The 283,245-nt window shown below is 39.9% G+C and overlaps 22 protein-coding genes and 2 non-coding genes across 57 annotated transcripts in view; 9 read left to right on the plus strand and 15 right to left on the minus strand.

Moving 5' to 3' along the window:
• Positions 1-1,827: 1,827 nt before the first annotated feature.
• Positions 1,828-16,922, minus strand: kiaa1328 (KIAA1328 ortholog). Its single transcript, XM_044348399.1, has 12 exons — positions 16,806-16,922; positions 16,243-16,278; positions 15,854-16,128; positions 15,619-15,719; positions 15,329-15,444; positions 9,519-9,643; positions 8,105-8,487; positions 7,782-8,000; positions 7,546-7,635; positions 7,243-7,343; positions 6,865-6,973; positions 1,828-2,243 (listed from the first exon to the last, which is right to left on the minus strand). The coding sequence occupies exons 1-12, from the start codon at positions 16,858-16,860 to the stop codon at positions 2,015-2,017; spliced, it is 1,839 nt and encodes a 612-aa protein (XP_044204334.1). The 5' UTR covers positions 16,861-16,922; the 3' UTR covers positions 1,828-2,014.
• Positions 16,923-16,947: 25 nt separating this feature from the next.
• Positions 16,948-20,870, plus strand: tpgs2 (tubulin polyglutamylase complex subunit 2). Its single transcript, XM_044348401.1, has 7 exons — positions 16,948-17,163; positions 17,302-17,381; positions 17,470-17,557; positions 18,045-18,185; positions 18,356-18,469; positions 18,633-18,796; positions 19,275-20,870. Exons 1-7 carry the CDS (start codon positions 17,088-17,090, stop codon positions 19,491-19,493), a joined length of 882 nt encoding a protein of 293 aa, XP_044204336.1. The 5' UTR covers positions 16,948-17,087; the 3' UTR covers positions 19,494-20,870.
• A 130-nt stretch (positions 20,871-21,000) lies between these two features.
• aqp7 (aquaporin 7) lies at positions 21,001-24,454 on the minus strand. Its single transcript, XM_044348400.1, has 6 exons — positions 24,048-24,454; positions 22,562-22,688; positions 22,322-22,459; positions 22,045-22,163; positions 21,689-21,906; positions 21,001-21,449 (listed from the first exon to the last, which is right to left on the minus strand). Exons 1-6 carry the CDS (start codon positions 24,183-24,185, stop codon positions 21,251-21,253), a joined length of 939 nt encoding a protein of 312 aa, XP_044204335.1. The 5' UTR covers positions 24,186-24,454; the 3' UTR covers positions 21,001-21,250.
• A 9,396-nt stretch (positions 24,455-33,850) lies between these two features.
• On the plus strand, positions 33,851-46,841 carry zgc:64106 (uncharacterized protein LOC393348 homolog). Of its 2 annotated transcripts, XM_044348411.1 has the most exons (7): positions 33,851-34,054; positions 35,596-35,756; positions 41,217-41,456; positions 41,755-41,844; positions 42,120-42,308; positions 42,834-42,943; positions 46,403-46,841. In XM_044348411.1, the coding sequence occupies exons 2-7, from the start codon at positions 35,600-35,602 to the stop codon at positions 46,580-46,582; spliced, it is 966 nt and encodes a 321-aa protein (XP_044204346.1). In that variant the 5' UTR covers positions 33,851-34,054; positions 35,596-35,599; the 3' UTR covers positions 46,583-46,841. The 2 variants fall into 2 exon arrangements, with proteins under 2 accessions (XP_044204346.1, XP_044204345.1); XM_044348410.1 differs by lacking the exon at positions 33,851-34,054 and having other exon boundaries at positions 35,438-35,756.
• A 290-nt stretch (positions 46,842-47,131) lies between these two features.
• mlnl (motilin-like) lies at positions 47,132-52,396 on the minus strand. 3 transcript variants are annotated; one of them, XM_044348413.1, is made up of 6 exons: positions 52,256-52,396; positions 49,285-49,472; positions 48,594-48,724; positions 47,696-47,797; positions 47,440-47,545; positions 47,132-47,259 (listed from the first exon to the last, which is right to left on the minus strand). In XM_044348413.1, the coding sequence occupies exons 3-6, from the start codon at positions 48,711-48,713 to the stop codon at positions 47,252-47,254; spliced, it is 336 nt and encodes a 111-aa protein (XP_044204348.1). In that variant the 5' UTR covers positions 48,714-48,724; positions 49,285-49,472; positions 52,256-52,396; the 3' UTR covers positions 47,132-47,251. The 3 variants fall into 3 exon arrangements, with proteins under 3 accessions (XP_044204348.1, XP_044204349.1, XP_044204347.1); XM_044348414.1 differs by lacking the exons at positions 49,285-49,472; positions 52,256-52,396 and adding an exon at positions 49,138-49,236; XM_044348412.1 differs by lacking the exons at positions 49,285-49,472; positions 52,256-52,396 and having other exon boundaries at positions 48,594-48,842.
• Positions 52,397-52,482: 86 nt separating this feature from the next.
• Positions 52,483-59,090, plus strand: nop56 (NOP56 ribonucleoprotein homolog). Its single transcript, XM_044348408.1, has 12 exons — positions 52,483-52,629; positions 53,885-53,974; positions 54,059-54,173; positions 55,001-55,165; positions 55,426-55,624; positions 55,904-56,091; positions 56,527-56,678; positions 56,878-56,978; positions 57,505-57,653; positions 57,889-58,010; positions 58,203-58,319; positions 58,579-59,090. Exons 1-12 carry the CDS (start codon positions 52,498-52,500, stop codon positions 58,882-58,884), a joined length of 1,836 nt encoding a protein of 611 aa, XP_044204343.1. The 5' UTR covers positions 52,483-52,497; the 3' UTR covers positions 58,885-59,090.
• LOC122981565 lies at positions 56,291-56,410 on the plus strand. The gene has a single exon (XR_006403278.1). It is a non-coding gene; the product is annotated as a small nucleolar RNA SNORA26 (small nucleolar RNA).
• On the plus strand, positions 58,047-58,114 carry LOC122981571. The gene has a single exon (XR_006403284.1). It is a non-coding gene; the product is annotated as a small nucleolar RNA SNORD57 (small nucleolar RNA).
• Positions 59,091-60,327: 1,237 nt separating the features above from the next.
• On the minus strand, positions 60,328-73,641 carry ubap2a (ubiquitin associated protein 2a). Its single transcript, XM_044348407.1, has 27 exons — positions 72,443-73,641; positions 71,696-71,833; positions 71,217-71,294; positions 70,820-70,930; positions 69,213-69,375; positions 69,000-69,080; positions 68,854-68,917; positions 68,024-68,121; positions 67,799-67,857; positions 67,631-67,701; positions 67,085-67,274; positions 66,713-66,983; positions 66,284-66,588; positions 65,903-66,129; positions 65,256-65,538; positions 64,360-64,399; positions 64,013-64,187; positions 63,788-63,833; positions 63,335-63,656; positions 63,141-63,232; positions 62,791-62,841; positions 62,602-62,695; positions 62,108-62,524; positions 61,912-62,016; positions 61,757-61,824; positions 61,469-61,660; positions 60,328-61,124 (listed from the first exon to the last, which is right to left on the minus strand). Exons 1-27 carry the CDS (start codon positions 72,452-72,454, stop codon positions 61,029-61,031), a joined length of 3,849 nt encoding a protein of 1,282 aa, XP_044204342.1. The 5' UTR covers positions 72,455-73,641; the 3' UTR covers positions 60,328-61,028.
• Positions 73,642-74,050: 409 nt separating this feature from the next.
• On the minus strand, positions 74,051-83,937 carry dcaf12 (DDB1 and CUL4 associated factor 12). The gene is made up of 9 exons (XM_044348409.1): positions 83,518-83,937; positions 81,154-81,444; positions 78,981-79,259; positions 78,412-78,472; positions 78,092-78,285; positions 77,648-77,713; positions 77,287-77,449; positions 76,221-76,399; positions 74,051-76,038 (listed from the first exon to the last, which is right to left on the minus strand). Exons 1-9 carry the CDS (start codon positions 83,575-83,577, stop codon positions 75,880-75,882), a joined length of 1,452 nt encoding a protein of 483 aa, XP_044204344.1. The 5' UTR covers positions 83,578-83,937; the 3' UTR covers positions 74,051-75,879.
• A 932-nt stretch (positions 83,938-84,869) lies between these two features.
• On the minus strand, positions 84,870-93,889 carry ubap1 (ubiquitin associated protein 1). Of its 2 annotated transcripts, XM_044348994.1 has the most exons (8): positions 93,698-93,874; positions 90,973-90,998; positions 90,141-90,189; positions 89,875-89,999; positions 88,924-89,739; positions 88,627-88,785; positions 87,989-88,090; positions 84,870-87,782 (listed from the first exon to the last, which is right to left on the minus strand). In XM_044348994.1, the coding sequence occupies exons 3-8, from the start codon at positions 90,178-90,180 to the stop codon at positions 87,642-87,644; spliced, it is 1,383 nt and encodes a 460-aa protein (XP_044204929.1). In that variant the 5' UTR covers positions 90,181-90,189; positions 90,973-90,998; positions 93,698-93,874; the 3' UTR covers positions 84,870-87,641. The 2 variants fall into 2 exon arrangements, with proteins under 2 accessions (XP_044204929.1, XP_044204928.1); XM_044348993.1 differs by lacking the exon at positions 90,973-90,998 and having other exon boundaries at positions 93,698-93,889.
• Positions 93,890-95,305: 1,416 nt separating this feature from the next.
• ube2r2 (ubiquitin-conjugating enzyme E2R 2) lies at positions 95,306-105,206 on the plus strand. 2 transcript variants are annotated; one of them, XM_044348417.1, is made up of 6 exons: positions 95,306-95,531; positions 96,265-96,454; positions 99,284-99,370; positions 99,621-99,718; positions 100,370-100,504; positions 100,653-105,206. In XM_044348417.1, exons 2-6 carry the CDS (start codon positions 96,278-96,280, stop codon positions 100,936-100,938), a joined length of 783 nt encoding a protein of 260 aa, XP_044204352.1. In that variant the 5' UTR covers positions 95,306-95,531; positions 96,265-96,277; the 3' UTR covers positions 100,939-105,206. The 2 variants fall into 2 exon arrangements, with proteins under 2 accessions (XP_044204352.1, XP_044204351.1); XM_044348416.1 differs by having other exon boundaries at positions 95,307-95,932.
• A 3,038-nt stretch (positions 105,207-108,244) lies between these two features.
• On the minus strand, positions 108,245-110,687 carry nudt2 (nudix (nucleoside diphosphate linked moiety X)-type motif 2). 2 transcript variants are annotated; one of them, XM_044348419.1, is made up of 3 exons: positions 110,584-110,687; positions 109,375-109,505; positions 108,245-109,023 (listed from the first exon to the last, which is right to left on the minus strand). In XM_044348419.1, exons 2-3 carry the CDS (start codon positions 109,499-109,501, stop codon positions 108,701-108,703), a joined length of 450 nt encoding a protein of 149 aa, XP_044204354.1. In that variant the 5' UTR covers positions 109,502-109,505; positions 110,584-110,687; the 3' UTR covers positions 108,245-108,700. The 2 variants fall into 2 exon arrangements, with proteins under 2 accessions (XP_044204354.1, XP_044204353.1); XM_044348418.1 differs by having other exon boundaries at positions 109,375-109,563; positions 110,584-110,683.
• Positions 110,688-111,259: 572 nt separating this feature from the next.
• rfesd (Rieske (Fe-S) domain containing) lies at positions 111,260-114,962 on the plus strand. Its single transcript, XM_044348420.1, has 4 exons — positions 111,260-111,514; positions 112,483-112,642; positions 113,005-113,039; positions 113,325-114,962. Exons 2-4 carry the CDS (start codon positions 112,486-112,488, stop codon positions 113,604-113,606), a joined length of 474 nt encoding a protein of 157 aa, XP_044204355.1. The 5' UTR covers positions 111,260-111,514; positions 112,483-112,485; the 3' UTR covers positions 113,607-114,962.
• A 2,319-nt stretch (positions 114,963-117,281) lies between these two features.
• Positions 117,282-138,416, plus strand: rhobtb3 (Rho related BTB domain containing 3). Its single transcript, XM_044348421.1, has 13 exons — positions 117,282-117,781; positions 118,215-118,446; positions 119,332-119,524; positions 121,900-122,057; positions 122,410-122,518; positions 125,102-125,297; positions 125,453-125,649; positions 129,754-129,863; positions 131,238-131,343; positions 132,200-132,373; positions 136,590-136,756; positions 137,099-137,195; positions 138,298-138,416. Coding segments are annotated over exons 1-13 (1,860 nt in total). The 5' UTR covers positions 117,282-117,779.
• Positions 137,932-143,367, minus strand: glrx (glutaredoxin (thioltransferase)). Its single transcript, XM_044348423.1, has 3 exons — positions 143,113-143,367; positions 141,151-141,282; positions 137,932-138,438 (listed from the first exon to the last, which is right to left on the minus strand). The coding sequence occupies exons 1-2, from the start codon at positions 143,317-143,319 to the stop codon at positions 141,169-141,171; spliced, it is 321 nt and encodes a 106-aa protein (XP_044204358.1). The 5' UTR covers positions 143,320-143,367; the 3' UTR covers positions 137,932-138,438; positions 141,151-141,168.
• A 4,588-nt stretch (positions 143,368-147,955) lies between these two features.
• ell2 (elongation factor for RNA polymerase II 2) lies at positions 147,956-164,293 on the minus strand. The gene is made up of 12 exons (XM_044348470.1): positions 164,079-164,293; positions 161,060-161,107; positions 159,916-160,040; positions 159,639-159,802; positions 156,467-156,726; positions 155,882-156,006; positions 154,969-155,041; positions 154,208-154,886; positions 152,822-152,894; positions 151,472-151,643; positions 150,953-150,997; positions 147,956-150,764 (listed from the first exon to the last, which is right to left on the minus strand). Exons 1-12 carry the CDS (start codon positions 164,250-164,252, stop codon positions 150,648-150,650), a joined length of 2,055 nt encoding a protein of 684 aa, XP_044204405.1. The 5' UTR covers positions 164,253-164,293; the 3' UTR covers positions 147,956-150,647.
• A 3,043-nt stretch (positions 164,294-167,336) lies between these two features.
• Positions 167,337-171,713, minus strand: LOC122980988 (globoside alpha-1,3-N-acetylgalactosaminyltransferase 1-like). The gene is made up of 3 exons (XM_044349465.1): positions 171,485-171,713; positions 170,231-170,293; positions 167,337-169,902 (listed from the first exon to the last, which is right to left on the minus strand). The coding sequence occupies exons 1-3, from the start codon at positions 171,516-171,518 to the stop codon at positions 168,944-168,946; spliced, it is 1,056 nt and encodes a 351-aa protein (XP_044205400.1). The 5' UTR covers positions 171,519-171,713; the 3' UTR covers positions 167,337-168,943.
• A 1,229-nt stretch (positions 171,714-172,942) lies between these two features.
• pcsk1 (proprotein convertase subtilisin/kexin type 1) lies at positions 172,943-187,962 on the minus strand. Its single transcript, XM_044347656.1, has 14 exons — positions 187,565-187,962; positions 186,135-186,239; positions 185,923-186,045; positions 182,676-182,822; positions 181,467-181,543; positions 180,685-180,773; positions 179,746-179,918; positions 179,124-179,336; positions 178,829-178,929; positions 178,472-178,705; positions 177,160-177,317; positions 176,935-177,068; positions 176,533-176,694; positions 172,943-175,204 (listed from the first exon to the last, which is right to left on the minus strand). Exons 1-14 carry the CDS (start codon positions 187,745-187,747, stop codon positions 174,782-174,784), a joined length of 2,322 nt encoding a protein of 773 aa, XP_044203591.1. The 5' UTR covers positions 187,748-187,962; the 3' UTR covers positions 172,943-174,781.
• A 6,606-nt stretch (positions 187,963-194,568) lies between these two features.
• On the plus strand, positions 194,569-236,282 carry cast (calpastatin). 26 transcript variants are annotated; one of them, XM_044348427.1, is made up of 36 exons: positions 195,305-195,538; positions 196,218-196,307; positions 217,756-217,824; positions 221,465-221,587; positions 221,938-222,048; positions 222,849-222,995; positions 223,656-223,802; positions 224,331-224,375; positions 224,460-224,561; positions 224,699-224,779; positions 225,445-225,483; positions 226,321-226,407; positions 226,574-226,639; positions 226,726-226,857; positions 226,978-227,061; positions 227,194-227,298; positions 227,446-227,562; positions 227,678-227,791; positions 229,091-229,168; positions 229,369-229,473; positions 229,601-229,717; positions 229,833-229,946; positions 230,864-230,977; positions 231,152-231,229; positions 231,410-231,514; positions 231,852-231,968; positions 232,323-232,436; positions 232,590-232,697; positions 232,793-232,900; positions 232,995-233,087; positions 233,706-233,750; positions 233,846-233,980; positions 234,562-234,648; positions 234,923-234,952; positions 235,230-235,336; positions 235,436-236,282. In XM_044348427.1, the coding sequence occupies exons 1-35, from the start codon at positions 195,509-195,511 to the stop codon at positions 235,326-235,328; spliced, it is 3,336 nt and encodes a 1,111-aa protein (XP_044204362.1). In that variant the 5' UTR covers positions 195,305-195,508; the 3' UTR covers positions 235,329-235,336; positions 235,436-236,282. The 26 variants fall into 26 exon arrangements, with proteins under 26 accessions (XP_044204365.1, XP_044204386.1, XP_044204362.1 ...); XM_044348426.1 differs by lacking the exons at positions 195,305-195,538; positions 196,218-196,307 and adding exons at positions 199,673-199,823; positions 210,227-210,277; XM_044348431.1 differs by lacking the exons at positions 195,305-195,538; positions 196,218-196,307 and adding exons at positions 207,409-207,554; positions 210,227-210,277.
• On the minus strand, positions 235,687-241,474 carry cd8a (CD8a molecule). Of its 2 annotated transcripts, none has more exons than XM_044348455.1 (6): positions 239,318-241,474; positions 238,880-239,194; positions 238,709-238,804; positions 238,487-238,597; positions 238,239-238,278; positions 235,687-237,718 (listed from the first exon to the last, which is right to left on the minus strand). In XM_044348455.1, the coding sequence occupies exons 1-6, from the start codon at positions 239,439-239,441 to the stop codon at positions 237,667-237,669; spliced, it is 738 nt and encodes a 245-aa protein (XP_044204390.1). In that variant the 5' UTR covers positions 239,442-241,474; the 3' UTR covers positions 235,687-237,666. The 2 variants fall into 2 exon arrangements, with proteins under 2 accessions (XP_044204390.1, XP_044204391.1); XM_044348456.1 differs by having other exon boundaries at positions 238,235-238,278.
• A 5,292-nt stretch (positions 241,475-246,766) lies between these two features.
• Positions 246,767-262,721, minus strand: zmat1 (zinc finger matrin-type 1). Of its 2 annotated transcripts, XM_044349269.1 has the most exons (11): positions 262,536-262,721; positions 259,190-259,296; positions 259,000-259,083; positions 258,369-258,504; positions 257,965-258,246; positions 249,802-250,155; positions 248,434-248,523; positions 248,055-248,150; positions 247,795-247,828; positions 247,591-247,642; positions 246,767-247,413 (listed from the first exon to the last, which is right to left on the minus strand). In XM_044349269.1, exons 1-10 carry the CDS (start codon positions 262,672-262,674, stop codon positions 247,633-247,635), a joined length of 1,332 nt encoding a protein of 443 aa, XP_044205204.1. In that variant the 5' UTR covers positions 262,675-262,721; the 3' UTR covers positions 246,767-247,413; positions 247,591-247,632. The 2 variants fall into 2 exon arrangements, with proteins under 2 accessions (XP_044205204.1, XP_044205203.1); XM_044349268.1 differs by lacking the exons at positions 246,767-247,413; positions 247,591-247,642; positions 247,795-247,828; ... (1 more) ...; positions 248,434-248,523; positions 249,802-250,155 and adding exons at positions 254,369-256,377; positions 257,003-257,093 and having other exon boundaries at positions 262,536-262,715.
• A 692-nt stretch (positions 262,722-263,413) lies between these two features.
• On the minus strand, positions 263,414-265,627 carry gnrh2 (gonadotropin-releasing hormone 2). Its single transcript, XM_044349463.1, has 4 exons — positions 265,510-265,627; positions 264,202-264,352; positions 263,996-264,079; positions 263,414-263,639 (listed from the first exon to the last, which is right to left on the minus strand). Exons 2-4 carry the CDS (start codon positions 264,334-264,336, stop codon positions 263,601-263,603), a joined length of 258 nt encoding a protein of 85 aa, XP_044205398.1. The 5' UTR covers positions 264,337-264,352; positions 265,510-265,627; the 3' UTR covers positions 263,414-263,600.
• A 2,055-nt stretch (positions 265,628-267,682) lies between these two features.
• ptpra (protein tyrosine phosphatase receptor type A) overlaps positions 267,683-283,245 on the minus strand; it is a 28,929-nt gene continuing 13,366 nt past the window's right edge. Inside the window, exons 5-22 of the mRNA XM_044349229.1 lie at positions 280,128-280,227; positions 279,877-279,950; positions 279,253-279,389; positions 278,478-278,568; positions 278,049-278,125; positions 277,905-277,941; positions 277,687-277,784; positions 277,034-277,153; positions 275,986-276,152; positions 275,759-275,894; positions 275,437-275,586; positions 275,193-275,286; positions 274,992-275,068; positions 274,720-274,854; positions 274,191-274,316; positions 273,897-274,048; positions 272,812-272,947; positions 267,683-271,623 (exon numbers count right to left, since the gene is read on the minus strand). Of these exons, the coding sequence (XP_044205164.1) occupies positions 271,549-271,623; positions 272,812-272,947; positions 273,897-274,048; positions 274,191-274,316; positions 274,720-274,854; positions 274,992-275,068; positions 275,193-275,286; positions 275,437-275,586; positions 275,759-275,894; positions 275,986-276,152; positions 277,034-277,153; positions 277,687-277,784; positions 277,905-277,941; positions 278,049-278,125; positions 278,478-278,568; positions 279,253-279,389; positions 279,877-279,950; positions 280,128-280,227 (1,982 nt within the window). The 3' untranslated portion in view covers positions 267,683-271,548. The remainder of the gene's footprint in view (positions 271,624-272,811; positions 272,948-273,896; positions 274,049-274,190; positions 274,317-274,719; positions 274,855-274,991; positions 275,069-275,192; positions 275,287-275,436; positions 275,587-275,758; positions 275,895-275,985; positions 276,153-277,033; positions 277,154-277,686; positions 277,785-277,904; positions 277,942-278,048; positions 278,126-278,477; positions 278,569-279,252; positions 279,390-279,876; positions 279,951-280,127; positions 280,228-283,245) is intronic.

Genomic DNA, 283,245 nt, shown 5'->3' on the forward strand with positions numbered 1-283,245 from the left:
GAATATACTGTAAATTGTTTCTTTTTTTGCTCTGTTTTCCTCTGTACATAGGTTTGCATATTTTATAGGACTTTTACTTCTATCTACAAGGACTGGATAAAGTACTTTAAATACTTTAAAAAAAAATATATGAATGAAAACATGATAATGCTCATTAAAACCAGGTACAAAAAAAAAAAAAATAGTTGCTAGGATACGGTACAAACTGTAGGACCTGACCAAGGCATTTATCCAGAATACAGTCAGGGAGAGCATTGACCTCAGTTAGAGCTTAGACACACATTGACCTATTTTATAACAGAAATACTTTGATGGGTTCTATTCATTTATCTATTTGTTTAGATATTTATTTATAAGTTATGTCTGAGATGATATGCATGCTTTCATGGCATTATTTTTCTATGAGTTGGTACGTGACCAAATAGTTTTTATATGACATGAATGGGCCACTGTTGTGGTCCACAGATGATCATTGTTCCTGTCTGCAGGACCATGCCTTCAGCACTTCTTAGATGATGGAGAAAAATGCTCCTATTGACCAAGTGATGTCAAAGACAGATCTGAATCATTTATTTATGTTTATTTATTTATTTATTTGTGTTTTATGTATTTATTTATTTATTTGTGCTGTTTGACTCAAGATCTGAGCTCTATTATTGCTTATAAGTGCTTCTTTGTATCGCTACATCACATATGACCACTTTTAAGTATTGGCAAACTTCAAAGACTGATTTTACATTTTCCTGTTTGTGATAAACTACTGAAAGCAATGCAGTCAGCTGCTGTGTTTCTAAGCCTTATGTATATTTGTGTTCATAATCATATTGCTCTGTTCAAAGGTGGTTTAAAAAAAATGCCAATTGGAAGATTCCTCTTGCTTTTGAGTACCATTTGCCTCAATTTTAAAACATTTAAGCAAAGTGAAAATGAGTTAAGCGCTCCCTCGTAAATTAATTGTTCAGTCAGATATGTATTCACAACTGAATATATGCCTTGAGGTCACTATAAGTTGCTGCAATGTAAAGAGCTAATGTCTGATGAATTGTTAATCACCGGTTAACTGCTTGCATAAAACACCAGTTTTGGTTTTAAAATCTTAACTCCCTTCCTCCCATTTTCCCATCCTGCTTTGCATCGTTTGACAGAGCTCTGATCTTGTTCAACTGATGTGTTCTACCGAGAGCAAAATTCAATGAAAACTGCACTATCTCATCAAAAAGAATTGAGTTACTATCATTTTTTTCTGTGCTGTTATAAGTGGTTTTATTTTAAAAACTCAGTAGAGTTGCTAGAATCACATTTTACTTCATGTGGTTTTAAAAGTATTCTGGAAATCTATTTCCCAATTTCAGCACATACAGAGGGTGGGGAAATGAATGTTGCATTATTAAGCTTTGCCAGGTTCCTGATGAGCTAAGCTTCTGATTGGGCAGTGCGCTTTAGGCTCCCGCCCCCAACTCTCCAGACTGCACCATTCTCTGGTCCCCTGGACTCTTTTTTTTGTAATTTTAAATGAATGATGCGTCTCAGCTTAGCCCAATAATAAAGCACAGTCTAGAATAAAGTGTCCTGTGTCGTGTCATAATTACTGATAACTTGTCAACACTAGTATTCCCACATCTCTTGTTGTGACACAACCACTAAAAATGTTCTGAATGTTCCCTCTCTCTCTTCTCTTTCACCACTGACTACATACTAGTGGTAATCCAGACTTTTCATCATTTAAAAAAGGGCACTGCCACAGTCCTCAGAGATAATCAATGTATCTCAGTGTCAAACAGTTTTCCTACAGAGGCAACATAAATTACAAACTAGGAGCATAACCAATTCTGAATAATCGTTTATTTGTATTAAAAACACTATAACAAGATTACAAAACATCATGATCATTCTGATTTAGCAACTCAACAGTAGATTAAATGTAAGACAGTGACAAAGTTAAGAGCAAAACGGTGAATATCAAGTGACTGGATGACTGTTGATTTCTTTTCTTTGCTATTAATTTTCTTCTTTGTCAGCAAATGAAGAAAATATCCTCCAGTATTTGGCTTTCTTCCAGGTCCTGCTGAGTACATTGAGGATAAGGCCCGGCAGGGGTAAGCAGAGTTCTGCAGTCTGGTTTGGGGGTAGTGAGGGCCAGTCTATGTTGTGATGTTTTGGGCCTTCGAGTGGATGGTTTGCATTGCTCAGATGCAGAGACAGGACTAAAGATATCCAATAACTCCACCACAGAAAAGTCCAACCTGAAAAAAAATAAATAAGTAAAACTTTGGGAGTTTTTTTGTTGTTTAATTCAATTCAGTCTCTTTTTTTCAAGTGACCTCAGCTTGTTTCAAAGTTTCAAAGGTTGAATGGGCACAGGCTACATTTATAATACAGAACCCAGCAGAGCCCTGTGGATGGACAGCGTTTTAAATGAGCATCCATGCGCTGTTTGATTGTAACAGAGACATGCACACAAAGACAGTCAGCTACGTGCCCTCAAAGTTAAGCAGAGAGGGTGCAAGCAAGGGGACCAACACCAGACATGCACAAGGCTAAAGTATACTTGGGGCTCAACGCTTCTACTAAAATATTTGTCATTCACCTTTCACTTGTTAACACCGACAATATAAAAGCAAATCTCTCTTCGAAGTGTTAACAAAATCTTTCTTGCTGAAGTACCTACTGAACCCTAACAAGCAGCTTTAACAAGTCAAAACCACTGGGGCGTCCCGGCAGAAAAACAGTTTCTTGCAGGTGCAAGAGAAAAAAAGAGGGAGAGGACCCCGTGCTTTCTCCCCTGGAATAGAAATGAGGGAATGTGCAGTGAAATAAATAAACCAAAACGGGGGAGATTAAGCTAATAGAGATTCAATCCCTCAGTCTGGCTGGCTTGATAAATTATTCAGTGTATACACAGTCGAACGACGGCCATTCCAGATACAAAACATGAATTCTTTAAAGCACGCTCCACTGATGTTGCTAACATAATTCTCTGCTCGTTTAAAGCTGCATCGATTTGCATCGTGCAGCTCGGCGCGCAGCTCTCCCAGGTATGGGCAATCTTTGGCGTGTACTTGTTGATATGCATGTGGGTGGTCAGCAGACAGACACACTGGTGGAACATCCAATCACGGCGCATTTGTGTTCCTTCACACGTAACTATAGACCTTGATATGTCATGTTTTCTGACTAGCTTGAGGCAGCACATATCAGTAGCTGGAAAGCTTTAAAAGGCTATATTTTCCTTTGGCAACTAATGTATGCGTATGTTTTAGCATGAGGGAGAGAAAGCGAATGAGGGTTAAGTCGGCTGAGGGATGATAACTGATGAAAAAAAAAAGAAGAGAGTGAAGCTCAAGTAAGTAAATCTGTCTTCCTCATTTGGTCTCCTGCCTGTCAACAGCAAAGGAGAAAGAGAAAGAGAGAGGAGAAAAAAAAGAGAGAGAGTGAGTGTGAGTGTGTGTGTGTGTGTGTCTGCTTGTGCGAGAGACTGGAAGCGAGTGCGGCTTTGTGGATGGAGAGGAAGGCAGGGAGGGAATGTGGGGGAGGGACTTTGGCTGGGTTCCTTCTCTCGAAATGTGAGAATTTGCATTTTTATTTGTTGATTTATTTAACGGACAGGGCTCTCAAACAGCCATCCATCAACAAACGACATGTTGGTAATGAATAATGCATCACTTACCGGCGGTCACAATCTATAACAAGGGGAGTGTGGGGGGTAGGGGTACAGTTTGGGCAGGAAGGGGGATGGAGGGGGGTGGGGGAGGGGGGGGGTGGTAGCAGAGGGGGTGGCACAGAGATTGCACAAAGGCTAGAGAGGATGCCAATAGATTTTCAGAGGGCTATACAGTACAACAAAGAACTTCATTTCTTGGCTGCAGTTTGTGTGAGGTAAAGTTCTGAATTGCTGCTCGATATTAATATCCCCCAAGGGACTCCTGGCAAATCTATTTTACTGCTACATGCATACAGAACCGACATAGACAACAGTTGCAGGAACATATGTTTCTGTCATAGTAGAAAAAAAAACATAAAATAAGGTCCAATCATAAGCAGTCGAAACAAACTGCACTCTTCTGCTTTGAAATACGTTCTTATCTTCGAACACACACAGAACTGTATCCTTTGAGTATAATAAAAATTGTTAGGCTTCATTCTCACAATACACCAATACTTTGTTGCTCTCTCCAAGCTCTGTAAGGCCAGATAAAAAATTCCACAAAACTCCTCTGCATACGCTCCCCGCCACCTTCTTCCCACTCGTAACTTTTCACTGCTTATTTGGCTCCTCTCCTTCATTAAAGATAGCCGTCTCGCCCCGGCGCTCCTTTTCATTTGCAGTCCAAACAGTAAGATAAAAAACCTATAATGGCCACTGCGTATATCCCGCATGTCAATTTCCCAGCCAATCAATAGCAGGCGGGCAATGGCAGGAAGGATGGAGATGAGATGGGCGGGGTGCGCTGGAACTGTCTCATTACTAACTAGCACAGGATTCATGAAAGGATTAAGGAGGTCACTTATTGTTAACCCCGGCTTCGTTTGGCAATTTGCACATCAAGATTGAACTGGTTAAGATTAGACAGTCACTAGGGGCATGTTGTTGCCAAGTGAAAGGAAAGGGTTCAGGTAACATACTAAATCTTACAGTAGGATGGACCAAAGTAAGCTGCTTCATTTCATCTGGCTTACCACACTACCACAGTGTTGTTTTAGCATTGTTGTTACAGACTGAAGGCAGTTTTCTTTCTCTCAATTAAATTTCACTAAATTAAACTCTTTGACACTTGAATTTCCATTGGGATCAGAAAAGTATCTATATAACCATCCAGCTAAACTGACTAAAACATGAGCTGGGAACCACACCATACTGTTTTGCCTTCATCTCACTTACTGCAATTTATGTAGTATTTCTACATTTTGGACTAGCAAAGAAAAACACATATGTCTAATCCAAATCAGTGGATTACCAAAGGATTACAACTATCTGAAGAGATGCACATGAAAAAACATGTTGCAAGAAAACCACAAAAGACATCCGAGAGGCAGACCTCCTCATTACTGGTAGTAAAAAAACACTGTCAGTAGCTAAGAGTCCAACAATTTTAATAGGCTTTGGAGGTGTAAATGGATGGTAATAAGATCTGATACCCTGGGTCCCCTGCTGGAATTAATGGGCATCTGCTGGAGCTCACAGATCAACTTGGACCATGCACTGCTTTGTTTAAAAGTTACTCATTGGAAGTTGTACACTTTCACCTGTTTTAAACAATTAGCTTTCCAACTCCTATCAGCTATTGACTCTTAACAGCCACCGCTGTCATAAAACAGTAGAGAAATTCAGACATTATGGAAGAAAAAAATAGCATCTACTTTAGAAAACAAATAGATGTTTTCAGTAACTGTGTTACAAATTAATTCTTAACATCTGATATATTTTGCATTTACAATGCCGCAGCAACTTAGAGGTCCTCACATAGCGGCAAGAAAATGCATATACATACATACACTCACACACAGTCAGGTTAATTACCATTCTGTGTGAAGGGTGTAAGAAAAAAGGTAATGAATTTCTTTCTCTTTTTTGGAAAGTCTGATGCTTCCAATCAGTGATTCATTCCCGTTTTGAAAATCTCTCTCCCTTCTTACACCTTTCTCGTCATTTCCATTTCTATCCATCTCAACCTGCTCTAACTTTCCTCACTTCCCATTTCTCACTTTATCCAATGCTCTCACTCCTCACTCACCCTCAAACACACTTTTAACATCTCTCCCTCACTCTTGCTTTCTCTGTCTCATTACTGTGGCGGTGAGAGGAGGGAGGGCAGTGTGTGCATCCAGAAGTCTGTTCAATTACACCTGCTGCAGGGTCCCTGCTAGGCCGACTAATGGAACGCAGCATGTCTCCTGACAGGCTGGCCACAGAGCTAGCTAGCCCAGTAAAAAGCTTCATTTAGCTTCTCACAGCTCGAAAAGTTAGCTAGACTAAGAAAAGTCATCATTTAGCCTCCAAAACTGCAGTATCTGCAAACACAGATAAAAGCTTCACATGCACTAATATTTATGTGTTGCAATATTGTTAATGTTTTTTCATAACTTGGGGAAAAACATAAATTATCTTAATTATAAAAAGGTCAAAGAGAACAAATAAAACACTGCAGCCAAACAGCCTGGAAATAATCTTCCCAATGTCCCTCATAAGGCAGGAGTTACCTGTGCTGATTTTCATCGTGGTTCTAAGAATAATCTTTTTTCATTTGACTGGCACTTTTGTTCTGTTGAATTTAAGCCCACAGGATGTTCTTAGATCAGCTAGTTTCAATGCTTGCTATAATTTACTGCTTATCCAGGGTCATGTTCAGCAGAATTTCTATAAAGCTATTAACATAAAGGTTATAATAAATAGTCTTGTAATTCTTCACCATGCTAAAAAACTAGTAGATTAAATGCTAAATGTTTATTAAAGGACGACTCCATCTGGGTTTTTTTCCGGGTAACAGAAAAAAATGGAAACTCAGCCGTTAGCAAAAAACAGTGACGTGGGTTAGAGTGCTGAGACAGCAGCAACAGCGAGTGCTCAGTCTGTCTCTATGGCTACTGGCTAGGCGGGCTGGGGGGTTTATATCGGTTTATATGTAGCAACGTCATCATGCAGAAACCTACGTCAGGTCACGGGGGGGAAAAGTTTTTAAAAGGGATTGAGAAAATGGCCTTTTGACACTAAAACATACAAACTTCGACCAAAATTTGAATTTTCAGATTTGAATACATATGAAACACTATAGGGAAGCTACAGAATGATATAAAAAGCTAAAAAGAAAACAAAAAACAATGGACCCGCCCTTTAAATACTTCTTTGATGTCCAGTAAAAGTGTTACCTGGCCTCGGGATTCTTATGAGTCACAGACACCGAGGTGGGCTTCCTCACACTTGCAGAGGATCTTGCAGGAGATGTGGCCTTGTCCCGTCTGGACCGCTCTAAGGCCTCTGTTGAGAAATGCAAGAGATGAGTGTTACATTAGAAGCAAGAGCAACAATGCACGCAAGACAGTTTTAAAAATCCCCTTCATGATATATTTCAAAGTTTTACATGCATATGAAGGTACTGAAATAAATACTGTTTGAGGAAAAGCAAACTCTTGACAGGCTCGAGTCTTAAGAAGGAGATTTGTTTTGAGCGGAGATGTTCCTCTTCGTGGAGACAAGTAAGCACAGACAGATATCCGACTACCAGAAAATACAAGCTTACAACTCACCACAAGTGTGAATGATATCGTCCCGAGGAGCAGGCACAGTTTGCGAACATTTTTCATGCAAGCTCTGTTGTGCAGGAGGTACCTCTGCATCTTCGCGCACACTGCAAACAACAGACATAATACACCAAGTTGGCTTTTGTGTGTGTAACTTGAGTACGTACCTACGTGTATACAGCTGTGTATGTGTATTTGACTTTGAAGTGTGTGTGTGTGTATGTGAGGAAGAGTTTGTGTGTAGGTGACTAAAGCAGTTGAAGTTTGTCAGAGTGTCTGTCTTCCTGTCAATCGGACAATTAGGTTTACCTGGAGGATAAATCTTGTTGGGCGAGACCCTCTGGATCTCCATTCTTAGTGTTTGAGCTGCTGAGCTCAGATTGAGTGGCTTCTTGAAATCTAACAAGAACAAAAGAGACAAAGAAAAAGATGAAAAGACTACCTATCTATTAACTAACAAGACGTAACTATTAAATTATACCGCCTCGACATTAAGCAAATGTCACCAGATACGGGCCTTTTTTTTTCTGGCTTCTGTATTCAACCTTTTGTAGTCGAGAAGCGACTGGTGTAGCTGCTGATTCTGTCTGTTGAGCCTCTCCTCTTGCTCAGCCAGCCGTGCCTGCAGCCTCTCTCTCTCCATCTCCAACTGCATCTTCTGCAGCAGCAGCTGGTGCCTCTTCTCCTCCCAGTCCTCTTGACCCAGCAGAGGGCTGGTCAGGGCTTCCTTAGTCTTTGAGTCCATGGCATTCCCATTCTGGAGCCTGCGTGTAAACACACCTTTAATTTGCTTAATATCCTGTCACCCTGTTTGTGTGTTGAAAAAAAGGAAAGCGATAAGTGTATACTGCTTAGAGCACTACAGTACCTTTCACACTCATGTTGGTTAAAGTTGTCCTGGTGGCCATTCTCTAGAGTATGTTCATTATCACTTCTCCGTTTCTGTATTCCGTAGCCGCTGTCTTGGCAACTGCTTTGATAGTGCTCACATCTGTGGCGGGACTCTGAGTGTGACTCCCTGCACTCCCTTTTCTGAATCCTATGCTGATTGATTGGCCTGTCAGCTGGACTGAACTCACTATCACAGGAAAGAGAGGAAACAGTTTGTACAGCCTCTCTTCTTCCACCACCACTCCTGTGCACTTGAGGCTGTCGTGCCCGAGTAGTACCAAGGCTGAGGTATGAGCCATCAAAGAGTGGACCATTAGCTCCGCTAGTAGTTCTGCTGGGGGCTTCCTCACTACCGAGCACCTGGACAGAGAACAAAAAGGACAATGAATGCATTTTGGCCACTTTAGGAAGCCTCTGAAAAATTGATGGAGTATTTCTGCCAAAAACATTAGGCTGCTCCTTAAAAGCCTAATGTAGAGCTGGACAACTAACTGAAATGTGCCAATACAGAATTAGTTGCCACTCACCAACTTCATTTCCTCATGTCGCTACGTATAATAAAAGCTTTCCCCAGGTGCTTGCAAGAGCTTTTCCATAAAAGCTCACGTTTCACTTGCGCTTTATGTGGGTTACCATGATCTGAAACGTCTTTTTAGGCTTCTTCCATTTTACGCACCTAACTTCAGTGATGTACACAGTGGTACTGTACCTAAACATAACCTGTTTAGACACTCATGGAAGACTGAAGCTGCTAGTCTGCTGAGTTGCTGTTTTCACTACACGCCCTTGTATAGACATGGTGTTGGGATAGGGCAGAGCTTAATAGCAGCACAAATGTAAATCATCCTTCTAAACTGTAAACTGGACAGTGGTCGCAAGATTAAGAGGACAATTTTCAACTGAGCATAAATGGCAGGTAAGCCAAGGTCAAGAACATTATGAGATAAACATAAGGAGGAAAGCCCATCTTAGAGTTGACTGGGGAAGAGACTGTGACTAATTTGCTAAGGGTCAGAGAGCAGGCAAACACACATTATTCAGAGCCAGCGCGGGACAATGAGGTTGGCCAAGTCATCTATTCTATCTATAGAGGCTGAAGCCAGAGAGGCGTCTCCGCTTCTGAAGTGTCACCTTGAGAGAGTTTTCACTTTGTTGTACTCGTATCGAACCAGTGACAGAAGTGGACTTCTATAATGATTTGTTATGTATTATGATGGCGCTTGGCCATGGGACAATGTGCTGTTGCATGTGGTTTCACTGGATGTTTTTGTGCCTGAGTGCCTGGTGAATTATTCTCTGAATATGGCTCACATGGGAGCACGGACATCATGTTATACAGCATGATGTACTTGCAAAGAACACATAAATGTACAATCTATCCCATTCCTTACCTTGCTGTGGGCTGATGCCTGGCTTAGCTGAGAAATGGACTGGTTGAGCTTGGCCTGTTGCTGAGAAAGGTATTGTTGGTAAAGCCCAAGCAGCTCCTGGCATTCTCTGTACTGCTGCTGCAGGCCTGGAGTACCAAAGGTTAAGTAATTAACAAAGTTATACAACAACAAAACTAAATACAACCTCTAGTCGGGAACATTTAAATGCACACCTGGATTCAGCTGAGAAAAGGTAGACTTAGGGTCACATGACAGTGTGTGGCTCAAACAGATGCACGCTTAAACATTCTTAATAAAATGTTAAAGAAATTCTTACAGAAAGTCAGAACTCATTAAAATTGAAAGAGAGGCTCTATTGCTCAGATCAGCCATTTTGGTAAGGAAAAAGGTTTTCTTATGTAACTTCAATGAAAAAAAGATAGATGCTAGATTTAGACTGACAATCTGAATTAAACCCTTGTTTCTTCAATCAATTAGACATTGGGCCGGGGAAGTAGAGAGGGCTGGAAAGTTTAAAAAAAGAAGGAAAAAGAGGCCAGCAAAATCAAAGTTGTTGCGGCACTGAGTTTTCATCATCTGGGTCGGGCCAAGCTGTGTTGAGCTGAGCTGGGCAGTGCCGTGCCAGGCTATCTGCCAGACAGAGAGCTGGCAGACACAAGAAAACTAATCTGGAGCGGAACTACTGCTGCGCCTCAGGAGCCCACTAATGACAGTGGCAGCACCACACCACACCAGCACATACAAAGATAATGAGCATGAGAGTGGAGAGACTACACACACAGACACACTTGCACACATTCAATAATCAACCTCAGTCTGACTCTGGCTTTCTAGTACACACACACACACACAAACACAGTGAGACATGAGAGCACAAATTCCCCACCTGCACTGTAAACAGCCCACACACACAAACACTACAAATAAAGCAAGTAGTACACACACTCCCACCCAGGCTGACCATAAAGTGTGTTCCTCCAGGCCATATCTTTTTATGATGGTGGCCCTGCTACCACAGCTGATGAGTTTCTCAGCATCAGTTTGAAAAAAAAAAAGGCCCCCATTTTAAGAGAAAATCAAAGTTCAAAGTAGAGTCTTATTGAAGGGATAGTTGGCGGAACACTCCATAAGAAAACACTTTGGCTGTTAGAAGACTTCAATCAGGCTGTGGAAATGAAACAGAGGGAAAGAGAAGAGAGCGGGGATGACTTTGAATTGAGGACCAGACACCAGACAAATGCAATGCAGCAGCTTCCATAAACATTGGGAAAATGTGAGGAAACACTTTGATTGAACCCTCCATCTAACTAAGGCTCCTCTACCGCTGCACTGATAATGTCCATGGGAGTAGCTCTATATGGAAAGCTTAAGGACATCACAAGGACATCACATCATGTAAACCTGTGCTGGGAGGTCTATTTATGCAGCATGAATAAGGGTCTTGAAGGGGAGATACTGAATATGCTTATACAGCTACACCTTACCTCAGTTCAAGATAGAGAGTTGTGTGTTGAGTTGAAAAATGCATGCTGCGCATATTTCACCACATTCGCATAAAACACCATTTCCACATGATTTCTCATGCCTAAAACAAATGTTTCCCGATAGACACAAATATACAGTGCAGTACACTGGATACAAAGAGCCAATACAAATCGGGTATGGTGGGGGGTGAGACACAAACAAAAATACACACATCATGGAGTCTAGCTGTGCTGTAGTACCAACAGGCAAGCAGCACCATAGTGCCCCAGTGCCGAAAATGAAGGTAACGTGTGTTAATGTGTTGACAGGCTGATGCAGTCCCTGGACGGCAAGTGCAAGGTAATCTGAACCGAGTGGAGCAACACTGATAAGATTCCACCTCTCTGCCTGATGCTACACTAAACATGCTTCCTCCACAGCCTTGGACAACAGCCAATAGGGGCCAAGTACTCAGCAAGCCCCTAGTTTACATCAGACCTGCAAAGTGCCAACAATGACTTACTCCTCCCCCCTGCTCCAAAAATACTCAGAATCAAGGGCTTGGGTTGAAGAGGCTTCAGACAGGGTCTGTCAAAATGATTCACTTCCCTGTCAGGCTGAGGCTCAAATGAAATAATGAAATCCACTTCAAGGTGGAACAAATTTGCACAGGAGGGGGGAATATTTTAAAGCCTGCTTTAGCACACTGTGCCAAACAGATTGAGCCTGAGCAGGAATGTGAGAGAGAGACGTGGGCGGAGACTGATGTGTATGAATGTGTGTGTAAGGAAGCAATGACGGGGAATTAATAGAAGAAGACAGTTTACATAACTGCTTCAATACTACTGAGTCTGAAGAGAAGACGTGTGCAAGTCATACAATAAATCAATAAATAACTCCACACGTCTGCTAACAAACAAAATACCATTCTTACCACAACCATTTTCATTTTTATTATCACAATTAAATTAAACTTCAGTTCCATTAGGCACAAACCAAGTTTCTACTTGCTGAACGATTAGACTTCACATCTGTACATCTATGGAATATGTCAATGCACAAGCCCGACAATGCACAAAGCCAAAAACACTCTATACCATACATGGTAAAGGTGTACCAATGTAATCCAACAACAACTCGATTCAGTTTTGATCATTTTAACAAAGATTCAGTGCATTATTATTCCACATTAAGCCCACAATTGGTTCAATTTTATTACATTCAATTAAGCAGCAAAACTGAGTCAGTCGATAATAATATAAACCTTAGACCAACGCACCAGTTCAATGAATGACATTTATTTTCATGGCCAAACATTAGCCTCCAGCAGTTCAGTGTTTATATATTTTCAACAACTTCTTCATAAATACACACTCTCCTCCAATTTAGCTCTACAGAATAGAGGGCTCTACAAAAATCGAGCCAGTCAAAACCACAGCATTTACTTTATTTCTTATCTGTGTAGATGATAGTCAGTAGGTAGTAGTAGTAGTAGTAGTAGTAGATACTAGATTTTAGATTTTCATTTGCTTTTACACTCTTAATAAACAGCATCTGGCTTCAACCCAGGTAACACCTGGACCAGAACATGACAATCACCACAAAGTTGACATCAAGGAATATTAGGGGCTTAATCCACCATAAAAACAATGATTTTAGGATTCTCCAAAAGCCAGCTTCTGATGTATGCTTATCACAAAAAGCACACTTGATACAACCAGATTTCCACATTGTAAATGTCATCCATCCAAACGTGGGAGGATAAAAATGGATTTAGCTCTGGCAATCTTCTAGCACAACATGAAGCATTTTTTCAATGACATATCCTAACAGGGCTGTTATTCCCCTCTCTCCATGGCCTCAGGATTCCCTCCAATTGTTTCAACTCAATAAATGGCATTAGCTGCAACACCTGCTGTGCCTTATTCTGGATACAGTGAGTAGAACGGTGCACCCTGTTAGTAACGCCACCTTGACTTCTGCCCATGCCAACATGCCTTGAAGTACAAAAGGCATCCTTCCTTTCTGAAACACAAATTCGATCCTGCGTGCCAGTCAGTTCCAAATGTCAGCCGAACACCCAAAATATCAAGGATACTTTTCCCCTCTCATCCTAGGTGGCTTGGGGCTAAGGTATAGCCCTACATTCTTTATACCACTGACAACCCTGAATCTTGGTTAGATAAGATAAGCTGAGGCCTAATGGAATTAGACTTGACAAGACTCTCATTCAGTGTGTTTGCCTTTGGTGTCTCCTTAACCTTTCAGAGAAGTGCTGGAACCTTATGCCTGAGAAGAGCCTTCATGACTCTTGCACGCACTTTAAAAGACTACGTTATCCCCCCCTGAGGTGCTTGGATCCGAACACTTTTTCCTCTCAAATACCTTTTTAATGGAGTTTAGAAGTTTGGTGTAAATGCCAAGTCTCCAAGCCAAAGTGCCTTTAATTGAGTTGTGCTTTCCTAATTTTCCCCGCCGCCGTTGCCAATCGCGCAATTTACCAGCCGGGTCAATTACTCTTCATATTTCGCAGTGTTTTTAACCTAAATTGACTGCTGGCTATGCTCTGGTTTGACCTGAGTGGAATTGTTAAGAACAGTAGATAGATTAAGACAGTAGGTGCGTTGTAGGGTGGAGAAAAAAACCATACTATCGTTACAACTCTGGCACTAACCTCATACTAGACAATCATGAATGAGCTGGTTGCCCACCTCATCTCGTTTTGAGAGGAGGAAATGAAAGAGAGTCTAATGTTATACAGTAGTCTACAGTTAGTCATTTAGGGAGGGCTACAAAAATATGGTGAAAGAAAACAATGTAGTCTTCTCTGTAAATATCAAAATTCATCTTTGTATGATAAAATGATTTAGATGGTTCTGGCCATGGCTCCAACCATGAAATTGATTCTGTACACAACAGTGGATAAGCTACAAGCACTTGCAAAAGACAACTGCAGCAGGCATCAAAAAATATAAATGAATCTGCTCCATTTCTCTGCTTTTTGTATCAAATTGAAGAGTCTTACACATAGACTGACTACCTGACCTTACCTAAGGCAACACTGCCCCCTGCAGACTTTCCTATAGAATACCACATACAACGCTGTCTGCAATATATCATTTAAATAGCACTTCAGGAGCATCTTACAGGGACAGGCAACCATGTGCCACAGAGTGCCGGGAACAGGTTTCTATTCCAACCAATTATTATAGTGGATAGTTTTAGTAATAAGCCCCTCCTTTTAGGCTGACATTGTGCTAAGCAGTGAAATCACTTGGGCTATGTTCAGTATTATATCTTTTTGTACCACATTGTGAAATTTTGTCTGATTGGACAGTATGTTTCCTCTAGGGATTTATTTTGAGTACTTTTTTTAAGTACTTCAACTATTTAGCATTTCCGTCCTATAACATTGTGGGACTCACTCACGTTTTCGATCCAAATTGCTGCAGCAGAACCAGACAGAGATATCTTATTTTTTTATTCCAAGTATTCTTCTTCTTTGTCAAAACCTGGCGCCTACATTACCAAACTTGACCACAGACAGTTCAGTCAGAGATTTCGGTGTGTTAGTATCATGCCAGTATGGGCTAATATAGCCTCGAGCCACTAGCAACACAGAACAGGCTACAGAGCTCTGGTAGCCTCACTTCTTTCGAACTCCACACCCCTAAATCTTTTCACTTTCAAACTTCTAGTCTTCACCTCCAACTGACACTTCCTCAAGTGACATCACTTAAAGCAATTTATTAGACTTTGTGCAGATCCCTCTGTAGCCACAAAAGGCTTTCTGCAACTTTTTTCACATATGCAGTAGTGCTGCTCATGACCTGTAAACAGACTTTGATGTGTAAAAATCAATGGAGTTCCCCTTTAAGGCATGGAATAATGGCAGTGCACCACCATACTACTACTGTACTGTAGCACCATCATTCCTATTTCAAAATAGGGTGCTAAGTGCATCATATCGTGCAACTTTAGTATACAACATAGAAACATCATAGCAATAGATTTTCCAAATTGATAGAACCATCATACCTTGACCCCTGGTTTCCTCATAATAATAGTGTAAGATTTTGCAATCTCCTTAATGTGTAAAGACACTACAGTGCTCCAAACAGCAATCATGACACAGTGAAGCACATTTTACACCATTAAACATGTCCAACTTCAGTGAGGAGCACTCAGACAATTCATTATTTTAACCCTTATTATCATTTGCAATACCCCATTTAATGCACTATTATCTTGTCAAAAAACAATATGAAATATACAACAAATCACTTCACCCACTACTCTAAAAAGAGTCTCACTCGCTACTGTGTTTGGTTATTTTTAAAGGATACTTTCTCTTTCCTGTGCTATAAGCAGGTTCTGTTGCTCCAGCTGTTGAATCTTGCATTCAAAATGTTCCTGTTCATCTTTCAGGCGCTGCACTGACTCTTCTTTCTCCTCGCTCACTCTAGAGAAAAGGAAATTACAATCTTAAAGGGTAGCTAGTCCACATTATGTATTCCAAGATACAGGAGTACAAAATTACACAGTTCAATCCAGTGTTGCTTTAAATGATTCCATTGTGATACTGTAAATGCATATTAACATTAACATTCTCAAAGTGTTATATAAAGGTGGTTACCTGGCTAGTTCCTCGATGAGGTTTGCAATGCGGCGCTTATCTTCAGGACAGAGGTCTTTCAAACAGACCTGGCTCTGGGCTCTGCTGGTTTCAGAAATAACCTGTGCAAAGAATGGTTAGCAGGTATTACGAATTATAAACAGGGACTGATATTGAAAACTTGACAGTCTCAATACCCCACTAGTATTCAGGTTATACATATGCCTTCTTTCAAATATAACATCTTCCGGTTTACCTGTGACAGGGGAAGAAAAGTACCAGAGGCCTGGGAAAGGGTGTGCTCTGTGACTACAGCAGCACTGGGATGGACTGACACTTTTTCCTTAATATAAGCCCCTGAGCGATCGTTTTGTAAGTGGCCCTGTTTCTTGCCAACTCTCTTTAGTGTAGCCTCATTCTTGCAGTCAGAGCTGTGCCTGTCTCGCATCTTGGTGCTTTTTTTACTTGTGGTACTGGCGCTGCCTGGTCCCAAAGTGAAAGGGGTTTGACATTTCATCACTCCATCAACTCCTGGGACAGTTTGTGAGAAACAGAGAGAAGAAGAGGATGCAGTGAGGATATAAATTACCTCAAATAATCTGAGACTGTGACTAAAATAGTTCACACAATGTCACTGAGACTCACCAGGAACAAACACCAAGGGCTGTTCCTCATCGGACACTGTGTGAACAGGACAAAGGAAGACAAGCACTTTCAGTCATAAGGATGGAAAGCTGGTGATGCTAATGCTTACTGTCAAATAAATAATTCGTCCGCTTGACATTTCTGAGAAAACAGTTACAATCATGTAGCACATAAAACAATAAGCTAGCTATCTATTACTGTAGATGACCTTTTGGTTATGAACTCTTTGACATTAGTAAAAAAGAATAAACAGACTAACAAAATATGTAATTACAGCCAACATTAATAGTTGCACTAAGTTTCTTTAAAAAATAGGTAACGTTAACGTAATTCAAAACAGGCAGCGTTAACGTTAAATTGACGTTAATGTAACTTACACGTAGTTAACTTAGCTAACGTTAACTGATTAGCTGTCTCACTTCCCCAGAACTAAAAACTTTTCATCACTGACACAGAAGTAACATCTATGATACTCTTTCGAAATGTTTTGCATCTCCCTATGTCATATATACACATGGATACTGAACAATGAAGCCAACGTAGTTTAATAAAAGTAAGCATACCGCCGTTCATCCAAAATATCCCCGAATTTCCACTTCTTGCTGCCGCTGCCGCCATGTTGAAACAACCGCCACCCCTCCCAGCTGGGAGCAAAGCGTTGCTAAGGACGAGTAGTCCCGCCTTTCTGTTACAACTGAAGAGCCGATTGGCTTTTTTGTGGAAAGACGGCTTTCTATTGGTGTGTTGCCTGCAGAACCGTTTGGAAAGAGGTTAACGATACCGGGCTGGAGAAGGAAGGATGTTTGCAGGGTGTAATATATGAACTGACGATTGCAATCTTCTAAATGGAAGAGACAAAAGATAACTTAGCGTTTAAAGGTGTCGCTGAGAGACTGACGCTTGGCATTACTCGAATACTTGGTGTGTGTTATTGTCTTTGCTCTGAAACTAGCAATAATGTTAACGTGCAGGTTAGCTAGCAAAACAGTCTGATGTGTTAATAATGGAAACCGCACTAAGCGTTAAATAAATGTCCTTAATTTGTCCCTGTTGTGTCAGAGAACATGCCTGGTGTGGTCGACGTGCGTTTCGCAGAGAGGGAGCCTGCAGAGAAGAGGAGCCTGCTGTCATGGGAGCAGGTGAAAAAAATACACCTTACAGAAAAGTCCAATTTTGGTCTGTGCACTGTTGTCACATGTGTAATAAACCAGCTGTATTTCTCCCCAGAAAAACACTTGTATTTTGCCAGAGGACCTGCGAGATTTCTATCTGACTACTGACGGGTTCACACTAACCTGGAGCGTTAAATTAGACGGTAGGTGACCTCCATAATATCATATCACCATTCATTGTAAATGTATAATATCTGTATTGTAAATCCCTGAAGTTTATGAATTTAAAATCTGCACCAAAAAAGTGCTAAAATGTGCACAATTTTACAAACGAATAAACCCTGAATATACTAACCTTTAATTCAAACTGATTCATGTTAATTTATCTTTTCAACATTATTTATTATCTTATTTACGTTGTATTATTTACAATTTACACATTTTAAATGTATTTGTTTGTTTGTTTTCTCTTACTCAGACACATGCCCAGGTTTTTAATACCACTTGCCTTGCTGTTTGTAAATCTATTGTTCAATAAAGCATTAAAATAATAAGAAGAATGTCATATCACAAAACTCTTTGTTTATTCAAATTAAAGGCTTCTATTACAGTTACATGATGCATTGCCAATGCAAATGGCACAGCACAATCATAACTGTGTGGGTGTTTCTGTGTGTGTTTCTGTTACAGATGAGTGTGTTCCCTTAGGATGCATGATGATTAACAGTGTGGCCAGGCTGTGTCCACTGCTCCAACCAGTATCACTTTTCTCTCTACCCAATGCCCCTTCACTGGCTGACCTGGACTGGGAGGAGAACAGCGCAGAATGTGGTAAAACTCATCTGTCAGATCCTTATGTGGGCCTAACTCAACAATTACAGTGTGTCAAGTTTGATCAAGTCTGTTTACGTGTGCTCAGTTGTGCAGAGAGCAGGCTAATGAATGAAATGTTGATTGGAAAGTAAATATTTATTCAACATTCATTAATGTGGATCTGCCAGGGTCAGAGCATGCTCCCGCCGTACCCCATTTTGATTCCCGGAGCCGCATCTTCGAATTGGATTCTTGTGGTGGGAATGGCAAGGTGTGCCTGGTCTACAAAAAGTGCACCCCAGGTGTTTTGTTTATTTTCTTTGTATTCCTCTTATCAGCAATGTTTTTCAATGTTAAACTAAAAACATTATTAAGACATGAATATATTGTCTATGTTGAAATCGTTTTGTTTTGCATTTATTTTATAATTTAAATTTTTGTATTTTTATACTTTGTATTTTCCAGGTGTGGTAGCCCAGCAGAGTGAAATCTGGTTCCTTGACCGCTCACTGTGCTGGCACTTTCTGACAGCAACCTTCACCTCCTACTACCGACTGATGATCACCCACCTGGGTCTGCCTGAGTGGCAGTATTCCTTTACTCCATATGGCCCCAGCCCCCAGGCCAAGGTAGTCAATGGCTGAGTGTCTAATCACTCTTTCAAAGAGCACATGTTTTGTGGTTTAAATGGCATCTATTATACTTAATAAAAACACTTGAGGTAATTGCAGGTATATAAAATACATTTTATTCATTCTGTTCCTTTCACAATATATTACAACATTGGCTGATTTAAACTTAAACAAGATGAAACAACACTCAAAATATGATGAAACAATGCATAAAAGTGTTTTACCTTAACATCAAAAACATGACAATTGCAGACTAGTCCTTTAGACTCACCATCTTAAGTTTTTTTACTTCTATCCATTGAATGCCAAAGTTCCTGAGAATATAAAATACATCGCTGGAATATTTAGTAAAGCAAGTGGTGGGACTTTTGCAATTTCTCTGTAGTGTTCTCACTGTTACACCCAGTTTCCAATGAACATTATAGAATAACTATAAACTTTGTTGTAAACTATCTACCACCTGTTCCCTCTACAGCAGTGGGCATCGCTGTACCAACCGCTGACCTACAGGAGTGAGCTCAGCCTGGCTGATCCTGCTGGAGATTCCCATCTCAACAAGCTGGATCCTACCAGGGCCTTTAAAGGCAAAGTCAAGGTACCCGCCCCCAAGAAGAAGCAGTCAGCACCGTGCAACTCAGGGAACACTGCCAAGAGCCAAGGCAGCACAGGAAGACATAGCGGGACAAAGCGGTGAGAAGGTTCCTATCCGAGGAAGACATTTCAACTAGCTTTACTGTCTATATGACCAACATGGCTTACAAGAGCAGTCAAAATGAGGCTTTCTGAAGCACTGGGGCTGTCTGGCCAATTAAACCACCAAAAGATTCCTTACTGGCAGCCTCATTTAACAGTGTTCACTACTGACACCTACTGGTAAACATAATTTAAAGCAGCCAATAAAGGATCACTGGCTGCTGCCATAGCACAAAAAATACTGACCACATTATAGCAAATTGAACCACTGCTGTAACCAGTAAGGACTCTTTTGGCACTGCATAAGTTTACTGTAGTTGTATCACTAGACTTGGCTTGCTGTTGTAAATATTTCATTTTTGAATGTATTATACAACATTAATATTTATAATATATGAAATTATAAGAGAGGTTTGAGAATGGGTAAATAACACATCTCTTTATGTTTATGTGACTATAAAATTGAAGGAAACAGGAAAATAATACTGAGTAGGTTTCAGTTCGACAGTAAAAGTGCTTATACGAATGGATACTGGTATTTACCATGTGAAACATGAAATTAAATGATCACATTAATTTACAGGATGAAATTGATCATGATTCACAAAAAATTACTGTTATTATGAGACAAGATACAGAGCTTCAGTAGAAATATGTACTGGACAGATGTGACGGAGCTTCGGTATTAAACATTACATCACTTCAGTGTATCAAGTGTATGCAAATCTGTACCCAAAAAAAAAAAAACCCTACTTCATGTTACATTATCAAAGACTTTAATATACCATCAAGCGAGGCTTCAATAATCTAAGTTACTCACTGGCCAATGTGTCACTGCAGTGCCTCACTGATACTGTGCTTCCATGTAAACAAAAAAAATACAGTTTAGGCCTGCTGAGCCTTTCTATAATTACATCTGCCCTGATGATTCCACATTAATAGATACGAGATTTAATATGTTTGAACTCTTGATGCCAGAAGCATGTGGCTGAGCAGACTTGAAAAGACATCTAGGCTGAGCTGTTGGTTTAAGTATTTTAGAGCTTCAACATCAAGACACATACATTATATGCTTTTTTGGCTCGAGGCTGCTGTGTGCTATAGTGTATGATAGATGAGCATGTATATTATCTTTGGTTGTGCTGCTGCACCTACCAGCTGTGAGAAGCCAACTCCTACTGTTTATATTTCATTTTAGAAAAGATATTTAAGTGCAATGTATAGGGGCTGTTTATTTTTTTCAATCTACACTGTACTTTCTAAGCTCATGTAAGCGGTCCCTCATTGATTGTTACAATGAGTGATACTTGCTATATGGTGTCTTCCAAGGTTATATCAGCTGCTATTGCCTCGATGATAAAAACATAAAACAGTTTAAGCCAGTGTGTGCATTTTCTTTGTCTTCCATGCATAAAAACAGCTCTAGTTTAGTTTTCAACCTTTTGCTCAAAATGTGCCATAGATGTCAAATAGTGTATGTTTTATGTGTATATTTTTTTGTATTGCAGTCGCTCTCAATTAGATTAATTCTAGTTGAGCAACTAAGATTAATGATGTGAAACAGACTCATTTTAAAATTGCTTGATATATCCAAAACCTTATTTGAATCATGCTCTCTTTTTATGAAGGTCCTGCCATCCCCCATCTAAGAAATTTGTTTGTTGCTCTATTTTTTTTTAATCCTTCATCGTCATGGAATGTTTCAACTGCATACAAATATCAATAAAGCTTTACAAGCTATACAAAGAGTTGGGGCTCTCACACACACACATCAGCACAGATGTTTTTCTGTTTTTCCAGAGGGATGGTCTCCTCTTTCAACTCCTCCATCAGTCCCCCAACCTGTTCAGGGAGGGGAGGGTGGTGCAGTTCCACCAAGGCCTTGTACAGCCCAGCACCCAGTACACCTCCAATAGGAGGGGCAACTAGAGGCACCCACCACCACCCATTTCCAGACCTGCACAGATAAAGAAAGAGAACCACAAAAAGACGTAAAGAAAAGAATATATTTTGTGTGTGTATTTAGATAAAGCATTTTTTTTTCCTTTGCTATACTCTTAATGTTTGTGGGAAAACTGCACAGATGATAATAATTTACAGAGGTGCTTTGACCTTACTGCTGACCCCTAGTTAAAGTGACATGCAATGTCAAGAACTAGCAAACCCTCCCCCAACTACCAGTAAATCACTCTGTACCTGAACACGTCAGCCCCCCAGCCTGCAATGGCAGTGAAGACTCTAGGTGCGATGTCTCTGGTTGGGTTGATAGCGTAGCCGCTGTTGCTGCCCAGAGAAATGCCAATGAGCAGCACTAGGAGACCCGTTGCGACAGGCTCGCTGCCTGCTGCGGCCGGTTTATTCTTCTGGTCGGACAGAGCCATCAGACACAGCAGCAGCATAGCTGTGCCAAACACCTGGCACGCACACAAACACACACACACACAGCACAGACATCACAACAAAATGTCAAGATAGCTGTATGTAAAACAATACAACAAAGCAAAGGGTTAGTACAGAATGTTTTAGATGATAGTGATTTGGTTCATGTCTACCTGGTCCATGAATCCACCCAGCAAGGAGAGATATGGTGCTGGATAGGTGGCAAAGATACCAGCTGTGGCCCGTACACCATTTACAGTGAGATTTCCTCCACAATAGTCATATATGGCTTCTGCAAATGGAAACAATTTTGACAAGAATGATAATTGTAGATGTATGACTGCAAATAAAGTTTTATCTGTGATATTAGGGTCAAGAATAAGTAAATGTACAGTATTCTAAATGGGAAATTATCACAATGTAGGAAGTCAGTGCCTAGTGTGCCCTCACCGTAGTAGACACCATAAATTGTCCCTGCTGCCAGATAGGACCCAAATAGCTGTGCAAAAACATACAGGGGCAGCATCTTCCACGCAAGGCGGCCAAATACACACATTGTGAATGACACTGCTGCATTCATATGAGCTCCTGATAGATTAAGAAAGCATGAGAAATATGTAAGCAACACAATAATTGTAATGACATTTGAGGATTCTTGATGGTAGGGTTTGTAAGGGTCAGTTCTCATACCTGAGACCTTCCCTCCAACATGAACCCCCATAGCGACACCCAGTCCAAAACCCAGGTTGATGCTGAGGTACTGTCCATACGCTCCCTGTCCTGTTAGTACCTGGGCTGAAGACCCCAGACCAAACACCTGGACACAAAGAGACATCCAATCATTCACAAGCAAGGTCACAGATGATTAAAGACAAGCAAATTACAGTGGAAACCTTGTAGACTGTCTAATTTTCCAACAGATGGGATACGTAAACTAGCAAACGAGTAATGGACAGGTAAAACGTTTAATGATTTGTGGTAAATCTTATATTCAAGTATGTCAGTGTGTCAGTCAGACAACCAAGTTCAACTTAAAGTTTAGACTGTTTGCCATTCCAACAATAAAAACTGAAATAATAGTTTCCTTAGGACCAAGGTATAAAAACAAAATGTCAGGCAAAACACAAAAGCATCAAGACAAAAACATAATGCTTTATGTTTTTGGGTGCTAACTAATCCAGTGAACCGTTAGAGTTGTATTTTGAAAATTCAGACTATGGCACTGTGTCTATAACTGTAAAATAAACTGGGATGAAGCATCATTTTCTCATTTTCATTTAACTCTGAACTCAGTGACTAACCCAAAAAAGGCTGTGGTACTGTGAAAAAAAAGCTGACACTGAGAAATTGCAGGAAACAGGAAGGTTCCTCCTACAAAAGTCTTGCATATTTAGGTTAAGAGTGACAGTGATTCCCAAGTACAAAAACAGCAGTACCTCTAGTTCTGTACATTATTATTACAATATGTTAAATGCCTGTGTGTGTGCCCATATGCTTATGTGTGTGCATTGTTCAGCATGTATTTACTCTGTGTGTGTGTGTGGTCTGTCATAGGCTACTTTTGGGGAAAATCTTCAGACTAAAGACCAGTTAATTATGGAAAGCTTGTCCAATTGGGGACAAAAGCCGTGTCCCCAATTGGGAAAAATCTGATTTCTGGGTCAGTGATTAAGGTTAGAGTTAGGTTAGGGTAAGGGTTAGGGTTATGGTTAGGGTAAGTCTCCATGAAATGAATCTAAGTCTATGTAATGCCCTCAAAAGTGACCATGATCTGACATATGTGTGTGTGTGTGTGTGTGTATTTCCTCCAGGGTTCTAAGTATAGGATTTACAGCTGACTGAGAACATGTGACTTCTGTAACCCTCTCCATGTGGCCCACTGCCTGGCCATTCCTCGGGTAGATTTCCTGGTTCGCCCACTTGAACCCTCCAATACCCTCCCATGACCCCTGCCATGTGACTGTAAAACGTGCTTGTGTGTGTGCGTGTTTGGAAGCACAGGCATGTTATCAGGGTCAAGAGCATGACATTAATAATTAATGGCATATGGTTCCTACAGATAAGTATGCCAAAACAGAAAAAGTGAACTTGTCAACAGAATGATATAGCAGGGTTAGATATCAGCTTAAAATTAATGAATCTCTTTAGACATGTTTTGTAATTAAATTTTTCTTACCATCATGACATATGTGCAAAGAAATTCAGCAAGTCCAACACGAACAAGTTCATTCTTTATCCAAACTTTGGATCGAGTTACGTGAACTCCTTTCCACTGAGAGACCCCCACATCTACTGACTGCACCAGGTCCTTCATTTCTTCACCTTGTTGTTTCAGCTCCTCTCTCCTTTGCCCCCTTTGTTTTTCTTGACTTTATTTTTTTAATTTAGCAAAAGTGAGGTTCAAGTCCAGACTGCCCTGAAGAATTTATGAGGTGTCTCCCATAGTCCACAAACAAGTCTCTTTTTGGCTATTTTCTTCCTGTCTTCTCACTTCTTCTCTCTTCCTTTCTGTGTGTGTGTCTTTCTGTCACACATACTCATTGGGATTTGCCCACATTTTATAGCCTTGACCCATCCCCCCACCCCTCCTCCTGGATATGCTGAAACACACACACACACACACACACACACACACATTCAGACACTTGCTCCAATAGCTTTGCATTAGCTGAGGATACTTAGCCAATAAGGAAAATGGATATAAAATCAACCTGCTGTGCAACACAGAAGTGTTAATTGTCCCCTATATTATTTTAAAAAACGCTTAGACGTGATATTCAGTTCAGCTGGTTTACTTCATGAATGCACATTTGTAAAGAATATATTTTAAACATAGATAGTTCCCCCTCATGTGAGGCTCAGTTTGAGATATGTGGATGTTTTGTATCAGTTCTTTTTGCAATACATTCTCCTTTAGCTCTTTAAGACAAATGTTGCCTTTTCCGTGTTTCTTACTCTTAAGTGAACAACACAACCTTCTGTTCCATATTGTTTGGTTCATTTTACAATATTAACTGCATTGTTATTGTGTTGAAACAATTTCACTTTAAAGATTGAGAGGATTCAGGTCAAAAAACAATCAATCCAACAGAATGTATTGATTCGCATTATCTGGACTTCAAAGTGGACATTTTTAAAAGTTTGCTTCATTTTATGGCATGTTCACAAAGTGGACAACCACTGATTTTGCAGACCTTTGCTCTTGGACAATTACTTGTCAATATCACTTGACAGATAAAGACACATCTTTAAAACAAAAGAATGAGAAATGTCTGGACACTTAGCTTGCTTTTGAAATGAAGTCCTCTGTTTACATCTCATACAAAAGGCCATTCTGATGAGTACAACTAAAACACAAGAAGTTTTAAGGTGACAATAAAAACACCCAGAAGTTGCAAAATTAGTTTTTGTTTTTTTGGTGTTTTAACTCATTTAGGTTTTTGCTGTGTAACATGCAGCCCTCCTGCATTTGGTTGTTTTCCGTAATTGTATTACATTTGTGCGTGCCAAATATGTTTTGTTTTATGTTTTGATTAAAGTTGTATTAGTAGATTTTGTCTGTTAACTGGAACAATAATGCACAAGTATAATCAGCACAATTATCACAAAGTAAAACACTAATCATATGAAGCTACAACTAAAAATAATTAAAGCTGCAAGCAGCGATGAACAGGCCCTCGCGCCGCCATGCACGTCGGGCCATGACGTCCCCTAAAGTGCCAAAATGTGCTCTAAAGCGCCACCTATGTATCTAATATGGCTGCCACGGCCCGTAGGAATGTCGTAGAGAGATTGAACCAAAACTCAATTATTCGTCTCATCAAGATCTACAAATCATATGCCGACACCCCTGACCTAAATCCAACAGGAAGTCCGCAATATGCCCATCAAAGTATAACTTTGCGCCAATTTTGGACCCCCAAGAAACGCTATCTCCTCCTAGGGCGTTAATAGTATCGACTTTAAACTTGAATACATGACTTATGACACTGTGCTGAACAAAAGTTGTTAAAAACTTTGTAATAACTTGAACGGTTTAGATATTGTAAGCCCTGAAAGTTGTAGTGCCACATCACACCTTACAATGTAAATCAATGGGGAGGCAATCTCTAGGCATGGACTTTGTGTCAAACAAATGGTTCTGATGTCTAAACTATAAGTCTGACCACTTTGAAACCTGTATCAATGGATTTGTGAAAAAATGTGATTTTAATGTAGGATTTGGCCAAAGTCATGGGATTTATGAGGATATTTCACAAGAAGAGTGACATTCTCCTCTCCAACTGAGAGGGAGAGAGAGAGAATGGGGGGGGAGTTGAATGGAGCTCATTGAGTAACAGTGACAGTTTAGTGATAAAGTGCTGCAGAAAAATAAAATCAAAACTAAAATTTGTAGCTCTGTACTGCAGTTTTTCCTTTATTAGGGCCCAAGCACCTAGCGGTTCACTCACACTCTCCATTCAAATATATGAGTATTTTTCTGTGTCCAGCTGCAGTTACTTATTTTTTCTACACACCTGACAGTACACATTTCAATCAAACTTTGACCAGGTCATGTGGGTTAAAAGTCTTTACTTTTCTAAAAATAAACTTGATGAAAATTAGGAAATTAATTTGTTTTACACACAAACTCATCAAGAGTTTTGTTTAATGATTGAAATTCAAGTGAATGAGCCCAAAACTGGCATAATTTTGATGCCACAGGTGTGAGCAAGACAGACATGTCTCACCCTGCAGAAAATTCTCATCCTCACACCATTTAGATTTGATGCTTCGCCATTACAGAGGAAGTTGCTATAACTTTATTGTACATGCTCCAGTCTGCACCAAACTTTACATGTTTGATAAGAGTCCTGGCCTGAACACGTCTACATGACAATATTCCATCAGTAATGCAAACTGGCTGAATAGCGCCTCCTACAAAATTTCAGCGAAGCAGCCCCAGCAGCAGACAAAACAGTGGATAAAGGAAGTGATGTTTATCTCCTTCTTGCACTGTCTGAAAACAGCCCGGGTCTGAAGACATCTACATGCCCATGACAGAAGACCTTCAATTGCGTCGTGGCCCGACGTACGTGGAGGCGCGAGGGCCCGTTCAATGTTGCTTGTTTTGTTTTTTGGGGGGTTTTTTTAGTGTAAATGATTGACTAGGGATTGATTTGGAGCATGTGAATGCCTGGTCTCTACAGAGGAGGATTAGGGCCACATGTGAAAAATGCATTTGAGTTCTGAGAATAAAGTTTATTCTCAGAATTCTGACTCTACACTCAGAACTCAAATACAATTTTCACATGTTGCCCTAATCCTCTTTTGTCGGGCTCTTTTCTTCAGCCCTTTTAAAAATATTTAACATGAGTTAAAATTTATTCATTAAAATTGACAATTTATTCACTTTTTTAAAATGCCAAATATAACTTTTAATGTACGCCAGTAACCAGAAAAACCTGACAATTATGCATAGAATTTGCCAGAATAATTTGAAAATAAAATAGCTGGAATCTGGCGTCCAGCCTTTAGAATAAAAGAACAGCAGGGGATTATTAAGAGGATTATTCATTTACATGTATTTGAAAAATTAGTGTGTGGTGTCACAATAAAAATACCATATGGTATGTAAGCTGTAGAGACTGTATTACACTAATTCTCCATGGCTGTACTGCAAAGGATAGCAGTATATGACAGTATAATTACACCAAGGCAGGCCATTAAATGGCCCTACAATACGATTATGTTATTTAAACAAAGTAGTGGATAGTGCATAGCACATCATTGTTTATAATGTATAATTGTATGTGGTATGCAATTTTACAGCAAACTCTACAGCAGTTTAACACAATAGGTCTTTGAGACATAACATGGGTGTTTCTGCAACTACAATCACTTTTGACTTTCCCAAATTACAAAAAAAAATCAACCTCTAATTTTAATTTTAACCATCAGAGTCTGATTGCATATAGTCGTTAAGATTTTAATCTGCAACATGTTTATTTTTTATGGTTTTCATCACTTATAAAATGTCCTTACCGCAACATTACAATAACGTTCATTTTATACATTTTCCTTTTAATTTCTATAAAAAAGATGTTAATTGTCTTCATACACACAAGAGATAAAACCTGTTGCCTTTTATGATAGATATTGCAATTCTAATGTGTCTAATGTCACTCTACTTAAATGTTAAAATATTGTTTTGCCAATAAAAATCATAATAATAGTTAAAATAAAGCATTGCTGCGGTAATTACATCTTCTGTCGGCAAGGACACCATGTTAATGGTAAATGTTACCAATAGGCTACTGTGGAGAGCAACAGTAACAGACAAAAACAGAAAGTATTCATGTGTCAAAGATAGTATAGTAGTAAAGACTGATTTTCATGTTTCAAAAATATTATGGCCTAAAGTTGATGTGGCATGAACATTAATTTTAATACACTAACACAAAGTCATAACACTAACAGCATCTTGCCACAAAATTACATTTGTGTATCAAGTCCAACTATTTCACATTTCAGCCTGAGGACTAAACTTATTGCAACTTTGAGGTTTTTGATACATGTACTGGAAACTACTTGAAATTAGAGCAGAGTTCTTTCTACATTGAGTCAGTAAGCATCATGCACCTTGAGATCACTATTTTGGTTCTGGCACAAGTACAACCACAGTCACACAATGAGTCTTTTGTGCTTTCTCATCTCACAGGAAACCCTGGGTTCTGGGCCAAGCCTTCGTGGTCCTTCACAATCCTGATGGCATCCTTCCCTGGCTATTGATGCTTATACTTATTATAATTGTTATGACTGTTGTTCTTCTGTCCCCCCTCCATTTTTCCCTCTCTCTTTCTCTCTCTCAACCCAACTGGTCAAAGCAGATGGCCGCCCACCAAGAGCCGGGTTCTGCTAGAGGTTTCTACCCGTTAAAGGGGAGTTTTTCCTTACCGCTGTCGCCAAGTGCTTGCTCATGGGGGAATTGTTGGGTCTCTGTAAATTAAAGAGTGCGGTCTTGACCTGTTCTATGTGAAAAGTGCCTTGAGATGACTTTTGTTGTGATATGGCGCTATATAAATAAAAATTGATTGATTGATTGATTGATTGAATTGATAAAACCTGTTAATCCCTACCCTGTGCATTTGAAATGGTTTCTGCCTACAGATAACTGATACCCCCTCCAGTGTGGATAAGGCACCGACAGACGGCTGTCCTCTACCTCTGAATTAAGTATCAAACGTAGTTCCCAAAATCTACAGACACAACCATCCTAGCCTTGCCTAGGGAACCAAATTCAGCCTGGCTTCTATTATCACCAGCTGTCGTTGAACCACTACCAACGGGCCTATTTAATCAGGAATTCCTAACAGCCTAGGTCACAACGAAGTGTATTGGTGCAAATAGGTGTTGGAGGTTTGAAAGTACTCCAAGATGGCCTTCTAACAGGTCATCTCTGGAGGAGGCCCACTCTGTCAGTCGAGGGCACTCGCCCGGTTCTATAGGGCAGCTTCAGAGCCCTAGCCCTAACAGTTTAGCCAATTTAGTCCCTAATTATAAATCTCTCAACCAAATTTTACACTGAAATCATACCTCTATCACATGTACAGCAGTATATTATCCTCAGTCTCTAAACCTGAACCATTCCTACTCTGTTATTCAATAAACAGCACTAATTTCTACCTTTGCAAAATATAATAATAACAATATAATTTATAATCTGAACAATTTCAAAACTAATGTCAGCCTATCCCAAAGGAGGCGTCTTTGCTTACCTTAAAGGAACACCAGAGGACCTCAGAGATGAGCACAAGTCGGGGACTTTGGTTAGAGTGTATAAAAATGCAAACAAGTTTTATTTGGTTTTACAAAACAAGCAATCTAAGAATGCAAAAAGTAAAATACAAAAACTTAAGCAAAAAATTAAAAAGCAAAAATTAAAAGACTAAAGAGAGTGTCAAAGAGATGCCTCAAAAGGCCGTGAGGAAAAAAGGGGTCCTGCAAAAAGAAAAAAGGAACCTCCCTAAGCCTCTCTTGGCTTTTCATTTCATAACTCTACAACTTCCTCTCATCTTATTTAATTATCAAGGGATGTCTGCAAGGTGCAGAAACACAGCTTCTCCTTTGCCTAAGATTATCTGACAGTTGCCTCAGTTTGGGGTGTTGTGTGCGTTTTAGTCATCCTCGATGGTTCAGAACTATTTCAGCACACAAAACATTAAACTATGTTTAATTTGTTACCAATTGAAATTATATATAAATAATAATAAATAGAGTTGAACTTTCAACACATTCTTTGACCAAAGCACACAGACACTGCACTCCTGGAGGTATTGAGTTTGAGACTAATGTTGAAGGATGATCAGATATTCCACCTCATACATCATATGATATTTAAAAATGAGCTCTATGCTCTCATATTCCCATAATGTCAGTGGTGTCCAATCTTATCCGCAAAGGGCCATGTGGGTGTAGCCTTGTGTTCCAACCAAGATATGATACATGCAGAGGCTCGGTTGAAATACACCCACACAAAATTATTTATAAGCATTTTCAAAGGTATGCACATGATCCAGAATATTGTGAATGAATTTGGTCTCATCTATGTGTAGAAGGGTTAGTCTCGCCTTCACTTTTTTGTTAGTATGTTACTTTCCATATAAGGGAAAAGCCAATAGCGCAACCAGGTCCCACTCAATTACCATCCGGGCACCTTGTAAATAGCTACTCATTGAATACACACACAGAGAGAAGTGTTTTCCCGTCGCGTGCGGCAGAGTGCTATAGTCCCCGGTGATCAGCTGGCAGACAGGGAGTAGAGGGGTCCAGTGCGGAGGAGCAGTTGAGCTGCGCCATAATTGGCCGGTGTTATTATGGTAGAGGATAGTTTGCTATTGTTTTGCCTATAGTTTTTTTTTTTTTTTTTGGGGGGGGGGGGGGGGGGGGGGGGGGTCTTATTTTTTCTCTTTTCTTGGTTTCTTTTGTTTAATTATATTTAGTGTTGTTTTTGCCTCTTTTGGTTTAGTATATTTTGACTGATTGTAGGATTGGTTGATTTGTGTTATCGGACGAACCCACTGCGCCTGAAGGACCTCGTCAGGTGTATTAATGCTGTCTCTGTGCCCCTTTATTTAGCTTTAGATACCCGGGCTGTACTGTGTGGGGGCTCTAGCCGTATGGGTTGTTGTGCACCTGCATGCAAATAAGTATTACACGGCACCTAGGGGTGTTAGTTTGGTGTGTGTGCATGTGTGTTTGCAGTGGTGGCAGTGCTGTGAAGGCACATGGTGATAAAGTTGTGGAAAAAGCGGTTATCCTGTACCAGTCAGCCTGGCTTGTTAATCATATGTTTGTTTGTTTTTTTGTTTTCCTTTAGAGTGAGGAGTATTTTGAATATATATATTTTTTTATTATACACACAGACACAGCATGATCGTGAGGCATTTTAACTCTGATCTCTGGATGTATTACAACGCCACTGTCATTTTTATAAATTGATCTTTTTAAATAAATTTTGATACAATTGGACTCGAAGCCACGTCTCTGTTTAATTTCTTTACACTTATCTGTGTGTTGACCTGTATAGAGTAGGTGGTCTTGGGGGGATTAAGGTGGGATTAGCCTTACCGTCCAGTTAGGCAGGTCACATATGGTTGCAAAAATGACATGTTTATGTTAAATTTACAATAGACAGTATTTGCAATATAATATATAACTCACCTTGAATTTGTCTCTCTTTGAAAGTGATGTTTGGACCCATGACATAAATTTCACATTATTTAGTTATTATTTTTTATATCAAGATGTGTAATAACGCTGTATATATTTATCAAGCATTATATAGGGTGGAATCAGGTAATTTGCGACACTTTTTGGTAAGATTACCAGGAGACCATCAAAAAAGCTAGTTACTCACTCTGCCAATGTTTTTATAAATTATCACAAATCTCTACAGTATTCCTCTTTTGAAATTATGTTGTAAAGTATACTTGCTTAGAAACTACAGACCTTTAAACACACCAAGACCCCTTCTCTCACGTTGTTGGCATGTTCAGGTAAAATGGGACAACTGGTAAGGATTGGGACATTCATTTTCAGCTGAATTTTTTTTTTTTTTTTTTTTTTTGAACATATAGTATATAGTACAATTGAACATAGTAATAGAAGGGCTGAACAGAGTAAAATAGGGAATCAGGTGTTGTATGAATACAAAAATAATTAAAAAATGATTTAACCTTAAACCTTAACATAACTCTTAAATGTTTCATATTTCATATTCATCATATTTCATCCCACTATGTTATTTGGGTTTTAATTTTAATTGTTAAAACTTAAAAGGGCTGAACTTCCCAGTGAAACAAGCCAGAATACTGGTTATGAAACCATTCATAGGCCTACTGTGCGTAGTCTACTGCTACTGTGAAATTATACACGGTCTTTGCAGACAAACCCCTCATCTTCCATTATGCCATAGTCTTCCCCACAGCTCTCGTGGAACCAGCAATGGCACTGTTGACAGCTAATCCACTCCTCTGTCACCTTGGGGTCACTTTTGTCCCCATACGTTTTCCTACAGACCTCACAGGAGTGGCTGCTGCAGGTTTGGCTTTCTGCTTGGCTGGCTGCTTGCTTAGCCTTTGTTGGCTTCTTGGTTTTTGTTGGCTTCTTGTTAGGTTTTGCAGAAACATAGTCGAAATGTTCTGTTCTGGTATGTCGATAGCTGGGGGGTTTAGCCCTCTTTTGGATCCCTCTCTCTCTCTTTGGAATGGGAATCAGGTCAATGAATGTCACTGGCTTGGCCTGAGGGGAATCAAGAGACAGAAGACAGAACTAAGTATCAAACGTAGTTTGACAGTGTTTCAGATTTTTTGATCTTCAGTTCTTTGTGACGTTTCATGAAATTGTTGAACCAGTGGTAACCAGCTGAACCCTTAGCTTCCAAAAAGCATTTAATGCCATTAGCTTTGGCAAAGCTAAAAGCAAGCTTTTGAATATCTTTCTTGCCCAAGGGGAAACCACGATGAGATAGCATTTTTACTATGCTGGAAAGTTCTTTTTCTGCTGCCTCTGACAGGTAGGGTTTCCTGCCAGAGGCATGTTTGGAGCCACTGATCTTCCCATTGACCCGTCTTTCCAAAGTTGACTTTGGCACGTTCCATGCCCTTGCCAAGAATCTTAGTTTGGGATTCTGCCCTGCCTCCACTGTCTCCCTATATTCTTTAATGGCACCCTCCATTCTGTCCTCTCTCCACTGATTGTATTTTACCTTGACATTCTCTCCCTGTCTTTTCTTCCCTGTCTCTCTCCTTGGTACCATGTCTACAATAAATAGTTTTACAAAATGTTAATTTTAGGCTACTAAACTGTTCAGAGCTAGCAAGTGAACAGAGCTAGCATGAATGAATAAACTCTGATCAACTTTTATTACCTACATTAGCCTAGGCTAATGCACATTAGCCTAGCATATTGTGTATCTGTGCGAGGCAAAATGTGTGACATGGCCTAGGCTAATGTGTGTGTACATTAGCCTAATGTGTGTACATTAGCCTAGGCTAATGTACACACTTTAGCCTAGGCTAATGTACATTAGCCTTTCCCCCCAGCCGTTATTTCCACACACTGTTTCCCCACTTCCCCAACTACCCGTGTGGAGCAGAACTGGTCTTGTAGTCCTGATTCGTCGCAGTTCCACAGATGTGAGGGAACATCCATGATGTTTAGTTCTGTGAGCAGGGCTTCATACTCCTCAAACCATTTTCCCACCACCACTGGGTTCAGGCCCGCAGCCCTTGCTGCAGACAGTGCTTCAGGTTTTTTGATCTTCAGTTCTTTGTGACATTTCATGAAATTGTTGAACCAGGATGTAGATTAGCCTAGGCTAATGTACATTAGCTTAGCGTGTTGTGTATCTGTGCGAGGCAAAATGTGTGACATGGCCTAGGCTAATGTGTGTGTACATTAGCCTAATGTGTGTACATTAGCCTTTCCCCCCAGCCGTTATTTCCACACACTGTTTCCCCACTTCCCCAACTACCCGTGTGGAGCAGAACTGGTCTTGTAGTCCTGATTCGTCGCAGTTCCACAGATGTGAGGGAACATCCATGATGTTTAGTTCTGTGAGCAGGGCTTCATACTCCTCAAACCATTTTCCCACCACCACTGGGTTCAGGCCCGCAGCCCTTGCTGCAGACAGTGCTTCAGGTTTTTTGATCTTCAGTTCTTTGTGACATTTCATGAAATTGTTGAACCAGGATGTAGATTAGCCTAGGCTAATGTACATTAGCTTAGCGTGTTGTGTATCTGTGCGAGGCAAAATGTGTGACATGGCCTAGGCTAATGTGTGTACATTAGCCTAATGTGTGTACATTAGCCTAGGCTAATGTACACACTTTAGCCTAGGCTAATGTACATTAGCTTAGCGTGTTGTGTATATGTGTGAGGCAAAATGTGTGACATGGTCAAAATAATACAAGAAAAAGCCTATAAAATTGATTAAATCACAATCTTATTGCAAATATTAACACTCACACAACTGTCCCAATTTAGCTGAAATTCTTGTCCCATTTTACGAAACGCTGTTTGATAAAATGGGACGGTGCTTCAAATGCTTATTCACAAATAAACAATGTGTATTTGGCAAATATGTCTATTATAATTAAAAGACTTCCTAAAACATTTCATCATAATGCAGTTCTGCAAATTGTTAAATAGTCTGTTATTGGTTTAGCACCCTTATTATGCAAAAGTACAATTCAGTATGTCACAGCACTTACTGAGCGATTTGCCTGACCTGATGACCTTGAAGGTTTTGCCACACACTTCCTGGGTACCACAGACAAATCAAAATGATTGTTTTATGTTAAGTAGTATTGTAGCAACAATTCAATGACCTTTTCAGTGATTGGCTGCTAATATTTAAAGAGCAGAGTGCCTCAAAGCTTATATGTCCCATTATACCTGATGTCCCAAATTACCTGACATCACCCTATCTGTGTGTTGACCTGTATAGAGTAGGTGGTTTTGGGGCTAGCCCGGATTAAGGTGGGATTAGCCTTACCGTCCAGTTAGGCAGGTCACATATGGTTGCAAAAATGACATGTTTATGTTAAATTTACAATAGACAGTATTTGCAATATAATATATAACTCACCTTGAATATGTCTCTCTCTGAAAGTGATGTTTGGACCCATGACACATTTCATAAATTTTATTCAATCACATTATTTAGTTATTATTTTTTATATCAAGATTTGTAATAACGCTGTATATATTTATCAAGCAACGCATTATATAGCCTATATTTTAACATAAATCCCAAATTTCACTGCTGGGACTTAAAAATGCCCGGAGAAACATCCATATTGCAGTAGCTGCCTACAAAACCTCAAGTAATGCCAAACTCGACAGAAATAGTAACTTTGATTTGACTCTGACATTTGGATAAACAAGATAATTTACGTGGCACTTGGCTGGCGTCTCTAAATTCGGCTTAAACTTTAACCCAGTATTTATCTCTCCAGTAATGGGACATGCGCTGTCAAAACAGAATCTAACTCATGAATTGCAGTAATCTGTACTTTATACCCTCACGACGTTCAGAGTTTATATAACAATGTGAAGATAATTAAGACCGGACGCTCTCATGAGGGAAGTATTGAAAATCACAACCCCCCTCCCTTCCGACGTATAAGAAGTTGTCGCGCACTGGCCAGCGGCTCTCTCTTTTCGTTTCTTTCTGGCAGTGAGATGGCTTGGTTGGATATACTTTATCACCCGCTGTGGGCAGTTTCCACCGCGCTGCTGGCGTTGGTTGTGCGCACCCAGAGGAGAGGGAGTTGGGACCCGCAAGCCTGTACGGTGCAGCTGAAAGGGAAGACCGCTATAGTGACAGGAGCCAACACAGGTTAGTGTCACTGGTTCATTCCCATGTCCAGGCTGATAATGCACGGCTGCGAGCCATGGTGTATTGATTTTGCTGTACCGTACTAATAAATAAACTTTTAAGTAAATATTTTACTTAATCCCACACACACACAAATCAGAGGAATACCATATGAGATCAACTAACCATCTGTCTATACTGGATTATAGTGGGAATACTGCTATTGCAACAAGGGTGAACAAACTTATGACCCATGGGTGCAAATTCTATTTATCCACTTTTGAAGTTCTGGTTCACAAGTTTCATTAATAATACCACATGGATTTTACAGGAAATGCCATTTGTGACCATGAAACAGTCTTAAAGCTCTAATGATGAAGTCATGATAACATGTATTAAAAATGTATTTGTTAAACACATATTGGAGTTAAGTTAACTTTTGTGTTACAAGTGAAACTTTACGATGACAAAAAACTTTAACTCTACTTTAAAATAATCCTGATAATGTTATGTCTTTTCATAATGAAAAGAGGGCTTGGTTTCTAATGTTTTTTTCTCACTGTGTTAGTGTTGTTCACCCTGCTTGACTTATCCCATCTGTTGTGAATGATAACATGTTACTCAGTGCCCAAAAAGCTCTGCTATGTTTTCAATCAATTCTTCTCTGTACCATTATCTCTGCTGCTTAAGTCTTTATCTCTGGACAATTCCTCTGGACAATCCACAATCACATCAACCTAGAATGACCCAGGGCTCTTTATTTGAACAACCCAAATTGGCTGTATGTTTTGTGACTCTTTGTACCAAGATCTGATATGATATCAGTGATTGTGACATAGCTGTTTGTAGATTTAATCTGTTTGAACAGGGGTGCAGAAATGCCCAGCGGAGGTCAGCACTGCCCTGGCAGAATGCTGATGGACTTACTCACAAATTCCTCTTAAATCTGACTACACTAAAAAACCACGTCTTTGTCTTTAACGTATGAATGTATCTGCTGTTTGGCATTAAGTAGGAAATTGCAATTATAAGTCATGCATTCAGCGAACTGTGGCTTTCTGTTTTGTTGGAAAGTTTAAAGATGAGGACAACTTGGATCCTTTCTACATGTCTATCTGCACTAATCACTCCATAGTGTGCAAAAGTTTTAGGCACCCTAGATGTTTAGATTCTTATCCATTATGCAATACCATCAGGGAGGTGTCTGATCGGTCTCAAATTTATTTATGACATGACAACGACCCCAAGCATACAGCTAGAGTCATAAAGAACTATTATCAGCCACAAGAAGAATGATGAGTCCTGCATCAGATGGTATGGTACAGCCCCCACAGAGCCCTGATCTCAACATCATGGAGTCAATCTGGGACTACATGAAGAAGCACCTGAGATGGCCTAAATAATAAATCCACAGAAGAACATTCTTTCTCCAGGATGGTTACAACAACCTACCTGCAAGTTACCCTGAAAAACTGTGCTAAAGTGAATCAAAGAGAACTGCTGCTGTTTTAAAGGCAAAGCTGCTCATAGCAAATATTGATTTCATTTAGGTTTCTGCTGTTTACTCAACTTTGTAAGAAGTTAATTGATAAATTAAAACAATTCATAGCATTCTAACTTTACTTTTAGTGCCTAAAACTTTTGCACAGCACTGTATATTTAACATGTATTGCATATCTAATCGTTCATGCATAATCCACAGTGTTGTTGGAAATGCACTCATGTGGTCCTTCTGCATAAAAGCAGCAAATGAGGAGTTTGCATGGTTCACATCAACCTGAATCTGTTATCTTAGTTTTAAATGAGAAACCAGCCAATGAGAAACACCCTGCCTCCATATTTTCGCAATTAAGAAAAGCTTTTGATACAGCTGATCATCTTTTACTTACTACAAACATTATCTTCAGCTTCAATAGCGATGCCTGTAACTTATTTCAGAGCTATTTATCAGACAGTAATGGTGTCAAAAAACAAAAACACTGCAGCAGACAGCACTGCAGACTGCTGTGTGTCTAATGTTTCTTTTCTATCTTTCTTATTTCTTTTTAACAAAAATTTGCCCTCGGAAGAATTTGGCGTTAACCATGAATTGGTTCTTAATTAAAACAAAGCAAATTCCTTGCTGTTCCAAGGATTTAGATTATTATCTCCTCTATGACTAGTTTTGATATTAAGGTGATAGTAGAATATAGCTAGATCATTGAAAAATGTACACGTATGCATCATACAGAAAACTTTGTCAGTAAACTCCAATAAAAGCTTCATGTTTTATGTGGGACACGAGGTGTAGAGGACTGTTAAAGCACTCATTTGGATCTGGAACTCAATTCAATTGTGGGCAGAATTTCCATCCAATAAATATATGTACATCTCTGCATTATAATGTATTTGAGTTTGGCCAACTTGCTTTTCTCCTGTTGGTCCAACTCAAACTAAAAACATCTATGTAATATACTTTAATCAAGTTAGTTCTACTCATTTGTGTCAAATAGAGCTTAAATAAAATAACTACATTAAAGTAGTTAAAATGATTTGTGTTTGTTCAACTCAAATGTATAATTAATTGGAATTAAAATTAGTGAAATTAACCCCTCACCCCTTTGGAAACACATGAGACTATACCTGTTGAGGTGCTTTTATTCAAAAGCAATAAAAACTGAACAGGATAACAAGTTTAGACAACTGCTCCAGGCAGCAAAACACCAAGGGGGAGCAATTACAGAATACCCCACTCCCGCTGGCTCACTGTCCAACTAATACCACATCTCCAAAATTAGTGTGAAACTGAAAGAGGGTGTGTTGTTTTAAGACTTAGGAAATTCTCAAAGTTGTTAATCCAAACAAAAAAATTACAATGCCACTGAATCATCTGAAAAATATCATTGCCACAAAGCTGACTGTTATACTTTCCTCATGAAACTTTCAAACTTTCAAAGATAGGTGGTTTTTACTTGACAATGACAATTATCAACCATTCAGACCAGGTTTGGTTCAGTGCAGACTCTTGTTCAGTACAAATTCCCAGTCCCACTGTCATTTGTCACCTGTGTCTCCTTTTACTTGAACAGCGTGATTTTCAGTTGCTGTATTTTGGTGTTAACCTTGTGTCCATCCAGATTCATAAGGATTTTCTGCACAAACTCAGATGTGTATTTCAGGTTGTCTGGGTAACTGAGATCGAGAGCATAGATTAGCCCAAACAGTAAGATGAAAGCCAGTATGACATTTTCCACATTGGAGAGGACTTTCACACCTTCAATGACAACCCCCACGTCGTTGGGCTCACCAAACTCATTTCTTCGGAATGTGTAAATGCCCATAACTGTAGTGTCCATCCTCAGCAACAGAGGGCTAAAAAACAGAAAAACACAACATTCATGTTACATACAATGCTTAACATCACTAATAGATATCTACACATTCATTAATATTGTAGCTCATCCTATTCCATAATAGTGTGCTACTGAGGGAAGTAACTGGGAGCACTGCTCTGCACTACACAGAAAACACAAACTTACAAGGTACTCCTTGAAGAGAGAGTATGGATCCTCATTGAGGTAGACAACAAGGCTTTTGAGGATACACTCCCTCCTGATGTTGATGTTGTCACACTAAAACACAGGCCATAAAGCAAGAGAATATTTAGTCCAGTATGGGTGCAACGGTAGAACAGGGAGTAAAACAGGTTGTGGAAGAGCAGTGTTTTTGATGTGTGTAGATCAATGATTAAGCACATGATTGCAGTATTGTTGTATACTTGTGCAAATAAGGACAATTGAATTTATATCTTAATATTGATCAAATATGTTTAAATGAACATCTATCTAGGTACAATAAAATCTTCAAATAACCTCCCCAATAAAGCTGAAGGATAACAATTGCATTTTCACTACCCGCATCTTTTATTGCCAGGATGTTCTTTATCTTCTGTCCCTTCACTCCTCCTCTGTTTTGGAAAATTTGGAGAAGCTTCTCATGACCCAGCCAACCCAGGGGTCCTCCCCTCAGAAAATGTAATTTAAAACAAGTTTCCTGCATTTCTACACCACCCAACCTCTTGGATTAAGTTAAGAAACAGCCACCTCCTCTAGTCTAGATTAGTTAGATTGAGGATGCTATGAAAACCAAGAATACATCAAGAACAGTTTATAATTGGGTGGATGAGGACAGGAAGTGATTATTAGAGGATGGCTATTTCAAATTTGAAATTATATTTATAAAATCATTATTTAGCCTAAAATGTCAGTAGGTTTGCAGGCTACTAGGACATCTTCAAATATGATCTGTATAATGAAACCTGGTTAAACAATGTTAAACCTGAGGGCTACTGTTCTCAATACTCACAAGGCATCTTCAAATTCTAACAATTGCAACAAAGTACAAAGAATTTGGATGAATGAAATGGCCTCACAACAACTATCTACTTCCAATCCCACACACAGGTTCTAGTGGTAGCTATTGTAATTTTAATGTTATACAGGAATGAATAATTATAACTTCAAAAGCAGATTATTTTAACCTACATTATCTCATATCAAGGACTATTTTAATGCACAACTCAGAAGGTGATTTTTGTACTTATAAGGACCATTTTAGTTGAGGACTAAGCCTCACTGCCCCTTAGCATAAACTTGAAGCTCTTATTTAGCCTTTATGAGAAAATAAGAGAATAATCATAATAATGAGAGCACAGCGCAGAGCAGCTGGATGAGAGATCATTACACAGAGTGATGCTTCATCATATTTAAAAATAAGTACATCCGAAGTCTGACTAAAACTGAAACTAAAGTATAAGTCTAAAGAAGTTACTTTCCACCGCTGAACATTTGACTGTTGAACATGATTACTTGTTTTTGTTCGTTGCTGAAAATAGAAAAAATGATCATTGATATGGGCTGCTTAAATATAATGACATGAATGTGGGGACTGTATGATGATAAGTTTATTTTTAAAAAGACAAAAAGTGGGGTAGCAAAACCATAACTTTGCTCCCCCTAATTGAATAATGGGGATGCATTTGCTCCACTTCCACTCCATTGCTCAGGTGCCTATGGGCATCACTGTTTCAGAAGGCCTTGGATTTGAAGGAAAGATTACTCATATATCTTTTTATCATGAGCTTTTTTCAAAGGCTTTACATACCATGTTGTAAATGACTGTATTAAGCGGATGACTTGCTAGAGCTGCATGTCTCTGGAAAGAAACAACCCCTCACAAATACATGGAGAACATGCAAATTCCACAGAGACAGGACTGAGATTTTAAAGCTTGGACATTAATGCTTGAACAGGATTAGCTGGTCATTTCCTACATTTCCTGTAGCACACCCAGTTCAAATATTCAGTATGTCATCATTTGCTCTCTTCAACGATTTGTATTATTCCCACTTCAAAAAGTCACTTGTTGATTACTATCTGCTTTATGGACAATTTTGTTATCAGCTAGTGCAGATTCATTTTTGCTGTCTTCCACTCCTGCTAGGGATCGGGAAGTTCATTGCTCTAGACTTTGCACGTCGTGGGGCCCGTGTTATCCTGGCCTGTCGAAGTGAGTCCCGGGGGACAGCAGCTCTTGAAGAAATCCGGAAGAAAACAGGAAACTCTGATGTCCACTTGCATCTGGTGGACCTTTCGTCTTTGGACTCCGTCAGGGAATTTGCTGAGAGGATTCTTAAGGAGGAGAAAGCTCTTCACATCCTCGTCAACAATGCTGGAGTATCAGGTGAAACATGCACCCACAGCAGGAATAAATTAATTTCTTTTGAGCATGCACTCTGCAGTTTTGTATGTTTGGAGAACACAAGAGTCAACAAGAGTTAACTGAATTTTGCCGTTTACTGGATGACACAGGCACAGTTCCAAAACAGTTGCCAAGTTCAGCCTCCATATTGGCCTTCAAGTCCAGTGATAAAAGTTAATAAGTCAACGTAATGTCCTTCAGAGTGATAAGGAGTATAGAGGCACAAACGTGTCTGTACTATCTAACTTGCGTAACACATTTTTTTTAACTCTTCTATTAGGTTTACCCCGGCAGATAACCAAAGATGGGTTTGAAGCTTCTTTTGCCACCAATCATCTGGGACCATTTCTCCTCACTAATCTGCTGCTGGGTAAGACTATGTGGTCTATTTTTAATACAGCAGCTATATTGTGTTAAATGTTGATTACAGAGCAGTCTAAAGGTTAACGTGCATACTACGTAACCACAATGAGATCTTTGTTGTGTGTCATAGCCCTCTCCCCCTAAGATTTCCTATTTATTATTACGCTGTCAGCTATCACAAAAAGGCAAAAATGTCCCAAAAAGGGAATTACACAATGCTCTATCTGTTCCATGACAAGCTTAATATTCTTAATATTCTCTTCTGCATGTCTTTTATTGCAGACCTGTTGAAGCGATCAGCTCCGGCACGTATTGTCACCCTTAGCTCAGTCAACCACAAGAGGGGTAAAGTGGATTTTTCTCATTTTCATGGGGAGAACCTCAGTTATCACATGGATGAAGTCTACAACCACACTAAACTGCACAATATCATCTGCACCAATGAGCTAGCACGCAGGCTGCAGGGCACAGGTATGCTTAAATGAAGATGATTATGATTATCATACACTAGTATAGCTAATGTATGGTCTTTCTGTTGAATGAGGAGTTATTTTATATGCTGACTGTTAGAACAACAACAACATCTGTGTCAAACACTGCTCATAAAACAGGTTTTGTTTGCAAGCATAAGTTTGTTTATGTAAATCCAGCTCAGCGAAGTTCATGTGGGTTTCATCACGCCTCATGTATATTCTATTGGACAAAACAGATAAACAGCATGTTCTTCTGAGAAATGAAAGCAAAATAAACATTTATGTCTTCTGTCTGTCCTTTTGAGTTTTAATCTCCATAAAGAACACAGATGTCGGCATGCTAGCTTTTTCCCAGCTGAGTCAAAAGACCATAAATAACAATCTAGAGAATAAATCTGCATTCAAAGACTTGTTGCTGAGTTGCTAACTGCCCTTACTTACAGTTTCTCTTTACCTCTCTCTGTCACTCTCTCTTTCTCTCTGTGTTCTGAATATATGTGTGTCTTTGTATGTGTCTGTACAGGAGTCACTGCAAACTCTGTGCATCCTGGTATTGTCACAACAGAAGTAATGAGACACTATCATTTCATGATTCGTTTTCTCTTCAACTTAATTGGATTTTTCTTTTTCAAGGTGAGTAAATTGTTGTATTTTATTGCTTTACCCATAATGTATCCACACTCATTGCCTTCAGCTTTTCTACTGTCCATGCTGAATGTGTTGTTCTGTTTTATAAATCCACTCTCACCCAGCTCCCTGAGTATACACTGCAAACTGAGAGACTGGTTTAGCAGAATCATTATTGCAAATTTTTCTTAAGGTACCCATTATGCTGATCTGAGCATGCTTAGTGTGACAGAGGCCCGGTTTCTTAAGAAGCCAGAACCAAGAGAGAGACGAGATTGAAATCTGCAATTTCCTCAACTGGGAAAGCTAGAAACCCTCCGTGACTATCAGATGAATTTTATTATTCTGAAACACACTTAAGTAAAAGCATGTGGCCCCAGCGAGAGAGTTGACCTGTATTACAGGCAATATATTAATGTTCTAAATCATATCTGAAAACAACTTAGAGCATTAATATATTGCCTGTAATACAGAGCAAAGAATTGAAACATACATGCACATAATAGTGTATGTATACTCACAGACACTCGTGCTCATAGTGACAACACACATATAAATAGATATATAAATATATATAAACATAAATTTAGGCTGTTTGAATACTTGTGTTGCTTTCAGATTGTTTAAAACTCAATATAAAGGACAAATCTTAAAAATCTTACTGCTAATGCAGATGGAACCTCTGTGACCTTGAAATGATAAACTACAGCTGATAAGAATGAAAAAATATGTAATTTAGCCCAAACCTTGATTAAAAGAAGAATGCATGGATCAGTGTCTTATGTAACATAGTGTCTAACTGTCTGCAGTATGTTGTTTTAATGAATAGCTTTGACTGCTAGAACACTCACTGTGCACAATGAAAACTAATTGTGCCAAAACCCAAGACAAACAAATGTTACCACATGTTTCATGGTAGAGGCCTCATACAATGAACTAAATTTAAAACCTGGTGCAAGTAATCACTGTTCCAGGAATTCTTTTTTCTTCAAAGAAGTCTTTGATTCTCAGTAAACCAGATGCAGCACAACAGTCAGCACAAGATATGAGGAACAAGCAATTACAACTGTTGGTGTTGTTGTTGTTGGTTTTGTTTTTGGCTCTATCTACTCCAGGATGTGGGATTTAAAATTAAATATGTTAAAGATGAAGTGCGGACTGTCATCGTAAATTATAAATTCCCATATCACTCCCTGTTCACTATATAGCCTAGTGCACTGTATCTCTGGACAACATGGACTCTACTTTCTGCTGACAATCCCACAATGCAATGCATTGCATTTTATAGATAAATATTTATAGCTATTGCTGATTGGCCTCTGTAGGACTGTGTGGGTGTGATTTGATTAGATTTGATTGACAGATCAAACAGCCTCACAACTGTCAAATTCAAATATTTCTAAATCCTGATTGATGCATGAAAGTACCTTCTTCATGTGAAATAACCCAAACTGTTCTAAGACAATAGTGTATTCATGTGGATCCCATCACGCATTGTGAGAAGCTGGTTGAGAAAATGCCTGGTTGCTTCATCATTGCTTCATGAGCTTCACATTTGGGATCTTTTACTGGAGTGTTTCTGTTTAATATTCAGGGCCTGAGCGCCAAAGGGGCAAAGACCCTATTGTATTTTGTGTGTTTGTTTGTTTCTTTCTTCTTTATTATTCCACCACTTCAACCCTAAATTTGACCCCCTAAACATGTGCAAAAACTCACCAAATTTGGCACGCACATCAGTTCTGGTGAAAAATTGGATAAAATGTAAAAATTAACCGCCAAAGTGCCAAAACGTGCCCAAGAACGCCACCTATGTATCTAATATGGCTGCCACGGTCCATAGGAATGTTGTAGAGAGATCGAACCAAAACTCAATTATTCGTCTCATCAAGACCTACAAATCATACGCTGACACCCCTGACCTAAATCCAACAGGAAGTCCGCAATATGCCCATCAAAGTATGACTTTGCGCCAATTTTGGACCCCCAAGAAACGCTATCTCCTCCTAGGGCGTTAATGGTATCAGCTTCAAACTTGAATACATGACTTATGACACTGTGCTGAACAAAAGTTGTTAAAAACTTTATAATAACTCGAACGGTTCAGATATTGTAAGTCCTGAAAGTTGTAGTGCCACATCACACCTTACAATGTAAACCAATGGGGAGGCAATCTCTAGGCATGGACTTTGTGTCAAACAAATGGTTCTGATGTCTAAACTATAAGTCTGACCACTTTGAAACCTGTATCAATAGATTTGCGACTAAATTTCCTACACAACAATGTGATTTTTAATGTAGGATTTGGCCAAAGTCATGGGATTTATGAGGATATTTCACAAGAAGAGTGACATTCTCCTCTCCAACTGAGAGGGAGAGAGAGAGAATAGGAGGGGGGGGATGGGTGTGGGGGTTGAATGGAGCTCATTGAGTGAGGGTGACAGTTTAGTGATAAAGTGCTGCAGAAAAATAAAATCAAAACTAAAATTTGTAGCTCTGTACTGCAGTTTTTCCTTTATTAGGGCCCAAGCACCTAGCGGTTCACTCACACTCTCCATTCAAATATATGAGTATTTTTCTGTGTCCAGCTGCAGTTACTTATTTTCTCTACACACCTGACAGTACACATTTCAATCAAACTTTGACCAGGTCATGTGGGTTAAAAGTCTTTACTTTTCTAAAAATAAACTTGATGAAAATTAGGAAACTAATTTGTTTTACACACAAACTCATCAAGAGTTTTGTTTACTGATTGAAATTCAAGTGAATGAGCCCAAAACTGGCATAATTTTGATGCCACAGGTGTGAGCAAGACAGACATGTCTCACCCTGCAGAAAATTCTCATCTTCACACCATTTAGATTTGATGCTTCTCCATGACAGAGGAAGTTGCGATAACTTTATTGTACATGCTCCAGTCTGCACCAAACTTTACATGTTTGATAAGAGTCCTGGCCTGAACACGTCTACATGACAATATTCCATCAGTGATGCAAACTCGCTAAATAGTGCCCCTTAAAAAATTGCAGCAAAGCAGCCCCAGCAGCAAGCAAAACAGTGGACAAAGGAAGTGATGTTTATCTCCTTCTTGCACTGTCTGAAAACAGCCCAGGTCTGAAGACATCTACATGCCCATGACAGAAGCCCTTCAATTGTGTCGTGGCCCGACGTGTGTGGAGGTGCGAGGGCCCATTCAACGCTGCTTGCAGCTTTAATAATATTTTAACTGTATTCAAACTCTTGATCTACACAGTTAACACTTAACCTGCTTCCTGCCTGCTCAGTATCTGTGATGTGTGTCTACTGGGCAAGACTACGCTCAATAACTGGTTATACTAGATATGAATCTGAGCAGAGATTACACAAACCTTGTGGTCGCATATTTATCAGCATTGGTGGTCATAGATGTTTCAGTAATATATTTGACTGTACTCTCACAGTTCCTCTCCATCTTTGTCTCCCTCTCAGTCGCCAGAAGAGGGGGCAGTGAGCACTATCTACTGTGCAGTAGCAGAGGAAACGGAGGGGATAACTGGGAAGTATTTTGACTCCGACTGCTCCATGGTTCTACCTGCCCCCTTAGCTCGAGATGCTGCCCTCGCGGTCAAGGACTTTGAGATCAGTGAGAGACTGACGTCAAAGCTGTGAAACAACTGTGGAAATGGAAGCGTGATAACAAAAAAGGGGTCAAATTCCATCCTTTTACTGCAAAAGCTTTTGTTGAGTGAACAATTGTGACATTATGTGAAGAGCTGTGTCTAAAATCTTCAGGGGAACTGAATGCATTTTTATTTTTTAACACAAAAGAATGCATGAAACACATGTTTTCAATAGCTGTTTCCCTGACTATGACCGCTAAATATTTTCCGTTCAGTATATAAAATAAACATTTCCTAAAATGTGTAAATTATGCTTTGTCACTCTTTCTTGCATTGATGTGGATACTTCTTTAATAACAGGCCAAAGATTAGGTAGGTATAGGTTAATCCCTATTATTAAAAAGTAAGTTGCCATGTTGTTGGAGTAATTGTCTTTTTGGAAAATGGTGGTTATGTTTTTTTTTCTTTTCAAAAGAGTCCTGTGAGTTAAGGTAAGTGAATGTGTGAAATGACGTTTCCTGAGAGAAATGCTGACACCATGTGGCCAGCTGGGGTTGACATGCTTTTTCAGAAGTAGAAATTACAACAGAGGCTCCAATAATGTGACACAATCACTTCCCTTTATTGACTGATTCATTAAAACACAATAAAACATTTGGGCATTCAGTGCTTTTTGAAGAATTTATACAGCGTTCATCCACTCGTGTCTTTGGCCTCGCTATTTGGCTGCAGAGATAAAGATAGTGAAAGAACATTATGGTTATCAAAGAGACTTTTAATCAAAGTACTGTCACTTGAGAGTCTGTGTCTATTAATCATCTTCTGATAGTAAAATAATAAACATGGCCATAGTGCAAGTCTTCAAAAAAAGTTTCACTTCTTCTTGCACCAATCAAATCCTTCTACCTTTCTGACGCTCCTCCACTATTTCATGGATGATCTCCTCGAGCACCGGAGCCACATGATCCAGCTGTTTGGGTGAAAGACGGATGGCAATCTCCACTGTTTTATCCTGAACACACACACAAAAACACAGAAAATAAGCATCAATGCCTTGTATTTAAAGGCTTTTTTTTTTTTTAGCAGTGGATTAATTGAAATAGCAGTGATACCAGTGTGGGTGTGTGTGTGTGTGTGTACTTGTGTTTGTCTGTGTACTCACAGGATTTCCACCACGTTCGACCTGAGGAAGCTGTTGGACGGTGACTTCCTCGAACTGACCGTCCTCTGATCGAGGCTCCATGTCCTTCCTACCCTCTCGCTCCTGCAAACACAAAATAGATGCACATATACAAACACAAACATGAAAAACTATTGTTGTGCATTTTCATTTTATACAAGTATGAAGAGCCATGACACCTACGTCCAACCCTTATCAATAAACTACTTTTTTTCATGAGCAGCAGACTGTTTATCAGGTCCTTATACTGATTTGGCACTGCAGGCAACCTTCCTCTTGAGTGTTTTGTAACTCTCTGTAAAACTCATGAGAACTGTGAGTTTGAATGTGTTCAATAACTACAAAGTTGAGTAAAGTGGACAAAATATCATAATAATAATAATAAAGTCAATGTTGATATGTTATTTGATACTCAGGCAGTAACTAACAATTACTGTCATTATTGATTGATCTGATTGATTATTATCTCAATTAAATGATCGATTATTCAGTCTAAAAAATGTGCAAAAAACAGTGCAAAAAACAGTGCAAAAAACAGTGCAAAAAGAAAGAAAGAAAAAAGAAAAACAGGAAATCCTCACAACTGAGAAGCTGGAAATATGGAATGTTGCTTGAATAATTACACACATGAATGATCAATACTTTGATCAATACTGATAATACTTTTCTGTCAATCAACTAACTGATTAATCAACTACTGGTTTCAGCTCTGGTTGCTGCATTTTATGCAAAAATCACGTTACATAATCATGATGCTCATCCAGCAGAGCCACAGGAGTGTATGATGTGATGCAAAACTCAAAAAGACATTCAACACTATTATCAAATTATTGTCCAGTCCTACCTCTGCACACCGTCCAATCACACACGAGCCGCTTACCTTCATCAGCATCATCTCCTTTGGGCTGAAGAAGGTGATGTGTCCCTCTGTCCTCTCAGCCAGCAGCGCCACCAGGCATGCCAGCACCACGCAACCAGCCACTGCTCTGCGCATGCTCATTCTGCTCTGTCCTGGACACATACACATATACTGTTCATAGCTATACATACAGAACAAGAGGGTTCATCCAGACATGCAGTACAGTAGGTATTTCCACACAGACAGGGGTGAGTGGCACTGAGGTCACAGAAATTCAGGAATGACAGAGGCAACACTCAAAATAGGTCAGTATTTGACTTGAGGTACACTGTGTGTATGTGTGTGTGCGTGCGTGTGTGTGTCCGTGCCAGAAACAATAACTAAGTTTAGAAGAGCCGAAAAAAGGACACAGGGGATCCCATGTCATTATGTAAGGGAGAGGTTGACAAATAGAGAACAGATAGGGAAAGAGAGAGGCGGGAGGGGGGAGCGTGCAAGTAACAAACAACAAAACGGCTCCACTGACAAGCAAGATAAGAAGCAGGAGTGAACCGGCCATACTTACAACAGCAAGACAGCTCTGTACACACATGTGAGAGAATGACGGGAGGACGTGAAAGAGGAGAAGGACAGGAGTAACAGAGGGGCGAGGGGGGAAGCCCAGGAGTGGGAGGGAGAGACAGAGAAGCAGAAGAAGCCGTACAATACTCACGTGCTATGTCAGCTTTGGTCAGTTGCTTAAGGAATTGTGCTTTAAGATGAGCAGAGCTCCACCGGTCTGAGAGTCTGCTTGTCCCAGTCAGCCTTTATATCAAGCCCTCTCCTGATCCCTGAGCTTTTTACTATCCTCCCACACATCCGCTCCTCAACAGGCTCCTTCAAGCACTCTCATCCAGGTTCCTGGAAACACAGATATTACTCAGGAATCTGGCTTTTTATTAGGATAGTAAGCTCACCGTGCTGAAAGTACGCAGGCCTTTGACAAGACTGACAAAATGACACATTGATGAGGATTCCTGTGATGTGTGTTAAGTTAAGTATAGGATGCATATGTTTTATACATGCTGGACGCATTTGACGTGATATAATGAATTATTTGTCAGATTGGATATGCCCTCGCAGAAAACAAAGCAATGACTATTCTGTCTCATTTATTTTAATAGTCATATTATAACAGCAAACTTTGAATTTGTAAAATTGTTGAAATAAAATTAACAGATAATTTGCAACTAACGTATCCATAGCTCATCTTAAAATAGAATACTACTGAGAAAGTTAGGAAAAGGAAACAAAGTTCAACCTGAAAAAGATTATTTTGATTAATGTACTGGACTTCAACTGTGTACGTGTTTGTGTGTGAGTGTTGTGCCCAACTATCTGGTTATCTGTCCAAAGAGGTCAGCCATAAATCCTCTGCTTTAAAGTAATATCTAACATAATGTGACATTTATGACCCGCCGGCAATTTATACTTGTGCACAAACAGACCCACATGCATCCGCTCCTTGGAAACCTCATGACTCTAAAGAACTTTAATGATGCTTTTTCCTAAATATGACACTTCACTGTTTTCCTGCATGGCAGTGAAATGGCATATTGCAGGTTGGGTTTATGCTGTTGTCAGAATACTCTGTAGAAGTGGACAATTAAAAATATTGCCACCGTCGTATCCGATTTGCTGCAATTCAAATACAGGAGTACAATTTTTACTCTCCTCTGTGGCACTTAATGTAACAACTGACGCACAAGCTCGAGTTACATTTTTCCATCACCTATCTTATCACTATTTCGATTTCTAGCAAAATAGTGTTATCCCATCTTTTCAAATATCTCTTTATTTTTTAAATATTCATGGTGTACATGTTTTTCAGATACTACCACTGTCATACTCATGTGAGTCACACGCATAAAGAAAAACATGTTCAGCAAAAGTAACGATATTTGTTCAGTGATGTTTGTCTTATGATGATCATTGAGTGAAGGTAACTTGCAGGAAATGGATTGCTTGCCTTTTCTGTTTGCCATTGTGTCAGTGCTCATACAGATTAGCGACTCAGTCCATCAAGGAAAAGAATTTCCTTTTCCAGTTGTGTTGTATTGTTAAATCAATATCTACACACAGAGACAACAGTCATCTTAAACTGGGAATAAAAACATCAAGACGTATCATCCAGTGACACTTGTTGGACTTATTCCAGTTCACTAACTCAGTGTGCTTGAAGAGTTTTTGTTTAAAATACATCCAAATAACTTGGGGTGCTGTCATGGTGTCTCAGTTGTCCAATTACTCAATAATCACTATACCGTGGTGATCAGCTCAAAAAGAGATTTGTTCAAATTACAAATGAAAGCTGAGGTGTTCAGTGTTTATTGATTTACAGTACAGTCCATAGGTTTTCAACACGGACAAGTGTCACAAAATCACTGAAACTGTGTCACTAATTACTGCACTGACTGAGTACTGTAGCTTATCTGTATAAGACTTAAAAGGATAAGAACGACATTGTTCTGTATTTCTTATTGTCAATAAATCCCATGAAAGCAAAAAAATAACAATGAACTGATCCTACTAACAAATGTTGCCTATGTAGACAAAGTCTAACAGCATACTTCTCTACACATAAACGGTGTCCAAAAACTAACAAATCAGTGAGCATGTTCCCTCTTTATGATGCGCATGGGCACTATAGTTTATTTTGAGTCTATCCCACATCCGTTGTTGTAAACACTGACTATCAAATGTGTATTGATTAGTGTCTGAAAATAGTACATGAGTTACATTTGCTAAAAATACTGCCCAGCTGTTTGTGGGAAATGACTTTATCCTTTTTATAACTGGAAAAAAAGGTTCCACACAGCCTATGGCCCAGTAACACAGCTGTTTTCACTTGCCTTGCCTCATTAGACCCGTTGGCCTGTGCAAACTGTGCTTGACTGGCATCTCCCTCACTCATCTGTTGCATCTGTTAGAGCAGAACTATTATCATTCCTATAGGCCTACAGTTTGGTAACATTGCATCATTCCTGAAGTCAACTTCAACATGACTCTAATTAGCCAGAGTAACTGAAAACATCTGTGTGAATGTGCAAGTATTCACATAAATGACATTGGGCCGAGTGGCGTCATGTGCAGCAGGGTGGAAACGCTGAATAGTATTCAGAGATGCACTGTCACATGGTTGATTTTGGTCTTTTCTTGGGATTTGTTGATGAATAAATCATTGTCTGCCATATCCTATTATCCTAATATTTAATTTATATATGTATACAACAAGTTTACAGCACCTTGTGTATACAACTTGAGTCTACAATCACAATTAAAAGAAAAATAGTTAAATATCTTGTAAAGCTTGCAGTGGTTAAACGTTTTAACAGCTTTTTTGTTTGTACATTCAGATATTGAGGAAATGTATTGTTTGATATGGACAATCAGCTCTGAAAAGTTTGGCTTATTTCTGAAGAATTTGGATTTGTGAATATAAAATTTATCTATATAGTAAGAAAATCAAATAGAACTGAGAGCAGATTTCTGTCATATTCAGTGAATTGAAACAATACATTTTTCCAAAATAATAAAAAGTGAGGGTAGATATGATATAAGTAATAAATGGTGACGATTTACTCCACGGTTGTTTTGTGTGCGGTCAAGACCAATCTGAGCTCCCCACAAAAGGTACAACTTACATCAATGTCTTTCTTGAGTTTCTGCAAATAAGGATTAGTTTGATAAAACCTGTTAAGCATTTTAAAGGATCTATTTGACTTTGTTGGTCAAAATAAAACTTATGCAGCATTGGCCAAACTCTTTCCCAGCACATATCTCCAACAAATGTGGATCAATATAAGGCAATATTGCTAGTTTGTTTTCTGCTCTGTATCCAGTAGGTGGTGTCACGAGAGCTTCTTTTGTGGAGTCTCGCGATGGGATGTCGCGGTATTTCGCTCGTGGCAGAGTTGAAACGTGTGCTCTCTCTCTCGCCCCGCCGTCTTTTTCCTGCAGCGGACGAGAGGAGCGGCCACGCACTGCGGGCTGCTGCGGAGATACACTAATAATCATGGTAAGAAAAGTGGTGCTGGGTGTCAGGTTGTACTTATAAAGTTTGTCACTGTATGATACAGTCGAAGGTTCTTTGAGATGACCGACTGTTAATCTTATAAATGTCTATTTGCACATGTTTGTTGCTTTGCGGGTGAAGGCCGCTCAGCACGAGTGTAGCACTTAGCCTCCCATGTGGCTAATATGCGTCTTTTATTTAAACTATTTAAACTGCCATTACTGTCAGGAAACACGAGCAGCGTCTAAGTCTCAGTCATGCAAGTGAAACCCAGTGTTTCGTGTTTTTTTGCCGCAGTACATAAGTTACTGGTGTATATTTTAGGCTGTTAGCACAAGTTAGCTTCATGGCACCTTCCCGCACGGGCCCAGGTCGACACGTGGGTGCATCATCACGACAACGTGGTTGCGTGAAACTGGAGATGCTTCACAGGTTTTATCCAACTAATCATTATTTATAGAAACTCAAAGACATTGATGAAAGTTGTCTCTTTATGCTAGTACTTTTTTGTGGGGAACATTTAATTTCATCTCGCCTACATATTTGCTTACTATTTTGACCAAATTTTATACTTACAAATCTAAATTCTTAAGTAAATGGCCAAACTTCTCAGAGCTGACTTGTCCGTTTAAAATAACAATTCTTCAATATCTGAATGTACAAACTAAAAGCTGTTCAAACTTATAACCACTGTCAGCTTTATAAGAAATTTAACTTTTCTTTTAACAACCTTTAGTCCTCCTGGCATGTGTGTGATTGTAGACTCAAGTGGTATATAACAGGTGCTGTAAACTTGTATACTTGTTTCAGTAAAGCTGTTTTTAAAGAACAAGGCTGTACCTCACACGGTCTGACTAATCAATTTATTCAAGTCATTTTTTTGTATAGCGCCAAAACAGAAGTTATCTCAGGGCACTTTTCACATAGAATAGGTCTAGACAGTACTCTTTGTTATGGACCCAACATTCCCTCATGAACAAGCACTTGGCAACTGTGGCAAGTAAAAACTCCCCTTTATACAACTACATGTTGTGTAGTTCAGTAGTTAAAAACATAATTATAATAATAACTGCATTTAATCCAATATTGCATGTTTGCCCAAGATAACGTGTAAGGTTGAGTTAATGGTTACCATGCGAGAACTGGTAACACTTCAAAATTGTATAGTGTCGACTCTGGTTGTCTTGGTAATAGATGGTCCCATCAGTCGGTTGATGTCTGGCTCTGTCACTGAACTAATGTGTTTTACCTTCTGCAGGTGCTGTTGCACGTGTTGTTCGAACATGCGGCGGGATATGCACTGTTTGCTGTCAAAGAGGTGGAGGAGATTGGCATGCTGCTGCCTCAGGTAGGTGTTTGTCCTCACTGCTCTGTACTGGTGATAACTATCCCTTCCCCTTGCAGCACATATAATAATGTTTGTGTGTTGCAGGTTGAGGAGAGCGTGCTGAACATTGGGAAGTTCAATAGCATGGTGAGCCTGGCTGCCTTCTTCCCCTTCAAGTCTGCCCAGGCTGCCCTGGAGAACATGAACGCTATCTCTGAAGGTGAGTTGTTTTCTTTCTTTCTGGTAGTTTTTAAGTTTCCTCAGTTGTAATGATGTTCTATAATCTGTCAATCCCCTGAGTTACTGTGCTGACAGCTTTAATGTCTAACCTGAACATCTGAGGAAAGCCTTTTTGAATGCAGTGGTGTTTGAATATGCAGACCTGACGACGATTGCAGAATTTTTTGTTTGTTTTACACTAAACTGGTGTGAATTTTAAAAGAATGTACCCATTTATCACCATCTAATAGCAAATGTACTGTTATGCATTCACCCAGAACATCATAGATTAGCAGTAGGCCTTTTTTCAGTTACTAAAAGTCTAAAACAGAAATGCATCAAATTCACATTTGAGGAGGTGAAACCAACAGATAGGGAATTTTTTTTTTAGTTGCCAAATCAACCATTATTCACTAGTCGTTGACTACCTTTCTGTCTATTGACTAATAAAATCAACCATTATTAAAGCTAGTGATGGGTGAGGGTAGGACAGAGCTTTCTGAAGTACTGAATCATGAAGCTATTCTGTTGAAAATGGGTGATAGTCAAAATAGTGACACCTGCTGGGCAACACTTGCTATTGCATTAAGTGGCTAAATTAAATCTGAGACCATGAACAGTCAGTAGTGGTCTCGTCACTTGTTGTTTTGCTTAAAAACCCTGTATCAAAAACTAGTGTGTACAAGATGCGTACATAGCACACTAAAGGTCAGAATTCACGTTAAGTGGCACAACTTTCAAAATGGCATTACTGCAGAACATATACACACATACATATCAACCACGTGTGTACAAATAGTTGAGCGTTGTCTCCTCCTCTACTTGCAGGCGTGGTTCATGCAGACCTGAAGTTGTTCCTTGAGACAAATCTGCCTCTCTCTGGGAAGAAGAAAGCTACTTTGGGGGTTTCTGATTCCAAAGTCGGAGCAGCTTTACAAGAAGAATTCACCATTTCCATCCAGACCGGTGGGGTGGTGGCAGAGATAACAAGAGGTGAGAAGACATCTAACCTATGACACATTTACTGTTTTGAGGTTTTCTCAAGTCAGTTCCTACAACTGAAGCATACTACTAGAATGTGTGAATCCTAGTATTTTAAGAAGATAACATGGCCTGTTGTGATGTGATTTTTGTGATCCTGAAACTCATGAAGGTTCATACTGAAAATCTGAACAGCCACTGGTCACATGCTGCTCCTGCTGCTGTTCCACCTAACCCCAACAAATCTTTTTATTTCCTCTTTGTCTTCTCAGGTATACGTCTGCACTTCCACTCTTTGGTGAAGGGTCTGACCGGCCTGGCTGCCTCCAAGGCACAGCTGGGTCTCGGCCACAGCTACTCCAGAGCAAAAGTCAAGTTCAATGTCAACAGGGCCGACAACATGATCATCCAGTCCATTGCTCTGTTGGATCAGCTAGATAAGGACATCAACACTTTCTCCATGCGTGTCCGGTAAGGGTCATTTTCTTGGCTTAGGATTGTCTGATTAAAACTGTCACGTGCAAAATTTTAGACACAGTTTTAGTTTTGTAGTTTCTACGGTAAAAGATTTAACATTTCAGTTACTTGAAATATTCATAATGTTTGAGCATCCTCCTAATGCTTACCACAGACAGCACACTCTATAGGTGCTGTCTGGCAGGAGGTGTATGAAGTTTTTAGCTTGTCCTCTTGACACTACAGTGGCTTCACAAGTGTTTTCTTGGCTGACCATCTTTTCTGTCTCTTCAGTGAGTGGTATGGCTACCACTTCCCGGAGCTGATCAAGATCGTGTCAGACAACTCTATGTACTGCCGCCTGGCTCAGCTCATCGGCAACAGGAAGGAGTTGTCAGAGGAGAGTCTGGAGAGCCTGGAGGAGGTGGTGATGGACAGCGCCAAGGCCCAGGCCATCCTAGACGCATCACGGTCCTCAATGGGTCAGCACACAATCTAACTCAGTGTATAGGCCTTAACATACTGATGCAAAACACTTCTGAATAACTAGCTGGCAGAGGAGCCAATGTGCTTGCTTCCAAAATCAAACTTTGACACTTGTATAACACAACACCTGCTCATTTTGTAGATTCTTGAAATTCAGAACCATGTTTTAGACTTAAACCACACAGTGCCCCTTATTTGCCCACCCTGGACCAATTATTGTCCTTGGTGACTAACACAGGGGGGCAGAGAAGCTCTCTCATAAACCTGTAGTGAAGGCACAAATCCTCGCTGCGGATCCTGTCGGGAGAAACAAACATGTTGCATGTGAAGTGTAAAATCCAATTGTTTTTGAAGTTGCATCTACAGCACAAACTGAAATATTTGAGTAGCGGTGTTCCCCTCAATAATTTCTCTTGATTGTTCTTCTCCAGGTATGGACATCTCTCCCATTGACCTGATCAACATCGAGAGGTTCTCCAATCGTGTTGTATCTCTGGCTGCCTACCGGCTGGAGCTGCAGGAATACCTGCGATCCAAGATGAGCCAAGTGGCTCCAAACCTGGCAGCCTTAATTGGAGAAGTGGTGAGTTGTTTGATCTGTACAGTTTTTACATGACCTATGAGACCAATGATGTTATACCAAAATCTGTCAATCCACTGAATCAGTGTGATGAAAAATTAATCCGGTGCTGATGGTCTGCTTATCTAATGAGTTCTTGAAGACATGCTCTACCAGAGCCCCCCTGCTGCCTGATGTGACACTATCACTTTCTTGCTTTTAGGTGGGTGCTCGTCTCATCTCTCATGCAGGCAGTCTAACCAACCTGGCCAAGTACCCAGCCTCCACCGTTCAGATCCTGGGAGCAGAGAAGGCCCTGTTCAGGTACTGGGGCGCCCCCTCCCTGCTGGGGAAAGAAGTGGTTGCAGTGATGGCAGGGCTGGGCTGGAGCAGAGCAGGGTGACTGGGAAAGACTAAAGTCTTCTCTGGAGTGATCCCTCTCGCCCTAATGCACCCCCACAGTCTGAGCAGCCACTCACAGCATTGAGGTAGTGACTTGGAAATGCTAGTTATGCAGCTGAATCATTAGAGCTTTGCACACATTATCAATGTAAAGACCTAGTCTCCTATTGGATGTTCTAAGATCCTCTCATCCTTCATCTGATTGATTTGATTGTGATCTTTTGAACTGAGGACTGTACCAATAACACGACTTAACACAACAGCCATCAAAGCTGTTGAGCACATGGACTTTGAATCAAGTAATCCAATGAAGGCAGCATATTTGCTTTACCCTGATTTCTCACTTGGTTTTATTATGTTAACTAATCCATGTAGCCTGGTAGATTATGCCTGTTGGATAACATAACTGTTCATCCTGAATGTGAAAGCAGCAATATTTTTTACACAGAGCCCTGAAGACACGTGGCAACACCCCCAAGTACGGACTAATCTTCCACTCGACCTTCATTGGACGGGCTGCTGCCAAGAACAAAGGCCGCATCTCCAGATATCTGGCAAACAAGTGCACCATCGCCTCACGCATCGACTGTTTCTCAGGTGAGTGAGACCTTTTGTCAAATTTTATTGCTTTCAGTTCATTCGAGCCCATGCAAACGTGTGGCATAACTTGCAATGATGCTCATATTTTTCGTCAACAGTATGCATCCCTCGGGTTGATGTTGAGAAGCTTTTTTCCTGAGCAAAGCCACAAATCTGTTAGGATGCTTTTTAAGCCTACTATAGCGTCATGCTGACTGTGTGATTTTTCATTTTGTTGTCAACTCTCTTACAGAAATACCCACATGTGTGTTTGGTGACAAGCTGCGCGAACAGGTGGAAGAGCGCCTGTCTTTTTATGAGACTGGCGATGTACCTCGGAAGAATGTGGATGTCATGAAAGACGCTGTGAAAGAGGTGAGCTCAGACAAGGATCATTCAGTCTGTCAATGCTGTGAATGATGACATCATTCTCCCTGACAACACTGTGAGGGTAAAAACTGATTTAATGAGCCTGATGCAGCATTAGGATTCTTCAGGGGAAAAAAGTGATTTCACCCTGATTGTAATTACATTTTTACATTTTCTTTTTTTTATCTTTTGTCTTAGGCTACTGATGTTGCAGCTGAGATCAAGCGGAAACTGGAGAAGAAGGAAAAGAAACGCAAGAAGCGTGAGAAGAAGTTGCAAGAAGAAGCAAATGGTGAAACCAACGGTGAAGCTGAGGTAAGCCTTGATCATACCGTCTGGTTATGCATGTTTTGATTTGAGATTTGACCCAGACTTGTGGTCCTGTCTCAGTGTACGACATGCTAGATCAGCCTGACTCCGAACCATTGGCTGGTCCCAAACAATGGACTTGATCACTGAAGCGAGTCAGACATTGCAGCTACTTTAATATTTGGCATTATTTAAGGCTAGCCATGAAGATGAATGGGTTGTCAGTTACTTTTCCTTGACTGTATTTTCTCTTGCTTCATTTAAGGTGGAGAACGGAGAAGCTGACGCCACTGTAGTGAAGAAGAAAAAGAAGAAACAAGCAGCTGAGGAGATGGAGGTCCAAGCAGAGAACGGAGAAGAGGACACTCCAGCAAAGAAGAAAAAGAAGCGAAAGTCTGAGGCCGAGGAGGTAGAGGTCCCAGCAGAGGAGGCGGAGGACACCAGTACTCCAGCCAAGAAGAAAAAGAAACAAAAGACTGAGACCATGGACACAGAGCCGGCAGAAGAGACCTCAGAAGCACCCGTGTCTGAGAAGAAAAAGAAAAAGAAGAAAAAGGAGAACGGCGACTAAAGAATGTGGTCAAAGACTGAATCATTTTTGTGTATAGTTTATTTTTTATGCGTTTTACTTTATCTGAGGCTTGTTTATGTTAGCAGCTTTATGTTGTATTGTCTTTTTGGAAACCTCAAAGTGGGTTAGACTGCAAATAAATGCTCATCATTGTGCCTTGAATTCAATGAAACTGTACTTCTGTAAATAAAATACTTCCACTTGTAGTAAAGTAAAAGTTTTCTTTTTAATCAGGTTCAAGGGTTTTAGGAGCTCCTGTTATGTTTCCTTCAGTCACTGGGAGACTAGTTTGAAGCAAATATGTGATGATTTACAAGTGACCACTGTTCTTAAGGCAGTTATCCTATTTTCTCTTTTAGGACTTAATCTACTTTTCAGATTTTAACTACAACATCAGTACATTCATCTGGCCTCTGTAGCGTAATTCCCTGAAATCTTTACTTAAAACTGACACCTGAAATGTGTCTGGGTCTGGTGGCACAGTCCAACTTATTTAGCTTTCAGACTGATGGAAACTGCTTGATGTTCTCCAGAAATACTTGAAGGAACCGCAATACTTTCCTGAACAAAGTATTTGGAATTCATGACATCTCGTGTGTGATGTCTAAGTATTGTTGTTTCTCCATTTTATTAATACCCGGAGATTGTTAACCTTCATCACAGCAGGCATTTTGTCTCATAGAGGGGAAAGTACAGGTGTAACTAATAACAGGTGTGCACAATACCAGTGCTGTGGAACTAATACACATGAATGGTATCTTGTCAATTACACCACATACATATTATCACTGGTATATGCCTGAAGTTACTGGAGTAATGATTCACTGTATGATAGGAAAAGCATCTGCACATCATTTCATGCACTACCCAGGGTCATGAATTTGGGAAAACTAATTGTTTTTCAGCTGTTATTATTAACGGCACCTGAACTTTTCCTGCTTTGACAAAATGTCTTATTGTTTCAGATTATATTACAAGTTATTTTGACTCATCCTTTACAACTGAAACCTAGTAAATAGTTAAAGATGACTAGTGAACTAACTAAAAAATGGAACGTTACCCTCCTTTGTTGTTAGTTGGCATCTTTTGTAGTTATTGCTGCAGTTTCAACATCAGATTTTATCAACAGCAACACTTGGAAGTTTCACTGTCAATGGCGACTGAACCTGCACAATGTGTTGACTAAAGAGTTGGTACTTTGTGTATTTTGGCACAAGCTCAAATGTACTGATATCTGACATATGACATTCTTTGGTTATTTATTATATTCTAATAGATATGCGTTTACTTGGTGCCTTGACTACTCTACATTATTAGACTGGTGTAGTATCATTCTGACTTTGGTCCATAAAACATTAGTATGATCATGTGTGTGAAACAAACGTGTGGGTCTGATCACAAAAAAAAAAAACCCAATGTGGTGTGAAATATTGATGCCAGACAAACTGTTCATAACTTTTAATTTGGACAACAAGGATTAAACCAATGTTAAAATGACATCAAATCCAAGGCCTGGCTGGTCATACCAGCCAACGATTAAGAGTTGAGGAATGAGAGACGGATGGAAGGGAACGGGGCAAAAAGAAAAGTCAAGCTATCAACTCAAGTCACCCTCAATATAAGGATTCACAGATGCGGGAGACCGAAGTTACAAAAACGGCATTTCTTCTGAAATAAAAAAAGGCCTTTGCCATGAAAATGATGTGTAGAATCTATGTACATCATTCTCAGTTCATGTATGCATACAAAAAAATCCACATCACAAGATGCTTGTGTTCAAGTATATTCACCAACTTCATTTCCATGATTTAGCATTCTCATCTTTCCACATTTTTTTTTTTTTGAAATAAAATGTCCTTCAAAATAAAAACAGAATGCAGAAAACCACATTTCATGTCCTACCAATACATATATACTGTATAAATACATACATAAATATATTTTACATACAACAGCCATAAATTTGAAAAGGGGATATACAGAGCAAAGGGGAGGGGTGGTAGTGTGTGTTTTAGCTTGTGTTGTAAAATGGTTTGTCCCTCTATGATCTCGTCAGTCAGATGCGCAGGTGTGGTGCTGTGTGTTGGTGTCTGTCCATGCACACACGCACGCACACGTAGACACACATTGTGGATGTATCCACCTCAGTTGGCCCAGTAGGGGGAGCTGCCGTAGCTCGACTTGTTAACTTGGCTCTTCTGCTGCAGGCTGCTGGACTGGCCGCGCTGACTCGGACCACCCTGAACACAGACGGACAATAAACTGATCAACACTGAGAATCCCTCAACCCCGTTAATAACTGCTGAAGACGTCAATGCTGCTCGCTTCGCTGAACCAGCTTCCTCGTCAGTTGAACAATGAGAATCACAGATAAAACATAGAAACATAATAACAAATAAAAACAAGCCATTCTTTCTGCATTTTTAAAAAAGGTGTTTTTATACTATTCAAAGTTCAAGCCCGTAACATCAAATCAAAGCAAAACAAGACAAACACACACAAAAATTGTCCCAGAAAAAAAAAAAAAAGGTTATTTTTATTATTCAAACCTCGATAACTGCTGAAAAATATCTGTGAGTGTTACCTGTCCATCCTGAGCAAGATGATGGTGCAGCAGCTGTGAGTGTGGTTGCTGGTGAGGCAGGATGTGGAGGAAAGGGGCCGGTGCATAACCTCCCGGAGCTGCTCCAGGGTTCAGAGGCCCTGGACCCCCCAGCGCTGATGGCAGGCTGAAGGGAGGGGGGGTCCCTGCATGGAAACCCTGCTTATCAAAAGACTGCAGAAGAGACACAGCAGGTTAGGCAGGTTGATCAGTAATTAGTAGTAACACTAATTATAGAGCAGGTGGGGGGGGGGGGGGTTTAAGACTCACCTGGGTCTTATTGTAAACACTTCCACTGATATCCGGCACACCCGAGTTACTGGACGTCACTGAGACACCTGGCAGCACGATGAGAACATTATTAATACATCACAAGTCTACGTCAAAAAAACGAAGAACAGTAATAGATATGTTCTCTTTCTTACCTTTCCCAGGCCCAGCAGCAGCAGATTTGGCTTGTGCCTGTGAGGAGGAATTGTAGCCTTTACTGTAGTCCACTCCTGCTGGCCCTGCTGTCAGCTCCTCGTACCCTGCACAGGAAAATATCGACTTCAGTGTTGGAAACAGAGTCTCCGAACCATAAACATTATTTTTGTTGATGCTCTTGCTCTTGTTACTAACCTGAGCTGAAGGTGTGCTGGCTGTAACCGCTGGGCTGCTGCTGTGTCTGCTGCTGGAAGGGGCTAGCAGAGGGGTTTCCCAGGCCGAGGCCCATGCTGTGCTGCTTGGCCGAGGCTGGTCCTGGCCCCCCGGGAGGGACAAACATGGTGGGGCCATACTGGAATGCGGCAGCACTAGGTACGGCGCCGGGCACCCCGGGGTAGTAAGGCAGGCCTGTGTAGCTGTAGCCGGGAGGCAGAAAGGCCTGCTGACTGCTGTGATGCTGTGGTTGGCCCTGGGGCTGAGGCTGGGCCTGAGGAGGCTGAGGCTGGGCCTGGCTCTGTCCTTGGCTCTGGCCCTGGGGGGGCTGTGGGGCCGCCAGGCTTGTGGGGGGTGCTGGGGAGGTGGAGTCGTTCCTGCCAAACTTCGTGACTTCACCTGAACAACAGGAAAGATGTCAAGTGACTGGATTTTAGGATTTTAGATGAGACCAGCCAAGAGTGAAGGTGCCTTACCTGAGTAGGGGTTGTTGGCTAGGCTCCCGTCTCTGCCAGAGAGAGTCGCTGCGGGGCCAGGGAATGTGATTCCATAGTAATCCTGCAGAGAGGGCTAAAAAGACAGGAGGGGATCAGTAGAAGATCCAAACACAGGCAAGTGTAATTATTAGTAAAGGGCTGTCCTTGAAGTGTGGTAGTGAGGCTCACCATTGGCAGTCTGGACTGGAGCATATGGAGGTCCTCGTAGCCATATATCTGCTGTGAAACACAAAGGACAGGTGATGTCAGTTAAATAAACACAACACTTGTCCAAATACACATGTTTAGACAATCACTGAATGCCATTTAAGAAGTAGTGCTAATATAGTGATCAAGAGTTTGTCAAACCACAGTTGTAGAATTAACTTTGATGCTCATAAGAGGTGTAGTTTAAGAACAGAGAGACATCTGAACCAAAGTGACTGAACACATGAGTTTGGCAGGTAGCGTGTGTTGTGTTCACTGAGTGTATAAACAGGAACACTACAATGACTCTAAAATCTTGAAGGGTTACTTACTGGGTATGCTGGCAGCAGCCCCCCTGGGCCCACAATATACTGGTTGGGCAGTAGAGGAGGCACTCCCTGGGACAGGTTAGGAGGAGCTTTACCTGTCAATACAATGACAACAACCATCACTTTTATATACTGTATCACTGTATCACTACTATATTACTTTATGCATTCCCAGTGTCTGATGTGTGTGCATGTACCAGTGGAGGAGGAGAGCAGGGGTGTGGTCCTAGGTGCAGAGAGGTTGGACGTGGCAGTAGCTCCATTGGAGCCAAGTCCCAGCGTTGTGCTGGAGGCGGCGGTGGCAGCAGAGTGAAGTCCGCTCGTGCCAGTGATTCCGCCAACTGTGCTGCTCATGTTGTTGCCCATGTTGGGCATGTTGGCCAGGTGGCTGATGCTGCTGCTACTGTTGCTGCTGTTGTGGGTCGAGTGGAGTGCGGAGGCTGAAGGCTGCTGCGATGATGTGTAAGAGCCAGAGGAGGGAGCCAGAGAGCTCACGCTGCTGCTGTCAACACTGGTGTACTGAGAAGAGACGGACGAAGGGGGGGGGGGGGACGACATTCAGCTGTTTGCTTGTATATTGTTACGGAGGAAAAGCATTTAAACAGAAGGTTTCAGCCATCATGCTTGTGGCAGACTAGAAAGGTACTTACAGTGAGTGAGCTGGAGCCCAGAGCTGAGGAATGACTGCTGGCATGGCTGCAGAGAGCAAAGAGAGGAGAATGACCATCAGTTCCTTCCTCAACATGTCAGCAAGTCACGATGTTAAAGTATCTCAGCTCACATTACCCTGCTTCTTTTTAATTACTGCACTTTTTTTTTTTCTTTTTTAGCCAAGTCAAAGCTGGTAACTGGTCTGTCATGTGTACGTGTTTCACCTGTTGAGCGAGTTGAGCTGGCTGGCTGAGGGCAGGTCCTGAGCCAGGCTGGAGAGCGTGGTGGAGCTGTGTGCAGGCAGGTTGGAGGGTAAGTGGGAGGAGGGTGCTGGAGCGCCGTTGGTGCTGATGTTGAGAGACGGTGACTCAGGCTTCGGTGTGGAGGACGCTGATGAAGCTAAAGAGAGACAGGTAGAAAAGATCTTATAATAAATACATAATATAACCCCATATGTTGTGTTATTCCTAAATGACCAAATATATTAACAGCCTGATTAAAATGGTTGTTGGTAAATAATTTGCAATATAACTAGCGTACTGAACAAATAAATCTGTAGTGGTTAACTTACTGTCTAAAGCAGCAGAGGACCGTACGCCATTCAGACCATTCTGGTGAGAGGAAAAAAAGCAGGTAAGTGTCTGTATACATGGATAATAGATCAAGACCATGCATACATACCATGAGCAAGACCTCAGTTTAATTCAGTTTAGGCTTGAACTACTGATCGGATGATCATATTCACCTCATAAAGAAGTAAAAATCTTTTTATGAACCGTCATGAGAATTCATATTATTCCTATTACGTCTGACAATTTCAGTCTTGATTTGGCAAACTAAATTCTCAAACATGGCTACAGGTTCAATCAAATGCACAAACAACTGTTAAGTCTTAAGTTGTATCCGAAATCCACCCAGTTCACACTGTAAAAGTGACAAAATTAAGTTGGTTAAATGTAATGTAGAGCTCTTGATATTTGAGTGGACTGTGATAATGGATGGTAGTTAAATAGCCCCAGAATACCTCAGAAAACAAAAAATAATTCTTGATTTTTGGAAAAAACAATCTGTCTTTATGTTTGATTCAACTGAAGTTGCAGTTTGATTGACTTTGCACACTTACTACATCATTTCCTGCTAGTATAAAACAATGATTTCTTGTATACTAACTGTAAAAAAAAAAAACAGTATACTATAAGGCTTATTGCAATTAGTATGTAGTACAGAATCGGGAAAGTCATTGTTTCCTAACATGGGGCTGACTCAAGTGGGATCAAATGAACTGTGAACTGTAATTTCTCAATGTCAAGCTGTTTATACAAACTGCAGAAATAGGATGCAGTTGTCTACATTGCAGCAGGCTGTAATACTTGCACATTTTTCCCCTCAAGGCATATTTAAATTTGGATGGTTCAGTAAATTAACTAAAAGGCAGGATGAAGTTTTCTGTTTTCTATATCAACTCACCATGACTGGCCCCGAGGCCTCTTTGCTCTGGGAAAAGGCCAGTCGTGTGTGAGGGGGCATGGTCCCGTCGTAACTTCCTCCCACTGTGGAGAACGGAGAGGAGGGTACAGAGGAGGAGGTGGCAGATGTGGTCAAAGAGGAGGAGGGAGGATTGGTGGAGCTGGCAGTCCCTAATGAGGAGGGCGTGAGACTGGGTAGCGCCACCGACGAAGAGTGATATACTGGCTCTGATGAGGAGAGGGGCGGGGGGAGGGCGACAGAGAGAGGGCTGCCCAGCGACTCGCTGCAAAACAAGAGGGAGAAAAGAAGAAAGAAGGAAGAATTAGATTCAAATAGAAGTCACAAAGAAGAAATTGGCATGTTGGAAAATAATTGGAAAAGCTATGTCTCGGTGTAATAAAAACACTGTGAATCTTTTAAATGTTTGTTTACAAAACAGCTGCATTGAGACTCAAATTCCAGTTTTGACATATTAATAAATTTCTGCTAGCAATAACTTTCTAGCATGTATATTTGTCCTGGTGATTTGTTTGGTATGCGATATCTTGTGAGCCTTTAATTTCTGTATTTTGGAACTGAACCCCTCAAATGCACAGTTTCTGTATTAACATATAGAGTTGTAACTAGTCAGTAAGCAGCGACAGTACCTGAGTGGTTTGGAGTACAGGCTTGTCTGGCTCTGTGTCCCTGGTCCTGATGCAGGTGGTGCAGGAGCAGGGGCCGGCGTGGACTCCCTGGACGCCGCACTGACACAATTGTCCACAACTCCAAACTCTGGCAATGCCGACTCCGAGCCAAAGTCTAGTGCTCCAAATTGGAGGTTTAGACCGGGGACGTCAGCTGAGCCTGGCATCTCTACCGCCGTGGAGGGGATCTGACAGGAGGGAGGGAACACAGCCAGGTTTCAGCACCATGAGATTAAGTTTAACTGCTGGTAGTTGGTCATTTATTTAAGATTTTATTTCATTTTAAAATCCCCAAGCAGCCGAATGTGCATTTGTGTGTAACTGCGACCTTGTGTCCCCTACCTTCGATGTCGGAGGTATTCTTCGTTTCTGGCCTTTGAGCTGTGCCCGCTGCTGCTGTGGCGTGCTGCCGCCCTGAGGGTCCAGCCCTGCGCTGGGGGCAGGAGGTTTAGTAACAGCAGCAGCCATCACCGGGCCTGTCTGTGCTGGCGTGCTGGTGTGCTGGGGGGCAGGCGAGGCTGAAGCGGGGGGCGCTTGTTGTTGCGATGGAGGACTGGGCTGACGTGCCAGAGGCAAAGAGGGGCCGGTGTGCCTCTGGACCAGCTGGCTCAGCACGAGAGAAGGCTCTGGCTGAAGGCCAAACTCACCTGCAGACACACAACAAAACACCGGCACAGGACAATGATTCAAAACAGTTATATAAACACATATGCCTACATGAATACATAAGACAAAAAACAGACATACTCTCGCTTCCAATTGCACACTTACGGCTGAACTGTGAGGACAGCGAGGTGGCGTTGGATTCTGAAGCCTTCATGTCCCAGCTAGAGGAGGAGGGTGGAGGTACAGGTGCTCCCAGGCCTGGCAGTCGGCCAATGGAAGTGTTGCTTCCTTGGGTGCTAGCAGGAGGGGCTGCCTGGGATGAGGGCAGCGGACCCAAGCCAGGACCCTTCAGCTGTTCCAGTATCTGCGCTCCAGCGCTGGGCTGAGTCCTCTTGGCCTGGCCCAGATCCCCGAAACCGGCTCCCAGAACTGACGACTGGCACAGACAGGAGGAGAGTGCGTAATCAGTCCTCTGTGTATCTGTGTTAATGTGTGATGGATAAAAGATTCAGGAAACCGAGCACGTTTTGTTTTTACCAGAGCAGCATGTGCGTAGCTTGTGCCACTGGTGGTGTTGCGGCTGGGGGGCGCCTGCTGTTGCTGCTGCTGCGGCGGCGGCGGCTGGTGGTGGTGGGAGTTGGTGAAGACCAGACTCTGAGAGGAAGAGGAGGAAGGTGCTTCTCTTCCTCCGACCACAGGCTTCTGCAGCAGAGAGGCGAGGTCCAGACTAACGCAGAAACAGACAGTAAATTCAAGTTTGAAATGTTTACGGGACAAACATTGACAACTTCCGGATTGCTAATGGAAGGTCATGTATCGTATCATAAACAGGTCAAATGAACCCTGTAAAGCATCAATTTTCCATTAACATACAGTGACTTTACATTACATTCATGTAACACATACCACCCAAAAGTGAAGCTACTTTCTCATTACTGTCAGAATTTAAAATAGGGAGAACTGAAACTACCAAGCATCTTCTTGTAGAATACAGTTAGTATTTCTTATGAAATTATCGCTTATTACACTGTTATTACAATATATTAAAAGATGTATCATACTGTAAGTGAGCCAGTTGCTTACCTTTGTCCAGGTGTGATGTGATTCTCTGCAGCAGGTGCACATGAGGAGGTGAACACTTTGGTCTCTGAGAGCTGCAGGAGCACAACATTGTTTTAAATACACACCAAAACATTTCGTTGTGACTAACAGACTTCATCAGTAATTGTTGAAACCTTTGTGTCAACTCACACTAACATCCTCACTCCAGTCCTCAGCTGCCCAGTCTTCCAAGGTATTCCTCCAGGCAACTAGAGGACAACCAACGATGAGTCACAAAGTTCAAATACAGAGGTGGGTAAATAAGATTCGGGATGCTTGGAGCTTATGTACATTTGCTTCAAATAACGTCCACATCGAGCAAACAGAAACTGCCCGTACAAGTAAAGAGCGACTTGTCTGCTCTCTACAGCTCACCTGTCCCATCTGTGCTGTTGTTGGCCACCGTGTCCCACGTCTCAGTTTGTGTGGTCCCTGTCCCGGCCTCTGAGGTATAGTCCGCAGGATTGAAGGTCCTGGGGAAGAATATTGGAATTACATCATGTTAGAGATTTAGAAAAGGAATATTCAACTAAAGAAATAAACTACAAGGACGAGCAGTATCTGACAGTGAGTGAAATCAGACTCAATTCGATCTTTTCCTTAATAAACAGTGTCCGTCTACTCTTCTTCAGACAAAGCTCCTATTAGACGAGTGAGTCCCATCTTTGTGTTTTTAGAATCTGCATGGTGGCAGGGTCATTATGAAACCCCTGAGTCTCCCTCCCATGCTCTTCCTAACCTCATATGTGCCGTCCTGATCATGATTGAACATGCTTGATATCTTCATCAGTGGTCTTACAATTGTCAAATAAGCCCAACTGTCACTCTGAATAATATCAAGATGAAAATTACACAGGTAATTCAAGATATTGTATTTCCAGATTAAACTCTAATTACTGACTGTTTGACCTTTGGGTTTCTGGTGCTTCTGTGTTGGCTTAGATAGGATAAAACTATCATTTACCCGGTTTCTGTGTCAGATTGAGGGCACACAATCTTTCAGGTGTAAATATATAGCTTTAAATGCCCAATTCTAAAGTCAGATGCGAGAAAAATGCTCCAATTGTACTTCTTGAGACACCATATCTACATAAACAAAAGTTGGTGTTGCTTTCCCAACACTTTGGTATTAATTTAATTCAGTTTTAAGATTAGGTGATAACCCCTACGAGTGTGTGTGAGATTGTGTCTTGTTGTTGCCGTACCCCATGCCCTGGGCTGAGAACCTGCTCCCTGCTGGTGCTCTGCCTCTTCCTCGACCTCCAGATCCTTCATAAAAGTCACACAATTGTCAACAACATCTGCTCAAGTGCTGGGTGAACAGACAGTGTTTTAATGTGCATCTGCTCACCTCGGCCACCTCTCAGCCTCCGACCTCGTTCTGAACCTCTGTCCACTGGTGTCACCTCCACGCCGTTCTCCTCTGGACGAGCTGCGCACACACAAATTCATTTAGAAACTACATTAGTAACAGAATGATGTAATGAAACATGATACTGAGAAGCCAGAGAGGAGACAGGTGACTCTGAACGAGATATGAATTCATGTGAAAGGATCTGTATACCCTGTCGGCTGCGATTGGCCCCTTTGCCCTTGCGGTTGGCTGCCGCGCGGCCCTTGCTAGCCTCCCTCTCTCCTTTTTTCTCTCTGTTCTCCTTGTTCTCCTTGCTTTCTGATGGACCCTCCTTCACCAGGGGCTTCTTCTTCCCCACTGTCTCCCATGAGGTCTAAACACAGAACAGAAGACAAAAGGGAGAAAGAACTGAGAAAGAATAAATTACAACAACAAAAACACAAAACAATGTTCAATACAAGCACAAACTATATAGTTAACATGTTTCTCATTGCGCTTATGTAAAAACACTCGTTTTTGCAAAGTGCTTCAGTGAGCATAACAGAAAGAAAGCTTTAATTGTTTTTTTTACTTGTATAAAGCAACACTAGACCAAACACTGCACTATAAAGACACCAGTGGAAACCATTGTAGGAAGGCTGTGATGCAGGCTATTTTTTGACCAACTTATGTAGTGAAGTGCCCACTGTGCAGCTGTGTTATACAAGAGAAACAAATATCAGATGAGCACTTGCTATTGGTGCATACTCAGTATCTCAGTATTAAGTCACTGAGATTGAGATAAAGGGCAGAAAAAAACACACACACATAAAACACTGATTTGAACTATACAGTCACTTTGATTTGTGTGTTAATTATTTAATAGGTCTACACCTAGTCTTACTAGTCACGGCAGCATAACAACACTCACTCAGTAATCATAATCATTCTTCTGCTATTCAGTATAGCAGAAGTAGATTTAATCAGAAGCTTGCAGTATATATGATAACAGTAAAGACCTGCATATTAAAGCAAAAATCAGCTATTTGCTATTTTTGGACTTCCAGGAAACCAAAACAAGAGCATGGCAGCTGATTGGCTGGCTGCCTTGCCCTGACAGCCTCTCCTGCCTGTGCCAGCTGGTATTCTTCAGAAATGTTGGGACACTCGCTCAGAATCACAGCACACAGGCAGAACAACACCCGAGTGTTCGCCAGACATTTGGTGGCCTGTTTGACTTGTCTCTCTGGGCAGAAGAGGGAAACATGATGTACAATTGTAAGCCTTCATGCTTGCCAAAAAGCCCCTGATGTTAGAGAGAGACAACTGCTGAACTGTGGCAAAGGACAGCAGACTGATTTTAGTTTTAAAAAATGCCAACTGTTTTTTGTTTTTTTTTTTGAAAACTATTAACACATATTTCTGGTCTTTATCCTTTATAAGATGCCACCTTTCCACAAATTATATTAAATTTGAGGGTTTAGGCAACTTCCACATAATCTCAATAACTAAAAGAAAAAAAGCCCCGTAAGTCCAGATCAGCTGTCAACTTTCAACAAAATCAGCTGTTTGTAAAATTGTCCCTGTTACTTAATTCAATCTGGGGCCCAACACGTACAATTTGAAATAGTTCACGGTGTTTTTTTTTTAATCTGTGCTCATAAAGTTCCCAAATTTTATATCATAGTTATCATAGACAGCTGCTGCACTTCCTGCCGTCCAAATAAAAGAAATCTGTTCACAAAGTCTGACAGAGTAAATTCAGACAGTTGGAAGTTAAGTGATAAGCCACATGAATATATTAAATGAGACATAGCAGACCACTTCTCTATACCTACCATGTCCGAGGTGCTCTCCAGGAGGAAGTTGATGGCTCTGCTAACATCCTCATTGCAGTCATGAAGTGCTACCATACACTCATCCTGGTTCTTGCCAGTCACTTCCATCAGCTGGGGAACGCAACGAGCACATTACACATTACAAACATGTGCCAGTCAACAAAGGGGTAGCAATTTGTTATAAAACCTTTTAAACATGCAAGTTTGCACTCCAGCACAAAGTCATGAAGCCTCACTCATAGCATAGAATATTAATATCTAATTGTCGGATCAGATGTCAATATAGAGTGCAAGAGTCCGTCCAGTTATGCATGAACATAACAGCTTAACTTGATTCAGTCCATTACTCAGACATTGAGCCTTGTGCTCTCTGGCAAACACCCAAACAGTTCCTCACCTGGTTAACTTTGTCCTCAAAGTCAGCATCATTCTTGTCATAGATCATCTGGGCAAGCCGGATCTGCTCTGCAGTAGCCTGTAATACAAACAGACAAATGGGTCCAATTTCAGTTGGAGAGAAGAAAAAAAGTGAGAATAAAGTGAGAGGTTACTTGTATAAAAAAGGAAAGTTATCATTAACTTAGTTTGTATTGTCTAAAATCACTATAACAAGGAAATGGTTACTAAACAAATGTCTACCATTGCCAGAATAAAAAGATATGTGTGCTGTGTGGTCGCAATAAAAACGACAACTACAAAATCCTTTTCGATATTGACTAAGAAGGTCTCCTTGCATAATGTGTGCAATGTGGTTTTGATGGCAAAGGCTAGTCATGTGCACACTTGTGTTTTTGTCTGAAAGTGTCTGCGGCTGAGAGGTGTGAATGTACTTGCTTTCATAATGTTTTTCATGTTCATGTGGTTGCGGTGGCTCACCTGTATCTGTTTCTGTGGTTGTGATGTGTGAGTGGCAGCGGGCAGCGCTTTTTCCCGAGGGCCCCGGGCCTTGTCGCTGCCCAGCGAGCTCATCATATACAGTATATACAAAACTCTGTATGTACAAAATAGAAAAATCTGCAAAAGGAAATAAGAGGGAAAGAAGAGCGTAATCAACCACACTTCTTACGCCCACAGATCTGTCCACAACACATACACAGTTCATTTACAATGTTGTTACAGCAGAGCCGCTTCAGTGCTTTCCCTTGTGAGTGCACAGAAGGTAGCGAGCGGTTAATACAAGAAATATGTGTTGTGAGCATAGCTAAGCCTTATTGCACAATCATGAATACTGCCCTTATGAAGGCTGTAAGACACACAGTTGGCCTGGTGACGCAACAGCTTTGCTGAAAATCTAGGTCGAGGAGGGAGAGTGACCCAGTGTCCTCTTACAAACAGCAATGTGTGTGTGTGTGTGTATGAAGCAGAACAAACACTACACATCTTGACCCTACAGTCCCTCTCGATGTTAGATGGTTTACAGAAAGTTAAGATTATAATAATATACACACATTACAGAGGCTGAAACCTAAACAAACGCAGTAAAACGCTGAATTCTTCTTGTGCGTATTTGACAACTGAGTCCTGCACATATAGATATTCAAACTGGGTATGGCTACATAACCAGGCACTTTTCAGTTGCAAATATTTAACAAAACAACATACACACCGGGCTTTATTACTCACTTGCAAATACATAAAAGCTGTGATTGCTCAATACCCTGTGACGCAAAAATACCACGTAGTGCAAATTAAGTTGTAAACTTCAACCAGGGTGTCCATTTCTAGAATAATAACTACAGATATCTCCACTGACCCATTTGTTTTATGTCAGAGAACAATAGCAATGCAGCTTACAGTGGCTGAGTGACGTTGGCAAATGCACTGTCGCTATTGGCTGCTGGACTGAACAAAGCTAATGCAAAATGACGAACTGGCTTCAAAAGCAATTTCAATCCAAGATTTCGGTGTAACTGCGACAAAATATGTTTTTCCACAACGAGAACTGTACAACAGCAGCTGTAGCTGCAATCTGTGTTTCAAAAACCAAATGTTTACATATCGCTACAAGTATGAGCATCGACGGTCTTGTACACAACAATAACAAAACAATCATTCAGTGAACTCTGTACATCTCAATTGTTCATTACATTTATTTTTGGTAAACAGAAATGACAAATCAAACATCAGTGAAGTTGCACTTAAAAGTGTGCGTGTTTACGTGTATTAACATCTACCTGGTTAACTTGCAGCTAACTAATCGACAATTACCTTCCCTTTAATTTAGTAGTAGAATAAGCGGAGCGGTGTTTTGAGCCAATGCTAACGTAGCCAAATGCTGTGACTTATATCTTGGGCATTATCTTGCCAAAACAATTCAGATAGCGTCGTTTTCAACACAACTCTGGCCGATTGGGGACCCCTTTGTCCTCGCTAGCATGGACTGAAGTTAGCTACCTAACATGCTAATGCTGACACTACACCGTCGAGTCCGAACAAACGATGCTGAAGCTAGCTAACGATGCTACCTAAATCTGCTCCAAGTTGATAGCCAACGGCCGTCAAACTAACTCGCCAAAGTCTTATTATGCGTATTTACAGCTATCTAACCATAATGGCAGCCACATCAGGTTTGTCCTCGACATCTGAACAACAGGCTAGCCGGCTAACAACAAAGCTGTATCAAATCTAACGAAAAAAGGGGCCTCGCAGCGGAGCACAATCCCATCCCGACATTGCTCGCCGGGAAACAAGACAACAGAAAATTGCGAAAAGACATCCCCTCACAACCCCGTGAAAACAAAACAACCGAGCCGCCCGACCAACTGTTTCAGCGAAAGCGCGCTTAGGAATATGGTTTAAACGCGTTAAAATGCTGAAACCGAACTTGTAAAAACATAAGAAAATTGGTGTTTTTATTACCTGCTAACACGCTTCACTCAGCCAGCAGCAGACAAGGTGGTCACGTGATTTACGCTGCCGCGGTGGATGCTCCGCTCTCCTCTCCGGGTCACAACTTCCACACATCCAACGCTCACTATCAAACACGCATCCTTTACAACTGTACGTTAAATTCATCAGTTTATATATTGTTTGTTCCATATTGTGCTTTATGTAGATGTACGTTAGTGCATGATTTCTTTATTATCAATAGTGCAGACTGGTCTACCAGTGACACCATATGGTTTGATATCACTAATGGCAACATCTAAATAAGCAGTGACCCGTTTTAATACAATACTTTACAGAAGTTGAATGATCAATGAGCATGAAAAAGGGGAAACATTACATCAATATACGTTTAATTTTTATTATTTACTCTTTTTATAGATTTAATAGCTTGTTTTTTTTTCAGATGTTTATATCTTACAATATCCTCAGATTCAGTCATTTGTAAAAACATTCATGAGGCGTGTATAAAAAAACAGGGCATCACCAAGTAGACACATCAATCCACACACTTCCTCAGACATATACATAAAAATGTATGCAATTGTCCCTATGTATTTTACACATACATATACACATTTATATATAAAATACACTTTAAAAGTGTTGGTTATTTGATCAATTCGTGGTCGTAATTGGGGTTTCTCTTTTCAATCTGTCATTATCATGAAAACTGGAGAAAAGTTCCATGTAGAAAAGGAAAACTATGATCGCCTATGGCAGTCTTTCACAGAAAGACTTCAGAGAGGCAAAAAAAACCAAAACAAAAACGTAACTCAAGCCTACCCTGCCTCTACCAAACAAGGAAAAGAGCAGAATCACTCACTCCTTGATACAAAAAGAGGAAAAAAAGAAAGTTCTACAACTGTGACAACAAGTGTATGTGCCTGCAGCATCTAACTTCAGGGTAGAGTCCAAAAAATTTCGTTAGTTCTCCTTGCATCCTTCTTGGTGGATGGTTGGCAAGATCAAAGTGAGCTACCACAGATCTTCTCCTCAGTCCCTGTGGAAGAGTCCCAGAATCACAGGGATGATTGAACCCAGTTAATCTATGAATCATCATATTTGAGAACTTGCTACCAAAACTCAAAATCTTGGGCTAAATTCTCTAGTAACACCACAACACTTACAGATCAGGATTTGAACACAAATCTGCTGAAAGCATTCTGGTCAAAGAGAACGAGAACATAAACAAAGGACAAAGACAATACATCCTTCAAAAAAAAAAAAAAAAAACAGATATTAACACCCCTGACCATTTGAAAAAGGGTGACAGAGAAAGGGGAAAATAAATACACATAAAGCAAATTAGAATATCAGCAGGGGGTATGCCTGTCAAATCACACAGTGTCAAAAAAATAAAATACGCATTTGTTGGGATTAATAGCAGAACAACAACACTGCATTTAGCAATCTTAATGTTTCTCCTTTACATCATCTCAATATGAACACAAAGTCCTGTTTCGATTGGGCAGGCTGTCTTCTTCGTTTTACTTCTGACGGGAGAAGAAAGAAGTTCTTTGTGATTGTTGTGGGACAGGACGGGCTGTTCCAACCAGTAAATATTCTCTATCAAATGTCAAACTCCACTCCGGTTCAGTCCTTCAAAATTAATTGTCTCTTCAGTCCTTCTTCCTCTCTCCCTCTCTTTTTTTTTTATTTATTTTATTGCCGTCCATTTCAGTGAGAGAATGAAAAGGAACTTTTGGGAGAAAATTCCACAAGCATTTCACAAAGACACCGTCATTTATCACAGAAGAAGCAGCGGAAACACTATCCTTACATACAAAAACAAGCCAGCAAAAGACCATAGCCTAATCCCTGCGAGTGGTATGTCATTGTTTAAAATGAGCGCCTGTATAACTTTATAAACTGTTCTGAGTTCCTCAGTGGCAGACTTCGCTTCGAGTAGCTTAGGTGGAAGGAGCAAAGGAATAACTGGAGGAGAATGGATAGTGTAATGTGGACACAGAAACACAACGACAATATTCAAAGCTGTGATACGGTGAGGGCAAGATCATGCTCCTGAGTCCACGTGTGAGCAAAATGCAAAACAGAGAGACACCAAAGACTGTGATGTCAATGGACTTGAAGAGGGAGAGGGATGGAGGGACTGGTTAAATAAAAATCTGGACGAGGATGTAGTGACAGAGCGATGGAGGGGGACGAAGAGGCTAGCTCCACAGTCCTGCGTAGTTGCCGTGCAGGCCAGAACAGAGAGGTCCACCTGCTACGAACAGCTTGGTGCCGGAGTCGTCATAGCAGTGGGTGTACACCGCGTTGGGGAAGGAATGAATGTCTGAGAAGTAACTCCTCCACGTCTCATCATGATTCTAAAGGCAACACAGAGAGTTGAAGATCAGGAAGAGAAGGAGAAAAGAAGGAGGGAGATATAACTATGCAAGTAATATATAACTACAATATTACATTTGTATCACATACGTTTCAGTTTAGCACCTTATCTTTCAATAAAACAGAAGTTTAATGTATACAAATAAACAAAAAGATTATGTACCAGCCAGCCTTTCCCTGTAGTGAGCTTGAGGATGCCATCTCCTGGGCACTTCCGGTAACCCCCAGCTGGATTCAAAGGGTTCTCCAAGAATCTCTGGGCCCGGATGTCGTAGAAGAGGAGGGAACCTTGGCCAGTACCCACTGTCACAATGTGCTCATAGAAACTCACTGAACGGATCCCTGCACAGACAGACATGCGTTTTGTTAATATTAAGAGCAGAGTAAACAAGAGGTAAACATCAACCTTCCCCCCCGCTTGTTTGTGCTTAACTTAGACAAGACAACCACAGAAACTAGTGAGGTTTCCAACTTGAGTTTCCTGAATTAACCACCTCTTCAGCAGCAGAGAGCAGACAGATCAATGAAGAAACAGAAAGAACAAAGAAACAGTATTGGAGCAGCATCAGCTTAAAATTCTGATTATCCGGTCTGGCACAATAAACTATCTATATGTTGCTAAGCATTTCCTCTTTTTTAAGCATAAACACCGGTCCATTTAGCTGTGTGATGAGATTATACTAGGTGGACAGCGGCAGTCTGTGATGTACAGGCCGGTAGGATCGGCAGTAGCTGGGAGCTGTAGCGCCTCGCTGCCAGCAGTTCAAAACAAGAAACAGTGATGTTGCCAGTCAGCAGCTGCTTGCTGTCTGAAAGCACCGTAACACTATAGATAGCTGCCGACACAGCACTGATGCATGATGTTCTGTGCCAGCCATCTTCCTGATACTGGAATATAAACAAAGTATGGTACGAGATGTGGTGACGGGGGAGGCCAGGAGTTGGACTACCCTATCAAAGGCCATGCTGCTGAATGCACCGAGTGACATCGACTGACAGCATCAGTGAGGATGGCCTACGATATCATCCCTATATACTGTATGGTCATTTCTAAACCAGAAACCACGGGTTGATGGACGCTTGCTCGTTTAGGAACATGTATTTAAGAATACAAGATGGCATCCTACAGGTTGAGACACACGGTTTATGTAGTGGTAGTTTAGGAAGGTCAGTTGCCTTCTGCTTCTGCTATTAGCTTCTTTTACAGAAGAAGTTTACGGATCACTCACCGCTTCCTCTCTCTCTGGAATTGACAGACTTTATGCTGTGTGTAGGCTGCCGTGGATCCAGAAAAGAGACGTGGGCCTGAGAACCAACAGCGTACACTGACCAGTCCTGTCCATATGCCAGACACACATTCTCTTTGCAGTGAGGCAGCTTGGTGGACAGCAGCTGGAGGGAAGCAACACAGTGTATTAAATGAGAACCAAGTAAGGATTTTAGCTTTAACACTGACAGTGTAGTACAATCCTGATGTTTGAACGATTGAGAGTATCAAGTTTTAGCTTAGTACAGTATATAATTAAAGGACATATTACACTGAACTAGTATTGAAAAGTTACTACTGATTTGTGATATAGTATTATTTACCTTGCACAAGTTGTGCTCAGCTTTCCAGAGGTGGAAATAGCCATCCAAGGACACAGCACCCAGCTCCTGAAAAAAAAAAAAAGGGAACATAACAGATGCTGAGGTGTGTGGAAGCAGATGTATAAAGAGACAGCAGACACTGCATATCATATCAGAAGAAAAAAAAAAAAAAGGTTCCACAATGTACATTTTATGTTTTTAGAATCAAACACTCTCACTGACAAAGTCATTGTTAATCGTAGTCAATTTCTCCATTCAGAGAAGTGATCTCCTTATCCTCACAGATTACTCATTGACTAATATTTAACCCTCATAAATATTTCAGTCGTTATAAATAAGCAATTAGACAAATTATCTCTCTCTTGTATCCTAACAGTAAATTTAGATCTGTAAGAACAACACAGTCAAATGATTTCTCAACAGCTGCGTCAAGGTGAACTTTACCTTATGGTTGTTGTTGAAGGCCAGAGCACGGACTTTGCAGTTGTATGGGTTGGTGTACTCCTTGGGGATGTCCTTGAGGGCACGGTGGGAGATGTGGGCGTAGGAGGGTACTACCTGCTCACTCTGACTCCGCTCTGCCTGGCTCATCACGTCCTCTGTCACCTCCCACAGGCCCATGGAGCCATCTCTAGACCCTAGAAATATAAATAAGACATATCTAGATTAGTTATTTATCTCTAATTGCATTAAAAATGTGTTCTGCCTCACAGTTTCGGACAGCAGTGTTCATTCATACACCTTAGCTGATACAAACAACTCACCTGAAACTGCCATATTGTCACTGATCCACGCTATGGAGAAGATCCAGTCGTTGTGGCCATCCTAAAAAACAAATCACTATAATGTAAAAGCAAAATACAACCTTGAGTGCTTCAGCTCGACAAGCTGCAAAGCCAATGATACACAGTGGCTGGGCAATACTATCAAATTCATATCATGGAAATTACAGAATTTTATTTCAGATGGAAATTAGCTACCAGCTAAATCTGGTACAATACGTTTCTTCTCCTTATGTGAGATTTATGTTTTTTGTACATGGTCCCTGACAAATAATCACCCAAATTACATGGTTTAGCTCCTCTTCAATGTTAACAAGATAGTGGCGGTAAGGAGATGGAGAGCAGCTGCCACACTAGAGAACATGTATAGTTACTGTATTTGCTGCTCCAATCAGAGTTGAAAGAACCCACAGCAAGGGGAAACAATACAGGAGCTGATTTTACAAACAAAATGGACAGTTCAATATAGTTTGAAAGAATTACATCAACACAAGTTATGGTGGACCATCCATTACTGGATGTCTAAATTCAAACAGATGCAAACCACTTACATCTCCAACACAAACAGGGTCCAATGTGGGCAGCTGGTAGATGGCCAGGCTGTTGGGGTTGTCTCCTCCGGTGGCTAGCAGTGTTCTGGAGGGGTTGAGCTCAATGGCGTGGATCCCACAGCCCTGCTGGTCCAGCCGGGAACGAGAGCCTGCTGTGGGGTGGTAATGCCGCCCTGCCACCACCGCACCCTGCCCCCCAGAGCCTCCACCACGACACTCCCTGTCCTTCAGCATGGGAATACGCGTTATCTGCCCAGTCAGGACATCGGCTACAAAAAGCTGCAGATAAAGGAAGAAAAGACATCTGGTTATCCCAACGTGCTTGGGAGTTAAACCAAAGAAAAGTCCTGAGCCAGAACTAAACACATAAATGTTGTTGTGTGTCCAGTGATCTGATTGAAATATCAGGGCAGATCTAAGAAACAAAATCATGTTAAAATTAGTTACTGAGTGAACGCATGATAGAAAGTTTAACATGGCACTTTCCTGGAAATGCTAGTGCATAATTCATATTAGTTTGCATTTCTTATCAAAACAATAAACCAAAGCAGCTGTGTATATGAAAAACTGTGGACACCTATTGGATGGTGGATTTTTTTATTTACTTTTTTTGTCCCAATAAATGATGATTGCCACTGTCTTGAAGGTACAACCATGCTTGGCTTATGAACAAGATGTGAACACACTAAACTTCACTTGAGGCAGTAACTCATGCTCAACTCGGTTTGGGCAAACCACCTATTTTGGACCAAAATGGAGTAACATGGCCTCACATTTGGAATTGTTGAGCCTCAGCCATCCTGAGTTCACCCCTTATCAGCACCTAGAAATTCTGTCATGATCTCAGCCTTTTTCCCCCAAACACAATGCTCTACATTTGGTTCACTCACTGACCTGAGTTTTCCACAATGTTTTATGGTGGAATTGGACCATCTTGCCTGAAATAAAGTGAGCCTCCACTAAGGTCAGAATATATGATATGATATTATTTATTTATGGATCACAGATATAGAAATCAAGAGGGATACCATGTTAAAATGAAAACATTTATTTGAAACATGGTCCCAAGATGTAAAAGACAAACACAAGACACACCACTAAACGATAAAATCCTGAAATCCAAAATCAGAATAAATGAATAATAAAATTTCAAAAATACATTTTTAAAACCGCCCACATGAAAACACCTATGTACAACAGGGACAATTTGATGGCTGCAGTATAAATGTCATTGAAAATCTCTTCATTAATCTGTAACCCTATTCCATAAATAAGTCTTTGCTTAACTCCTGTAAGACTCACTCCTTTTTAACAGCTGGTTGTGCGAAAGAAGTAAAGTAATATTGTACATATGATGCAGCTTCTGTTGTTCTTCCCTGAGCTCAGCTGTAACTGGCAGCAGTCCTACCCTCTGAAATCATTGCCAAACATGAGTTTGAGGGAACACTTAATAAATGCAGAATAATATTATTTTACATCACCTGCAGTTTGTTCCCAAATTTAGTATTTAAACCATCATACCAAGCAGAACAGGCATAATCAATATGCCCCTGTATCAATGATAACACTGCAAGTTCCTTAACATAAAAGTCAAAAAGCCTTGTTATGAAATAAGGACGTTGGTTTGCGGGCACTCTTAGATAATATTTTAGAAACAACATATTCACAGTAGAGTGACTGGTCAAGCATTTTACTCGTAAATATGAGACCCATGTCTAAGACACAATATCCTTCTTTCTGTTGCAAAAGATTTTCAGTTAGTTCTTGACAACTTCAACTTGGTTTTATTCAAATGTACTGAAAGCTAGTTATTATATATAATGAAATATATTATTAGTCTTCTTTAAGCTTTAAGCTTCTGCAAAGGCTACCTGAGAATATATCACCTCCTCTAACAAATTTCCTTGGGTAAACCCTGCTGACTTTTGTTTTACGTTTTGTTTCACTGAATCTAAACAAGAAAGTCTGACAGCTAATTCAGCTCTGTTATCTGCAATCTGGTTATGGTGTTTATATGACAGCTGCCATAATCTAAGAATTGCTTTTCTTTGTTTATTATCAATCACTTACTGATTAAGTGATAGTACTCTCTGATTAACACCAAGTCTTGGCCTTGGAATATATAGGAATGCTTAAGCAATAAATGCAGGTTAGTAGCAAAAGAACATCTTACCGTGTTGCACTTGGTCCCGCATACCACCTGCCGGTGGTTGAGCCATTGTGAAGCGAACACCTTGTTAAGTCGCCCCAGAGAGAACTCCCTCTCCTTGAGGATGCCAGGGAGCCTGCCGGCAGCAAAGCCCCGCAGGCTCCGCTGGAGCCGCAACTCATGCTGCTGTTGAGGTCTGAACTCCCGCCCCCGAAGGGCACATACCACTGAGCGCCGACTGCACCACCACTGCTGGGCATGACGTGATGAACATGAAACACGGCTCCGCTTGTGTGGTGCCTGACACCAGCCCAGCTGAGGAAAGAGAAAAAAGGATTTATAGATAATCAATAATTATGTTTTACATACAAATGTGGGGAAGCCTGCAATGACGTTAATGAATGATAAATAAGATCTATTTGTGTCACATCTTTTTCAGCTTTCTTAATCCCTTTTTTGATACCACTCCCTCATTGGCACAGATTTAAGAGCAATAGTGGCTCATAGGAGTACTACAGCAAAATCACACTCTGAATTTGATACATCTTGCTCAGGTAGGCCAGTATTATTGGCTGTCTACAATGGAGGTGAAGTCTACACCTATTGTTAGTCATTATACCTCATAAAACCTCTCTAGGTACTGACTGCATTATCACTTGTCATGAACACAATAAAAATCTCTTTCACACACACAAACACACAAGGATGAGTCACATCACACACACCAGGCGCATTCTTTGTCAGTCAATACATTTAATCTTTGCAGCAGTGAGTGGTTTGTTGAGACTTCTATGGGCAAATAAAATAAAATTTGGTCTGTACAGTTAAATTAAATAAGTTCTCCTATTCACAACTCAAAATGGACAACCTCAGTTCACAGCACCAGTTTTAAAAATGACATTTCAGTTTATGCTGTTGGTTAATTATTTTGATTTGGTTTGTTTTGACATTTCAGTGCACAATAAAAACTAATTCACTATTATTGTAAAAGAACTGCAATCTGTGAAAATGCCAAGATATTTTTTATGGGACTCTTTACAAATGAAAGAGGTCACTGCCAGAAAAGCTAGTCTTATAATCAAAAGACATCATCAGATGGGTGACTTTTCATTAATTTAAAAGCTGCTAAAACAATGCTGAGCACACGGGAAACTTTCAGGGATCCATGAAGAGCAACAGTATTCCCTACTAACAGAAGTATACACAAGTGGCTAAATGTAGTTGTGTGATTTATCTAGTAATTTAAATAAAACATTGAAAACTATCACTTTAAGTGTATATTTTGTTGTAACACTTAATTACTCGCACAGACACTGGCAGAGGCATCTGAATTTAGATCACAGAAAAATTTGAAACATTACTGTTGATTTTTAACCTGGCAAAATTAGTCATACCCATTATATGTGGTGTAACATATTGACATAAACACACATATAGTATTTATATGCTCAGGGTCTTAAAGGAATCAGTGCTGCTAGCTGTTTTTTGATTTTTTTTTTTTTCAAGTAGTCTTAGATGGTTTTTGTCTGGTGTGAGTGATTAATAGACTGAATTAGTTAATATGGATGTGGTTTAGTTTTACCTGTGAATAATGGTGGCCCCTCAGGCCCGAGACATGCCTTGACACAGTTGACATACAATGCAGTAAAAGCAGATCTTACAATAATTTTTAAAACAAAGATCTGCCACCAGTATGTCAAAGCATATTTTATGGTGTCACAACTGGGTTCAGTCGTGATGTTAAGGACCGACTGGATAGGCAAAGATATTCGTGCTGATGAGGAATATTATTTGTCTGTCAATTCATCAAAGGTTAATTTCATTGTTTTGGGCCAGCCGATCTACGGTTAGTCTGAATGTAAGTTAACTAGCGCTAACTGATATTAACGTTTTAGCTGACGTTGACGTTAGCTACAGCTATGCCTAATAAATGTTTACTTTAAGGAAAACAGAAAAGAAAGATTAACACTACTCTGCATGGTGACTGTGGGTGACAAGTGATTACCCCAACCGAACAACTGACTGTCAGTGTTAAGTATTGAAGGCAAAGATACTAAATTGTAATTACAATTAAATAATAGCCCTAATAAGATTAGGTTTGCTAGACCTTTGGCTAACGTTAGCTGTCGTATTGATAACGGACTGCCGTTGGCTAACGTCATGCTAACATTAGCTGGTACTGACTTTTTAATGCGAACACATTGTATTATTATTTAAACAAGGCAAAAACTGTGTTTGCTTGGCGATATAATGTAGTTGTTAATGTGTTAAAATGTCATCAATATTATCCCTCTGACATCGCTTAATTCAGCTAAACCAGGCTAAGTTAGCCCCGTGCTAGTTAGCATGCTAACATAACTGACTGGTTAGCACCGGGTTTCCGCCTACCTGTTGTTGGTCCTTGGGCTCTCCTGCCTTCCTTTTCCTGCTAACTGTTTTTCTCGCCATAGTCTGACACACACAGTTCCCTCACCCACATGGAGGGTAAAACTGACGCTGGACACTGGATCATATAATGGCGATATGCTATTTTGTTCCTTGGCCCTAGCTGGCAGCGTCCGACGACGAGGAAGGGCGATCACATACGGGAGAGGTCGGTTGGTCGCAGGCTAAGATTATTGCCGAATTACTATCGTTAGCTTGCCTCCTAGCCTCCAAAAACAATACTACACTCAGGCCGTACAACCTATTAGGTTTGACAGAGTCGCTAGCTAAAACCAGAGGGTTCACACACTCTTTTTTCCTAGCGAGTCGCGTCAGCAACGGCGAAAGCATTGAGCAGCGCGCAGCCGCACTCAAATTAAACATCAACAAAAACAAGGTCGTACGTGAACTCGAGCGTCATTGCGTGCTCGTTCACGTCAACTGCGTCAGACCATATCAGATGATTTAGATTTCTCTGTTTTGAGAACATATTATGATTTTGCAAAATTAATGGTAAAACAGACCTGTTTCTGACTTCACATCTTATTCTGTTCACATATATGCACGTTTGTTATGTATGAATGTGAATTCAATCAACATTTATTTTTTAAATTGATTTTTAGGAAATATATGTACTTATATTTTCCCCCACAGAACCAGAAAAATATAAAAACGTATGTGCTCCCTTCAAAGTGTTTTAATATATGATTGTCTGAGTCACAAATATAATTATTAATTAATTATTTTATTGGGATGTGTTTTGTGTCTATTATGTAGGTCACATACTGTACCCTGGCATGGCTATAATTTTTATTTTGAGTATTTCTTAAATACCAGCATTAAGGACTTCCTAGTAGCCACCTTGATTTTTTTAGGTTATAGGAAAGCAATCATATGTTTTATTATTTTGGGCACTACCTCCAGTAGGATCTTAATTTGAAACAGTCAACAATAAAATCTTCTCAGTGTATTTACTCTGGTGGGATCAGGCAGGACATATATGGCCTCTATTTTCTTGCATATTAGTCTTTTTTTCTGCTGACTAGGCTGCTGGCAGTTGGACGTTTCCAGTTGCCACTGACAATACCTGGATGGACAATCATCCATTTGTATTGTTGCCATCTTGTCAACTGAACAAACAGAATAAAAATGCAGTGTATTTGCTGTGGAAGACAGAAAAGGAGGAGCAGGAGAGTTGAGCTTCCTCACCAGCTTTATGTCAACACATTTAATCTGTTGTGATCATACTTGAGAAAATGACCATTATAAAATTAAGCTCAAAAAGCAACACCAGCAACAATCAACAGTCTCACCACTGAAAAGATGTAGACATTTAATCATGTGGAACTTCCAAATCATTCAAGGGGAAATTGGACATTTTGCAAATCACATTTCAAGAGCCTGGGAAAGAACACTCAGCTCACCCACCGTTTAATATACTATTAAGATTAGATTCATTAGAGCCCTGTGTTCCATTATGTGATGACTTAGAAGAGGTTCTGATGTACAAACCCTTAAACTTGATCCCCCAAATAAGCTAGTTGCATTTAATCCCCACACAACTAGATCATCACAGAAATGGGAGGAGGAATTGATGGAGAAGGTCCAGAACCACCTATACTGCATTCATGCCAATTTGTGTGGCTGTTGGAGGAGCGGTAAGTGGACATCAGCTTGCTTTATGCATGATAAAGGAAACCATGCACAAGTTATGTATGGAGACAATAATACCACTTATGTGTCTGTAAGGTAAAAGTACTTTTTACCTCTTTTTATCACAGTAAATCAAGAAGAAAGGCAATTAAAAAACAGAACTAGAGCAAAACACATTTGTCTATCATAATGTGAACCACATATCAGACTTAAAATATTGGCTGAAGTGTGGATACTAGGTCAAACATCTCACCTTGCTCATATTTTAAATGCCTACAGCGAATGTGCAAGCAAACTGTACTAATAGCACAACAGAACTGCTAAAATTGGACTGAAGGACAGATTTATAATGTGTGTCACTTGAGGAAACACTAGGATGTGTATTGGGGATGCTCTCTAACCACAAAGAAAAGGAGAAAGCCACCAATTTGAACTGTCCAGTTGATACTGTATATTCTGCAGACTAATATTTTCTATCAAACAAGTGAAATATGATCTGCTTTGGCAACAAAATGCACTATGAAAACATTTGTCAAACTAAAACAGACTGGTGATTAGAAATGTTCTCTTTGTATTTGTGGAACAGAGGATTAAGTATTAGATCTGCACAAGGAAAGTAACAAGTTCTCAAATTTCGCTAACTTTAAGCCCTTTATCTGTTACCATGCATCTTACAATCCCCATCAATTCTACAGAGGTCAAGATTATGGAAGTTTCTGCCATATTTGCCCTTTGGTGCAACTGAGCAGACATGCTTCGTAAACATACATAGCATTTAACTCAAGAGACCCAGCAACACATACTATAAAAATAAAAGGATCTTGGTCATCTTTTAAACAAATAGCAAATCACCCAACTGGAAAATGCTTTTAACATGTGGAGACTAAACCTTTTTTTTTTTACTTTTCATTTAAGACAGCAGAGATGCCAACAAACCTCAAAATAAAGATGAACACTCACTTCTTATTCCATGTGAGAGAAAAAAATACATACAGACAAGTCAACAACCTAAAGTCATGTTTGATTAGATTTTGTGGCATGAAGTCCAATGACAGAGCAAATGATAGAAATCACTGAAATCAAACCTTTCCATCCAAATTTCCAGCAAGGCTTGAGGACCATTCCTTATCTCCCAACAATTACTGTGGCTCAAAGTGCCAGTCAACAGTCACACAATATGAAATGTCTCTATTGCACTGTGATGTGGCTGAAAAAGACAACCATACACTTACTTTTTTTTTTTTTAACCACTCACCCTTTTCCAGTCTGCAAACAGAAGTCCATGACAGTTAAAAGTGTCACTTTTGTAAGTTAACATATCTTACATTATCATATCAAACTCTACATTTTTTAAATGAAAGTGTCAGTGTACTATTTTAAATAAGTTGATAATTAAGAAACGTGTGTGTGCACGCCTGTGCAGTATGTGACACGTCTGTGTCAGCGGGGTATAGGATATTTCTTATATATTTCCTACAGGGGGACTTCCCCCATCTCTCCCCCCTTCTTTAGCAGGTGATTCCAGTGCAGGTTGAAGAGCGTACTGGGGCAGTAGTATCTCTTATGTTCTGAGTTATAATGACAAAGGAGCTATTATGCAATTTCTAAAACAGAAAGCAAAGAGATGGAAATCTTTACACTGACATGAAAAAGTGCCCAAATGAACAGAAAAAGACATGAATGAATGAATGAATGAATGAATGAATGCATGAATGACTGAATGAATGAACGAAAGCATTAAACAGCACAGAACCAGGTGCAGGGCACCAGCACAAAGAGGGCACTTCTTGAGGGTCAGTTCTCTGTCTGGTGACGGTGCCTTTGTTTGTTTTTTCCTCTCTTTTTATACTTCTGATGTTTGCTGATGTTTCAAGGCCACTGTCCCCTCCACCATGTACCAGGTCTGCATTGAGCAGTGGAAGATGGCAGCTTAGTTGTTAAGGAGTTTCAGGAGTTCAAACTTGTTTTTCTGTGATGCACAAACACATCACCAGCTCCTCTCCATTCGGTCCTGCAGCTTGGCCCGCAGTGAGATAAGCACTTCCAAGTGGAAGCAAATCAAAATGGTATCAAAAGCGCCGCTGCCCAATTCTTCCAGCTCTTCTTTCCCAGCTCAGTCATTCCTCACATTTTTGAATACCCCAGCAGAACCAAATCCTGGAATCTAACCCCAGGATTTATTAGGGAAAAAAAACACCACCATGAAGTATTGTTACACTTTGACCCCTCCACTCTAGGCACATAGTCTTTAAGAAGTGCTGAGACACAATACGTTTTAGCACAGAGAGAAATATAAGTGTCTCCCAGCTGTCCCTTCCACAGCCGAGGCAAGGGCAGGGCATGGTGTGATAGGGTAGGCAGAAGGAAAGGGGCTGTGTTGGGTGGTAGCGGGAGGCAAGCCCTTGGCTGGGCTTTGGTTGACTGGTTAGCTTGGCTCAGCTTGCTGCGGCACGAGCCATCAGGTCCTCCAGAGCCTTGTCCTGGTCATTGTTGTGGACCAGCAACACCTCTTTGATAGCATCCCGCTCAAATCCCATCTCGCCAAATCTCGACATTAGCTGAAGGAACTGCAAGGCCTGGTGAGGACGAGAAAAATGTCAATATGTAATATTACATAACCTATACATTCTGGCTCAGTTACTGAAAGAACAGGTGGTCTTTCTTATTTCAAAGAAAATGTTCTCTAGCTTTCCAGTGATTCGACATATTAACTTAAAAACACAATGTGTGAACTTTTGTTTTTCTTGAAATGTTCTGTTACCTACTGGCCAAAAGTACAAACCTTTTCCTCTGAGCATTGGTACATCTCTAAACATTCCTCCACTGCACTTGCATCAAAGCCCCGCTCACACAGACGTCCATGGACAAACAGATAATCCAGTACCTTAGACAAACAATAAGCACGTTTATTATGTCTCTGCTTTGATCACATTGTTACTGAAGCTTAAATTACATTGAGTTACACAAATAACAAAAGGCCAATGGGATGTGGCTAGTTTTATTTTGAGAAAATAAAGGAGGTTAGATTGTGATAGGAATTACCTAATAACAATCTATAGGGTTCGTTTATTGCCCTCTTTCTGCTGTATGTGCCCGACATCTTTAGAAGTTATATGCCCAATGCTAGTTCATCATTTAAAACCAGCAGCTACAAATGACATCTGGCATATATCTGAGTCCACATGACCCGTTATGTTGTGTTGTTATTTTATCCCACACGACTTTCACGACAACAACAGACTGTGCGATGTGAATGCAACACTTTATTTTAAGTTAAGGCTATATTTACACATGTACCACATTGATGTTTCAATGAACACAATAACACAAGAACAAAAACACAATGAAAATGTTAACCAAGTCACAGAGAATATACTAGGAATCCAAATTTCTGCGCATTGAGGTGAGAGGGAGTCGCACCTGCTCCACGTTCTGCCCTTGTCTCTGCATGGCCCGTAGGACGCCCTCATAAGAATAACCCATGCCCACAAGGGTTTCCACACACTGCCGCTCACTAGGGGTCATGCTGAGCAGGGCACCGCCACACGGCAGACCAGCAGATCCTGTCCCCGGGTTGACCTAGTGTAGAAACATCAGTGAATGTCAATGAGGTTCAGAGATTCCTTATTTACATTCTCCAGTTTATCTGTATAACTATATCCTTCATAAACTATGCATTCTGTTAGTAGGGTATGCAAAATGTACTCTCATACTTACTGGTTTTGGTGCACCGCTCTTGGTGTTGCTGGGTGGCTTAGGAGCAACAATGACTTGCGTCTTGGGTACAGTTGGCGGACTTCCATTGGGTAGGTTCTGTCGTGCGGCAGGGATGGGTGCAGAGAGTGGTTTGTACCTCACTGGGTCAGAGTCAGAAAGCTTGGGAAAACTAAGAGAGCGGATGTTACAGGGTCGATCATCTGTGTCAAACCCTGCTCTCCCAGGATGCCCAACTCTGTCCATGTCCAGCAAGGAAACCAACCCGTTGGGTTTGTGGGCGAAGCCAGGTTTGGATGATAGGCTGGTGTTGGTGCTGGGAGGAGACGGGCTGTTTCCACGTGACGCTGACCCTGGCTGGGAGACCTCTGGTGGGGATACAGAAGGAGGAGGTTGAGGTTGGGGCTGGCTCTGGAGAATGTTCCTAAGCTCCTCCTTATCGTCCAAAGTTTTGAGCTCCAGCTTGTCAAATGGGTCCTCCTCCCGCTCAAAGTCAGCTAGGTTGAGGCTGTGTGGCTGAGGAGTGCTAGGTTGGGTTTTCCTGGGGCCAAGGCTTGGTGCCGGCAGTGGAGTGAGGATAGCGTTATGTCTCAGTCCCGCCAGGACGGGGTTCAACGCCGGTGGTGGAGGGTCCTGGTCCTCTGCAGCAGACAGGGGTTTCTTCCCTCCACCACCATCAATGTCCTGAGCCTTAGCCAAACATTCCCTGTTCTCTGCTTCCTGCTTGGCTGCTGCCTCTTCTGCTCTGGCCTCTGCTGCTCTGGCCTCAGCCAGTTCAAACCCCCAGCGCACACTACGCTTCTCCAGAGAGAAGTCATACTGAAAGGAAGAATGGGGATGATGGGCAAAGTAAGGAAATAGAGTAAGAGAGAAAAACAGAATTATGAATATAAGAGCCACATGATATTACAACTCCAGCTTAACACAACACAACTTTCTCTGTATGTCACTTACCTGTGTGTCCACCAACAAAGAGCCACAGTCTGGCAGACAGAAGCCAACAGGCAGTCCCACTTTGGCTGGGCAGCGGAACTTTTCATTGATCTTGAAGGGAACGTCATCAAGGTAGCTGATGGGTCCTGAATTAAAATAAAAAGTGAGCATATGCTAGTAGAGCAGACACTGGAACCACAGACACCAGCAGACCATGAACCTACTACTCACACCTCAGTATGGCCAAACAGTGAAACAGGAAAATAGTGTTAAAAATAGCCCCTCACCATTGTTGTATGTATCTGATCCAGACTTCCTCGCAGCCATTTAGAGACTCTGAAAAAAGACATTAGTACATCACTTAGTGAACAGCAGGAGTGCCATGTTTTTTTTAAAATGACAAAGAAAGTTGATGATTATAAGTCATATGTCAATGTGTAAAAACACACCATGATTAAACAGTATGAAAACAGCCAAAGGTAAATTTTTCCAGTCCTGCTTCGCAGTCCTGCGTGTTTGTCATGGTAGTTTCTAATATTTACAGTTTATCTTTCACTGAGCCTAGAATTTGGTCCTACACAACGGTTTAAATCGAAGCATGAAAGCAAAGACACTTTCTCACATGGCAGCGCAAATAGTCCCTTCTATTCAAATTATAATTCTTCACTATTCCATTGGCTTTGCACATTCCGCTGCTTTGAATCTTAAGTCACATAATCCGTTATTTGGTCATGCCGTGCAACAATGCCTGACATTATCAACATAGAGAAGCCACTGTTCTCCCATCTGCTGAACACAGACCTTTGATCTGTGTGCTGGTGTAGACCAATGTTCAGCAGAAAAAGTGATAAATTTGATCCACTTATACAACTGAAAGGGGCTGATTTGTTAGAAAAAGTACTTAAATCAAATGGCTCACGATCAGGTTTCTAGTACTGACTACCCCACTGAAAATCAACACCCTACAATACAGCTCTCTCTCAGCATCAAAAATGAAAATGAATGACTGGGGAAGACATTTGAACATCTAGCAAGCCAAAGAAAGACAAAAACTTTTCTCATGAATTTGTGGGATCAAACTAGTACTAAAAGGAAAGTGGATATTGGTCTTGAACTCACATGACTGCAGCTGGGTTGCTCTGTGTCTGTTGGACATGTAGGTGGTTAACAGGTTACTTACACAATAACCATAAACAGCTGATAATCCAATACTATAATGCTCAGTTTGAAGTGTTTATGTCCCCCAGCTGTCAAAAAATGCTTAATGCAGCTTTAATGCTGATATAATTGAGTGAGACATGACTATAGTCATAGATTCACTTACAGATTAACAGTTTAACCATCATCGTTGTATTAGGAAAGGTTTCACCAAAGAGAGATCAATACTGTGCGGCTAAAATATGGCTATGTGATTTATTATAGTCCACTTGAAGTTATTCTCTAGCACGAAAGGTTCTAAAAGCTTGGACATAAAAATAATGTTATCAGTCTATCCCTTCTAGTAATATTGTTTCATTTAATGCCTTCTGTTGAGAATATAAAATGATTAGCAATAAACGAGTCAGTAATACATTGCAATCTGCTAAACATTTCCAGTACCGGTCATAAAAAGCCCCAGGCTCTCAAATACTCCCTTCAGACAGTGACTCCTGTGTGTGTCAGTCTGAACAGGGTAGAAATGACCAGCAGCACACATGAGGAAATCTACACTTTTAAACACATCTGTGTAAAAATGCAACCAATATACTTCATAGGTCACAGCCTCCTCAGTTTCTCAACAACTAGCCCAAACATATCTCCCATGTGCAAAAAAAATGTAAGAAGGAGGTGGGAACTTATTTTCACTTAATATGGCAATGCCCTGTGATCGCACAATTCTGGCTTTGCACAATCTTGCATATGGAAATTAAATTGACTTTGTTGGGATTCTCCCCTCACAGTATACTCTCATGACCAAACTATTGTTGCTAGCAAGATGATGTGTTTTGTTCCAGTGGATTGAAGACAAGCCCCCAACAGTAACACAGTGGTACAGAGAATTACACAAGGTTTTACCTATGGAAAGCTTCTCTACTACTTTAAAAGGGGAATGACACATATCTGGCAACCAGTTTTAGTTCATTTAGCATATTAAATTTCAGACTTACTACAGAGAGGTGGATTAACCTTCAGAGTGAATCCCATCTCATGAAATTATAGTGAATTGACATTTTACAAATGTCTCTTCTTTCCTATCCTCTTTCTCTGAAAACTAGCGGCCTAATACTGGAATGCAGTAGATCTCTTTTTGTGTTACACAAGTCTTGTAATGTCTGTTGTTACATGGCTGTGATTCTTGATTTAGGTGCTGTCATGATTCTTTTTGGTTTTGTTTGGAGGTTTTGTTTTTCCTTCTTTGTTGGTGTAGGTTTTGTGTGCGTGTTTTGAAAATTATTAAATATATATTTAAAACATTTTTTAAAAATTGCAACCTACTGGCGTGCTACTTAAAATACACTCACATGAAAACTGGACACATCCATTGAAGATTAATCATCAGTCAGCTCTCTGGCTCATCATGTATGAACTGGGAGGCGGGGCAACACATGATCAGGAGCTATCTCATGACGATGTCTTTGACGCTTATTAAGCGTTAACTGATAGGAATTTGGTAGTTGACCTATAATTAGTAGCTTATTAGTAACGTTGTGTAACACCCATTCACCTTAAGTTGCCACTTGAAACTTTCAAACTTTACTCACACTTAGAGTACAGTTAAAATCAAGTTATCTTGTGTTAATATTAAATGTATCAGTGACAACAACACAGTAAGGCTTGTAAAGATAGTGAAAGTCCCCCTCCACTCAGAAAATGTGTTTATTTTCTTGTTCTTACAGTTGTTAAAGCTTCACTGTACAGAATGATGTATATGCAGAGTTTGACACTTAAAGGTTGTTTTCAGATTCATCTGCTGAAAGTGGAATGTTTCTCTGTGTTCACTGAAAATCCAATTTTAAGTGGTGGGCCTACTAGCATGATTGGTGACATCAAACTAGTTTGGAGTCAGTCCTGGTCGAATATTCTTATTCGACCTTCTAACTTACACAAGTGTGTAGCCTCCAGTGCACATACACTGAAAATTGACTTAACAGTGAAGTAGTAGACATCTTTCGTAAAGTAGTTACACATTTGAAATGAAATACATTTGCAGATTCACTGACTGGAATTTTTAATGAGGGAGAAGAAGTAGATGCCATTTTATGGATTTCAACATGGTAATTATACTTTTTTTTTGTAGAAAAACGACATTAGACACACATTATTGTAAATTAGAGTATTTCTGTATGTCTTAATACATGTGTGGATGGGAATTTAGGACTAAATGAGGAGTAGCTTCACGGAAGCTACATGGCTTCTAACTTAAAACGATAACGAAAGGAACTGAATTAACTGTACTTCGTCACATTTACAGACAAGTTAACTTTAAATAGCTAAGCCCCGTCTGTAAGTATGACTCGTAATATCGCCAGCAAATGAACTGAAGCACGACATAATCATTAGCTGGAATCACTTAAGTTATTGATGGCGTTAATTAGCAACAAGCTAAGCTATTACTGTATTTCGTTACTCCTCGCTCACAGCGCTAACAGCCAACGCACAGTGACAGTTTAGATAAGGATTTGGTATTAGTGTGGTATTAAGGTCGAATAAACGGATTCATTAACAGTCACCATCATGTTTTTTAAGGGAGAAAGCTGCCGTACATGCTAACACACTTAGCTTCGGCCTGACTGTAACGTTATGTGTCTGCTGCCACCGCCCTGAAACTAACCTGCGCTAACACACAAACACAGACTCCTCTCACCTGTATCTGCTCCGTCTTCTTCTCTCAAAATCCAAAACGACGTCTCGTCGAGGTGACACTCCAATTTTAAACTAGCCTGCGAACGAGTTTTATTTATACTGAAGTCTCTTTCCTGCTTCAACGTGGGACGCCATCTTGATTTGTCAAGCCTCCTTCCCACTGGTTCCTGTCTGACGTCACTCACCTAGATGACGTCAGAACATCACAAAACTCCAGCTGTGGGAATCAGCAACAAAACTAAAAAAAGAAGACACAAGTTACATCTATTTTATGAGTGTCAGTATACATCAGGATTGTGGAAAAAATAGCATTATTTTTACACTCAAACCAACCATTCAATTAAACTGGAAGCCAATGATGTAATACTATACTATGAAAACAAAAACAAAAAAACAGGAAGTTTATCTGACTGTCAGTTATTAATTTTACTGGGAAAATTTCACATCCATAAATCCAAGTTCCCAAGGTGTCGCCGATCGTTTGAACTTTTCATGATTGAATTTAGAAAGTACTTTGAGTCTATCCAACTTATAAACAATAAGAAATGTGCACATACAGTTAGTATGTATGTGGGCAGTTTTTTTACTGCATGTCATCTTTATTGTAGTATTTGTTAGAAAAAAATCTATGATGGTGGTGATGATGATGGTAAGAACAAAGAGTTTATTGGATTAACCGTTAAATTGCCTCATACCATTTTTTTTATGCTGCCCTTTAATGTAATTCTCTTCAGTGTTGTCTTTTCTCAGATAAGTGTATAATGTCCTGCTACTAATGTTTAAATCAACTTTGCAAAGAAACTATATATTTCTTTGTAATTGAATGTGGCTGTATTATATTTTTATTTAGTTAATCACTGTCTGAACAAGTCTTGGGGCCCTCAAAATGTCTGAATAGAGACTAAAGGCTAAGAGACATCGAGAGTAATCTTTCCAATTCTTTACCAAAGATCTACCTATTAAAACGGATTTATCTTCTTGACACTCTAGTAGACAGACCAACTAAACCTTACTATCTTATTCATTTCTGAAATGAAGTGGTCAAATTTAGAATATAATGCACCACTTAGGCAGCCACATTTTTAAAATCGGAAATGAAACTCCCAAACTATCAAAATGCCTTTGTTTATTTCAAGATGACAGCAGATAAGGGCACCACAGATGCAATCAATTAGGTTATAAAGATGATGTGGAAAGCTCATCCACTCATTGTTATCAGAACTGATTCTGACAAGCAGCAATGTCAAGTGTTAATCACCTTTTCCATGAACTCACAATCTCTAATGTAGCAATTTAAATAAAAGATGAACAGGAAATAAAAGGTAACAATAAGCTTCTATGACATTTTATTGATCAAAATATTAATATATATATATATATATATATGTGTGTGTGTGTGTGTGTGTGTGTATACATACATAAGCATACATACATATACACACACACACACACACACACACACATATATATATATATATATGCTTTTATAGGGTTAGGTTTAGGGTTTAACTGTCAAAATATCTACAATTGTGTAATAAACCCATTTGTGACTGTATTTAGGTTTTATGTTTTGTTCAGCAGCGAGTGCGCGCACGTCACGTTCAGACCCTTACGTGCTTTTACGTTCCGCAGACACGCGCAATGATAGCCGGAAGCATCGATGGGAGGAAAATAAAAATCGATTAAAACCACTGTAATTCGCGAGTGTAAAACCTCTCACTTTGTCCTTTTTCCGCGACCGTAGGCTCGAATTGATTGGCCTCTAACGCTGCCACTGAGACGGAGGGGACGGCAGAGAGCAGAAGAGCTGCTCCGTTTGAAACCAAGTTGCTCGGGTAAGAGGGTTTAGCTGACGTGTGGAGAAGTTGAGACTGCCAGAGAGCAGATAAACAAACATAAACACGCAGGGATCAGCTGAGCGCCCGTTTCCGAACCGAGCCAGCAGCGCGGAGAGATGTCAGGGGGAGCGAGTTTGCTCTTCTGCGCCCGAGAATGATCCGCAGGAGACGGTGACTTCACACTGACACTAGCTCCATGTCAACTGTCAACACTGGCACACAAAGAATCTCGGAAACACAACACGAGGACCAGCCATAGGCATTAGCAGAAAACCCACTGCTCCTGCCACTGTCTCTTTGTCAACACATAGCCAGGCTAGCATGGACAACCAATGACTTTACCCTCCAGTTTTCAGCTGTAACGAAACGAGTACCTATTACAGTGCAAGGAGACAGAGGTAAACACTTTTTTATTAACTTTGCTTGCCCCCCCAGTGAAGGGCCTGCGAACTAAACCAGTGATCTGAGCTAGCTTGGCAGGCCACATATCCTGTTTGTGTTTGAATGTTGTGTTCATTTTACCAGCTGAGCTGTTATCTATTCAGATTTTTTGCTGTTTCTTTTTTATCACAACGTTTTTCTAGAAAGACTCATGTCAGTGCCAACAAAGCTTACAGATTGTTGGTGTTTGTAAAACTGTAAGATATATTGGATTTTAAAGATACCTGACTGTATCATTAAGCCCATGATTTTTTTTCCTTTCCTCCTGACCTGTGGCCACTGGTGTCAGAAGTGGGATTAACATGGCCCACCAGGCAACCCCTAGTTCCCAGAAGGCCCTGATGATGGAGCTGAAGTCTCTGCAGGAGCAGCCAGTGGAGGGTTTCCGCATCACACTGGTGGAGGAGTCTGACCTCTACAACTGGGAAGTGGCCATCTTCGGGCCCCCCAACACCCTGTATGAGGGAGGCTACTTTAAGGTGGGACAGAAACTTTCTAATAGCTAAAGGTCAGAAAATGTTGAGGTCAGAAAGCAGGCGACATGTTTAGTTAACAAGATGCATTCATAAAGTTAATTTAGATTTAGCAGCAGCGTATTATAAATATGTTGTATAGTTCAGGGGTGCTCCTGTGTACATGTGTCCTTCTGAAGTAGGATACATATCTAGGTAATTCACTGCTAATATGTCAAATCATGTAAAGTCTTTTTAAAACTATATTCCAGCAATGACCTGGCTCACCTCTACCTGCTCACCACCCTTTTTTGTAATCTTACAGTCCTCTGAGCAAACCCTGTATTTCTTCTTTAAAAAAAAAATTCAGTCTTCCTTCCCTGTCCCTCCATTCTCCTTGTCCAGCCTCCTCCCCCCTCGCTGTATGATGGTTGTGCCTCAGATGGCTATTTTTAGCTGTGAGACCGATATAAATGGCACCTCAGCGCAGAGAAAGAGTAAAAGAGAAGGGCATGATGAGATTCATCTTTCTTTCTTTCATGTTACTTATTCAGTGAAACATCCAGAAAGCCCAGTACAGCGAGACGCCGCGTTCAAGTCAGGACAATGCAGATGTGATGCTGTAGCCTTCCAGGAAGGCCAGAATAATACAGCGCAGGTGTTTTCTGCGCTCTACTCTTATATCTTGTTGATTATGTTATGTTTTGCCTTTACGGTGACATCTATCTATTATCTGTAGTCAAGTCAAGTCAAATCATTTTTGTTTTTTAAATCCCTGAATCATAAGTTTGTTTCAGAGGGTTTCACAATCTGTATAACAGCATACAGACACCCTCTATCATTAGACCTTCAGTTCAGATAAGTTCACACACCATTTTATCACAGGAAAGGAAAAAAGGAGAAACCTCAAGAGCCAACAGTTGAGAGATCTCTTCTTCCAGCACAGATAAACATGCAGTAGATATTATTGGTACAGAGTAGACACAAGTGGCAGTAGTAGACTTAGAGTATGGAGGAATCTGTCCAGGGTCACGAGGGGGTTAGAGCTTATTCTAACGTACATTTTGTGAGAAGCAGTGAGAAGAAGTTTCTTATCTGTCAGACGGATAACAAACTCAGAGAAACAAACACATTTACGGGCAATTTAGAGTCTCCAGTTCACACCCTAGATGTCTTTGAAAAAGACATCTAACACAGAAGACAGAGTTTCTCTGGCCTACTGACAGGTCTGAACCCAGGACTTTGCTTTGGGGCTGTAGTGCTTAAACCTGAGCCACCTTGGCACCCATATAATGACATAAATAAATATAATTTTAACGCTGACTTGTTGAGTCTGGTATACGAGACAGGAATGCTCTGACTGTTTTAGTTCGGTGCTGGTGTAACTGACCTGCATTTAAATGAAATGTGGGTAATAGAGATTGACTAGTGTAGCAAAAAAAGGGTTGATATTTGCCTTTAAAGTGAGCGCATATACATTTCATCATCTTTATTTCTGCTGCTGATTGCATATCTTTTCTTTTTTCTGTTTCTAGAAAATTGACTGTGCCATTAAGCAGCCACCTACTACTGTTATACTAGTACTATGATATTAAACATTGAAACTCATGTCAGTGTGTTATTATATCTGTCTGGTTCACGTCCCAAGGCTGCAGCAGTGTAGTGACTAGTTGTGGAGTAATGATAGTCCTATCTGAGCAGTTCAGTGAGAGCTGGGGTGGTGTTACACATGCACACCCAAGCCTACAAGCCTTTCACCTAGATAATTGCGCAATCATTTGGAAAGAAAACACAGAACCAGAAGCACCTTTAAGTTCATTTCTAGGTCTATTGAAATGTTTATTTCTAATTACTGTTGATATATATTATTGAAATACTCAACTGCTATGCAGTGTGATTCTAGCTGTGGCTGAATGTGTTATATATTTCTCTGTTCTTATGTTTTACGTGTGAAAAGGAAGCCACTTTGTTGTTAGAGACTTGTTATTAGTCAACTCGCAAGGCTTGTCAGTCAAGAGAAGATGTGTTTTTATTGCATTGCATTTTGTCATATTGTGCTAATCTGGACAGGATATTAAAAATCGCTGTATCACATTTGGCTTTATTGAGGGTTCTTGAAAAAAATTCTGCACACTGTCAGGCACTTGTTCTCACTTTATTAACTGTTTAGATAATCGGATAATCGTTTTAGTCATTTCTATTTTAAGCACAAACACTCAAAATTTGCTGGCTGCAAAATGTGAGGATTTTGAGCTTTTCTGTGTCACACATGATAGTAAACTGAATATCTCTCGATATTTGGACAGTTGATCAGATAAAACAAGACATCTGAAGATGTAACCACGAGCTTTAAGGAATTACAACTGTCCATTTCCACTATTTTCAGACATTTTTTAGACAAAAACAAACTACATTTCGTTATACAGTCTTGTGTTGTAAAATGATAATGAATGAATCTTGAATATTAATTGATTAATCAAGAAAATAACCTGCAGATTCACTATAATGTAAACAATCGTTGTTGCAGCCCTAATTCAATCCTTCAACCTTTTGGTTTCTATTATCTGACACACCTGTCATTTAGACTTGTGTGCAGAAACTTTGAAGTAAATGTCACTCTTTCATGCATTTCACTTCATTTTTGTTTATTGAAGCATCACTGAAGAATTTTATTTCTCTCACCAGAAAAAGATCACAGACCTGAATGTATTTTTACGTAAAAAGTGTATTTTCTCACATTTCACATATCAATGTGTAACTCCAATCCCTGAAACATCATCTACCCCACAGCCTGAAAGGACTTACTAGACTGTCTGTTAACACATGTTGACTGTCAACTTCTGTTTACTTTTCCAGGCTCACATCAAGTTCCCAGTTGACTACCCGTACTCCCCACCAACCTTCCGCTTCCTCACCAAGATGTGGCACCCCAACATCTATGAGGTAAAACGTCTTTATATTTGTCACTGCCGATTTGGCATTTATATGGTTTTCTGCTTAATAAAACAACTTCACTCCTTCATGACAAATGTTATACAGTGTATTTAGTTTGTGTGTTTGTTCAGTCACTCTTTTATTTAGTTTCATCAAGCTATCTTGCCTTTTACTGTATGTGGGTTAAATTACACACTGGCAAGCGAGGGATGTTTCTGTATCAGTTTGTTTGACTGTCAGTGGTTATCTCTCCCTCCAGAACGGGGATGTGTGCATTTCCATCCTGCACCCTCCTGTCGATGACCCTCAGAGCGGGGAGCTGCCCTCTGAAAGGTGGAACCCCACACAGAACGTCAGGTAATCTCTGCCGTACGATTTCTGCCTCTGTATGCACTTTAATCCATCCTACAGCGCAGACAGGCTGTCTAAATGGTCTTCTCATAGGCTCTCTGTTATTGTAATTATGATGTGGACATTGATGTCAGCCATGAAGTGCAATAAACTTGATTAAAACGACAGAACATAGAGTAAGAAAGGTGCAAGTAGAGGACTGGCCCCACTCGTCTATCAAAAGAAAAAGAAAAGAAAAGCATGAAAGGTCATGTGATGTACATACTGCATAAATGAAGATTATGTTTAATAAATGAATGGTGTAAATTAACAGTTCTCTGTGTTACATCTAAAGAACAAGACACTACTGCTGGGTAGCTTTAAGATATTCTTTCAAATTAAGCACGTCAACAAGATGCGTTTTTCTCCCAGACTAGAGGTAAAGTGCTGAGTTTGCATTTGAGAACCTGAGCAGATTGGGCAGAACATGTAATTGAGCTGCAAGGGGAAAGCGGTGAAGTAATGCCTCCGTCTGGGCCGGGATGACGGTGTACTACAGTTTCAAATTGCCCGTGTGCAGCTTTTCTTTGGGATGACGACAGAATCTGATATCGGAGTGTCCTCTTTTTTTCTTTTTTCTTTTTGTGCGCACATGTTTATGTGTTGTTCTCTCATCAGGACCATCCTGCTTAGTGTCATCTCTCTGCTCAATGAGCCCAACACCTTCTCCCCGGCCAATGTGGACGCCTCTGTCATGTTTCGTAAATGGAGGGACAGCAAAGGCAAGGACAAGGAGTATGCAGAGATTATCAGGTAAAACACAGTATGCATATTTCATCCATGTACACACAAATGTACACTGTGCTTACATTCAAGACCTGCAGTGTGTTGCTGCCCTGTAATCGGAGCAAAAATGTCCTTAACTTGGAAATACTTTATCTTTATTCCTATTTTGCTACAGGAAACAGGTGATGTCAACGGCGGCGGAGGCTGAGCGCGATGGCGTCAAGGTGCCCACCACATTGGCGGAGTACTGCGTCCAGACCAGGGTCCCCTCCCAGGACAGCAGTTCAGACCTTCTCTACGATGACCTCTATGATGACGACATGGAGGAGGAGGACGAGGAGGACGATGAGAGCGAGATGGAGTCCATAGGTGAAGCGGGGGGGATCAGCGCCGTGGAGGATGGTGGGACGTCCACCAGACATTACGACAACCAGGACGACTCTGGCAACGAAGACTCATGATGATCTGGATGATAACTGCTCCTTGCCAACTCCCCCCGCCACCCTCCTCCTTTTATGTGTTACTTTCTGTGTGTGTGTGTGTATGTGTGTGCGTGCGTGTGTGTGTGTGTTTGTATGTGCACATACAGTGGGGTCAAAAGTCTACTGCCAAAAACTTTTCATCATTTATTAAACTAATACAAATGACTTGTCAAATAACAGCTCTCAATACTATCATATAAGTTTTCAGCTAAAGTTTGTTGGTACTGTTTTCACTGAAAGTCAGATTTGGTGTTTCCACCATTTGCCTTAATTACAGCTTGCACTCTGTCCGGCAACAAACATTTTGCAGAGTTTGAGAATTGAAATTATTCCAGCAATGTTTAAGAGCACCCAGAGAGTTTTTAAATAGTCGCATTGATGAGGATCAATGGCATGCATTTGCAGAACAGAGCAGTATTTCTGTAGAGACGTGTTGCGCCGTTGTCTTCGTATTAACCTTTCATGCAACCAGCTCCTCATCCTATTCTGCAAGTTGTTTGGTTGCCACCATGAAGTTGAAACAAAAGTTTCTTCGAGTCTAGAGCAGTAAAATGTCAGTATTGTTCAGTCCACACTAAATCATCAGGACTCGTTTCATTGAAGAAGTGGTTTCCTACAGTTTGTTGGTCTTTTAACTATAGTTTAGTCAGAATAGGACTTCATTTGTTCCACTGGCTTTGTCTGTTGGATGCAGATGCAGTTCTGTCTCGTAAACATGCCAGCTTTATGCTCTGGTATTCAGTTGGTGCCATCTCTGTCCTGGTTTGGTTGAAAATTTCCTGATTTTTGTTTGTTTGTTGTTGTTTTTTTTCAAAATCTTTCCAGCCTGCATTTTACAGCCCTCTAAAAATAATATGGCTGCTTTGCAAAATTCTTTTGATAGACAAATTTTCAGGCATAAACAGTAATCATAATAACTATTAACAGTGTAGAAGGAGCATACATGGGTTCATATTTGAATGATACTTTACACAAGGCAAAACAACATTTTTAGAAAATCTTCCCATCATTTGTTTCCTACAGCAGTATTACACTTACTTTCAAGCACTTTCCAAAGATAAAAAAAATACTTTTATCAGTTATTAGTAATGTATTCTTTTGAAAACCATCAGCTAAGTAAATAAATTGTCTTAGTTTTTGATAAATGATGAAAACAAACTGTCCTTGTGGTGGTCTCTTGAACCCCACTGTCGCTGGTCAGCTCTTTGTCTGGCGAGTCAACCTCGGTATTGTATGGTTTTGTGTTAAAAGACTCGCTCTATCCACCATGTCTTTCCTTGTCTCCTTTATGTTTTTTTTTAAATGTTTATTTAGTTGACATTTTGTCCTCCTCGACTTGTGTCTTGTATTTTCTGGGCTGGTGCAGACAGTCTGGCTAATGGATGATTTAGTTTGGCTCATTAACCAGTCGATGAGCTGGCCGGCTTGTCCTGTCACCGTCCCATGGCAGAATATCTCTGTCCTGCTCACGCCTGTCTGTTCGACTTTGATGCAATCAACTTAAGACTTGCAAACCCAGGCTCTGCCGTGACTCACTCCACCCTCTTGGACCCACCTTCAGTAGTGTCCATCACAACTGCTCCCTTCACCATCCCTCAAAGTAAACTCATTTAGGTTGGGGGTCAACAAGGTGAAGACCTTTTCTACCGTCGCCTCCTACACCTCTCTCTGCCTCTTAAACCTCAGGGCCTCAACAAGACTTTCACTGAGAGAGAAAAAAACAGTAAAAATAGAAACTTAACACACAAACTGCTCCTCACCTCCATTTTATTTCTGATTTTCTCTATCACTGGTGTTATTAGAGGGCAGAGAGTGACCTGAAAGTCTCTAATCTCACCGCCAGCAGAGTGTTGCTGTTGGTCCTGATAAGAGTCCTTTTAAGTTGTTTCCTTCTTGGTAGGTTAGACTCAAATGGAAAAACAAAAAAATCTAAATATGAACTAATGACTTTCTCCTCCAGACGATGCTCACATTATGTTGCTATAGATGTGAAAATGTTACATTTTTGCGCTGTGACTCCAACTTACGCTTAATGCAACTTAGTGAAAATTGGACGTTGTTACTGTGCTACACCACATCCAGAGTATGTTTATCGACAGGGACAAAATCAACATGCAGCTTAGCTACACATTAGCATTTGAATGAATATGACACTGATTGCCTGTTATCTGTGTGTGTGTGTGTGTGTGTGTGTGTGTGTGTGTGTTTGCGTGTGTGTTTGCGTGTGTGCGTGTATAGTTACATTTCCTATTCATCTATTGACTACAGTGTCTCTGTGGAATCAGTGCAGACTTCTGTCACTAGAGTGATTTTTGCCCAAATGACCTTTTGGACTTTGTCCAGTTGAGAAAACATTCAATGTGTGTTTGCACTGTGCTGTTTTGGGAGGTCTGAACTTGCTGAGGATTTGACTGATTAAAAAAAAAACACCCTCTGAGTATTAAACTTTTGAACACACAGAGCCGCATAATGTGACTAATATTACTTGTGTGGCATCAAGTAAACCATGAGTTCACACGTTAGAGATGCGTTTTATGGTTGTTGGTGTGAATCTGTTGACTTGTTCAACACAACAGCACACCGGACAAAGCTTTTGATTCCAATGGATGGATTTTATGCCAAGGAAACCAAGTACAACCCAACAACCATTAATTTTAAAGACTATGGAGCAATGGATGCATGTAAAGGATTTTCAAGCTGAAACTCTTTAAGAGATGCGTTTTGCATTTTAATGTGAAGCCAAAGGAGTGAAACTTTCCCCCTAGACCCTTTGCTTTGGAAACCCACAGAGACTGAATTCTGTTGAGGATGCGGAGAGACTAAAGGCAAGAGGAAATCCACTCCTAAACGGGATCTTTAAAGGATGTGATATCAAGGCACAATAGGAAGTGGGTAGATGTCAGAGATTCTGGACTTGGCTTCAGGTGGTCCCCATTTTTTTTTGCCCATTTCTCACCATATAGAAAATAAGTTAAGTCATAGTAAGTTAAGATAAGTACTCATCTCATTTGTGTCTGTTAAATATGAAGCTGCCACCAGCAGCCAGTTAGCTTAGCTTAGCATAGCATATAGACTGGAAGAAGGGAGAAGCAGCTAGCCTTGCTCCATCCCAAAGTGAACAAAACAGCCTACCAGGACCTCTGAAGCTCACTAATTAACATGTTGGACTTGTTTGAGTAGTCTGTACAAAAACTGAAATGTAAAAGTTACCATTTGTGATGGTATAGGGGCTTACAGGCCGGACTATTTCTTTGCCAGGAGCAGTGACTTCAGGTTGTCCCTAGTTTGTGTTATGCTAAGCTAACCGGCTCCTGGCAGTGACTTCATATTTAACAGACACACATGAGAGTGGTATCAATCTTTTCATCTAACTCTCAGCAAGAAAGCAAATAAGTGTATTTCCCAAATATTGATTTGTTGCTTTGAAACCAGGTTTTCCCCACTACAAATTTGGAAATCGGAATCATCATTGTTTCTATTTCTTAGTAAAGTTTAGGTGTAGTGTAGCCTGTATGATAGCAATTGACTGATGAGATTAGAGCTCTTAAAATCCTCCACTTTTTTTTACTTAAATGTATGCCTTGTTTTCCTACTGAGGGCAGATGGAAAAAAGCTAAGGAGGCCTTTCGAGTAAATTCCCAAACTCACCTTAAGAAATTATTCACTAAAAAGGGCCGCAGTCTAAGATGTTGAGATGTTATTCCATCCACATTGTTACATACAAAAAAAAACCCTGAATGAAATCATTTAGTTCATTTAATCTGTGTGTGTGAGCATGTGTGTGCACAAGTGTGTATTTTTTGAAGTGTGCACTGACGCTGTGAGATCCTCCTGAGGATGTCACACGGTCACACACTTAATAGACTGACCTGAGTGTGTCCACAGTGCTACCACAATGTGTCCACACCTGTTAATGTTAATGCTGTCCTTGTTGGTTTCTTCTTTGATTTATTTTATTTTCTTCATCATTTTGTGTTTGTGAGGATGCAAATGTCACTCATAAAGTTTCTATTGTTAAAAAAAAAAAAAAAAGCAAAAAAAAACAAAACAAAAAACAAAACATTGTTGGTTTTGTTTGCAGTATAGCTTTGATATCTGTTGCTAAGCCCACATGTCATGGAAAAGAGACAACACAGCAAGTTGGTTTTTGGAGTAAAATTAGAGGAGTGATATGCAAACTGAGGAATACCGTTCTTGTGGTTAAGTTGGAAAATCATTCTAAATAAAACCAGTATTGAAGCCTGTCATTGAAGCCTGCTGAAAGGTTATTTTGCCATCCAAAAATAACGTCCCTGGTCTCTCTGGAGAATCCACAAACTTCACTGTGAGTGGTTTTCATTGAAAATACTTTTTAATAAGCCTTAATAACAGTTTGACATTGTTTCTGGGAAGTCACATTATCAGTACAGTTTATAAATGTCCATTTTCAAAGCAAAGAGCAGCAAAAACAATTCACCCCTAATGTCTTGAGTTCAAGGCAGAAAACCAAAACTATCTGGGTAGTTAAATACTACAAGTGGTAAAGGAGTATGTGTTTTCATAATTTGGGTGAACCGACCCTTTTAAAACCCTTGATGGCCAAACTTATTCCACATGGTCCATAATTGCAAGCTAATTAAAATGATTTATGACACTGAATGCATCTCAGTAATAAGACAACACATAAATTAACAAGTTGCAAAGTAAATGTTTGAACAGGAAGAGAACTGCTCATTTAAATTCAGAATAATTTGCACTCTTTTATTGTTTGGAGAGGAGTGTTTTTGCTCTGCCAGGCATAAAATTAATTACTGCTTCAATGATGCCAGATGGGTCTTAAAGCAACAGAGTGGACAACTGTTTTACTTTATTGTATTCTGTGTATATCTCATGAGAGTCAAACGACACAGGTTACCTGTGGGAACTTTTACTGACCAGTACCCAGAAGAAAAATGGCAGTTAATTAAAGTGAGCGATTCTATTCTGCTTAATGGGTTGGAGCACATTTTGTCTTTTTAATTACTTTTATTTCATCTCTTCAGCAGAGGCTATTAATATAATCTTGCAGCATCACCATGTCCTTGTACAGTGGGGTCCAAAAGCCTGAGACTGCTAGTCAAGATACTTCTATTTTGCATTTGTTTTGAATGTAATACTATTTTCATTACAAATGACAATATCAGCTTAAAAATTTGAGTGAAAAGCTGAAAAATGTACATGAATTTCATAATATCTTAGTATTTGGTATGTCCCCCTTTTGCTTTAATGACAGCATGCACTCGAGCTGGCATGGACTCCAGACTGCTCGGCTTCCTCAGTCTTCATGTGCCCCCCTTAAATGTTCAATGGGGTTGAGGTCAGGTTACTGTGGAGGAAAGTCCATGGCGGTCAGGACTTCTTGGTCCTCTTTGGTCTTCAAGTAGTTCTTACAAAGCTTTGAGGTGCGTTTGTAGTCATTATCCTGCTGCAGAATGAATCTTCCACAAAGATGCAAACCAGAGGGTACAGCATGTCTCTGAAGAATGGAGTGGTACTTCTCTGGGTCAGAGTGTAGTCTATTCGGTGCAGGTGTACAACTCTAGAGTACGCAAAACATCCAAAGACTTGAATATTCACACCTTATGTTTCACTGTGGGTTTGATACACTATGCTATCATACTCTCTCATGTTCGTCTCCTTACATACACCCTTGTGTTACTGCCATACACCTCAAACTTGGATTCCTCAATAAGTAGAGAGTAGTGAAATGCTGGTATTTCTTAGTCCATCCAAAGTGTTTGGCCTCGTTCCCCCTCCTGAGAAGTGGTTTAGAAACTGCAACCTGTCCTCTGAGACCACTACAAGACAGCCTTCGTTTGACTGTACTTCTGCTGATTGGAGTCTTGCGTTCTTTATTTAGCAAATTGTGTATCTGTGATGAAGTTGCTTTTCTATCTCTTAGGGAACTAAGCTTGATGTATTGATCTTCTATTGGTGTGGTCACTTTACCTGATCGTGCTTTGGATACAACTGATCCAGTTTCTGCAAAGCATTTTAGAATTCCATGCATCACCCCCTTAGAAACCTTTAGTCTTGCCATGATTTGACACTGAGAAAGCCCCTCATTGCTTAGAATGACAATTTGTCTTCTGACACTTTCACTTAGTTCTGATGCCATGTTTCCCACTATCACAACACTACTTAGTTAGCAATGATCTGCTGGAAACTTGAGGCACAGCCACATTTATAACAGGTGAACACTGGCTGCAAGTTGAGTTACTTGAACGAGTCTCCGATGAGCAGATCAAATCATCTGTCATCTGAACACATGATTCAATGGAAGGGATACAACTTAAGGAAATCTGACCATTTGTACAAAAGAGAGTTGGTCAATGCTACAAATTAGCTTAAACTCAGATTTTGCCTCTAAGAGTACAAGCACACTGGATATATTTTATATAAACTGTTAGCTTGTTGTACAAAATGAGGAGTAGTTGACTGGATAAAGAAATATATTAAATATAATTTTGCCCTGATCATGCTGCCTGTAGACAAAACCGTTTTCCATTATCTCATCTCAAAATAAGGAGGGGCTGCCAATGATGTTCGGTTTCAGATGAGCTTATTCCTTTCCTTTGATCACTTTGTGTTTCACAGAGGAGGTGAATAGCTTAACTAGGACAGAAACTCACAAAACGTAAGTTAGACTTGGTAATGTCTCATGTGTCCATAATCCAATTTATGATGCAGCACTTCTATGTATTTGCAAATGGTTTCATTACACAATGCTATACTGTATAGTATATAGTTTAATATATTATCCCTGACAAATACGGTTATCCCAGTGTTCATTATCTGACATCTATGAGTACATCCACATAGACTGATGGCGTAATAATAGTCTCTCTTCAATTTTATGACCAGTGTCTAACATAATGATCAAAATGATCTCCATTACTGGCTTTTCATTTTGGGACAGGAACTAATTTGTAAAAGAGAAATGTGTATCTCATTTTTATTTCAATACTGAGAGATGGGAAAAAAGCCTGAAGGCTGTTTCTGAAATCATGGGTCATCTAAGGTGTGTATTCTCTCCTCTACAGTAGCAAATGTAGAGAAATGTTGTGAAAAGAAGTTGTGTTTTTGTCTCCACCCTGTGGCAGCATTTAATGCCTGCAATTTATTTTTATCCATGCACATTTTCACTAGGCAATCTGTTTTCACCCAATTGGAGTGTGAGTTCCCCTTGTATCAATTCTTTGAAATGTTAATATTTTTCAAAATTTCCAGGTTGAACAGACAAAATATCAAGACGTAGGACATAACATGTTATTTCAAATATATTTTATTGGAACAGTGTATTACTGACTTCTAGCAGGACTCTAGTGATAATAGTGATAGGTGCCCCCTTGATTGTGTTTGTCCTTCACTCAGTTTTGTGCTCTGAGTTTGTGTTTTAGTTTATTTACATTCAAATTAATGACATTAATGTATTTAATCTTATTGTATATGACTTGGAAGATGCAAAGACACTGATTGAACCACTGGTTCATTTTCTCCCTGCTCACCTTTGACAAAAGGGAATCTGCACCTGCAGCTTTCTCGTCCTTACTGAACACTGCACAGGGAAGACAAAGTATTTAAACCAAGACTTACAGTACTCAACACTGATCAGCATCCATAATCACATGAATTAGAAGACGTACTTGATGTACAAGCACTTGATACAACAATTCATCCCTTTTTAAAATCATCCTGTCTGTACAGTCTACACTCTGCCATGTCACTGTTTGTTCTGCTGAGCCTCTAAGTGTCTCTGTGCTGCTCTCAGTGTATCTTGCAGGTCTTTGTATTGGGCAAGAATGCAGGCTTCCTCCAGCCGGGCCCAGCGGTAGTCCTGGTGCTCCTCAGACAAAGTCACCGCCGTCCCGGGGTCTCTCAGCTCGGCCAGCCAGTACAGCACCTCCTTGGGTTTGCCTCGCACCTCATAGTGCAGCTCCTGCACGAAGTCCTCAATCACCCGCAGGTGCTCCGTGCCCAGCCCCGCTTCCTCCTTGGTCTCTCTCAGAGCTGTGGTGAGGTCATCCTCACCTGGGTCCACGTGACCTGATGGTGAACAGGTTAGAGGTAACTGGCAAAAAGGACATTTAAAAGTAGAAACAGTGGCGACAGTAAAAAAAAAAAAAACATTTAAGACTGCAACTAACGACTATTTTCATTATCGATTAATTAGCTGAAAAAATACTTTTTCACCATAAAATAGTATTTATCATATTTGACAAAGAAAAACAGCAAATTTTCACATATGAGGAGATGTAAACAGAAAATGTTGGGCATTTTTGCTTGAGACTGACTGAAACGATTATTTGCTTATCAAAATAGTTGCAGTAGATCGACTAATCGATTAATCGTTGCAGCTCTAAAAAAAAACTTGTCTGTTTTTGAACTTGTACATACCTTTAGGTGGGGTCCAGTGGTGCTCCCCGTAAGAGGTCTGCAAGAGGAGGTACTCGATGTTGTCTGATGGAGGAACACAGCTCAAGAGACGACGAAACACGATAAAGCCACAGGCACGGAGCGCCATCTTCCTGTTCCAGGAATTTTCACGCAAACACATTTTGCATTACATTGTGTTCCAGATTTGCTCTATAGAAAACAAAAGTTTGACGCCTGTATTAAAGAAGAGCTATAGCAGAAATAAAGAGCAGCTTCCCCTCATGGCAGAGCAAAGTGTTTCTCAGGGCTGTGAGTTAATGAACGTTTTTGGGGAAACTGTTACATAAACCTGAATTTTAAAATAATGTAACTTGAAAGATTAATTATAAAGCATCATGTTAATATATTGTCACAATGTTGTTTCTACATGATGGTAGATCTACACAAATGTTTTACAAAGTTAAGTATGTTTTAAGTGTATTTGACAGATACAGTCTTGATGCAGGTGGGACACAGATGATGTGCATTATGCCTTGACAAATGTTCAATAAAAGGTTCATGTCTATATGGGCATGTCCCGATGAGAAGTCCATAACTCAAAGATATTCACTTTATTATCATAGAGAACTAAATAAAGCAGAAAAAATTCACATTTGAGAAGCTGTATTCAGAGAATTTGGGCATTTATCCTTAAAAGGTGACCAAAAACGATTAATCGATTATCAAAAAACAGTATTTGCCTAAGTTTAGTATTTGTTTGATGACTAAACCAATCGAGTGGTTGCTTTTGAATGGGGTAAGTATGAACATGCCAAGCAAAAATAATAACGTTAATTAAGTGAACAAAGTGAGGCAATATGCATCATCTGGTCAAGTTTTCATTATCTGTGAATTCAAACGTTTTAAGGACACTAAACGGCTTCTTTAAATAGTTGACTGGCAGTAGACGGTTTGTAAGTCATTACCATTTAAACACTGTGACTTATATGACTGAGTCTGAATCCATACAGTATATAACACTGCTGCAACAATAGGACTGTTTATAGGAGCACAGAAATCTGTTTATTCCAGCATGTTTGCACAGATCCGATGTCCAGTATCAGCCTGGAGCAACTGGATCTGCTCAGGTTTGATGTTAATAGTTTCTATTTATCTAATCTGCCGACATGTTTGCTGTTCTGCAGAGAGTTTACTTTATCTTCTTATCTTCAAAACATGACGGAAACTTACGGTTTACTGACAGGTCTGGGACAAGATTTGACTGGAAGCAGTTTCTTTCTCACCGGCAGAGAGCACCGCGGTGCACCGACAAATTAGTCCGGTCCTCCACAAAGACTGACGTAAATAGTTCCGCTTTGTAAAACCCAGTCAGAGTCAAAATAAAAAGTAAAAATACGTTTTATTCAGTGCTGTATAACTATAATAATGATAATAATACACTATATTATATTATATAGTGGTAATTCTATAAATGGTTTATTTTGTTATTCTAGTGTTGTAGTTGCCAATTGTTTTTACTACTGCTGGGTACGTTAATCTATAACAATGTATTTTATAAACTGATCATATTTTCTGTTTGTTAAATCTTATTTAGCAAATTAACTAGCCAGTATAGTTGTCAAATACATTTTATGAAGCAAAAAGTACAGTGTTTCTCAATGTTATGAAATGTAGTGGAGTATAAGTATATAGCAGCAGAAGATGGAAATACTCAAGAAAAGTACCTGAGGTAGAACATGATGAGTGCACCAAAACTGTCCTTAAATACAGCAATTAGTTACTTTCCACTACTACTACTACTAGAAATAGAATAATTTAACAGGTGACCTGATAAGATTACAGTGTCCTCATAAATAATAATCATTTTTAGAAAAGAAATAAGATCTGTCCTGTGACTGACATTTCCTAATGGTAGACTCGAACATTTCCAAATTAAGCAAACGCTTTAATGATAAACTGATAAATATTCCTCACAATCAAATAGCTGATGTGCCTGTGGGAAACAGATAAGAAATGTACCCAGTGTACAGCAGATAGGGGCAACTGAAGACAGCTTGTGTCTGAAGATTATCGAGACTGGACCTCCTTCCTACGTAACCCAGAGCTGTCAGCAGTACAGTTGTTCAACTTGACGGAGAAGAAACTGCTGCTGAATTTCAAGGTAAAGTCCAAATGTGTTTTCTTATTTTCAAGCAAAAACCAAAAATATGTAGGAACTGAGAGGATGGATAAACATAACATTTGAAAGAATAAATGTTTGTATATGATATCGTCCCTATGGGCTCACTTGAGGAATATGTATTGTTTTCCTAACAAAAATCATCATTTTGCTGTTTTCTGTAGCTCCTTCCTTCATAGCATGTAGCTGTCTGTGGTTTAGCCAGAGGCTTCAAGACATGTGACGCTCTCTGCTACTACTGTGCTTACTCAGCCTGCACTGAAGTGCTCATTATTTCACTACGCTATACATGAATCACTTGGGGTCAGGTTCCCCTGCATCGAGATATTTTTGGTATAAACTGTCACAGAGATTACACTTGGAGAAGATATTAGACTTTAGTCACTGGATGACCAATTCTCTGATAGCAAATCTATGTTTTATGTCATTTTCTTTTGGCCTACTTGTGTCTTCATGTAGGGCACATACTGTAATCTCTGGGTGGGTACTGTGTAACACATAACAAACAATCCTTAATCTTTAGATAGATACAGTTCCACTTCCAATCCCTTGAGGGACAGATATTGATTGATATTGATTGATAGGCTGGTGTTGAGACAGATATTCAGAATTGTATTGCTGGCCTGAGTGTGTTTGGAGTAGAGCTGATCAATGTCAAGACGTGTCCTGCTTGGATTCTTGATGCTGAATGTTTTGGAGGTGTTGTGGACTAAATTTAAGCTGACAGCTGTGATGGGAGGTGCCAACACAATAATCCTTGTGACAAATCCAAAAGACACACTTTCATGTGTAGTTAAGATTTAAGTTGAAGTTCTCACCCAAAAATACAGCACTGTTACTGCACTGCACATTGATTGTGGGATACTTACATCAGATCTTGTAATAAAAATAAGGTGGCTCTTTGTGATAAATCTAAAAATGTGACATTTTCTGCTTTCCCTGTTCACAAGGCCATGGAGGAGAAAAAGCAGCCAACACCAGGGCCTCACTTTGTGGGGAAGAAAGACGAACTGATTGAAGCAAAGCGCTCTTTCAGAACAATAGAGGGGCGAGATATACTGATCATCTGCCACCAGGGAGCCTTCTATGCTATGGACTCCTACTGTTATCGTGAGTACACTTGTTCCAGTGCTGAACTCAAACATGCTGCTACTTAAGGGAGAAGGAAAGTGATGCTTTACTTTATAGGCAAATCTGAAATGGCTGCTAGACTTTACCCAACAATACTCTCTCTATATATTTACGCCTTGATCAGGTGTTGTTGAGACATGCCGACCTTCACTGAACCAATTTAAAAAGAAGCTAATGTAATCCTGTCATAGGGGCATTTAACACTGGGACTGCCTGTCTTTGTTATCCACAGGCCATTTTAGCTCATAACGCCTCTAAAGTGTGTCCAGTCAGCGAAAGGTTGGTGTGCTGTAAAGTGTTTGCTTATTCTGCAATACACTGATCCTCCATCCTCTCAACAGATGCTGGGACATTGCTGCAGAATGGAGACATCGAGGTGAGGTTTACATTTGACATAAGAGATTGGAAGTTGTTTTTGTCTGAGTATAAGTACTGTGCTGTACTTTTTTTGTTTTTATCACATTTAATGCTCTCACAGGATGTTCCATCTGTATTTAAAATCTTAACGGGAGACTTTAATTAAGACATCAAACCTGCATAATATTAATATAATGTTATGCTAATGTTAATGTGCCAAAGGGCCTAAATGTCCTAAATGTCCTCTTCCACATGAGGTTGTTTACCTGCTTTTTTTTTTCATTACACACACACACACACACAGGAATTTGATGGCAAGCTGTGCATAATTTGTCCGAATCACAAGTACAAGATCTCTCTGGCCAAAGGGGAGGGCTTATACAAGGGCAAAGACCCTCAGGAAGGAAAGTCCAGATGGTTCTCGAAGGGTGTGAAGCAGCGGACCCACACACTCACAGAGACCGACGGGGATGTCTATGTCACGATGTCTGAGGACTGCGACTGGCTCGACTCAGACTACTTCCAGGGAGAAAACGGCAAGGTGGCAAGGGCCAAAGCTGCGGAACTTGAGAAGACAACATCTTGATTGTGGATGAGGAATTGTCTGTTCTGGTCTCCTCTGATCTCCTCTAAATGATTCCATGATGACTGACATGCATTTAGTACTCTACCTCAAGTAATCAGCAGGCTTTCAAGTGAGTTTAATTTTTTAGTGAGGTGAGGAGGATACAGTTAATTATACAGATCATTTGAAATTCCTTTAATTCTGCGTTATCAATTGTTTACATGATGGTGATGTTTTAGTAGAAAGTTAGGTCACAAATTGACATTTTTGTTTCCTATAAGTTTGGTTCTCAAAACCATCATGTAGTTCACTAAATAAAAGTTTTGATAAAATAATCGTTTCTAGTAGGGATGCATGATATTATTGGCACATCATCGGTATCGGCTGATAAAAGCTCTGAAATGAAATATCGGCATCGGCCATTTCTGCCGATTACAAGAGGCCGATATGTCGCCTTCCCCTCCACCGCCTGACTGCGCTTCCCTCGACGGACTGTGTCACCCTGGCGGTCCCGGTGCTTCCTCCGCAGGCTCCACTTCACTCAGCTGCCCGTCAGACCCGCTGCTTCTGCCCACTTTAACCTGAATAACAAACCGGGGCTCAGTGCTCCGGTTGGATCCACATGCAGAACCGGGGATAAGAAGCAACGGGCCTGATGGGCAGCTGAGTGAAGTAAAGCCTGCGGAGGAAACACCGGGACCGTTGAAGTGAAACATTCCGTTGAGGAGCTGCTGTGTTCGGCTGCACAGATCGGAAACACTTCGGCTGCCAGGATGTACCAGTCTGTTTGGAAAAAAAAAACTTCTTCTTTTTGGTTTATAACGGCGGTTGGCAACCAGCGTATTAGGTACATTACTGCCACCTTCTGCTCCAGAGTGTGGACCAGAGATTAAATCCTACACATTAATCCTGTCTGTTTTATAAACTCAAAGAAAACTCTACTGCTCCACCTATTTGGCAAGTTCATCAAAGTTTTAACGCTGAGCTCCTGAACTCCAGTCTTCCCAAGTTCTTCCTTCATATATTGTCTTTCTTGATCATAATTAGTACAATCTATGCTTGCATGCATAATTATCTCCTCAGCCGGCTGGAAAAAAATATGTGCATATATTGGTATTGGCATTGGCAATCGGCCACAATGAGTTGGAAATATCGGATATCGGCAAAAAATCCAATATCGTGCATCCCTAGTTTCTAGTTATTGTTCTAGCAATGGTAGAAAGATGTATGTCCACACTGGTGTATCCCTATGCATTTCAATACTCCTCATGTATTATGCATACAGTGACTGAATAAATAACATAAAAAGGTTTATACTGATCAATAATGCCCTAAAGTGGAAAGTCATTAATGTAAAATAAAAAGATCATACCACAATATTGGCCTCTTTTTGTAATATCCATGTACGTTTGCTGCCTCAGATAACATCACAAAGCATAAACATCAGGTCACAGGCTGCATAGATTCCAGCGTTTGATATTTTTGTTGTGACATGTACCTTGTCCATTGGCAAAGAATTTCTCCACTGACTGAGAGAGAGGTAAGACACTCAGCAAACCCCCCAGGGTGTCATAAGGTGTGTTGACAGCAAGCCTCAAACAGGTACTGTGGCTGGCTGGAGGGCCCCTGGTGCACAATCTGTGCAGAAACTCAGGTTGCTGTGAACATTCAACAAACAGCTTATTCTACTTTAAAGGGGTCATATTATGCACATTTACGGATCTATATTTTTAATCTGGGACTCTACTGGAACATCTTTGCATGATTTACAGTTTTAAAAACTCCTTATCTAAGTCATACTCACCTTTTATGCAGCCAGTCCAATACATCTGTACATGTCTGAGCCGAAATCCGATCTGAAATATACAAGTGGACATCAAAAACAACACATGGAAAAACCTTAGTAACAAAGGCTATGGAACAGACGGCTGTTTATGGTTGAACCTCCGTTTATGACTTGCAGGGAGCATTCCTACATGCGTTAACCTCAAGTTTTGGAATTTTGACCATGTTTAGCATTGATATCCGACATCATAAGAGGCTGAGATATCCTGACTTTTAGTCCCTAATATGGGTCAAGCTCCAAAAGCACGACATTTCCCTCCCATCACCCAAGTTTGTAATGCACTTGTAAGGCTTTCCCAAACTGAGATACTCTTGATGATGTCATCAGGGTTATTTTCTCAGATCTAGGGAGCTCCCTTCAGATGACACTATATATATATATATATACACATACATACATACATACATACATACATATTATAAAGGCACTGACCATGCATTGTAATGTACCCGGTTCATATCCGATGGAGGACCTTAGTTCATCATTACCCATCTCTCTCTCCCCTCATTTCCTGTTAACCTCCTTCTCCTGTTGAAAATCTAGTTATAATTTATTTATAGCTTTCCTGTATTTCTCAGCTATATGCAAAAGAATTAGGTTTATTCAGTTCTTAACCATTTGATATAAAGAAGTCAGGACAGCCTGTCACATTCAGATTATTTCTTTGTTTCTGTATCCACAGTGCAGGCTAAAATGGTGACATGGCCCTAGAACTGCCAATGGGCTGAGAACACAAAGGCTGTGGGGTATGATGTTCCTCTATGCATGAACGATGTTGGTCTCTCTAGCTGGCCTACAGCAAACTCACAATAGACTCTGAAGGCCTCGGCCTATGTGACGCTTTGAATACAATCAAGATATGCAGGACCCTGGATTATGGAACAAGTAGGGTGAGCACTTGTGCAAAGTTACTACACATTAAATATTAATATATGATTATGTAGTCAAATTGAGAATCTTGATACAAGGCAGGAACCATTATGTGCAGGTGGTCATTTGCAGTCGGTCAAATGGAGGGCTGCTTGTCAGGATAAAGAGCAGACTGTCTGGGGAAACTGCCTAGCAGGGCCAGTGTGTCCTTTTCAAGAAGGCAAGTATTGCACAGCAAGTAAGCAGCACAGATTTATAGTGTTGCAGGGCATTCATAACAAGGCCTAAATACTCTCTGTTGGTTTTATGTGTTACATTATTCATCATGGTTGTGAATGACACAAAAGGCTCTGATTAAACCTTTAAGGCTCAGGCTATTCTTCCTCTTAAAAAGCTCTGAAAGCCCTGGAGTTTGTCCAATAGGGACAACCAGAACTCATTATCACCTTTTATCTACTACTGACTCCTACAACAAAGCCCCAAGTATTTTATATTTTCTTGCTACATCAGCAAATAATCTCCTAACTCTTCTCATTATAGGTATTGTTACCATTGTCATTAACATTGCACCCCATGCTCGTGCCTATTGGCAATTCTTTTTTTGTTTCTATTCATGTGTTTGAATTCGGTGGTTGTCTTTGTGAGTCAAGGACAAGAGAGTGGAAGTTATTGACACACATGGGCTGTGTGTACTGCAGACACCAGAGGACATTTAGACGTCTATGGAAAGACAACAACGTGTAAAACTATGTGTCAGTTGAACAAAACAAAGACGGGCATTTCCTTCACGTAGGCAGCATGGTCCTATAGTGAGTGTGTTTGTGTGCGTGTTGCTGAGTCAGGCGCGACCACTCTCGGTTCAGTCGGCTGCTCTCTCTCTCTCTCTCTCTCTCTCTCTCTCTCTCTCTCTCTGTGTGTGTGTGTGTGTGTGTGTCTCCCCTCTCTCTCTCTCTCTCTCTCTCTCTCCCTCCCTCTCTCTCTCTCTCTCTCTCTCTCTCTCTCTCGCTCCAGTTGTTCAGTGAGACTTTGTTTTATCCGCCGACGTCATTCATCTGGTCTGGACAGCGAGGCGCGAGGCAGCCCTCTCCTCCTCTCCGTCGTTAATTGTGTTTCCTACCGACTGACAACTTGTTTGTCTTTAGCGCAATTGGCTGCCCATGGGCGCTGCTGTTTGCGCACTCTGCTGCTCCACCGGCTGGGCTGTCCGGTGTGCCTCTGCGGTCGGTCGGGACGGTATCGGGCTCCGCTTTTATGAATGAATAACGAGACCTGGGGGGAGAAATGCGAGTGACTGCGAAACTCCCCAGCAGCCGAGCTCCCGGGGGGCCGGCCACCGATGAGAGGGATTAACGGCGGAGCGGAGCCGCGGCTCATTGCGGAAAAAAAGCCGAGTCTGACTGCAGACTGGCGTGGAAACGCACCGTGAGGGAAACGGGCTCCATAGCGTAGAGCAGCGGAACAAAACCGCGGTGACCACAATGTAAGTTGCTCTGAAGCTGCAACTCATTATGGGATGTAAGAGGGGGGGTCCTGGTATGGCTGCATGCTTTGATTTTTTTGTCAATATATCACAGCTTGATACATATGAATACAGCAATATTTCTTTATAAGAGTCTGATTTAGTGAACCATAACACCCGCTCAGGTGTAGCCTAATAATAATAATAATAATAATAATAATAATAATAATAATAATAATAATAATAATAATAATAATAATAATAACAATAATAATAATAATAATAACGGCCTTGCCAAGCTTCTTCTCAGATTTTCAGTGACATAACAGTGATGCACTGTCTCCGTGATAGACATGAATAATAAGGACCAGAGGAAACAGAGGTGTCTCCTCTGCCTGTATGCTGCTGGCTGATGCATCCATTCACTCTCATCCACGAGTTGTCTGGCTTGCAGGTCCATTCACATTGTGGCTCTGGGCAGCGAGTGCCCTGGAGGGGTCGGGCCTGGGGAAGAGATCATGGGCCAGGGGCAGCTGCAGGGAGGCCTGCTGTGGAGCTACCTGGGTCACGGAGCGCTGGTCGGACCCTGCGACCTGGAGAGCAGCCTGCACAACCCGGCCTTCATGGAGTACACCTCACGTGTCTTTGGAGATGTCACTGTAGTGGTTCGGGATTGTCCCAGCTGGGTAAGGGCCTGGTGGTTTGTTTGTGTGCACAACAGACTTAGAGACAGAGAGACTTGCAGGGGTGGATACACAAATTTTGCTCATTCATGTGTCCACCCTTTAGAGAGAGTCATTCTAACGTGTTGCTGTGTCTCTTTTCTCCTGCCCTCTTTAAGATGTGGTCCTGCTTGTGTGATACCAAATTTAATTTGGACTTGCACAAGAAGTGTAGGCCAAGCCAAGATGGCAAAACACACCATGAAAAAGTAGTGTCATTTTGCCAGAGCGTTGTCATTGTGAGAATATGTGCGTCACTTTTCACTCTGCCTCTGTTTCTCAGAAGAAGTACAACATTTCAAATTCCAAGGCCACTTGCCTTCCAGCACTGATTGCAGGCTTATAAGAATGGCTCTATTTTTAGGAGGACACTATTTCAATATGCTGTGCACACACAAAAAACTGATGAAAGAACTTTTGTTCTTAATAGCATATGAAATGAAGCACTGTTTTGATTTTGTAACAGCACTGTATGCGTCCTATTATAAGGCTGTCTAACCCTGTCAGGGGAGGTGCTTGGGAAAGTCTGTCAGTCTAATTCTATGTCTCTTTGTCCTTTTTTTATTCAAATTGCTCAAAGCTCTCTGAAGTGTTTTTCCCTGACTAATGAGTGGAATCAGGTTGGTTAAGAGCAGCTAGCCTCACACAGGTCCTGGGGGGTAAAGTCAAGAGATATACTTAGGTATTTAGGGAGACATAGAGGGGAAGGGTTGGGGTTATCTGAGGTGAGATCTGTGGTCTGGGTTGAGTGTGATCTTATGCCGGCAACTCTGAGTTGTGTTACTCATGTGTCTGTCCTCCTTTGACCTCATACTATTTATATTTGTTGTCCTTTTCTGGCTTCTCCAGGACCTGCTGGACAGCGACTGGGCCAGCGTGCGGAAGGTTCTTGAGCAGGCAGATATCCTGGTCATTAAATATTCAGTCACAGACAAACTGGCCTTCCAGCAAGTCAGGAACGGTTACGCTCCGAGACTCCGCCCACTACTGAGGCACTGGGGTGTGCCTGTCATCCTGGTCGCTGTTGGAGCGCGGCTGAATGGTGAGGATGGCTTTGCTCTGTGTTTTTGGTTGGCGCCAGAGTCAGTTTAGTTTTGCCAACAAAGCCTTGACAACTGACGGTTCCTCTAACACAGTGGTTCTCAAAGTGGGGTCTGGGGACCCCCAGGGATCCTTGAGGTGGTCCCAAGGGGTCCCCAACAAAAAGGGGAATAATTTATTTTCACTATAATTCTATCCAAGTAACATAATGACAGAATGTATGATTACTCTGGTCATGGGTTTCATACACTTTCTGTAATAAAACATCTAAAAGCAAAAATCCTATCAGATGGGGGTCGGCATGTGGAAAAGTTTGAGAACCACTGCTCTCAGTCATTACTTCATTCTCTGCTGTTTTACAGTTCATTTTCTGTTGCCTCAGTTACTGATTTTGATTTTGGGACAATATCATGTTCATCTTGTTGGTCTAGAGATATCCCTGTCTGATCCTTGTGTCCTCTAGCATGTCCTCACAGCAATGAGGAGGATGCTCATGATTAAATCTACTCTTGGCTGCCTTCGGGCTGTCAGCTTCCCGGCAGGAAACACACCAAAGCAAGACATAAAGTTTATATTTTAGGGCTGTTATAAGCCTTGCAAGCAGAAGAGAGCTACCACAGCACATGTGCAAGCTTAAATATATACACTGTCATGGCCCAAAAGTGCAGAACAACCTGACTTCGTCAAGCAGGAGAAGCACATTAGGGTGTAGCCTTACTGGAGGCTGCTCAACACATCAGGAGTGAACACACACATATATATATATTATATATATATATATATATATATATATATATATGCACTGCAGTGTAGATATACATATATGTATATAGATCAGTGCAAGTGTTTTTGCAGACACACTGACCTCTGTTGAATCAAAATTCTGTAAATAAGCTCATCAAATACAGCAGGTATTTTTAGCTTTCCTGCTCAACATACTTTGAGATCCTGTCAGCGCTGCGCTGCAGAATGATCACAGTGTAAGTCAGGTCTTTGGGAGAGGAGGAAAGAGAGGGAGTGGGTAGCTGTAGACCAGAGCCTTTGTTTGTGTTTTTGTTTGTGGCTGCTGTGAATATTTCTATGCTATCCCCCCATGACTGCAGAGAATGACAGCTGAGCTCTGAGCGCTTCCGCTGCTCGACTTCGACCACCTAAGACACAGCTGTGGCGCTGCCGTACGTGCATTAATGCAGCCATAAAACCAGCACCGAGCGCAGGAGTATAGACAGATTTATACAAGGGCACACACACGCACCCTCGTGCACACAAACATACCACTGATATGCCAAGTCACCGCCTGTCAGACACTCACACACTCCCGTTTTCATTCTGTCTCTTTCTTTCTCTCTCACACACACACACACAGACGCACACACCGTCTAGCTCCGTCTCTGTGTCATGCCTGTAGGTTATTAGAGTATGATTTATCAAACGCCTCAGCACTTAGCTGTGTGTCCCGCTCATTTTCTCTACCTCTCCCTGGCCCTCTTCTCCTTTGTGCAGTCTTTTTGTGGGCTTTTTTTTTCTCCTTCAAGCTAATCCCTCTAATTTTCTGTCTCATTCTTTCTCTTTGGTCTTTGGTCCCAGTGCCATAGCATGGCTGGTTCTAGTCCACGTGCCATTGCAGATATGCCATATCAAGATGATCTAGATGTTTTTCTGGTGGTGGTGGTTGGGGTGAGGGGGTGGGGGGGGGGGGACTAAGTGAAGATTTAAAAAGGGAGGCATGGAAATGGAAAAGACATCACTGTCTCTCAGAACAAATTAAGAAAACCAAAAATGTAATTATTTATTTTATTTAATGAAACGGAAAACGATACACACGCACTATCTCCCTTTTAAATCTAATGTTATGTTTATGTTTTCACTCTGACTGGAGAAATTAGGAAGAAGGGTAACCGCACCATAAAACCACACATGGTTGAAGCATCTGGTTGTGTTTTCTGTTCTGTTTTGCGAAATATTTTTTCTGTTTTTATTTGTTTTGGAAAAATGCTTTTAGTTAGTTAGTACTTTTCTGTCCAGTTAATAAGAAACTGGTATGAATATTAACATTTTGTATCAGACTATTTTGCTTGAGGGTATGTGTGGCAGTAAATTTAATTTTTTAGTTGAATATTTTAATGAATATGAACGTTGTGCTGAATGCTCTTTCTACAGACTGTATGCTATAGTCCGGTGCAGCTATTCAGTCAAACATGGGACTAGCATTGTCAGCATTAGTAATTCAATTATACTAGGTTCATGCTTTCTAAAAAGCATAATGCAATATCAATGACTCACCCATTGCTTGTCAGATACCTGCATACGTTTATTAGATTCTGCTATGTATACACTTTGCATTATTTCACCATTATTTCTCCTCTCTGTGTTCAGATGAAGGCCCTCCCTGTACGTGTCCGCTGTGTGCGTCTGACTGGAGCAGCTGTGTGCCTCACAGTGAAGGTCTGCAGCTGTCCCGGGACCTGGGGGCCACCTACCTGGAGTTGCCCTCTCTCAACCATGTGTTCGTGGGCCGTTACTTTGGCAGTGTGGTGAGTGAGGACATCATACAGGAGTCAAATCATTAAAATAGGAATTTAACATGGGGTCAGATGTCACCGCAGACTATTTATTCATGATATTTTTTCAGCTGCTGTGATTGAATAAGCCCTTAATTGCTTTTGTTGCATTGTGATTCTTATACTATGCTGAGCAGCTGCAATGCAAAGCTTTCATACTATTCCTATCAATTAAAGAACTCTGCATTTTGAGACAGATCCAGTATTGAATGAAGGAGACAAGGACTCTTCCAAGGAAGTTGTTTCCAAATCGAAGAACTGATGATGTAACAACTATTTTTGTGCCTTGTCTTTGAACTAAGGTGTGTATTTCTGTATTGTTCAGCTGGAGTACTTCATGATTCAGTGTCTGAAACACAAAGCCAAAGAGAGGCCAGAGAAGAGGCGAGGAAATAAAGTGAACGAGCTTCGTCCACCTCACTTGGAACAACCAGGTCAGAGGAAAACTAACCTGTGTCCTGTTGGTTTCTATAGAGTTTTAACTGTTTTTCAGCAAACTTTAAATGATTTTTCATTTCATTGAACTAATTTAATTACTGTTTCAATTAGTCATCTCATTTTTATATTATCAGGTAATTATTGTTTCTTAAAATCATCATTTGGTGTGTATAGATATCATTCAATTGAACTGAAGGGATTGTTTCTTCTTGAGCTTACAGCCATAAAAAGAGCTGAGCACAGAGGTTTTTATTCAGATCAATATCGTCTGTTCCAAACTGGAAATAAGAAGAGAGACAAGAGCTAGGTAGACCAATTTTATTCAATGACGTCTGAATCAATTTTAGACTGAGCTCTTTTCAGCACGAGACACAGCAACAACTGTGAGTTTAGTGCCTTGTTCTGAGGCAGCTCAGTGATTGTGGGATTGGAGAGGATTACTCATTAAGCTTATCTTCAACCAAATTTTCTTAATCAGTGTAGGTATTTGACCTGAACACCGTGAACTCCGGAAACATTTGTCCTGCCAGTACCATTTCTGCTGCAGTTTACTGTTTAGTGTTTTAAATTTTTATGAATATAATGGAGAATGTTGTTTTTATTGGCTTATTTGAAATTCAGGATTTTCTATTGTTTAAAACCGGCCACGAGTTTGAACTCAATTGCAGAACATTTTTAGTTTGTGGCAGCAACGTCCAGGCAGTTACAGATTTAAAGGAATAGTTCTACATTTCTGGAAATACGCATTAGATGAGAAGATTGATACCACTTTCGTGTCTGTGTGGTAAATATAAAGCTACAGCCAGCAGACAGTTAGCTTAGCTTAGTATGAATATTTTATTTTACGCCACAGACATGGGAGTTGTATCACTCTTCTCATCTAACTCAAGGCAAGAAAGTGAATAAGCATATTTCCCAAAATGTAGACCTATAAAAGGCCAATGCTAATCATGATCAAAAGAGTCTAAAACACAGAACCACAGACATGGAGTACTTGACTTTCTATTGATGAAAGTCATTTTAAAGCAGTTTTTAAAAATGTATTTGAATTGAAACAGAATATTAAATAGTCGAAATAATCAAGTACAAATTTAAAATTTCCAAAATTAACATAAAAATATGATAGCATCTAGTTTCACTAAATCACATACAAATTCATTCGTCTATTAGCACCACTACCACACCAGAGAAAGGACCCAAAACTCCCAGTATGATCGTTTTATTTTAAAAATGGGAATCCAGAGCTCCTTCTTTAAGAAGGTGATTTGTACTTTTAGCCAACTAACTGCACTCACCTGTAGTTAATTTTTACAACATAAACCACCTAAAAATATTAAAGGTAAACTACACTGTTAGACTAGTGTTAAATATTGATCTGAACCCTTTGCTGCTACATGTCTAAATCTGATGCATGACTGTCAGCTTCCAAAACAGGAGCTAGTGCTGGCGAAGTTATTGGAGCCTGTCCAACACCACCTTACTGTACTTACAGTGTAGCTTGCATTAAATATGACGGACACTGATTCAGGGACAGTAACGTTTTCACAGCCAAATCTGAACCCCCATAAAAAAAAGATGAGGTCCAGAGGTGCAGTGTGTATTAAGCATACATGGGAATATAATAGACAGTGATTTGCGAAGCCCTTTACCCCTCTTCTTTTACTCTCCTGCTCAGTGCTATTTCCACATTTTATAAACCTGAATTCATGAATATATGCAGCACAAAGTTTCTATGAAATCTTTCTTTACGGGTTGTTGCTCCAGACAGGCTTTCCAGCTCTGTACTTTTTTCATTGCAGCATTTTTCTCCTTTTTCTTGTTTTCATTGTTACACAGTTCACTGCAAATCATTTCTCTGTTACGGTTGTCTGGGTTTTTCCTACATCTTCTTTAAACATTAACCTTTATAAAAGAAGCTTTTAGACGTGTTTGTGTGCTGGGTTGATTTGGTTGCTTGCTGATGTTTTTTTTATTTTTTTTATTGCCAAAACAATCTAAAACATAACTAGTAAAGGTCAACTTTTAGTGTCAGTCCCTCAAGATTAAGAGACGCAGGGACAAATCCACTGTACAACGGGCACACATGACAACTTTATTTTAGTAGACCAGAATGCAGTGAAGCAGCCTCTGCTTGCATCTTTGCAAGTCTGTCATTAGTGCAAAGACAAACATATCTGGAAGCCTTTTTTTGACTTTTTTCTAACTTGAGCAACAGGGCACAACAGCACAACATGACTTTCGGCCTTTCTCTGCTCTGTCTTTCTTGAGTAAAAGATGTTAGTCTCTCTCTACCTGCTCTGTGTGCAGTGTAGAGAACCCCATTTCTCTTGAGTTGTCAAAAGTCATTGCCACAAAAAGGGGAGGTCACTAGTAGAAGTAGACAAGATATATTCAGCAAAAATGAACATACTTGAACTGTGAATCACAACGCCCCTGGACAGACGTTGAATATAACAAATTTGCTGGATTTTCCCTTTTTATTTTCTGAATCAGGACAAACTTGATTGTTCATTTACTCAACCCATCCTCCTTATCTTCCTCTCTCTATTCTTTACACCCTCCATGCTCCCTCCGTTCAGCACGTCTTCCCCCTATACGAGTGGAGGAGTCAAGCTTCTCCCAGGACATGCAGTGGTTGTTGGAGCGTGGCGTGCAGTTTGCCGATGTGGCTTTCTATGCTGGGGACTCTGGGAAAGAGCTGGGGTGGGCGCACGCGGCTGTGCTGTGTGCTGTCAGCCCGTACTTCAGACAGCTGCTCCTGGGGCCCAAGACCAGGTAGGAGACATATTAGCTTGTTCACAGGATTTAGCTTAATGAGCTATTTAGCCATCTAAGTCTGTGGCCAGGAGGAACTTACCTCTTCACTACAAACTCATCTTTAGTAGAACTGTGAAGGATTTTGTGCTGAATTTCATCTTCTGGTTTCACAGGGAACGTCCCCAGTCGCGGTGTGTTTGCAGAGAGCGGGATGGAGGACCCCATTCGCTGCTCTCCACCTGGGACGGTGGGATTATTGATGACATGCCACGATCAGAGGGACACCTGACTGGACGGCTGTCTCGTCTAGTGGTGAAGGACCCCCTCCTGTGTATGTGCTTGTGGGAGACTCTCATGTTCATTTACAGAGGTAAACCACCTGAAAACTGTGAAACATGTCACATAATTCCCAAAATTACAATTCTCCAAAGCCCAAGTTGACATATAATCACTTGTGTTGTCCAACCAACAATCCAAAACCCAAAGATATTCAATTTACTGTCATGTCAAGTATGAAAAACAGCAAATCTTTACATTTGAGAAACTGGAACTGCTGCTTTTTGGCATTTTTCTACAACCATTCTAGCAGCTTTGCTCATAAATCAAACTATTGGACAAATAGATCACCAAAGTTATTATAATTCATTCTGAGAGGAACATAAATGTCTGCAACAAATTATATGGCAATCCATCAAATAGTGGTCCAATGTGAACCTCATGGTGGTGCTGGAGGAACAGTCAGGGATCACCAAAGTCAACAGGCTTCGTCCACTGGGGACCATGTCTGCAATTCATCCAATAGATGAGATATTTCGGTTTTGCAGAATAATTTCCTGTTGATCGACTTATCAATCAATCTACTAACTGTTTCAACTAAATATAAAGTATGTATCAATAGACTAGACTCTCCTCTTTCTGGTCATTTTCAAAACAAAGCCCTGTCATAAGAAGAATCCAGGTACAATTAATATCAGAGTATACGACTGAAAACTTATTATGGTGTCTCCAGGTGTCTCCAGGTGGGTGAATCATATCTGAATTCTAGTGAATGCTGCTAAATTACTTCTGCACTCAAAGATGTAGAAACCTAAATCACAACAACAGGGCTGCAACAGAGAAAAGCATCCTGTCCCCTCTAATTAAAACCCTGAAGTTTCACTAGGGTGAAGTTGCCCAAACTGACTGTCTGGCACCAGGATCAGTTGCATGGGAAGTGCCAAATAGAAAGTAGAGATCAGAGTACAAAACTGTCTCCGAAACTGAGGCCAACATGCACTTGGTCCAGAGAAATCTGGGCTCAGCAAGTGCTACAAACTGCTTAAACTGCTGAATTGCATTTACCATTGATAACCCTGTTTAGATAATAAGATAATATGTTTTAGTGATGTTTTTTCGCATGTGTTCAGCCTTGATGCTTCCTGTTAACACTTTAGATACGTTCTACACACTACAACTGGAGTTTAAATAAGACTATTAGAGCTGGACTGACATCAGAGCAGTTACTCTTTTTTTTCCAGTAACTTAGATGTGATGATTAATGTCTCCTGGCAGCGCAGGGCAGTTTGTCTACTGTTGGGTCTTGTCCAGTGTTCTGTTATGCTGAGGAACAGAAATCAAACTAAAAGTCCTTGATCGTAAGCAACTGTAGTATTTTAATCTGGGACCTGATCATTTTTTTGTACAATAGTGTGATCTCACAGTGTTTTGTTAACCCATTTACACTTAGATGCCTAAGGCCTCTCATGATTCCTTTATCTCCACCGGGCTCGGCTCTATGAAACATTATAGATGTCAGTTAGGATGGATTGTACACAGAGGCACTGAGTCTTTGAAGAAACTGGACTTACATCATTTTGACAGCTAACAACATGTTGTTGAGAGAATTAAACTCTGTAGCCTGTTACAGTAACCTTGTATTTACATTAACAAATGATGAACTGAATGAGAAGGATTCAGGCATGTAGGGGCATAAAATCTTTACAGATGTTGTAAATTGTGGGACTTGCAAAATGCTCCGTAGTTGTGTATTTCTTTCCGCATATGAAGCCTAGTTAAACAGCCGTGTGATATTTTCTGTGAGTTCAGTGCCGTAATGAAAATCTACACAGTCTGCAGCTCAGAGTCTGCAGTGCTGTGCTTGCTGCATGTTAGATTGCCGCGGTCGTGCATGCCAGCTCTTCATCACACGCTGCATGCCGTGCAGGAGTCCTTATGGCAAAAAAGCTGTGTTAACATCTGATTCATAGCTCCTCACATGTATGTGAGCGGTACTGATGGTCTGAATGAACACACACGTACACACATACAGAGGCAGACACACAAACACATGAGCTCGGTGTGTATGTGTGCTGAGCGGAGAAGGAAAGAAGATTATAGGGTTAGACTGAGTCTGAGTGACTGTATGAATAAGAATAAGAAAGCCAGCGGTTGAAAGACGGTGGGTGCAGTGTATGTTTACACGCAGGCATATAAAAGTCCTTGAGTGGATTTTTTTTTTTGAGTAACAGGAGAGAGAAAACAAGGAGTGGAAAATTGTGAGTAAGGTGAGAAACGAAGGTGGTGGGACGTGAGGGTGAGAGAGGGGGCGGAGTGTTGAAGGAGAGGAGAGGTGCTGCTTGTGTTTCTGGGAGATAATATGATGGTGAGAGAGTGTTTGGGTGGTGTGTGTATGTGGTTTGGAGAGAATAGCGCAAAGAGGAATATGTGAGCATGTGTTGAGCAGAATACGAATGTCACGTTTCCATAAAACGCCACAGGGAGACAATGTTAAGTCTCATGTGAAAAATGACTAATGTTAAGTCTAAACATGGTGGTGGGTCTGATTGTATGTTTAAAATAGCTGACCTCACATACAGTCTATGCATTTCTGTATTTGTGCATTTTCTTGAATTGGCTAATCAGATGTGAATGCGTGCCTTCTTTGCCCACGGAAACATTCGCAGCACTGCGAGCCAGTGTTTGATCTTCGTTTCATAAACCCACAACAAGCTGTACTCTGCTTTCCTAGAGTTGAGACAAATGTTTTACGCTCTCAATTCAATTCTTTTGTCAGTTGTAACTAATTTAATTGGCTTAGTAGAGCAAATTTCCATAACAATATCATACCTCTGAAAACACACAGCGTGTTATAATTCCCTGCTCTGGGTTTTTGTGATTTGAGTGTGTGTGCGGACAGACAGCGGTGGACTTTGCTAGTGTGATGTTAACACTGTGAGACTGTGTCTCCTTGTGTAGTGTGCTGCTGAATTATTGAATTTGTCACCGGGTTGCTATTGTGTGTTTGTGCATGTTTAGCACATGTTTATGACACAGAGGGATTATTGTGTTGTGTGGTCACTCTGACCTCATCTAAGTCACATTCTAGACCACAAACCAGATGTTTTTGGAACAAAAATGGATTTAGTTTGTTTTCCTTACAGCTGAATGTAGCGTAAATTACACTGGTTTGTGTCTTTGTTTTGGGGATTTGACTAAAGTTAGGTTAAGGTTTAGAGTCAGGAATGTAGCAGTTATGGATAAGATTAAGGAAAACCGTTGGGGAATGAGTGTTAATCTGTACTAATTGTTCTAAAAATGATCCAGTCTTAGCATTTGTGTTTGTGTAAGAGGGTGAGAAGAAACACATCAACACTGAAACTTAGATGCGATCTAAGCATTTTGAAGTTTTTGCTTTTTTGCATATATTTTTTCCTTTCATTCCGTTCCCTTTCATCCCACTTCTTAACAACATCTACCAGTGCATCCAGTACTGTTTTTCATGTCTGGCTGCATCAGCACCACAGCTACCGAGCTAATCTCTCACCCTGCCTAAGAGGTGTCTGTGCTGTGCAGTGTCATTATCCGCCACCGTGTGTTGAGGTAATCCCTCTATCTGCCGAAATACCGTCATTATGAACTAATGATGAGCTAAATCCTGCCCAGTCCAGCTCCCTTCTTCCCTCGACAGTCTGTTTATGTCCTGGTGAGACAGAGCACGCCATCCCAATCAAGCTGCAGGCTTACATACAGGAGTATTCCTCTGAAGTGAATAAATGCAGCATCAATGTTTGCCTTTTGATAATGCAGTTTTACTTTGTCTTCTTTTGTGTTTTTAATAGTTTCACAAGTTCACCTTGTGCTGCGACTAAAAAAAGAGACTAAAATTATATTTAATTAAAACAAAATAAGACATATCAACCAGTTGAGGAGGCAGAATTATTATGGTCTTTGATGTGTTTTGTAAAGGCTCGTGGGTCACTGTTTCTGACGTTCTTGAAATCTGGACTGGGCGTCCCACCCATACCCACTGTAGATTATATAAGCAGACACATTTTTAGAACAAACCCACTTTGACAAAAACAGCCCCTCAATGTTGGGTGTAAGGTATGTGGGTGGTCAGAGCTCAGTGCCAGCTAGAGAAGAGTTTGCCTCTTTGTTTCTGTAAACTGTACTATTGTGGGTCCACAGAATCAGTGTGTTTGTGGATGTCTTGTAGGAGCGTGGGAGTGGGATCACCTCCAAGAGGCCCTGGAAGAGAAGTTGAAGAACTCGCTGGCCGTGGCTCAGCTTATGGAGCGCATACGATCACTCATCGGCAGAGAGAGGGTGAGGTCTCATATGTTCAAAATCACTCTGCTTACACGTTTATACTCTCTCCAATTTCTATAACACCTACAAATTCCATAAGGATTGCATAATCTTAGACCAGAATATACTATGGTGTGTGTGCGATATCAGCCCTCCCCAACAAAAGAGGTTAAATATCAGTAATGTGTAAAACTTGGTCTTTGAAGGTATAAACACGTTTTTGTAGTTGCAAACTAACAGTGCCTTAATTAGCAAGGCCTTGTTTAGAAACAGAGCAGTAATCATGTGGCTATAATTAGCATATTTACATAATTACTGCCCGTAATCAGCTCTCAGATACTGTGGGTATTAGCACAAAATAAACAAGAGACGCTCTCAAAGGAGCAAAAGCACGACACAAGATCTGTGAGGACTTCACAATGGACATCAGCTCTGAAATTCAACATGTCGTGTACTGTGTCTTTTTTAGAAAACATGAGGTGGCTCCATGTAAAAAGCCTTAGGCAGCAGACTTTAATATTTAGAGAGAGAACAGGAGATATGACATGGCTGCGTCTGACAAACCTTTGGCACCATGCATGGTCTACCAACCCATCTGGATAGAACTAGGTCTACCTGAGGAAGTGTTGAGACGAGCTGACACAGTGAGAGAGGGCTGGCCCGCTTTAACACAATGAGACATCCTAATGTCCTGTCATGATTTGATCTCGTCCTCCACAAAAATGCCCCCAGGTCGGCTGAAATTCGCTTTCAGTTCGCTTTCCATTGATTTACGAAATCAAAGAGGACTGATTCTACTGAAGACTGTGTTTGCCGAACACTCCCTCAGCAGCACAGCAATGCGAAAATATGGAGTTCTTTCTGCTTTCGTTGACAGAGAAAGGTCACATGATGGTAATGGGATGCTTTTATAACACTCATTTATGGACTTCAAATAATGAGTGCGCACGCACACGCACTCACACTCACACACACACACACACACACACACACACACACACACACACACACACACACATACACACAGACTGCTGGTTTCACATGCTGTGCTGTGCATTTTACTGTAAATACAAATATTGTATTATGCATTCTTCAAATGTCTTAAAACGCACATGATTTAGTTAATAATGAACTGCTTTGGACGACCATCTGGTTTCCAGTTTGTTTTCAGTGTTAGCCAGTTCCATCATTTGTCGTTCTTGGCATTGCAGTTCAAGTGTGTTTGGGTAGCGCTAAGCGAGACTGGCAGAGGGGCCATTTGTATTCCACAGGGGAGGTGGTATAAATGCACAGAATGGCAATTGCGCTGGTAACTAGTACCTGACACCCAGCAGAGGAATGTTAACCCTCTGTGTCCTTTCCTCTTCCTCTCTGCTGTGTGTGTGTATGTAGGGCGCCAGGGACACCCCAAGTGCACGGGCGGCTCAGCTCGGCCCCCAGACTCTCGTCAACCTCTTCAACTCCCCTCTTTACTCTGATGTCATCTTCATGGTGCAAGGTGGGTCCGTGCTGATCTGTGAGATGTACAAACATTTAAAATTGCATGCTCCGTCACACCGCAGAGGAAGGTCACATTTTATTAGCCTTGATTGAATTATGATCTCAGTCCCGGGCCTGGACATCCATTTGGAGACGAAATAAGATAAAACGTTCTGAGGGACGGGCTGCCTTCCGTCTCTGTCATGTTTCATCTCGCCAAAAGCTTTTCCATGAGCTGCATTTAGCCATTTCTCTATTAAAGGATCAAACAGAGAAATCCAGAAATAATGCCCCAAAGCCTCTCATAATCAATATTTATCTCATGCAAGGACAGATTTTCTTGTCCTCTTGCACCTCTGAGCTACAAGTTCAAAAAAGTTCAGGAAAAATTCTGCATGAATATTTTGTTCATTTCTGCTTTTTTTTTTTTTTTTTTTTTTATAACTTCGACTTGCCGATGGAGTATTGGCAGAGCTGTCACTGGCTGTGAATGGCACTTAATGACGGCGATTATATCAGGACTTGTGCGCAGGCTTTTTATGTCATTTGCTTCCTGGTGATTTAAATGGCCCATTATGACAGATCATTACTCATAAATCAAGCCAAACTGAGTTGCGTTATACTTCTGTGATGAAAGTGACATGTCAGTGATATTAGGACTGTTTGAAAAAGTGTTTGAATTTATAACTATCCTCAGAATTTTAAGATCAAAGATGTATTCTGTTATTATCATTTAAGATTCAACCTATTAATTATGGACAGTTTATACTCTCATGCATTCACTTCACACCTCTTTGGGACTTTCTCAGATGCTAAATTCTAAACCTAGATGTTAATTTTGCACGTGTGTGTGTGTGTGTGTCTGTGTGTTCTAGGGAGTGTATTGCCAGCCCACCGAGCAGTGCTGGTAGCACGCTGTGATGTCATGGCGGCCATGTTCAGTGGGAAGTATGCAGAGGCCCGGAGCCGAGTGGTGCCCATCCATGGTGTCTCCTCAGATACTTTCCTGTCCTTCCTGGAGTACCTCTACACTGACTCCTGCTGTCCTGGTGAGTTTACTACACACAGCTAAGACGTGTACTCAACGATACCACTATGACTGCATAAGATTAATGACCAAATGGCACCTAAAACACATCTCTAAATATAGCCAGAAAAGTGCGCTCCTCTCCTCTTCATCTTGTGGGCTAATTAAAGCCTGTAGCAGATTTTGTGTGGTGCTGGGACTGATTGCACTGGGAAACCCTCAGTCAGTGTGTTATTCATTCAGCCGCCTATAACTACTCCCTCAGGCTGTTGCTGCAAATAAAAATAGAGTTTGCTTGGTTTAATAAGGCACAATAAGTCAAAATAGATGGTTGGTTCAGATAAAAGTCACTTTAGATTCTATGGATCTGACCAACAAAATAAGACACTCTTTTACAGAAGGACAATGGACCTTTGATATCATTTTAATGTACTGTGTGAATCAGCACCAATCCTAAATCGGAAAACACTTGAGAGAGTTACAGCAGTGTTTTCCTCGAGGCCTTGCTCACTAAACGCAGCCTAAAACAAAAGCACAGATGACAAGTCCCATCAGCCATCTGTGTGACTGCGACATGCTGCCAGTGTCGGTCTCAGGAGGCGTGTGGAGAACAGCACTGAGCTTAAAATGAAATTATATTTAGTGGTGACAAAATCAAGCTGTGGCATCACTGCTTCATCTGCTTTTAATGGTGCCAGATCACAGTCCTGCACGTGTTACTGTTGTTGTTGTTGTCACTACCTGTCACACTGTGTGTTTAATTTCAAAGTAATTAGTGCCGATAATTCTCCCTGGTGTTGGAACCGAGCTACAGTACACTACATGCATAGAATGACATCTGAGGAGCTTCTACGACTGTAAAGTTGCATTAAACAATATTTTTACAGTATATGAAACTCCTTGTAATGTGAAAATTTTGCTTATAGTGTCAATCCCACTGAAAATCAACGCTCAGTCTGCAGCTTTAGTCACTTTCAGCTTGTTTTGGTTCAACAATTCGAATAATTCTGGTTCAGTGAAAATTGTAGGCATCTGTTCTCCGTACACAAGCTCACGCATCCCAACTGTACCCATCCAGTAACTAATGACAGAGAGTAAAAGTGAAAGACTGGCGAACACAGTTGAACATGCAGAAAGAGACTTAACCTTTATCGAGTGACCAGAGGGACTCCAGTTGATGATGTTTTTGTGTCTGCCACATGTGTAAGTGGGCAACTGTTTAGCCAAAACAACAGGATAAACTGATATATTAAAGTCCGCCCTTCAGCCAAAAATGTATTTTCTTCTTGTTCTTTGTTACTTGGATGTTTGAGCTTCACTGTGCAGAATGATGAATGTGCAGAGTTTGAAATATGGTGCCTGTTTTTACATTCACCTGCTGAAAGTGGAAAGTTTCTCTGTGCTCATTGAAAATCTGAGTTTAAGGCGTGTACCTACGAGCATGATTTGTGACATTGCAACTAGTTTGGCGCCAATCCAGGCCCAGTATGCAACTTACACAAGTGTGATGTAGAAACTCGAAGCGTCAAGTGCACAAACACTGAGAATGGACTTTTCCTTGAAGTAGGAGACATCTTGTGTCCAGCGGTTAAACTTTTGAAATTAAATTGTTTGCATAGTCATACAGTCTGACTTTTCTAATGAGAGAGAAGGAGGATATGTCATTTTAAGGATTTTTAATAAGGTAACTGAATATTTCTTGTGGAAAAAAACATGTTGGACAAAATTAATTATTACAAGCAGAGGATTTTTATACATCCTAAAACATGTCTTAAAGGTCTTTAAGGTCCCCTGCTAAGAGTTTATTTTTGAGTCTTTCTGCCCCCTAGTGGTGAAAAGTGCTAAATACATTTTTGAGTGACAAGATTTGCACTTGTGTGTGTGTATGCGTGTGTGTTTGTGTGCGCGTGTTTTCATGACATCCACAGTGATATCACAACTGCAGTCCCTCTTGAATCGAGCCTTACAACTACAGATGATTACAGATTCAGAAAGCGCAAAAATGTGATGTGTTATGTAACAGAGAGTCATATTATACCTGTAACTTATAATTACTGAATGAGTTACCTACAACACTTGCTGCAAGCCTCCTTTGTTGTATTGTTATATAGGCTAATGAAGACGCTGAATAGACAATGCAAAGGAACCAGCTGGTGTGATGATCCCTTTATTCTGTGGCATGAGATGTTTTGATGAAAAAATCATTAAAAACATCAACCAGCAACCCTTAAGATCCAGCTTAGGTACAAAGAGGGTAAGAAAGCTGTTTCCAGAGATGCAGCTTGATGTTGTGTCGTGGGAACAGGAAATTAAAGTCACGCAACAGCTCCAGAGGCTGCAGCCACTGCACTGTTATGTAAGTGCTCAGCATTCAAGGTCAAAGCAAGGTAACACACCAGCAAAAGGAATGGTGTGAAATCAAATGACGAGCATGATTCCAGCATTTCATTTCAGAGAAACACTGCACATATGATAGCAGAATACACTGCCAATGTTGAGTTACATATTTAGAATATTGTGCAGCCAATATATAACAAAACCTCTGTATGACTGTTGCTCAGACTGTGCATCAACCTGTCAGAGAAGCATGCAGAGAATCAGTGTTTACAGCAGGCTGCAGAAAGATGCTGAGGGTGGTGTTTGACTGACATAAATGGCAGGAATTGGGTTACATCAGGAGTAATTCTAGCTGACATGGTGACATTACATAATAGGATTGACGGCACAATGTTTGTTTCTCGCACGTATGTAAGGATGTCATTAGACAGCTCAGAATGAGCAATAGGAAATTAGTTATTGATATGTTTAATGTGATTTGACTAATGAGTTGGATTCAAAAGCACAGCTAAGAAGTCGTCCATGTGAGGATAATGTGTGCTGTAACCATAGAAATCATGTGGCTTTTATTAAGAGATTTGCATGAAATTTATGCACAGTCAGAGGTTTTACACAACAGGTGGTAATATTTATTGCCCTGAGTAAAATATGACTAATAAATTAGAAATATAATGGCTGAAAAATGTTGATAATAATGTTTGTATTCTTGTTTTGTGATTAATAGCGTTTCAGAATTGTGTTTAAGGGCTTGACATACATTTCTTGATTTAGCTCATCTTGTCTTTTTTTGTGAAGCACTTTGCAAGACTATCTAAGAAAAGCGTTGTATGAACATTGTTTCTGAACCATATGATAGCTGAACATAGCATGTGATACTGTAGCCGAGCCATATTATGCACTTCAGTTATGTCTTAATTTTCCAATTACAGCAGCATTCATTGAATGGTTACTTGAGGGGCAGTGGAACAAGCACAACACTGCCATATTGTCACCTCAGATAGTTGTTATGGTGAACGTTTCAGCAATCACTTGCCTGTCTAGACATCTAGTAGACACAGAGCAGCATTAGCATTTATTTGGAGTCGTGTTTCTGGCCACCTGGCGGATGGCGTCCAATATTCACTGTCTTTATCTCTGTTTTGGTCTTCACCAGCTCCTAAGGGAAATATCTGACTCTTAAGCTTCTAAATGCCTCACACTGTTCATCAGCTAGTGGATAACTTGGGTGTCTTTAGGTCCCAGAAAGGTAGCACAGAGTGAGTTTATCAGAGCTTTTTTTTTTTCTTACTGCAGCAAGAAACAAGGTTGATGAGAGCAGAGTTTGTGTCTGAAAACCAAAACAATGAGGGGAGCTGCAGAGTCTGGTGATAATTCTGGGGCAACCCTTTTCACATTACACCTTTGATCGATTGTTAATATAAAAATAATGATTAGTGCAGCTTTGACATCAGTTTTTTTTTGTTTAAATGTCACTATTTTTTATGCTTTATTAACAACGTATTATATACTCTTTTTACAGTGAGAGGTCAAAGCATTCAACCATGTTCATTGCACTCTTTGCCTTGAGTACACTGTGCAAATAAATAAACTTACGGTTAAGTGCCCTATAAAAACGTTGCTTTAAGTGGACAATTTAATGGATATGCAACATATCTTAAATGTTAATTGGTTGTGTTAAGCTTTAATGAACAATCACAGTGTGGTTCTGATCAAATTTATTACAATGACTAACAATCATTAAGTCAGGCATTTTCTCTGGTTTCTTCTGAATGTGTTTAAAAAGTGTGTCCACCTATTGTTGTTTATATCTAGAACAAACGTACTCTACGTGACGTGATGTATAAAACATACTACATATATACTAGACGGTGTTTTGTGTGCGTGTGTGTTTGTGTGTCCAGCCAGTGTGCTGCAGGCCATGGCCGTGCTCGTCTGCGCCGAGATGTACCAGGTGAAACGACTGCAGCACCTGTGTGAGGTGTGTGTGTGCGCTTACCTTCAGAGCATGCCCAGTAGAGAGCTGTCATCAACAGGTATCAGCGTGGTTCGACTACTCCGCCGAGCAAAGGTCAGTGCAACTTTGAGTATGTGAGGGTAAAAGAGGGCAAGAGAGATGATTTGAGAGCATGAACAGACCTCCAGGAGGTAGTGTGTCTGAGGAAACCACTTACTACTTCATTGTTATGTAACATTTCCTTCAGCCACTGAGATGCTAATTCTGTGTATAAAAGAAAACGTAGTTGTTTGTCAAAGAATCACCGAGTGCCATGTGTTGTTGAGGCAAGCTTAATCTTTTAACTTGCAGTTGCTTTAGGCTTTGTCTGCTACAGATATTCATGTTTTGCACATTTTAAAAAGCTGAAATTCTAAAGAGAGTAATTGTTATTCTGCATGTTGTCTCTGTTTCAAGTGTCACAACGCAGAGCAGCTGTACGTCTGGCTCCTCCACTTCATCGCCAACAACTACCTGATCTTCAGTCACAAACCTGACTTCCTGGAGCTCTCAGGTCAGCGTGTAAACTTGTAAACAAGTATCGGACTATTCTGAATAAGCCTCCTGAGTGATGGTTATGCAAACTAAAACTGCAGCACAGACTGATAGCACAGTTGAAGTGCCCATTTCAATTTTAGAAGGCTTCAGACTTTAAATTGAAAAATAATTAGGTCAGAGGGCCTCCAGGCTTTTTAGGATCTGCTGTGTTTTTTTTGAAACAGTGTATGTAGGTTAGTCCGTCTCTCTTAGAAAAAGTGTGAATGCCAGGCTTGTTTTCAGTTTTTTTTGTCAAATGGCCCACTGGTGTGCATAATACATGAGGTGTAATCAAGGTGTCCACTCATCAGTTGGTAAATGGAATTAAATAATAGTTACTATCTTCTCACTTAATTCATTTTTAGAGAATAAGTGATCTTGATCTGATCTCAGACACCTGTGACAACCTCTGTATTTTATGCTACACTGCCATAGAGAATATGGCAGTATTTATGTGCACTGTCTCATCATACAGCAGAATCTGCTGTATGTATAAGCTGATACATTAAAGCTGGAAAATAAGCTTTGTGTCATCTGTGCAATAGCAGCCCTTCAGAATGAAACCTGCTAACAGTGTTTATGTTTGAGGGCTTGAGGAATACAGATTATAATACTCTGATTGTTTCTCAGGTATTATAGTCACATGTGTTTAATAAGCCACATAAAAGCAATTACAGACAGGCTCGTTAAAAAAAGATTAACTGCAGCATCGCTCCTGTAAGGTGCAGTAGCACATTTTATTGTCATCATTAGTCATACACACAAAACTCATTAAAGTTCACTGGACGGGTACTGAAGGGCACAAGCGAAAGTCAAAGGCCAAAATAAAGAGACAGCACATGATTGATCACCACTGGTCTTCAGTTGCTTGTTGGTGTAAACAAAGTCATATCAGATATTTCAGCCTTGTTGGCCGTGTTCATGGCAACAGTCCAAGGAGTTATTACTGTATGTGTTTGTGTGAGTATGTGCCAAGTATAGTAAATACTTCATGCAACTGTTTTATCAGCAAAGCATCCTATAGTCGGTGTTTGCGGTAGTTTACTTTTATGATATGTCTTTGTGTTTATGTGTTCTAGAGGAGGAGCGTGAGCAGGTGGAGAGGCTACGCTGGCCGTCCAGAGGCTACCTGCAGGAGCTCAGCGAGTACCAGCAGCGGCGACGCAAACTACGCAAGTCCCGCTGCATAGTCATGTGACCCCCACCTGGATGCCGAAACCCTGTGGAGAACATGGTGGTGGTGGTGGTGGTGGTGGTGGTGGAGGTGGGTGGGGGGGAAGGCAGGGGAGAATACAGGGGAGAAAATAATGACAAAGAGTGAGACGAAGAAACAGAACAAACAGTTTTTAAAGTCTGTCCTGCTGGTTGAAGGTCTGATTCTGAGAGACCCTGCTGCAGTGGAAACGTCACAAGACTCCTTAACCAACAGGACAGTTTCATCGAGCAGTGACATACACCACTGCGACACGCCTCTCTTCCCCCCCCCCCCCCCCCACCCCACCCCCCCGGAGCAATGACTCTGTGTCCTTTGCATAATGACTATTCCATCATGGGCAATGCAAAATGACAGATCCTTAAAACCCAATATGAATATAAAATGACTGGCTGGCCACAGGCTCTGTGGGAGATTATATTTCTATCGGTGGATATAAAATGGTGGATTTCAAAGCTGCAAAGTGACACAAAATGGCTCCGTTTGGAGTACAGATACATCAAATGACCATACATCTGTTGGAAAACAAACCAGGGTCATATGCAGACTGGTTCAGACAACAGTAACGGATAACGCGACTTCAGGTTGAACAAGCAGGAAGGTGTTTTCTTCTCTACTCGACACCTGGAAGTCGGTATGTGTATCCTCTGTATGCTGGACACAGGGCTGCTCCCTCTCCAGTCAAACCATGGCCTATGACACATCGGTGTCCTGTTGGATCTAAAAAAAAAATAATGTGAACATGCAGCATAATCATTTCTCAAGTTGAAATAACTCTTGAGCGTCTCACTTTCCAGTGGCTCGATTAGTATTTCAGATGAGCGGTGACCTACATTAACACAGCGGAAAGTGTGAAGCAACTAGTAATGCTGCTGGTGGCGCGTTCATGCTCATTTTCATCTGTAATCTAACAGAAACTCAGATTAGCATACGAGCAGGACCAATTTAATTACAGTTCTTTTGCACACATTTATTAGATTCTTTCAGATCTATAATGCAACATCAGTAAGTGTCTCAGAACCGATTTTATTGGAATACATTGTGGTCGTAGTCTGTGTCAAATGAGGCCATCGCACTTTCATTCACAGTTAAATCTTCAAATTAAACTAGCCTGTATTAAAAATCATGTGCTCCATACACCAAATCAACAACAATAATCAAACTATGTATTTTTTTTTTTAATTTTTATTTACAGCGCGTGAGCAGGATATTAACACTGTGTCCTTTGCAGGTTGATATGAAATAATGTTAAACTGTTCCTTATCTGTTTGCAATAATAAATAATAATAGTCTGTCTATGTCTGTCCCACAAAAAAGCAAAAGCCTTTTGTAGCATTAACATGTACAGAAAGGGGTAAACAGTTGGGAGAAATATCATATCATGAACATAAGTTGGTACACTAAAAGCCACAATGCCTCTGGGTGGATACACAGTGTTTATTTGATCCTCTTCTTTAATTTGAGAGGTTGTTTTTAATCATAATGAGATTATGATTTATTGGTGCTGCAATTATTTTTGTAAACTATACTGTGTGTGAACATTTCTGGGTTTTTTTTGTTGTTTTTTTTTACATTCAGAGGAGATAAATGGGTCAGTTTATTTTACAGTCTACTGTTTCACTGATATCTACTTAACAGGTGTAATCAATGCTTCACTGTAAGACAACTAATCTGTCAGATAAACCAACAAACTTAATGCACAAAAACATTCATAGTGACATTGTGCAGGTATTTGATAGTGAACAAACAGCGTGTAGCTGTATTTGTATCCAGTACTGCAGCAGCAGGCTGTACATATCGGACAAGCAAGTAACCGCTGATAGATTTTGACGGTAATGATATCGGACTGCTGCTGCAACACAACAATCAATGCAAGTGTGTAAATCCAAAATCTTCTCTTAGGAAAAAAAAAAAAACAATCAGTGAACAGCAGCTGAAACACTGGACTGTAAAACAAAGTGTGTCCAAGTGCTGCATCCACACTCGTGGAGACACACATGTGGCTCCACAGGGCCAGTGTTGTACAGACTGTAGATAACATGACGTCTGACTTTAAATAAAGACATGTTTTAGAATGAACATACCACAGACTTCATGAATGTCTGTACTCTGCTGTGTGTGTACAGGTGTGTGTGTGTGTGTACATTTTATGGATTACGTTTTCTTCTATCTCTGGTATTTTAGCCAGTTTTACATACAGATATATGACGAAACAAAAGCTAACATAAAGTGTGTTATAGTCATGGGGGCATCATGAGCTTAGAAACTCTACATGTCTCAACTTTTTGGTTGGATTGAGGTCTGGTGAGATCATTTTGATACTCATTAAACCATTCAGTGAGCCCTTGTGCCCTGTGTGGAAGCGTCTACATTAATTATGTTTCTCAAGTCATTTATTCAGGGTTTGCCTTTAACTTGTCACCCATCTGTACATTTCCATCAGGATGTGATAAACTATGGGCTTAGAGCAGATTTTACATCTGTCTTTACAACCAAACAATTAGTTCTTTCATCTTATTTCCCTTCATTTGTTCATTTCTACACTAATGAGAGCTTTCTGTTACTAATTCATGCGCTTGCTCTGGATCCTCTGAGCACCCACCTCCTTTTCTTGTGGGCTACAACAAATGGATTCCCTCTTTCACTCATTTGTCTTTTACTTTTCATGAATGTCTATACTAAGGCACAGGAGTGTGTGAGTCTGTGCGGTGTCCTGTACCTGCAGGTCTTCAGAGGGTCACTGCAAGGCTCCAATAGACTGCAGCATGCCCTCCAGTTTACCACTCCTATGCAGCGCCTCTACATCGCTGCCGCCTCCGACGCACTCCTCACCAATGAACACCCGTGGGACCTACAATCAAATGAATACAAGAGAATTGGGGATACTCGATTATTTTCAAGGTTACGATACATGCCATGAGACAATATACATTGATCTCCTGTCAGAAACTCTGCCATACTGTTTCTATCTTGGTAATTGTCCTGTAACATCTCTGGATGTGTTGCAGGTCAATATGCAGGACTGCTTTATGACAGAATTGGGTAATTATATATATATTTCTTATTTTTGTGTGTTGTTTGGTATAAGTTTTCCTGACTGATTTTCCATAAACTTTACTATATCAGGATATACAGATACAGCAATATATAATTAGATATACCATGATATTCTATCTTATCAGCCACCCCTATTAATGCATGCAAAGACATAGCCGCAGATCAGCCCTATAACCCCAGTTGTCTGTGAGTGACTGATTGACTGACTGAGTGATGAAGTTACACCATTGGTCAGCCAGCTGTGTTGGAGTTTCCTCATTGGCAGTTCATCTTTCAAAATGAATCGGAGCAAGATGATGGAAGCGGAGGGCAGCAGTGACGCAGAGTGACTGTGTTTCCTGCTCTGAGCTCTGACGCTCTCAGCTCTGGTGTTAAAAGCAGTGAAGTCGGCTAAACTCCTCTTTAAACAGACACGTACCAGTGTCTCTACCGTCTCCTCCTCTACCATCCAGTGTGATCGACTCTCAGCCAACAGGAGAGACGCTCTGTGGTGCGTTTGGATTTTATAACTGAATACCAGGATGCTAGGTTTTTATTTCTCTGATGTTTTCACATCTCAAATGATGAACAACAGCATTAAAACAGGATTCTTGCAGGTAAAACATGTGACTCATGTAGTTGTTACAACAGTTCAGTGCTCTGCAGGTGCACTTGATTTGACTGTAACTGCAGTTACTGGGTGGAGATAAGCCTCCTGAATTTGCACCTAAAATGCTGTCAAAACTGTCATTTACAAGTTCCACCACAGCCTCTCCATGATCATCGACCAGGAAAGAGGCAGAAAAAAGGTGCATAGAGGCAAACCACACAGTTAAAGCACCCCAAATAAAACCATCACTCTGACAAAACACTCAATACAGAGTGAAAAACGAGAAACATCCACAGATAGAAACAGATGAAAGAGCAGGAGGAGTTAACAGGTAATTATAATAGTTAAAATTAGAATTAAAATAAGTTCTCTTTCAAATCAAACATCCCAAGACATGAATGGAAAGTATTGTTCTGGCAGCTGCATTTATAACGTGGCTTAACCATGCCACGTGATATGCTACTTCAGTACAATTTACCAGCAAATATTACTGGGACCACTACATAAAACTGCAGATGAACATTTAATATCCAGGAATTCACATTGTAGACACTACCACTGACTAGACATTGGCCATCCACGGTCGGTCCAGTCATATACTGGGTTTTGGATCTTGACGTGTCTTTATACTTTGCTGAGTCATGTGAGGTCATGTTGTGTTTTGCATGCAGCAGTTCCTCTTTAAGACGCCCTGATTTATTTCATAATGCTCAACTTTTGATGAAATCTCATCCTCAACCATTTACAGACTTCATGGGGAAGTGTAGTGAAGTAAATAAACCAAAAACAGAAAGGTGTCTTAACTGTTGATATTAGCTAATATAGCTAGCACTGCTATGAAGTCTTGTATATGAACACAAACATGGATTTATTAAAAGCTCAACTTCCGTCAGTTCACGGAAAACGTGATTTTTTATCACCTGTGGCGTCACTGATATGTCGTCCAAATAACCTTCACTGTTGTTTCTGGAGGTATAAATAACTTAATTGGACATAATTCAGATGAAACTGTCCAGTTGTTTACAAAATGCTCACCGTGCGGGCTCCGGTCAGCTCCAGGAAGTAGTCCTGCATGCTGCCCATGTCGCTGCGGCCGCTTATGTCAATGCACTCTAAATGTCCCGGTTTGAATTTGTATTTGGACAAAACGTCTTTGGCCATGATACAAAACGAGCACGTGGGCTTGATGAACAGCACCACTTTGTCTCCTTTGATTTTGGTTTGCACAAATTGCTGCGCCATTTTCACTCTGCCGGGGGGAGTGAAGTGGAGGAAAAAAAAAGAAGCAAAGGGTGCTTACTGTGGGTGGAGCTCACCTAGTCCAGCTCCACCCCTCTTTTATTGAAGCCTAAACTTCATGCAATTTGTTATTTAAATTGCACTTTTGCACACACGCACAGGTCATAGCTAAACCAGTGTATTTAATTTAATAATAAGACACAGAATGCAGTCACAGAACGATTCAAAACCAGTCAAAACCAGAATATTACCCATTTAATTTCCTTAAATATGAAACAAATGCATCAAAAAATAACTAAGTTTATGAAACAAATAAATATCACATACATAAGTGCATTAGTAGGCCTAAAATGGGCCACTTTGGCAGCTCATGAGCTTTCCATTTTTTCTTATTTGGGTGAAACAGCTACAATATGGTGGTCATTGCTTAAACTGAGAATCAGAAAGCTGACTTAAATAATTTTGTTTGTGTATCTTGCCAGCATCATCATCATCAGTCCATGCTGTGAAGCACTGAAATAAATACAGTATCACATTATACAGAGTATCTGAAGCTGCAGACTCTTAAACACATGTAACAGGACATCATGGCGAGGTTCCTCATGTCATCATGGGTCATACAGTCTGTTGGAGGAAAAGAAGACAACTTATAAAACTTATTACGTTTCATGAACCACAATCCCCTGCATAGGCCTACTCACATTCTCCACCTCTCTGTTGTGCCCTCTTCCTGCTTATCTTTCACCAAACTGTCCTCCAAGACCACCGGAGCCTCCCACCATTGATGGTCAGTCTCAGGAAGCATTGCCGTCTCACTGTCGTCACAGCCGTCTTGAACTTGCCGTCTTCCTCCTCTGGGTCGTCCTCCTCTTTCTCAAGAGCCCGCCCAGCCAGCAGTCGCTCCGAGTTGTGTTTGTCCGCCACCTTTCCAAGTGATGCTCACTTAACTAGCACTACTAAGTTGTACGAGTGATTTGGGGTGGAGCTGGACTAGGCTGAGCTCCACCCATTGGTTATGCACTGATAGGTTGGATCAGCCGGAGGGACGAACTCTCACGAGTGTGGTTAGGGTTAGGATTGAGGTTAAGGTTAGGGTACGGTGTAGACTCAACGCAGAAATATGAATCAGGCTGGTTTGGCCGGAGATATACTTGCTTCTAACTACACGATCACGTGATGGCTGCCTTGCCTATCCTGCGTCTGTTTGGAGTGTTGGTTGTGCAAGTCCTCCGAAATTAACATAACACATCCACAAGATGCAATACTAACATGAACAGTAGGGACAGTATGGGGATATGACAGGGTCAAGGGTCAGTAGGCACATCAACAGCAACAACAATGGCAATTACATGCATCTGTACGACATATCATTGCCGCTGCACAGAGACAAATATGCTACAAGTAACAAAGCAGTAACCTCCTTGAGTGTTGCCATGTTTACTTTTTACATCATGCATCTTCTTTGTGTTTTTTGGCGGATACATCCATGATTTTACATCATGCAAATCCATAACTTCTATTAATATCCTGAGTTCTCTGGTGTGCCCTCTAGTGGAATCTTCCAGTAATACGCAAATTACATACGCAAAAATTACGCTCACGACGCAGCTGGTTGTCTATGTAAACATGTGGTTAAAAAGCAAATATATCTCCAGCCTTACACATACAATGAAGAAACACGACATGTACTAATCTTGCGAGAGTTTCACAAATCATAACTCTGGCTGAAAAGATGGGAGAAAGTGGTCTGCAGCGTTGCAAGATAGGAAATGTTAAAGTATGGTACCAGAGGCTTAAAATGATATTTTGAGTACAATTATTGTACACGAGTCATAACCAAAAGAACCAATAGGCGTAAATGTATAATTTTTAAAATACACATATTTATTGAGACAAACAACTTTTTGACACCACCTACAAATCTAGCCACATTGTTTAAAAAATAACATAAAAAATTGCTGACGTAGTTATATGATGTGTGGAAGGGGCTAGTCTGATTGGCTGGAAAGACATCACATGAGAAGAGATGCGTAAATACAGACATATGATCCATATTTTACTATCCTGATTGTGTAGGGAAAGAAATTAAAATGAGATAGCCTAGACTGATTACAACTACTAAGTGTCACAAAATGATGAAATGATCGTACCTTTATGGGACTTTTGGCATTATTGATTGTACAACGTACCAAGGGCAAAGTCTTTGTACAAATACGATAATTATCATAAATCTGGCAACGCTGGTGGTCTGAATGATGAAACAGAGAGCTCCATGTTTGGTCAATTAAGTTAATCAGGATGACATAGGAGGCAGGTCACTCCTTCTTAAAGATACAGGTAACCACACACTCCTGCACGAGCACGTAAGTGTATACACAGCATTTTGTAGGCAGAGGTTTTTCCAAAAGTTATAATATTGTAACGCTGGTGTATGTTAGCATTAACTATTACTTGATTAAATATTTTTGTATGGGAATAAATTTGTCTCATGATAATTGAACACTATCTCCCAAGAATCAAAACAAAAAAATGTCATTGAAATTGTCATTGAAATTGAAAAATAAAGCAAAAAAGTGACCTCAAACGCAAAACTTACAATAAAACTATACAAGAGCAAAACATTTGATTACAATACTCTCCACATTTCTTCAACTGATCTGGATTTCTCTTTTGTGGTCACTTTTTTCACAGCTGTTCTGCTGCTGAATTTTTCAGTTTCGCTGTTGAACTTCTCAGTTTCAGTTCAGAATTTTTCAGTTTCAATGGTCTGGAAGTGCAACAAGTAGTACGACTTACCGTTAATCTGTCCCTCCAAATGTAAATGACTAATAGGGACGCAGCCACATGAGAGCTTTGCGTCTGAACTAATCAGAAAAATTCTGAACTGAGACTGAAAAATTCAGCAGCAAAAGTGAAAAAAGTGACCACAAAGTTTCATATTAAGTTTTGGGTGCGGGGTCAGCTTCATCCTTGGAACATGTGTACTTCAATATCTGTCAAAACAGTCAGACCACACACTTACACTGTACAGCGTATCCCTCCACCCAATATAAACTATCCTAAACACTATAGACAAGCTGCATAGTGTAATATAGTTCCCAATTTACATAAACATATAAAGAATATATCTATCAAATCACGAACCATTAATCAAATCACGTAAAACATCCAACCAATACTAAAATAAGATAACGTTCTAAACAAATCTTCACATAAGTAAATCTCATGTTACGATATTCTCGTCGGTTGGACAGACTTCAATTTCTAGGCTCAGTAGATAAGTTGAGACCAAGGTCTGTTAGTACTTTAATGAATATTGAAACAAATAATGCCTAATGGTGCTGTCAGTGTTGAATTGTCTATGCCTTTCAATTAATGTTAGCCAATAAATCTATGGTGCATCAAAAAATACATAAACTGTCACATTCACTGAGCTTTAGTACTCTCTTTTAGACATTTATTAGTAAATGTTGACTGGTTTAGCAGGTTGCACCAGTCCTGGTTGACCATGGAAATAAAATCTACTCACAACAGAACATAGTATAGTCCAATATCACATCTTTCATCTTAAATTCGCTGTAATTCAAACATGATTTCAGTTCCCTTGCTGATGCTAAGAAAAACAGTTGGTTTAGTGTGTTATTAAATTAAATTACACTTTTAATGATGCAGGCTGCAACCAAATATATGTTTTAAGTCAGTGACACTTTCAGGTCACCTCTTTAAAACCAGTCTCCTATTTTTCTCAGGTATTAAGTAACAGAACCTGAAGGCAGATTCTGCTTGCAGGCAGCGGTCTATTTAGACCCTTTTTTATGTACAGATGTTGCTGGTATGAATCAGATTTTCTGCATTTTGGATAAAATGTTAAAGTATATAAACTGCAGACGCCAAGAAAAACTAGGGTCAACAGAGCCTTAGACACGAAGGAGCCAAATCTGTGTTGACTGATAATCTGATGTATTTATGTACCATGAAACTGCAAATAATCAGTGTACGACAACAGTGCCAAAATCTTTCAAGTCTTGTGGACATATGAACCTTTTTAAGGACACTGTATATTAAACGTAACCTCCTGAAGTTATCTTAATCATGAACTGCTGACAGGTGGTGCGTTTGCTTTGTTATACATTTTATCTTGTTTTTTATGTAAAACACTGTTTTACAAACATCAGCATTTCTGATCTAGTGTCTTTCCCAAATGTGTGTCAGTACTGTAGGCTACATATTTTCCTTGCTCAACATAAAAGCAGCTAGATGAAAGATACTTCTTAAAAAATGCTCGGAAGAACAAAGTCCAAATAATGATTTATCTTGTATCTCATCATTAATCTAGCAGACATTGTTTTATTGTTGAAGTAAATCCAGCAAAGCTGAATAGTGAGAGCACTATCTGGACTCACTTTATAACACTCAACTTGGATATTTGGGTAACCAGCACATTAAATTCAGATACAATAACTTCAACATTATGCAAGCAAACCAAATCCTTTAAATTTTGCTTTAATGGTGTCAGCTTTGAAAACATTTGCAGTTCTGTCATAAAAAACAATACATTAAAGCATATAATGTTTCTGATTTTTAACAATTTCAAATGGCTGAAAAGAAGACAAAAGGACAAAAGAGAAAAAAGACATACTCCAGGTAAAACTAAGTTGATTTTTATTGAAATGCCTTGTACATTTTCAGGTGGGCAGGATCAGATTTCACTCAAAATTCACTTGATTTTCAGTGGTTTTTCATTTTCCAAATACTGCCAGGGCATTTTTAAACTTAGTCACTTCCTCATTAAGACTCTTGATTAACCCTCTTCTCCCCTTCCTCCATTAATAATAATAATGAGTCACTATATGCTAATCGCTGTTGTTCAAACCTCATTTAAGTTTATCTGTCTTTGATAGGAGCAGAAATCTTTGGAGGGCTGCGAGGATGCCGCAGGTGATGGACAACATGTAAAGCCCTGGCCTCCTGCACTATTTCAGCGGTTGGAGTGGCACTCGCCAGATTCTGGAGAATGACCAAAAGAATCACCTAAAGAAAACAGGAAAAATAAACCAAAACACTGACCCTATATCCCACAGCTGTAATAAATGTAAATGTAGAGTGGAGCCTCTTGTGGACATTTTTATCTGCTGTTGTTACACCTCCAATATACAAGTGCTGATTTTCTGTCCAAAATAACTTCAGAGAAAACAAGCACATTAAGCCAAGTTTGCAATTACACTAAAGTTGACTCTGACAGCCGACAAATACAGCCAGTCTACTGCAGAGACTGACTGTTCGACAGGATGCCACAACCAAAATATATGTGGAACAGAACTGGCCCGTATTTACTTAAATCTCCAGTTTGCGGGGGGAAAAAATGGTGCTACATTTTTTCCCCCAATACAGGAGACAGACTCTTACATGTCCTCACTAGCTGAATATATTTCAGACCAGACTGCTGAGAAGGGGCTGACCAGCTGATGACTACAGAGACGTCAGAGTCGATACCCTTCAACTGTTGATTTTTTTTATTTAGGGGCACAGTAACTAAGTTCCTCTTCACACCCCAAAATGCAACATTATTGGATTTATTCTTCAGTGAATGAGAAACATATTCCAGTATAAATGAATCCTAAAATTAAGTCCCAATCAGAAATTTTTACTCCATGGATGCAGTACCAGAAAAGTATTTAATGTTTGGCAAACATTCTAACACAGGTTTTGTAAACAATTTTTCCCTTGTTGAAATAAACTCAAAAATAAATTTTCATTTTTCATAGAATCCATTCATCCATTCATTGAACTAAATATCTGTTTCAATGTTGAAAACAAAAAATGCTACTCTGAAATCTTTCAATGCTCTGCAGAACTCAAACTGAGAATCAAATACATTTGACATCATACAGATTTGTCCTCCGGTGAAGAGAAACACATACTGTTTGCCTGAAGAGGTGGGCGCAGTCTTTTCCAAGGTTTAGAGATGAACCATTCTGGAAAATTAATATTAGGATCCTCTATATCTCTTCAATTAAGATCAGGTACTGTTACTCCAGCCAGGTTGATCCTGAGTGCTCTGGCTGGTCAAACACTATAGCAGCTTTTTTTTTGTTGTTTTTTCTTATTTCTCACTTTTTTTCCCCCATATTTCTGTTTTTTTTTTTTTTACCTTTCACTCCACGTGATCCACAACCATACAAATACACAAACTCATACAATCTGTAACGCTCTGACGCCTTTCAGACTGAACATCTCTTCCTTCCTCCCCTGCTCAGACATGCTTGTGCACACACACACACACACACACGCACGCACACACACACACACACACGCACGCACGCACACGCACAACCTGTTGCCAGGCAGTTGTAGTTCCATTGTGTAGCCTGTGGGTCGGCCTAACTCGACGTTTGAGTGTAAACACCTTAAGGCACCCATAATGCACCGTGAACATTAAACACTGTTGGTGCAGGGAATACTGCCCCCTGCTAACAGGGGAACATACTCCTTTAGTTACCCCACCCTCACCACTCCACGTGGCCATTACAACTAAATTTACAATCCATGCACACATATTGTTGTTGCTTCTCAGCCAGCTCATTGATTTCTCCTGCCTGTCTCATTTCCTTCCTCTTCAAACTCAGCAGACACACGGCAGTGTGTTGAAGCAAGGTTATCCAGTACAGTTTTGTGTGAATAGAGAGGAAATGAGGCAAGAGAGACGTCATTGCCGAGTGAGATGACATATGGATCCTGCGTGCAAAATGGCTTCACAAAGTCAAAACACATAAGGCCCGCGGTAATTTTTTTTGCATTGTTTTCAACAAAAGTTAATATATCATCTGCGGACTCTTTTGCACTACGAGTCCCAAAATAAATAGATCTCCCTCTTTTTTTTTTTTTTTTTTTACTTAAATACGTTATTTTCTCTGATGCTCAAAAATACTTTTTGTTCTTTTTTTTGCCAGATAAAGTCCTTCAAAGGTTAGAAGAGTTTAAAGATTTTCCCCAAACTCCTTCACACCTCATGTAGCCCCTTCCACTCGTCCAGTGGTATGAAATTCCACAGGAGCTCATTGAGAAAGCAAAAGATGGGGGGGTAGAGTCAGAGATTTTCAAGAATGCAGGCAACAATACTGCCTGTGGAATCAAAGATGAGAAAAGAAGGAAGGAATGAAGGATGATGGGAAAAAGAAAAAGGGGAAGGAAGGGGGGCTGTTGTGGAGGCAGTAACTGTGGGGGTGTTAATAAATAAGAGCCAGTTGGACACCCCCTCCTGGTTCGACACTCCATTCTCAATACTGATTAGTGAAGATGTTGTGGGAGGCCTGGTGGGCTGTGCTGTGCTCTCAGCACCAGGCCTGGGCTCTGCGCTGGTCAAAATCAGCTATTAGCCGCTTGATGTGGGCCAACTTGTTGTGCAGGTACTCACAGCGCTGTTTCTCCTCATGGTAGTTGGGGCTGTGCTGTAAAAAAAAAAAAAACAACAACACATAAGCTATCAATCTGACCACAACTCTTGCTGTATTTGACAAAAAAAATCTACTAGCAAACATGTAGTTAGTAATCATGAACAATCCAAAGTTCAGTGGCCTTAAAAATAAATAAAAATAAAATAAATAAATCACCCTATTGAGGCTTCTGCCTTACTTACTTGTTTCATTTTTTTGTACTCTTTCAAGACTTCTTCTTGCACCTTCTGTAAAATAAAATAAAAACGATTTAAAAAATGATCACTTCTAATGCAAATGCATGTCATTCACAGATATTACAAACTTCACACCCTGCATTCACTTTGTAACAGGAAAAAGTATTTAGCCAGTATGGTTGAAAATACTGTAAATTTTATGTCAAGCTTAAACAGACATTAAACTATGTGATAACTTGGCACAACAGCAGCACAGATGCTCAGAATTTATCAATCATGATGACATTAGACATTAAAAGTGTTTGTTTCATGGTGGTTGCAGATCTCAGTGCATCAAGGAACACTTGGAAATGTAACACTTATCGTTTTAATTAAATACAAACAAAAAAGAATTATCCTGCCTCCTATGTTGCTCATCAATTTTGCATCAGCAAAAACAAAAAACTGGCATATAACTGTGTAGATACTGAAATCAATGGAGTAACAGCAACATCAATCAAGTATATGCAGGAAAATGGTTTCGACCTGATACTCTTTGGTGCCAGGTACCAGCTTCCGACACTGGGTATCCAGCTGGGTAAAGCGGCGGGTGATGTTCTCCACACGGGCATGCAGTTGGCGGTACTCATCATACTCTGCATTGAAGTCATCCTTGTAGCTTTGTCGCTGGTCCGTGGACACCAACGGCATGTACTTTCTGTAAACATAGGAAAGGGAATTAAACTGAATTATTCTTTTGATATTGGATACACATATACAATTATTTCAGCAAAAATTGTCAAGTGTAAGACTAAAACCAGAACTCTACTATGAACAAACTCTTCCCCTAAATTTCCTCATCCTACATCTCTGTAAAAGTCACGATATTTAAAAAGGTTCCGTTTGTAAGAATCAGAAATTCCCTCTCATTAGTGACACTGGTGGCGGTTAAGTGAGCTGCAGTCAACATCCTGTTGCTTGCGCACTCGCTCGAGCAGTGGCGTGAGACTATTGCAGGATGTGGCATATCCAGGCAGCAACTCGCTGTGGTTTTGCTGTGAAATGTGCAACCTTTGGACTACTAACAGAAAAAACAAAAGGGGTAAGCTATGTTCTGCTATCGATCTGGAGCTTGTTTTCTGCTCCTTGGTTGAGGAAATAATGTTGTCATTGCAGGGCTGTTTTGTTGTGAAATGTGTTGTGTTCGACGGAGGCAGCGAATTAGCTGGAGAGCTAATATCTACAGGGTGTTTTTAGTTGGATAGCGCAGGTTTTTTTATGTTGTTTCGTTATGCCAGTCATTTGTTGACGTTAGTGGGAGAGAGACAAGGCACTATGGAGCGCGCGAAAACATCACCTCCCTTGGATTTTCGCGTAAAATTTGGCTCGGGTCTTTTACATAGAAATGAGTCCAAAGGCTGTTACCAAGAAAGTCGGAGAAAGTCTCATTTTAAGTTACATTACAACCCGTTCATTGGCTCATTGTCAATAAAAAAAATAATTAATACATGTAAATTGCGTCACAATTCTGCACATAGAACCTTTAAAGAGAGGTGGGAATCGTGTTTTACATCTACTGAGTTTCTCGACCTGTGATGTGGCATTGACGACACGTTCCTTTAAGTAATTACAAATGGTGAAGAAACTACAAAACAGTCCTAGTACAGTGCTGACAGAAGAATACAAGACTGCACAGATTAAACACAGATGTGTTTAACGCTGCATCTAATTCTCAAGCTTGGGTCTATTATTAACATCCCCCCTTAATTATGGTCAATGTTTTAAACTTTGTGATTTCTTTTGTGTCAGAGATAAATTGAGAGACCTGAGAGGTAAAGATGTTCACATTGTAGCATAATGGGCTCTTTAAGATACTGTATATTTACAGTTACTTACACTACATAGTCAGGTATATCAACTGTAGATGAGAATTCAGTAGATTGGACTGGCTTCTCTTTCTCTGAAGAGTCTGAGGAGGAAAAAGTTAAGTGTTAGCATGTAAATACTACACTTACAATAATAATACAAAGAATCTTTCTCTGTCTTTGACAAAAAAAATACAAGCCTTCAAGATTATTTATCCTTTTTTCTTCCCTTAATATGTTAGACACTGCAGTTAGATGTACTGCTGCCACCCAACAGTCACAGCTGTTACTACAGCTGTTACTGACGTTTTATAGAGTGAAACTCAAAATCAACCGTCACCACAGGTGTCATAGGATCAGCACTTTCGTTGTGTAGTGTGAAACAACGTCAAGACTCCATGATCGTAAATGGGGCACAGACCTTGAGGAAGCAGCAGAGTGTCTCAAACTACCCCCACAACATTAACAGTATGAAGTGAACCAGAACTGACGATCACAGAGTAAAGAAGAACACGGATCAATGCCTCAGCATGTTCAGCCAAAATACATCATGCATCACAGTAATCAAACTGGGTGGGTCATAGGAGACTGTGTAGAGATAAACACTGAAACATGGTGAGCTACAATCCAAAGTCTGAAAGATAAACTGTCTGGAAACTTGGACAGAGGAGGCATGTCAGTCACAAGACATGCCAAAGCTGCTTGAATTAGTGAGTCCAAACACACACACACACATATACACACTTACTCAAAGTTGCCCTAATGAAGCAAAGTTCTTAAAGTCAAGCTGTATTTCAATGTATTTTTGGTTTACCATTATTTTCCACTGTGCTATATTACATTAAAATACTTTTTACTGAATGTCAGAGGTCTTTGTTTTTGTTAATTTTTTCCAGAAATAAATGTTTGACTTTGATAATATATACACCTTTCTCTGTTAGTGTATCCTCTAATGTCTCCAGAGTGCTTTTAAACATGTGATGTAACACTGACCCACCCTTTTATAATACTATGAAAAGACAGGAATTTTGAACTCAATTTTTTTTTAGAGAAAATGATAGCTAGGCAAATTAAAGGTACTGTATTGAAAGCAAGAAGAGGCCAAAGTACAAAGCAACACTCCACAGAGCTGCAGAGTTGGGTGATAAAAACTGGATTTGTTACTACGAGCGACCCCTTTAAAAATATTAATGTGTCTCTGAAGATGTGCCTTCAACTACATTAAACCAGTAATAGATCCAAATGAATGGGAACAAATTTCTCCCTAAAGTAACATTAAATTATTAAAAAAGGTGACGTGCAATTTGGAAAATGGAAAATAGCTGATAGTAATGTGAGGTGTGCATGCAGAGCAGTAAATGGTCATTTTGAGACATTTGGTTCACCGATGCAGATAATTAACAAGACAGAAACACACCTTGATCTTTGTGAGGATTCTTGTCGATAACTTCTCTTTTCGCTTCCTCAGAACTGCGCTTCTTTTTGGCCCTACGACTCTCCTCAGCCTGCTCTGCTACACTGGGAGGACTACTGCCTCTTTCCGTCCGTTTCCCTTTCTCCCTCTCTCGATCCTTATCTTTGTGCTTTTTGGATTTCTTCTTGAACTTCTTGGTGGTACTGCTGGACAAGGGAGGGCTGCTGATGACAGTGGAGGTAACTGTGAGTGAGGTGCAAGGAGGAGGGCTGGGGGATGCAGCTGGTCTGGGGACTGGGATGGGCGGCCGATAGCGGTCCTGCAGGATCCTATCAGAGGAGAAGGGGCTGGGTGAAGGGTCCCTGCAGGAGGAACTCTGGTCCATGGGCAGGTCCTGGGTACCACAGCCCTCCGGGGTGCTGGGTGAGTTGGAGTTGGAGGCTGGGCTGGGCTGCTGGTGAGAGGGTGCAGGAGGGTGGGACGAGATGGGGAGATGGCTGGGAGGGCCCGAGGTGACGTTGGAGGGTAGGGACGAGCGTTTGGAGCCAGGGCTCCCCTCGTCCTCACGGCGGTCAGAAGAGGATGAGGATAAAGATGCGGCTGGCCCTCGATTGCTGAGGTGGGAGATGCGGGCTTTCTTTGGCGCCAAAGGATCTATGAAGTCAAAGTCTGGCTGGCGCTTCTGCAAGAGAACACCTAGAATTTAGAGGAAAGTTACACACTTCACTGTCTGTGTGTGCATGTGTGTGTATTTGTGCAGGTACCAGGGGGGACGCAGGGACACTGTCTTTGGGAGAACTGCTTGATGAGAGTGCCTCAGTAGGAAGACCTAATTTGCTGTTGAAGAAAGGAGAGAGTGGCATCAGTGGTGAACGGTGGAACAGAAAAGAAAGAGCATATTAACTATCATTACACCAGGATCAGCTAATGAATTCATACTTGTATTAAAGCAATTGTTTGCAATGTGCTAACAAAAGCACGGAATAAGAGACTTGAAGCTAGCAAAATGGATCACATCAATGGATGATTTAAAATGTAATTGTTTAATAAGGAAAGAAAGGCATTAAACTGCAAATTAAAACCTTCGAGTGTACTACATGAGAGGTGAGAACCTGTTGATAGACTTTAAAAATGCTCAACTACTCTTTTAACATAATCGTTAAGCAATCATTCCCTCTAGGATTGAAAAGTGGCTGTTTAAAGTTAGTTTGGTTGCCTGTAGAGCAGCTGTGGTCACCTTGAATACATGTCAGTGACAATGTGGTGCCCCAATGGTGACAAGTTTTCAACATAGAGAAAGAAAAATAATGACATCATATAAACTACTAAAACCAGTCCTGCAGCATACTTCACTTATCCACTGACCATCCCTCAGCTGCCAGTATACACAGCTGTACAGTCACAGGATATCTGGCAGGTTTGTGAACAGAAATTCATTAAACAAAAGTAAAAAAAAAAAAAAAAAAAAAAAAAAAAAAAAACGAAAACTTTGGAATCCATTGTTACCAATATTAATTCAAGCAGCACTCAAAGCACCAACCAACTGTAAAACCAAAACCACATACAACCCTCACTTTAAATTACTACTTATACTTAAGTGTAGTTTCACACCATAAAGTGTAAATGCTTTAATAGTTAAAGTAAGCATGTCTTGAGGTTCAGAATGCATTTCTGTACCGAGCCAGGATCCGGTCAACCTGGACCTTCTCATCTTCAGAGTAGCCAGGCCAGTCTCGCTGGACATCACGGAAAATGAAGTCTTTCAATGAATATGTGTTGTCTTTGGGGTTCAGATTTGCCACCTGTTTCATATAGGCACACACATGGACACAATTTCAAAGTTAAACTACAATAGCATGAGAAGTATACATTATGTATAGAAACTTCACATTTCCTGTGCTGGCCAAACATCTGTGTATGCAAATAATAATAACTATTATATGGCTTGTTTTGTGTCAAAGTGAATGAAGCCTTTACACTGTGAACCGGATGTAGATTTTTGTGTATCTCGGTCTCATGTTTAAAGAAAGGTAAGGGGATCTTTGGGATTAAATTAGACACTTGATGAATACAAGTACCAGTGTCAAATACCTAGTATCAGCTATTAAAGAACATAGTTATTACTGCCAGGCCATCTGTTTAATAGAGTACGTGGAACTATCAATCACTGGGCCGCTTCCCTTTTAAATTGCTCTCTAACTACTGATAAGACATATTATGAGACTCTAAAACCATAAAAAAAGAACAGCCATCTTACAGTACCTGTTGTAGGGTGGTCCCCAAGGAGTTTCTGTCCTTCTGGTTGATACCGTCCCGCTGCAAACGGGCAAGCACTTCCAGCTTCTTGTAGGACCTCAGCGCCAGCAGGTGAATGATGCGGTCCCGGAACGGCCGCTGGGACACGGGGTTGCTGGAAAGGCACTTGCGGATAGTGTTGGCTGGGTTGATGGGTGTGGATCGTTTGCGCTCTGGGACCACCTCTGGGGTTGATAGCGCAGGCTTACGAATATGGACTTTCTTTCCTAAAGAGAGAAAGTGTTTGTTTAATGTTAAATACCCCTCTTTCTCTGCAGTGACGTTAGCTAGCTGGTCTACGTCAGATTATCAAATATCTGTCATTTTGCTCAACACAGTCACAGACACCATTTACTGAACAAGAGAGAAGTTCCTCATATTTCAATTTAATAAGTAACAGGCAGAAACTACCTGCTTTGCCATGTAGACTACTATTACTTTTTTTCAGCTTTTCAAGCAGGAGGTCCCAATTGTCCTAATGTTCACACCAATTACCACCTGACACAACCACAGAGAAAGGGGGCAACCACTAAATTACACTCTATAATGGGCTGCAGTTCCTTGTATCAACTAAGACTAGTTTGGAAAAGTGATTGTGTGGAAAAGGCTACGTGATTAGAACTCAAGACACCTCTGCTTCATGTTGCTGAGCCATGTGCTTAGTCAGGGTGTCTGTACATTTCCCTATACTGCTCCACAGTCATTATGAAATTCTAAAGCTCTTTAAGAGATTAAGGTTAGAGAGAGGAAGAGAGAAGAAAACCTTCCCCCTCCCTCCTTGTCAAAAACCAGAGACTAGGAGCAATGTGAGGAAGTGTAAGCGCACACAATTTACGTTGTCCAATAGGCCAATGACAATTTGCTGCAGGTGAAAAGGTTATGTCAGTAAGTCGTCTCCTTGAGAAAGTCACTCTGCATACTGGACTGGATAACAACTTACATTGCAAGCACAACTAGATCCTATTAAAACCATGTGATGTTGATGACTACAATGTTCAAATTTGAACAGAATATTATTGCTGTATTCATAATTATTAGGATTGTGCAGCTCTCATTTAAAGGCTACAGACAAAGATAAAAATACAGTTACAGATTGTTACCTGAAGTTACCAGCCTGTGAAAACAAGTAGCTAAAAGCCCCCTCAGTAAATAGGGTGCTAACTCTATACAAGCTGTGACAAGCTTCTGTCCCACCCCTTTTCTCTGCTGCTCCTCTCGTTTCCCAGTTTCTATCTGGGCCACTGTATGCAAATCTATCCCCAAGGCCGAGAAAAACAGGCCTGAGGAGTTTTTAATTCAATTAACAAATTTTGTGGACTGAACTTGCCTTCTGGTCCTGGTTTCACAAAGAAGTGTTTGACAAGGTGTTAGATGTAACAAACCAGTTTTAAATATACAGATGGTCCACAGTTTACTTTGTATTCTTGATAAAAAAAAAAAAAAGACTATTCAAATGGAAAAAATGTGGCTGTCCGAGCTAAATATGAGAATAACGGCGCATATTTTCAGATGTATTGTTCACATTAGAAGTGAAACAGTTATGTCAAGAATGTAAAAAGAGAACTAGAGAGACAAGTTAAAACCCTGACAACTTTCTCACATCCACAGAGCTGGCCAGTTACTGCATGAGGCGAATGTGAATGTCAGATTACCAGTTTTGAAAAGTTACAGAAATGGCCCTACAAAGCCCTCCTTATTCTGATGTTGTAAAGGTGTGCGGGTGGGTTCTGAAGCTATTAAACTATCTGATAAGCATTTCTGACAGATTATACCGGCCCCTTTAGTGTGTGCTGCTGAAGATTTGTCAAATGTAGCAGAGAGCACACACCAACAAGATGCTGATATGGATACAGCCATATTCAACTCTCCAAGCAAAATAAACGAGGTAAAATGTAAGAATTTTGCCAACAATAAGCATTCCTCTCCACTGTGCACATAGGGTTACTTTTAGGCTACCACTACAATACTGCTTAATGGACATTTTAATGAAAAATATTTTTATAAAGTAATCAATTAGAGCTTCTGAAATTTAGTGCATTTTGTGGTCTGATGCATTTTGAATTTGGGTAATAACCCTTTTTCAAGTTTGGAAACAGTGTTGACAATACCTAACAATAATTTCTATTGGTGTCCTGAAATTTGAAACCTCTTAAACTTAAACAAATAATATAATCATCAAGATATTTCCTCCCTAGTTTTACTTTGCATTTTGTCAGACTTTGATAGCCAAACCATTTCCAAATGAGAGAGTCGTTTTTTTTTTTATCTGAACTACTATATTATCTTAGTCTTAAACCCAAAAAAGCAGTTTGACATTCACTGTAAGCAGGTACATACCTCAGTAACATGTGAGCCAGTCTTTCTTGTCTGGTGTTAAATTTGTATGTGTTTTAAGCATGCATTTGTTTTGTAGTTGGGGGACTGTACAGCAAGTGTCAATAATGAGACTAAAAACATACTGAAATGAGAGGAAGGCAGGAAAGGGGAAAACACATTTGGCATGAAACATTACATCAGTGAGTTGTTTGAGTTGTTTTGTTGCCCAACCTGTGCTGTGTTGGTTAAGACATATGAGAGAAGCTGGTGATAGTGATGAGCCAAATTAGGTTATCAAAGATTACTTTTTCTGTTCGGCTTGTGTGACTCAAATCCAGGCAGTGGCTGATGCCATGGACAGAAAACTTGTCTACATGAGTTTATGTTCGTCAAGTGTGATGGGAAAACAGTCTTAATTGGTTGCAGTAATACGTGTTAAGCACAGGCAACACTCACTGCAAGGACTGTGACACCTCAGCACTTTCTGTATCATTTTGGCAGGCTGTGTGTCAATGAAAAATAATTCAAAATAAAAAAATTATTCAACCTTTGGCCCTTATCAGTCAGACTGCTAATCTGGAAAAGACTGAGATGGCAGAATAGCTTAGTCAGTAGCAATAATGGCTTTGAATGGAGTCAGGCTGTCAGCTTTCACCTATTCAGTCTCTCAAAAGGGGCTGGGTTTGAAAAGAGAAGAGAGGCGTTGATAGGATGTAAAGCCATGCTGGTGAGTGGGGATTCAACCTGGCATCTGAATGTGGGAGTTGCAAATCAGAGGCTTGATGGTTTTAGACAATATGTAAAAATGTATCGAGGGCCTTGCCTCTGTACTGGCCCCCAGGCTTGATGACTTTGGTCCCACGTTCACGTGTGTCCTCCACAGCCTGGGTCATACGCTCCCGGGTCACCTGGTAGGAGTCATTAGTGGCGCACACTGTGACCTTGTCCTGTACCGTCTCCAACAATGACAGGTGTGAGGCCCCTGAGCTGCAGACAAAGAGGGAGTATGAGAAAGAAATGTGAGGCAAAGGAGGATTACGTTCTAGCAATGTGTAGTAAGACAGTAACTGTTGATTCAGCTGACCAGTGATTACCATTACCTTGACACATACTGATGGATGCACTCAAAGCTTCCCTGAGGGTTGTCCTTGCCCACATTAGACAGGTAGAAATCAAAATTGTGGGAGGAGTTTGAGGAGGAATCGGTCTTGGGAATTTTAATGTGCTGTAAAAAAAAAAATCCACACAAAAATGGAAAAAAAAAATAACTTATTGTTTCCTGCATGGTGTCTGAAGTGATTACTTGAAGTGAGGAGGATCATCATATACATGGTGTTGACTTTTTAATATATAGCTACCAAATATTAAACCCTACCATGTGGTAAAACTCACCTTGATTTTCACCTTATAATCTAATATGTGTGCATGTGCATACAGTTCAGATGCACATCTGGGCTATGTGGTTTGATGTGAACAACATAAGAACTAGCATGAGACAGGAAGGTGTGTGAGGACCCAGCAGCTAAGGGAAGGCTGTATGTGTGTCATGTGCGTCATGGACTCCGAGCAGTGCATGACAGTGTTAACAGACTTCAGAAGGGTCTGAAATTAGTTTGTGTGTACATAGAGGACACAGCTTATGTTATAAATCATAAACATTAATCACCAACTCAAAACTAGCTTTGACAACTACATGTGCAATGATAATAACTAAAAATGTAACAACAACATTAATTCCAATATAACAATGATTTTTGAGGCAATACAAAACTTGTCCTTTGTGTGAAAATACTATAAATATTGTAAAGTAAAAAAAAATGGATATATTGAAATGCTGAATAAATAACTATGATAAATAAGTTCAATTTCTGAATGCAATGCATTCTTATACCATGATTAATGTATAGTCTGATCACTTAATAAATAAACACACTTGTTGTTATGCTATAATAAAACGTATACCAGTAACATAGATCAGTGTTAACTGAGTAGCTGAACAGTGTAAATCAGTGGTTCCATTGGTTCTAAGACACTTGTGTAGGGGCATCTCAATAAATAATGAATACAACTCAGTCAATGAACAAATTAATACATAAATTACATGTCATTAATAAATATCAAATTAAGCTTGCTGGTGACAACCTGAAATAAAACTAGAGCTTTATTTATTCCACATCAGAAATTCACAATTGGGAAGGTGATCGCTCACCTGACTCCTATCATAAAAGGAAAAAAAGTGCTTACTCCTTGGAGTCCCTTGAATTGTATCGTTGGCCGTGAAGAAGGTACATTCTGAAAGTGAAGGGAAACAACAGTTAAACACCTACTGATACCAAAGAAATGTGAAGGACCTTTGCGAGAGCTATTCTAGTTTGGTAGGTTATTAAGTACAGCTACACAAAACCAAAGTAAGAAAACACATAGTCTAGAACCTGCAAGACATGTTACACTATTTGACTGACACTTCTGAACTCATTTGGTTGCAGCAGCAGCAGCAGAGCCTTAGGGTCCTGTTACACCAAGCAGACCTAGCAGACTGTCAATAATCTGTCTTCATAATCCCCAAAAAGCAAACAAACAAAACATATCCCTGAAGATCCTGCATCACGTAAAACTAAACAAAGTAGCTTGTGATTTTTATTTTATGGGAATCTATTTACAGTGTTGTTTTGTTGTCAGCTTGTGGCTTTTCCCTTGACTTTGCCACGATTTATTATGCTTAATGGGATAAATGCACACCAGTAAGGGCTGACTAGTGCCAGTGTTGCTACACACACCATGAGTTAGTTACAAAATACTTGATGACGGGCCACTAGCAGCCAGTGTTTGGCACGGTGTCTCAAAGTTTCAATCTACAGAGCAACCATGTTAATTTTCTTCTTTTTAAGAGGTTAACAGGTAGGTGGTATGATATGTAAAATCGATCGCTAGACATCTGAACACAAGTGTCTGAACTTGGACAACACTCAAACACAGTGGATATTTTGAAGAGGTTATTTCTGAAACATCTTTGTTTTGTGTAGGCTTGCAGGTTTGTGTTGGTGGCTACTTGAAACGGCGCTGACAGCCACAAATATGCAGAGGCTTCTCTGCTGCAGTGCAAGTTGGGATAGGAAAGCGTAGCGACTCCCTGCTTCTTCACACAGCTGAAGCCAACAGAAGAACCAGTTGGCTAAAATCATAGACTTCTAAAATGCTGCTTTAAACTGGTTTGAGTAGAATGTGCATTTTATTAACAACAGCTTCTCTGCATTCATGGATATTGAAAAATATGCATGCCAACTCATACATGAAACAAGATGGAGATAAACAAAGATAAAAATGTGTATTTTCAAATCAGACTGAAAGAACCATGTCACAGTTGTGTTAAAGCTAAGCTACTCCCAAGCCAAGACTGACTGACTGACTCCCTCCCCCACCATCACACACTCACTCACACACATACACACACACAGTTCTGATCACATTTCACATCACCACAGAAAGACAAAGATAGCCAGCTTCCATAGTTCGATCACTGGTTCAGCTACAACACACATTACTGAGAGGGACAGAAACAAAAAGCAGGCAGTTTTGGCTGCTCAGTCAGCAAGAGATGGCAGGCTGCCGTTCAATGCAGCGTATAGACCAACATTACCACATCCAATAAGGTTGTAGCATGGGCTGGTCACAAAAGAATTCCTTCAACTTAGTGATCACTCGATTTGCCAGTTGTCAGATACAGACTAAATAATCATTTTATATTGTGCTTTATATCTACAGTTTTAACATGAATTTCCCTACAAGCAACGTCTGCATTATACCGGGCTGACAATGAGCAAAAGTTTCACATGCAGGGGTGTGAATAGTGTGCGACATGCATATTTACACACACACTATGTGCCGTAAAAAGCAGTCAGAGACCTCTGAACACTACAGCCCCATGCTATGCGACAGTGCATCAGCCCTGAGTGGAGACCTAGGCCCAGTCAGTGTTATATAATGGCGTTGTTGTTGGCAGAGTTAAGGTCAGGTAACTTGGCTTCAGGCCTCCGCACCTCAGACTGCAGAGGTATCTCCAGATTAGCTCACCTGTGTAGCACCTCTACAAGATTACACCATTTGTACAGTTCAAGATTAACAAGTTATATTTAATCTCCAGAAGGTATGCAAGTGCCCTATTAGCACACTCAGTTTCAAAAGCTTTTAAATGACTGGCGGTGTCAAGCTCAGGGGTGAAATGCAGTACATGACGAGGTAGTTTGCTGAAAGCTTAAAAAAAATAAAATTAAAAAAGTACATAAATACATAATAATGCATTTGAACAAGATGACACAGACAGCAAGGGCAAGTATCCAAATATTTTTATGTATAGAGGTTGTTATATTTGTAATTGTTGGCCTACTCTTGACATTAATTGGTACATATATGCACAAAAAACGTCAGTAAATGTCAGACAAGCCCAAATGAAAAATGTGTACCATGTAAACCCTTGAGGCACTTACTCAAATAAGCTACATCCTCCAGCTACAATGTGGCAGTTTGTTGGACTGCAACATTTTATAATAAAGTTAAGCAGTTATGAGCCTCATATCCTTTCCAGGTTGTGATGTTAGGTTTTCTGACTAACGCTAGCTAAAACTTCTAACCATATGGTAAGCAGGCCAGACAGCGACATGCTTGAAACGCCAGTAACTTGTAGCGTTAATGAAGTTACATTAGTCATAATCAGTCTGTATATTTGCACCCAGGCGCTGACAAAAATACAACCTCGTCGAATTAAAGTTCACGTTTGTTAACCAAGTGTTTGCGTTAAACACTCAGTTTATGAGACGTGTCACCTTCTTAGTTTATAAATATGTACTCTGATGACGGGTGTATTCGTCGATATGAAATTACCACTTTCCTAATTTGGTCAAAGTAACGTTAGTTTGGCAAGAAAAAAAATGGACAGCACAGCTGCTTCAGACTAACGTAAAGCTAACGTCTGCTAATCAGTGTCTGAGTTTAACAACAGGGTTTCCAGGTTAAAAAACATTTGTCAGTTCGTAAAACCTGGCCAGAACATAAGGCCAAGGTCTCATTTATCTTGCTCAGTTGATTAATTTAAGGACACATGACAAAATATGATTAAAAAAACAAGCAGAGAGTCGCTCTGCCAACAGCTTAGCTAACTTCGTAGCTTTAGCTGTGCGTGGCAGTTGGGCTTCCCAGCTGAGACGAGCCGTGTCAGCCCTGACAGTCTGGGCTCATTTTAATTGAAATAAACGGCAGATTCACTCACCATGCAATTTTGGTAGCTCTCTATCGCTCTCAGTGCTGTCTCGGTCAATTTGACGTGTAAAACGGTGATTCTATCTGCGCTCTGTCGGCCACAATTTAATCCGTACCTCCCATCCTCGGAGAGAGCCGCCATCTTTACCAGCCCTCCACCATCGTCCCTCTGAGGCTGGAGCATTTAGCAGCCCGGCTTCCCTGAGCTCTCTCCGGCCCGGGGAGGGACTACAGCTGCTGCCTACACGGCTGGTTACACTGGATTGGTCCTCACTTGCTAGCTTGTTAGTTTTTCACTTCCACACTGCCACAGTAGCTAACGTTACACTTACAGTATGGCATATATCATCGTGCTTTGATATTATTGTCCTTTAACATATATTATTGTGCTTAAGAAGTGTACCAGGATTTGCTTTACTTCTTCAACTGGGGTTTGAGTGTGTGTTACAGAACCAAAACTGGGGCCATTACTCTTTTAAACCATTATAAGAAAAAGAAAAAAAAACTCTTGCAGCTATAGTTTCCTTTTCCCTGTATGCCCAAAGGCTCTCTCAAACGCACACATGTAGTTACCTCTTGGCAAAACTGCCTCTGCCTGCTCTATTCTGCTGACATGGTAGAACTAATTCTAGCCTACTGAAGCTGTTAAAGGTAGCTTTTGTAGACTAAAGGCCTACTGTATCGTGTCAACTCTCTCGTCCAAAGACAGTTTAGCAGGCCCTGTAATAAATATTGACCTAATCTAAATACAAGATAGTGAACTACTTTACTATTCTGTATGTTGGCCTGTTATGTACAAGACTTTCTGCACATTAATCAGTTGACAAATGGATTCCTCTTATTTCTCAAAATAAACTGCCAAACACAAACATGCACAAACACTCTGTGAGGTTAATAAAGTAATAAATGGTGCTTAGTAGTTTTACCAAGCAGTAATGCATTCAATCTTTTATTTGAGCTACTTTTAGGAGCTGTAGCCCCCATGCACCCACTAAATTCTTATAGTGTGCCAGAGTCACCCTGGACCACTTTTTCAGAGCCATAATTGGCTTATAATCCTCTTTCTTGTGGTTTCTTTAATGATGTGGGATATAATGTGACATCAGCACAATGGGCACAAAGTGTGCCCCCCAGTGAGTGGCACCTCCACTATCTCCCAGTGTCACTCCCCTTGACCTAGTGATTAGGGCAGCATGTTTTGGTGTGGCATAGCTTCGGGCAGGGTGGGGAAAGGCTTGTGTGAATCCAGCAGATTACCATAGCTGTTCACCGCACCCATCCCCCTGACAAGTCACACACACACACACACACACACACACACACACACACACACACACACACACACACACACACACACACACACACACAGATGTTAAACTATTGGAAACTTCTTGCACATTAACCCATCAACAAATCGATTCTTCCTATTTCTCAAAATAAACTGCAATAAACTTCACAAGCACTGTGTGAGGTTAATAAAGTCTGTTTGAAAATTCATACATGTGGACAGTGTCAAATCTGTAACAACACCTTTATCTACTCAACAATAATGAAACACAACTCTGACTGGGTTGACAGCTTTGCCTCAGAGCATTGCATTTCCTGTATTGTGCTTTCACTTTGTTTAAATACGTGCTAATTTTAAATACCAAGTCTGTTTAATCCTGAAGGTGCTCTGGTTTGTCTGACAGGCCGCCTGCTGTGCAAACAATTAAATAAAGGCTTTAGGGTGGATAGGTCTCATTGATTTTAGGGCTTTTGTGTTTACTGAAGCCCTGAAGGTGTCACCTGATGGAAGCTTAAGGGCACAGTGTGAAGAATAAGTTAAAATTACACACTCTTTGTTTAAGGCTAAACATTAAACCCAGGAAGACTACTGATAACTGTAAAGTTCTTCTTAATTGTGTTACTAGTTTGCCATGAAGAGGGAGCACTGACTAGTATTTTCAAAGGTGGCTAAATTAGTTGTTCAACATAGGGGTGAATTAACATTGCTCAGTCCTTACTCACTGTTTTTTTCTTCTATATTACTTTTCATTAAAGTTCTGAGTAACACCAGAGATATCCGTCTACCCCTCAAGCTCCTCTGAATAACTACAGAGGTTAATCATTAGTAAGTGTATTATTCAGCCAGACTCCGGTTTTGGTGCTAATCAGACATGTTTTAGTGGCTTGAGCCTCGAGCCAAAAATCAGTAAAGATGCTACTTTTCTGTTGCAAGGTCAGAGTCTTTCCATTTACAATTGCTGTTTTCTTTTCAAAATCTGATTTGCCCTTCCCATGTGACCCTTTACTATTTTGCTAATGAAGGAAAATCCAGCAAGTAGTGCTACCCACACCCGCTGAAAAAAGTGAATGAAAAGCTTCTCTGATGAACATCAACTAAGTCAATCAGTCATCATCAACTTTGCTGTTCTGTGTCTGGTCATATGTTCACGTGGTTCTGATTATGGTTAGACATTGATAATGATTGAATTAGTTTTTCATCTACGTTGCCAATTGAGTTGTTTGTTGGAACTACAGTATGTTTGCACAATAACGGTTTTAAAATATTGTCTACGCGGTTTAGTCAACTTTAGGCAAAGAGGTATTGACTGAACACATTCACATGTAAGTTCAAAGATAGGTCATCCTAATAGAGCTGGGGTTAAGTGCGGTACTTACTGAGATCATACTGTATGATTTGTCTGTGGCATTTTGGCAGATGAGAATCTGCCATGTGATGTACAACCTGAATTGGCTCATTACTTAAATTACCTTAATATGTATTTACAATGTTGTGATTGAGTACACAACACAACTGAGGCGAAGGGGAATTAAATCATCAACACCTACTTGTGACTGAGTAATTGCACCATCATCAAAAAGCCTCCAGCAGTTCAGCGTACCTGTAAGTGACCTGTAACTGAGACTAATAAGCAGGCGTGGCGGTGGCACAGTGGCTCATTAGCAAGCACTGTTGCCTCACAGCAACATCCTGGGGTTGGGTTTTGTCCAGATGCTCCAGCGCCCTCCTTCAGCACAAACACATGCAGGACAGGTGAGCTGAAGACTCCACACTGCCAAATTATCCTCATGTTCACTGTCTGTAAATGTACAAGACTGATTTATAGCACAAAAGAGAGGAGAGGTTGACTCACCTTGACTTGCTCTTGTTGTTTGTGCAGTTATAAATGGTACAGGCCCATGCCAGACACATTCACATGAGTAAAAACAAAACAAGACCGGTGGTAAAAAACAAAAGTTACACCTTGAGCTCATTATTTTGGGGACAAACTATTAATTAGCCAATTACATAATAAACAGTTGTGCTAATTGATGGGTTTTATTTAGTTGTGTTTGAGCAGGTCACAATTGTTTTAAACCAACAAACACACAGACTACACTGTGTTGACCGATAGCAAATTGAAGGAAAGTTACTTTTTTTCACTTTTTTTATTAATGTAGTTTTGGCTAGTGTAACTACTACAACTACTACTTTGGCTAGTGTACTCACAAGTGTCATTATAGGGATGGCTGACTGCTTTATAATAGGAAAAGAAATACAACAAGTGTCAGACAGCTTTTAGACTGTGCCGTTTGTTTTTGCAGAGGTCAGAACTCTTTACATTATGATAATTGCACGTGAGCCTCTCTGTATAGCTACAGAGGCCTATTTGTCATCTTTGTTTGCACATGGGAGATTTCCATCTGTTATCATTCAATAAAGTTAGATTTAATGTTGATAATCTTGGAAGCAAGGCGTGTTGGTTTTTCTGTTGAGGATTCCTATACTGCCTATTCCTCTGCTTTAAGTTATGCTGCTGCCAACAGGCTCCTTGACCACCAGTAGACCACATGACAGGGATTAAAGCCAATAATTCTTTAAACTGCTTTGCATTATGGCATGAAAAGGGGCACTCAGTATGGATAGCCAGCAGGTAGCCTGTGTAAAAAAAAAAAAAATGTGCGTGGCCAGCAGTGATCATCTGGATTCTTAGTGAAAAACAATTGAAAATTAGTCTCATAGGATTATCTGCAGTTCACCTCCAACTTCAACTCCACGTGGCGATCTGGCCCTGAGGACAGATTCTGTTGGCAGTGAGAAAGAGCCATCTGCTGCTGTTTAACCCTCCCATTAAAACACAGCACACAAGGATGAGAAAGCAGAGTGTGAATGTGGGAGCATGTTTGTGTGTTTGTGTGTGTGTGTGTGTGTGTGTGTGTGTGTGTGTGTGTGTGGGAGAGGGAGAGGGAGGCAGACACATAGACAACATAACAACCACCTACATGAGGCCATTTGAGTTTACCTTTTACTTCACCGCATAGACGGGGGAAAATAACAGTTTTTATGAAAAACGTCTTACATAGATCCTGAACCAGTTTCAAAACTGTTTTTGCTTTTGCTGAAGCTTATACACGGTAGCTTCTATACATGTGTAGCTTGGAGAACCAGCATCATGTTGTATCCATTTTCCCCCTCACCTGGTATTTAAAGACCTTGAAACAGCAGCTCTTGCAGTTAATGATTGGCCACTGCGGGGAAAGTGTGCACTTACACTGTTGACTCTTATCGCAGCTGACCACAAAGCCACTGGAGCAGTATCTCCGAGGCTGACATTAATGGAGAGGACAGTGTTTCGTTTAAAGAGACAGGTCAATTTCTTTTTTGTCTGGTGTGGGGGAGATAGTGAGCATGTAGAGATGCCGTTCACACAAATGGCTCTTTAATTGAGAGCAGATTGTGCAGTTTGCTTCGGTGTTATTTCAGGCAGCATTTACTAGCAAAGAGATCAGAAAATGAAAAGACAATTCCAAAGTGCGGTAAAGAAAATGCAAATGCGTGCTTGAGCAGAGATCCTCTCCAAAGAAAATTTAACACAAAAACAGTTGTCCTCAACATCTGTACTGCTCTCTCTTTTCCTTATCGAAAGCCTCACATTGCCTCCCCAAGGAGACTAGCCTCTGCACAGGTACATCAGCAGACAGGTCCGAGTCCCACCAGCTGTACTCTGGTGACAGCACGCAGGTCGGCCTGTGATCGATCAGGTAGCGGTTCAGGTAGCTCTCCTCGAGGCCCCTGGCCGTTAGCCCGTTAGCCTGGTCCTGCAGAATGAGCAAAGAACAGGCACGAGCCAGTTTGTACATTTCAGAAACCAGCCCTCCATACAGCTCAGAGGTGTAGTAGTAGTCTCCTTCATCCTCCTCTACACAAGCTGATGAGACTTCTTCGACTTCGTAAGGAAATGCATTTCGTGGCATCCCATAGAGCTCTGGGTGCAACGTGGCCACGAGATCTCCAAAGATTTCTTCACCCACAGGGGCCACAAACTCCTGGTCAACATCAGCACAGAAGATATATTCAACCTCACTGCCAATTGGGTTTCTGATGGCATCAGCGAGCAGAGTCATGCGGCGCTGCGCCAACCTTCCCCACCCAGGCAGCTCCGCAATAGGAACAACCTTCAGCTCTCGTTCAGGCCCCAGCTCAATGGAAGGATCCAATGAACGGGGATTATCTGTGAGAATGTAGTATGTGACCATCTGACCAGGGAGAAAGTAGGTTTCCGCTGAGGAGAGGAAACGCCGGATGTACTGCGCATAAGTTCCCACCACTAGGGCTAGTAGACCTGTACGAATTCCCTGTTGTGCATATTTGGTCCTACGCCAAGCTGAGCTGCGGGTGTCACCCCACACTAAAGGAGCACCCCAAGGTGTCTCTACAGGAGTTTGTGCTGGTGCTGCCTTGACAGCGGCCATGTCTGTCATTCCTCTTCCCCCGGCCATTTCCACGGCGTGAAAGTAAGGATGAGGTGACTTCACACTGACACCGATTTTACGTCCATGGAGGAAGTCTGAGGAGTCAAAATACACAATTTACTATTTCAACACAAAAAAACATTTTTTTCTGTAGAAGAAATAGCAGTGGCAGTTTTTACAAAGTATACTGTTGTCATTGAAATGATTTTCACCATACATGCTGCATATTTGCAATAATCTGTCGGTGAAAGGAATGAACCTTTCTGAAAGAGACAAAAAGCTATTTTCGCTTAGTTTAACTGAGGTGACTGTAAAACTGGACAACTATTTTACATTTACTGTGCTAGAAGCAAAATATTTATGTGCATTTGTAGTGTTCTGGCACAACATGTTAGAGCAGCACAAATTCTTCTGTACACTTACATATGATAAGAGACAGTAGAAAGCCGTACAGGACCAGCTGTAGTCTGGTCACTCTGACTGCTCCTATTTGGAGGACAAACACACAAACGCACATGGATAAACACATATACAGATGAGATAACTGAAATAAAAGAGACTTTGATATCTCGATTGTAGGCTCATGTTAAATTTTCCTTAATGCAATTCAAAATTTACACAAAAGTGGCTGCATATAAAAGCAAATGTAATGAAATCAGTGATAGCTGCTATGCTCTTCAATTAAATACATGCTACTTATAAATGTTCCTTTAAAACCCTATCAGGTAGAAAGACCTGAACTCACCGGAATGAAAAGAATGTGCTGCTGAAGTAATATCTCCCTGAGAAAATGTAGCAACCTGTGATTGCACCAATAATGTAATATAATCGTCAAAGCATGTGCAATACTGCAATATATATGCTTTACACTATAGCCTACACAATACACTGCATGTGTATAGGCTATATAACATTACTTGATAGTTATTCAAGCCAAAAGGTGTGTATGATGGATTAAAATGTATCAGGTAGTAGTGTAAGACATGGATATGTGTGGGACAGTGTTTTTATTTATATACTTAAATAAAATTCTAATTCATAGAATTCTGTCTAACTATTGATGTACAACAAGATAATAAGAGTGTACAGAGTGAAGGACAGGGCAAAGTCCTGTTCTGATTTTGAGGAAGTTAAGTAAAACGTCAAGTGATACCTCAACTGAACAAGCTGGGATATACAACGTAATAAAACATTGCCATCTACAGCTGCATGAGTAAAGATAAATAGCAGAAGGCAGACAGGACTGATGGCTGTTAGAGATTTAAGAAGATAGATTGGAATAGAGCCAAAAGTTTCACATGACTTCATGAGATAGAACTTGAGTGGAAGCACAATTGAGTGAAAGTAGATGTTTATTCTCCACATACGTTCTCCTGATGTGCATCACCAGCCAAGAGATTTAAGACGAATGCACAAGACTTCTTGAAATAATCAAGTGCTCGAATTGCCTTCCTGGACATATTTTCAGGATCAAATTGCTCATAGAAAATCTCTGAGAAAAGCTTTGAAAATCGTTGGTATTTCATTTGCTTGCTGGCTCAAACCTGAGTCTCCTCGTCTTAAAGGCAAGTGCTTTAACTGAGCATGAACAAATACAGCAGTCACAAATCAATGACAAGTGAGGGAAAACAATGACACAAGTAGAAGAGGTGGAGCAGTTGTTGAGGTTGTACTGACCTGCGGGCGTCTTGCAGAATGGGAACAGCGCCATACTGTGACCTGCTGCTGAACAAACACACAAACCTTTGTCTGAGGCCACTATTTTTGCCAAAAAAATCTCTGCCTGCTTCTCTCTGTCTCTCTCTCTAATGCTCTCACTCTGTCTCTTCCTGGAAATGTGCTGTTTAACTCACAGTTTTCCGCCCATGATTATTTTTTTTATGCCTTGCCTCCTCTCTTTCCCTCTCTTCTCTTCTCCTGGCTTTTTAAATATTTTCCACTCCCTTTTCTTCACGTATTTGCCCCCCCTCCATTCCTCCTTAAGCTTTTGCAGTATTCAGTTTTGAAGCAAAACCAAAGCACCAGATGTGTTGGGAATCTGGGCAAATGGGAGGAGTTGAACAGGAAGAGTAGACACAAACAAGGAAAGAAAAAAGTATATATTGAAAGGTAAAGTTATATACACAGTGCAGAAAGAAGTAGATTCTGTATGAAAAAAAAACTTCAGTCAGCTCAACAACTCCCAATCCCAATAAAAGCTCTGTAGACCTTTATTGCTAAACATTCATTCTCTTCACATTGAGATTGTCAGTTTACACATCTCATGATGCTGTGTAGAGGAGAATAAGAGAATAATTAGGACGTAGAAAGACATAAAACTGTATTATGAACCATACTGTGTTGTAATGTTGTATTTTTTCTGTCCACAAGGTGGTGGCACTCAATAGAAAATATAATGAAAAAAGCATGTCAACAGTAAACATAGATGGATAACACACTTTTTTTTGTAATCTCCCTTATCAAGCTATTATACTGTGTAATGTTATTTTCAAAGAGGATATTGAAAGACCATGTCAGAAAGATATATTGTCAAAGATATGACTTTTATATGAATAAAAAGCCCTCAAAAGGATCTTTATCATCTAGTTCCTGAATTCTACATGATGAAATTTCACATGCGTTTGAGTGAAACAATTATTTTCTGCACTAATTCAGAAAGACTGAGGGCTAAAACATGAATGGACACTTGCAATGGTGTTTACTGTCATGCATACTTAAGTCTACACTAAAGCCACGCTAACAGTTCTGTGAGGCTGTATTTAGGCACAGCAGCCGTTTGAATGAAAGGCTAACGTCAGCATGCTATCATGCTCACAATGACAATGCTAACATGCTGATGTTTTGCAGGTAAGTTTTTTCCCTGGTCACTGGTCACATTTTTAGTTTAGCATGTTAGCATGCTAACACTTGCTAATTAGTACTAAACACAAGGTAGCCTACAGATGAGGCTGATGGGAATGTCATTAGCTCTGCAGGTATTTGCTCATAAACTTAAATATTGGACAAATTAGAATTTTGCACTTTAATTACTCAATTTTCATAATATAGTCATTTTACATATTGAACAAAATAAAAATTTAATTTCTTATTAATTGTATACTGCTAATCAAAAAGACTCAAGATGTCACTTTGCAGTTTATTACGATAAATCTCTTATTTTTGTACATCCATACAGAATTTGCAACATAATATTGGTTTGTGTAAACAACTTTGGACTGAAGCATCAGTCAAAAACAAAAAACATAAAGAAAAACAGCACAGGCTACACTAAAGAATGGATAAATTACAGGGTGCACATGAAGCGTTTTCTTTCATCATCTTTTTCCTGTCACCTTGTTGGCAGAGAAGCGGGGCAGGCAGTTCCATGCTGGAGGATAGAGACTCTGCATAGAGGCTTCATAACTATTCATGTCATAAAAACTTACACTAGCATCTGTAAATTGATCGACACTATGTGGAGATGAGTATGCACATTTATTACAGCATATATTAAGGCGTTCAGGATGAATGTGCTTGAAGGTTGCAGTGCAGAGCCCCTATTCTACACAGTTTCTGGTTGGCTTCTGAAGTGTGATAGGTCCATTAATACCAAATAAATAATACCCGAGAAGTGGTTCAGTTGCAAATATGAGGATTCAAGGAACTTTTTATAGTTGGCATATTACAGATGATGAACAAACAACATATTAGCCATTTGCACATTCACTGAAATACACAGAAGCTTGACAGCAAAGAATTTGGCAGTGTTCATTGGTAGTTATAACTACACTGACTTTGCAGTAATCGAGTGAACTATGCCACAAGAAAATAAACTGTTTAAGGGTTTGATACTCTATATATTATTTCCATAAACTATGAGGATCCATAGAAAAATATTTCATTTAATGCAGCATTGTACTTATACAAAATTAAACAAATTGCACAAGAAGAAGAATCATCCGTTAGTGTTTTTTTTTTCTCACTTTAAATGTATAGCTACACAGTTCTGTCATACAATTCTACTGGAGTGGAGTTTGGTTAAGGTTTTTCTTCTAATAGTATCATCTCATCTGCATACTTTTATATTATATAATCTTTCATATTTTATATATTTCTCTTAGAGGAGTTCAGAAAACAATTCTGCAACTCACTTGAGCTTTGTTGACACCCTGAGAATAAATCATCTGTCAACACAGTTCAAATTTTTCAAATATGTGGGCGATCTAAATCTTTGTTCCATTTTGAATGACTCTAATTGACTCTAATTAAATGATTCATGTCTGTTATTTTAAAATCAATTTGTCCCCCAATGTGAATAAAGTGAGTAGGTGTCCTGTTATAGTGTAAAACACACTGAACAAACTACAATATGTAGGACATATGAAAAATGGCAAAATATGATCAGAAACAGGATTTTTGAGTCAGAAAGTGAATATTTTTTGATGTAAAGTGTTTTCAAAACCATATTACAATCATTGTCTTTGTATAATATATAGATAATATATAGATACTATTACAAAACTTATATTCTAAATGTGGCATGCTTGAGCAGGCAGTGAAGAGAAGAGAGACAAGGCCCACCCCTCCTTTCTTGTGGTTTAAATGCTTTCACTTTACTACATGGAGAAACGGTTTTTAGCAGAGAATCCATGTTTTGAATCACGTGTGGACTCATGGAACAAAGTATCTGAAATTTTGCACAACTGAACGAATTAATGAAAGAAGAAATTATCAGTGGTGTTTGGCAAATGAAGGTCAGGAGATAAGATATGCAGCATTTTGGGGAACAAAACAGTTACACAAACTTGCATTTCTTCTTCCTTTCTCATCTCCCTCTGCTTTCTCTCTTCTTGTTGCCTTGTTCCTCTGCTCCCCAACCAACACGTAACCATGCTTCCCCTCTTCCGTGTTTCCTCTCCTCTCCCCTCCTCTCCTCTCCTCTCCTCTCCTCTCCTCTCCTCTCCTCTCCTCTCTTCTCCTCTCTCCTCCACACCTTCACTTCTGATCATCATCTAACATCTCGAACAGGGCCTGCAGCAGTCGGTCATCTCTGTGCCTGTATGGTTTGGTGCTGTAGAAGCCATCACTGTAGTCACTGTAGACACTGTCCTCCGGGCCGCGGTACTTGTTGATCATGTCCAGAGCCTGGTACAGCTTCTGTGGAGGGAGTCTTGTAGCAGGAGGGGAGAGGCTCCTGCCCGGCTGCTGCTTCCTCCAGGCAGAGAAGGGCCTGGTTACGGACTGCGGCTGCTGCAGTGCTGTGGTCTGCCTGTTAAAGGCCGTCTGCAGGAGACGCAGCAGGGCCAAGGTGGGGGAGTACGGTGAATTTGCGGGAATTTGAGGTTCCTTCTCTGGGTTGGAAGGAGGGGAGGCTTGTGCAGTCTCAGTCTTCGGAGGTGGATGGGCCTGAGTTGGCTCCTGTATCACCAGACAGACAGAGAGGAAACATGAGACAAAAATGATCCCAGAGTGCGCATCTAAAGATAGACGACATAACTGTGTACCATATTATTTGGTTCCACGTGAAATGATATGTCATGTAGCGTTATAGTTTCATGATACAGTATGTGTCTGTACTCCAGCACAGTGCATGTGAAGTTAAACTTTCTCTTTGTCTTTTTGCACAGTGCTAAAATTGTGGGTATAAAAAGGGATATAATTTCTAAACTGCGTACCCAGTGTGGATGTAAACTAACTTTTTAGAATTTTACTTGCACTTTTAACACTTGAACCTCATTGTTTCACTTCAAATCCAATGTGCTGGAGAACAGGACCAAGGGAAAAGACAATATTTCACACACAAATATACTACACTGTGTATTTAATATATTTCCAAAAACCTTTATATGTACCATAATGTCTCTGTGACATAATTTGCATTTGTAGGAGGGACATCAGGTTGTCATTACCACTATCCTGATCACATGTTACAGACCAGACCTAAACAAGGTTCATGCAAAGTTTGGTCAAAACTCTTGTTTTCAGCAGCTGGTATGTGGAATTTATTTACCACTGAGTATCAGAGGATGCAGTACTTTTACACAGATCTGCAGTCACTGAGCTGAGATACACTGATTATGTTGGCCAGCATTAGTACTGCGTGTCTGGTTGGAAATTTCTTGTACTGCTGAATTAATTGTTTGTATTCAATGATGTTGACATTACTGATGGTGTTTTCAAAGTGTAATATTTTAATTCACCACAACTGACTGTTATCTATTGTGTCATTTGTGATTGTAGTGTGTTTTTAGTTACCTAGGATCTCTAAATAAATATAATAATTATGGTAGCCTCCACACAGGGACTCCACATGGAAATGGGCTTTTAGCTTTATCTTGTACAGTAAATGTATTATGCATCATCTCTGTTAAATAAACAATAAAATATCCTGAAATGTTCACCTTACCAATTAAATACATTTCTGTATTAATCATGTCTACAGCATTTTATTTGAGATTTTGCTCATATATGCCATTGGGAGTTACGTAAATCACTATTGTGGCATTGTCACACTTCACATTATCAAGTATTTGATAACACTGTTACATTTGAGTCATGCCTGAGTTAACTTTACTTTGTGTAATCAAGTGTAATTTCAGCATCAGTAGATTCAGCCTCCAATGTTATGTGTTTAAGTCTAAAATACACCCACATGTTAACATGACATATATTTCCCCTAACATCCAAACCAGGTGTCTGTGTGGGCATTTATCTCTAGTTTTAACCGCAGTTGCACTTATACTCACCTCCATCATGTCATCCATATGTTCCACACCACGGCGATCATTCTGCACGGCGTTGTAGGGTATGTACACTCGAGGTTTCTTCATGTGATCTGGCTTCTCTGATGTTCCATGAAGAATCAACTTCCAGTTCAAAATCCGACCCTCATTCTCCATACGCCCCGACTGTGGAATAATGGGAATAATGATGCTTTAATTTCAGAAGGGACTGACAGGAGCTCAAACAAGCCAACATATTGCATAATAACACATTGCATATAAGCCTTTTTTTTTGTTTTCATAAAAGTTTTCGTAACTGCTTTTTTGTGTTTAACAGCAATTCTTTCTATAATTGTATTAACAGTAAAGAGTCGAGCAAGCAAGAGCAGAAAGGGTATTTTGTCACCAAATATGTGTGTAACTCACAGTGTCAGTGATCTTCAGGGTCCATGTACCAGCAGGGTCTTCTCCCCACGTATGCACAGACATGAAGTCCCAGTTTCTAAAGCCATTAGAGGATGTGTCCCTCTCTCGCTCAGCTAGTAGCACTGTACTGGTGCCTGAGGAAAATGGAAAAGGGAAAGATCATTTGAGAGTTTTGTTATTTCACTCTCACATGTGTGTTTGCATGTGTGTGCACATGTTTCTAACCTGCTGGGGAGGTGAGTGTGATGTGTAGGTCCCCTCTCCTGGTGTACTCAATGCTGGCCTCCACCTGCACATGCTCCAATGAGCGGACTGCGTTCTCTTGCCCCGCACAGGCTTTGGTTGGAATCTCTATAGTGATCTCCCCTGCTGCCTTCAGCTCCCTACGGGATGCATTAAAATAGCAGCGAATGAGACACACAAACAACTCCCCATAACAACAGAAGTCTATCATTTGTGCCATGTAGTTCCCTGACAAGCTCTCATTACTGTACAAGAGTCTAGGTAACAACACACATACACACATTACATATTATTGTATAATAATGGTGAAATATCCAACAGTTTAACCGTCATGCAAAAAAAAAACTGGAACACTGTTAAAAAAAAAAGAATGCACAGTGAGCCCAAAACAATTTCTGAATGGGGTCAATGAAGTCGTTAGGACATATTCAGCACATCACAAGCATACATAAGATGTACAGGCATATTTGAATGCCTTTGGTCATTCATTTGCAAAAAACAATTAATCCCTAACTCTCCCAGACATGAATGAAAGGATTTCCGTGTTCAAGCTGGCATAAAGCTGGAGGGAGTTGTAGACCACTAAGCATTGACGGAAATGTAGAGCCAAATCCTCTGGATTAAACAGGGATGTAGTAAGGTAATGGGGAAACTGGGTGACGGTGCTATTGAGTCTCATAATTCAAAGCAAATTGCAAAATGGACACTTAAAGGAGCACAGAGTTGTCAACTACAGCTGGCCAAAGCTGCTGCTTATTGGTGGAACAATGCAAAAATCAAAAGGTTGTTTCGAGGATAGAGTGTTGCAGTTAGCTTTTGCCCTTGATTTCCTCAGGTCATTAATCCAAAAAGCATTGCAAACAGAGCATTTAGTGAGACAACAGAAGGGGAAATGCTTCCTCTGAGTTTCTGTCTGTGTTTGACAGCTTTGCATTTGGACGTTTAATCCCATTTAGCAATTAGCATTTATCAACAAGTACTCATGGCTGATGATTGACCTCAAAATTAAATGATCACAGCTGTCATCATTTAAAAAAAAAAAAACCCTTTCTCATTCATTATCATGGCACAGAAAACCCTCCCAGGCTTAAGAGTTATTGTTATTGTTATGACTCCATTTGAAAAGCAACAGATGCATCTTTAATAACACAGATGGTTTTGTCTGTTTGCTTTGTTGGACCCAAAATGTCAGGACAAATAAAACTCACTCTCCCTCTTCCTCTCTCTTGCATTAGACACTGTATCATTCTAACAAAATCAGGTAAAAGAGAGCAGCTGTCAGACATTCACATACCTGGGCTGGAACGAGTCATCCCTAACGATACATTGCTTCTTTTCTGGTACATGTTTCCAGGTGGCTGGGTCAGCGAGGTCCACCAGGGCTTTGGCATTGAGAAGGCCAAAACCGAAGCGGCTGTTGACCATCAGCCCCGCTCCGTTCCTCTTCCAGCCTGGGTTATTGGCCAGAGGATCAAACTCTGAGGTCCAGACCACAATGTGCTGCACGTCTCTCCAGGTAAGATCTGGACTGAGGGAGGGAAGATGGACAGGGAGGCCAGTGAGTATGATATTGATATACATTTTGACCCTAACATTAGAAAAAATAATAATATACAGGTTATTTGAACCTTTCATCTGCAGTATTACATACTTTTGTTCCAGTGCCAGGGCAAATATTCCAGCAGCCAGTGGGGCAGAGGCTGATGTTCCAGTGTGAGTCTGAGTGCACTCATTGTGCAGATCAGCACTCGTCTGAAAGCAAACAGGCAAGAACAAGAAATTCACAGATTAAGATAACCTTGAATAACATGATGTCCTTTGAACAACACTCCCATAGCGTTACTTGACATGACGTAATGTAACATAATGTAGCGCAACATAAAATACAGTATAACATAACATAACATAACAAAACAAAACAAAACAAAACAAGCGTAGTTATTTACAATTCTCTGGTCGGTGTAGTCTCCACTGCTGTACGCTGTAGCCAGAGTGGAGGAGCACTTCTCGGCATACCACGGGGACAGGCCCTGCTGGGAGGCGCTGCTGATTGAGATGGTGTAGATGCTGTCTGTGTATCCGTCACAGTCACAGTTATCGCCTTGGCGACCACCATTACCTGATGCCCAAACAAAGATAGAGCCTTTCCCACCACGACCCTGCAGAAGACATGATGGAGAGAGCTGAAGCAAGAAATGCTACATGTGTTATTGTATCGAATTTTGACTTATTGCTGTCACTAAAAACATATTTTATGCCATGTATACAATACTGATGCTGATGATCTCATAATACTATATAGAAATCTAAAAGATTTGATGGTATTTGGTGTAATAAAGCACAAAGTTTCAGTGTTTTTAATGTTTTGACTGAAATTTGGTGTGACATAAACCAATGCAAAACCTTTGCTAACAACTACAACCACTGGTACTTGATCATTAGAAGAGTTATTCCTGGCAACTAATGACATCGTCCTTATTGATTCTGTTCTATCTGATTCATCAGTGCTGCAGATAATAGCTCCCTTTAGGAACTTCAGTCTGAGATCAGGCCTGTCTCATTATTTACCTTCTGGATACCATACTCAAAGGCCTTCTGAGCCAGCCGACCTGGACCTTCCACTGTCTTGCCATCGTCATTGGGTCCCCAGCTGGCACTGTAGATGTCCACATGGTCTGGATTGAACCCAATAGAGCTGGCCTCGATGGCATCAGTCACAATCCCGTCCAACATACGAATTCCTAAGCAGAAAGAGACGGGAATATTATACCAGAGTGATCAGTTATCCCTTTGGTTATTCATCATTTTCTGGTATTGACAATTTATGGCCTCTCCTTAGGAAGAGAGTAAAGATGATCAACTATTGCAATTTACTACCTCGTTACAATAAATTAAGAGAAAGATAATAATAGAAAATGTATTAAAGCCCTTAATTTAAAGGTTATGAATATAATTATTTTGTTTTAGGGAAATAAGATTTGTAATGTTTATATTTTAAGGAGCTGCTGGGACACTAAGAACCAGCCTTGATATGCAAACCATTTTTCAGGTGGATTGGAGCTCAGTAATTTTGGAGAGTGACATTATGCAACCATCTGGTGTAAAAAAAATTAGGTCTCCATCAGGAAATCTTCCTTCTCTACTGGCTATAAATAAAATAAATAAAATTGTTGCAGCCAGGGTATCTAAAGGAAAAGTGACGCCCACATAAATTAATTCCTTTATTACGTCCTGCTCTTCTGTATCCTGTTTAACAAGCATGGTTGCACAAGCATCCACTAGACACAGCTTTCAGAAAACACGCCTCTATTGTTTATCATTTCTGATACATAAACCGATGTAATTCACAATCATTTAAATCCCACAACAGCACAAGTGACAGCAACAACAAGCAGAGCTGCAACATTTCACTCTCAGTCATAAGTCTCTATTTTACAAATGTGCACCTTGACATAGATTATATGATGTAATGTAGCTTTCTAAAATATGTATAAAAAAAACTCTTACCTCCAACTTTGGAGTTGTATGCCACTCCAACGCCACATTTATTGTTGTCTGCCTGCATGGCAATCTCCCCAGCACATCTGGTCCCATGCCTACAGACAAATAACACATTAACATTTATTATGTCATAAACACTCTTAGACATATATATACACTATTGGACATATATACATATTCTTTCATATTTTCTGTACAAAAGAAATTTAAAAAAGAAAACATCACATGCTGCTTTTTGCAGGAATTTCACTGCACAGTTTCCCTGATGGTTATTTTGAACAATTTGGCCTGCCCTTATTATTTCAGAGGATGCAAAACCCATTACAGACGCCCACTATATTGTTTGGTTACATAATTTCTTTCACAAAATCTCATGTCTAGAGCAGAAGGTATTGATCGTAATGACAGGGTCCTCTGCGTCATCTGAAAATGGAGGTACTTAAATTGTATGGTGCTGCAAATATTAATAGAATAGGCTTTGAATGGTTGAGTATTCTGTTAACAAAAGAGCAGCAATTGTGCTTGAGTCTAAAAGCTGTAAAATCCAACAGTTTTTCAATCAACTGGCAGAATCTGCTCTGACCATGTTCCAGCAATTCATGTCTGTTATGGACTTATTATTACACTGGGATGCAAACTGCAATAGTCAAAGCAACAAAGTCCTTTTAAGCACATTCCAATCAGAGAACATCATCAAAGAAACCATACATTATGAGGTTGGCTTAAATTGATAAATAGCAGTGGCAGATTTGTCCCAATTTTCCTGCACTTCTCAACAGTCATCTTACTTGTTTTCATTGGTGGAGTCGTATCTGGGGAAAGGGTCCGGGTCGTTGTCGTTGAAATCGAAGCTGGCTGCTGCGTCCTTTAAAAACAACAGACAGAAAATGATCAGGCATCTCTTTTCAAAAAGCTGGGATGATGTCAGTGTGCAGTACAGTTTTTTCAGCGACCAATCTGCTGTCATAGAGATATATGATTGGTGATGATAGAGTTGACCAAGTAGTGAAACAACAAATATATGAAAACAGTCACTCTGAGGATGACGGTGAGCTGTTGATGCATTCAGATTGCTGGAAACAATTGTTTTTGCTTGAGAGTCATGTCATGACTGGAGAAGATGCTACACTGTGTGTGGTACGTCATGAATGTTACATTCTCTGTCACACTTTATGAGTCATGTCTGCCTTCCTATCATTCTCCTGCACTAGCAAATATAATATAAAATGTAAACATTTTAGTGTAGGCCTATTCTTATAAAAAAGTACATTTAAATGATTATTTAGTTTAAAGCTTCCTCTCAGTTTCTAGTTCACAGTATCAGCTTTAATATCTGATTGAAATCAGATGCCCGTGTCTGTCATTTTAGAATTACAGGTATTAAGTGATGCAAATGCATGCCACTCATATGCCTTGATTGTTAAGGATGAACGTCTCGGTTGATTGAGCCTCTTTGATTAGTAAGTGTTAACTTAATTTGAGTGGGAGTTGTTTCCATCACCTCTGTTGTCATACATTATTTCCTTCTCTCCCCTCCCTCACAGTCCATCTCTTTCTCTTTCGTTCTCTGCACTGGCTTCTGAGAGCAACAGCACCGTATGAAACCAAACCACAGATGGGGCTTTTTAAGGCTTTTAGAGTTACAGGAAAAACTATGCCAGAATGGAACCTCAACCACGCTCACTTTCATTTGCACATAATTATCTGCATCTCCTTGCAGACTGTCAAAAACATTATTGGAGGAATGAGAAATATTTTCAAATTCTGCATCCCTAAACATGAGGATTATAGTCATTCATAGCTGAACTGCCTTTACAGCAAAATGCCCTTTTTGCATCTGGAAATTAAAAACCAAAAAGCTCCTTAGAGGCAGACATTATCATATAGAAGATTTATTACTGTCTTTATGAATCGCCTTGTAAGGTGTCACCAGCAGCGTTGCTATGGCAACGGCAGGCCCAGACGACGGGGCTGTCTCCATGGAAACGGTGTCTTACGTAGTTCGAGTAGATGTCTGTGTGGTTCCACTCCAGTCCGTCATCCAGCACGGTGATGACCACTCCTTTTCCTGTAATGCCTTTCTGCCACACGGGGATCACATGCAGGTCCAGCTTTGGCAGAGAAGAAGAGGTCCGTGTGTCTTGCTGGAAGAAAGGGACAAAATGACAAAATTACACATCTGTAAAAACTAAATTATGATTATATCTCAGTACTTCATCTAAACAGGCTTTTTAAGTGTTGTCATATATGCTAAAAAGGTCAGCCACAGTAGAGTCCTCCAGCTTACTCAGCCTGCCAGTTCTTCCACTGACCTTTACAGAAATTCATTACTGGATTGTTGGCTTCTCTTTTGTCAGGACTCGAGTCCACTCCTACGGCCACTTGTAGGCAGACTGCTGCCAGAGAGTCATAATGATACAGGCTTTTGAGCTGCCCAATACAACTCCCCTGATTAATTTAACCCACAAGATGCCTTGCATTGCCTAGAGATGCGCTGTGTTTCAAACCCACTGCTCTTCTGGCTTGACTCACATTCAATCCCCCTGTCGGATTATTTAGAAATCCATCTCTGAGGCTATCTAATATTACATGCAAGGAGTGAAGGGGGGGGTGCCGAGCCTGTTTTAAATGGAAAATCAGCAGGGAGGAATGGAGAGCGAACAGAGCCGATGCCTGCCTGCCTGCCTGGGGAAGAGTATGATTCAGAGCTGGAAACAGCTAAGACTAAAAAAAGAACTCTCTTTGCTCTTTGCGCATTATGCACAGACACTGCAGAACACCACCCCAAGACGTGACTCATCCCTGTGATGTATCGCCTTTTTTCCTCTCCTCGGCTCCCACTTTCATTCTCTTTTTTTCACCCTATCGTCTTGCGAGGGGCATCTCTTTATCATACATCTCTTTCTTTTTGGACAGCATCAGTTCCAGCGGACACAGATCTCAATGTAAATATGCAGCATATGCAGCACATCACACTTTCAGACAATGTGTTTGGGTAGCAATTTGCTAGAGAGGCTCTTACTCCCAACCAGCTCATATCTACAGTTTGCTTGTTTTCTTGTGACGCCAAATGACTCACTTGTTGATGTTGGTAAAGCAGCAGGGGGGGCTCTCAGTGGTCAGCCATGCATAGATTTTAATGGTACGCAGCAAACACACACAGCAGCTTATGCAAGTCTCGTTGCACCTATTGCATATGAAACGAGTGAGTGGACACACACGCCAGAGGAGAAACGTATCCCTCCATGCACACTCTGTGTCTCTCTCTCTCTCACACACACACACAGCCGTGCAGGCAAGAGGAATTTCAAGCTACAAGTATGAGTCACTCCCTGATTAAATTATGAGGCAGTCACCCACTCGTGATAGATGGAGACACTCATCCGGTTCTTGGGCCCATGCAGCCCCCCCCCCCTTCTGCCATTACATCCCTCAGCCACTGGCCACTGCCCCTGTCACACAGCTCCACCCCCCCCCCCACCCCCCCACCCCCCTAATGTCAGTGATCATCAGGTCTGCCAACGTCACCGTCTTCTAACCTGTGGCACCTCTTTACACTGCATCAGTCGCCTATAATCTTTTGTTCCCTTTCAATCCCTTTAACCCCCCTACACACACATATATACTATTACCCCCCGTTTCCTTTTAATGAGATATAATATGCGTCTTTATTTGCAAATATTGGTATATTGGAGCCAATTCCCTGTGGGATTATCACATCGAAATGGCTGATTTAAAAACCTTTTTTCACTCCAGTGTCTTACCTATTCCTACGTAGCTTTTTCAGCTGTGAATGAACGAGGTGAGTGAATCACAATGCTTTAGATGACCCTTGCAGTGACACAGACATGGGCTCATGTGGAAATACACTAAGCGGCACTTTAAGGCCAATTCCATTAGTGTCATCATCCCTCATCGGCAAAAATGATTCATCTCAATTTGTTTTCTTATGCTTCACAAGCGTGTGACTCATGTTCAGTTAGAGCAGGTGCGGAGAAGTGGACGCTAAGAGAACGTAATATGTATCTCTCTCTCTTTCCCAAATGCAGACACACACACACAAACGCTGATGCAACACACATTTACATGCACTTCTTCATCTTGTGGTAAAGCATGGACAAACTAATGGCGTTGACTGAGCTAAGGATGATTCAGTGACCCTGCTTTGCAGAATGTGATCAATTTAATAGCCAATCAGGCTGACGTGATTTACCCATTACTCCTGGTGATGTGGGATGATTTTTCTTGAAATTTTGTTCTTGAGTTTTAATTTGTTTGATTAATAATACATTTAGATGAAAAGTCATTGCTCCATGTTGGTAGAAATGTATTACATATTGTAAAAGATGGTCAGAATTATGCTACTGGTGGTTTGATGTATATGTTGAGTTAATCTACTTTGATAAATATATGAGCAGCATCAGAAAATAGACATTTTTTCCCCTCTCATGCATTCAACTACTTTGTATACACTGTGGTCAACGGGACAGTTCATTCTAAGCTTATGGATCAAAGTCAGTAAAGATGTCATTGAAAGTGGCAATGTCAGGGTCAGCTGACGGTCAGGATAAAGTGAAAGTGTTAGTAATGGATCTGCACAGGCATGCACAGCTGTGACAATCTACTGTTCTCTGCTACTACTTAGCCTCAATGGGCTAAAACATCCCATTCAGGGTAAATTGGGACTTAATGCTCTACTCTACTCCATCCTGCTGGATTATGGTCTCTCCACCCCTCTCATCTCCACACAGACTGTTTTACCAATTAAGCAAATGGCTCTTTTGGCTAGAACTGCTTGATAGCATGCTATTGTTTCATTGTTTTGGGTGTGTTTTTGTCTTTTGGTGGTGGTGGTGGTGGGGGGGGGGGGTTATGAGAGAGTAGATAGTTTTTACTGCTTGTGTATGCTAGAAGCATGAGGGCCCAGAGAAGACAGAGCAGTGAGCAGTGTGGAGCTGTCCAGCACTCGCAGGGCATCAGTACAGATTGGCTGCAGGTGAACAGACAGCCCAACCAGACACAAAGTAGGCAACATATGACTGGTAAAGTGAGTATCAACCTAGATCTGTGGTTTATGGAGCACTGGAAAGGACATGTGTACAGACATCTTTAAACTAGCACAAACTAGATTTTAAATCCAGGCACTTGTTGAATTCCTCATGTATTTTTTAATTTGTAATTTTTAATGCAGTGTTATGTGTTGTGTGTTTATTGTATGATCCTGAAGCTTTCTCAAAGACTCACCAAGTACCACTGCTGGTTCCACATGGGGTCATCAAACAGCTTGTCCACCGGGCAGTCCCTGCACTCCCCGAGGGATGCTCGCTTGTTGCGACGTTTCTCGTACTGCTGCTCTGCCCACAGCACCTACACGCATACAGGTGGTTACTTTAATGTCTTATGGTGAGACAAGAAGACCTGACTTGCACAGATAAGAGTCAAAAAATGCCGCTCACCCGATCATCCTCCGACAGTTGCTTGGTGATGTGTTCGGCACTTCGTTTCATTCTGCTAGGATGTTTGCGATGCTTGAACAAGAAATGGTCTTCCAGGGCCCCAATCTGCACAGAGGAAGACACGAGAGATGCAGCTGAGTGTTTGATAGGAAATGACATAATACCAGCCATCTGGTCACCGAGGCCTGCCGTGCAAGTCTAGAAACATGATTATTTCTAACAAAAGCTGCAGGAATTCAATTTTGAGGGAGGAACAAACACAAAACAGTTTGCTCATTCAGAGAGTGACTTATTTATAACATCACTACAGCGTTACATCTGAAACTGTATTTCTATTCCACCAGGAACCACACTTGTTTCCAGATGGCAAAACATATGTTATCTGTGATACAGTGTATGTGTTTTTAAATTATGTGGATGGTGATCTACTTTGCATAGTTGGACATCACAAACAATCTACCACACCAGGAGATATACACTATTTGCAGGTTTTATTCTTATTGAAAACAAAGTAAGCAGAATGTACAGAACCTACAGGTGTGTATGTTTTACTCAGGATATATTACATCACTCTGTGGGGATATCAAGTCACTACATTAATACCATGGATTGATGCTGAGCAGTAAGATGTCTTGAGTAAAGCGACAATGTGTCCATTCTACAACTGAACCATGCATACTATAACATTTTTGGTGAGGATGAATGCACTTATTGTCATTTGCTTTGGGCAAAAGAATGAATGCTACATGATATAAAAACAAGCTTGCACAGACTGATGACAGTTCTGACTCAGTGGATGCAGAGTGTCTCAGTGTCTGTGACACCTGAGAGATCTGTTAATCATTGATGGCTGCTGTTCAGAGCTACAGGTTTCATAGAAATTAATGAGCTCGACTTAAAACTGACAAAGAACCTGATGTGTTTGGTTAGGAAAGAACAACATGAGTCAGACTATAATACTGGGAAAGAGGGAAATGAACACCCGCGTCCCAGTTGTGGTTTATCAGAAATGTGTAAACAGTGAGTCATAGATTGATTAAATCCACCTCCTTTAATTTAGTGGGGTGCTGAATGCAATGTGTGCTTTTGGACCATCATAAAAGCAATGAGTTTCCAACACTAATGGCCTTATCTAGCAAAGCAGAATAATTGATACAGCTATTGTTTGGTCTGCTGTTACAACACAGTCCAAAGCTTACAGATTGCTGAGGCTCAATTAATATTTCATGATTCATTTTGTTTTTATTGTTTCTATTTGGAGAGTGTTCAATTAGATGTTTGATATTAAAATGAAGCTGTGCTGGATGATTTTTCAGGTTTTCTTTTATGCCAACAAACACACCTCATGTTAGAGTAATTTAAAGCTTTATTTTTAAGGTCTAAACTGATGCTTTTGCGTTTGGGAACCGCTCCAGAGCGTTGGTGCCTACCTGTCGGACAAAGTCGTAGTCCAGCTCCTTGGCGATCGCCTCCGCAGCGGCCAGTCCGCCTGGGATCTCCACTGCCCACTCGTTCAGGTACTGTCTGTCCCTGTATCCCACCGACGGAGGAACCGCGGAGCAGAGGATGGCGAAAACACAACACATCACCGCTGGACGACATCTCACTTCCATCTCAGGGCGAATTCAACCAGAGGAGAAAAAGAATAGCCTCTTCACAGCCTTAGATGCTCCCAAGAAAGCAGCCGCAACTCAGAGATATAATTGCTTTTTTGTGGTGATAATGAAGAAATCTCCTTGTGTTCTGTTTCTGTCGTATTCCTCTAGACACAGCTGGCTGAGATGGAGGGAACGTGGGAAAGGAAATACTGGTGATGGGGAGGGCTGGTTTGTGCGCTCTGTGTTTGTGTGTGTGTTTGTGTGTGTGTGTGGTCGCGATGGGGGGTGTTCACACGTCAAATTACGGATGCTCTGACGTCAGTTTGGCGTCTACCTTTGCTAAGATGTGAGTTCGAGTCCCTTTGGGAGAAAGTCTAAACGGGAGGGGGGAGATCCGACTAAAAATATCCCATAGCTTCTACCTGGATGAGGAGGAGGAAGAGGAGGAAGAAGAGGAGGAGAGGACAGGGAAGACATAAAACAAAAAAGATACATCTGATTTGATCATATAAACGTGTTTACTTGTAGATTTTTTATCATTCTGAGGCGGATTGTGGTGCAGCATCTTTCTACTGCATCTCCTTCGCATCCCCCAACCAATGTCTGCGTAATCTGCATGAGACTAACACAGGCTGTGACAATATGTATCTGCGCTTATGCTGTTTTTTGATGAAAACACGGAAGAGACAAGAAATGTGACTCGATCGATAATACTGTAGGTCTCTCTCTGTCCACAGGTTGTGGGCGAGTCACCAGGAGAGATAGATAGATAGATAGATAGATAGATGGAGAGAGAGAGAGAGAGAGAGAGAGAGAGAGAGAGAGAGAGAGAGAGAGAGAGAGAGAGAGAGAGAGAGAGAGAGAGAGGTTTCAGCACCGCAGACAGCTCCTCGTCCACATCGCACACTGATATCAGAAGATGAGCTGAAACTGAAACCAAACACAGCAATGTGGAGGAAACTGGGTCAGAGGACAATTATAACATTCAGAATAAAACAGCAGATGTTCATTAGTTGTTCCAGTGTGACTCACTTAATTATATTAGAAGTGATTAGTCAGAGACAAGCAGTAGTGGGAGTGGTATTCAGATAATTTACTTACTGTAAGAAAAAAAAAACAGAAATACAACAGAGAAAGTGCGTTACAGATGTTACTGAAGTAAAGAACAGAAGTATTATCAGCTACACGTACTTGTAGTGTTATTTTATTGGACTGTTATTAGTGATGCATTTACATTTGAATCCTTACATACTGTTCAGGTCAAATTGGACCAATTTTTACATTTGAGAGCATTAAAACACCCTAAACATCATTCATTTAGTCTGAAATCATATTCTGGATCACTTTAGGAAGGGAAACAAAAATGGAAATATTTCAACCTGTCAGCCTACTGATTGTGAATGAATTCATCTAACAGACCAACATTAACACTCAAGGTGAATTGAGAAGACTTTATTGCACAGACATAAGGTACATGCTCATTGGTTCATCCAGTCAGTTTTTAAAAAACAAACAAACAAACAAACAAACAAAAACAAATTTACAATAGATTAAGTTAAAAATTAAATAATAAAGAAGAGCAGCAAAAGTCTGAGAGAGATTACATTATTTACAACAATTATTTACAATACTAAAACAGTTATGTACAATACATACAATGCACAAGGTGCTATTTTGATTATTTTATTATTGTTATTATTATTTTTGTTGCTGTTGTTGTTGTTGTTTTGGGTTTTTTTGTGCAGCTGTGATCCGAGTTAAATAAGTTTAATAATAAGTTAAATAAACGAATAGTGTAAACCCTAAAGAATACAATCACTGCTCTCTGAAAGCTTCATTACGGATTAATCACCCATTTATTAATGACTGATCAGGTATTGAGAAGGTTCAGAAGTTTGGTATAGAGACTAATGATGAAGGGATACTGTGAAGGATCAGAATAGGAACAGCATGTGAGGGTTAATGTTGTAGCTGGTGGTGCTAAATCAAATCATTTTGAGTCATTTAAATAATAATAATACAATCTTTTTTATTAACTTATCATTTATTTTGAATGTGAAATATTAATATTTGTATTAACTATGACAGTCAGATAAATATATTATGTTTAATGTTTCCCTCTGAAATGTAGAGGATTAGAGATATGAAGCAGCGTAAAATGGAAATAAAGTACAGGCACCTCAAAATTGCTCTTAATTACATACTAGAGTAACTGTAATTGCTGTTTACCACTAATTGCTTCATATGATCACTATGTGATCATTACTTAAAAGTCACCAGCTCTGTGGCTGCACATTCACTTTGGGAGTATATATGATGGTACAAATGATCAAAATGGTTATTGTTTCATTTGTTATTATAGAAAAGAGGCAGTGAGAGTATGTATGAATATCTCAACTTTATGGTGGAACAATCATGATGAGATTAATGTGAATGTAAAACACTTTATGGTTCCAAATGCTTCAATGAGAAATGTTCTGGAGGCATTGCTACTATTTCATTCAGGAAATCAAAGAGCACTGGATAATTTAATGTGTATTGTTTTTAAATTATAAAATATAGAGAATAATGTGTCCCTCTGCTATTTTGTCACTCTGCTGCACCCTGTTTGCAGGCTGTTATTTGAAGTCTTTTATGACAATATTATTGCCGACCTCAGATGCTATTCAAGTTGTTTACTGATGGAAAAACAGAGGGTCAGTGAGCTCTAATTACAGGTGTGTACAAGGATACGCAGATAAAGGTGTTGTAAGAGTGGATGTTCTTTTCCCCTCTCTGACACAATGGAGGATGTGGAGACACAGTTCATGTCAGACAAACTGTTTAATTAAGAGCAAACAAACACAGCAAAAAGAGCTACACAAACTACACAACAATTATACAAAAGGACTCTTTTATTTTATATTCAATGTACAAATTTCAGGGAAATATTGTTTATTTAAAAATAGAGTAAGCTTGTTAGTCATTGTGATTTAAACTTATCATAACTCATACTGACTGATACCTTCGGTCATCTGGCTGTGTGCAAACAGGTCTGCACCAGATCAGCGGTGTAATCCACCTTTACCTAGCAACAAATGTTTGCTTTGACAAAGACACTCAGTCACGCAAGAGAGACACACACAGCTGAAGAGCTGCAGAGAAAAAACAGCATGATGGACAGTTGTTTGCAACAGGCCATAGTTTCATTACAGAGCTCTTTAAAATCTTTAAATCTGTCTTCATTGATTCGTTGCATCATCCGTGATTATCTCTGAGTATTCGTTTCACTATTCTTTTCATTATAGTGACCTGAGATCACTCATGCAGCCTTCCTTATTCCACTGAGAGAACACACACACACACACACACACACACCAATGCACAAAACCAATACACACACCAGTTTCGTCAAATGAGGTCAGAAGTCTAACCGTGTGTCATCAGCTAATTATTTTTCCAGCTCCAGAGGCAGACAGTGAAGGAAAACTGCTGCTTTTAGCTGAAGTATGACGCAGATGAGGCCGCAGTGACTGGTGAACCACCTCAACAGACAGCAATTCAGCTAAAATCAATTAGGCGAGGCAAATAGATGTAAAGACTTCAACTGCACTTCCTGCTAAACTCAGAGTACATTTATGGTTAGTTTATGGTTCAGCGTTTCTGTTTTACACTATTGTGCAGTTTCAGAGTTGTTTACTTATATATTGTTGTCTGGTTTCATGTGTATATTAAATATAGTTTTCCCATGACCGTGCTTTTTAAATTTCTAAATTAACTCCAAGTACAGAAAGACATAATATTAAAATGGTTTGATATTAAAAGAAATTTAAACTGTAGTCTGTAGTCTAATATGATGGAGTAAAGAGACACATTATACTAGTGAATGGGATCGATATACTCCCGTGTCACTCACCAACATGTGACTGTCTGTGAAATCTGCTGCCTGTGACACTCAACAAGGACACACGGTTGCCATGCCAACACCCTCCCTTTGTCATCTTTACTGTCACTGTGCGACTGAGTGGCAAATCCTCATTCACACATCTGAATAGTTGTCGAGAAAAAATAAACCTGTGTTAATGTCTGATGTTGAAGTTTAAAAGAGAAACATTTTGTCTTTCATTAGTGTTACTCAGTTTGGTGTTTAACTGAAATATAACCTTCATCAGGTTGGGACATTTTAACATGCTGTGCAAACCAACACTGATCAAACCCACACAACTGTGCTTTAGATGCTTGTCGACATCCCAAAACCATTTTGACTGAAATTTATATATAGAATCATGCATATATTATATGACTGTCAATTGAATGTGACACTGAAACCATTTAATGCTACTGTGTATTGTATGTAAGCATCATCTAGTTTTAGGAAGTGTTTGTATCTAGCAAGGACAAAATATGTACTGTATTTGACATTCTTAAAGACAGCAGCATCATTTTTCTACTTTCAAAGCCATTTAAGGGAAAATATAAGAGTAAAGTCAAGGTTCAAGTATGCAAATAATGGAGTGATAATACATTTATGTCGCAAGCACATTACTATTTAATACATATTTACACTATATACATTTATACATAAAGAAATCCTTTTCTGCTGCAAGTTAAAAATAGTAATTCATTTATATAGAAATTTACAAAACAGATAAAGACAGTGTTCAGAAACCAGTAAAGACATGAATAAAAAAAACATAAAAGACAAAACAAGATAGAATGAAGATAGAAAAAGATAAAAAAAAACAAACACAGAAATAAAACTGTAAAACAATATAACAAGGAAATAAAAACATATGTATACATACATGCATAAATACATACATACACATACAGTATGAACACACTCATTTATTAAGGCACACTACATTACATTTATGCTACATTTATGAAGCTTCTACATTTTCAATTTTTGTTGACATTGTCAGAAAGGTGATAATTCTACTTCATGTTTATTATTGAGGTCGTAGTGGGTGGTGGTGGTGTGCTGGGGTGCATTATATTGAAAAGTGTTCCTAATATTTTGTCCACTCCATTAACATACATGAGGTGGGCAAAATATTAGGAGCACTTTTCAATATAATCTATAAGCTTCGTAAAAGTAGAATTTATGGCAGAGCTGTTGTATTGGATTGCATTAGATTGCACAGGTGTTCCTAATGAAGTGGCCGGTGAGTGTATATAGAGGTGGCATACACATATGCACACATACAATAATACATTGCAAATCTGTGTGAATGTCATCCTAAAATAAACAGAGTTTAAGGGCTCTGACAGTAAAATCCTAATCTCTGGTTACAAAGCTGGACCTGGGAATAGCAAGAAGCAACTGTTAAGATAATATAAGACCATGATCAGGCTCACAGGGTTTAAATCTATCATATAATATGGAGTCCAGTCTGAGTTGTGCTTAAAAGTAAGTAATACGATTTTAAGATAAAATCTTAAATGTATAGGAAACTACAGAAATGATGCTCTGATAGGTGTGATGTGGTCTCTTCACTGATGCTCATTAAAAGCTTAAGAGTTGCATCTGACTAAAACACTCCTGACTACAGTTTTCTGGTTTTAGTTAAGTATATCCAATAAAAGCCATTGAATCCATCGTTATTTCTTGCTCTGATACTTTATCCTCTAGTGGTAGCTAAGTCGCCACAGTGTATGTAGATGATTGTGTCTGGAGTCGGTCATTATAGTGGAGAAGCAGCAGAAACTAATTCAGTCTACAACACTGAATAGTTGGAGAATTACTCACTGTATTAATGTTTCAATTGTTGCAGATATGAGTAATACTAGATAAGAAAAAATAAGCAATTCATGTCACTGAAGCTCAGCCAACGTTGTACAAATGTCATCTGTTATCAGAGGATGCTGGAAGAAATGTCGTCCATGTGTCATCCAGATTGTCATCACTCTGCAGACTGAGGAAAGTGTTTGTTGACGTGGGGATGTAACCTGAGGTTCATGCTGTTATCAAGACGTGTGAAGGTCAGGTGGACTCTGTCTTCAAAAGGGCATCTGTGTGACGGACACTATCGTCGCTCAGATGCACACAACTCATCACAGTGCAGTTGGCCTCTGTGTATTCCTCCAGAGTTACTGTACTGTACATGGACTATATATATATATATATATATATATATATATATATATATATATATATATATATATATATATATATATATATATATATATACATATATATAAAGTGATGAGTCTGTGAAGTGGGAAAAAAACTATTGTATTACAATCTGTCAAGTACAAATGATCTGCCACACAAGGACAACCAGCTGCTTTAAAAATGCAACGCATTTTCATCAGGTTTTGTGTTACACCAGACAGAATGATAGTGAGTCTTGTGCCACAGTTCACAGTCCAGTCATAAACCCTGCTGTGGTTCAACGAGTCAAACAAATCTCTTTTTACCCACTAGGTGGCAGCATTGCGTCATATTAAGCTACCAGCTCAATTAGAAGAAAAGGTTAACATGATGAGTCAACTCTTCCCTCAACTGTGGGGCGTGCCTCATCATAACAAAGCTCCAGACTCCAGAGTTTTTCCCGCAGAAATGAAGTGATGCATGTTAGTTTCAAGCATATAAATACAATAAGAATTTTGAATCTGCGCTGAATAACGCGATTAATGGGGTTTATTTGGACCAAATTGTGTCAAATGTGCACTTCAAGTAACTTCTGTGCAGTCTCTCCACTATTACTCTACATGATATGGAAAAGGAAGGACCTGTATCTGATAAAGAACAATGCATTGTTAGTGCAACCCCCTCTCAAAGCCTCTCTCTCACACACATATACCCACCCACCAACACACACACACACACACACACACACATACGCATGTTGCTCAACACTTATGCCAACTTTGATCATTCATCAGACCCGAAAGTTTTCTCCGGGGAGGAGCAAGTTATTTTGCTCCGAAGGGCAGATCATCCTGAATATATTCTGGTTTCCAACAGAGGACTGAGTGCGCACAGGGAACATAAAAAAGTTCAATCCTCCGTGATTTAAAGATGCCACATAAGAAGAGAGGCCATGGTCATCATAAACACACAAAAGGGGAAAAAGAGGTAAGCACCCCTTTTTTGTTGCGTTGGATGCATATGAAGAACAGAGATGGTACAGCTTCACTAGAAAGATGCAACACAACTTTGCAACTGTTTTCATACGCGCATGAGAAAATGTGATGCCAGTCAATAAGTTGTAATTTATTGTCATCCACTTGTATGTGTTGATGTTTAAATCAATTGTTGCTCCATGACTCTGCATCATAGATCAATAAGGGGTTTGTGTCGATGGCTGGACAGATGTTGATGGTCATGTTTGATGTTTGCTGCAACTAGAGAAACATCAGATCAAAGATTTGGCAAACCCCACCCCACCAGCACGCAGTCTAGCTGGGAACAAGCGCCACAGTAGTCTTCCTTCCCTTCCTTGTAAAAATGTGTGTGTGTGTGTGTGTGTGTGTGTGTGTGTGTGTGTGTGTGTGTGTGTGTGTGTGTGGGAGTGAAGGGGTGGTATAAGTACTGTAATGCAGTTCAGTGCTTGATTAGTCTTTGGTTATGCGGAAGAGCCAGCTGATCCCGCTGGAATATAAATCATTTTGTGTAATCTCACTGTCAGAGGATTCAGTACAGACAGCTTGGTGTGATAATTATCTGGAGTGTGTAGAGGGAGTGGCACAACTGCTTAGGAAGGCATGAGAAAGATCTTACGGTCAGGACAGGAGAGAGTGGCAGCATAGGGTGAAGCTTTATCTCAGAACAGTGTTTCCTGATCCCTCATGGCGTATGCAGCATACTGGATTAGGCTTGTGAGTACATCTGTTACTTTCACCCTCCTCGCTCTTGTGTTTTACCCTCTGGCAAACACGTTTTAATAAGTCTTAGGTAATGCTTGGCATCTGTATAGACGCTTGTGTGCTTTTGTTGCATGGAAACCAGCACAAGTAAGAAAAAAGTATACCAGCTGGACTGAAAACTCCTTAAAACTTGGCATAGGCTGCACAAGATCGCCTTTGAATTAAAATATATTGTTGTAAGGGCTTTGTCTATGTGCTGTCAGGCACCGTATTTATTTATGAGGGTGTGTGACTGTTTAAACTGAGCTAGGCTGCAACACGCACACTTCTTGCAGCTGTAAATTAGTCCCAGTTATTCCTGAGGTTAGAGTTTGGATCAGAATTCTCTGCAGTGTTTTGTGAGTTTCAACTCATTCCAAACTATTGAAACTGGACATTCAAGATTAGAATGTATTTTCTAATGACATGCAGCTGTTATTGATCACACACACATGCAAAATATATAAAATACTTTTTGAAAAAATACCTGAAAGAAATTTTCTGTCAGATGTTAAATGAATTGAAATGAGACAATAGGTTGAAGTCACTGCATCCTGTCAGTTCCATTGAATTTATTTGTAAAGACTCATTTAGCCATCAAAGCCCTCAGATTTATAAAAACAAACTGCTGTGTGTGTATGTGTGTGTATAGCATGGTGAAGCAGCTGCTTCCCCACTGGAAGTACATCATAGCAGCAGGTCTTCAACCTACTATCCCACTGCAGGGTCCTACAGTGTCAAGGTACTGACTTCATCTCCTCCTGCTGTGTCATAGATGCTAAGAAGTGAGCACTTTGTTTCCCACACTGGCTGAAACTTGCAGGGTTGATTATATAAAAAAGTTTACTGAGGCCTAAATGTGCCACGTGGGTTTCAGTTTTCACATCCTTTAGTTTAGATCATTTAGAATAGATGAAACTTGAAAAAGGTTAGAAACATTTTGTAATTTCTACATGATGATGAACTAATAGTAGGACCTAAAAATGAGACCCCTCTGACTTACTGCCATTGCCTTAAATGGGATGCTATTGTTGTAATGTAAAAGCCAAGTGTAGGATTACAGCCTAGACAGGAAGGAAGTTCTGTTTGTGTTTGTCTCCCTCTGCTGATCGATTTCTCAGATAAGAGCTGTCTATCTGTAAATCTGCTGTCTGTGACAGTTTTTGTGTGTTGATTGACAGGTGTGTCTTTCCTGAAACCAAAGATAAAAATGCTTGTTTTATTGTTAATTGGGTGTAATGGTGTTACTCATGGAGTGGAAAATGAGAGTTCACATCTGATAAGATGAACTTGCACAATCATCAGTCTCATGTGTTGCCCTTTTATAACATCCTGTACTGTACTTTACATTTCTCCTCAGTCTGACTCTTGAATTTGTCCTTTAAGAAATTCCTGAGCTGCCTAAAGTCATTGTCTGTGTTCTTAACAGAGGTGCACTGCTTTCATTTCTTTATTAGGAATCCCTTTTATCTTTTCTAGGAATTAATCTTCATCTTCTTAGAAAGTCTGAATGCTGTTATTCTAAGATTATATTCAGAATTTCACCACCAGGACCAGCTCTTACCCAAACCATGTTTAATTTCTCATGTCTTTTTAAGCTTACAATTGTGTTTTTGCAGACTTCTATAGTTTGCATAAGAGTTGTCAATCATGCACACATGAAGCACTGCATGTCTGTCTGTGAACATGGCCATATATATGTAGGTGACCTGGCGTGTGAAGTGGTGTTGGGCAGAGACTGTAGATGTCTGAACCACTGAGGTGGAGATACAGTAGTTGTGGCTGTATGGATCTAAATATAAAGATGAGCTCCAGTTTAGCGAGGGAATCCAGTTACATATGTACACATGTATGTGGCACAGGCACACACACAAATACGTTTATGCCAACATCTGATATTCTGTGTTTTATTTCCATTCTAATGATGCATTTAATTAACTTAATCCTCTCATGTCACACTTCTATTTTCGAATAGAATCTTCCTGTGCAAAGCTAATAATCTCAAGTCACAGTTGAAAAAACAAAACTGCATTTGCAACACCACCAACATGTCACACAAGTGTCTACAAGATGCTGTTGTCTCCTACGGCACACCAGCTAGTTTTACAGGCTCAGTAAGTTGGCACGTCACGCCGCCGAAGGTGTGTCTGCTTGACAGGGAGTGCACCATGCTGTGGGTGACGTGGAAGAGCCTGTGTGTGCATGTGTACATACATGTGCAAGCATGAATATTTTCTTAACTATGTGTCTATATATATAAATATGCTGTAGGACCATATATACAATGTACCTGTGCTGTACATGGTTTTTACTTAAGCTGTCGGATGTGAAAAAAAGGATAAAAATCAGACTTGTATGACTTCATTCCGCTGTGTGAACACACAGGCTGATAAAGTAACAGTGGAATCCATAACACATAAGTGAACAAAATGTACTGTACATCAGTTATAGGTTTTTCTATCTAATTTTATTTCATTTTATATTGAAACAGATCAGAAAGAAAGTAATTGTATCAGCATAACAGAGGTTTTAATAGCCTTTTTATCACCCTGAATTCATAATAAAGTGTTGATGTTTTAATTCTGTAAAGACATCCAACGTCCATGTGGATGACTACATACTGCTCAGTTTCATTGTCATATCGCATTTACTATGATGTTACAGGTTGCAATGCCAGTCATTTATATTTGGCATCCTTAAATCCTTCTACAGTTTATGGCAAACTTTAAAGGACGATCCTGGACTTTTGGCTTTAGTGACCTTTGTGCTGCACAAACAGGAGTTTCCTGTCCATCTGGTTTAAACTCATCAATAGTACAGAACACAACATTATTTCCATATTTTGCTGAGGTGTGCTCCTGTACACAAGGACTGCTCATAAATGAAAAGCTCAGCTGTCAGATCATAAACTGATTCATTCAGTGACACACTCAAAGACTGTGTTGTCAGCACACACCCCACCCAGGAATGACCCAATAGGGACACCCATGTCATAGGTGAGGTAAAGCCTCAGAGATATGACTGGAATTGCACTTTGCACTCTCATTACTTTTATATGATATGAAATAACCAGGTATAAACATAATGTCTTTGAAAACCCCTTTATAGGTGCTATAGAGTCTATTCCTGTCTTTCCACCTCTGTAGTTTGTAGAAAATGTTGTTCAAATGAAGTGAAACTTCTCTTTTGAATATTGAGGTAGGTGAAGGTTCAGAAAGCCAACACCCATGCCTTAAGCTTCAGCAAATCCAATAGTCCTGACTCCTACAGAAACACTCCCTACAATCTTTGTTTTCTTAAACACATTTTTTCCTGTTTCAATGCACGGAATCATGATGAAATTGAATCCACTTGCCAGTCAGTGGCTACTCGATAGTAAACATTTTGACCAGGTGACCAGATGTTGAAATCTAATCAAATAAAATTTCCTAACATCCTCAAGAGGTTATGTTTCTGTAAAACGGTATCAAGAATTCGAGTGAAGCCTCGTCTTTTTTGGCAGATAGTTGATGCAGATGTAATATAAAACTGTCAAACCCCTCCCTATATTCTCATAAGCAATTAGGCAGTCAGGATAGTTACACAAGCTCTTGTTTATTGCTGTGAGGACATAACAAGTGTGTACCTAAGCATGTGCGTCTCTATGCCTGTGTGTGCTCAAGGTGTGTATGTCATCACAAATCAGGGTGGGTGTCTGTTGATAAGTAGATCGGATATTGTCTCAGATAAAACTGAGGGTATTTTAGACACAGTATACTGTAAAAAAAAATAGCCATTCAAGTGAATGGGAAAGTGGTCTCAGACTTTTAGACCCACACATGTATTTTTATGCATGTGTGCCCAAGTGTGTATGTGCGTGTGTGTGTCAGAAGCAGTATCTGTTTCCCTGATGTGTCCCCTCATCGGGTGGGTGTCAGTCCACGGTCAGGTCACTTCCCTTTATAGCCCAGAGAGTTACAGCCCGGCCTCTTGTGACTTAAACACATCTGAGCCTTCCCTCTGCCCCCTCTGCTCCCCTCAACCACGCCCCCCCTTCCCTCCGCCCTCCACCCCTCGCTCTCTCTCTCTCTCTCTCTCTCTCTCCCGTTCCCTTCCCTGCCTGTTGGAAACATGATGCAAGCCAACAGACTAGGCAGAGGCTGACAGACAAACACACACTCACTCGGAGGCACTCTCAGCCAACATGGGCCAGATACTGAGCTGGATCCGAGGCCCTCGGGACACCCCGGTGCTTCAGGATGTGGCCGTGGAAGAGCAGGTGTGTGCGAATGTGTGTATGTATATATGTATCTGTGTGTGTGTGTGTGTGTGTGTGTGTGTGCCATGGTATGTGTTGAGCAACTATTTCAAAGTATCCACGTGGGTTTTGTTTTGTTAATGTCAGTCAGCCGGCAAATATAAAGCTACGTATGTTTGTAATGCTCTGCTTGCAGTTGTCGTTCTGTTAACCTGGTTTGTACTGTAAGGACTTATAGGGGAATCACACATAAGGAGGAAAAGTGTCTTGGCTCTAATCCAAGTCAAACCTCTCTCTCTCTCTCTCTCTCTCTCTCTCTCTCTCTCTCTCTCTCTCTCTCTCTCTGTCTGCTGGAATGTGAGGCTCCCAGTCAGCCTCAGCGAGTTCAGTGTGTGTGTGTGTGTTTTGTAGTAGTGAGATATTAAACCAAGGCTGGGACAAGGCCTGCATTGTTTGCTACTGTTTGTTGCAAGTGTCCAACCACCGGAAAAAGTGATACATCTCTGTTAATGATGTTTGGAAGGAAATAGGTGTGTTTTCGTTTTGTGGAGACTGTGCTGAGTTTATCCTTATTTTATTTTCATAAAGAGAAGCATTGGAAGCTTTGCTTGTTATTTTTCAGCAAAGGGTTCTGAGTTTTTCTGTCTCGCCCAAATAGCATTGTCCTGTGATAATGTGTAGCGAGGGAGCAATCTGAAAGGGTGTAGCTGTAATGAGCTTAAGTGTTCTTTTTTTCTAATTTGCACAACTTAAAATTGTATGTAGGTCATATCCTGTAGCTTTATTATACTGTGTGAGATTTTCACATCTGGCAGAGAATGTGACTGTATGGTGATATCTGACAGGTCCACATTGGCTATTCTGCTGCTGGTACTTTGTTATCAGGGCTGTGTTAGTTTGTTCTGCGTCACTTTATGTGTGAAAGGTTAAATAGCAAATGTATCTGTACACAGATCGGCGTTAGATCCTATAGTGGGAGGATCTGTGCTGAGGTTTGGTCCAAAAATTTCCAGCTCAGGGCCGTGGTCTGCCTCCCCCACAACTCTCAGTCGTCTGGCATTAGACCATTAGACTGAGGGGAAATGGCCACTGGGAAAATGTCTTTTGGCACATGTATAAGTCTAAGAATGACAGGAAGATAATAGTATAACACTTAAACACATATCCAGTCCACTTCCTCATTGTCAAACACATTCATCCATTACAAGATGAGTAGATGTTGTACACATTACTCTTGACATTCGACACTTATGCATGCATGTGATACAATTAGCAGGGTAATAAAAATTTGGATTTCTAATTGATTTCTAATCGATATTCTGCATTGCAGCATTGGTCTCAATCTTTCAAAGCCTACTGAGAACAATCTTTACAATATCTGTGAAGTAAACAATATATTGTAAGTAAACAGTAGCACTGTTTAAACAGTTTTCATGTTTTTTCTTCATTTTAATCAAAGCTCTTTTTTCATTGTTCATACATATTGATGCTGGCAGGAAGTGAAAATTACAAGTAAAAGTTATGCGGTCAGAATTTTATTTCAGTAAAATTACATTAGTATTGTTAGCAAATGTACTTAAAGTATAAATAAAAATACTCATTATGCATCCGGAATGATCCCTTTCACTGTCATATTATTATGTTTTAGATTACTGTCTCACTATTAGTCATGGTTAAATATGTGAGCAGCATTTTATTGTTGTGGAACTCATTTTGGGTAATGTAATCTGTAACAATACATCCTATTTCATAAGATAATCATAGATTTTGTGTGTAAAATCAAAGTAACTAGTAATTATAGCTGTAATATAAATGCAGTGGCGTTAAAAAGTAAAATATTTGTCTCTGAAATGTAGTGAATATCAAAAACAAACAAACAAAAAAGGGGGCAGCAATCTCAGTAGAGCTACTTAAAATGAATTAAACACTTTTTCCTGAAGAAACATGCCCGATGAATTGACCAAAATCAAATCACAAAGTGGACTTTGAGTACAAAACAGTGTGTTATCCCCGAAAACTGAGACTGCTGATTCATTCACACAAATGAAAGTCTGATATCATGCACGTGCACGTCTCCACTGTCAGGAAATGAATGCACTTCTAATCACCACAGAACCAGCTGGGTTGGTTAGAATGAACCTGTGTTTTGTGCACTTTACTGGCTACGTGTCACAAGGTTTCTGGATACTGAACGTCATAAAAAGTCATTTAACTTAGTCTGCTATTTAATTCCATTCAGTATGTGCAAAGTTTCTGAATGTGAGCAAAAACAAACTTACAAATCAAATGTTTTAAAGAGACTAAAGGCAGTAGGGAATCAGCAGTATTGATGAGATACTTCAGCACGTGGAACACAGTAATAAACCCTCAGGCCAGAAAGAGAGAGAGAGAGCACATTGTGTACATGTGGGCATAAATACACAGGCAATTTTATTGACACATATCCTGTGCAGGGAAATAGTGCCCTCCTATTTCCTGTTAAATGTGTTTTGGAATGTCTGTGCTTATCCCGTCGGCTGGCAGTTTGTTATTTCCCAGCACTCTGGGATTTGTGCTGTCAGATTTCTCGCTTCACTGTCAGTTTGGCTCGAGTTTGACTGCTGATCCAAATGTTGCTCGAAAGCTTTTGTCACGTCGGTTATGTAAAATCAACTCTGGGAGAGTCTCCAGGCCTCTGGGCTCACCTGAAAAATGTGCTTGTTGTTCAGCACAAACTCTTCTTGCAAATTTGTTCTCCTGCCTGTTTCCATCTGCCATGCTTGAGGAAAAGCTAGAGCTCGTAACCACATGATGTTTTTTCTGATAAGTAAGGATGAGTCATGAAGACTCCTCTGCAGCCCCACACTTACTGGAAACTGCAATATGATATAATGACTGAGTTTCTTGGGATTAGACGTCACATAAACACATGAAAGTAACAAGCTAAAGTTGGTGATGGCATATAAACAACCTTGTGATATTTATGAGCTAATTTTCAAAACAAGTCCTAACTATATATTGATGGTGTTGTGGCTCTTGTGCTTCAAAGATTTATTCTGTTCTATCCTGTAACATATGACAAACAGTTTGAGGCTTATTTACTCTGTCATGCAGATGTAAGACAGGTCTTAGCTAACATGTACTGACAGTAGAAAGGTGAGTAGAAATTTTTACAGTGCATTTCTGGTGTGGGGTGGAGCGTGGGTCAACAAACCAGGGGGAGAGTGCAGTGCTAAATTTAGAGATGGTGCGTGGACATGCAGCAGAGCAAAGGACATCTATAGTTTACTTTTAGTGTGGGGGACACGGATGCACAAGAGGGAACCAGAGACTCACAACTTGTATTTGTACCTAAATATAGACATAAAACTCTAGTTATTAAAGATATTCATATGATTTGGTTTTATAATGATTAAAAAGCAATCAAAGTTAGCTGCTAAACAGTGATTTTTAATGAATGGAGCTGTCAAAGTTCAAATTTTCTTGTAATCATGGCTGTGTGTGTTATCTGGGTTTGCTTTGATATTACATTGTGAATACACACAGTGCTCTTCACCAGCCAACTCTCATGGTTCAGATTTTCCAATCATCTCATAAGCACTTGAATGCACCAAAAGATAACAGAGGTTCAGACTTCCTGTAAGCCTGGACCTTAAAATGCATAACCATGACATGATTACCTTTGAGAAGTAAACAGTACATGAAGATGTTTACTGTGAGAGAGTCCATCAGGTTGATTCTCAACTTTCAATACTGGAATGAGTAAACCAACAGCTGCATAGACACATTCAAGAATAACACTACACTACTACTGTTTGCTCCAGAAATGTTTGACAGTGATGTAAAGAATATGTGATTTGTTGGCTCTGTGTTTTTCAGCAGACTAGCTACAGTATGCTTTCCCTCCATAATAATATTAAAAGTTCAGAAGTTTGATCATATATGGAACTTGTTTTTAGAAAGATCCCTGACAGAAGATGAATTTAGGTTGATGCAGACAGAAGATATTGTACAATTGTCTTCATTATTTATTTAACATTTTCATAATGCATCTCAAATTAAAATTTAAGTGGAAGAGAACACATGAGGGTAATTTCAAAGGAAATATGAGCAATCACCAGGATTACAAGCAGCCCAGCACCCGGAAAAATGCTGATTTAAATTTAAATTTATGCCATAAGGATCTATAAGTGCATATTACCTTCAAAGAGGAGATTTTAAGGAAAATCGCCAGTGTTTTCAGCCAAACTAGTGTTGTGGCTCAAGGGATGGTGAAGAAGGTTGAGTCTTTTGCTCAAATGTTTTGGATCAGAATGAAATATTGCTACCTGTGAATTTATGGATTGCCATGAAATTCGATACAGACAGCAGATAAATCCTCATGATGATACCTGAAGTCATCATCTAATGCCAGCAGCAGGTCGAAGTTTCCACTTGTCCATAAGATCAAACAAATGACAATAAGTCACATGCAAATGTGATTGTGTTACTGTGTCAATGATAAGCTGAACCTATACAGCAGAGCCTGACAAAGTACAGCTGAGTCTGATGGATGTTTAGCTTAACCTGACAAATTAAAGCTCACACTGATGAAAACTGAAAATGTCTGAATATCTATGTAGAGCTAATCTGATACACTCAGTGTGAAATAAGTATGTAATGTAATAATAGATGTCCACTAGACTAGGGGGTAGAGGATCTCCAAACGAGACAGATCACCATATAAAGGTATCATGTGTTAGCAAACATTTGTCTGTTTATTTGGAGTCTGGTCCAGTCATGTCCAAGTCTGATATTCACTTTCCTTTCAGCTCTACTTTGATCTGCACAGGATCCTGAGGGAAATATCTGGCTGTTAAACCAAATATTTTATCTTGTTTCTTCACAAGCTAACTGCTGACTTTGTTTGTTTACTATTTGGTGCTGGCCTACCATATGAGTAGATTTTTAAGTTTCAGTTGTTTGCTGAAAAAGGCTGCCTGCTGCGGCTGGAAACGGGCAATCAAAAGAATGGGCTAATATGGGCTAAAAAGCTGCATAGAGCTGCAGTTGGTTGATCATTCTCTGGGTTCATCACTGCCAGTGACCCCTTAAACATTACACACAGTAATTTGAGTGATTGTTAAGAAGTCATTAAGAATGAATGCTTGAGACCGATGCAGGTTTAGTCCATATCACTGCGTTAGTGTGAAAGCAGTTTTTGTCTGATTTGTAAAGTTATCCAGGTATTCCTGTTTATTTTTCTGCACAGTCAGCATATTACAGCTAAATGTTTATGTAACAGGTTCCTATTGAGTAGACAAATTCCTTCTGGCAGCTATTTTGTATAACCAGGAAGACCTGATTCACACACTCTTACAGCCTCCAAATCTTTTTGGCAAACACATCTTTATTCACCAATTCAACCCTCCTACATATTGTTGATGTAAAAATAGTTTCACTATAATCACTTACCCTAAAAATAAACAGCATCAGTCTTGCACTTTCCCACAGGCAAGTGAAGAAACATGATACCATACAGCCTCCCACTTCAAGTTTGCCTGTGAACTCCTAGAAACAGAACCAAAGATTCAGATAGAAACCTCCCGGTTCAAGCTTCAGAGTTGTCATTGGTTGTTTCAGCTCTGGATGGGTGTGTCCACAGTCTGCTTTAGCTCATTAGAGCTCAACAAAGATAAGTGTTACCAGGGGTTACCAAGTAAGGCATTTGGATCCAGTGTGAGCATGCATGTTTTCTTTTAGAAACATGCAGGCTCTTTCACACCCACACAAACAGGCAGTCAGACACTCGGAAGAGTCATTTTGGGCAAAGCTGTTAAAGAAGATTTATTCAGACAGGTCCAAAAATTGACGCAAATATTTCCACCATGGAGATGCCTGGACAAGGATTGTGCAACAAGTCAAGGGGATCAGGGGTCTGTCTACTTGTCCTTTTAAAGATATTTTTAGAGAAATAGGACACTGTCAGAACAATTTGGACACAACGTAGACCATTCCTCTCTAGAAGAAGATACTGAGGTACCACTTTAAAAAAAACCTCATCACTCCTGAGTTCTTTGTATCTTTATTCAAGGTGATAATCATGTGTCTTTAAATCATCAGCTTGCTTTGGATGATGTTGAAACAAGTCTATTCATGTATTCGTCAGAGATGCTTCCAAGAAGTCAAAATGTTTCTTGGAGTTCATTGTGAGGCCACAAAAAAGGGAAAGCGTCCCCCCTACCGCCCGATCCACACATAAAAGCAAAGCGATAAATGGCTTTGTAATCAATAAAGCGCTCAATAATAGCAGCACTCGATAAAAACAGGAACTGAGCAAACGCTACCATAAATCTCAGACTGTCACAGACTGCTATCATAAATCTCAATGCTGAAAAACAACAACTGAAACTTTTTGTCCTTTATGTATAACTTTATATATAAATGTTGTTCAAAAGTAAGACATTATTCCATTGTTTTGCAAGAATTCACATGGTGTTGCTGTATTCTGTTGTTTTACAGACTATGTAATCAGAGACAAAACAACAGTGACACACATTTATGCCAGCCTTGTTTTTGTGCAGCATAAAACAACAGACTGATACATAAACTGACAGACACACTAAGCCCCTACGGCACAATCCTCCATTCATTTTCACCTACATGCTATGAGTATTCTTAGACACAAGGGGGCGCCGCTCTCTGAATACCTCCTCTTTTTTTAGCATGTTTGGCCTGCAGACATGTTTGTGGTGTGTGGTGTGTTTTATCTGAGAAGTAGAGGAATCTCTCTGGATTAATTTAAGCAGATATTGAACCATCAGTGCTTTGAAAGCCGACAGTATGTATGTGTGTGTATGTGTGCATGCAGCGAGGGGAAGGAACACTGTTATGTTTTTGTAACATTCTTACATAACATCTGGCTGCTGTCCAGAATTTGTGTTTCCTGTCTGTTCTTCTCTGTTCTGGGGCTACTTGCATGTGTTTTAAGATCAGTGAAAGCCAGAGAGATCATGTCTGAACTTGTGTTGATGATCACTTTGTTTATGGTCAGTTCCTTACAAGAAACAGCTTTGCCTTTTTTAAAAAACGTACTAGTTTTTCATCCTCTCTGCTCTCTCTCTCTCTCTCTGTCTTAGGGTGTGGTTTGGACTGCATGTGATGTGATCCCCTCCCCTCCCTCTCTTCTTCTTTTCTTTTCCTACCACACACACACACTCCGTGAGTTGCTCTGCAGTCTAGATTCCTAAGCAGTGAGTCTATCAGACACACCCAGACTCGGCCAAACGTTGCCACAGCAAATCCACATCTGCCTTGTAACCTTCAGCTCTGCCAGTACAGTAACTCTTCCTGCAAAGATCTTGATGTAGGCCATCATGTCTGTTATCAAGCTGCAACATCCCTCGTCACAAAAGCCCGCCCAGGCCCACCCCAAAGTTTCCTTCAAGCTGACTTATGTTTTTTTCCTGGCAGCCAGTGAGGAGTGGGTGGGTCTCTGTGTGTCGGACTGTCCGATCTGACTGAGCATGCTCTGCTGGTTTGTGGGTGAGGAGGTGCCTGAGCAGTACAGGCTTGTTGTACAGCTTCCAAGAGGCGGAGCAGCGAGGTTTTCCACCGCTGGGTGTGTGTCTATACGGTATGTGTGTTTACATGTGTGTGTGTGTATGTGCATGCGTGTGTGCTTGAGTGTGGACTGAAGTGTTTCCACAGCGGGAATCTGAGGTGAACCAGCCTGAAGAGAGTAGTATAGACAGCAGCATATATAGAGGATATACACCCACAGTCAAACTTATGGTATGTATCTGAGCTGTATTTCTCTTCATGCTCACTCTTTCGTTAATGTCTGTGTGTGGACGGGCTTCCTGTTTGACTGATACCTGTCAAATCACTTGGATGGCTTTGAGAACAGTTGTTACAGTCGGTGGTTTGGCAGATTATCTTTCATGAGTCAGCATTTTAACAGCAGTTCTCCGTGATGTGGCGTTTAGGTCGAGTTCGCTTCCATTTGTGTATTAAGTTATGGAAAGTTGGCAAAGGACTAAAAATGACTCTTTTACTTTAATTGCTATGTTTATGGACCCCGAGAGCTGTTGCCAAGGTAACAGTGACAGAGGATCCAAATAAAAAACAACTGTGTATGTATACTTATGTATTCGGTTCTATTAATACGCTGCATATGTCTTCAGGGTCTGACAATTACTCTTAATGTGGATTAAAAATCATCTTTAAACTAGTTCTTCTGTTAGTCAGGCTCTTTTGCTTATTGATGATTTAAAAAAAAAGCATATTGATAGAATATAGTACAAATACAACTAAATAAAGGTTCAGTGCTTCTTCTTTTTTCATCTGTGATTGAGAGCCAGCTGCCATTGCAGTACTCAGGATCCATAGTTGCATCTTTCTAACCTGCCAGGTTCTTTTAGTTTGAGGGCTGATTTAATTTAACAGAACAGTGAGAAATAACTGATATTGTGAGGGCAGTGTGATAAACTAAAAATATGGGCAATGTTTTTCTCTCTCAGCTGTTTATTGATAGCACAAAGACTGTGACTGTCTGTATTAGCCCAGATTTCACAGTAGATTTGACTAATGACCTCACTCTTGACTTTATCCAGCTGTCTTTTTTGTCTTGAAATCTTCCCTACAGCGATACTATTCCTCCTCTTTCAGTTCTGAACTGAAACAGCAGTCAGATAACTTTTCAGTCTCGCCTTGTAACACTGACTGCGGCTTCCGTCATTTCCACCTCTGAGCCAAGGTGATCCGCTTTATCACCACTGACCATTTAGACAAGTTGCCAGTGCTATTTTTAAGTCGTGGCAGCAGCTAACTAAGGGGCCATTTCCAGCCCTATTCACATGTGCATGTCTGTGGTTTGTTGGGTGGGGCCCAGGATTAGTCATCAGTTTTTAAAACATGCCCAAAACTACTGCTGTAATAGCTGTTATTGAGTAACGCCTGAGATATACTGCACTGTTTCTTCACTTCTGTCGGACACATACATGATGAATTCATGTACATCATGCTGTTGGTTTGTATGATGCGTTGGCTGCCTCAGAGTGCATTCTGGTCAGACATGTAACAATGTGCATCTCTCAGAGTAAGACTGTTTCACAGTTTCCATCTGATGATTTGTCGAATTGAAAGAATGCCACTTTGAAATGGGTTCAAATGGCGCAATATCACCATTATCCACATTACCTCACTGCATCATCATTGGTTTTCCAGGCCATGTGCTAGAAACACTTCAGCACTAAACTCATGTGTCTATTTTGGCCTCACTCTCTTGGGCTTCAGCCAGTGTTGGGCTCAGGTCTCCCAGAATGATCGTGATGTTTATCGCAGTTATCAGCTACGTCAGTGAGTGTTGTACTCACTGGTTACTGCTAAAGAAGCTAAAGCTCTCTTCCTCTGTCTATGTGCATGCACAATGTGCGTGTGTGGGTGGGTATCATGCCTCTCTGCTCCATCAGAAAGGAGCGATCAGCATTTGTTTTTATTTATTTATAAAGCTTTTTTACAAAAACTCCCCTCCCTATCTTGGAATGCTGGTAGCCATTGTACAGGCTCACAGACACGGCTCACCCTGCAAGAACCATAAATTCCTACAGAGTCATTCATCTTTTATTGCTATTTGATTTTACTTGTGTCTGTATTTATTGTACATCTACTACCTTGGCACCATTGAAGATTTGGGTTATCCCTCAGTGAGTTTTCTGAGGTTTTAAATAAATAAAATGATGATGATGTATCATAGGCTACCACAGGAGATATGGTCAAACGCTAACCTGAGTGGCCTTAAACAGAGTTGGGTTTTGGTTCCAGTCTGCTTGACTTCTGAGCTTTTGTTGAACAGATGTTGCTGCTGCTTTGAAAGAATTTCCTCTCGTTGGTTTTTACATCGGCTGTTTACTGAATCTGGATTACTGTATCTACCTTTGTTGTAGTTTAAGCCATGTTGCATTGTGGGTCTCTGAGAGCACCTGAACACACTTGAAACCTATAGGTTATAGCGATAGCTAAACAGATACTGATTTTTTGAAGTCAGTACTCATAGTGATATTTAGGAGTTTAATATCAACATTAGTATATCAGCCAATAGCCATTTTTTGTATGTATGTAATGCATGTAATGGAGACACTGTGTCTAAATTTCCTCAAACCTAATTTGGCATTTCTGCACTGCAGTTTCTTTTTTGCTTATTTATCAGGTGATATATACACAGATAAATCTGCAATATATCTGCCTGGGTAATTTATTGGTCTAGCTGTGGTGCTCTAGCTTTACCTGTAATGGCCTTGTTTGAGAAGATGAGAGATGACTGTATGCGTTCGTGTGTGGATTCAAATGTATCGTTGTGTTTATATGTACTGTTGTTCAGTCTATATGTGCTCTGATTGACAGGATCTCTGTCCGTCAGCTGTGAACGTCTGTTTAACAGCCTTAATATTTCCCTTATGAAACAGATATATGGCAACTATCGGCCCCTTCCCCTGCCCAGACAAAATTTCAACCAGGTACAGCTGTGTGAAATTTCTACCATCTGCACCACTTTTATTTTGTCTATGTACACGGGCTGGACAAAATAACAGGAACACCTCACAACATAATTAAATTGATGAACTAACATCAGAAATATAGCATATAACATAAAGCCTCAAAAATGACTCTGCTGTTAAATAAACACCTCTTTAACAATCTTATCACAATTTAAGTACCAAGGTAGAAATTGCTGCAGTGTAAGGTGTTTCAGTTACTTTTTCCACCCCATGTATGGCCGTTGTTGGTTGCATGAGGAAAGTTCTGTAAAAATCTGGTATTAAGTTTAGCTTTTGTTCCTGTATGTGGTTTTACACACTTTCTCTCTTTGGTTTTTGTGAAAAGCTAAATATGACTCAGGGATTTTTCTGGTCAGTCAGTATCTAGTACTGTATTTGAAGCAAAATATGAGCCTCTCTTCATTTGAACAAAAGCATTATGTGTATTTATTAGGATTTACCAACTACAGCCACAATGACAGTTTGGTAGCACACCTATGACTAAGCCTCATGGTTATGACTACTTATCAGACCTCAATACTTTTTTAGATATGGACTTAAATGTGTCTGTATCCAAGTATTGAAAGTCGGTATTGCATGTCTGTCTGGTCAGATTTGTAGTGTTGTTTACTTATTCTGTGATCAGATAGTTGCATTTTTATTTAGGTGAAGTTCATGTGTGACTGGAGACTATATTTAACATTTGTAGAATTATAAGGAGAAAATTTTATATCCCTCAAATTATCAAAAGTAACACTTTGAAATCAGTACCAAAAAGCAGGTATTGTATTGGCACAAGGAGTCACCTGCGTCAAAAACATAAGCATTAATCTCACTTAATGGTGCTTTGGATGAAAGCAGTGATTGGAATGGCATAACGTGTGAGGAATGTGTTTTTTAAAATCACCAGGAATGTGCTCTATTTGTGTGTGTGTGTGTGTGTGGATGGACAGCATGTTATCTGTAAGCACAGCGCAGCCTGCTCTACAGGAGGTGTGAGGAATGCAGGAATGCTGCTGTTGGGAGTCTCAGCAGACAGACAGCTTGCAAACAGTTTGGGTGGGTCTCAGGTGAGCACAGAGAGTTCAGTTTAGCCAGGTAGAAGTTCAACTGAAACTCAGGGACTAGGAGGAGATAATTAGTACTAAACGAAAACTGAGTTATATCAACAGCACTTTGCGTCTACAGTGATTGTTGTATGATTTGTAAGTTACAGTATAATGTTTTTGCTTTGAGCTGAAATGATGAATCGATCATTGGTGCTCACTAGGACAGAAAAATACCGTTAAGTATGCTGAAAGGTGCCCCCAGAGTACAGCAAACATGATAAAATGCCCTCTAAACTGCCAAAGGACAAAGGAGAAAACATACCAAAGTTCTGTGATCACTGTCTTAGTTATGGGTAAATCAGGATGAAATGCCCTGTAGAGTTCTTATATATGTGACATGCTGGAATGACGTGCCCTCATGGATGCCCTTTGTGGAAGAAAATGTGACAGTTCCCTGTAAAGTATTCCCACAAGATGTAATGCTGCACCCTATGCTGTTGTAATTGTTGGAGGTTCTGTATGGGTGCTCCTCTGGTGAAAAAAAATAGCAAAAGTGCCATTTAGGGTTCACCTAAGTGCAGAATTGGGTGCTCTTTCAACGAAAGAAAAAATATGGGGAAGTGCCCCTTCAGTAAAGAACATGAGAAACTGACCATTAGGAAAATAAAGCAGCCTTAAAACATGTTGTATAGCTGACATTATTCCATTCAGTTGATTTTGGTACAGAATATGTCACATCTCTTTAGATCGTTTGGGTCAGTACAGTCAAAGCTGTAACCTTCATCCTACTACAATTTGTGATGGAGGTCACATAACAAGGTTTATTGCAATTAAGACAAGTGTATGGAATACATTTTATTTATAATCATTAGAGTATTCTTTATCAAAATGCATTTACAATCCTTTAGCTTGGATTAACTTGCACTTGTAGAGAGGGAGATTAGCATTGGGTTACTTTATGATTACAGACTGAACATTGAACACAAAAAGTTTAAAAAATGTATCCTGTCATGAAATCTTGAAAAGAACCTCTTGAGTAACCCTAACAGACAAAACTCCTCAAAATAAATGCTACATTGCTGGTGATACTGCATCAGTCAACCGATCATCCTCCAAACTGAAGATGATCAAGACCCAGTTTAGAATCAGACACTTTCAGATCTTCTGCTGTCGTCCAATTGTCAGTTGGTCCCAACTGACCATAACGAGGGCATTATCATTTACAAACTCATAGCCAAAAGATTTCTCCTTTGATTCCACCAATCTTTCTTCTCGCTTCCCTGACAAGATGCTTAAAACAGCTCATTCTCAAAATGTTAATAGTTCCATGTCTTTACTATAGATGTGTTTGGAAAAAAAAACATTTAAAACATTATCCATCCCCTGTATTTTATTACAGAGATGTTTGCAAAATAACGCAGAGGTGTTGTTTTCCTTATGTTCTGAGTCACTCTATAAAATGTTCATCTTAATTGGGGATGTAGCCATTTTACCATTGTTCTTTGATGGGGCCCATTGAATATATCAGTCTGAGTCCGCCACTGTTCTTTGTCATATATGATAATTAACTGAATATGTTGGACAAAACAATTCATTTTAAGATGCCAAACTCAGCTCTGGTGATATCACCTCTGATTTCAAGATACAGTACAGAGAAGTTACCTTTATGCTTCACTCTTTGGCATGTTTACTCATTGATCATTTTTATGATCATCTGATACTAACAACACACTGATCTATTGAGCTGTATAATCCCCTTCCTTTATGTTATACAGTCTATTGTTTCCCTTAATGGACAATGAATGAAATAAGCCGCCTGTTTGTTTGCCTGTTGGAGAGATATCTAGGCGGTTCACTGTGTGTGCTGCCTAACCTGTCATTGAAAACTGGAATCTGTCACACACATACACACACATACTGTAGACAAGCAATGAAGGCAGAGCTGGTAGTGAACTTGTGCAATGGTTTTGCTGTCAGACTGAGCCTCAAGGGGAGATTTTTCTTTGTGTATGGTGAAGCATGGTTTCAAAATAGGTCTCCTCACTGAAGGTTATGCAAATGCATGTGGTTGTTCATTTATGCAGTAAATTGTGGTATGTGTTGTCTGGTGTTTCATGTAAAAACTGATTACGCAGGACGGCGCTCATTTTATAATGTCTTGTCATGTATCTATCAATTTTTCCATTTGTTTGCAACTGATGCATCCAGGCTGACTGTGGCACTGTTCTCTATGCATGCATGTGTGCAGCTCTGTAAGAAGAAATACTTGCACTCTGACCTCTAGTAGAAGAGCAACTTATTGAATGTGTGTGAGGGGTCAAAGGGCAAAAAGCTATGTCACATTAGCTTGAGATTAGCAAAAAAGCACATTCCTGTAGGTCTCATCCTTCCATGCTTTTGGTTGAACATGTTGTTTGTTGACTGCGCTCATATGACTAAAGGGATAAATGAGTCACCAAATCCTGTTGGCCAACTTCCTTTGATTTCAACTGGGACATGATAAACACAGGAGGACATGCTCTTAGAGAACTTTTTGGTTTGCCATGATGTGCATGCAGTGGTGGAAGAAGTATTCAGATACTTTACTTAAGCAAAAGTACTAGTACAACAATGTAAAAAAACTCCATTACAAGTAAAGTCCTGTAAGTATTATCAGCTTGATGTATTAAGGTATTGCAGTAAAAGTAGTGGTTTGGTCCCTCTGACTGATGTATTATTATATACGATTCATTAGATTTTTAATAGTGAAGCATCAGTGTGTAAGCAGCATGTTACTGTTGTTTCTTTAAAATTTCTTTAAGTGGTTTTACCAAACCTCTGAACTACTTTAGTAGAAATTGTCTACAGTACCATAAACTAGAATGGAAACCATGGTCAGATTCTTTGTTGGGTTTATTTATTCTTTGATCAGATATTGCTAACTAATGACCTAAATCAGAAGTGAGCGATATTATGTATTATCCTGTATTTTATTTAGGAAGCAAATTTCCTCTACAACTGTTTGTATTAAGACAACAACACAGACATTTTGAAAAATACGCTTATTTGTTTTCTTAGATGAGAATATCGGTACCACTCTCAGATGTCAGAGTGGTATCAATCTTCTAACTCTCTTAGCATCTTAAAAATGTGTACGTAAGCTATTGTCAAAAGTGCTGTTTTGGTATGGATGGTGAAATTCAGGTACTCTATATTAGCACCAGTATAAAAATGTGGGCAGTTTTTTATTTTTTGTTGCTGTTTTTACTTTGTTTTTACTATGGTGCCTCACATTTTGAAAAATAAAGTTATAAAAAAACCACCCAGGCCTAGTTCGATCATTTAGTGTCCCAATGTGGGACTTTTAAACCTTAGCACAATTCAGAACATGAAAATTTCCAACATTAGCTTCATCATTTTGAAATCTTGGCTGACAGATATTTGTTTCATGTGCAAAGTCAATCTGTACAACACATCTGACTTATCATGCATACCACCCAGCATGCAGTATCACTCTACTTCCTTTTTTCAGTTATTGATTTTTTTTTTGGTAACTTAGCAACAATTCATATTTACTGTAACCACAGGAGCAACATGACTTCTGCTGTAGCTGGGGGATGCCCTGACTGTTTGTGACCTCATTTCCTCCTCTGTGCCATATCCTCTGAACAGCATTACAACACTCTTATACTCAGTCAGTTGATATTAACATCATTTCTAAACAGAAAAATACATCAAAGGAGAAAAACGGGAAGTAATATATGAGATGTCTCTTAGGTACTTTATTGATTTTGTTTGTTTTCAACAGTCTTCACACTCATTTCCCCTCTAAGCTGATCAGTTGTGGAAACTTTGAGGAATACTTTCAGCCTCACAGCCTCCCTACAGTTGACGCAAAGCAAGAATAAACACTGTATATGATTTAGATGCTCTAACTCGAGGTGGGTTGTGACCTTATTAGCACCAGTGTGTGAGGCAAACACTGACAGTGTGAAGCTGCAATCATTTCATAATCACAGGTCCCAGATTGCAGAGATTCAGAGTGATGTAATTCACTATGTACTCTGTGTGACTCTCCTATTATTCATTTCTCTGTTACCTTTCACTCACACACATCCATCCTGCCGGCTCAGTTTAACATACATGCAAAGCTGGCTTGACAGGTTAACTCACTCAGAGGCTTACAGGTACACAGAAATGGGATAATGATAATTTGTGAGCATATTTTTTTTGACACAGGACTCTGCAGCATTTGTCAAGAATACTTTCAAATTCATAATAAACACACAACACAGCGTAAAAAACTGTAATCTGTGATTAAACGTTAGCATGTTTTACAGTGCAGTGATTTACAGCTTGTGTGTTTATTTCCAGAAAACCCCATGGCATTCTGCAACAAGTTGGAGAAACAGGCAGTTGAGTAGTAATGTTCACTAACTGGCTGGGTCAGGTCTGACTTCACAATGAAACAACATCACACAATACATTGGGTTGGATGTGAAACTAACTGCGGTTTTCCTGACCTGGTGTCAGCCGGGTGGAGGCTCTCTGCTCTTTATTTACACTACCTGAAAGAACTGGGCTGGGCTCTGCAGTGTACTGGGCTCCACCTGGAGACCGCTGCATACCTCAAAAACCCTGAGATGCAGGTACGACTGCCCTCGAAAAAGGAGTTTATTTAGTACATTGTTAGTGTATTTTAAAGTAAAAACACACTCTTTTCAGTCATCCTTCCATACAAGTGGACTCGAGCAGAGAGCGAGTAAATAGTATTGTTGGGCTTGTGCTGTTCGTTTTAATCCCTCTATGAAGGGATCTACTGGATATTTATATTTTTTGAAGGTTGGCTTTCAAGCTGCAAAAAATACACATACATATACATGGAACATGTTGTCAGTGGCTCAGTGGTTAACACTGTCACCTCACAGTAGGGCTTTGGGTTTAATTGCCTGCCTGAATGAATACAGTGGTTCACATATGTGTCAAATTTAGGAGGTGCTGAAATCATATGTCGGTTCTTCTGGTTGAGGTAAAGAGAAAATACCATTTAAAAATGCAAATGCACTTTGGCTAGAAACAAATATTTGACCCAACAAAGGTTGCACATGTTAAGGGAAGTAACCATTGTCTGTCGAACAGCTTAGACGCCTCCATGCGTGAACTCAGACACTTAGGGCAGTGATTCATCACACATGACTATATATATATATATATTTCATTTGCAAATTGACCTTTTTAGCAGGATGTGATTATCTGTGTATCTGAATGACTATGTGAAAGTCATTATTTCTAGTACACTGATGCTGTTTTGACAACCAGAATTGTCAAATTCATTAACGTTTCTCAATTATAGCAGAGTATACCTTACAGATGGAAATATGAAATATATAATAACTGACCAATAATACATATACCGCTTTAAATGATGAAGTAGTATCATACAGTTAGACATTAGCTGTGGTATAGCTTTTGAAACTAAAAAGTAATAGACTAAATAGGTCACTTAGTAAAAGTATTCTGTCAGTATGCCTCTTCTCACTAAAGTACACTACAGTAAAATGTTTAATATTACTATATAAAAGTAATAATTTGTCATACTCAATAAATTTGCCACTGACTGATGTAACACAGCATATAGTTCAACTCAGGAAAACTCTTGAACTTGCTGCCCTGAACATCCAGAGCTGGTGAGGTCTTTCTTGAGTAAAATCCTGCATGCACATAAAGTAGCTACAGGAACTGAAATGTTATCAAGAGGAAATCTAATGCAAAAGATCACAGCACCGCTGACACCATCTGATAGTTGGTGTGTGAGGATATGAGGTCATCACTGTTATGTGTTCAAGTCCACAACCATGGAGGTCAAAGTCAGACCTCGTTGGGTCTCTTTGTAGACGAATGTGAATTATCTCTGCTTTAATTTTAAACCCTGTGACATCAGCTGAAGAGTAACTTGTGTATCTGCCATTCGTTCTCACTGTCGTCAGTTGCTAAGGCGACCACAGACAACAATAACACTCGGTCTTCTTGTTGTCTGCTGTCAAACAGTCACACCCTTCAGTCTGGCATGTAGTGCTTAAATCAACCACCTCAGACTGCTGTATGATGAATATATTTGAGCATATATTCACATTTTGCGCCACTCCTTTACATTACTGTCTTTTTCTCCATCTTTGTCTTTGTCACTGTCTCAAAAAATGAAGTTTCTCTTTGTGGTAACAGACATTAACAGCATATTTTCCTCTCGATCCAGAAATAAGTTGCATGGAATGTTTTGTTTTCCACAAATGTTGTTAAGTGAGATGTTGCTCTGTGTGAAAGTTGAAGTGATTATGATTTTTGTTGGATTTTTCACTACACATGTGTAACTTTTCTCTCTCTCTCTCTCTCTCTCTCTCTCTCTCTCTCTCTGTCCCTTTCTGTCTCTAGTCGCAGCCTAGCCAGGCCACACCCAAACCGGCGGCTCAGGTCTCCACTGCGAAGCCTGCACAGTTTGAGGTACTGTATCTATCAAACGTTCCACCTTCATACCCTTTAACCTCTTCTCTCTCATGTCACACACTCTGTTTGTGAACTTCCTCTGTTCAGTCAGTGAATTGTTGTCTGGCTGTTGTTCCTGACCCTCCTGTTATCTGGATTCTCTGTTGCATTGTCACTTCCTTTCCTACTCCAGCTCTCAATGTTTTTAATAGTTGCACCATTTTTAAGTCGAGTCAGGGAATAGGTTTAACTGTTGCCATCCGAACAGTAGCACGCAGAAAAGAAAACTTTCCTTTTCCTTCCATTCATGAACAAGAGACGTTACACCCAGTTTCTCAGTCAGTTGGAAACAGTTTAACCCCTTAATGGTGGTTTCAAACAATGGTCTCAGATCAAACTGATTGTCCTCTCGTGTTCAGTCTGATCTGTTGCTAGGTAGGATCTGTTTAGGTAATTTCCAGATGTCAAGATAGTTCAAAAATGTTTGTTTTGCAGAACTTCAGGAAGGGAACATGCTAAAGTAATTGACCAGTATGTTAACTGGTAATTGTGACTATTATGGATGTTTATTTTTAGGATCTGACTTCAACAAAGACTTTATAGGTATTTGGTATAATCTGCATTCTGTTTAACATTTATTTGAGACAATGACAGGTCAAAAAAAATGAAAGTTTATTTCTCTACAGCTCTGTTAGTGAAAGTATGAAAGTCTCTTAATGACTAATTTTTGGATTTGTGTTCAACCTCCTTTTGGCTCCATGACACAGGGAGTCCATTGCCTGATTGTCTTTCAGGAATATCCTCTTAAGGGCACGCTGTCATCGGGCCAGTCAGTGTTTGAACAGGACAAATGTGTTTTTTCTTGGCCTTCATCAACAGGGCTTATATGCCGCCTATTTTGGTGTCTGGCTTGTAGAGAAAGGCTTTGGTGGGATATTTGAACTTACCTTCAAACTAGTTGTGTGCAGAAAATAGGGGCAACAATAGTTGAAATAGTAATGAATCATAGAGTGAGAGAATGGCATGTTTTACATGTACTAAGCTCGTATTACACAGTCATTAATTACACTAGTTTACACTGTTATACTAGTGGAAAGCTTCCAAATTAAGGTGCAATTTAAATGCCATGAAAGAGCTTTTTAAAAAAGTTTAACAACACTGTAAAGGAAGAAAGATCAAAATACTTCTCACATCTTACTGCTGCAACTTCTCACAACCCCAAGTCGCTATATAAGACCATTAACTCCCTTATCTACCACCCTCCCACATCCAGTGAAGTCTCTGCTGAGAGATGTGAGACATTTTGGTCCTTTTTTTGTCGATGAGGTTTCCAGCATTAGAGCCCAAATCATGGCATCTCTGTTAATTCTACAACACAGTGAGGTATATCAGATTTTTAATTCATTTAATGTAGTATCCCAGTCAGATTTACTGAGGATGATTAAGGGCATGAAATCTTCCTCCTCTCCTTTAGATGTTTTACCCACAAGATTTTAAGAGAGGTTTCTGCCTTTTTATCTTCAGATATTTTAACAATTTTTAACAAGTCTTTATCTTCAAGGGTTATTTTTAAATCAGCTGTTGTTCAACACCTACTGAGAAAATCAAACCTTGACACCTACAATCTCAATCATTTTAGACCCATATCTAAATTACCCTTTCTTGCTGAAGTACTGGAGAAAGTGGCTTATTCTCAGCTCAGATCTTATATGAATGACCACTCACTCTTTGAATGAAGTGTCAGTTCTGTTTGGAATTCATCATAATACAGAAACTGCACCTCTAAAAGTTTTAAATGACATTCATTGCTGGCTGTTGTACTGTTTTGGTGTTGTTAGACCTCTCTGCTGCATTTGAAACAGCTGATCATGGAATATCAATTGATTAACTAGAAAACTGGGTAGGTGTGAGTGGGACTGCTCTAGACTGGTTTAAGTCTTAACTTGAGTGACAGAACCTTCTCTGTATCAGTTGGAATGTCTCCTCTAGCTACGCAAATATCACATGCGGCGTTCCTCAAGGGTCTATTCTTGGCCCTTTGCCGTTACCACTGGGTCAAGTTATCCATAACTGCAATGTTTCTTTCCATTTTTATGTGGACGATACACAAATCTTTTTGTCCATAAGTTCATCAGACCACAAGAGGCCAGAAATCTGAGAGTAATCTTTGATTTGGACCTGAACAATTCTAAGCATTTTAGCAATATCACCAAATCAGCTATTGGTCAAATCAGGAGTATTGCCAAGATTAGATCATTTCTTTCATTCAGTGATGCACAAACTCTCATTCATGCTCTTGTCTCCAGCCATCTAGATTACTGTAACTCATTATTTGCGGACTGCCCCAGAAATCCATCAACTGCCTCTAACTTGTACAAAATACCACAGCTAGGGTTCTTACAAGTACTCGAAAATATGAGCACATTTTCCCTGTTCTCGGCTCACTGCACTGGTTACCTGTGGTGTTCAAAATTGACTTTAAAATTTTATTGCTTGTTTTTAAATCACTGAGTGGCCTTGCCCTGTCTTACATTATCGACCTTCTCACTCTCATAGTTTTCCTTTTTGTTTTATGCTTTTATTAATTTATTTATTCTTAAGATTTTTATTTGTTGACTTTTATCTTTGTTTCTTGATTGCATTGAACTTATTCTATTTGTTATTGCTCTGTGTATTTTCTGTTTTTATGTCTGTGAAGCGCTTTTGTAAACTTGTTTTTAAAAAGTGCTATATAAATTAAGTTTATTATTATTATTATTATTATTATTATTATTATTGTTATTATTATTATTATTATTATCATCATATATCATAAGTGACGCTTGTTAGCAGCTGATCTTGGTGCCCCATACCTGTTGCTCGGTTTTGCTATAGTGGGGCACAGCTGCCTGTGTTTCAGTAGCAGTGTGTATGAGCAGTGCAGTGTAGCACAGTGTTTCTGTGGTTCAGTATATGATATCGAACCACAGAAACCCATGACTATGTATGGAACATAATACAGGCAATCTTTTTCCAGATTGCATGACATAATGTTTGCATATTCAAAACCTCAGCCTAGCTATGCTCCCTTCCTTTTATTCTTAAACTTAAAGCGATACTTCAGCCAATAGAAAGATTTAATTAAACCCTGCCTGGTAACTGCCCCAAGTCTTTCAAACTTTAATCGATTAGTCAATTGACAAAACATTTATCGCCTTAATTGCTCTATTTTGATGCTTGATTCATCGCTTTGAGTAATTTTTTAAGAAAAAATGCCAAATTCTATGGTTCCAGCTTCTTAAATGTGGATATTTTCTGGTTTCTTTAGTCCTTTGTGATAGTAAACAATATCTTTGTGTTGGTTGGGACAGAACAAGATATTTGAGGTTGTATCTTAGGATTTGGGAAACAGTGATTGACCATTTTCTAACATTTTATAGACCAAACAAGAAATCGATTAATCAATAATAAAAATAATCGTTAGTTGCATCCCTAGATGACATCATCAGCAATTTTCTCCCCCATTACACAAGACATTATACTCTGTATGTATACAGTAAACTGGCCAATTTATTTAAATACATCAGCAGTTGCCATGAGCACACATAAGGAATGTAAGCATCTAATGACCTGGTAATAAAGTTAGATGATGGACTTCTCCACACCTGGTGCATTTCAGACAGCACCATCAGGATCCACCATGGCTACAAAGCCTGGGGGGGTTGCCACAGCAACAGGCGGGGCCAGAGGAAGTGCTTCAGTTGGGACAGCTGGAAAACAGGCACCTAAAGCCAAACCAGAGGTAGATGAACTCTGGATCCCTAAGTACAATTGGAGGGTCTGTTGGATGTCTGATGTGACGTAACATGAATCACTGCTTCCTTCTTCTGGTCTCAACACGAAGCAGCCCTCATCTCTTCTTCACTGGCTTCATCTTGCAAAACATTTTTACCTCTCTCTGTGTGTGTTCTCTCTCTGACTCAGCCATCCACACACATGTTGACCTTTCACTTGCATCAGAAGCTGAGCATTTCCTGCGTCACATTAATGAACTCTCTTATCATCACGCTTGGGATGAATGTTCTTCACAAACTGTTTTTTGGGCTGACTTCATGAATAACTTTCTTTAAACACATGCTCCTTGGTTTGTAGACTAACACTACGCCGGCAGGTGCTACTGTTATTGACATGTCCTCTGCTGGGACTACTCATGTCGACATGACATCAGCTGGGGCGAGAGGCGGTACTAAAGAGATGTCCAAGGTAATGGTGTCATCATGACCAAAGCGCTGGTCAGTGCTTTTTCTTGCTTTAACCCGATTATCATATTAACTATGAATTCTGTGTTTTTACATTACCTCTGAGCCTTTACCTGAAATTTTAGATTGATTTTCTACCAACAAGGCAGCTTTCAGGTACTGCTAAAAGGCTTTCTACAGCGTGTGCTGGTGGGAAACTCCAACATACATGATTTGTGTATCAGCTGTTCATCAACAGCCCTTTAAATGAAACCAGAAAATTCACGTGATCCTTCCCACAACATCCATGATGCTCCTGTTGTTTATTGCTCATAGTCTTTTGGCAGCTGAGTCTCAAATTTTAGATATGAAGGCTTCCTAAATATGTGCTCGCTGAATTTCCATCACATATCTCCCACAAGTTTCTATTAGATGCCTGAAGCCAGAAAATCAATCTGAAATGTTTGGAAAAAGGTCAGACTGTTTCAAATGCGTATACACTTGTGTCAAGTATATACATTTATAAATGGGCAAAAGCAAGAAAAAGCACCAGCATTTACACTGATCAAGGGTCAGATTAGTCTCAGTCCTGAATCTCAGAGAGCCTGAACTCAGCACATTGGAAACAGCACATTGTATTTTTGCTTTAGTCAGACTACAGTGACAGATCTGACCAGAGATCATTGTACATTTTTTCCTACTTTTTTTTTCACTAACACTGAAAATGTTTTCCACGTCTCTTGTCAATATGTCTACTGGCTTCAGACATGCTATAAATCTTTCATCCTTGTGTTTTGGAGTAATCATTTGGCTACATGTTTGTAGACGACACCTGTCTCCCAAGTCAAAGCCTCAGCTACAGCTCCTTCTCCTGCTGCTGGAGCAGCTGCAGCTGCTGGTGCGACAGCGTCTGCAGCAGCAGGCACTGCTGCTGTGACCAAACCTAAAGAGTCACCCAAAGACACAGCCAAGGTAGACTCAACTTCTAGAGGCTTCTCACACCCTTCAGTGTCTCCACGACTCTCTCAAGGTTTACTTTTCAAGCCTTGCTTCAGCAGTTGCTTTCTTTCTTTCTTTCTGCAACACCTTTGAGTCGCAGAGTCCTATCACAGTCTTATATTTTGTCTTTACCTGAGAGCACTCAGATTCTTGCTTTGGAAATGGTTTGCTTTGGGAGTTTCTTTTAAAACAAGTCACTGCTTTGGCCTTGCCTTTTCTACTTTGGAGGTGACCAGATGTAATAACCAGAAGTATCAAGGACTTTTTGTTCTTAACTCAGCATGCCTACGCTTGTTGTTGTATTTGCGAATGGTGCACACCTGTCCACACCACACACACGTCAGAAATATGAGTCAGCCACAGAGATCAAAATGCAAAGAGACACACAGTTTGTGGGCTTTTCTTTTTGTGCTTGTTTTATTACTCAGTACCTAGTGAAAGACTAATCACTGTCATCAAGTTGGTGGAGGCTTTCTTCTGCTGAACTCAGTTCCTGTCTGTCTTTCATTTATTTCTTTTGTTGACTTGTGTACAGTGGAACTGTGATTATACCCCACTTAAATTCTTCAAAAAATATCCACCATTGCTGACATGTACTCAGTCTATAATACATTCAAATTCATTGTATTTTAGAGTGCCACTGCCACTACAACAGTCAAAGCTGATGCACCTAAAGTTGATCCGGCCAAAACATCAAAGCCAGCTGCAGCAGCCACGGCTGCAGCTGGAAAGGTGTCTGTACAGGGGAAGAAAGAAGAAGCTAAACCGACACAAACGAAGGTAGATGATCCTGAAACCAACAACGGTGGAGGCTGTCTGACACTTTTTGTCCTCTGTACTTCCTGTCTGTACAATATGGCCTCTCTAGCAGATGAGTGGATACCATGTGCTACACTGAATATTTCTGTGGTGTTCTCTGTCCCTTCTCTGTGTTGAACTGAATAGAGCACTACTGTGCTCATGAGATGCCTTCAGGTCCTGCAAAGATTTTTCATTTGCGTAAAACTTTAGTGAAATGTCATGGGGTTTAAAATGATATGAAACTTCACATTTTGTTTTCTGTTCTTGTTCCTATCTTTCTATAATGAGGAAAAGTGTGGTTTGGCCTGGCACATAATTTACAATTTGATCAATTTGCAATCAATTAGTGTGGAAAATACCCAGTAACACTTTTCATAATGCCTCTTTTTAGTCATTTCCTTGATTAAAAGCACAATTACATGGAAATCATATCATATGAAAAAGCTTGTTGTGTTGCACGTTTCATGTCGTGAAGGCCTGTGTCCTGATTCTGGGTCTGGTTTGCAGGTGCAGGTGGAGGTTCCTCCCATAGAATCTAAAGGAGCCAAACAGGTAAAGACTCACTGTGCCCATGGGTTTGAAAAGCATGTCAGTGTGTTGCTTGCTCCAGTGTGCTGAGTTATGTTGCATGTGCAGGCAGCTGAGTTGGATCCATTTGACGCCCTCGCCAGCAGCTTACCATCAAATGATGCTGTCGCACCACCACAGCCCGTATACACTGGGCCAGAGGTCAAAGAGGTACATTATAACCACAGTGTGTGCATTTGTGTGTCTGTGTACAAAGTCTTTACACTTAAAACTGAGCAGGTGTGAGAATGCGCTGAGTTGCAGCATGGCTCTGCTGTGAGTAACCGCGTGTTTTGCATGTGTCACAGCATGACATCACTTCCAAGAAGGGTCAAAAGTGTGGAGAAAGAGACAGCACGCTGCCTCCTGGCTACAGATTTGAAGATATGGTTAGTTCTCTCCAGGCTCCTTCACTTTATCACTTCTTTGGATTCACTCCTTAGCTTTGTCACAGTGCCAGCAGAGTATTATTTGTCTCATCTGACAATCTCACTGTCAGTAGGTTTAATATATTCCTATTTCTTCACTAGGATGTAGTTCCTATGAAAACTGTTCTCTCTACTCTGTGGATTATCCAGAGTAGGGGTAGTTTTAAAATATAATTTCTCAATGCTGTGAGTACCATGAGCAAGAGTCCATTCACCGTCATTATTTTGGGGTGGAGATAAACAGGGATGAGTGTTGAACCTGACTTCTCTTACACCAACTGAAATGCGTCTGTAGCATACCTGAAAGCTGGCATTGAATATTGAGTCAGATTCATCTTTCTTTTTTGCCAAATTCAGACTATTTTATTCAGGCAAAGTTCTGTTTAGATTTAGCATTTGTGAAGTTTGGCTTCTTGCAGAAAAATGCGTTATCTCTCAGTCTTAGAGACAGATATCTCAAAATATGGACACATTAGCAGAAATATGAAAATATGGGGTTTATTTTGTAATTGGGGTGAATTGAGTCTTTAAGGCAATCATTTTTACTCCCAGAATTATTTCAGGATTTCATTTTCTTTTCTTACAAAACTGAATTAAATGAACTAAAATGAATTTGTATTTTCCAGCCTCCAGTTCCTGCAGATGTTAAACCCAAGGATGTTCCTGTAAGTGAAACTTTGCCACAGACACAGTTCAGACAGAGAATTATACTCACTCTTTGTAATCTTTTTCTATGACGTGTAAGCAAATGAGCACACCCTTACATTACACACAGACACACACAGTATGATCTGCTGGTTCCTCTAGAGTGGGGAATGTTGCATTGCACTGGTGGGTGTTGTCTCCACCAACAGCACAGGACCCACCTTCCCTGCTGGAACTCGTTGACTCTTGTCTGACCAAACCCAAACACACGTTTGCAAACCAGATAGACAAACGCACACACTGATATGTCTGTTATATACTTTGATATCAATATGTAGGTAACTATTTACTCACCCTCAACACACCCACATTTGCATCATAGCCTACTCCCTCTTTATCACGTCGTCTTGCAAGAGGCTTCTTTGGTTCTGTGTCTCACTACCTGTTTCCACCCAGATATTTACCTCCAGTGTGAGTTTTGTGCTTTTTACTTTTGATTTTTGTAATGTTTTTGCTAAATCAAATAAGTTCTATGTGTCAAATGCGTCTTTTTGAGAAGTTTATTGAAGATTTTTCTGTCGCCATGGAATGTGAAGGGTGTGTCTATTCTTTTCCTCCACTGTTGCTACATAGTCTGGTTTGCATTATTTTGCCCTTTTGTTCGCTTTTTGACTTGGTCATACATGCCCTCTAGTGGAGGATCACGTGGCTGTTATGGAGCATAGCATGGAATAATTCTTCTTTAATCAGTCAGCTAAGATTATTCTGGGTTTTTGTTGAAAATCTGATCATGTCTCAGTGTTGCGTTTTTACCTCTGATCATGTGGTGATGATGCGTGCTTTGTTTTTCATCTCAGAAACCACTGAGCACGGACGAGGCCCTGGATTCCCTTTCAGCTGGTTTCATGACTTCAACAGCTCTAGCTGCACCCACGAAACAAGAGGTCAGACACTTGGCACTCAAAACTGTGCATGTTACACTTAGCTGCTAATTCATCCTCCACCTTTTCATCCCTTGTACCTTCCTGACAGTATATGTATACTGTTTCTTGTATAAATTGTAAGTGCTTTTCACAAAGTCCCATCTTTTTTCTAACATGTCATACATAGAAACATGCTGATAGCGTCACTGCCTCATCTGCTGGTCCCACTAACTTTGCACCACCTCCTGTAAAGGTACAGTAGGCGTTCACATCTCTGAGATATCATTATACTTATTTTAAGTTATAGATTTTTATAGTCTAATCTCATCTCTGTTGCAGAAAGCTGACGTCCCTGCTGGAGTTCCCCACAAAACCGTGTGTCCTGTTCCTCCTGCTGATAAAAAAGCAAAGATGGAGAAAGTCTCAGATGATTTCTCTCTGGAGGCTGGACTTCCCTCTGCTCCTCCCAAGGTATAGTAATCTCCTTTCCTAAATCATACATCAATTATACTCGTCATTTAATTACGCCTTTGTTATGCATGCGTCTATGATGTGAAAAAACTTAAACATCATCTCCGTTGGCTGTTGCAGAAAGTAGTCCCCCCTGTGGCTGTGTGTCCTGCTCCTCCTGCTGATAAAAAAGCAAAGATGGACACCAAGCCCAAGAATAATGAGGTGAGAAACAGGAGATGGAGTGCACACAGTAATCCGATGCATTTCTTCCTGCTTTCATGCTTTTTTTGCACATGGGAGGAAGACTGTTGAGAGATAGTAGATTATATACTTCCTCTCCTGTTCTCTCCTCAGGGTGACTTTATGTCTCTGGATGCTCTCAGTGCTCTTGGCGACACGCTGGCAGCACCAGAACCAAAACCTGAACCCCCCAAACTCAGACCTGAAGACATTGTCTCGGTAAGAGCACAAACAGTCAGACTGGCTTGTCGTCACAGCCGTTGATGGCTTCTCTAGTAGACAATTCAGTAGATGTCCCCTCATTTCCTCTCAGAAACATTTATTGAAATATATCCTGCCAGACAATTCTTTATTTCCTTTTCATAGCATGACAAACTCAAGAAGGAGAAGGGAGTGCGTGTAGGAGAGAGGGAGGATGCACTTCCTCCAGAGTACAGGTTTAAAGAGGATGAACTCAAAAAACTGCCTGCTCCTAAACCTGAGGTGAGACTGCGACAAAGTCATTGTAAGGGTCTTAAAGAGTTACTGTGATATGAACAGAATAATAATTGCCGGATGTTGATATACAATATGTTTCCTTCCTCCCCTTCTCCTGCAGCCCACCATGGATACTGGTGAGGCTCTGGATATTTTGTCTGGAGACTTCATGACCTCCTCAGCAGCTCCTGCCGTCCAGGCTCCTGTTATCAAGTCCTCAGCTGCTGCTGCACAGGTACACTGGTGATCTGTTACTGGTAACAGCAGACACTGGGCAAATCTCCACTGATGTTGTAAAGCTTAAACGAATATGAATACATTCATATATTCATCATAGAACAGATAATTTACTGGAAACAGATATGACCACCAAATTGGGCTGGAATATTGTTGTATGATATGATAGTTTTTTCCCGCTGACCTGTCACCCCATTGACTCAGTTTTACCACAAACATCACACCACTTCTCAATCATTACTCGGTTAAATCATAACACACTCAGTCTTTACAGTGGTGGCAAGATCTATGATGTTCATCAAGGATAAACGTCCATAAATCTTTTAGGAAATCATAAAAATTTCAGATCTTGGCTCATATTCATCACATTCAGGCGTTTCTTTAGTATCAAAGTAATCCAGACAGTTGTTGTTTGTACGAGGCGTAATTTTCTATGACCATGTGCATAGTTTTAAGTTCAATATTTAGACATTCAGCATGTTAAAACCTCAATAACTTCACAAGTCTTCATCAGATTTGTTGTGCAGTACAGGATAAAGCTTAACTGACATTATTTTTAACTCATGGTTCATATTGAAGCCTGGCACTTTGAGTAACTTGACAGTAGATTGGACTGAAGAGCTGAAGTAAGGGACTGACTCAAAGGTTCATGCAAAATGACCAGACACCATTCACAAAAACTTCAGATCAATGTAATTTCCAAATGGACCACCTCCCAGTATATACACAAGTGCTAGTTTTAAAGAAAAATCATGAATCATCTTGGCCCAAAGCAATTCTGACTTGAAATTTCACACTGTTAAAACTGAAACCCCATTCATCAACTTAAAGAGCTTTTACTTCAGTTTAAACTAACTTCTTTCTTTTTTTTGAAGGTGGGGTTCAAATACAAATCATGTTTTATTTGATTAATTCACGTACATGATTTAACATACACAAATGGCAGTATAAAACAATTTAACACCGAAAGTAAAGCTGTCTAGACAATTTCTAACAATTTCCAGTGGTAGGATCCACCCACCAGTTTAAATCTGAATACTGACTTTTTTGTGATGCAGATAAAAACCGCAGCTTTGTGTTACACACCTACAGTATTCATTCCAATATGAACTATTGATTGTTTGCAAGATATGACAGTACCTACACCAAATAATTACTAATATAAAAGCAATCATGGCAAATACTACTGTAAGGTATTTGAAAGAGATTTAAGCATAACTTTATGTATATATTGAACAAGTTATGGGATAACTTTACAGACTGCAACCCTTAATGTCATCTCTGTTGTTTGATGTAGAAAGTTGAATCCTCTGCAGTTCCTCCTGTGGCTGTGAGTCCTGCTCCTCTTACTGACAAGAAACCCAAGACTGATCAGGTGGGATACAGGAGATGTACTTTTTTTTTTTTTCATTTTTTGTCTGCCCTTTTCCCCTCTCGTGTTTCTTGTCTGTCGTCTTTCGATAGGTTGTCTTGTCATCCTTCCATGTGGGATAAACATTTTATTCCAATAATTAAACAATATACATGAATGACAGACCAGTAGAGCAGAAACTCAATCTCTTATTCTCTCATCAGGATGACTTTATGTCTCTGGATGCTCTCAGTGCTCTTGGCGACACATTGGCAGCACCAGAACCAAAACCTGAACCCCCCAAACTCAGACCTGAGGACATGGTCTCGGTAAGAGCACAAACAGTCACACTGTTGTCCTCACGCTTTCTCACAGCCTTTGATGTCTTCACCCTTGGAGTATTAAAAACTTCCCCACCAAACAGTTCCTTATTTCCTCTTCTTTTCCTTTTCATAGCATGACAAACTCAAGAAGGAGAAGGGTGTGCGTGTAGGAGAGAGGGAGGACTCACTTCCTCCAGAATACAGGTTTAAAGAGGACGAACTCAAAAAACTGCCTGCTCCTAAACCTGAGGTGAGATTGGGACAAAGTCACTGTAAGGGTCTTAAAGAATGACTGTGATAGAAACACAATAATAACTGAAGGATGTAGATATATAATATATTTCCCTCTTCCCCTTCTCCTGCAGCCCACCATGGATACTGGTGAGGCTCTGGATATTTTGTCCGGAGACTTCATGACCTCCTCAGGAGCTCCTGCTGTCCAGGCTCCTGTTGTCAAGCCCTCAGCTCCTCCTGCACAGGTACACTGGTGATCTGTTACTGGTAACAGCAGACACAATGTACAGTGTAATGTACACATAAATCATCCTATCAGAACATGATAAAACAGTGATGGAAGCATTTGGTAGTTTTGCCTGCTACTTGTGTAACATGCACATTTTGTAGAAGAGAGCTTACATGGTCTAAGTGTTATGTTTGTCATTTCTTTCTTTCTCAATGTTATATTTAGTACAAGTTTCACTTTCTTGTTTGTTTTGTTGTATTTTTCTTCTTTACCTTCTTTTTTTCTCTTCTGTATCTTTTAACTATTTGCCTCAACAACAGCAAGATTACATCACATCTTATTTGCTCTCCTCTCATTGAATATCCTTTCTATCCATCAGATTTTGTGATAGCGATGTAGAGAAATAGAGTGGGCCTATGTCATTGAGTAATTATTAAAGGAATAATTTGACATTTTGGGAAATACACTCATTCACTTTCTTGCTGAGAGTTAGAGAGGACTCATATCTTTCTCATGTGTGTGTGTTAATTTTGAAGCTAGAGCCAGGAGCTGATTAGCTTATCTTAGCATAAAGACTAGAAGCAGATGGAAACAGCTAGCTAGTGCTTCACATGTTAATTAGTGAGCATTATAGGTGCTGATAGGTGGATTTTTTAAAAACCTTTTTACAGAGACGGACTCGTTGTTTGAACCTTGATTCCAAACTTTGTGCTAAGCTAAGCTAACCAAACCAGCTGTTGACTCTAGCTTAATATTCAGTCTACAAATATTCAAGTAGTATCAATCTTCTCATCGAATTCTGGGCAAGAAGGTGACTACGTGTATTTTAATAGCAAGTGAAAACTACATGTTGAATCAAGATGTCCTAATTTATTGTTTTAATGCCATTACAACACCGTGTTCTCCCTGAAAGCTGTTGTCTGTGTTTTTCAGACTAAAGTAGAGGATTTGTCAGCTCTGGATTTTCTTTCTGGAGATTTTATGGCTCCAACTAAAGCTTCTGGAGTTCACGCAGCTGCCCCTCCGTCTACCAAGAAGACACCACAGGTAAAGCGTTTGCATGTCTGTGAACCGTTTTGTCCATCGTGTGTGTCTGCTTACTGAGTTTATAGAATAAATGGAAATATTTTTTTGTTTGTATTCTCAACTGTCCTTGCATCCTCTATCATCATGTCTTTTTTCAGTCTACATGTCTCACAGTATGAACCTGTGTTTCTGCAGAAAATGGTTTGTCCTCTGGAGAGACCTAATACCATTGGCGTCTTCTCTGCACCACCACAGCAAGCGAAACCCAAGACTGTGAGGATACAAAATGACTTTATCTTTATCTTAAATGTTTTATTTTTACTGTAAATATTAATGTTTGCCTATAACTGTATAACGTGTTTTTTTAAATATAGGCCACTTACCCTTTCCTACTTATATCTTCTTTCACCTGTTTTTGAGACTAGCCTAAGCAGCTAAATGTTCTCTTTTCAGGGTGACCCTATGTCTCTGGATGCTCTCAGTGCTCTAGGCGACACATTGGCAGCACCAGAACCAAAACCTGAACCCCCCAAACTCAGACCTGAGGACATGGTCTCGGTATGGGTCACTCATACACCAACACACACACTCACACATTCAGCGCCCACTCATCAGAAACCACATTATTGTTTTGCTGCATCTGCAACATTTTATCATGTGGCAAAAAAAATCAACATTCCATTTATATAAAATTCATTGATTTCATATAAAAAAAATTGCAATAAAGAAAAAAAATATTAAAATGCCATATCAAATTATCTGAGAGAGCCAGAGAACTTGACAGTTTCCATGTGTTTGTGGTTTTGGTGTGGTCCATGTTTAGAAAGGTTTGTATGCACTTGTAGTAACTAATGTTCCCACAAGGTAATGTCTTTTTTTACTTTCCTTTTCATAGCATGACAAACTCAAGAAGGAGAAGGGTGTGCGTGTAGGAGAGAGGGAGGACACACTTCCTCCAGAATACAGGTTTAAAGAGGACGAACTCAAAAAACTGCCGGCTCCTAAACCTGAGGTGAGGTCTCATTTAGAGGGATGTAAAATACTGAGTCCACAGAGTAGACTCTTTTTTAAAATTGATATAAGCTGCGTTTTACTATCAGAGTGTGATTGTTCTGACAGAGATCAAAACACTATAAAGTCCCTCCTTAGAAAAGGATTTTTTACATTAAAAGACAACAAAATAGGTAATTATCCAGTGCAGAAGGGGCTCAACTGAAACCTTTCTGAGGCACTTTCGCAGTTTTGAAAAACATTATTTGCATTGAGGAGACAAAGAGCTCACACATATTTCACCTTAAAACACTGTCCGATAAATTTATCATAATCAGAGCACCACATAATTTTCTCTCCTCCCCTCCGCCTGCAGCCCTCCATGGATACTGGTGAGGCTCTGGATATTTTGTCTGGAGACTTCATGACCTCCTCATCTGCTCCTGCTGTACAGGCTCCTGCTGTCAAGCCCTCAGCTCCTCCTGCACAGGTACACTATGAAACTGTTCATGGTTACTGCAGCTGAAATAACACAATGTGATGCACAGATGTCTCTTTGCAATAGAAAAGTCCAACAGAAGCAGTAATAATGTAATTCACAGTGTGCACAGATTTGATACGTTTCATTGTGTCTCTCCCTCAGCTCTCTGCGGACTTTGCTCTGGATGCCCTGGCAGGAGATTTTGTCTCCTCAACTGCTGCCCCAGCAGTGAAGTCTGCTGCTTTTGTTCCCACAGAAACCGCCCCACATGTAAACACACAATTATAACTGAAGCCTTTTTTAACTACTTAAACTATCTACAATCCTGCTGAACATTTTGTCTGTGTGTGTGTGTTTGTGCTCAGCTGGCAGCAGACGCAGACAATGCCCTGGATGCTCTTTCAGACACTCTGAAGGATATCAATCCCACCCCTAAGCCCATCACCCCTGTTCCTGCCAAAGACATTGTCAAGGTAGCCAGCATGTCATGAAAAAAAGAAAGAAAGCAGAGAATATTTTCACTTTCAGAGTGATCATTAAAAAAAAACCTTTGTGTGTTTGCTGCAGGAGAAGAAGGCAGTTGAAGAGAGGCTGATTAAGATGGGAGACAGAGACGACTCACTGCCTCCAGAGTACAGACCCACCGAGGAAGATCGCAAGGTAACAGACGTCTACATTTTTACAATATGAATAACATTTGAGCTTAATTATTGCAACATGTGATAGACAGAGATGCTTACAGACCCTGTATGACTTTTGTTGGAGGATAACAGACCAAATTATTTTGATTAGTTAATTTCCATTCATATGACTTTGCTAAAAAAAAAAGACATTATTCTTTGTACCTGTTGTCAGTCCTGCTGGAGTGTTATTTGTTGCAAGTTTGTGCTACAACCAGTAAAATCTGTTTTAATGGAGAATTTGAGTTTTGGGAAGCAGCTGCTGTGAGCTTGAGTCACAGTGCAGGTGAATATTTTGTGGGAAACAAGAATATAATGGTAAATCCAATTTTGAGTGTTTTTTTTAATGCTGATACAACAGTAAAACATTTTCAACTTGTCAAATGCAAAATGTAATAAAGAAAGAGGAAATTATTCTACATGTGAATAAGGATATGCAGGGTGTTAATCTTCCAGTCCTGGGCTAAAATACAATGTGAGGGTGTTGATTTTAATGTGAACTAGGACATACTTACAGTATTTACAGTATTTGCAGTACAATGTAGTAGTACTATGTTACCTTACTGGGTGTCTAATGTACGTCAATTTCATTTTCAAGAAAATGGCAGAAGCAAAGGCCAAAGCCGCCACAGCACCCAAGGAGGTGAGTCCCTCACACAATACAATGATGATGAAGTGACACATAGACACAACATGCAGACTGAGTTTGGTTTCCTGTCTTCTTCTGCCCTGTACAAGACTATGGATGATAATACTGCTTTGGACCTGCTGTCCAGTGATTTCTCTACTGATCCAAAGCCTGTTGCACCGGCCGCATCATCTGCAGCCTCAACAAAGCTGGAACCTCCTGTGCTGGACTCTGAACCCCTGAAGGTAGCAGAAAAACAAGTTAACTTAATGTCATAACAGCAAAAGCACAGGTGTAACTAATAATGATATTAACAGTTCTATATTACATTACCACCAAAAAACACTTCTAACAGATTTTCAATCATTAGAAGTGTGTGACAAGGCTGCATTCAACTTCAGCATTTTTGTTTTGGATGTTAGCTGAATTGTTATAGTTAAAAATTAAAATTGACCCAGAAGTAAATGGTATTAAAGTGTTCAATAGAGAAATTAAAAATTCACAACTAGCAGAAGACAATCTTTCTTATAGATGAAAACCAAATTTCACAAACTTCAAAAATGACTTGATAGGTTATCCACTGCAAGTCCAGTAGTAAAAGGTCTGTTATGGTGGTTTTACACTTCATTTCCCAGAGATCACTTCAAACATGCCACCTTTACCAACACTGGAACAGTATGTCTAATGATTATCGTTCCTCTGTGATATCAGTGTTTGACAACTGCGAGTTAAACATTCATTTACAGTATTTAGAAATGAGCTGATAATGTCTGATAAGTTTGTTTATCATTTATTAATTAAATAAAACTATTATTTTCTTTATCAGCCAATGGCTGGTCCTGTCTTGGACTCCATGGCTGGCACACTGCTCCCAGATGCCCCAGAATTCAAGTCTAAGGCAGACAAACCAAAGGTAAAAAGAAGATCTCTGTAAGATGAAGATGTATCATTGATCAAATAAAAGAGTAACTAAAGAATGATCTGAATCTAAATCTTTGTAGAGCCTGGCATCTAATGGTAAAAACCTTCTTCTGATTAATGACGAGTAAGGTTACTGATGTTACATAGTTTGTTTTGACTGTTACATGGCGCCCTCTGTAGGTTGTTTACTAGGACTCACTGTATCAGAGGTTACCCCCTCACTCAGTGAGTTGTTCAGCCTAACCTAGGTGTCACCTTTGTTACAGGGCAAGAGCAAGTCAAAGTCAAAGTCTAAAGTAAGCAAACTGCCTGCTGCATGAAGACTGTAATTATGTTGGACCTGAACTATAATGGACAAAATTAATCTGTGTGCTTATAATTGAAACCAAAACAATCTCTATCAGTGGAGCTTGTCTGCTCCTGGTGTCGGCACACAGCTGCATGTGATGCATGTTCATTTCCCCAAATAATTAGATGACATCTGTATAATTATTGCATGCAGAAGTCCTGCTTTTTCTTCCTTTTATATATCTATATATATATATTTTTTTTAACATTAACCTTGTGTTACAGAAACATCATTCAGATGAACCGTCTGCCACTGATGAGCTGTCTGCTCAGCTAAGCTCAGACGTGGTGCCAACATCCACAAAGCGGGGAGGCAAGAGCTAGACCACTTGGTAAAGTTTGCTATCATCTTTTACACAATTTGACCTGATAAAAAATGCAGCAAACGTTGTCACCTTCCCACTGACCGCTGAATGTGTCTCATGTTGCAGGTTGTCAGTGCAGTTTGTCCTCCGGAGGCCAGAGGAATGCTTCAGTGAGGGAGCTGGTCTTTGGATAATGATTCTATTTTTCTAAATCATCAAGAATGTATACTGACTGGATGAAAGACAAACCTAGACGTACCCATAACACTTGCTCATCATGCACACACACACACACACACACACAACAGCTCTGCGTGCAGCGCCTTACTTGCTCGGTTTCACATGTAGTCAAAGACGAGAAGCTTTTGGTTTCTGTCTTTAGAGAGAATAAAAAGAGAGACAAAGATGGAGATAAAGAACGAGTGATGAACAGACAAAAAAAGAGGGAAAATGTGTGAAGAGAGAAGAGTTTAAGACAAGTGATAATCATTTTTGTTTTGCTGGTTGGTGTGTTGAGCAAGTTGAGGGAAGGAAGGCGTTGCCCGTCAGAGTCCTGCATGTGCATCTCAGCTGACAGTTTCTATTTTTCCAACGATACACTAATGTCACAACGCACCTGTCGTCTCAGCCTGGTGGAGTTGTGATGTTGCCATAATATGGTTGTAGAAGTGGTGACTGTCAGCTGGTGTGGGAGCTGTACAGAGTGGGTATATAGTATCGGGATGTTTGTGCAATCTTGATGTACACAGAGAAGCCAAGTTTTCTATCATGATGTGGTCACATGCCATTAAGACACTAGTGTACAGCTTAGTTTGCTTATATTTTGGAGAATTCATAGTTTACATTTTAAAATATGTGGAGGATTTTCAGGAGGTGTTCTGCTTAATTCTGTATCCAAGAGCTTCTTGCAAATGCCATTTTACTTTGTGTAGAGAGATATCCGTCAAGAGGAGGGTCTTTTTTATGTATTTGGCCTTGTAAGAAAAAAAAAATACTGGTGTCTAGAAGTGCACTTAGTGAGCAAAGGTGGTTATTACCTTTGTTTGTATACTGTAAAAAAAGATTTTTGCTCTATATAAGACAACACTGTATAATTTACAAAGGGCTTTTGCTTTTAACTGTAAAGTCAAAAATCAATACTTTCCCCAAGTTTTTTTTTTTTTTCATGACAAAAGTTTTGTGTGGGTGTGAGTCAAAAGATATGAGAGATATTTTACATGTGGGAAAACTAATTAAATAAAAAAAATGTAAAAATTGGATTGTTGTAGCTGCTGTATCGTATGTAGAGTCTGGTTTTTACATGACTTTCTCTCTGTACGATTAGTGTCTAAAATAAGGAACAAAAACAACCTTTATATGCAGACAAATGAGAAGTACTGCAGGAAAAAATCATTAAACAGTGTTTCCTGAAAGCTGAAGGGGGAATTTATAAGAACAGAAACTGTATTTTAAGATCTTCTTGTTTCTCCTGACTTAAGTGGTATTTCACTCAACAGCCCACTTCCCTTTTACTCGCAGGGCTTACAACAAAACAAATGTGCTCAGACGTAATGTAAAAATTGTGCCAACACCCTGAATGACTGATGGGGTTGCAAATGATTGAGTTTTATACATTCTATTAATAAAATAAAATAAGGAACATAAATAAAGACAAATACAATTCACTGCCGCCAAGAAAAAGTGATTGTCTGAGTGATATTTTATTTTATACAATATCTCGATCAAAAAAATCAGACATTGGATGAGATACAACAAATGCAAACAATAAAAATACTTGTTGATATTGGGGGTTTTTGTTGTTGTTGTTTTGGTACTTTTAGACCACAGAATTTGAATCATCAGAAATCTTATTTTTCAGAACAAAAACTAAACAAAAGCTTGGCTAAAAAAGTCTTCACAGAATAGGCAATGCTGAAAAAAAAAAAACCCAGCAAAAAATCAGCTCTTAAAAGAATACACTAAAAGAATAAGAATAAGTGAAAATAAAATCTATACAAAAATAAAATGATTTATGTGCAATTTTTGCTTCATTAAATTCACATAAATTAGGGTTCTAAATTCAAATATTCTCAGGACTTAAGTGGTTTCTATTATCCACATTCATGGTGATTGGATCACTCAACATTTTATATCATACAATTTCATTAAAGTTTAGTAAAAAGTTAATCTGAATGTATATAAACAGCACAAATAGCGCATTGCTGTCAGCCGTCAAACCACAATGCAGTTAAAACAAGATGCAAAGAAATTATTTACCAAGAATTTGTCATTAAACTCAACATAAGATGAAAAATTATTTCTATAGCAAGAAAACAATGCTGTAAAATAGCATGGTCCGTGAAATTGCACCATGTATATTAAACATGTCTGTTGGTCATCATTTGCTTTTCAGGAGCCACCGTCCGAGGCCTATATGAGATAAACAAGTAAAAGTATTTTAAAAATAATAATAATAAACAGCTTATTTGAGTGACTCAATTCAGTGGAATCAGAAAAGGAAACACAGCATGTAGCTACCATGTAAAATTTATTTTATCAGCCTGTAATTCCCTAATAATTTTCTAGAAGGAGTACTGGAAGGAACCTCTTAATATGGCAATAATTACAGAGAAAATAGAGACAAAGCTCTCACAGTCACTGAAGTCAGAGTTTAGTTAGTTAGCCGGTTTATGAGCAGTTGTTGATTTTCAGAGCAATTTACTTTAATGAAGCTTTATTTAATTAAAACTTAAAACGTATCCAACTCAATTCATAAATATGAAAAAAACTGAATAATTACAAAAATTCAGATTTACTTTTGTTAGATGTCTGAGGTGGGGTGGGGGCTTGATGGGGGGAATAAGGACCTCAGTATTTAAAATTTTGGCTACGACCCTAAATGGAAAGACAATATTAGATAAAAAAGACAATAAGAAAAAAAAAAACTTACTTTCTTTTGTAATGGTGTGGGCATCTCCGTGTCCTTATTCCTACAGCAAATCAAAAGTTAAACACATTGCAAACCATTACATATGAAAGCAAAGTCATCCAAGTAAAATCAAGAAAAGCAGAAAAATGGACTGAAAATTTCTGAGGAAATTTTGTAGAATTTAAAATAACAAAATAACAGAGATTTATTGGCTGCATATTAAATGTAAGGCTGCTCTTCTAGGTTTAAGATATCAGATGTGAACTTACGACTGCAGTACACGCTGATGATGATGAGGAGCAGAAGAAGAAGGCCACAGCTGCCAGCTAGTGGGCCCAATATGATTGGAGAACATATCTCGGAAAGACTGGTTTCCACTACTAAACATGCAAAGACAAATTACCACCCACAGCATCTATCAGCTGATAATACTACACATGATTGTAATCTAGGATTACACAGTCAGAAATGTTCATGTTTTTAACATTTACCTTTCTTATTTTTACCGTTACAAGCACACGGTGTGGTGGTCGTGAGTTGTTTGGTGGTTGTGGTCGGCGGTGCTTTGGTCGCGACTGCAGTTTCTACTAAAGAAGTGTGAAGTGTTACTGAAAAGCGTTAATCAAATGACGATTAGTACACATTTATAGGACAAAACTCACCTCCCTGCAGTCGGGTTACTTGGCCAAATATCAATCTGTTACTTTTAAAGGCCGCACAGGTGTAAGTGCCGCTGTCTTTAATTTTGTTGAATGAAGTCAGCGTTATGGTATTCGAGTCAATCTTTGAGTAAGTGAAGTTGGAAGAGGGCTGTGTCTTCTCTATGCCATTGGTGAAAGATCCAATGAATTCCATGCGAGATGTGTCCAGCATCCGATACCAGATGACGATGCTCTGTCCCGCGTTAGGATCACACTTAATGTCAGCCGATGCCCCTTCTTCTAATGTTTTGACATTAACAGCTGTTGAGCTCATTTCTGAAAGTTGTGATAAAATGGGAAAAGTATCATTCACCTGGAAACAGACCATGGAACACTTAAAAACTGCCACACAACACTTAAAAGACTTTTTTTTTTAAATCAAATTTACAATGAACTTACTTTGACAAAACACCAGAACCACCAGAACACGAATCCACTTTTGGTCCATTTTAATCTTGCACACGACAATAAGCTGCTGAACACGTCTTCGTGCTGTTTGTCGGAGCCTGCTATAGGAGATCATTCAAAGAGATATCAAACCACGCCCCAGCTGTAACCTTCTTCTCGGCTGTATCAAATGGGATCCATGCAGCGGAGTGTTGCAGAGACCTACTGCAGCACGGTCGTGATCTGCAACTTTTTTGAAGTGGAGCCCACCGATCTGCACATCACTTTGCCTCTGGTTTGAAGCATCGAACAGCGCGACCTGTAACAAAACACACAACAAATGCCGAGGTGCAGTGTGTAGGCTGAAAAGGATGGAGTGGGAAGTGTAAAACTGAGCAGCCCACAAAAACTACACTGTTCTGCAAAAATCAAATGGTAAACTTCTGATGACGTTATTTGACTTCTTTGAAGCATCAACATGAATTTGTCTTCATAAACAACAGTTGGCAAACACTTTGGCAAAAAAATCTGTCTGGCTAAGCTGTCCTGTGTGAGACACTCACTCCCTGCCAGCTACAGCTATACTGCTCTGTTGCTGACTTTGACCTTGACCTTCTTCCTAAATGTTGTTGTAACACAGAAGATCAGTTAAACTTCCAGTGGATTCCAAAAATGAGATTTTGTTGATTTTACCGGTGAAATTGCTTCTTGGTGCAACAAATCTGACTGAGTTTAAAGTGAAATAAGAAATAATCATAATGACAATATTAACTAAATACCAGTAAAAGACCATAAATAAAACAATGTGATATATTGAAAAAAATGTCCATGTGTAAACATGCATTTATTTCATATAGGCTACTGTCTGCAGGAAGTCATGAACAGTTTACAGTAAGAGCTGCCTGCTGTTGGTGTGGTTTCATTGTTCAGAAGACAAAGGCATAGTGGAGTATAAGACATCAGGAAATGGTCTACACCTGAGTAGCTTGAGCCTATTTATAGTGAGGTTTCTAATCTTTCTTTTCTGTCCAGGCCTCTCTACCTTCTAGCTCTGAGTTTTGTCTTCCACTCATCCACACAGTTTATGATCCAATTTAACAAACGTATTACTCAATTCTAGCTTACTGATGATACGTGTTTTGTGTGACTTTTTGTCACTTACTTTGGGCCAGGTTGTGCTCAAAATATTTGGCTTTACAGAATGTAACACGTAAATGTGTGTAAAGTAGTAAATCATTAAGAGAATAGTTGCTGATTATATCATTCCAATAGACATCATTGAAATAAACCTGTCACGTTGTGGCAGTAGCTCAAATGATTTAAAGCATGGCCATAATACATCTGTTTTGCGCAGCTAACCACACCCAACACCCAATGTATCATTGCATTATCGTACAGTCGTTCATCACTGCAGCAACATAAAAACTGTAACCACTAGATGGCAGCAAAAGCAGGATTAATAGCCTTTGTCATTGTTTAATAGTGAATCACTGACTCATGAGCCACCAAACTGCTGCTGCTCTACTCTCTTTAGTGTGGTGCTTAACCAGATACTAAAGTGTGAAGTGGAAACTTTATACTCTGATGACATCGCCAGGGTTGTTTTCTCAGAAAAGCTGCCTCCAGAGCCACAGAAGACATTGTACGACTGTCTTCACAGGCTGTGTAGTACTCCTCATGATGAGGGAGCTGGACCTTGTGTAAAATCGGTGAAATGGTCGATAACCTGGATAACAGTCACATAAGTCAGGTTTCCATCCAAATGGATTCAGAAAATCGATAAAAGAAAATGTGAATTAATGTGTGTTTCCATCCACTCCTGCTGTGTGAATATTAATAGTCGAGTGCATGTAAAAAAAACAGTCGGCAGTGATTGAATGCTCTAAACCACAAAAAGAAGAAGATGGCACAACGCAATGATGCAATCAAGAGAGCGACAGTCAAAGCTGAAGTGATAGAAACCAAGCCCCGAGGAAAAGCACTGGGCTTTGACGCCAATTTGACGTAGTGGCCAAACTATGGAATTACAACTTCCAGGTACGAGAGGGGCCCAAAAGGCATTTTTCCCACACAATCATGAGAAAAGGGATGGTTGTAAAACAGTGGACATATTTTTTTGAGCGTCACAACCTCTGCAAAATGACTCATTTCACTATCAGAATTTGATTCATTTGGTCTGATCACATTTCAAAAGTCCGGAAGAGCTGCACAATTTAATCATTTTATCCCCATTCAAGTTTACAGGAGGGCTAAACCAGAAGTTAGCTGTCTCAGCCAGTAGAAGTTTCTAGTGAGCATGTTCTATGAGCGCTGGGGCCCTTAGAGTGTTCGCAGTTAGTTTTCATACAGGTAATTTCTTTACAGCAGGAAGTGGGTTTTTTGGCTTCACACGCCACTGAGCAACTTTCATAGGAATGAATGGGGCAATGGGCCTGCATCCGACGCTGTATCCAATTCTCTTGATAAATCCATGATGGAAACAAGACACAAATCCTGGTGATGGAGAGCATGATGGACAGTGGACATAGAGAGAACAGCTAACATCACAGCTTCTTGCTTTTGGGAGCGTTTTGATAACAGCACTGTGTCAGTTATGCTGCCCAGAGAGCTCAGGAACATTTAAATCACATGCTTCCTCTACATTATCATTTTTTTGCAAAATTTGTTTCTGTTGCACTTTGTCGTATTTCGCTTTTATTGATACATCAAATTTTCCATCTCATCCAAGCGTAAAACTTTTTTTTTTTTTTTTTATTGGAATATTTTGTCTTTTTTCGAATTTCCAGCGTTTCCACTCATGTTTTTTCATACACAAATTGAAAAAGTGCATAAAGAAGGGTGCATAGAAATCCTATAGCAATATTAAAGGTGTCTAGTAAATGCTTAAAAAACGGCTATGAAGCAGTTTTTTAAATAGTGGGTCCCTGTTTTGTTTGTCCCATGCATGGGTCACAATATTTTGGTAAGTTCAATGTTACTTGATTACTATATCTGCCCTATTAGCACAATCTAGCCAAAGTAGCTAATGTTTGCCCAAGTCTGCACTGCTAGGTGTTTCCAGTAAGCTGGTGTCCGCTTCAGTCTGAGGTAGTGGGGAGTGTTTCCAGAGTGTGAAAGGCAACACCCTGCACTCCTTATTTTAAAGGTCCTGGCTCCAAAGGGAAAAGATGGCGCTGATCATAAGCAGCAACTCTTGGCTTCAAACCAGCTCCAATGCAAACCAATGGGTGACGTCATACATCGCTATGTCCATCTTTATATACAGCCTATGAACAATACACAATCCTACCACTGGTTTCACACTATTTCATTAGTGTAGAAGTGGCGGTAATGCACCAAGATATGCAGCAGTGCTCTAATAAAGGCAGGAAGGAAGATGACTGCTAGCAAGTAAAGATTTATATACAAAATGCAGATTTCTAAAAGTTCAAAAAATGTGGAAATGCATTCAACACATTTGTTACACCTGAAGCGTACACAAAATGCGCTTGGTGAGAGATTCTGAATGTAAATTCCACAGGTCACTTTTAAGTCTCCTACGAGAAAAGAAACAGAAACATAAAACCCAAACTGTCAATTGCAATCCTGCCTGAGTGATTAGAGATTAGAACCTGAACAACCCTACAGTGTAGCTCAGGGATTGAACTGGTATGTAATCTATTAGCACAACTAATAGGGATGATGACCAAAACCAGGTTTTAAAACAGAATTTCACATGATCAACAAAGACACACACCGTAGCTTCTAAACAAACCAAGCTTCGTCTCACCTGCCCCACAGAGAGGCCTGTCAATGAAACATTAATAATTCTCATGTGAAAGTTGCTCTAACACTAAGTAAGTGAAACTCCCTTCAGATCAACTGAGAAGAGCGACAGCAGCTATGGCACAACTCAAGACTTGTCCTATTTCCTGTTCAGTGATGGAAAGTAGATGCACCGATTTGGTAATGGGCAACAAATGCTGACATTTTGCTCTGTTGTGGGCGTTTTGTTTGTTCCATGGGTGGGCGGCAAGAGACCGAGAGAAACTAACAGAAAGAAAGAGACAATATTGTGTTGCATTAACTTGTGCTGCTCAGCATTTTCTTTACCCTGTCACATTATTACTTCAAAATTCAGATGCTAATTATTAACTTAACTTCGTTTTTTGTTTTCCATGAATTACTTTGACATTTATTTCAAATGAAACCATGATGGAAACCATGTCAGTTTCAGGTTTTGCATCGTTTTCAGTAAGCAGGGGATTCTGTTGATACTTCTTTGATAGAGGGGAGACCCAGTCAAAACGGTCTCAGTTAGCCCACTTCACCTTTCCATCCCTCTGTTTCAGGGTTGAGTCACTCACAAACACACCTGCATGGGCTTCCCTATCTTAGTCACACAGGGGGTCTCCAACCTGAAACTTACATTTGTGTGTTGGTGTGTGTGGATGTATGTAGTGAGTGATCAGGGGAAGCCAGTGAGAAAGAGAGAACCCTGTGCAGCAATACTGCGTAGCTTGACATTAAAATAGGAGACTTCCTTCCATTCTGAAAATAGCAGCTTGCTTAATACTAGTAAATCAACATTAATACCAGTTGCTTGTTCACTAGTTCATCAGTTTGGCTCAACTGTGACTGTTCTGTTGCTGAACTGGCAGTTTTAGGCATTATGGGGCATCAAGTTGTGAAAAGGAAACCGAGAGCATCAAGAGAAGTAAGTAGAAACGGAGAGCTTGGAAATTGAGGAATTGAGCACATCATAATCTCTTATGTTACCAAGACTTCCTGTTAGGATGCTACTGTATATGTCTGGTCTTGGGCAAATAACATCTACAATAAAATTTGCTTGAATTGGCTTTTGCCAAGAATGTTGAAATGAAGTCGACAAATGTGTCTAATTGGGAATTTTATGTTTAATGGACAAAATGTGACATCGTACAGGTGAAGAAGCTGAATTTACTCTAATTCACAGTATACAGTACACAGTATAGGGTACACATCCAGTGGACTCTCTTGTTCTGTTTATGATAGTGATTGTTAAATTAGATAATGTGTGACAAATTTGACCTATAAATTTACTGTATCTTGTGACAGCTGATCCTGTAAAGCACAATCTGACATATTACACAATATGTTTTCTGCAGGATTTCATCACAAATAGCCCAGTGTCATGGTATTTGTATGGTTCAACATTGTTGCTTTACATTCACATATTTAAAATCAAACATTTTTACCATTCAGGGCTGTCTTAATATTATGCTGTTGTGTTTTCGCGTTGCATTATTTAAACGTTATGGCTTTAAATAATGTGAGACACAAGAGAACGAATATACAGAATGCTGTATGTCTTTAATATGTATTATTTATACTCATTAACATGTGTTTACTATCTTGCAAAAAAAGCAGAGACATTAGTCTTTTTCAATATGAAGTTCCACATTTCACATGTAAACTGTATATTATCTCATATGTGATACCTTTTTTTTTTTTTTTTTTAATTTTGCAGTAATGTAGTTACTGTACATGATATTCTGTTTCGGTTCAACATCTGCTCCTCTGTTGGTTATGTTTCTGTTTCTCAGATGAACAGACTGAATTCAGTTTAAGTTAAAAGTAAAAATATTTTCTGTGAAAACTTAACACCTTCATGTACAATTTATGGTTAACATCAACAAGAAATCTAATTAGAGTAGGGCGTATTCATTTGTTAAAATTAAAATTGTTAAACTCTCAAACACTAAGATAACTATGCTTTAATGTTTCTCTCTGAAGCTTTACATTTTTAACTGATAATTTATTTACACTTTGATAATATTAAACATACTGCAGATAGTAACAATATAAATTACATGTCATTTTGTGATATATATTTATCAGAAGATAGTGCAGGATACAACACACACAAATGGTTAGCAAAATATTGTGTATAGTTTATATATATAGTCTTTGCATGTATTTCATTCTTACCTTGCTGATTTAATCATAAACATCTCTATTTGTCATCAGAAAATAGCAGAAATCAATCAACACACGATCTACAAGTCTACTGCTGCTACCTGCATTCATTCATATTTCCTGGAACTGATGAATGTGAATAGATTATTTCCTCAAATGCTAAAACAAGATGACGATAAACATTCAAGAGAAAACTAAAGCCATCTAATACAACAGCCTTAAAATAAATCCTACCTTCATGATGCTCAGTTCTGTGTTGAACTGAGAAGTGAGTTGATTCAACTTTGTGGTCATTGCGGAGACTGTAGTTCATGCTGCTGTTGAACCTGTACTGCATTATACTGAGAGATGTTTCTAATATTTTGTCCAACTGATTTATATCAATAGAGGTAGCTGTATCTAACTAAGTGTGGTCTAGTTTGTTTTTGTATGTATGTGGTATAAAATAAAGGCTGTGGCTTTAAAAATGAAAATAGTGTTGATACAGCATACACACACACACACACACACACACACACACACACACATACTGTATATGTAGTCATTTAAACTGTGTTTAAATGCATTTGGTAATTGTAATATACATTGTATTGAATGATACACAATAAAACACACTCCAACAAAAAGTTGTCTTAAAGTTTTCATTTTTCTTAATGTATTCTCATTTCAAAACTGTAACGCTCTGTCTGTCTTTCGCGCTCTGCATCTCTGTCAGTGCTTGTGGTTGTGTCTGTGGTATTTTTGTGGTCTTTTTGTTTCAGAGACTAGATGAAGAGCTGAAAAGCTGAGCGAAGCGATACCATCTCAGTGAGCATGGCTCTGTTCTTCCTCTGTCTCCAGCACACAGGAAAGGGTCGCGCACACTGAACAACCACCAACACAGTCGATTCTTTACACTTCTCAATCGCACAGGTGTGCATGTGTGAAGCTTGAGTGTGAGAGTAAGAGAGAGGGCAAGAGAGCAGGAGACACATCCTTTACCATACCAAATGACTTTGTAGCCTGTAATTTAAGACTGTAACAATGAAGTCTGCTGGCATATACTGAAGGCAGTTCAACAGAAACTGAATGTGATGCAAGCTTACACATCAAAAGTAAAGCAAGAAACCAAACCCTGTTACTCACCTACTCAACTTCCGCAAAACACAATATTGACAATGGAAGTACAACACCCACTTCCAAACCTCTCTTTCATAGACATGCACAGACGTCTGTCAGAGGTACAACACAACACAACAAACATTTCGAACTTCAGTCATCTGTGCACAAGTCGTAACTGTCATCTGAGACACACACAGCATTTGGGCTCAAGGTTACACCTGTAGTGTTCCTTTTGTTGCTTAAGTGCCCTCGAGTAAGGTGTCACACCCTAAGCACCCTAATCTGTGGGTGTCTCTGCTTTTTGGCACTTGTCTGTATGTATAGGAGGCAATGTATAATGCAATGCATAATGCAATAATATGGTCATTGCAATAATGCAATGACCACCATCACTCATCAAAAGAAGTCCGCTGCCACAGTGACTGATTGGAAATACACAATTTTATTTATGTAACAGAATTATGCAGAATTAGAAAAATCAACTTTACTGTTTTCTTCAAGATAGATATGTGAACAGAATGCATAAAAATATTGTAAAAGACAAACAAATAATTTACAGAACAGATCAAAACACAAATACAGTAATTCTATTCAGCTGTTTTGTGGTCTGCCTGCTTTTTGAATGTAAATAGACAGATTATGTTTCTCTGTTAAGGTACACAACACATTTGTATCACAATCTGGACTTTGAGGAAAAACTACTGCCTTGTTGTTGTTGATTTAATAATAATCTAAAAACCAAAGCTACAGAATCTGCTGAATTGGAAAAGCATCTTGATAAATAATGATATAATCTGCATATTGATGAAAACATAGTTTATTGACAAATCTAAAATATTATAGATGACAAGTTACAGCGCAGGGCTTCGGAATGAACATGGTGGAGCTGTTTGTCTTGTGATATTTGTAACAAAAACAGTCAATATAATACAATATGTTACATGGCTGATGAAAACATAAAACTCTTCTCTGTAAATAAACATGACACGTTGTGAACAGAGTAGATTTTTGGGGTGAATCATGTCCTTCATGCTCCACTGGACCTCAGCTTAAGTCAAACACCTCCACCACTGCAATCACAGAAACAAGTGTTAGTAGGTATGAAAGATTTTTCATATTCATACAGCATACACAACTTCTTTAGCAATTTTGCTTATACCTAAAAATATTTTGTATGGCGATAAATATTACACATACATATATGTTTCATATATAAATATATTACATTACACACATAAGGTACATACTTTGAGTGAGATATAAGCTGTCAATGGAGGGCTTGAGGTCTTCTATCTCTTCCTTAACAGAAAATATAACATAGGAAAGAGATTAAAATATTGTCAATTACAGCATATACAACTGCAAAAGCAAAAATTAAAGAATCAAAGGAACATATTTGGATTAAACAAAAAAATATAAGTTATTTACACCATCTGTAGTAATCTACTTACCTCGCAACGTGGTGCCGACATTTTTTGGGCAGCCCTGTAAGCAAGAATATGTTCAAACAAAAGAAAAAAATCTTCAGACACAATAAAATTGTCTTTTTATTAAAACACTTTCATTTCAAAGCATGACGGCTGTGCAAATGGTTTCACAACCATTTGTGAGTATAATTCCGTACATCACTCGGAATGAATCTCTGCAAACAGTGTGCTTTTCCCTACCTGACTTCACATTATTTAGTGCATTAATCTGAAGGACTACTCACGGCTGAAGTAGTACAGCGTGCAGATGATAGCCAGAGCCAGGACCACAATTAGTCCAACCAACGACCACAGAACCACTGAGACGCAGCCATCTGGAGCTAACACACAATATACACGGTGCATGGTTTGATTTAGATATATTATATCTTGTTGCACTGAAGTCACATGATTTAATCAATCAGTAGATGGTTAATACCTTCAGTACAACCTGTTATCACATTGGCTGTAGAAAAATACTTCTATTGCATTTACATCATCGCAATATGATACACTACACAAGATTTATACCTTGTTATAATACATATATTCACAGAGCAACCTGCTATACAACATACATACAAGTGCTCTTTTTCCTTTAATGAAAAATCCTTAATAACTTACTCTGTGAAGGTTTCTTCTTGTTGCAGCTACAGCGTGTGTTTATGGGTTTTTGAGGTTTCTTGATCTCAGGAGGTTTTGTTGGATGGGTCACTGTCAGATAAAGACCAAACAGCCATAAAGACGAGTGACATAAGCATAAACATAAGTAGTAAAACAAGCATATAAGGAATCTTTTTAAGAGAAATGAAAGCAGTACCCGCCGATTTTTGACCTGTCTTTTCCAATCTTTAGAATAGAATAGAACAGAACTTTATTGTCAACCAGACTGATAAATTGATAAAGTGGTAAAGAGTATGTAACATATAAAACAGATGTGGTGACAAAAGACAGCTGAGACAAAACAAACAACCAAACTAAACAAAAAAACACTTAAGTATATAGTACACCTCACCAGCCAAGTCTCTGTGACACAGATAAGATTGCTCCTTATCATATTCTGCTCTGGCCATGAATTCATTCAGCTTGTTGCTTACCAAGCGCACATTAGATAGCGTAAGAAATTATTCTGACCAGGATCTCAGCAACAGATTCTCTCTACGAATACATCCTGTGTCTTGTTTGTCTGTGTGACTCTCTAGTACAGTCCTATTAGGCCAGCGGACAGTTTTTCACCAGATTTTTCCTCTTCAGCTCAAGAGACATTCAGGTGTTGCTGAATAAACTCAAAAACTCAAGAAAACTCAAGATAAATAGGATCTGCTCACTTATTGTATCTACCGTATGTAGTTTCTGTTTATCCATGATCTGGAAACTTTTATCATCCATTTATTTCGAAGAATTGATCAATCACAGACCCGAGAAACATATGAACTATAATTATTATGCGTACTTGTTATCTCACCAACAGCAACGACAGCAGTCACCATTTTAAGTGCTACTGAGGTTGTTTGGAGGTTGTTTTCCACTTAGTCTATGTGGTGTATTAGAATGGCACACCAGATGAGCAAGACAAACTATAAGCAGGACTAATAACACTCTAGTCCAGCAAGATAATACACACAGGTACAGTACATTTTAAACTGTTTTTAAAGGATAGTAGACAGTTCAGAGTTGTACTGTGAGAAACATAAGAAGAGAGGGAGACATGAGACAAAGTTGCCTTGACAAACTCAAACTGGGGCCGTGGCAGTTACATTAAACACATTGTGGCATATAATCATTTGAACTCACAATCTTCACTGTATAATCAGTTTTAATGTATTGTGTTGAATGTCTTACTGCAATATATTTAAATGGAGAGGTTTGGTTCAAATCTGCGTTTAGCACCTTAAATTAATTCTCCTCCACCTGCCAAATGAATTCAGAGTGCCGCCTGATATTTAACACTTAACACTGTAAATCAAACATTTGAGATTTGAGGATACAAACCTCCTGGTAGAAGAAGAACCCCAGGTTTCCACATCTCGTGGTTTGTCCTGTCCTTAAGAACACAAGAATAAATTCCTGTGTCCTCTCCTGTCACATTGTTGATGCGTAGCATAAAGGACGCACTGCTCCCTCTGGTGAATTTGAACTGTGCCTTTTTGTCTTCGTCCGCGTAATCAGCACGGTCAGCGTTGTTATATTTGCCGAGGAACTCTACTTTGTTATGGTTGGAAATGCTGCGGAACCAGTAGACAGAGTCACAGGAGATGCCGGCACAGTTACATTCAATATTCTCTGCACTGTGGATCTTGGAGTAGACAACTTTGAGGGCTTCTTGTCGCAGGGTGTGGCATGAACCTATGAGTGGAAATAGAGGGACACAAGCTTGTAGTACTTTGAACAACTCTGACGGTGCACAGGAGCTCTGGGTAGTATACCTTTAACATTTGGGGCTATAACACAATTACAAAACTGAGGCCAAACTTCCAAGAATTGTGATTTTTTTCTCAAAAAGGGCTACTCAGTCTTGTTTTTATGTTACAAGCCAATTTGTCCATCGGCTGGTCTTTAGAAAGGTTTGACAAGTCTTTAGCAACAATGTGTGTGCAGTTTCTCCTACTTAAATAAATTCATTGTGAAGTAAATGCACATACAAGTTATCATTCTTCAAGCAAGGCAGGAGAAAGTGCAATCGTAACTGCCAATATGGGATAGAAACAATAAAACTATCCCCAAAAGTGTTGCAAGAATGGAAATAAAGCCGAACTATGAAGAAACCTCTGGTAAAAATTTCAAAACTATGAAGGTGACATTTTGAAACTGCTATATGGTGAGACTGATTTAACATTTATGCAATGTAAGAGCTATTTAATCTAATTTTAGAATCAGTTCCCATGCCTATATTGTGTGTTTTGGAGTCAGGTATTTAGACATATACCTGTTGCAATCACTAGTCTTATGAAATATCTAAAGGTAGGCAATTCAAAGCCTGCCTGTGTGAAAGGTTAAAGCTCACTGATGCTTAAGTCTGTTGGAAGATTTTTTTTGTTTTTGCCAACATGTACGAAACGTTCAAGTTGCGTGTCGTTAAAGAATACACCAAGTCGATTTAATCTTAGTCCGAGTATAGCGATAAAATACAATACGGCTCAAATATGATTCATTTTAATAGTTCGATAGAGCTATATTTTTAAAAACAAGTAAATACAGAAGTGTCAATTTTATGGCCCTACTGTCGAGCATAAACAGGTTGTGTGTTGTTACCCTCATATTTTACCATCATTACAGCTTCCAGTCACATCGTACACATTACATTAATGTTATATCAGTATCAATAACTTATGTCAGTATTATAGTACAATTCTAAAATTACAGTTATTATAACTGCATGGCAGATCGACCATAGCAGCTTTAACAAATGAACCAAAGGCTGCGTTGTATTTCGTTTACTTAAACTGTACATCTGTTGGACTGTCAAAAATGAATTCATCCTTTTAGCACAACTCATGGTTAGGACTGTATTTGATAAATGTAGACATAATTTAAGTTAAACAACGGACAAGCCTGAGTTTGAGTAGACAACAACACATCCCTCGCTACAGGCCCCTGAGTGAGATATATATATCGAGAACGCCGGGGGCTTACAAAAACAACGAAAGAAATGTACTCACCTGATGTCCACAGGGATACTGTCAACAGTGTCCATACCAGGGGCAGCGAGAACATTTTGCCCGGTCACCAGTGTTCGCGTGAGTGTGTGTGTATATCTTGAGTGGTAGCTGAGGGATAATGCTGATAGTTTCTGTTCCTGCTATCTATCTGTCTGAGATGATAAGAGGAACTGAGCTGACAGGGCCCTGAGTCGTCAAGGTAACACCCCAATGTGACACACACACAGGGCCTATCAGAGTGAGGACTTACACATAAAACACACACCAGAGTGGTACCATGTAAAGCATAAACAGAAAGCTAACTCATCTATTGTAACCTTCTTGACTTAAAAAAAGCAACCAAGAATTATAAATTGTGTTTTCACCTTAGAGAGATGCGGATTGTTAAAGAAGAAAAACACAGTTCAACATACAAGGCATCAAGTGTTATATCACCGAGCTCATGACAAACAGCTGAAAAGATGTGGTGATGTTTGATCAGAGCTGACTTAGTGCCACATATCAAGCAATAAAAAAATTGTGTATTTGTAGTTTGCAGTTTGCAGTGCTGTGGTCTCTGCCCAGGTGCATGACCTAGAGCTCAGCAGAGTCCTACATACACAGCTTCCCGCCTCACTGCAGAGCACGACAAGGGAATACCAATATACGGAGTCTAAACTTCAGGTATTAAGTGGGAACAAAGGATCAGTGATACAAACCCTGATCCACAATACTGTAGATTATTGTAAAATATCAACTGGTGTGTGTATACAACTGCTTCAGTTCTTTCACATTACTTAAACTTTGCATTAAGTACGGTCTAAAGAGTATTAACACATACATTAACAAAACATCAACGCCAAACACAGTGATGCGAAGGACAAAACACTGGCTCATCGCAATTTTAAGTAAATCATATGAATTCAGAATAGTTATAATTTGTGAAAAGATCCATTTATTTCAATTCAATCATTGAGAATAAAATAAAATGAGTTTAACAGTGAAATCATTCATTCTCCCTTATTTTAACAGACTGAATATGTTGAGATATTTAGCTGTATTAAGCTTCTCAATTCAATTTGAATTTTAAAGAAACTCCTTTCTGAATTTCTCCAGTTGACAGCATACTGTCCTCAATCCATGTTTTGTCTTATAAATGCTTAAATCATTAAAAGAAATGTTGAAATTTATTATCTAAATAACTCAGAATATCTGTTCTGCACAAATAAAATGAAGACGCTCAGCTGTAAAAAGTAGCACACTGTCTTCATTTTGCTTCGTGTAAAAAATGCAGAGGTGACGGACTGATTGGCATCTAAGTTGAATTCCATTCAGCAGTTAGACGCGTTGTATGAAAACACGACAGAAAAGGTTCAGTGTTAGAAATATGTGACTTTGGAATAAGTAAATAAGGGCTGTGACTGTCAGTTGTTTTCATTATTGATTCATCTGCCAATTAATTCATTGTTTAGGCTAGAAAATGTCAGAAAATAGTGAAACAATGGCCATCACAGTTTTCCAGAGCCCAAGGTGACATCCTCAAATTTCTTCAATAAACAGTTTTGGTTTGTTGTATTCAGTAGAAAATCCAGAAAACTTAAGATACACTGACGTTGTTTCGTCAAACCAACATTATACCAACAGACTGTCCGAGAGATGTTGGCATTTATGAGCAGTAATGACTTATGGTGGTTCACTGCATTTGAAAGTGTCAAGGAGGCACTTGAGATTTCCTTGCAGTTGATAGCTTACTTAAAAACCTCATTTTTACCTTCCTCCACATTAAAAGGAATATATCCCATTGATAGGCATTTATATTTCATTTTGACGCAGCCTTCCCAAAAAAAATGAGGGGTGATTGCTTAAATGTCTGATTATCCACAGAACTGAGAACTCCTTAGTAAAAAATTAAGACTGCTTAAATCACCCGAGTGGTGTCTGTGGATTGTGTGTGTGTGTAGAAGGTTAGTGCGTGGAACGATCTGGTGGGGGTCTTAAAGTGAGAGGATGTGGGCACCGTACAGCGCTACGGGGGTCGAAGATTCGAGCGAAACAGGGAGCGAGACCACAGGATTCTTTGAAAACAGGAGAGCTCAGGGGGCTTCAGAGCTGCTCTTCACACATTGTTGAGCTATAAAGCCTTTGTTGGTCTCTCTGCTCCAACGCTTTAGTCAAATGCTGAGAAGTTGTTTGCCTCTCATTTCATGTCTTTACAGCTCTCATCAGCAATGTTCATATTATGTCACAGGTTTAAGGTTTTCTTGGAATTTTCTCACAATGTATGTAACTTTTAAACACACTAACAATTTTCAACTGTTTCATGCATGTAGTTTTTTCCTTATAACAGCAATTTAATACACTACTTTGGCTTGAAGCCTGTATTGATGGCCCCATTTACACCTGATATAAACATGCGATCTGGATCACGGCTGCTGATCAACAGACCTTTGCATTTACGCCTCGTATTAATGAGCATTCTCGTTATCTCTGTTCTAGACGTTGAATGTGCACCATTGTACTCCCAGCATCATAATGTGATCGTAGGGAGGCAGATAAAGCCTGATAGTCCATCATCTCAACCTTAAAACCTGTCTGTCTGAGAAGCTTTTCATGGCATTTGAATCTACAGTAGTTTGTAAATATTAGACAACCACTTTATTCTGTACTGAATTTTAAGACTTTTTTCTGGAAATCTCAATTTTAACAAAGCCAAACTAGACCACTGCCATAACTCGTAATGCATCCAGGCTCATGAAATCTGTGAACCACTTAATGAATTTTAAAAGGTGATGACAGAGGTGAATTTAGCAGTGCTGAAGTCTGGCCACCCTTAATGTTTGGACTACTGTATAACTACCATTCCTTTTGTTTACAGCTGATCATTATGAACTGAGAAAATGCTTGGAATTAACAAATAAAGCCATTTTCCCTACTTTTTATTCCAACAACGGCTGGCTTTGTCACCTTTTATCCACAAAGAACTGCTTCTTTTTAGTTACCTTAAAGAATCTTCAACTGCTTTTGTTTAATCCATCACTGACTGCATCTGAACAGGAATCTTGAGGTTTGTGAAACACTGTCCTCATTTGAACTTTTGCACCTGACCAATGTGCTGTTTTGGTGTGCAAATACATCAACACACAGACAAATGCATTGTAGATAGGCAATGTCTTTGCACTGTCCTGTTTTTAGAAATAATTTTAAATAATAATTTTAAATATGTGCTACAGTGTGTGTAAGAGGCACAGTTATATTTTATCATTCCACTATATCTGACATATGCTGAGCCTCTCTACATCTCTAACAGCCCTCTTCCACCTTTAGGCCTGTCTGCCTGAGTGAAAGCACAAACAGCTTCAAAGAAAATTAAATGACTAAGCTTCTAACAATTATGGGCTTTTATGTTGTATACTAATGTTCGGACTGAAGATCAACAGCGCCATCCACAGGCTGCTAAAGGTATCACAATCTAACAAATTCTTGACAGGTGCAAATACATAATAATCACACATAATTTAACTTATTGATGAGTTAAGAGGTCAAGAGGACTTCTTGATCATTTCAAAAGATAGGCAAGAAAATAATATGTGATCTTAAAAAAATTACAGCCAACAATTAATAACTGTGCACATGAATTCACTCAAAGACATTATAAAGTGTCATAACAAAAAATAAAGCTGATATAGTTGTGGTTATGAGTGAGAAACCAAATTTGACACACTGGAATGAGATGGATGCATAAACATTGCTAGCCAGCTAGCACACCTATGGAGAACAACACTGTTGGACTACTGAAGCAGATAGTGGAAAATGCTTTGTTAACTGCTATCAAGATTATTTTAATATACAGTTTTTGAGATTTTCAATATCATGCTAATCATAACTTAAATTTTTTGCCTCAACGTCAGCAGTTCAGAAAAAAGACTTAAACTGAGCCTCTTGAGATTAACAGCCCAGGATGGAGTCATCCCACAGCTTCTCCTCCTCCGTCCTGGTGTCTGCTTTCTCTTTTGCTTTCTTCTTCTCTCTCCTGTATTTGGGTTTGGCTGGCTCATCCCATCCACCCTCTCGCTGCTCAACATTAATTTCAGTCTGAATATGCACTTCAGTCTCTTTTCTATTTTCTATCATGTCTTCTTGCTGTAAATTGTCCGTCACCCTTTCCTCTCCATCCTCCTCAAAGTCCTCATCCCGGGATTTCCTTTCTTGTCTTCTCCGCTTGCCATGATGTTTTCGCTTTTTCCTCCTCCTCTTTTCTTCTGACTCTCCATATTCCTCTCTCCTTGTCTCCTCTGAGTCATCTCTTACTCTCCTCCGTTGCTTCCCCCTCCTCTCCTCTTTATCTGAGTCCTCATCTCTTGCCCTTCTGCCTCTCTTCTTCCTGGATCTTCTAATCCTCCTCCTTTCTCTTCGCCTGTGTTCGCTGTTGTCACTGTCACTTGTGCTACTGCTATAGGAGGAAGAATATGAGGAGGAGTAAGATGATGAGGTAGTATACGAGGAAGAGCTTGACTGCCTTCTGCGCCTCTTTCTCTTTACAGGCCGACTAGAGAACTGTGGAGAATCTGAGCCTGGGAGGACTGGAGGGGGGCAGTTGGAGTCCCAGCCCCAGGGCGGCCGTGGTGGGCCCTGATATGGAGGACGCCACCCTTCAGCTGGGTAGAAACAACCAGGGTGGGAGGGATGAGGAGGGTATGAGGTGGGAGGAAGGTTGGGCATAGGTTTGATCAATTGTACGATATCCCCCTTGTTCAGCTCTTCTTGTTCATCTTCCTCATCTTCCTTTTCAGCGTCAGCCGGAGGAAGAACATGGCCAGTCTTGTGGACAATTCCTCGCGCCTTCTGGACCTGAATGTAATCTGCCAGTTCATCTGCAAATGTGCTGTGGGCTTTCTGTTGGGATTTGCACAGGTCAATGACCTTCTTCTCCCTGTTCAAGAACATGTTAACATGGATTCAGTTTCTATTTAATCAAACAGTGAATGTTGATGTCAAATTAAAGCTACATTAAGAGAGCAGAAAAACAAACTTATAAATCATCAGCTTATCAAGTGCCTTAACTTAACAGCTCATCAAACCATTCCCAACGTCTACATTCAGCAGACACACAGCAATATGTCCCTTCAAGGGGGCTGTATATATGATAATGGGAAAGGTAGTTCACACACTGAATACTGAAAAAATATTTTGGAGCTGCATATCGTAACTCCAATCTCCGTTAGGAAATAATTTATGTTCACATGGAGTTTGCAATATTCAGTGTGGGAACAACCTCTGCTTTTTCTTTACGTGCTGTTTTTGTCCTGTACCTGTACCTAAAAGTACAGGTACAGCTGCAGGACAGAAGCTGTATGTAGCATTTAGCCACTAAAAATGGCGAAACACTACATACAGCTGCAGAGTTGAGGTGATAATAATCATCTGGTTCCTTTTTAGTATAAAAAAAAGTAAAAAATTACAGCTTTAATGTTGTCTAATTGAAGTGCAGTGTAGCAGAGATTGAAAGTGTCAATATAACATCTGACTTGTGTTTGTCAGAAAATTCTTGATCTTACCTAATCTGGTGCTTGTTTCCCTGCATGTGGGCCTGGTACATCTCCACAGAGTTAAACTGCACACTACACATGTGACACATCAGGGAGTCGGCTGCAGACAAACAAACAGTGGGTGAGGAGGAACAAAACATGAAATAATGGCCTATAAGCACTCAGATATACAGTACTGCTTCCTTTGCTTTCCTCTAATTCTAGTTAGTCCAGTGAGTTTCTAAATCAGCTAAACATGGTTTGATTTTAACATAGCACAGAAAATTCACATCACACTAAAAAACATCGCAATCATTTATTAAAGATCAAAAGCTACATAACTGTCCTTTTACATTTTTCAGTAAATGCACATGTAAAAAGGAAATACATCAAATAAAAAATAAAAATGTGTATTTCACTGTGTAACAACTGCAAACAGTTACTAACTCATTGAAACTCTGCAATGTAATTATTTAACACAACAATAAGACTAACCGCCTCTTCTTAACACCAGTTTATTGTCAACAGGCCATCAAGCTCACACCTACCTGCTAATCTCCTACCTACTCCTGCTACCTCTGATGGGATCAAATCTTCATGGCTGAAGGGATTTTCCGAGTTGTTTTAGGAAGCTTGGAAGCAAATTCAACTGCTTTTTTGTGTTTTTTTGTTTACTGTGCCTTTCTTTGGGCACTAATCTGTTATTTTCTTTTCATGTTGATCGTCTCTGTGCTGGCATCGGGCTGTTGTGCTGTTTTCAGCTTCTACTGATATTGTTTACCGCCTTGCATCTCAGTTATGTAACACTGACATACAGTGTGTCTAACAAAGGAAAAATGCATCGCAAGAAATATTTTTCTTCACATCAGTATTGCCTCTTAAAATACACTCAGTATGATTATGTGCCACTGATAAAATTTTAATTTGATTCCTGCAGGGCCTGATGCCCTTTGTATTATCCTGTTCTGCTGAGCAGCAGGACTCTGTGTTACCTTCTTGAACATCGTCTCCAAGCTCCCTGAGCAGCTCCTGTCTAGCTGCATTCCTCTGGTGTTTGCGTCCATTGTAGTGCTGCAAAGCCATTTGGGGATTATTGAAGGAGGCTGCACATAGGGCACAGTACTTGTTAGAGTCCTTCAGATCCACCTCTGCGCTGGCTGTGGTGGGTGTTGGGTCCAGAAGATGCTCCATATCACCCTCTGAGGCAGATTGCTGGTCAGCATTACCAGGATCCTGAGTCAGACTTGGTGAAGTACAAACCTCTTTGTACCTGTCTGTAAGCGCAATGAGAAATTATTAATTTACTTCGTGTTTGACCTTCTGAATGTAAGCAGAGCTTCAGCAAATATTGTAATTCAGATCACTAATACTTTTCTGTAACAATTCTACCACTTACCTGAGGGTTGAAGGCCTTGTTTACGAAGATTTTTGATGTGGACTTTGCCTTCGTAATGGGATTTTGCCACAACGGGAGAACTAAACACCATGTTACACAGCTCACAGAAACGGTCCTTATCAGCCATCATGGTCAACTGCAAAAGTCAGGCACAAGACTGGCTTGGCAAGAGACAGATTTATGCTTTCTTACACAAGATATTTAATAACGTAATAGATAATAAAGATGTCTTAAACCCCTCAGAGTTCTACCACATCACTCCCATTGTATATACTCTCCATTGTTACTTGTCTGCTTTTATTTAGTTCAAAATATTTGTGCTGGCACTCACAGCCAGGACTTGGCACCTTCATTCCTACACAGCAGCCTGTGCTCAGCATCAATCCACTATACTCTTAACTCTGCCTAGTTCTTACATTTCTTTCATGTGCATCTCTCTCTTGCATGATCATGTTGTACTGAGGAGGACATAATAAGAGCACTACAGTTATGACCCTTAGTATTCCTTACCACTGGCTGCTTGGAGCATTATGGTTTGATTGCATTCTATTGTTACAATCATTGTTTGATGTTACAGATAAGGACGCCACCTAAATATGTAAAAAGTAAAATCTTTAATATAAGTGTGAACCTGGGGTCCGGTAGCCTCTTTGTTCATCTTCTCAGCTCTCTTGGCTTGCAGATAGACCTTTAGCTTCTGGGCATGTTTCTTTCCCTGCAGTCGGGGGATACAGGAGATGTTATTGTAAAGGCTCTGACCTTGTGAGCTTAATAAAACTGCTCCACATTTCCATGACTAGTGCCTGGGAAACAGCACAAACCTCATAATGGGAAAGGCGCTGAGATTCAAACAGTAGCACAGCCTCACACACGTGGCAGTAATCATCAGTCAAGAGACCCTTCAGGAGCTCCTCTTCACTCTGGTCTCCTGTGTGGCAAAATATAATGTTACAATTAAGCCACATTGAATAAAGTAGGAGATAATGATGGCCAAGCAACAAGCTATGTAATTAGATTATTTGGAAGTTTTCACCAAACTAACTTAAATTTTCTCCACACACAGAAAAAATGTTAAAATGTTAAGCAATAGTTTCACAGTCTCTAATTTAGGTCCAGACAATGCAGACCTACATTGGATGATACAGAAAGAGCTGTACTTTAAAAAGTCATATTGGATGGTTTTGATAAATGAGTTTTTGTCTGGACAAATTTGTTTTTTGAAAAAAACGCATCGGCAAAATACATAAGTTAAATACTAATTGGTACATTAGTCATCATTGTCTGGATGTGATAAAGGTCTCATCAAAAATTCAAAATTATTTTGTAGGCAACAAATTCTGCCCAGCACACGAAAACAGCTTCTCCTCCGTTACATTATAACTTCCTGTACTTTAAAATCATAGTAGTCCATCTTAAATCAGAGGTGTAGGTTCAACTGAATTCCAAATACAAGATTCAACCACTCCCTTCTTAAAGCAAGAGATTAACCATTGCAAAACGTTTTATATATCAACAAACAAAAATATTTTTTAGGATGAAAGCAAACATGGCATTCTTCCAATATTAGATTTTATACCCCATAAAAAAAAAAATTACTTGGATCGTTCCCACTCAACACTGACCTCTCATAGTGCTATTCAGCAATACCTCGGAACACTTGTTGCATGTACGTTATCGCTACCATGTGAGAAAATCAGGATTTCATACTTGACTGCACTCATACTGCTCGTTCAATGCCCGATGCATTTTCACGTTTCACTGCACTGCTGCCGTCAACCTCCGTGGGTAGGAAGGAGGTCTGCCACTCTGACATGATCGTGCTCTGTTCATGTTAACTTGAAACATGCACTGGCCTGCTTCAATGCCCAAATCTAACGTGAAATGCAAACTTTTTTTTTTTTACAACCCCCAGGCAAAACTAACACGACAGACTTAAAGTCAAACACAGTGGAATATGAAAGCTTACTCAAAGTGATTTCCTGTAGCAACAATAAAAACCTATTATACTTAAAAACAGGCTTGTGAATTTCAGTGAGTTGTGCTACTGGTTTTCATTTAATGGTAATATTACATACATTTTTAATATTGCTTCATTATGAGTAAATCAAATTATGAAACACTTTGTGAATGTGACCTATAAGAGCTCAGAGTATACAAATATATTTTGACACTGCACCAATTCAACAAGAATCTTAAGAACCAGTTTGATTTATGAACCAAAGTTATGCCTTATGTTCTTTAAATAAGCTAATTTGTTGTTGAATACTCAGTGCTACTTGACAGTAATTTAGTTTTTTTTTGCAATACATATTTAGCGGATTACTTTTGAAAAGAAAAACATGGTGGTCTTGATACTGACGCTGGTGAAGAAAGTAGCTGATAGCTTTTTCCAAACAGCTTTATCCTTTATCTGGCACTCTTTGTTGGGCTTATATTTAGTTAGAGCTGGTGTGGCTTGTTTTCCAAAATAGTTAAGACACGGTTCGTAAAGTGTGTTCAGTTTCATTTTTTTGAGATTCTGTTGAAATGACAATAAATTGGAGCAGCTGATGTATTACTGTAAAAAAAAAAAGAATCAATTTTTCCATTAATTAATACAAGTCTAAATTAATGAACAATGACATGGTTTGGTGCATGGTGTGAGACTGTATCCTCTATTGAGTTGACCATAAAACATGACTAATAAACATGCTTTTATGACCTCACAGAAAATGTGTAAGTAAAGCTGAAACGATCAATCGATTAATCAGTTAGCTAGTCAACAAAAAATAATTAACAATTTTTAACAGTTTAAACTGTCAAGTAATTGATCATTTTAAATAAATATTTGTAATTTACAGCGTCTCAACTGCAAACACATGCTTGCCTTTTGTCCATATATAATGTAACTGAAAAATGAATATTTTAGGGATTTTGATCAGGAAAAAATCAATGAGAAATCAACAATTTGATGATATACCATGATCAATTGTTACTGGTTTTGACATTGTAAATAACTGATTAACAATTTACTCACAAATAAACTGATATATTAATCAATATTGAAAATAACCATTGCAGCACAATGAAGTGCAAAACTGAGGGGAAGAAAAATAAGGCGTTGGAAGTAATTATTATGAAATACTAACAGTCTGCTGGCAGAAGTTTAACTTGCCAACCTCTACTATATGATGCAATAAGACAATTATACACTAAAAGACAGCATCTGTATCTCAGTAAAATATTATCTATGGCTCAATTAATCTAATTTACCTACCTAATCTGCAATAAGTAAAAAAAAATAAAATATATATATAGAGAGATAGATAGATACACCTTGATATTGCTTGAAATATGTCCATGTCTGCGGATACATTTCAAATATTGTACTTACCAAATGATTATCACAGTAGCAGTTAACAAGAAAAGAGATTGAAGATAGGGTATCTCAAAAGTATGTGTACAGATGTTGAATAAGAGGAAATGTTTTATATCCACAGCCTTGTCTTGACATCAGTTTTATTCTACAGGTAAGCGAGGCCAGTCAGGGACAGATGGACATTTTTTGACTGAATGAAAGCTGATGAAATCTGTGATCCTTCAAACTCACAGTCAATCTGAGTACGGCATCTTTTTACATTTTTCATTTAGCCAGTAGTGTATTTTATTCCAGTTCACTGCTTTGGCTGATTCAGTATATAATGACTACGTCACAATCTATTGCCTGAGGCAAGTTAATACTTAGGTCAGCCACTCACTAAATGGTATGTTATTTGTCAAGACCTGTTATATAGGTCAACCTGTAGTATCCAGCTTATTCAAATGATTAAACGCTGTTCGGACTGGGGGCTGAGTTTGCAGACAGCAAGTTAGCTCGCAAAATCACTAGCAACCGTCCAACCACCTCCAGGCCTGGGATAACGAGGAACCTTTTCATTTTGCATGATTTTCCTATCAGGATGGTCTAAGGAGTAAAAGGGTGATTTGGTGGGCGATAACTTTCACGAGTCCTGTACGCACGGACGGTATAAAATGTTAAGTTACTCCTAACGTCAGACAGTTGACATTAGCGTCTTTAGCTAAGGAGCTAGCGAGTTGAGGTGGCTAGCCAGTTAGCTAAAAAGCTAACGTTGGCTCGACAGGTAGAAAGCAGCACAGCTGAAGTTTCACGTTCTAGACAAAACTCACCTTCAACCTGGGTACTATCTATTTTAGTGTTTATTACTTTGTCAGCATCTGTGGCAGAAGCCGCAATAGGGGTACTGGTAGTGTTATTTTGAGCGTCTGACTCCGCAAAGTGTGGAGTACAGACACTTCTGTCGTCCATCGTTTTCCCTATCTGTTCAGTGCATGCGCAGTGAAGTCATTCTGCTGCTTCTTCTTCGTTGATTTTTAGAGGCGCCTTGCACCAAAAACGTAGCATTAGCGCCTTCTACTGGATTGAAAATAAGACCCAATTCCCCTATCTAATCTAAATTATTATATATAAAATAAAATTAAAATAAATGAATGAATAAACAAATAAATAAATGAATAATATTATCAAGTTATTATAAAGTTCTTCCCCAACCCTCATCCCATTCTCTAAATATAATTTGTCAATTATCTCTCTCTCTCTCTCTCTCTCTCTCCCTCTCTCTCTCTCTCTCTCTCTCTCTCTCTCTCTCTCTCTCTCTCTCTCTCTCTCTCTCTCTCTCTCTCTCATTTTTTTCTGTGACTATTTTTTGCCACGACAGTCAAAGCTCTCTGTATTTTTCCTATTATGTTTTTGTTTTAAAGGATATAAAATAAATGATAAATTATTAAATATATCTGCATGAATGCTCTTTTTATTAGGAATTGTGAAGTAATCCATCATTAACACTCTTCTCTATTAAGAGATGTGTCTGAATGGTTTTCCCACTATTTTGAATTGTCGAAAACATTTTTTGCTACTTCTACAATATGTTCCTCCTTGAAATATATTCACACCATATGCCAAAGACAATTTTGGAGATCAAAAATTAAGAAAAAAAATAAATTCATATCAAAATAGACTACTTTATTATGGGACATATTTTCAACATTTGTTTTTCACAGGGAGAATCCAACTAATGCTGAAAAACACATTTACTGACAAATATAACAAATATGACAGATTGATCCAATAGACCAGATCATAGGATCAACATAAAGCTGTTACAAGTCAAGACAAAGACACTGAAGAGGAGAGTCAGGTCACTCAGTAGAAAAGCAGTGAAGGGTGGAAAGCTGTCACTTTCTCTTCTGGAGCTCTCTGGCTAAGGCATCCAACTGTGAAGACAGTCATTTCATATAACAAGAGAGTCAATCACCCACTATACTCAAAGCAGTAAGCCTTACTGCTTTAGTATAAGTTTTTGTTTTCATGTCCAGCCAGTAAATACATGAGATATTACATCATTAGGATGGCATCTTCAGCTGATTTATAATGTTTATATTAAAATCAACCAAAGACATTATATTGACAGAGATTTATGAGCTAAATAAGGCCTTACTAGATCAATTAATTACCTTATTAGCATGACTGCTTATGCTGAATGATTACTGTGAGACATTAGGCAGCTATTGTTTGTATCGGGTTTAAACAACATTGAACAGGGTACTGTTAGTCTCTGTTTTTCACTTACAAGAATGTTTCTCAGAAGACTCCTCCTCTGAGGTCTCAAGTAGCTGCATTCCCCTGCCTCGCACAGCTTGATCTCCTGTGAAATCTGAGAAACAGTGGAGATATGAGAAAAAAGTAAAGAGGTTATGAATATCTCCATTCTCAACAGACAATGCTCAGTGAATGACAAAACAATGCAAATTGGCACACACAAACACTGGTCCTGACCTCTGACGTGCCAAAAGAGTCCAGCTCCCTCTTGCCTCCAGGATACCAACCATGGGACCAGTGCTGAGCGTTGGACAGCTGAGCTCCAACACATAGAAGCAGCCCCAGCAGCAAAACCAGCCGAGATACACACATGGTATTTCTTCTTTACCTACAGACAGAGATGGACTTCCATTAATGACACTTGCTCATTCAAAGCCTATAAGAAAAGAGACAATCATCTTTTTTTTTCTTTCATCCTTCAGCATCTGATTTAAGAAATCTAAACTATATCAAAAATATTTTAATTATTAAACAAATGTAAAATATATAGTATTGTCAATCAGTTCATACAATATTTGGACTATCTTTTGTGACAGTTGCAGCAGGAATACTGAATTAAATGTAAAACAAAAAGGAACTTGGCAACCAAAATGTATGACATGACACATCCACTTTACTACATGACAGACCAACTTGGTTAGGTTTAGGCATGAGGAGGGGAATGGTTAGAGTTAGGGTTAGAGGTCAGGGGGTTAGGGTTAGGCTTGGGGGTGTGTCTTGTAACATGCAGTTAAGGTACAAACATCACAGGTCGTGTGTCGTGTAGTAAAGTGGGTGTGTCATGTAGGGTGAGTCTGCAGCTAGCTCTTCTCTTAGGGTTAAGGTTAGCGTACAAATCTCTCAAGAGTTTTGCAAATCGTCCCTCTTGCCCATCCAATCTAGCACCAACCATTTTAGAGCCGTTATTGTGAAATTAATATGTTTTGCACTGTGGACCGACGCAGCTATTACACATTTTAATGTGAGACTGGGTTGATAGAGAAGGTTATCACAAGAAGGCTCTAATATTTTACAATATCATGATTTTGGCTAAGACACAAACATGCTTTTTAATATTTGAAGACAACTATAAGAACTCTGATATTTCCAGCAATTTATTGCATTTTTATAAAGTATCTTTTAAAATGTTCTCACCTTTGACTGCAGTAATAATTTAAAATGCTTGCTTGCCCTTAACAAACACATTATGTTCATTGCATTTGCAAGAACTTTGTTACATAAAACCTCATTATATGGAATGTCCTTGTTCTCCTAGCCTCTCATACTCAGATAATGATAATTAATGATTATTATGATGATAATTAAAGATACACATTATATATAAATGTCAGAGGAAATGTAAAAGTACTGAACAGTACTGCCCCCTGAATATCAACAGTCCCACTCTATTAAGTCAGGGGCTCCAACAACATTCACTGTCATATTTGCTATGATATTTATTATTTATGCAGTAAAACATTGTAGGAATGTAAACAAGTGTCTTACCGTAGTCTCAACTGATAACTTTATCTCGTCTTAAGGTCCCTCCAGAGGCTCACTCTGCTTGTCCTTCAGTTGTTTGGTTGCTAAGGTATCTTACAATATCTCGCAGTCTCACAGGCGTATTACTGTAGAGATTCTCTTCCTCCTCCTCAATATATGTACCAGCCTAAAAAACCCCCCTCCCAACACTCATTACTGTTATCATTCTCTATTACTCCCTATGTGCCCCGCCCATCAATGACCCCTCTGGTCCCTCTGTTTCCCCTAGTGAAATAAACGGTCTTTGGGGACAAGAGGTGCAGAGGACCTTGTCAGTTCCAATTATCACCTGCAAACAGCACTGACACCCCCTGGGATGCTCATCTGCTCACATACATCACCCATCTACACTTCCAAACACTGGAACTCTGATTGAACAATGTAGTCAAGTCATTAAATTAATTAATATAGTGACACCTAGTGTCATTCATGCATATTTGTTTCTGAAACATGCATGGGCTTAGGAAAACATCTTAAAAGTGGAAAATATGTATGGCATTTAAAGTTCTATGAGAAAATTGTTCGGGAAAAGCTTTTTATTATAGTTCTAAATTATTGGGTTCAAACACAAAACCAATGTGTCAGTTTCTGACCTCTGTAGTCTGAGCTCTACCTGACAATTGCCTAATATTTAAACACATTTCCCAAATCAAACTAGTGTGTCCATGTCAGTGGGTAAACTCAGTAGCTCCCATTTCCTGTCTCTTTGTACCAGTTTTGATCTCAATGACCCATCACACATCCTCACTCTGACCCCGTAAACCCTTAAGTCAGAGGAAACAAGGGGACATCTGATGACAGGGGAACAAACACTGTAGATTCCTGACTAGGCCACAGACGACGTCCCTTTCAATTAGAGGAGGGCAGGAATTTCCTTTTCAGAGTTTTAGATGTGGAACCGGTTCTTACTCAGGAAGTGACGGAGCAGTGTGACCCGCAGCTGTTGATTCAGTTGATCTTCAAAGTCCAAAACGGTGACACAGGACTGTTTGACTCAAGGGATTAGACAAAGCAAGATGACTCCTGAGATGTGTCACTGATGAGACATGATCCCTGCTCCCAGACACACCTGTCAGTGTGAGGCAAGAGCAATTACCCTCTCAGAAATCTTTCAGAATGAACATTCCCAGATTTAAAAGCTGCTGAAGGGTGGCTTTAACTGTGATCCGCAGCTTGTACGTTGCAAAATCATGTTATTAGTGCAGCTCATATAGAATAGGAAATATGTTATAGTTAGGGCTGCTCTGGAAAGAAAAGGAGAAAGGCAAAGAAATCATTGTTCAAAGCATGAATTAATTTTAAACACAATTTATCATGTTATAAGTTCAGAAAAAGATCAGCTAAATATCTTAACCACAGTAGATAGTTATAGGCAGGTTTGGTTGGTTTCAAATTACAGTTTGGCTATATTGTAGTTTTAGTTGAAAGCAGCACTGTATTCAGTAATATCTACCTCAGCTTCAAACATAAATGATGATTTTGATATCCTTTCACATTTCAAGGTGTTTTTGAGGTCTGTTTCAAGCTCTGAGGCTTGATAGCATCCTTTTGACGTAGACCTTTGCCATCTTTAGTAATCACAGTGTTTAGGATTTTAATGGATATTCTGCCATCTCTCCATTTTTAATGGTGAATTTCATCTCAGTCTGGCTGAGTTGGCAGACAACTGTTCGTCTATTACAAAGCCCAAAGAAACTATAGAGTCTGGGAATACAAAACAACAGATTCATTCAATAGTGATATAACTAAATGTAATCACAATGTTTCCTAAAATGTATTTCACACACTTCTACAACAACAATTATGACTCAATGATTAATAATTGATTGGTGCAAAAAGCACATTAATATTTGATTTGGGGTTTGAAGGGTTAAACTCTGATTGAAGACCCCTCAAGAGCAACACTCAAGAGGACTGGCTGATCTATAAGGTACATGAACGACTGGCAATTATTTTGCACCACTGTACCATTAGTCTTCATTGAGAAGTGAGCTGTAATGAGCGTCAGGTTGTCCTGAGTTCAAATGAGCAAAGACAAAACATGATGTCATCTGAGGTGTCTGACATCATCATGACAGTTAACTACATTTCTGTGTTTTACATTGTATTTAAGGACATAATAAATACAGACAAAAGATAAAATCTCAAGCACTTTATTAGGTTTGAACAGTATCTTGCTTAGAAAGGCCATTTGGCATTATATAATTATATATAATTTTATCATATATATAATTATATATACATATATTCAAATGTTGAATAACAAAACACTAGAAACAGAGGCAAATTAAAAAATAGGATTCGCTTAAGACAATTATACCAAATTAAAAATGGCCAAAACATCTCTAATACATTTCAAAATGGTCCCGATACAGTTCAATATACATCTTTTTTTTCTTAAAAAGAGAAGGGGGGGAGAAGAAAATAAAATAAGCAAGGCAGCAGACAGGAATGAAATATAAATAACCTTACATTATGTACAAAAGGGAGTGGGCTGTGACCACTGGGAACAAATGGTCTGAGGAGAAAGTGAAAGAGGAAAAGTGGGGAAACAAGTGGACAGCAATAAATGGAGTTGGATAAGAGACGTAGGGGACATAAAAGACACATAAAGGTGGAGAGAAGAAGAGGGTAAATCGACTCTAGTCTTCCTCCAGCCCAACTATCAAGAAATTAGGCTGGAATAAAGGGGAGTGAATCAGGGACGCATGGTTTCCCTTGGTGATAACTCAAAAAAAGATGAATTCATGATTTTTTTTTTTTGTTGAACATCTGGGTATCCACGATGGATTACTTGTCATGGATCCCACATTCAAGCGATATGGAATGAAATGAAGCCATTGAATCAAGATGGAAATCAATTTAAAAAGTGACCTCAATGTTCGTTTGATCTGCACAAACAAGGAATCTAATGTACTTATATGTCAACTAGAGGGAATGTGAAAGGAAGGATGATTGACGTGGTCTTGGTTTTGGCCCTCTCCATTCATCATACAAAAAGGATTTGTCATTGGTCTGCAGGTGATGTTTAGGGAAATGCAAAGCACAGCCTTTAAGATGATGGTTTCACCACATATTGAAGGGTAAGTTAGGAGAATTAATTTGTTTTTAAAACCTACCAGTGAGGCACTTTAGTAGTTCATTATAATAGCAAAATAAGGGGTCTCTTGGGTTGGCACAGTGTCATGTTTTCCTGTCAAACTGCAGTGAGACAATGTTACCACATGATCCAAACACACACAATAAACCCATGAAATTTAAGCATAAGCCAACAGACAGAATAGCTAAACAATTAAGCGTCCCCCTCCTCTATTAATTAAAGACCCGGTAAGTGACAAAGTAAATAAATGAAGAACATAACAGCACCTAACTACTAGAGCGGGCACTTGTGATGCTTTGGAACGAAAGAAGACCTGAAATGACGATGACAATGCACAAACAGGCAACAATTTCAGTGATTGGTCAATTTTAATATTTGCTACTTTAAGTCCCAACAGGAGGGCTAATAAGAAGGCTATAAGACCTGAAACCTTCTCAAGAGTTCAAAGTAAATATATTCCAATGTCAATCTCTCTTCTCTCATTTGGTTCTGTACTTTTTAAGGGCTTTGCTTTTGGTGCAAATAGTGCATGACTGTTCAGACAATCAACATTGACGCAACCACCCTTTCTAAAAATTCAGCATGTACTTCTGATTTCTTTGTCCACTATAAATAAATTAAGATTGATTGTGCTCCTTTTTTTTATGAAAAGTAATTAAATACAGGACTGTTAGTGTAATTCCGAGTCAGTGTGATCCATACGGGGCTGTTGAATCTGTATTAAAAATATTGAAATAACTTGAAAAACTCCTAAAAGAAATATGTTCTAGTGTCGCAGGATTAAAACGTGTTAAAAAATCCTTTTCATGTAATCACAGACAAAAGTTAACTCTACCAGTTTCATCTTTAGTTTCAGGTGGTGAAGCACGATATCCGGTGAGAGCTGAAACCATCTGAATGTATGTCAGCTGCACAGATGAACTCAAGCTGAATTTGTTCAGTTTGTAAATTCAATCAAATCCTGGCATCAGTCATTTCCTGAGGTGACCGAGTGGAAATTAGGACTGACCTAAAGCCATGCGGTTAACTGACATCATTCTTCTTTCATTACAATCATATAAAGGGCATGGCCTCAATTGTGACCTCATCTTGAAAAAAAAAGAAAACAAAGAAAAACCCAACTGTAGTTCAAGTTTGAATGTCCTCATAGGACAGTCATTAAAAAGAAAAGAAAAAAAAAAAAATCAGAGCACACATTGCATGGCACACTTTCACTATTAAAGTAACAATGTATCCATTTTTGAGGAAAATGTTAGCAACAGCATTCGAATAAAAAGCAACATTCTTCTGCATCAGTGTTCATGGTGGGAAAATAAAAAAAAGGGAATCATTCTTTCAAAGTGTGACATTACAGCGTAGTGATGTGAGGCTGATATCAAAAAGAAAAAAAAAGAGAAAAGAAATGACAAAGTCTGGCAGACTGAAAAGAAACTCATACAGAAATACAATCTACAAGAAAATACTGATGCGTCTGTAAACAAGAGAAGAAATATTCTGGGGTGCAGAACATTGGTTGATTTCTAATGATGCAGTGACGGCGTTGCTTGTGATTGTGTTGTTTGTGTTTTGGCTTGTGTACATGATTAACACTGCTGTTAATGCTGTAACAGACCTTCAAATAAAATAAAAATCATCATCAAGATTCAACATAAAAACTTGAGCAATTATATTATTCCTTATCATTCTATTTACTATATGGGGTTAAAAAAAATCTATAGTCAATTTCTTCTTTCCCAATTTCATGTCATAGTCCAGAAATGTGTTTGTTACAGATCCTTAGGACAGGAAACAGAGCTTTGTTGTCTGAGTGTCTAAACGTGGTTGGTAGAGCTGCATAACCAAGTGAGTGAAAGACTTTGGCACTTGGTGGATAGAAGACAGTGATGTGAAAACACAGCGTGTCCTCTCAGCCAGCTTATACTCCAGTTCAAACGCACGCGCACACACAGATGCTCTAAAAAGCAAAAAAAAAAAAAAGAAAGGGAAAAAAAAAGAACAAATGGCTCCTGGTATTTACTGTATATGTTTGTGTGTGTCAACCTGAGACTATGAGCTAGAGATTCTCATCTCCAATCATGATTCACCTTTAAACCCCTGGTGCCTGAAACTTAAAAAGGGGAGAAACTGTAAGTGGCTTGAAAAAAATATCTTTGCCAAGGAGATGCAACTAATTCAGTGTGGGGGGGGAAAAAAAAAGGCTCTGCTCGTGTATGTGTGTGAATGTGCACTGTATGAATGTCTCAGAGTGAAAAACAGTCCAGGCTTTGTTTTCTGCCACCACACACGGCGCTACAGCGTGGCTCTGGCAAAGCCAAAAACTTTTTAAGTCTCTGTCCCTAAAAAGTAAAAACGAAACAAAAAGAAAATCCAAAACATCAATACTTTGATTCTGGATTTTTTTTTTTTACATTAGCCTCAAAAGCATTAGATTTATATCCATATATATTTATATATTTATATATATACCAATAAAATACATTACAGGTGCCACCCGAAAATGCAGCCAAACTCAAAACTGTGTCTGAAACCAAAGTAATAAGATGCAACACAGTAAGTATATATACATAGGGGAGGTGGGGAGGGCAAATAGGGTTGAAGGGCTATATTAACAAGACCAATATTACAAAATATTCAAGAAGGCATCTCAGTTAATTTCTCTGTCCGACTGCACTGCCCTGTCCTCTGGGCTGAGACCTCTGTTCCCTTTTCCTCCGGGCAGTTCATCCCATCCACAGATCAAGTTGTGATGAGTCTTTTTTTTTTTTAAATCCATCAGATGGGAATATGCAGCTTTCTGCATGATGTGTGTGTGTGTGTGTGTGTGTGTGTGTGTGTGTGTATGTGTTCGGGTGCGTGCATATGCTTGTGTGAAGTGAATGCGGATATCCATCCATGGCAGGTCCCTACTTGAAGTTGGCGTAGTCAGAAAAGGCATCGATATACTCCTGGACCACTTTGTAGCAGAACTCGTACTGCTCCTAAGAAGGGAGGGGACAAGAGGAACAGCCGTGTCAGATGGGAAATGAAACAACAAACATGACAACAAGATTACATCAGAACATGATAATTATTATTATAATTATTGTTAAAGTCCCCCTCCACTCGTTTTTTTTTTCTTTTTGCCTAGTGTTACTACAGTCGAATGTTTGAGCTTCACTGTGTAGTTTGACACTAGAAGGTTGTTTTCACCTTCATCTGCTGAAAGTGGAAAGTTTCTCTGTGCTCAGTGAAAATCTGATTCAACTTACACAAGTGTGATGTGGACACATGAAGCCTCCAGTGCACAAACACTGAGAATGGACTTTACAGTGAGGTAGGAGACATCTTGTATCCAGCTGGAAAACTTTTGAAATTAACAATATTTGCATATTCATAGCTTCTGGACTTTTTTATGAGGGAGAAGGAGGAAATGTCATTTTAAGTATTTTAACAAGATACTTGAACTTTTTTTTTGTGGAAAAACCATATCAGACACATATTATTATTCAAAGTAGAGTATTTTATACACATCTTAAAACATGTCTGGGGGGGATCTTTAAACATTTGAAAGGAAAAATGTTTGGATATTGATATTGATTCTGGATTTTTCAATGAGGGAGGAGAAGCAGACCTCATCTTAAAAATTATAAACAAGGTAAATGATTTTTTTTGTGGAGAAAAAAAAAATTAAATAGGAGAGTACAAACCTCTACAAAAAGAATTCAACTAGCACAAAGTCGTCGATCACCTAATGAAGTCAAACTGATTTCTTGACCATGTAAACATGCTCTAAGGATTTAGAATCAAGCTTCTTGGCTCCACAGTTGATATCTGTTAAATGACATAAATCCTGAATCCAAATCACTGGTGTATGCTTGGCTTGAGGCCAGTCGTCTACCAATGAGAATACATCAGCTGTTACCCTGTGCTGACACAAGTATTTCACATTGCTGATAAAATGCAGCAGTGTAAATAAATCCTTGGCTTGGCAATAAAGGGTAAAAAACATGCACATTTTTGAAAAAGGATCACCTGAATTTCATAAGTAAATGTGAGGGAAGCAACACATTTTGATGTGGACACTTTTCCAACGTGTCCACATCAAAGATGAACTAGTTGCCTATTGGGCCCTATAACAAAGGAATAATCAAAAGTAATCCCAAATTCAGGTTCAAAGGGCCGCTCACCAGTGTCTGCACCATGTGGGGTCTCTGCAGTCTGAGGCTCTTGACTGTCTGGAAAACATCCAGGATGCCTTCTGCCTTCACCCTCTCCAGGACTGTACTCAACGCACAGAAAGTTCCTGTCCGGCCAGCACCAGCACTGTAAATACACACACACACACACACACACACACACACACAGGAAAAAAAAATAAACCTCAATATATATACTGCAGTTTGCATGAATAACATACACACTTTGTTGTCTGATGAAGCATAGGAACATTTCTGAGAGCAGTTAAATGTCACGAGGAAGAAGAGAACAATTCCTCTGAGTTGTTTTTTCCTGTGATTTAATAGCTGCAACAGTTTCCCAGACACAACTCGCCCATTTGATTACCACAAGTATTTCCATGTGCAACAGTAATATAGAAATCAATGTAAGTGTTTTAACCCTATGAAAACGGACCTCCCCCCCCCCCGAACTGACCGCAGGAGGTTGTTGTTTGCATAATCCTGTTTAAATTGATCTAAAATAAAAACCATAATAACTAGAGCATTCATTGTTCAAGCAGCTGAAAGCTAAGGCTCCTGTCTTTCATGTCATCGTGTTGTACGCTCAGGTGGCAAGTTGATGATGTCATTACGTTATGTTGTGTGCGGCGCAAAACGTGGTGACAACGCGCGGTGGCGCAGTGAAGTGACACCAGAGAAGAGAAGCAGGACGATCATGTCAGAGAGAGATAGAAGGAAACAGGACTGAGTCAGTAGTAAAGAGCATAGCTTCCGTCAAACAATGACCTCCATCTTTATAGGCCAAGTTTTTTTTATTTTTTAAATTTATAAATATATTTTTTTAATTCATTTACGGTTTATTGACTTGCATAACTTTTTAGCATAGGTTGTTCAGATTTTAGGGATATGAAGTATTTGAAGACTCTGGGAAATGACATCACAATAAAAAAAAAATATCAATGCAGGTGCTGGCGGACCATTTCTCTTAAAAGGTTAATGTCAAGTGTTTTTTCTTATGCTGGTTACAACAGCAACATACTGATTGAGGAAGGTGCATCACAGTGTGTGTGTGTGTGTGTGTGTGTGTGTCTTACCTGCAGTGTACAGTGATGGGGTGGTTGCCAGACTGCTGCTGCTGCTTCTGCACTGCAGCGATTATGTTGATCATGCCTTTACCATCAGTGGGGATACCCACCTCTGGCCAGCCGTGGAAATGGAACTGACGCACTGCTCGAGCCTTGTTCTCCTGGGAAGATGGAGGAGGACAAAGAGAAGAGATTAGGATATGTTTACACGCAATAATGTTAGATAATATCTTTGGTCAAATGATGAACCTGCAGTGTGTTTGTATGTGCAACATCTGCTGGTTTCATTGGGTCCCTTCTCACCCTGTTGTTGGTGACCAGGAGGTCACGCACTGTGTAACTCTCGCTCTCCTCCTCCCTTTTAATCTCGATGGAGATGTCTCCATGGACCACCACTCCATCACTGGGCCAATACTGAGCACACTTTTCCTGCAGGATGCACAATGCAGATGGACACAAAATGACATTTAACCACACGTTGAGATCCTGAATGTTTTGAGGAAATCAATAATTTTATTGTGTATGCAAGACGTTCAATTTTATCAAAACCTCCAGGTTTCTAAACCTCCAATTCTGGCCATATGACTGTGCTGCTTTAACAATCACCAATTATTACTTTTACAATTATTACTTGAGGTCTGACATGAAGATATGTTAGACAACCACTGATGATGAAGTCACTTTGCTTATATTATCAACATATTAGACCAGACCAGTAACATCCAGTTAGCACAGAGTAAATTATCGATTTTCAATGTTCTATTTTAGCCAGTTATTGACCTGATATCTAATACTAGTGTTTGTGTCTGCACATATCCACACAGACACCCACCTGCCCTCTCTCCTCCAGCTCAGTGAGCATAACTATAGAGCAGCTTCTCCACTCCCAGATCATCCTCCAGAAGTCCTCTATGGTGTGCTGCAGGGGGCCCTGGCTGGCCATGTACGAGTCCTTCTGACGGTAGCCCTGTGACCAGTAGGAGGAGAGAAAGAAAGGACAGAGATTATAATAAACAGCAGGAGGGAGAAAGGAAGCCTTAAAACACCTTGAGTGCATTAATGAAATGAAATGATCCGCTCTTATCCAGGTGCTTTTGCACTCACATCAATGAAAGAGGCATTGACGTAGTCGGTGTTCTCCTCTCCTCGTTTGACTGGAATGATCACTCTGTTGAACTCATCTGTCAGGAACAAGGAGAAGCATGCAGACTTTCTTTAATCCAGCAAAGCGACATCTGCAATTTCATTATGTGTAATACGGCATTAGGGACAATAAACTGTATAAGTAATAACAGCATCACTCACATGGAATGATCTGTAGGACTCTGTTCTTCTTCATGTTGGCAGGCAGGTTGCCTGTTCTCATCTTGTCATTCTGGATCTTGATGGATGTCAGTTTCTGGAAATTGTGAGATCACAACTTATGACTTAATCTTAAGACTTATGATGTTTTTTGTTAAAATATTGACAGTTTAAATGGGGAGGCATGATGACTAAGGGGTCAAAGAGAATAACTGGTTCTTTGGAAGAATACATCACACAAACTGACCTTGAATTCAGCCTCCAGACCACTGCAGCCAGCTCCAGGTGAGGGGGCGTAGAGTTTGGCCAGGTGGGACTCCAGAGAGGTCACCTCCAGCTCTGTGTCTCCATACAGGTAGTGCTCTAACAACGCCTGGAATATGAACACATACTGCATCTGTAGGAGAGGGGGAAGAAAGCAAAGATGGAGTAAAGGATGATTTCACTGAACACGTGTCTCAGAATCAGTCTCAGACACAACTGTGACAGAGGATTCATATAAAATAGTTGAAATGTGGCTCTTTTCCAAATACTGCAGTGTATTTTCTGCATGTCAACGCTGGACTCACATCAGTCTGGACCATCTGACAGCGCTGGGCTCTGATCCTGGTGACAAAGCCGAAAACGTCCACCTTCCTCTCAGCGTTCATCATGTCCAACATGGCGTCGATCACAATGAAAGTACCTGTCCTTCCCACTCCCGCGCTAACAGAAGGGTAGTGACTCTTGTTAGTTGATACAACAAAAACACAGTGAGACAGAAAACAAGACATCGGTTAAACAGTCACAAACTTACCTGCAGTGGACCACGATGGGCCCTGCATACTGGGGATTGCAGGTCTTGACTTTCTTGAGGAACTTGAGCATGCCAATGGGGGTGAAGGGCACCCCGAAGTCTGGCCAGCTGGTGAAGTGGAATTGGGTGACAAGTCTCTGAGGCTTCTTCCCAGACACATCTCCCACCTGAGACACAATGAAACCAGGTCACAGACCAAGCCATCAGTCAAAGAGTGTCACTAAACTTAAAGTGACAGCACATACAAAACCCAAATACTGGATGTTTTCTAACCTATTTCGTGTCTGTAATGTGTACCCTAAGGCTGTATTCAGACCAAATCAGGCGGATGTGGTCGCAGGGTTGAGCGGAGGTGTGTGCGCGCGTGTTTGTGCTCTAGAACGTAACCGCTGTGAAACAATCAAAATTAACATTTTTTTGATCTGATTCACCAGCTTTCTCGCTACCACAGCTGCTCTCTCTCTCTGGCTCGTTGGTGCTCTTAGCTCTCTCTCTCTCTTTCTCTCTCTTTTTCTCTCATCTTTTTTAAAATGAGTCAGGAAGCCAACAGCAAAATCTAACATTATCAAATGAAGAGAGATGTCCTCCCCGCTTCCTATTAACATCTTTGTACCCCCTCATGGCATGGTTTTACAGCTCTGATCAGTCTGATCACCAGCTTTGATTGGCCACCACAGTGTGACGTCAGGTTGCATTTCTCCAAAAGTTTACTCTGGATCAACTTTCTCGCCGTAGGCCACTGTAGCCAAAACCCCTGCAGCCAAAACGCACTTCCCCCATTCAAATGAATGGGAGGACTGGCGTTTGTCACACCGCCTGATTTGGTCTGAATACAGCCTAATACTTCTCTAAAGATCTTCAGATATACATTTGACCACTTTTTTGTGTATATTTAGTTACATTAACACTACCAGAGAAAACAGGAGGGTAAAATTTGTATGTTCATACTGATTTCCCTCTATGAAGGCAGAGTAAATGTCCAACCCTATACTTGGATAGCATTTTCTAACCCTGAATAAAACTATTTTATCCACTAATGCAATGTTACCTGTTGGATGCAGAACTTGCGGATGGTGTAGTCCACTAGAACCATCGTGTCTTCCACAGAGACACGGATGTTCCCGTATGTCCAACAGCCCTGGTCCGGCCAGTACTGGGCACACTTACACTGAAACACAGAGTGATGTAACAGTGAGCACACACACACACACACACACAAAGCTGTGCACATCAGGGAATAACAACCTCATTTTATTTCAGTTTTGGAAAATGAGCAAGATAATAAATTAGGTTACCCAAAGTAACAATAACCTAACTATGTTGTGGCTCTGAGAAACGAAATATCGTGAGTACAGTGAGAAACAAAAGACAGATTAAGGCAACGTCATGATCTGAAGTCTAGTCATGGTCTATGTATCAACCCTGCATGCGCTGCACTAATATGTGCAGAGATAAAAAAAAATTATAATAAATTAAGACACATTAAACATAAACATATGCACTAACAGGTTAAGACAGATTTTTTCCCCTTGTGCTTTTAAACAGTCATCCAGTCTTTCATGATCTCTATGCAGACTGCATACATGTGCCCTTTCATATGTTCAAGGAGGCTGTTCTAAGATCTTACACCTAAGATCTTTATACACACAGTATATAAACACAAGTATCGTCATCACTCCTGTGACATCCTGTCTCTCCTACCTCTTTTCTCTCCTTCAGATTAGTCACCATGACAATGGTGGCTGTGTTCTGCTCCCAGATCATCCGCCAATAGTCATTTACTGTTTCCTCCTTCGGCCCTGAGAGACAAGGACACATACAGATATCAAAAACATTAGTAATGAGCTGATCAAGTAGTTTATTTATTAAATGAACTACAGCACGGTTGTTTCTCTTCCACTGCAGGTTAGAAAAGTTACCTTGAGCTGCAATAAACTTATTCTTCTCTTGGTAACCCTGTAAATGAAAGAGGACGAAAAGAGTAGCAAGGATGAGACAATATAATGATTTTAAAGTTAGAGCACAATTGTTTGTTTTGTGGACTGTACTGCGTTTATACAAACATTTATAAAGGAGGCATTGATGAAGTCAGAGTCAGGGACTCCCTCCAGAGATGAGAGATGCACCCTGGAGTGATCATCTGAGAGAGAGAGAGAGAGAAAGAGAGAGAGAGAGAGAGAGACAGAGAGTCAGAGAGAGAGAGAGAGAGCAGGAGGCATGAAGAGAAAAACAAATGAGAGGAGGAGCACCACAGTGAGAGAGGGAATTTTAATTACATATGGTACATTACAATTTTTCCATCCCAGTTATTTGCATCCCACCACTAAATTATGACTCAGTAAATCACTCTGTAAACTGTCTCTGACTGTCAAATGTCTGATGTTCACTATGATTATACTGATGTATTGTTCTAAAAGCTTGGGTTCATAGAGTGCTGCTTTGTTAATGTCAGTCAGTGTCACAGTTCAGTCAGGAGTTCAGTTGTTACTCACATGGCAGGATGTTGACGTATCTGTTCTTTTCTTTATTCTCTTCCTTGGAAGCAGCGTCACACGATGCCTGGATGGGGCAGACCGGCAGAGCCTAGACACACAATAATATGTTTAGGTAACAGAGCCGGAGAGCATTGTGTATCAGTCTCTAAACGTTCTATGTGACTCTAGACATCATTTCCTGTTGGCTGCATCTTTTAGTCTGCTGTGTGTCTCATGTAGATCACACCAAAAGTAAAGTATGTGTGAATGTGCTGCAGTGATCAGCTGATTAACTGACAAATATAATAAGGTGTGATCTCAGACACATGTATAACGATGTCTTGGAAGCTCCTTAATCAATGTTGATGTTTAGATGGGAACGTTTGAGTCTTGATCACATTTCATTGTGAAGCAATTCATTACTTAACTAGCTCTTTACACCATTTATTCATTACTTTTAGCTGATTAATAACTGACTCAGTTTGGTGGGAGGTGTGTAACGTTACTGTGCAGTAACTGTAGTTGGCATCTTGCTGGTTTTTGTGACAAAACATTTACTAACAATCAGCAACACACAAATTTGCATGATTATTTGCCTCCTAAACATAAATGTGTGGACACATTTTTAATCAAAACATAATTAAAAAAAAAAATCCAATTAGTTGAGCTACTCCACAATCTCTCTACACATGCCCTGGTTGGGAATCACTGTTTAAGGTGACAGAGATGAAGGTCAAAGGTGAATCTCAGACTGAGTGTGTTATCAGAGGGTGTGTGCTCCAGTGTGCCATACATTAAACTCCTCCCTGAAGAGCTTGTTGTCATCAGCCATGCGACGATTCATTTCTTCCTCGAGCTTGTCGACAGGAAGGGGCGGGTACTTCCTGTTTGTGCTGGGCGAACGGGCCAATAGCGGCACACTTTGGAGTTCTACGCCGGCGAGCAGGAAGGGAGGAGGCAGGCGTGAGGAGAGGAGGGAAGGGGAAGGAACGGGAGGGGTGAGACAGGTGGAGATAAAGACATGGGAGACGGGGTAAGAAAATGAGAGTGGAGCTGTCTTACATCAAGTAACACTGACTTCATCATTGGCTGTCTTTTCTTAAGATGCCCACCAGAGGGCGATGTGACTCAACGCTGCCGCATGTGAGGGAGCTGACTGCAGCTCTGATGGTTAGGTAATCACAGTGAACAAAAGCCTTCTGCCAACAGTCAACTAGTGAAATGTTATCGGTTTGGGGAGCAAGATCAATCAAGTCTTATCAGAAACAACTCAGAGTAGCAAGTTTGGTCAAGCCGGCTGTACATATTTGCTGATACGACCCAAAACAAATAAATGAGTGCTCCGTAAGTGTGCAGTCACATCCGCCGATGCATACGAAGCACACGCAAACACTGATGCACATGTCGGTGTTTTTACCTGTATCATCTGATCTGCCGTTGGTCAGTCTGAAGGAGTTTGAATGGCTTCCTGCCTGCTTGTACTTTTTAAACCTGCCAATCAACAAAGATCAAACAGCATATTAATACACAGATACACACACACACACACACACAAATCAACACACATAGACTCACAGCAGAATGCCAATCAGTCATTGCCATGGTAACAGCAGCACCTTAGGCCTTCACCACAGGTCTCTGGCTAGTGTGTAACTCCATTTCACCAACCTGAGCATGTAGAGGATGATGATGATGAAGATGATGACCAGCAGGGAGGACAGGGCCACCATCACCGCTATGATTGGCATTTCGTCAGACGGGTTGTTGTCTTGGTCAGAGAGAGAAAGGAGAGAGGGGATGAATTTGTTGCAAAAGAGAGCACGATGTCAGTTAGAGAGAATAAAAATCTAACAAGGTGTCTCAATACTCGAGGTGAGTCAGTGTTGTGGTTTGACACAAATGTCAAATTCCATTGCCATTACCTAATTATTCTCCAATTACACCGTTTCACATACAGTGAGCTCGCAGGGTTGTGACTTAAATGTGAATGTTTTATTAGATCCCAAATGCCACATTTTGTCAAGAAGTTTTAAAACGTGTTGAAAAAGTTAATTATCGAATAATATTTACTTGATAAATCATCAGACTTTTTTTTTTCTATAAAACACATTCACTTCTTGACCACAGACGACTAAGAAGAGAACTGTTCGAAATTTTAGGGAATGTGCCTATTTGCTTTCTTGCAGAGAGTAAAGTGAGAAGATCGTCTCATGTTTCTAAGATGAGAAGCTATAGCCAGCAGCCAGTTAGCTTAGTTTAGCATAAAGACTGGAAACAGGGGAAAACAGCTGGCCTGGCTCTGTCCAAATGTAACAAAATCCGCCCACCAGCACCTGTAAAGCTCATTAATTCACACGTTTATTTTGTTTATTTAATTGGTACAAAAGCCAACTCATCGATGTAAGTCACTGTGAGCGGCCAAGAAATATTCCAGCACATAACCCCCAATTAAATCGCAACTTGTCATTTTTTATACTTCAGTCTTTGTGCAGATTAAACAAATTTATATCCAGTCTTTGTGCTATGCTAAGCTAACCAGCTGCTGGCTGTAGCCTTATATTCAATGGATATTTACCAAAATACTGAGCAATTCCTTGAAACGATGAAAATCTTTGCATATAAATTTTTCTAATTTACTGAACACTGTAATAGATGTTCAGCCACCGTTTAATGTCCCAAAAAATGCAGTTTTCATTTATATCAGTTTGACATGTTGTGATGCAGATTTAAAAAAAAAAAAAAAAGATCTGAAGGCCGTTAGATGACCTCTGCCTCTTTCAACACCAGCCTGTATCTTTCCTTTCCATAATGGTTGTCCATGTTAATATTTCATTGGCTTTCAGAAGAAAAAAAAACAAAAACAAATGGAGATGTGGACTGGAGAGAGTGCTGTCCCTTAGAGCAGATAAATCACAGTTTAACTGAGAGGGGTCAACTATCTGCTTCTATAACTGGTCATACCCAACATGACAGCAGACAAAAGGATGACTATAGAAAATACTGAAACATGTACGTTTGATGTGAATTCTGCATGAATTATTCAGGGAGTAAATGTTGAATGCTTTCTACATGTCATAACCAGAAAGCATGAGGGCCCACTGTGATGCGTTTTCCTTTGTTCAGAATCGTCTGGTGAAAAAGGCTCGAGGATTGTTGTCACACATTGTCAACATTACAGATTAGACATTATATAGACCCAGTTATCTATTCTTTGTGGTGTGTCCTCTAAATTACAATGGCTGACCAATTTGTTTCCATCATGTGCGCGAGTTACTGCAATCCTATAGTCTTCCCTGTGACCTTTCACTGCAGCGGTTAGCACAAAAGACATGAGTTTTGCCTGAACAACAACAGGAGTTTGGTGTAAAAGAAAACACTGGCTGCCATTTGTGTGCCGATGACTGGCCTGTAAGACACATTAGGCCACAACAAAAGAAGAGATTTCTCTAGAAAAAAATGCACGGTGGTGGTGGTGACAATGCAACAACAAAATCAGCTGTTCCGTGGCTCGACTCAAAATTCAAGAAAGCTCTTAACGTTACGGACAAAATATGCAACAAAGAATGCGTCATTTGACTTCATGCTCCATATGCGCTTTCTGGGGGGAAGTAGTTTGGAACGCCGCCCAGTTATGTTGCAGTTTCACGCACAATTCCAAGGACTGCTCAGTGTTTTCCCTCGGACAATGTGTACATTGAAGGGAACGAGAGCACAACAGGCCGTGGATATCATGTGGAACTGACACAGCCTTGACAGATTTAATGCCATCTAAAACTGCTCACAGTTCTCCACGCAAGGCCCACAGACGGCCAGAGGGAGACAATGGAGCAATTACATAACACCTATGAACCCGGAGTGATTATGTTATATAACAGACACATCATATAGTGCACTGCAGGCCCATCTGTTGCATTTATGTTGACCAGGAGTGTGTAATGCTCACTTAAACCTCTACTTCAAATTCACTTTCTCAAGTATTTTGTACTAAAAGAGTTTAATTTCATGTTTTACTTAATGCAGGATGACTTCAAACATACCTGCCGTTATTATACTTAATCACAAAAACCATCTTTGCAAATCAAGCAGTGACATTTGATAGTGATGTGTGCATTTCTTTATAAACATGCAAATGAATAATTAATGTCAAGGAAAAGGGTGGGGGGGAATCATGTTTCACTTACAGAGATATTACTGAGACCGTCGGCATAAAGATTCAAAGCTGCTAAAAAGCATACAGCTGAAAAACACTTGAAATTAAAATGATTTTTCAACGGTTTACTGTGTTAAAGTGTTAAGAGCTTAACATGAATGCTGTTTATTTCACAAAATGAAGAGGGTCAGAAACACACTTCACTCAAACAATATGCAAACTCTTGCACATATTACCATTTTCCCTAACTGGGAAAGACAAATGTTCTCTCAACATTCTCTGTTTTTAAAATAACAGCTTTTGGTGAGGTCTGGGTCTTCCAGTTTGGCAGTTTTTGGATTCTTGTGGATGACTAGTCAAATGCAGGTATGTCACGTCAGGATATTTGCAGCACTGCTACAATGGGGTCTAAAAGCAGAAAAATGTTCAACTATCTAAAATATTAAAAGGGCGACGCTTGACCAGAAAAGCTCACTTGCTTGCTCTTTCTAGCTGTTGCTACTGTTTCGCCAGCCTACATGAATAACACAGAGCTAGATGGAACAACAACAAAAACAGCCCCACACTCTAAAGTGGATCATACAGTGTACCGTCGATCTGTGTTCGGGTGTTTGAGGAGTGATTCTAATGAATCTT

The sequence above is a fragment of the Thunnus albacares genome, chromosome 4 (assembly GCF_914725855.1).
Source record: "Thunnus albacares chromosome 4, fThuAlb1.1, whole genome shotgun sequence".
Lineage (NCBI taxonomy): Eukaryota > Metazoa > Chordata > Actinopteri > Scombriformes > Scombridae > Thunnus > Thunnus albacares.

Excerpts from the sequence above, each read along its gene's own strand:
- ube2r2 (XM_044348417.1), top strand. The coding sequence starts at position 96,278 with ATGGCCCACCAGGCAACCCCTAGTTCCCAGAAGGCCCTGATGATGGAG. Across the intron at positions 96,455-99,283 it reads ATGAGGGAGGCTACTTTAAG|GCTCACATCAAGTTCCCAGT; the intron begins GTGGGACAGAAA and ends TTACTTTTCCAG. Across the intron at positions 99,371-99,620 it reads GGCACCCCAACATCTATGAG|AACGGGGATGTGTGCATTTC; the intron begins GTAAAACGTCTT and ends CTCTCCCTCCAG.
- rfesd (XM_044348420.1), top strand. The coding sequence starts at position 112,486 with ATGGAGGAGAAAAAGCAGCCAACACCAGGGCCTCACTTTGTGGGGAAG. Across the intron at positions 112,643-113,004 it reads TATGGACTCCTACTGTTATC|ATGCTGGGACATTGCTGCAG; the intron begins GTGAGTACACTT and ends TCCTCTCAACAG. Across the intron at positions 113,040-113,324 it reads TGCAGAATGGAGACATCGAG|GAATTTGATGGCAAGCTGTG; the intron begins GTGAGGTTTACA and ends ACACACACACAG.
- LOC122980988 (XM_044349465.1), bottom strand. The coding sequence starts at position 171,518 with ATGGCGCTGTTCCCATTCTGCAAGACGCCCGCAG. Across the intron at positions 170,294-171,484 it reads ATTCTGCAAGACGCCCGCAG|GAGCAGTCAGAGTGACCAGA; the intron begins GTCAGTACAACC and ends TCCTCCAAATAG. Across the intron at positions 169,903-170,230 it reads TCTACTGTCTCTTATCATAT|ACTTCCTCCATGGACGTAAA; the intron begins GTAAGTGTACAG and ends TTGACTCCTCAG.
- aqp7 (XM_044348400.1), bottom strand. The coding sequence starts at position 24,185 with ATGAAGGACCTGGTGCAGTCAGTAGATGTGGGGGTCTCTCAGTGGAAA. Across the intron at positions 22,689-24,047 it reads TTTGCACATATGTCATGATG|GTGTTTGGTCTGGGGTCTTC; the intron begins GTAAGAAAAATT and ends CTTTGTGTCCAG. Across the intron at positions 22,164-22,321 it reads AATTTATGGTGTCTACTACG|AAGCCATATATGACTATTGT; the intron begins GTGAGGGCACAC and ends TTCCATTTGCAG.
- nop56 (XM_044348408.1), top strand. The coding sequence starts at position 52,498 with ATGTCGCGGTATTTCGCTCGTGGCAGAGTTGAAACGTGTGCTCTCTCT. Across the intron at positions 53,975-54,058 it reads TTGGCATGCTGCTGCCTCAG|GTTGAGGAGAGCGTGCTGAA; the intron begins GTAGGTGTTTGT and ends TGTGTGTTGCAG. Across the intron at positions 55,625-55,903 it reads ACTTTCTCCATGCGTGTCCG|TGAGTGGTATGGCTACCACT; the intron begins GTAAGGGTCATT and ends CTGTCTCTTCAG.
- cast (XM_044348426.1), top strand. The coding sequence starts at position 199,749 with ATGGGCCAGATACTGAGCTGGATCCGAGGCCCTCGGGACACCCCGGTG. Across the intron at positions 199,824-210,226 it reads ATGTGGCCGTGGAAGAGCAG|ATATATGGCAACTATCGGCC; the intron begins GTGTGTGCGAAT and ends CTTATGAAACAG. Across the intron at positions 231,969-232,322 it reads TGCCGGCTCCTAAACCTGAG|CCCTCCATGGATACTGGTGA; the intron begins GTGAGGTCTCAT and ends CTCCGCCTGCAG.
- mlnl (XM_044348412.1), bottom strand. The coding sequence starts at position 48,761 with ATGTATAGCTATGAACAGTATATGTGTATGTGTCCAGGACAGAGCAGA. Across the intron at positions 47,798-48,593 it reads AGGAGATGATGCTGATGAAG|GAGCGAGAGGGTAGGAAGGA; the intron begins GTAAGCGGCTCG and ends TTGTGTTTGCAG. Across the intron at positions 47,546-47,695 it reads TCGAACGTGGTGGAAATCCT|GATAAAACAGTGGAGATTGC; the intron begins GTGAGTACACAG and ends GTGTGTGTTCAG.
- nudt2 (XM_044348418.1), bottom strand. The coding sequence starts at position 109,534 with ATGTGTTTGCGTGAAAATTCCTGGAACAGGAAGATGGCGCTCCGTGCC. Across the intron at positions 109,024-109,374 it reads CCACTGGACCCCACCTAAAG|GTCACGTGGACCCAGGTGAG; the intron begins GTATGTACAAGT and ends GTTCACCATCAG.
- pcsk1 (XM_044347656.1), bottom strand. The coding sequence starts at position 187,747 with ATGGAAGTGAGATGTCGTCCAGCGGTGATGTGTTGTGTTTTCGCCATC. Across the intron at positions 186,046-186,134 it reads AACTGTCGGAGGATGATCGG|GTGCTGTGGGCAGAGCAGCA; the intron begins GTGAGCGGCATT and ends GTATGCGTGTAG. Across the intron at positions 179,337-179,745 it reads TTGAGTATGGTATCCAGAAG|GGTCGTGGTGGGAAAGGCTC; the intron begins GTAAATAATGAG and ends TGTCTTCTGCAG.
- tpgs2 (XM_044348401.1), top strand. The coding sequence starts at position 17,088 with ATGGAAGAGACAAAAGATAACTTAGCGTTTAAAGGTGTCGCTGAGAGA. Across the intron at positions 17,164-17,301 it reads TGGCATTACTCGAATACTTG|AGAACATGCCTGGTGTGGTC; the intron begins GTGTGTGTTATT and ends CTGTTGTGTCAG. Across the intron at positions 17,558-18,044 it reads CTGGAGCGTTAAATTAGACG|ATGAGTGTGTTCCCTTAGGA; the intron begins GTAGGTGACCTC and ends TTTCTGTTACAG.
- zgc:64106 (XM_044348411.1), top strand. The coding sequence starts at position 35,600 with ATGGCTTGGTTGGATATACTTTATCACCCGCTGTGGGCAGTTTCCACC. Across the intron at positions 35,757-41,216 it reads AGTGACAGGAGCCAACACAG|GGATCGGGAAGTTCATTGCT; the intron begins GTTAGTGTCACT and ends CACTCCTGCTAG. Across the intron at positions 42,944-46,402 it reads TTGGATTTTTCTTTTTCAAG|TCGCCAGAAGAGGGGGCAGT; the intron begins GTGAGTAAATTG and ends TCTCCCTCTCAG.
- gnrh2 (XM_044349463.1), bottom strand. The coding sequence starts at position 264,336 with ATGTGTGTATCTCGGCTGGTTTTGCTGCTGGGGCTGCTTCTATGTGTT. Across the intron at positions 264,080-264,201 it reads ACTCTTTTGGCACGTCAGAG|ATTTCACAGGAGATCAAGCT; the intron begins GTCAGGACCAGT and ends ACTGTTTCTCAG. Across the intron at positions 263,640-263,995 it reads GTCTTCTGAGAAACATTCTT|TTGGATGCCTTAGCCAGAGA; the intron begins GTAAGTGAAAAA and ends CTGTCTTCACAG.
- rhobtb3 (XM_044348421.1), top strand. Across the intron at positions 118,447-119,331 it reads TTCGGGATTGTCCCAGCTGG|GACCTGCTGGACAGCGACTG; the intron begins GTAAGGGCCTGG and ends TGGCTTCTCCAG. Across the intron at positions 122,519-125,101 it reads ACCTCACTTGGAACAACCAG|CACGTCTTCCCCCTATACGA; the intron begins GTCAGAGGAAAA and ends CCCTCCGTTCAG.
- kiaa1328 (XM_044348399.1), bottom strand. The coding sequence starts at position 16,860 with ATGGCGGCAGCGGCAGCAAGAAGTGGAAATTCGGGGATATTTTGGATG. Across the intron at positions 16,129-16,242 it reads GCCCTTGGTGTTTGTTCCTG|GAGTTGATGGAGTGATGAAA; the intron begins GTGAGTCTCAGT and ends AAACTGTCCCAG. Across the intron at positions 15,720-15,853 it reads CTTTTCTTCCCCTGTCACAG|GTTATTTCTGAAACCAGCAG; the intron begins GTAAACCGGAAG and ends TTCTTTGCACAG.
- zmat1 (XM_044349268.1), bottom strand. The coding sequence starts at position 262,674 with ATGGACGACAGAAGTGTCTGTACTCCACACTTTGCGGAGTCAGACGCT. Across the intron at positions 259,084-259,189 it reads AGCGCCTTTCCCATTATGAG|GGAAAGAAACATGCCCAGAA; the intron begins GTTTGTGCTGTT and ends CCCCGACTGCAG. Across the intron at positions 256,378-257,002 it reads GGAAACAAGCACCAGATTAG|GGAGAAGAAGGTCATTGACC; the intron begins GTAAGATCAAGA and ends GTTCTTGAACAG.
- dcaf12 (XM_044348409.1), bottom strand. The coding sequence starts at position 83,577 with ATGGCGAGAAAAACAGTTAGCAGGAAAAGGAAGGCAGGAGAGCCCAAG. Across the intron at positions 78,286-78,411 it reads TGACAATATGGCAGTTTCAG|GGTCTAGAGATGGCTCCATG; the intron begins GTGAGTTGTTTG and ends TTATATTTCTAG. Across the intron at positions 76,400-77,286 it reads TTCCAGAGAGAGAGGAAGCG|GGATCCGTTCAGTGAGTTTC; the intron begins GTGAGTGATCCG and ends CTGTCTGTGCAG.
- glrx (XM_044348423.1), bottom strand. The coding sequence starts at position 143,319 with ATGGCGCAGCAATTTGTGCAAACCAAAATCAAAGGAGACAAAGTGGTG. Across the intron at positions 141,283-143,112 it reads AGCTGACCGGAGCCCGCACG|GTCCCACGGGTGTTCATTGG; the intron begins GTGAGCATTTTG and ends ATTTGATTGTAG.
- ubap1 (XM_044348993.1), bottom strand. The coding sequence starts at position 90,180 with ATGGCTGCGAGGAAGTCTGGATCAGATACATACAACAATG. Across the intron at positions 88,091-88,626 it reads AAGGGCAGAACGTGGAGCAG|GTACTGGATTATCTGTTTGT; the intron begins GTGCGACTCCCT and ends TGTTTGTCTAAG. Across the intron at positions 87,783-87,988 it reads ACCAATGCTCAGAGGAAAAG|GCCTTGCAGTTCCTTCAGCT; the intron begins GTTTGTACTTTT and ends CGTCCTCACCAG.
- ubap2a (XM_044348407.1), bottom strand. Across the intron at positions 67,858-68,023 it reads CAACAGCACAGATGGGACAG|TTGCCTGGAGGAATACCTTG; the intron begins GTGAGCTGTAGA and ends GTTGTCCTCTAG. Across the intron at positions 63,233-63,334 it reads CCTGCTCTCCTCCTCCACTG|GTAAAGCTCCTCCTAACCTG; the intron begins GTACATGCACAC and ends TTGTATTGACAG.
- cd8a (XM_044348455.1), bottom strand. The coding sequence starts at position 239,441 with ATGATCTCCTATAGCAGGCTCCGACAAACAGCACGAAGACGTGTTCAG. Across the intron at positions 238,598-238,708 it reads TAACGGTAAAAATAAGAAAG|TAGTGGAAACCAGTCTTTCC; the intron begins GTAAATGTTAAA and ends TTGCATGTTTAG. Across the intron at positions 237,719-238,238 it reads CCACACCATTACAAAAGAAA|GCCTCGGACGGTGGCTCCTG; the intron begins GTAAGTTTTTTT and ends TATCTCATATAG.
- ell2 (XM_044348470.1), bottom strand. The coding sequence starts at position 164,252 with ATGCTCCAGCCTCAGAGGGACGATGGTGGAGGGCTGGTAAAGATGGCG. Across the intron at positions 156,727-159,638 it reads GCCTGGGGGCCAGTACAGAG|GAAAGAAAGTCCATATTCGT; the intron begins GCAAGGCCCTCG and ends TTCTCTCTTTAG. Across the intron at positions 151,644-152,821 it reads GATATACCTGACTATGTAGT|AAAGTACATGCCGTTGGTGT; the intron begins GTAAGTAACTGT and ends CTATGTTTACAG.